General features: G+C 45.4%; 9 protein-coding genes, 1 long non-coding RNA gene and 1 pseudogene across 15 annotated transcripts; 6 read left to right on the top strand and 5 right to left on the bottom strand.

The window, feature by feature from the left end:
• Positions 1 to 2,949: 2,949 nt before the first annotated feature.
• On the bottom strand, positions 2,950 to 25,629 carry LOC311521966 (inner centromere protein-like). Its single transcript, XM_084630723.1, has 19 exons — positions 25,468 to 25,629; positions 24,903 to 25,041; positions 24,050 to 24,163; positions 20,205 to 20,980; positions 19,126 to 19,177; positions 18,143 to 18,176; positions 16,640 to 16,757; positions 15,669 to 15,762; positions 14,382 to 14,520; positions 14,172 to 14,306; positions 12,450 to 12,461; positions 11,413 to 11,522; positions 10,954 to 11,074; positions 8,069 to 8,164; positions 7,383 to 7,546; positions 7,088 to 7,175; positions 6,638 to 6,748; positions 3,919 to 4,078; positions 2,950 to 3,281 (listed from the first exon to the last, which is right to left on the bottom strand). Exons 2-19 carry the CDS (start codon positions 25,031 to 25,033, stop codon positions 3,067 to 3,069), a joined length of 2,670 nt encoding a protein of 889 aa, XP_084486849.1. The 5' UTR covers positions 25,034 to 25,041; positions 25,468 to 25,629; the 3' UTR covers positions 2,950 to 3,066.
• A 285-nt stretch (positions 25,630 to 25,914) lies between these two features.
• On the top strand, positions 25,915 to 53,189 carry INCENP (inner centromere protein). 2 transcript variants are annotated; one of them, XM_084630857.1, is made up of 17 exons: positions 25,915 to 26,188; positions 27,015 to 27,125; positions 31,576 to 32,336; positions 37,028 to 37,079; positions 39,109 to 39,142; positions 41,273 to 41,369; positions 42,064 to 42,115; positions 42,906 to 43,023; positions 43,112 to 43,246; positions 47,249 to 47,358; positions 47,439 to 47,559; positions 48,544 to 48,666; positions 49,474 to 49,649; positions 49,958 to 50,069; positions 50,348 to 50,443; positions 51,840 to 51,999; positions 52,847 to 53,189. In XM_084630857.1, exons 1-17 carry the CDS (start codon positions 26,052 to 26,054, stop codon positions 53,059 to 53,061), a joined length of 2,610 nt encoding a protein of 869 aa, XP_084486983.1. In that variant the 5' UTR covers positions 25,915 to 26,051; the 3' UTR covers positions 53,062 to 53,189. The 2 variants fall into 2 exon arrangements, with proteins under 2 accessions (XP_084486983.1, XP_084486982.1); XM_084630856.1 differs by having other exon boundaries at positions 25,917 to 26,188; positions 50,345 to 50,443.
• A 28,109-nt stretch (positions 53,190 to 81,298) lies between these two features.
• CIMAP1A (ciliary microtubule associated protein 1A) lies at positions 81,299 to 103,895 on the top strand (the record flags this gene model as incomplete). The annotated part of the gene is made up of 6 exons (XM_084632226.1): positions 81,299 to 81,407; positions 90,236 to 90,436; positions 90,844 to 90,945; positions 95,248 to 95,369; positions 96,873 to 97,010; positions 103,793 to 103,895. The coding sequence occupies 6 exons, from the start codon at positions 81,299 to 81,301 to the stop codon at positions 103,880 to 103,882; spliced, it is 762 nt and encodes a 253-aa protein (XP_084488352.1). The 3' UTR covers positions 103,883 to 103,895.
• Positions 103,896 to 108,014: 4,119 nt separating this feature from the next.
• BET1L (Bet1 golgi vesicular membrane trafficking protein like) lies at positions 108,015 to 115,119 on the bottom strand. The gene is made up of 4 exons (XM_084630727.1): positions 114,970 to 115,119; positions 112,380 to 112,471; positions 111,558 to 111,614; positions 108,015 to 109,675 (listed from the first exon to the last, which is right to left on the bottom strand). Exons 1-4 carry the CDS (start codon positions 114,986 to 114,988, stop codon positions 109,508 to 109,510), a joined length of 336 nt encoding a protein of 111 aa, XP_084486853.1. The 5' UTR covers positions 114,989 to 115,119; the 3' UTR covers positions 108,015 to 109,507.
• Positions 115,120 to 116,098: 979 nt separating this feature from the next.
• RIC8A (RIC8 guanine nucleotide exchange factor A) lies at positions 116,099 to 138,395 on the top strand. 3 transcript variants are annotated; one of them, XM_084630724.1, is made up of 12 exons: positions 116,099 to 116,252; positions 116,717 to 117,061; positions 119,030 to 119,231; positions 128,695 to 128,742; positions 129,863 to 130,477; positions 131,199 to 131,293; positions 131,837 to 131,987; positions 133,056 to 133,151; positions 133,434 to 133,578; positions 134,307 to 134,451; positions 135,470 to 135,589; positions 136,994 to 138,395. In XM_084630724.1, the coding sequence occupies exons 3-12, from the start codon at positions 119,148 to 119,150 to the stop codon at positions 137,112 to 137,114; spliced, it is 1,620 nt and encodes a 539-aa protein (XP_084486850.1). In that variant the 5' UTR covers positions 116,099 to 116,252; positions 116,717 to 117,061; positions 119,030 to 119,147; the 3' UTR covers positions 137,115 to 138,395. The 3 variants fall into 3 exon arrangements, with proteins under 3 accessions (XP_084486850.1, XP_084486851.1, XP_084486852.1); XM_084630725.1 differs by having other exon boundaries at positions 116,979 to 117,061; XM_084630726.1 differs by having other exon boundaries at positions 116,982 to 117,061.
• A 1,109-nt stretch (positions 138,396 to 139,504) lies between these two features.
• On the bottom strand, positions 139,505 to 150,506 carry SIRT3 (sirtuin 3). Of its 2 annotated transcripts, none has more exons than XM_084631130.1 (8): positions 150,135 to 150,506; positions 149,162 to 149,342; positions 146,578 to 146,778; positions 145,412 to 145,644; positions 145,148 to 145,248; positions 144,739 to 144,900; positions 143,837 to 144,046; positions 139,505 to 142,022 (listed from the first exon to the last, which is right to left on the bottom strand). In XM_084631130.1, the coding sequence occupies exons 1-8, from the start codon at positions 150,214 to 150,216 to the stop codon at positions 142,002 to 142,004; spliced, it is 1,191 nt and encodes a 396-aa protein (XP_084487256.1). In that variant the 5' UTR covers positions 150,217 to 150,506; the 3' UTR covers positions 139,505 to 142,001. The 2 variants fall into 2 exon arrangements, with proteins under 2 accessions (XP_084487256.1, XP_084487257.1); XM_084631131.1 differs by having other exon boundaries at positions 139,507 to 142,022; positions 146,578 to 146,775; positions 150,135 to 150,503.
• Positions 150,507 to 152,612: 2,106 nt separating this feature from the next.
• Positions 152,613 to 163,931, top strand: PSMD13 (proteasome 26S subunit, non-ATPase 13). The gene is made up of 13 exons (XM_084629846.1): positions 152,613 to 152,770; positions 154,147 to 154,225; positions 155,299 to 155,333; positions 155,416 to 155,471; positions 155,870 to 155,913; positions 156,184 to 156,270; positions 157,399 to 157,570; positions 158,208 to 158,287; positions 158,376 to 158,501; positions 159,273 to 159,335; positions 161,175 to 161,255; positions 161,714 to 161,830; positions 163,139 to 163,931. The coding sequence occupies exons 1-13, from the start codon at positions 152,676 to 152,678 to the stop codon at positions 163,232 to 163,234; spliced, it is 1,131 nt and encodes a 376-aa protein (XP_084485972.1). The 5' UTR covers positions 152,613 to 152,675; the 3' UTR covers positions 163,235 to 163,931.
• A 2,818-nt stretch (positions 163,932 to 166,749) lies between these two features.
• On the bottom strand, positions 166,750 to 170,257 carry LOC311521518. The gene is made up of 2 exons (XR_014711905.1): positions 169,761 to 170,257; positions 166,750 to 166,976 (listed from the first exon to the last, which is right to left on the bottom strand). It is a non-coding gene; the product is annotated as an uncharacterized lncRNA (long non-coding RNA).
• Positions 170,258 to 170,919: 662 nt separating this feature from the next.
• LOC311522743 (NACHT, LRR and PYD domains-containing protein 3-like) lies at positions 170,920 to 216,936 on the top strand. The gene is made up of 10 exons (XM_084632227.1): positions 170,920 to 171,113; positions 183,385 to 184,488; positions 184,749 to 185,352; positions 188,075 to 188,161; positions 197,930 to 198,100; positions 199,858 to 200,028; positions 201,923 to 202,093; positions 203,221 to 203,394; positions 209,310 to 209,480; positions 214,498 to 216,936. The coding sequence occupies exons 1-10, from the start codon at positions 171,098 to 171,100 to the stop codon at positions 214,583 to 214,585; spliced, it is 2,757 nt and encodes a 918-aa protein (XP_084488353.1). The 5' UTR covers positions 170,920 to 171,097; the 3' UTR covers positions 214,586 to 216,936.
• A 19,262-nt stretch (positions 216,937 to 236,198) lies between these two features.
• Positions 236,199 to 242,866, top strand: LOC311522744 (interferon-induced very large GTPase 1-like; the record flags this gene model as incomplete). The annotated part of the gene is given in 6 exon segments (XM_084632228.1): positions 236,199 to 236,906; positions 238,201 to 240,265; positions 240,268 to 241,526; positions 241,530 to 242,565; positions 242,568 to 242,620; positions 242,624 to 242,866. Coding segments are annotated over 6 exon segments (5,364 nt in total).
• A 20,600-nt stretch (positions 242,867 to 263,466) lies between these two features.
• Positions 263,467 to 268,163, bottom strand: LOC311522746 (up-regulator of cell proliferation pseudogene; annotated as a pseudogene). The gene has a single exon. The product of its transcript is annotated as an up-regulator of cell proliferation pseudogene (transcript).
• Positions 268,164 to 286,404: the final 18,241 nt, after the last annotated feature.

A 286,404-nucleotide genomic window follows, 5' to 3' on the forward strand; every position in this document is an offset into this window, starting at 1 on the left:
TCCCCCACTGCAACTTGAGACCATTACTCCTCGTTCTGTCATCTGCTACCATTGAGAACAGTCTAGAGCCATCCTCTTTGGAACCCCCTTTCAGGTAGTTGAAAGCAGCTATCAAATCCCCCCTCATTCTTCTCTTCTGCAGGCTAAACAATCCCAGCTCCCTCAGCCTCTCCTCATAACTCATGTGTTCCAGTCCCCTAATCATTTTTGTTGCCCTTCGCTGGACTCTCTCCAATTTATCCACATCCTTCTTGAAGTGTGGGGCCCAAAACTGGACACAGTACTCCAGATGAGGCCTCACCAATGTCGAATAGAGGGGAACGATCACGTCCCTCGATCTGCTCGCTATGCCCCTACTTATACATCCCAAAATGCCATTGGCCTTCTTGGCAACAAGGGCACACTGCTGACTCATATCCAGCTTCTCGTCCACTGTCACCCCTAGGTCCTTTTCTGCAGAACTGCTGCCTAGCCATTCGGTCCCTAGTCTGTAGCTGTGCATTGGGTTCTTCCGTCCTAAGTGCAGGACCCTGCACTTATCCTTACTGAACCTCATCAGATTCCTTTTGGCCCAATCTTCCAATTGGTCTAGGTCCTTCTGTATCCTATCCCTCCCCTCCAGCGTATCTACCACTCCTCCCAGTTTAGTATCCTGGTTTCCTCTTCCTCCTTCAAGAAGAGAGATTGCTTAATTCTTACACAGTCACTCTCTCCTTGTTCTCCCCCCATTTAGTCACTTCATCTGAGAGACAAGGATTGCCCAACTCTTCATGTCATGAGATTTCCATTTGACATAGAAAGCACTTAGCTTGTATCACACAGCTCAAGGCATGACGGCTCTTTAGAACTCCCCCACCTCCAAAAGTGCATCATAACCTTCTCTCCTCTAGGGAAAGTTTTACAGAAGTTGTCTACCAATGCTTTCCTACTATCACTAACACTTGTTGAGCTTCACTAGTGCCACCAATGCTAAGAACTCCAGTGTAGACAAGGCTCCTGCAGCTGCCATCATTTTCCTCCATGGGTGATTTGTCTTATCTGGAGCAGGATTAAAAGACATGGAATTTGGAAGAACATCATCAGTGGAAATAGCAACAGGGTTGGGTGATGTAGTATTTACAAGTTTTTCCACCATTGTTGTATTTCCCTAGCATAGACAAGGCTTTTGTAAAGCAAAGATCTGTGTTTCCAAAGACACCCTCTGCTTTGCTGAAGTTTAAAATGACATTATCCCCACCTCTGAGTAGGTATGGCAAAGCAGAACTTGTTCTTCTGTCTTCCCTCCACGTCACCAGCAGAATGGATTTAAGTTCTTCTTTCATTTAACTTGGTTGCCCAATGCTCTCTGTAGAAGGATGACCGTATACATCTCTCAATGATCTAGTTCACAACTGTGTAAGCTGGCAACTGGGTTAGATAAGCAGGAATGTTTCCCTGCCATAGGGTCTCTACCTTATTAATGAAGCATTCAGCCAGCATTCAAACAAAAGGCCATTAAAGCTTTGTACCTCTGAGCCACATGTCAAGATAATTTAGGGAGAGCAAAGTTATGCTGAGCAATGAAGCCAGCCTTAGTAACATTACTGAGCCACCCTTCCCTGCCCTCAGGCTCTGCCATTCACCTTGTTCAAATCTGAGCCAATATAGGGTGAGATTTTGAAACAGATCTAAATATCCAGCTTGACAGTTCCCAGCTCTTAATTACCTCTGTGCAGTACAGGAGACTGGGAGAGGAGCTGTGCAGAGATGGAGGCTGCAGGTTTTGTTCAGTATCTTCCTCCTACGAAGCACAGAACAAACTGTCCTCCAGCCACTCCCCAGGGACAGCACAGACAGTGGCAGGGAAAGCTTCCAATAAGACTTAACCTCTGCAGCCCAAAGGAGCTTGGCTACGTATGGAGAACACTTTTTCTAGAAACTGCTATTGTATAAGCAACAAGCTGTTGGACACAGGTTTGTATGTTGCAGAATAATTTTTGCTCAAATATCCACAAACCACGTTGGAACCTGGCCCAGTGGTACATTCAGAGTAGTACAGTTCCACTCTTTCACAGCATCCAGTTATGCTGTGTCAGACAGGAGTAACTGATGAGAGTAACTGCATGGACTGCGGCACACTTGGGACATTTCACTTTGATACCTGACTTGAGCAGGCAGTAAGGAGCATAACTCTGAAGATGCTCCTTCAGCTCTTATGGATTGGAAAGAAGTCAAGAAGAAAGGCTCCCAGGTGATATATACAGATGGTTAGAACTGCTTTTAATTTGAGTGCAAGAGCATCATCTGGAATTTGTTTTTAGTTTTTTTTTTGTTTTGTTTTAAAACAAAACACGGGTGATAAAATTCATTCAGGCACATCAACCAGTCCAAATAAAAGTCACTTCCAGCCTTAGACCAAGCATGAAGATTTCAGATCAAAGTTAGAGGGCACTATAAAAGCTGAACATTTTAACTACTAAGGAGCAAGTGAAGAGCTCAGGCCATGAAGACAGCAAGTCATACTCATGTGAGATAAAATCCTCCATGCAGCTCTTTTATTTGGGCATTTAGCTTACCCCAAAAAGATAAGCTATGTAATGCTGTCAGTTGTCCGTTGAGAACATCTGCACTGCCACCTACAGACATACCATCAGACAGGGGTTCTCACAGTAAATCATAGAATATTAGGGCTGGAAGAGACCTCAGGAAGTCATCTAGTCCAACCCCCTGCTCAAAGTAGGACGAACACCAACTAAATGAATTGGAGTGGTCTAGAAGTGCCACACAGCAGCATGGGTACACGTAAGGGAGGGGGATAGAAGGAAATAAAGTGACACTGAGGGGGCAGTGCTATAGTTTAGTAGGCCTCGTCTTCCCCACAGCAAAACTTGAAGTTTCAACAAAAACCCACCCCAGACAGGAAGGAAAGTGGCCCTGATTATTTTAACATGAACTTTTATTTAAGCTTTTATTCTATGCAAATATTAAAAAAACCAAAACAGATCTTAGAAAAGATTTTTTTTCTTTACACAAAAACCAGGACAATGTGGAAATGGCAAGTGGACAGAAGAGGGACACTCTCCTTCCTCAGTACTTTTTCAGTTTGTAGGGCAGGCCCAGTGTAGACTTGGTACCGGGAAGGGGAGGTGAGTGCCAGACAGCAGAGCTGGTACGTTTGAAATATCGCGGCTTGTTCTTGTAGAAAATGTCCTCCAGTTTAGGGCTTATGATCAGCCCGAAGAGTGTCTCGATATTTGGAGGGTTGTAGTATTGGTATGTAACAGCTTGATTAAGCTGAGCCCCTGGGAAAATAACCACCATGTTACACTAACAGTCTAAGTAGCACCTCGGTACTCCTGTTAAACCTCACTCCCTTGGTACCATGATTACTGCGAGTCAGTGCATGAAAGCCAAGATCTAAGAGCAACCCTCCAGGCTCTATCGCCCTGCAGAAGGGCCTCACAGAGCCAGCTGTGGAAGAGATTTGGGGTGGGCATGGCAGATACTGAATTCTCAGTACTGGATCAAGGTTTTTCCTGGCTTCATATAGAACCTTACATTCCCCCTCATGCAGAGAATATAATTGGTTTCCAAGGCATCTTTCATATTCCAGGTATCTCAAGTACTATGGAAAACCCACCACTGAAAGAAAGGATTGCCTGGCACTGGTGAACTCCCTAGCCTTCTGATTTCAAACAGTGCAAAAGCGCTTCAGCTCTAGGGATGGGCACAAGGGATTCTGAATTAACAGCTGAACAATAGCACCTGCTCAGACTACCACTCCAAGCTAGTACCACACGGCACTGCAATAAGTTGAAGCCTCATGCACTTCTGGCCTAAATCGTGGCTTCCTCTACTTCTAAGCCTCCCTGAGAAATCTGGGGTCTTCCAAATTCTCATAGATGACGTTTCAGTGGGTATAACAAAATATGCACGTACCGGTGGCCCAGACTGGGATGGGCTTGCGGGGCTGGCTTTCATCATCTGTGGAGTCATCACTGTTCAGATCCAGCCCATAGTTATTTGGATTTACCTTGGGAAATCTGGGTTCTTTTGAGCCTAAAGGGGGCCTTTGATAGGAGTCAGAGACAGGAGATTTCTGAAACCATAAAGAAAAGTTAGATATATAGCCTTAAAAGAAAAACAAAGCAACCAATTACCTTATAATGATACTTCTATGTAGTGGTGCTGATGAGACAGCTTGAGTTTCCAGAAAGAACCCCTGTTGATTTTGATTAGTCTATTAGTTATTTATGACAGAAATATCCCAGGTTCTAGGAGCAGGAGATTTACATTGTGTACTCCAAGAATCACTGGTGCCAACAGCAGGTGGTAGGACAGCAAATATCAGCACCAATAAGTTTAATATATACAGCTTTGCTGCTATCCATACAACACTAGGTTTGAATCACACATTACTGTTCTGCCATGAGTCCCCATGGGCAGGAGAATGAAATAGATACTCTGCCCTGGAGGGAACAAAGGTGAGCCATGGAAGACAGGAAGTGGCAATGGTATGACTCTGGCAGTCAAGGTCACGTTCATACCTGAACTTCAATCCCACTCCAAAACACCAGATCCAGAGATCATGCCTGTCTGTTTATGGGAAGGCAAAAACAGCCACATGATAATGCAGAAGGAATACACTGCTTAAATAATTTAGGCTGGGATTTTCAGTTGATCCCAACTTCCTTAGATCCCTGTGTAGAAAAAACAGCATTCTTCCCCTGCACACCCTGTAGGGGCTGAGCAGGCTGCTTTGGCAGTGCTTCCCACCCATGCCAACGGAGAGGGTTTGTGGAGGGAGGAATTAAGACTTGAACGTGGATCTCTCGCCTAGTAAGCTACCAGGCTGTGCTGAAGCATAACATTTTATGCTACAGGACTGTTTATACAACACTGTTTACTCAGTTGATCTGAGTCACATTTGATGTCAGACATTTGCTGTTCTATAATTAACCTAAAAAAAAAAAACAAGCTAAGTGTAGAGACTCATCTAAAGCCATGTGTTGCCAATAACATTTTTTAAAAATGAACTGTATACAATCAAAAGATCAAACATCAACAATATCATTCTTGGAACAGCAGGAAGTTGCCCTGTTTTTCACCCTCTAGGTGTTCAGCAGCGGCATCTTTCATACATCAGGAATAGTACGGCTGGAAAGCACAACTAAGAGCAGCAACAGCAATTACTCGGATTGTAAACTCACTGATGCTGGTGTCTGTGCAGTACGCTACATGGGACTGAGCACCATTAGCTCACAGGACCTCTTCCTTCCATCTCACTCCCTCCTCACAGCTGCAGAGGCAAGGAAGCTACTTAACACAGCCTGCTTGGTGCTCCTGCTGTTCTACAACAACAAAATCTCCTGAAAAGCACACACGCCTAAGGGGCTTCATACAACCATAAAGTGCTTCGGGAGTCGGACCTTTTTCAAACCAAGGGAAGGAGTCATTGACTCAGTGTTACATATCTTCCTCACCCAAAGAGGACGTGGGCGTCTTGTATTAGTTGTCAGATACTACGCATAGGGGACAAAAGTCAACATTTGAAGAGCCACCCACTTATCCACCTTTGAATTCCTTCTTAAAGTCTCACTCTGCTGTGATGCCTCTCCCGTACCAGATGGAAATGATTTGCAGGCAAGTGCCAAGAAGAGAATTGAATTTTTCTGATACTCTCTGTTCATTGTATAACTTCATTCCCCTCACCCTCTCCATTTGTCCACTTGTCACATCCCATCTGACCCCTGGACTGTAATCTCTCTGGAGCAGGGAGTGTCACTTGTCTGTACAGTGCCTAGTACTGTGGGACCATGACAGGAATTCCTAGCGATAATAAAAGCCATAGGATGACACGAGGTTTTAACATTCTACTCCTGACTACAGGTAAGTGCAACACCTAGTCATTTTTAGAAATAAGCGTAAGGACCCATAAGACAGTCAGTCACTTAGGCCAATTTCAATGCCTAGAGAGTTTGCTAAGAGCAGGAAAAAAATGGCTTTGTTCCAGCATGGCTGAGCAGGGGCAGTGTGTCAAAATGAGACCCACCACCTGCTGCAAGGACATTTCTTATGTGAACCCAATAAAGTTTCCCTCCTTTTTCCAGTGAGCTATAAAATACAGTCACAGAATACAAGACAAGTCAAGTTTCAGATGGTATCAGGCATCAGACAACCAGAAGTTATGGAAGAGGTAGTAGCTGGCCGCTTGAAAAAGCGAAGCTGATCCCATTGTGCCCTAAGTCTAGCTTTTCAGTTTGATTCACCGAACACTTCTAGGCTATAAACACAATGACGTTTTAACGCCAGTGGTGGTAGTTAGAGAGTTCAAAGCAACTGGAGAAACATTGAAGTTTCTCAGCTACCTGGTGTCACTAGAGAGGCTACAATACAGCACAAACTTCCAGGATCCTTCGGGATCTTGCGCCATCATGTGGCCATTTCCCATCACTTGTTTTAAATTCCAAACAAAAGGATTATCTCCATTGTTTCTATGTTGAGCCAAGTTTCTTATGGCTGCTCAGATAAGAGACATCACTGCTCTCTTTGAAGGAGAATGTCCCATACAAAGAGGAAAGATTTCCATGGACCCAGGAAATTATAGCCCAATAGACATTGGAACCCCTGTCTTTGCTCATGCTCTTGGCTCACTCACCTCCACTGTTATATTCAGCCATTTACTGGGAACAATAGCAACAGATTCTGGTGGCTTGGTTTTATTTTCCTGCAGTTGCTGCCGTTCCTGCTCTTCTGGACTCTGTTCCTCCTGTTAACAAATCCAAGTTATACACAGATCACCCTGCTTTCACTCCCATTGAATCTGACTTGTCCTATATGAGAGGCCCTAGTCTCCCATTCATCATCACCTCCATCAGCAGGATGGGACACTACCCTATGAAGGGGACAGACACTCTCTCCACAGTGGAGGAACAGCAGCAATTCTTTGTTAGACTCCAACACAGCCTTTTGCTGATTTGGACATTAGGTAGGCCTCAGTGCTACCCTACACGAGGAGAATGCAGCTGGTAAAGCTAAAGGCATGCTCAAGGCCACAGACATAAATAGAATAAAGTCCACTGCATGACACAGAGTCTCAACTCCCTACCTTCTTTTGGTTTTCCTCCTCCTCTGTAACCACTGCCAGGTCCATCTGCAGGTGAAGGGCCTTCCCCTTCTCTTGCTGTTTGTGACTCCTGGCAAATCAAAGCATAACTAAGTGAGTCAGAAAGTGAGTCATTTCCCATCCAGGATGCTCCAATACCAGCCTTCTGCACCCAGAACCCTCCGCTACAGCCCATCGCTCACACCCTTCTCCTAGTACCGACAAGATCTGCTTTGCCATGCTTGTCGCTCCACCCCCTTCCCTCTTCTCAGGAGTGTGGAAACAGGCTAGCTCTCACCTCTCCTTTGCCTGTTCCACCTGTTGCTGCTCTGCCAGTTTCTTCAGCTCCGCAATCTTTCTCCCTTTGTCCTGCTGTTCACCCTCTCTCCTCTTCTGCAGTAGCTCCTGCTGCTTCCGTTCATCCTCCTCCTGAGAAGGCAGAGCAAGTCCACTTCTTCTATGCTAAACGCGGAGGGTGGGTGAGTTACGGGTCAAGTGCCCTCTCCTAACCTTAATGCTACCTGCTCTGACCCATCTTCATCACCACCACTAGTTTCTTGGACCTTAGTTGTGCAGCCCTGCCCCCGTGGGAGAGGTCAGTAAAAACACCATGCACATCTATGGTGCTATGCAACTCATAATGGTGAGATGCATTAGAACAAACTTGGAGAGTGACCTTACACTGGGAAGGAAAGTAAGTGATAAGGCACCTCAGTCACAAAAGGGAGTAGGAAATTGGGGGGAGGAGGAGGGGAGGAGAGGGAGAGAGAGAGAGACACAGTGTGTGCGCGCGCCTCTCTCTCTCTGTAAGTGTGCGGAGGTAAATTTATTCTGACATACTCATTGGCCTGTTCTCCCACAGCTATTTACTGGTTATTGTTCTGCCCTCTGCCCCATATGAAGCACACTGTGCAGATTTCCCATCATTCTGTTTTTCCCCTGTGAACTCTTCTCCTTACAGATGGTACCTAATCTTGCTCTTACCATCTGCAGCACTTTCTGTTTTCGGGTCTCCACATCCCCAGCCGTCTTAGCTATTTTTTTCTTCATCTTTTCTTCTACCACCTTCTCTTCTCGCACCTGAGAGAATCACACACATCAGGTCTGAACCCTACCTAGCCTTATATGGGACAGTCTTGACATGTTTATCTACAATAGAAAGAAGAGTCAGGAGCTCTTCAGGAGTGCGAGGCCCATCACATCCCATAGGGGACGATGCCTTTCTCTGGAGCGGAGTGAAAGTCCAAAGCCCCAGTGAAGCGTGTACATATTTTAAAAGGCAGATGGCACCCAGTGCAGCGAGTTCAGCCCCAGTCACAGTTCACAGGAGGAGAAGACCATCACCAGGAATACCTGGAAAGAGTACATGAAACAGCATTACACAGAATCCAAAATACAGGATGCCATATTGCTACATGACCTTCATCGGAACAAGGGAAAGCCAGCAGGAAGATGGGCTTCTCTTTTGCTTAAGGTACAGTTTTCTTGCAGGCAAACTGACGTGCAAAATGAACTGGGGACATGGAGGTGAGAAGACCACAAATGCAAGATTCCCTCACTTTAGCTGAGTGGCCTAGCAATAAGCAAGAATGCGTGGAAAGGAACATGTGGTTGAGAGAAGAATACTGAGGACTGTATGTGGTTCTGGTTGTTAGTGCAGGGGAAAGATGCAGTCCTTTAGTCTTTGCCAATAACCTTGAAGGATGGATCCTGAAAAGATCTGCTTTATGCCCCATCACCCAGAATGGAAACAAGCTCTGTAGTGTGTTGAGTTTTCGTCCTCATTTGGAAGAAGAAAGAAAAGGGGGAGAGGGGTTCAGTGAATGTCAACCTTCTCCCAGAGCTTAAGCCAAACCAACCAAGCTGGATCCCCAGGCTCTTGGGCTGCCCCTAGAACAGTGGTTTTCAAACTTTTTTTCTGGTGACCCAGTTCAAGAAAATTGTTCATGCCTGTGACCCAATGGAGCTGGGGATGAGGGGTTTGGGAGGGGCTCAGGCTGGGGGTGAGAGCTGCGGGGTGGGGCTGGGAATGAGGGGTTCAGGGTGTCGGAGGGGGCTCTGGACTGTGGCAGGGGGTTGGGGTGCAAGAGGGGGTCAGGGCTCTGGGAGGCTCAGGGCTGGGGAGGAGGAGTTTGGGGTGTAGGAGGGGCTCTGGGAGGCTCAGGGCTGTGGCAAGGGGTTTGGGGTGCAGGAGGGGCTCTGGGAGGCTCAGGGCTGTGGCAAGGGGTTGGGTGCAGGGAGGGGCTCTGGGTTTGGGGGCGGGGGGGCTGAGGCAGGGAATTGGGGCACGGGCTTACCTCAGGCGGCTCCCAGTCAGTGGGGCAGCAAGGGTGCAGATGCGGGCTTCCTGCCTATCCTGGCACCGCGGACCATGCTGCGCCCTGGAAGCAGCCAGCAGCAGGTCCAGCTCCTAGGCGGAGGCGCGCAAGCAGCTCCACGCAGCTCTCGCCCGCAGGCGCTGCCCCCACCGCACCATTGGCCAGAAACCGGCCAATGGGAGTGCAGAGCTGGTGCTTGGGGTGGGGGCAAGGCGTGGAGCCCTGTGGCTCCCATGCCTAGGAGTTGGACCTGCTACTGGCCGCTTCCAGGGTGTCGGAACAAGTAGGGACTAGCCTGCCTTAGCCAGGCAGCACTGCTGACAGGACTTTTAAGGGCCTGGTCAGCGGTGCTGACCAGAGCCGCCATGAGCCAATCCCTTCCCTGATCCAGTTCTGGGTCGCGACCATGGTTTGAAAACCACTGCCCTAGAACACCAGGTCAACCACACACAGCACATCTCTAACTCAGCAGCACCTACTGATGAAGTGTTGGAGCAGCAGCAATACCCCAGATGCAAACGGTCAGCTCTGGAGCATTCTGCATATTCTCCCTGGTCTCTGCCACATGAGCAGTCTGCAAGAGCGTGCCTCACAGAAGTGGTATAAATAGAGACATCTGTCACACATGCAACTTTCAGCAGAGCTGTGCGTGGTTGTCAGTAGGCTGGAACCAAAGAAAGCAGCTCTTCCACTAGGAACTATTGCATCCAGGTGCAGGGACATTGGCCTTTGCACTGAAGGTGGATTACAGGAGTGGCTCACATGCTTTAGTGCAGTGCAAACAGAGTGACCTCCCTGCTCCAAGTACAGGTCTGTTTGGACCTAAATTTAGGCTTGACCAGGACTGGAACCGAGCTCACCTGATCCAAGCCTGAGAGAGTCGAGTTGTTCTCTGACCAAAGCGCAATACTTCCCATGAACCTGACTCAGCACCCACAGGGCCTGCAATGACTGAGCACACCCACGGCTGCATACTGTGTGCTGTGGAGTGAGTGTGCCAAGGAGCTGCAGTGCCCGTCACTCTGCTGTGCACACACAGCACAGTGAAGTGGTGGCAGCTGGCAGGAGTGGGGCACACAGCTGGCTGGAGGATGAGAGCTGAGCCAACCCAAACCTGAGCACCCCACTCAACCTGGACCCAACACTTGTATTCTGGTTGCAGGGCACAGGGCCTGCTGATAAGACCTTGATCAGCAGAACAAAAGACACCGCTACTAGTCCTCAAAGAGCTTAGAGTACCATAGATACTGAAATCCACGATAGGCATAATTAACACTGTTGCACGGACTTGACAGAGCAGAGCCTTTCCCTGTTGAACAGAGAACTACAGATAGAGCAAAGAGAGTCACTTAGGGCCTAATACCGAGTGGCCTCATTACCCACTCATGGCCTCTGGGGTCAGTGTCACTAGCATCAAGGATTTTAGTAACTGCCGATATGTTTATCACACAGTGAGGCAATCCATCGCTACGCCCTACTGGGTTCACTGCCCATTGCCGTGAGAAAACCCAACTGTCCCCAGGGGCTCTGTTTCCAGGTTGGGTCTCTTACCTTCTCGCTCTTCTCCTCAGTTTGAGAGAATTTCTGTTCCATCCGCTTTTTCTTCTCCTCTTCCATCTGCTCCACCCGTTCCCGAGCCTGCAGTGCCTTCCTCAGACGCTCCTCACGCTTCCTGGGGGATGAGTGGGGGCAGTTAGCTTTGGCTGCACTGCGGATTTGCCCTGGTTACAGCTATCAATGCCCCAGCACTGGAACAGCTCGCGCACTGGTGCACACCCCCAATGCAGAGTGTAAGAGCCTTTCATTGGCTCAGCCTACCCTTGCTTCAAACGGGGGTAAGCGCCATGGCCCCAACGGCAGCTGTACACCATTTCCACTAGCTGTTTGCACTAACGTAGCTGTAGCTAGATACCACGGGCAGTAATCAGGGCAAGTCACCAGTGTAGACAAGACCTTGAAGTGACTCAGAGCTGAACCAGAAGAGGAGCAGCTGGAGGGGTAGCCACTCACAATTTCATCTCCTCGAGGCGCCGTCTTTTCTCCTCCTCCACTTTCTGTCTTCTTTGTTGCTCTGCCTCCTGCTTCTTCCTCAGGCTCTCCAGCCGCTGGCGCTCCTTCTCCTGGGGTGGGCGGGAAGCTCAGATTACACCCAACTGCTAGGGCTTTTTTCTGCCCCAGGCTACTTGGGCACAGGAAGCCAGAGACAACACACCGGGGAACTGCCGCCTCAGTCAGAGACACATGCACACTCCCTCTGGAATAGGCACGTGTGGTAGGAACGAGAGAGTGCCGTTTTGGCAGCAGTGCTAGTTCAACCACTCCATTTCCTGAAGAAGAAAAGGAGCTCGGAGGGGGAGTGGGACGGGTCCTGTGAGTAAGACACCTCAGGCCCAATATCCTCTGCAGTACCTGTTTCTGCTTGGACACAGTCAGGCAAAGACACCATCAGTGACTGTGCTGCTGTATTCACCACAAAACGCTACTAGCCAGTGTCAGTGCTACAAATATGACGATTCCTCCGTTCTTCTGAGAGCCCTGAAGAGGACCCCTTTATGTCCTTTTTAGACACATGGTTTTTAGTCTAGAAGATAGAACGTAAGACCCTTTAAGTCATCTAGTTCATTTCCAGTGGCCAAACCATGATTGTTCCCTACAGTATATTCTCCAGGGCTTTGGCCAGCCTAGTTTGAGTGACACAAGTAGTATCACTTCCACCATATCCCCTGGAGATCATTTTACACACCATGAGATGTCCAATAGCAATCCCCTTCAGAGATTCTCAGTTTGTATTTGCCATGACTGAGTTTTATCCAGGTACTGTAAGATCCCCTTTGGGCCATTCTGAACAATTCTACTCACTTCCAGGTGTACACACCATCCACATGCTGCCCAGTACATCATTTCGCTCTCAGGTGAGACTCAGAAGAAATATTAGGTCTGCATGCAGGTTAGTGATGAGGTTAAAGAGCTGCCAGTGCCCATTACAGAGGTAATAAATGTGCCCACTATGAGTCCACAGACCCTGTGATTAAGGAGTCATTACTTACAACAAAATCCCCCTGTTTAGATATAAAAGAGGAGAAACAAGGATTACTGCTTCTGGAACTAGCCAAGTAAACCTAGAACCACAACCTTTGGACTCTAGTCTCATCTTGCCCAGTGGTTAGTTACGATGATCCTACCGCTTTTGTTCTCATTGCACTGCTTGTCTTACAACTGTCCAGCAGCCTGCTGGACAGCAGAGACCCAATTTCAAATTCAAAGAAGTGTCCACTGACCATCCTAGAGTTTGGGCTGAACGTGACAGGGTAGCCAAGATTTCTCTACATGCATAGGAAAGCTTTAAGGAGTTGATGTTCAAGGTCACAATATGTGTTGAGACTTTGATATTAGTTAACTGATAAGGGTAATGGAAGACCAGATTCATTATGATTTTAAGGTGCTCCTATTCCATTAAGGGGTTATAAAAATGCACATTTTCAAACATCTAAAAATTCATCCAAACCTTTGTTTCCCTACATGATCTTCCACTCACCCCAATGCAACAGCTGATGCCGCCACCACTACTCCAGGACCAACCTATACTCCTGGGGGAAGTCTGTGCCACTGTGCAACGTAGAATTTTGCAGAAATTAATGTTGGGCATGCAGAATTTCCTTCCCCTCCACACAGAAGTCGGCTACAGAGATGTTGGCCACCACTAGGGGCTGCTGGACCAGCTTGCAAAAAGAAAACAAGGCCAGGGGCTGAAGTGAGTGATTTGGAGGGTTCCCAGTAACTGCAGTTCCTAGTACACCCTGTAGGAAGGAGGTCGCAGCACGCAGGAATCTCTGTGCAAGCCTGTGACCCAGCATCAGGCTGTTTCTCCCTCTGGATCCCTGTGCTCTAGGAGGGCAGGGTCTGTGAGTGCGTCAGCTGGGAGGGGGGGGCATGGCTGGGCTCTGCGGGAGGTAGGGAGTGAGGGTGTCTGGCCCCCAGCTGGGCTCTGTGGGGGAGGGGGCAGAGAAACAGGAACTGGGTTGTCGTAAGGGGTTGTTTAACGCTCTATCCCTAGTGCAATATGTGTGTGTATTGTTAGAGACATACTTGCTGACAGGTAATTTTGAAATAAAATTGCCAAAATTGAAACTGGCATGATTATATCGTGTTATTTTGATAAATAAAATGTGCAGAATTTTAAAATACTGTGCACAGATTTTAAATTTTTTGGCGCAGAATTCCCCCAGGAGTACAGGCAGCCATAAAGACAACTGCTACAGGGGAAACTATCCAAACCCAGTACTTAGCATGGAAGAGATTGTCAAAAGGAATTTCAGTGGGTTAAGCTAAAAACTACAGGCAGTCAATTTCATGCTGATGAAAGATACCAGCATGGCAATGCACTCCTGTACATCCCTTACCCTGACACGGCCTATGCTGTACTCTTGCTGGGGACAGAGGAGTTTGCTCTCCCATAACACCAGTGCATCTCACTCTGGAGGGAGCATCTCCAGACATCAAAGGGGAAAATAATCTCCATGGCCCATTCAGTTTTTAGCCTCTCTGCCAAGACCACCGAGAGGAGAGAGTTTGGGTGCTGGATCGGACATTCAGTCAGCATATTAGAATGGGAAGAGTTGTGATTTAAGTTTGTTCCTTGGTACCGTTCCTCATTTGGAATCTTGAATCGCTTGTGATGCAGATTTGCAGTGCGTATTTCAAAGTGGACAACCCTGCCCCACACATTTGCTCTTCCCTTCTCACCCTCAGGGAAAAGGCATCGTCTCTACCTTGGAATCAGGTCGGGTAGGAGTGTTGCGTTTTATAAGGTTTTTCATGACACTACTGTGCCCCGCAGACCCTGGGGTTACGAGCAGCTGGTTCTTCTGCACCGTCTGCAAAAAGTGTTTGAATGGACGCACGACCTATGAGGAGAGCAGAGGGCATCAGAAGGGGATCCAGAATAGGGAGAGTGATGTGGGGCCATGGAATCTACTTACCTTGCTGGCTGGGCTGGGCGAGGCTAGAGTCTTGCTGGCAGGAGAAGAAGTGGTCTTATCATATGAAGGAGAGAGGTCACAGTCTTCTAGCTGCTGCCCATTACACAGCTCATCCACTGCTTGCTTATAACTCTGTCTCCTGAAAGAATAAAGGGTGGGTTATAGTGATGCAGCACAGGAAACATCATTCCTGGCCTCCACTTCAGCCTTTAATTAATTTTATACAACCCTTCCTGCCTACTCAGCACCATCAAGTGATCTGTGACGCCTATGTGAACACACCACATATTCAGAACACACAGCCATGAAGATGCTAGAAACAGGGGATGGGAATAGGTGCGAAGGATGGAGGGTTACTAGACTTATAAAACAATAGTTGAGATAGCCTATCTCACTAAGCAACCACAATGTTGTTCTCCAGCCCCAGCTTCAGGAAGTGATAGATGTGAGTTTCTGATAGATGCCAGATTGTCACAGCCAGCATCAGTAACGCAAGGTGGGCCAGGGCATGCGGCATAATCGAAAATGTGTTGTGTACTGTCCATACCCAGCACCATGTGAAAGGTTTAGTTTGCTTTGAAGAGTTTTTGTACATTAGCTTATTTTTAGTGCCAGAATTTGCTGCCACTTTTCCCAGGTACCCCAACTACAGGAGATGCTGTAGATTTCACAAGATCAAACAGAGCCTGAATAGGGGGATAAGAGGTTGAAAAAGGACAGAACTGAGAGCAATAACTGCATTTAAATTGGCTTTAGTGGATCTTTTACTATCATTCTCTTGTGTATGCAGGAGAATCAGCAACTGGGGAAGTAAAGGAAAGAGCCAAGCCCTTAGATAGTTTAGGCACTTAAGAGAAGAGTCTGTTCAAACTATTCTATGAAGTTGCTGCGCAGCCATCCTTAGCCACCCCACTCCTCCCCTCCAAGCAGCACTTAGAAACTTACAAACACAGTTCCTTACTATGTCCCTGGGGGGAAGAGGGTACTATTCCTATCCCCAAAATGGAAAGTAGATATAAGTGACTTGCACAGAGTCGTACCTAGGTTCCAGTCCCATCTGTGCCTAGTTCACTAGGCCATGCTGCCTTTCAAGGGACCCTATTTTGTATTAAACTGATGAAAATCTATTACCCAAAAATGTTGGCACATTATGTGGATTTGAAACCCTCTTTGGCCAACCATACCAAAGCTTTCAACCAAGGTACTTGATAGATAAAAACTTAGTCATTCCAGATCACTAGTCTATTTCTTTTCTCTCCCCTAGCCTGAGGCCAAGGAGGAACATACCGGATACTCGAGGGCTGTTCTGGTGGCTTTGCATTCTGGGGCTGCTCCCTTCTCCCTCTGCTCTGAGAAGTGCTACTCGTTTTCAAATGGCTCTCTGTGAAGAATACTACAGTTAGTTCCACATGAAAAGTTTCCTACAGCAGAGGTCCGATGCCAGAGGTTCTTGTCTTCATGGCTCCCAAGACAAGCCTCATAAGCATACTGCAGAACACAACTGCTAAGAGCTGTGCCAATCAGAAACCTTATACTGAGATAAAACAGGAGCACACTAGCTATTTTAAACACAGGTTTTGTATGCATGCATTAACCAACATCAAAGAATAGTATTAGAGTATGCACCTTGTATGATCACACGCCCCTCTGTGTGGAGACCCTTGATGAGACAGATAGCATGCTAATCCATTAAAGGATTTTGGACACTCCACCCGCACCCCAATAAAATGCTCTAACAGGATCCTCCAACCAATGCCTCTTATGGGATTACACATTTCCTACAGTAAAAGCTGATCCCATCTCATAGTTCCTCATTTTGCAGCCCCTCCCATCTCACTCTGCCTCAATCTCATCTTGTTCCACCTGAGTTTGTTTCATGTATCACAAGATAGTGTTACTAGTCCAAACACTAATTACTTTTGCTCTTTAACACTAGACACTGAACTAAACTGAAGCTTGAAGATATTTTCCTCTACAGTTCCCCACCCATTAGTTGGGCAGACTGAAGTTGTTTGTACAGACTCTGTCCAATTGCTCATTTATATTTTGCACATTTATGAAAACCCTCTGCTGAATGATCTAGCACAGGACAAATCTTACTCCCCTCTGGAGACAGCAAAGAGCCCTTGCAGGATAAGTTTGGTCAATAGGTGGCAAAGATGCAAGACAGACTATCGGATCTTTCATAAACCCCCAAGGGACCTCCACAGTCCCATGCTTCCTTGCTGTTCCACCAACACAGTTTTAGCAATATTTACCGTTACAATTTCCTGTCTGCTGCTTTGCCCCATTTGGTGGTTCAGCCTGAGCTGAAAGTTCTGCAACAGGGCTGCCTTCACTTGGAATAATGAAGGTTTTCTGCAGGTGTTTTGGAGCCTGTGGGAGAAGGAAGCAGATTTTAGCAAGACTCCCCCCCACAGAAACAGGGCTTCAACAAGCACTGTGTGTCTTGGGAAGGGGGAAAAGGAGGATTGCAAAGCCAGTGACTCTGGATGCACTCTTCACTGGTTGCAGCCCTGCTGCTAACAAGCCAAGAACTGCTCTTTTCCTCTTTGTAATGGCAGGAGGGCAGACCCACAGAGTGCTGTTCTGGCTACTACGGACACAGGATGCCTGCTCATGGAGCAAAGGCACAGCAGGGTGGGAGTGTTACAGATATCACCCCCAAAAAGCAGAAGTGTCAGATTTGTCCTTCTTCCACTGGGACTTTAAGGTCAAGATTTTTATAGACTGACTAGCAAGTTTGGGTGAAACAGCTTTGAGAGGTCTGATTTTCAGAGTTGGTGCTCAGCAATTTCGGGGGGGGGGGGGAGAAGGGAGGAGAATCCCTTCAAGAGTTTCTAGTTGGACACCCACAAACTGAGGCATCCAAGATCACTAGTCACTTTTGAAAATCTTGGCCAAGCACCTTTAAAAGTCAGTTTTAAACAGCCCTAGATTGAGGCTGCCAGGCAGCTAGTGAGGGAGGCAACAACCTCCCTGCACCAGAAGGATTAGAAAAGGCACAAGCTCCATAGGCATTAGCACCTCTCCTTATAAACAAGGCACTGCACCATAACACTCAAGCCACACAGCTCCCCTGCATAGACATGTGTGAGAAGTGAGGAAAGCAAGTGATTCAATCAGAAGCCTACACAATCTGGGTGCATACGTCTTCAGAAGGGTCTGTCAAAGCTCAATGGAAGCAAGTTGTAAAACAATGCTGACTTGTGAAATGAAATTATAAAATGTTCTGATACAAAACCCTAATTTTACTCATTTGTATTATGATACCGCATAGAGATTCCAACAGAGACTAGGGCCCAGTTATGTTAGGTGCTGTACAAAACAGTAGAGCTCTAAGGAGCTGACATTGTAAACAGACACAGAAGAGTGAGTAAAAGTGATACAACATAAAAGCAGAAGATTGGACACCAAGACATGGAGGGTAAGGGACAGATTTTTAAATACAAATATTGTTAAAGATCTGTCCCTAAGTGACTCACCCAAGGTAATACAGGAAGTCTTGTATTTGAAGCCAGGTCTCTGACATCATAGTCTAGTGCCATAATATACCAAAACCCAAGTTGAGGGGTCTTTACTTCCTCAGAAATTTTGACTCAGACAGTTGAGACAGAACAATCCCACAGACATATTCTCCAGTTTCAGTGACAGTGATTCTATCAGCTCAGCAGAGAGATCTAGACTCAGGAGCTGGCAGCTAAGAAGCAGTACAGTTAACTGACTGCATTTGTCCTAGGAAAGCCTGACCTGGGCCTTACCTTGTCACATTCAGCATTTGGTTCCAGTTCAGGCCTGAAGAGAGAGAGGTGTTTTGACAAGTTATCTGCTCTCACAGAGGAAGTAAGGAAATTATGGGTTTTATTCTTGTGGTGCCTCAGTCAGAGGCTTCTAGGCACCTCGGAAGAGCACATTACTGGTGACCAAGATCACAATCTGACTGTCTGCTTCAGTATATTAATTTTATCTAAGTGTAGTGGGGACAAGATATTCATTCTGATCAATGGAAGAACTGTTCGCACATGCTGGAGTCAAGACTCATACACTGAACTCTAACTCCACAATCTTCAGGCAGAGAGTGAATTTACTTTAGCATGAGACCCAAAAACATAACCCTGTTTGAACGGGCCAGATGGGGATGGCACAGTAAGTTGCTGAGCTATATGCTAGTGAGTTTATGCCCCTTGTAAAAGGTCTTAGCATTGCTCAGGTCAAAAAGGTAGGATATGCCAGAGCCCTGGGGCACAGACAGATGAGCCTGCCCTACCCTGCAAGTCTTGGGGACCACAAACTGCACACCTCTCCAATCTGGTGATGGGGGTGGAAAGGGAAATTAGTTTACAGGGGTCAGGAAGTTAGTAAGATACATGGGACACAGCAAACCGGAAATATTCACAGACAGAGCCTAAGGGAACAGTTTCTCAGTTAAACTGGCCAATATCTTGCAGTGCACTGTCATTCTGCACAAGCTGAAAACAACCATTCAGCCTTTTTAGGTAGCTCAGTATAGATATTGGAGAGGAAGAACAGATCATATCAGTCTTTCTGTTGGAGAGGCTTGCAAAATGGTCAGAGTCTGACGAAGGGCCAGAAATACGTGGCATGAAGAGTTTAACTACCAACCTCAAGCACAGGTGAAGGTTACAGAACAAAGTATTCATTTAGTGGCTAGGCATAGGAACGACCTGTACAGTTTCCTGCAAGATTTTCCATAGCTTCTGCCTATTTGACAGAGCAGCCTCACCTGAAATTGCTGGTTGCATCTTCATCCACAAATACCTCCAGGGAGCTATGGCCTGGAAGAAAAAGGATAAAGCAAGACACTAGCTAGCTTGGTGCTCTTAATCGGATGCATCCTATAAGCAGCTACTCCTGTGCAATACAGGCCCTCTCTCCAAGGGACATATTGCATTCCCACCCATAGATTTCCATATGAGCTCAAAGCACCCTTGCTTGACTTTCTACAGCTAGAAGTTGCTACATAGTGCAATGAACTTGAGAAGCACCATAATGGCCCAAAAACCATTTCAGTACCTCCCAAGCTTCCTTCCGTATCAGCTGGAGTAACTCTGGAAATACAGAAAGATGTACTCAAGTCTGTATTATGGAGAGGTCACTAGTAATTCCATAGTTAAAACTGTGGAGAATTTCAGTTAGAAAAGGGTTTAACTCCTCATTAGGGAAGAAAGCAAGTGTGTTTTGTATTTCTGGTAACTACCCCCAAAGAATAAGTGCACAAATTCAATATTCTGCAGCATTAACAAGGAACTTCAGTAGGTTAGGACTCGGCAGCTACTATCTGAAGTTTCATGACTTATGTTTCTCTTGCCATCAATTTACACACGGCTTTAACTTCAATTGGCTCTCCACAGCGTCTCATGCATAGGTTAGCTTTCCTTTTTTTTTTTTTAGTTACAGTTTTTACTATTACTGTATGACAATAGCGTGCCATGCATTTAGTTTTGTTTGCCTAAAATCCATGTGCTTCAGCACTTAACTGATGCAGCTGGAAGCCACTTTGCTTCTACAAGCAAGAGAGTTTAAGGAATTGAATATCAGCAGACACTTTCAAAGCCCAGAGGCTGTGCAGGAGAGGGGTGGTCTGGAGTTTGAGCTGGAGAGACAAGAGGACTGTTAGGCCTTGAAGCTTTAAGACACTGTAAGGTGAGCTTTAAAAATTTCAGTTGTACCGCCCCTGCACAAGCAGCATTGCAGGTGGCTCCGAGCCCCTCTGAGTCAAACAACACACTGATGGACAGACAGAGCAGTGAGGCTTTGAATAAAAGGACACAGTGAATTGCTTTTCAGAATTCACAAACTTACAGCTCACATGGCTGGAGGCTGAAGAGGACTCCCGAGCTGCCTTCTTCTTAGAGATAGCCCTGCTGATAGATTTCCGGATCATGCTCTCTCTTTTGCTGGCCAGAGAATACTTCTCTGCTAGCGAGGTCCTGCGGTGCTTATGGGACTTACCCCTCTGACTTCTGCGTGTAGAGGGACGGCTCGATTTGGAGCTTGTTGAGGTCCCTGTGCTGTCCTTCAAGTCCTGGAAAAGCTCCTTTTCTGGCCCCTGAGCAGAAACAATATTCTCATCTCCAGGCTCCCCATTTACAGGAGCTTTTGGCGTGGACGTATTTGCTATTCTAAAGTTGGGATCACCCCTGTCTTCTCCTGTCCCCTTGGCCACAGGAGTGTCAGGGATCACCAGTGCTGAGGCTGCAGACATAGGCTGAAGTTCAGTAACCTTAGGCTCCTTGGGAGCTTGGTCATCTATACTCAGGGAGATGACCTCCAAGGCCTGGTCGATTATTTCAGGCCTATTCCCCTTCAAATACAAGTCAGCACCACTGCGGTTGTCGACACTGATTTCCGTTAAGGGAACCCGCCCTTCTACTAACAAGATTGTTGGTTTCTCAGCCACTGCCTCCAATGAAGCAGGAAACTCCGTTTCAACCTTGGAGTGGAATCTTTTTGTTGAAAAAGAAGCATCGACTCCCTGTTGAACATCACTGGGTTTTTCCAGTCCCTCTTTGCTTCGGAGCCTTTGGGAAACTTGCTTAGAGGATGCTGGCTTGAAGCTGCTTCTCCTTCTCGATAACCTTAAAACAAAGACATATTTTTAAGTCAAATGAGGCAGGATTTTTCTCTCCAGCCATTTCAGAACCTAAAACGGACATCACTGATTGTAGACACGACTCTCAGTATTTTTTACATGCAGCTATGCTTATTTTCCAGGTACAACTATTTTTAATGAGATTAAGTTAATAAAACACTGCACCGGAACTCAGGAGTCCTGGATTCTATTCCCTGTTCTGCCTTCCTTTGGCTCAGTTCCTACCCCATATCTGTAAAATTGGTATAATGATACTTATCACTTTTGTAAAGCACTTTAAGATCTACTTATCATAAGAGCTAAATAGTACTACTATCAAAGTGTTTAGAAAGATATTATAGGCTGAAGTCCCCCAGTTATAAAAACTACCATTCCATTTAAAACCTCATTGTCTTTTCCTGGATCATTCTCTCACTCTTTACTAGGGATACTAACATGCAGATAGGATCTCGATCCTCAGGAGTCCCAGTTGGGGATACCATGAAACATGGGGCGGCCTGCTAGAAAGGAGCAAAGCAGATAGGCTCCAAAGAATTAAATGTGTAGCACTTGGACAGGAAAGGGGAACATAAAATGATGTAGCAGTATCTGAAAGGGCAATGCTGTGTATGTGGGAGGAATAAGTACAAATAGGATGAAGTTGCCTAAAGAATTTTTACCCGCATCATCAAAAAGCTTTTCCTGCAGAACGAGGTCCGTCTCCAGCATCACGGCTTAAATTAATCACAACTGACTCAATGTACAGAGCAAGCAGTGAGAGCAAGTGAACTTCTGAAATGAGATCTTGATTGCACACAGCAGTGTCCTTGTGTAACTTGAGAGAAACAAAAAACCCCAGCATCATGTGATCAGATCTTTTTCTATATGGAAAGACTCAGAGTTCAGGGATAACTTCCTCATGTACCTTGAGATTTCCCTAAGTGGGAGGGAGTGTTTAAAAAGAGTGACAAATTGACCATTCCAGAGAGAGAGGCCTAATTTTGAGAAGGTGGGTTTACATCACTTCTGAGAAACAGAACCATTTAAGGGGTCTCAAGTTGGGCACCAAAGAAAATCAAGTCAGTTTTGAAAATCTTGGCCTAGGTGACTAAGCACAGGGAAGTGTGAATTTCTTTAAGACACCACTCTTTTTTGGAGGGTGGGAGAGTACTAACAATGTAATTAAGCAGCTAGCTTCTATCTGGACATTTATGATTCCTCCCTGCTCTAGGCTCTGGACATGTTCTCCTCCCTTCCCATTCTTTACCATCCAGTTTCAGCCTCATATTTAGTTCAAATCTCTCCTCCCTTCCTCCCCCCATGGGTTTATGGTTACTGAAACAATACTGAGCACAACGTACCCTATGCTTGCAGCAGTTCAGCTGCATACAATGCAGACAGCTCGTCAGGTGTAGGCAGTTTTTCCTACTGTACACAGATCATTAAAAACATGTACCCCTCAAATGTCAGGTATCAGACAGCACACCTGTCCTAGATGGATTAAACCAGGGTTGGCCAACCTGTGGCTCCAGAGCAACATGCGGCTCTTCAGAAGTTAATATGCGGCTCCTTGTATAGGCACCGATTCCGGGGCTGCAGCTACAGGCGCCAACTTTCCAAGGTGCCAGGGGGTGCTCACTGCTCAATCCCTGGCTCTGCTATAGGCCCTGCCCCCACTCCACCCCCTCCCCGAGCCTGCAGTGCCCTCACTCCTCGCCCTCCCCCCCAGAGCCTCCTGCACACCACGAAACAGCTGAACAGAAGGTGCGGGGAGGGAGGGGGAGGCGCTGATCAGCAGGGCTGCCAGTTGCGGGGAGAGCTCATTGGGGGCTGCTTACATATTACTGTGGCTCTTTGGCAATGTAAATTGGTAAATTCTGGCTCCTTCTCAGGCTCAGGTTGGCCACCCCGGATTAAACTTTGTGAGCTTTATAGAAGTGGATTGGAAGGACAGATCTGAATGGAAATGATGGCTACTTTGCAAATGAGGTATAGGAGAGGTTCCAGGCCTAAGGAGTGATAGAGAAAAGAGTCTATAGAGAATTTAGAGGGCACAGCAAGGCTGGAGCAGGCAGACAGCAAACATCCTACTTATAACCCACAAATTTAGTTTTTGCATCAGAAAACAAGATGAAAATGGTTGCTGGGCCATAAAGAGAGAGAGGGTTTGACAAATATTTGAGGTACTAAGATTTCCTGAATCTGTGGTTTTGTTTTCCTATTTTCAAGTGTTTCTTCCCTCTGTAGTGTGTGTTTTTTCCCCCACAGAGCAAACAACAACAGAAACTGACACATGATACAAGGATAACCCTGAAACTGACTATATACAAAGGCTGTCAAATACACAAAGTAAACAAACTGATAAAGCCTTAGGGTAAAAAAGACTAATAGAAATTGACACATTAAGTTGATAGTGTACTCTTAGTTTAACAATATTTAGGAGAGAAGAGACATTGGCTTTCTCCACAGTTTTATTCTTAGGAACTATTTTTCATCTTGAAGGACAGGTGTATAAAACCCCTCTTCCTATATTTTTTTGGAATCACACCCTAATTAAAAATGACATTTAAAAAGCCAAACATAATCACCTACGTTAGACACTTAGCTTATAAAAGTGGATCCTAGAAATCCACTTTAAATTTAAATCCATGCCCTTTGAATACTTCTTGCATTTCTCTCACCTTGGGCAATTAAAATAGAAAAGTCAGTTTCATTTTTAATTTATAGCTTCTAAAAATTTCACTTTCAAGTTATCATGCATTAACACAAAGGATTAGATTGCAAACAGTTGAAATAATGTATTTTTAAAAAGCATTCATTGGGATAAAAAGACCAAGGAATATTTCCATTTGTCTTACGTTACTGTAAACCACAAGCTTATACAAAACCGAGATTTTGAACTAACTTTGACCTGGTAGAGTCACATTAAGTATACGAATAATGTTTAGGTTAGCACATGTATTTAATTATCGATACAGGTGTGTATATATTTTATTTTAATGGGTAGTTTACTTTTGCCTCTGGCTTGTTTGGTTCTGTAGTCTGTTGGCACAGGAGCTCCAAGGCAACCACCTACCTTTTTCTGGTCAGTTCATTGTTCTCATCCTTAAGAGATAACGAGCGCTTCTTCCTACGATATTTCTTCTGTGATGGTGTTTTGGGCATCAGCTCAGGTTCAGTGCTTAAGTTGCTGTTAAAAAAAACAGCACACAAGAGAAGGAATTTATTTCCTTGCCTGAACACCATGCTGTTCAACCCTTAGCAGCAGCATGTTGTTCATTACAGTGGGAACAAGGCCAAGAGATGCCAAAAGTCCAAGATACCTAGGGAGGTGATGCAAACACCATCCTTAGAAGTTTTTAAGGCCCGGCTTGACAGAGCCCTGGGTGGGATTATTCAGTTGGTGTTGGTCCTGCTTTGAGCAGGGGGTTGGACTAGATGACCTCCGGAGGTCTCTTCCAACCCTAATCTTCTACGAAGTCTTTCTGATCAGCAGGTTAGGGACATTCTAGCAAGACCACAGACACTGAACACAAAAGGCTAAAACAAAGTGCCCAGCATACAGACAAATCACTAGTAAGCAGAGGCAAAAAAAAATGTTATAGTAGCAACTGGAAAAGCCAGGCTCCCCAGTGGCCTTTAGTTTGAAATCTCACTGAGACTGGCATTAAAACCAGTCCCTGAGGACTCTCAATTGCAATGGTTAGAAGTTCCCACTGGCTAATCCTATAAAACAGTAGGGGAAAAAATCGTCAAGCAAAGGCTGCTTTTCACAGGGGCACATTTGCACAGAGGGGCTGAGGACTCAGGGGACGCACTGTCGCACACATCAGAAGGATCCCGAGTACTGACAGCTGAGAGAGAAGGAAGAGCCTGTGGATGAGCCCATCAGAGACAGCTCCGCCCTTCTGCCACCCTGATGGTCCTACCTATCGAACATCTTCATGGCCTCCTCCTCAATTTCCCGCAGCCATACCAAGTGCTTGTGCTCAACATTGCACAAGAACTCGGACAGTTTCTGACAGCAAACCTCCAGCAGGTGAGTGGGACCCTCCGCCATGGCTCTGCCTGAAACACAAGGGGGGGTGGGGGGGAGCGGGTGTTCATTAGCTCCTGCCTGCAGCACCGTTCACCTGGGACACCAAAGCCACTCGCACTTCCCCCCAGCTGCTCCCCACAGGGCGGGGCAATGACACATTGCCTCAGACCACACCGGGGGCAGAGGGCGCCCGCCTCCCTGCCCGGCCCTGGGGCACAGGGCTTGGCCCAGGCTGTCAGGGATCCCCAGCCCTCACGCGGGGGGGGGGGAGGGAAAGAGGACCCAGCAGGGTCCATCTCCCTGCTCAAAAAGAGAAGAAAAAGGACCCAGGCATCCTGCCTAGCCCCGCCTCCCTCAGTCGCGGGGGTGCAGAGCCCCAGCAGCACAGCGCGCGCGCAGGCCGGGGAAAGGGCGCCCCGTGCAGGTAGCTCCCCTCCCCCCCTCCAGGTACCAACCGTCCCCCAGCCCGGGCTCTTCTCCGCAGCAGCAGCAGCTAGTGCATTCCCCGCAGAGAAGACCTCCAGACCACAGAGAGGACGGCTAGAGCGGCCTCCGTAGGGCTTTGAAGGAAACACGTTCCGCCTCAGACACCACACAACCCTCCACATACGTCAAGCGATTCCTTCATTAACTGGCACGCCCCCCGCGGTCATCCGAGTCCGCGCCAATCACAAAGCGCCCTGCCCGAGCGCCATATTCATTGGCTCCCGGCTCCGTCCGTCACGGCCAAGAGAGGCGACACAGCTAGAATCCCACCCCCCTAGCCTTACCAGCGAGCTCCTCCCTGAGGCTCCGCATCGTAGACTCTACTGGCTAGAAAGGCCTGCTTTGGTCTCTATGATGCAGGCTGCGTACGCCCCCCCCCACCTGGTTTGACGCTATGTGATTGGGCAGGAAGGGTGTGACGACACGCGCGTCAGCTGACAGTTAGATTTGAAAATTGAGGCGGGTAGCGGCGCGGCGCGCGCCCGGAAAAGGAAGGTTTCTGCCACGGGCCTGGCCTGGCCTGGGAGAGCGCCGGCTGCGGGCGGACGGAGCCATGGAGGCGGCGTCGGGCCCCGCGCACCTACCCGCGGTCTGCAACCGCAAACTGGCCGAGTTCCTGCGGCAGGTGGACGCCATCGACATGGTCTGGCTGCGGGAGATCCGCGAGGAGGCCGCCAAGATGTTCAGCGGGTAGGAGCCGGCTGGGGCGGGGGGATCTGGTCCAGCGCCGGGCGGGGGGCAGGAATGGTGGGGGATGGGTTCTGGTCCAGCCCTGGGCGGGTTGATCCAGAACCGGGGGTAGGAGTGTGCCGGGGGCGGGGGCTTGATCCATCACCGATTCAGCGGGAGGAATGGCCTGGAGCGGGCTGGTGGGTGGATTGGTCCAGCCCTGGCCGGGCGGGGTGGGGCAGGGCACGGAAGGAGGAGTTTGGCCCGGGCCTGGCCGGGGGCAGTGGAGCGCCCCGGGGTGGTGAACACTGGCAGCGCTGCCCGCTTTCCCCGGCTGCCCAGCCTTTCCCTGCACCCCGCCAGCCAGGCAGTGGGGGTGGGGGCAGCCCCCTACTCTCCCCAAGTAGAGATCGACGAACATGTGCGCACGCCCCACCGGCGGACTGAGGATCCCCACCCGCCACAGAGACAGGCGCACACCCGCAGATAGAGACAGATACACAAATGCGGAGACCCTCCTCTCCCGCCTACCCTCCGCCCATGGATCTAGACATACAGAGACCCCTTTCCCCCCCCCCGAGACGGACCGAGAACTCCCCTAACGGACTCCGCTGCGTAGCCTAGTGGTTGGCTCTGTGACTGGCTGGAGCCAAGCCTGTTCGTGACCTGTAGTATCCTGTTGGGCATGGACCCTGCTCCTCACCTGGTAGAGGCAAGACTTTGTGGACATCCCCTTTGTCTGTTTGCCAGCTGGAGTCTTGCCATGACGGATGTGCCCGGGGAAACAAGTACCTTCTTGCCCTGGGGATGCTGATTTCCCTTCCTTGCCATCTTGTTGTTAAAACAGCAGCTGCAGCGATGAGCCAGAGCTGATGCCAAAAACACCGTCACAGAAAAATCGTCCAAAGAGGCGACTTTCGAGTGTTCAGGATGAGAACAAAGACCCAATCCGGAAAAGGTGAGAAGGGCTGTATCTGCAGATGTTAAAGTAGACTCTCCTGATTTGGGATATTGGAGATTGTGCATTAAAAAAAAATTTGTTCCTTCTGCCTCCCTCAGCCACCAACCCATCACCTTGGCCCCCAGCGCCCCCCCGCCGGGTCCTGCTGCTTCCCCTGCCCCTCATTGCCATAAGCTCACTTCTGCAGCCTCGCACCCCAGGCTCACCCTGCTCCTTGCCCATGACATCTGGTAAGGCTGGTCATCCTGAAGCCCTGCCACCCTGGGCTGAAGCCCAGAGCAGGAGCCCCATGGCAAGAGTGGGGAGGGAGGGGCTGAATCCCAGAGCTCGCTGACAGAGCCCTAAGGCTGAAGCCATGGGGTGGGGGAGGGCGTGAAGCCCATCCCCAGAGTCCTGCGGCTGAAGCTGGAGGGGAAAGGGTGAAGGCTGCTCCTGGAATCTTGCGGCTGAAGCTGAGGATGGGGGTGAGGGGAGGGAGGGTGAAGCCTGCTTCCGGAGTCCCCTGGCTGAAGCTGAGGCAGTGGAGCTGAAGCCCACGCCCGGAGCCTCTGGCTGAATCAGGGGACGTGGGGGTGAAGCCCAGCCCTAGAGTCCTGCAGCTGAAGATGTGGTGGGGCTGAAGACCTCCCCTGAGGCCCTTGGTGCTGCAGAGAGGGGCTGCTGCTTTGCCCCCTCCTCCATCTCTGGCCAGGAGACTGTCATGGCCTCAGGAAAAACCCCTGGTGGCCACATTTGAGAAACGCTGCTTTAAAGTACAATATTGAACTGCACAGTAAATGTTCTGCATGCACACTTATTAATATTCTCTAACTATAGCAGCCCTAAACAAACTATACATGCACTGCTAGTGTTCTGCGACATAGCAGTGCTTGTCAGACTGCTCAAGGAGTTGCGCAAAGGGCATCTAAGATTCTGTGACTTTTTCAATTACAAAAATCTCAGAATCCGTGCCAAGCAGCCAGTCTTAACTATTGCATGAGAACTTGTGTGAAAATAGGATCTTGTTTCATTAATTCCCTTACTCACATTGCTCGCTACCCACCTAGAATCAGGTGTGACTACCTCAGGACAGAGTTGGAGACACGTCATGAATCTGATAGACTGTCTTACAAAATATCCATTTTTCTGATGGTTCAGCCTACATTTGACTTGCTGAAAAGCTGTGTCCACTCAGTTCTCCAAGCTGGGGTGCCTTTTACACTGCTTTGCTGTGAGAGCAATTGCTCCTGGTCTGCTCTCACACAGTGTCCAGCATGTAAATTACTCCCAGTTACACTGCATGAGTGCTATAGTCAGCCAATCATGAATTACACTGCAGAGCAACACCAGCAAACTCTCCAGTCCCAGACTTTGCCCCAAAAATATGCATCTTGCAATGTCAAGCACTCTCCTGGACAATACAAGCTCATATTGAGTCTGTCATTTATTAATAGAAAATGATCTGCACAAGCCTTGATACCCCAAGTGGAGTTTTTCCAAACACGCAGGTTTAGATAAAACAATAAAACACATTTATTAACTAGAGAAACAGATTTTAAGTGGTAAGGCACAAAAGTCAGAATTGGTTACAAAAGAAATAGAAAGATAAAACCGCAAGCTAATTCCTAAACTTTACCAAGCTAAATAAGATTGGAAACAAACATCGTTCTTACCACACCAGATAATGCAGGCAATTCTCAGTCCTTCGAGTGCTTGCTCATGTCCATTCCATATTAGGTGTGTGTGCTTGCCATATGCCCTTGTTCCCTGAAGTTTTTCCCCTCTGTGGTATCTGTAGGGGACGCACACATGCTGTTGTATAAGGGGTGCCGCTGGCTCCCTCCACCCTCAGTTCCTTCTTGCCACCAGTGATGGTGCTAGAACATCTGCTGCTTAGGCTAGCTTTCTTGCTTGCTCAGTAGTTAATGAACTTTTCTTTAACAAAAAAAAGTTGTAAATAGTCACGAATAGTTTTAGAAAACCCTTAGTGTAAGATAAAAGTTAGTCCCGTACGGGACTCCGCCGGGGGTTGGGGCATGCCCCGGTTCCCAGGCTACAAACCCCGCAATTCCTGCAGAAAACCTGTGCTCCACATAGCACTTGTCTGAGGTGCCTGGGCGAGTCCCACATAACCGACAAATTTGTAAGGCCTTCAAACCTTGGACGAAGGAGTGAGACATCCGTCTCAGAGCACTCCTAATGGAGTCTGCGCTAACTCCGGCACCGGAGCAGCTAAGGTCCAGTTCTGCTCCCAGCACTGTGTCATCCGTGTGGAGCGCCCCCCACCCCTCACCTGTCAAGTGACAGAAGACCAGGAGAGGAAGATCTCCTATGTCTCACAAAGGCAAGGAGAAGGCGGGAGGTGAGCCAAGATCCAAGGTGGGTGGCTCCGATCCTCCTCCTGTGGGTGGGGCCCCAGCTCAGAGAGAATGGACTAGCCCTTCCCGAGTCATGCCTGCCTCACCGGACAATGATATGGGCCTCAGACAACTGGATATCCTTACAACACCTGAGGCCCTGCAGGCAGCACAGGATATCGTGGTGCTACCAGTGCCGCCCACACCAGCAACAAGGTACCACGATCCGGGGATAAATCCGCCTTGGGACCATTCCGCAAGTCCCCATCTGTGCGGCACCGCTCCCCATCACAAGTGCCCCGATCGGTGACAGGGGCCTTGGGCAAGCCGTCGGCTACGGTGTCTCGCCCCCCTTCAGAGATAGTCATCCCAGGAGGGGGAACCACTCAGGTCCACCTGAACCCCGAGGAACGGCCACTAGGACCACCACCAGAGGTGGTGGAGCCCGCAGTACCGGCCTCATCCCCTGATGAGGCGATTTTACACACACACACACACACACTTCCATAAGATGATGCTAAGGCACATCAGGAACTATTGAAATGCGTCGCCTACAGCTTGGGGATCCATGCTGAGGAGCTGGAGGAAACAGGACTCCTTGTTCGACGTCCCCTGCTTTACGTACCGGCTAGGGTGGCGCTGTCCCTACACGAGGGGGAATCTAAAATTAACAACGCCTTTTGGCAGTCCCCCTCATCCCTGCCCCCCTATTTCAAGAAGGGCAGAGAGAAAATACTATGTGCTGGTGAAGTGTCATGAATACTTGTACACTTGGCCCCAAGCTCTCTGGTAGCTGCAGCCATTAATGAACGAGAAATGCCAGGCCAGCTGGGAGCATCCTGAGGGTGGAGGGAGCCAGTGGTGCCCCTTATGCTGTGGCATACGTGTGCCACTCCAGGGGGCACCAGAGCTAGTCCCCTACAGATACCACTGAGGGGAAAACTTCCGGCACCGGTGCATGTGGTGAGAACACACACCTAATATGGAATGGACATGAGCAACACATCTCAAACATCAGTTACGGAACAGGTAACTGTCTTTTCATAGTTTGCAGTTCACAGGCTGGCTTTTCTTTCAGCTTGGGACCAGTCCCCTTAGTTCAGTGTTCTTCAGGTATTCGTTGATGTTATCAGCAGAGAGATGTAATGTGGAGAGGAGAGGAGGCCTTCTCTTCCCTCCCCCCCCCCCACCCTTATACTCCAATCCTTTGTACTGGAAGAGTCTTTGCTGGGTCATGGGGTCAGGCAGTTCCTTTGGGTATGTGAGCTGCCAACTATCCTTCAGGTGAATTGTACATACTTTGTACACCCCCCACGCCCCACCCTGGGCTGGTGAATGTCCAATTAAGTATGGAGTATATATGGAGGATAGGTTAATCAATGGCTATTAGCTAAGATGGGCAGGGATGGTGTCCCTAGTCTTTGGTTTGTCAGAAGCTGGGAATGGGCAACAGGGGATGGATCACTTGATGATTACCTGTTCTGTTCACTTCCTCTGAAGCACTGTGGGAAGACAGGATACTGGGCTAGATGGACCTTTGGTCTGACCCAGTATGGCCATTCTTATGTAAGTAGGTAATGACTCTTTAACACCTTGCTGGCATGGTATCTTTGTGTCTGAGAAATTGGCTTGTGGGTGTTACCCAGAATTACAACCTATTTTAGTAACCATCATACAGCAAAATCTCATAATTTTACATGTAGTGTTGTTGAAATGTGTGCAACAGGACAGCAATGATCAGCACATCATGAGTTTTCAAATGATACCTCAAGGTATACTTTGTACAACTTTTATCCTAGTCTTGTAAAAGGGGTGCACATAGGGGTACAGACTGTCACACACACCCACCTCTTTCTGTTAATTTGTTGCTTTTCTCTAGATCATCTCAATTTTGTCTTGTAAGTGCCCCAAACCACACATCATCACCAACACATGGATGTGTATACAACAAGATCAACTTTTCCGTAAATGCTTAGGTAGTAAAGAATAATGGAATCATCCACAGAAAGGTGCTTTTTGATAAAAAGAAAACGGTCATCTCCAATTCTAGCCTGTAAATGAAATGTTGGCTTTTATGTGGCTCCAATTTGCTTCACTGTTTCTGTTATTAGGTTATCAAGGAGGAGTATTAAGCGAGCATCTGCTAAGCGATGTTCCAGAAGACTCCGAAGCAAAGAGGACCTGGAAATAATCAGGGCTGTGGTGGAAGAGGCCTCCCCGCCTCGAAGGGTGACAAGATCCCGGGCTGTGGTATCTGATATGCGCTCTGTGGCACTTCCTGAGAAGTCAGCTATCCAGCCAGTGGAAGGAAGGGTCCCCTTAGTAGATATCCGTGTCAATGATCGCAATAGTGCTGAGTTACATCTGAAGAGAAGTCTGCCCAAGACAGAGGCCAAGGTCTCCAAAGTCATTGTCCTGAGCTCAGATGATGACTCTCCCAAGAAAGCTGGGACGGTAGAACTGCAGCCTATGTCTGCAGTCTCTGTGCTGTTGATTCCTGAAACTACTAAGCCAAAAGGGGAAAGAGAAGGCCGGAGTGCATCTAAATTAAAAATAGCAAATACAGCCACTAGGAAAGCCACTGTAAATAGGGAGCCTGCCGCTGAGGAGATGGAAGATAACCAAGGCTCAGTAAAGGAACTTTTCCAGGATTTAAAGGATGGCACGGGGACCCCTACAGGCTCCAAATCAAGCCGTCACTCTGTTCGTCGAAGTCTAATGTGCAGATCCTCCATGAGCTGCCGTACCTCATTGGCGGAGAAGTACTCACTGGCCAGCAAAAGGGAAAGCATGATCCGGAAGTCTGTCAGCAGGACGAGGTCCAAGAGAATTGCAGCTCGTCAATCATCTCTAGCCTCCAACTGCGTGATCCGTAAGTTTCTCAGGTTTACAAGGCAATTTTGCTTTGATCCATTCCCAGGCACTCTGCCTGTTTTTTTCAGCATTGGAAAGCTATAGTATGGAATTAAGTATCAGAGGGGTAGCCGTGTTAGTCTGGATCTGTAAAAGCGGCGAAGAGTCCTGTGGCACCTTATAGACTAACAGACATATTGGAGCATAAGCTTTCGTGGGTGAATACCCACTTCTTCGGATGCATCTGACAAAGTGGGTATTCACCCACGAAAGCTTATGCTCCAATACGTCTGTTAGTCTATAAGGTGCCACAGGACTCTTTGCCAGTATGGACTTACCTGCTGCATCCACATTGAAGAACTATCCTTGGGCTAGATACATTTCAGTTAAATGTCAGTGTGTTTAAACTGGCTTGCTAAAAATAAGCACAAGTTCTAGAGAGACTCAGCTGAGTGTGACACCTATAGTGCAGTGTTAACTTCACAAAAGCCAGCACTTCTAGCCAGTAACTGGTCACCTAAATAGTCAGTATCCGTGTAGATCGGGGTGGGCAAAATACGGCCTGCGGGCCGGATCCGGCCAGTCTGACATTTCTGTCCAACCTGCCATGACTAATATTTCTGTTCGGCCTCCTCTGCCTCCTCGCGATCTTTGAGTCCGGGCCGCTAAAAGTCCCACAGTGCAGCGGGGCACTCAGGCAGGCTGCCTGCCTTCTATGGCCCCAAGCCTCTCCCGGAAGCGGTCGGCTGCTGCTGGCACGTGTCTGCACACCCCTGGCGGGGGTGAGGCGGCTCCGTGTGCCACCCCCCTCCATTCCACCCCCAGGCACTGTCCTCACAGCTCCCATTGGCTGGAAACCAGCCAATGGGAGCTGCGGGACCAGTGCTTGCGGGCGAGGGCAGTGCACAGAGACCCGCTTCCCCCCTTCCCTCAAGGGGTGCGCAGAGACCTCCCAGCAGCAGCCGGCCACAGCCGCTTCTGGGAGCGGCGTAGGGCTACGGCAGGCAGGCAGCCTGCCTGAGACCTGCTGTGCTGCTGGGAGCCACCTGTGGTAAGCACCTCCCAGCCAGAGTCTGTACCTCACACCCCCTCCCGCACCCCAACCCTCTGCCCCAGGTCTGAACCCCCTCCTGTATCCAAACTCCCTCCCAGACCCTGCGCTCCCTCCTACACCCCAGTCCCTAGTCTGGAGCCCTGTCATGCACCAAACTCCCTCCCAGAGCCCACACCCCCCTCCTGCACCCCAACAATCTGCACCAGGTCAGAACCCCATCCTGTACCCAAACTCCCTCCTAGACCCCGCACCCTTCCATTAATATAGTAGAAATGTGTGGCCCATGATGACTTACCAGAATTCGTGGAGTGACCCCCCCTGCGAAATTATTGCCCACCCCTGGTGTAGATGGTGAGAGTGTGATTTATGAAGCCATAGTCCTGGTATCTGTTCCTCTTGAGTCTCTTGCCATTGTAAAGTTGCAGAAAAAGCCAGTGAACATGATTCCCCTTTTTAAACTGGTGCTGCCAGTAGCTGACCAACGGGTGGTGAGGGCTCTCATCAAGGCCTGTGCCTTTCCCTTGGAAACAAAGTAGCAATTTTTGTGACCCAGTGACTTAAACAGAAACTGGCTGGTGGTTTTGTAGCCCCCATTTTCTGGGAGGGCAAGGAGGGGCTGGGGTTTTCAAGACCTAGTATGACTAGAAATGTACTCTATTTATTTATTTATTTATTTATAACTTGCAATGGGAACTGATGTTTGTGGGGGAATGATTGGATTTTAAAGATCCCTTTTTTGTTTTGCTGAGAAGCAAACATTGTTTTAGTGCAAGAGTTTCACTTTCTGGCTCAAACAGATCTCCCTCTGTTATGGAGCTGAGTGAAATGCAAAAAGTAAACACCAGATGAATGAGTAAGAGACTTTTGAAGTGTAAACACCACAGTCTTTCCCTTGCATCTAAAGAAGGTTGGAAATAAGCTGTGTGATGAGACTAATTGTGGAAAATAGGAAGAATAGATTTGGCAGGCTTGTCAGTTTACAGCCTGTTATTTGACCATGATCAAATATTGCCAGATATTCCAGCAAGAATGCTCTAATTTAGGTGCTGACCTCCTTTTTTGATTGCATCACAGTGCCATTCTTGCGCTTTTTATAAGTTCACTTCATTGTGTTTTTCATTTTTGAGTTAAAACAACTCAGTTAAGTAACTTGTTTTTTGTAGAAAGAACGAGGAGTACTTGTGGCAGCTTAGAGATTAACAAATTTATTTGAGCATAAGCTTTCGTGGGCGAAAGCCTACTTCATCAGATGCATGTAGTGGAAAATACAGCAGGAAGACAGATATAGAGATATATATACAGAGAACATGAAAAAATGGGGATTGCCATACCAGCTGTAACCAGTCGATTAAGGTGGGCTATTATCAGCAGGAGAAAAAAAAACTGTAATTAGGCGTAACTATCTAAGGCTATAAGCTTGTTGGAGACTAAAGTCCTTACTCTTTAGTTACTGTTCTAATAAATTAGTGCTTTAAAATATGAATATTTTGACATTATTTGACAATATTAGACTGGTCAATTGACCAATTATTTTTCAGCTGGTCAAATACCCAACCCTAAGAAAGAACGTTGCTACACTAACATTCTTTCAGTTCTATTGTTCTACCTCAGGGGGTTCCCAAACTTTTTGCCATCACAACCCTATTTTAATGAAGTACTTCCTGTGGGGATCCCAGAGAGCATGGTGGATGCAGTTTTGTAGTGCAAAATGGTGTCCCTTGTGCATCATGACCTTGCATGCAACATGCGTGCGAGAACACACTGTGTGAAGCAAAATGGCGTCCTCCGCACAGGGGTCACAGCTGATGGCCCTCCGTTTGGGAGCCACTGATCTATGTTTTCTAGCTGAGGACTTCCATGACTCTTAAAGATAGATCTGTAGCACAAACAGAAGCGCTTTCACAAACAGTTTAACATGCACCATTAACACAACTGCTAAATTGTTTCAATTAAACCATGTCTTTAGAATCATGCTAGAGGCTATGGCCTTGTCTACACTGTGGTTCTCATGTGTCCTGACAACGGCTCAGCCGAATCTGGGGAATTCTGTATAAATTTCTGCAGCACAGACTCTGCCCAAAGCACTTTGTAGACAAGGAGATGGAAGCAGTGCTGACAATATTCTCAGCATGGATCCCCATGAGCCAGTTTTGAAAACAGTTTTGTCCAGTTTATGCTAGCACTTAAACCAGGGGTGGGCAAACTTTTTGGCCCAAGGGCCACATCTGGGAATAGAAATTGTATGGCGGGCCATGAATGCTCACAAAGTTGGGACTGGGGTGCGGGAGGGGGTGAGGGCTCTGGTTCAGGGGGGAGCTCTGGGTTGGAGCCAGAAATGAGGAGTTTGGGGTGCGGAAGGGGGCTTCAGGCTGGAGGGGGGTGAGGGCTCTGGCTGGGGGTGCGGGCTCTGGGGTGAGGCTGGGGATGAGAAGTTTGGGGTGTATGAGGGGGCTCCGGGCTGGGACCGAGGGGTTTGGAGGCAGGAGGGGGATCAGGGCTGAAACAGGGTGTTGAGGTGAGGCTCAGAGATGCAGGCTCTGAGCAGCGCTTAACCTCAAGCGGTTCCCAGAAGCAGCAGCATGTCCCTTTTCCGCTCCTATGCGGAGGCATGGCCAGGCGGCTCTGCATGCTGCCCCATCCGCAGGCACTGCCCATGCAGCTCCCGTTGGCTGCGGTTCCTGGCCAATGTGAGCTGCGGGGGTGGCACTTGGGGTGGGAGCAGCTTGCAGAGCGGAGCCCCCTGGCTACCCCCATGCATAGGAGCTGGAGAGGGGCCATGCTGCTGCTTCTGGGAGCCATGTGAAGCGGGCTCCAACCCTGTACCCTGGCTGGAGTGCCAGGCAAGCCCCAGACGCCGCTCCCCAGAGGGTGCTTGAGGGCTGGATTAAAATGGCTTGTGGGCCGGATTCGGCCCGCAGGCTGTAGTTTGCCCACCCCGACTTAAACAGTTGTCATAAATTGGAATCCGTTGCTGACAATTTGGCCTTTGGTAGAGTAAACCGTGAGTAAGTCTCTTGCAGGGGTTAATGCTCTTAATGCATCTGTAAAATGGCTTAAAAATCCATGTAGGTTGGACAGGGCCTTCCACAATGAATGGAAGAGTCCAAATCTAAACACTTTGATATAAATACACAATGTGGGCATGGGAGGTTGGTAGTAGCTAGATCTTGCTTTGCTGAGCCAATCTATCTTCATGTACATTGCTTGTACTATTCTAGAGAGAGAACTGCACTATGGGAATCTGATTCAGATATATAACTGTCAGCAAGTATTGAATGCTCATCACAGCGCTTCACAATCACAACAAAAATAAATACATCAGTTGCTGGGGCGCACAAAAGTTTTTGTTCAGTAGTTTACTCATAGACCTATGTATAAATCAGGTTGTTGTCTTGATTGAGGAGAGTCTGCTATTTAAATCTGAGTGATATCGGGAGTGTATCCATTTCTGGGGCAATAAGGGAAGCCAGTCTCATTGTACTTCCAGAATTAGTTCAGCCCATTTGTAAAGCAATTTGTCTTGTAGCAGGAACCTTCTCAAAATACCCTTGCCTGATAGATGTGCAGATCCCAGGTTCTGAGCTTGATTGACAGAAATAATCTTTGCTGGGATTTGTTTATTTACATTTTGTTTTTCACCCTCTTTTTTCCCTCAGGTCACAGCTCTGTGGAGAGCCTTATGGAGGAAGAAAAAAACGTCAAAGTCAGGTAAGGCTACTCATGCAAGATTTCTCCATTCCCCAAATATTCTTGAGGCCCATCCAGCTATCCAGGCCACATCCTGAGGAGCTGCTCAAGTGGCCAGAGCGACTACAGAACCAGGCTTTTCTCTCAAGTTTGAGCTTGTAGAGTCTAGTGTAAATAGTTAAGCTACCTGATATGAAATCTAAATTTTAATGTAGTGGATTTCTTACCATTTCATCACATTTTGTTGCCTTCTGTTTTGGCCAAGGTTGCAAACCCATGTAAGAAATTAGGGTTGACCAGATGTTCCTCTTGCTCCACAGTGTTCCTCGGTTTCAGGTGGGCTTGAAAAGTGCCTTTTAGGCAGTGGAGAAAGGCATTTGGCTAAAGGCTGTGATGTTTGTAAAGCCTTCTCTAAAAGGGCCCAAAAGAACTAGAACCCTCTGCTCCAGAGCCTGCTCCTCCAAGAGGTTCTGGGAGATCCTGTTCTGAAAGGGAGCCTCGACACAGGGAGGGTGATCTCTAGGCCTGTGTTAGAGCTGAAGCCTGATGAAGAATCCCAGGCTAAAAGGGTTCATTCTCTAGCAAAGGTGCTCCATAAGGAACTAATAAAATGGGTTCTGCCAGCTAAAGTCCCAAAGTCTGACCACAGCCGAGAAAAGCAGCTCTCAGTTACAGGAGGGTGGGTGGCAAGAAAGGTGCCCTGACAAAGGATCCCCCCATTGCATTTGGCTTCTGTGGATTTTAAGATCCCAAGAAGGATAGGGGCCTCTTCAGACTCAGGCCAGTCAGATCAGTCCTCTACATCAGGGCACCTGTCAGACCCATCTGGCTAAAATGCTAGGATTCCTTACCCTGTGGAGGCTGTAGAGTAGGGGTAGTCAATAGGCGGACGGCAGGCCAAATCCAGACCGCCAGATGCTTTTGAATGGACCGTGAAATCTTTTTATTCACTTATTATTATTATTTTTTATTTTATTTTATTATCATTGTTTTTGTATTTTCACTGGAATCTGGACCTTGACTATGCCTTGACCAAGGAATTTGGACCTTGACAAAAATAATTGATTATCTCTGCTCTAGAGGAAGAAATATCTGATTCTCCAGAGCAGTGGTTCTCAACCTGAGGTCCGCGAGCCCATTCAGGCGGGCCACGGAGTCCCGCGGCTGAAACCCAATGCCCCAAGCCCAACCTCCTCCTCCCCTCCCCACCCTGCCAAGCCAGGAGCAGCGGGGGGCTGAAGCTGGGAGCCCCAGTGCCCCCCTTCCCAAAGTTGGGAGCCACACTGGGAGCCGTAGCACCCCCCCATACATAGCCCCTAGCTAGCCCCTGCTTGTACCAAGCTACTCCCCTGCCTGCACACAGCCCCTAGGTATCCCCTCCCTGCACCCTGAGCTACCCCTTCACTTCACACAGCCCCTAGCTACCCCCTCTCTGCACCCTGAGTGGTTTTCAAACTTTTTGAACTGAGTCCCCCCTTTGAGTTATATTTTTGGTTGTGTCCCCCCACAGCCCAGACAGGTTCCTAAGTGAGTTAGGGGGTGGAGGTAGCGCTCCCTCCCTGGACCTCGCTGTGCAGAGCTGGCTCAAGCCCTGCCTGCTCTTGACCCCCCACCCCCAAGTAAAACTATGCCTATGCCCAAGGGTCCCAGCCATGAGTTGTACGTCCGTTTGTCTGCCCCCGCCCCCCCTACAGGGCCCTGGTGTGTTTATAGCATGTTGAGAGCGGCTTCAGCAACAAAAAGGTTGAGAACCCCTGCTCCAGAGCATTGAGTAACTCCTTCATTTGTGCTCTTACCTGGTTCATTCTTCCAGAGTTTGGGAAAGGAAAGATTTCTGTGGTCATTTATTTTTAAAAGCAATGTCTGTTTGGGGTGGAGTTATTGTGCAGAATGCAAGTGATGGGTGAAGGGTGCAAAATAAATGCATTGAATTTCACTGTTGGAGGATACCTTTCTTCAATGGTTATCCTGGCATAAAATGTATTATTGCCCGCAGACAGCTCTGAGCTGATACTGTTTTTGCCACTAAGCATCTAACTCTTTCTTCCAGGTCTGAGCTGGGATCTACCATCCCCTGTAAGGAGGTAAGATCCGGGTAGGGCTGATGCAGCGTAAATAGTGGGGGAGAGCTATGAAAAGATATTTTTTGTCCAACACCTCCTTAGTTCAACTGGTCCTGGGCAAGTTGATGGCATCACTGTTCCAGAGCACAGCAAGGATTTGGGGTGGGAGATATACTTTTGGCTCCTGTTTCCTGGTTCAGTTTTATGTGCTGATGGTGATCAGAAACTTGGTGGGAAAACAAATGACTTTTCGTGATAGTGGAAAGTGTTTTGACTGAACTGTTGTTCAGTCTATACACTGTTACTAAATTGGGAACTTAAACTGAATGCAACTTTGAGAACTTTCCTGTTGACCTTTAAATAATATTTAGGTCTAATGGAAGGGCCTGTCCATTTCTGCATATTAGAGAATTACTGAATATTGTAACTACCATGTAGGCTGAAACCACCCCCTCACTGATTTGTGCTCCCTTCAGTTGGTCTCATGAGGAAAAGCCCCAAGATTGTGTGAGCACTTGTTTCAGAATCACTTGCTCTTTCCCCAGCTGTCCTCAATTCCTTAAATCCCTGGCCCAGCACCAGCTCTTCTCTCAGGGTAGAATCCTGTGATTCACCCCATTTTTAGACTGGATCATGGGGTCACAGCATCCCTGTTTACCAACAGTGTTTGGCGCCTGTCAGAGACTTTCCTTTGGGGCCCTGGGATCAGCTTGAAAATGTAGTGACTCTCAACAGCCTCTCCCAAGCAAAGTATTTTTCTCCAATTGCCATAGGGATCAGAAGGGTTAAAACAACAACAACAAAATCCTACAGGCATATTGTCTTACCTAAAGCCTGAGGGAAATGCTAACTGTTAAGGAGGTCTGACTTCTCTCTCATGCCCCTGCTCTTCTGAGAACCAGGTTAGTCTGTTTCTCTGCAGACCCTGCCTCCCTGGGACACTTCCCAGAGCTATCCAGGGTTGTGAGTCACCTCACCACCACCTCTGCTTAGTTTAGTCTGAGAAAGTCTCATCTGTGCCTGCTGTGGATCAGTTCCGTGAAACAAGCAGCCTCTGGCAGCATAAGGACTATCTTCCAGGGTTCACTCTCTATGTACAGGTTTGCTATAGGCACATAATAATCCCAGACTCCTCCAAGCAGTCCCTTATCCACTGGATGCTCACAGAATTACCAGGCCAACTCAATTCCCTGCTTTTAGCAGGCTGCTCCCAGCTCTACCTGGCTAGAGTCTTGTTCCCTGGTGTCTCAAACTCTCCTGCAGGAGCCTGCTAACACTCTGCAGTTTCCTTGCTGGCTCTTTATAGATACCAGCTGCCCTCTGTCAGGCTCCATTGTGAGCCTGTTAATGAGGCACAGGTGGACTGACCCAGTTCCCTCTTAAAGGGCCCAGTCCACCCTGTGACACACACTCATGTAGCAACAGCAAGATATTAATCAAATAGAGGCACACATCATATTAATAAAATAGAGATCTCCTATGTTCCTCCAACCTTTTAGCATGGAATTAGGTGTCTGAAGTAACAGGCACACAGTCGCCAAGTGGAATGTTGATCTACCATTGCCTGGGAGAAAAGGCTGCAACCAGCACAATTATCCAGCCTTGACTGTGTAGGTCATTGGTTCTCAAACTTTTGTACTGGTGACCCCTTCCACGTAGCAAGCCTCTGAGTGCGACCCCCCCCCCTTATAAATGAAAAACACTTCTAAATATATTTAACACCATTATAAATGCAGGAGGTAAAGCAGGGTTTGGAGTGAAGGCTGACAGCTCGCGACCCCCCATGTCATAACCTTGCAACCCCCGAGGGCCCGACCCCCAGTTTGAGAACCCCTGGTCTAGGTTATCAGATGGTCTGTGTTCAGCCAGCTCCATATGAGCAAAAAAATCCCTGCATATTGTGGCCACTCTTGTGTTCTATGCGAACAGCTGCTATTTACTTGTGTGCTAGAGCGTGCTGCAGCTTGTTACTCAGGTGGGGCTTTCTCGCTCTTACAGTTGCAGATTGGGACTTCACTCGAAGGGTCTGTACCTGTTGTATTCCCAGTGCTTTGCCTTGTGCCAGCAGGACACGGAGTACTTCAAAATGCTGATTGAGTTTTTATTTCTCTCTGTGGGCATCACACTGAAATCCCGTTGCCTTTTCTGCAGGGTCCCCAAAGCCCCAGGATGTCCCTTCGTTCTAGGAATGCCAAGACAGCCGTTGGCAACCTTGTCCAGGCAGAGCAGCAGGAGGGGAGTGGTACAGGTAACTCTCTTCCCTTCAGGAAAGGGCAAGACTGCTTTAAGAGTTAGTTAATTTGTCTCACATTCTATTGACCAGGTTCCTTGTGCAAGAAACTGGTCTGATCTCTGAAACCGGGGGTAGTCAGAAACATTTTTCACACTGCAATAACAATAATGATGATAAATAAATAAAAAGATGTGGTGGTCCGTTCAAAAGTGTTTGGTGGTCCAAGTCTGCCAATTGACTATCCCTGTCTCAAACCAAGTGACATATGGCTGTGCTGGACTCTTTTGTTACCGTTTTTCCTTCAGAAAATGTGGTAAATGTGCTCTCCCATTAGACAGTGGGAAGACTGTTATATCTTACATGGGTAGGGAAGGAGGATCAGAAACCTCTTATGGTCTGATGCAGGCTGCTATCTCAGTGGGTCTACATGCAGAAGGCCAGAGCATAGTGCGTACCACAGACAACGTTCATGTGCTGTTTCCTACAGAGTTTCATAAAGATAACACCTTTGTATTGGTCAGAGTGCTGAGGTTTGGAGGTGGCTAAGTCACTTTCTGCCGTAAGCAGGAAGATTCAGTTCATGGCAACAGCAGAAGAGGCTCCCAGTAATGTTCTGAGGGGGCTGAGCTGCTAGGCCTGGTGACTCTGGCTTTGGACTCTCCTGAAGGGAACCTTTTAGACAGAACTAACTGTAACACTTTCTCTGCAGAGAGCCAGTCTGATAAGAGCGATGAGACACAGGAACAACCCCAGAGTGTCAGGTACATTCTCATCAGAGGGAAGGGGAAATAGTCTGGATGGCTGGACTGATTTAATTCAACATTATATGGCTTCAATGAAAGCTTGTCTGCCTCTCTGAAGAAGGGTTTTAACCCACACCTCCTAGCACAGTGTTATAATACTTAATTAGCTGGGTATTTGCTTTGAAGGGCCCTTGACTGATTCCTGCCCCCACCCCCCGCGTGGAGCGGCTTCCAACCTGGCACCCTGGCTGGAGCGCCAGAGCGGGGCCAAGCTGCGTTGTGCAGCCCCCAACTCTGCACCCAGGCTGGAGCGCTGAAGCGGGTCCAAGGCGCGTGGTGCGGCCCCCAACCCGGCGCCCTGGCTGGAGCAGGTCAATGCCAGACCCCACTCCCCAGCTGGAGCTCTCAGGCTGGCTTAAAATGTAGTTTGCCCTCCCCTGTTTTATCCTAATAAACATTTTATGCTTTGGGAAAGCTGTCTGGTCGCTGATCAACTGTGTCATTATTCCTGAGAGAGAACTGTAAGTGCTAAATTAAATTCAGACCTGGTGGGATAAACATAGTGGATTGCAAGGGAACTGCAGCCCTAAAAGTCTGATCTGGAGGAAGAGACATACATGTTCCCTTCTGGAGAGAGGAGCTGACTAGAGGTCTGAGTCCTCAAGGGGGTGCTCTTGAGACCACAAAGGAGACTGAGGTGCAGTTAACCCTGGAACTGTGACAGTGTGAATCATGAGTGCTGCTAAGATCAGGAGAAGAATTTCCTCTGTTGGGTCGCTGTGTAATAGATATGTATTAACTCTTGCAGGAGAAAGCCAAGTTACAAGAAAGCTGTGGATGAGCTGTATGATGGGCAGCAAGCAGAGGAAGGCGGGCTCTCCCCTCCAAGAAAAAAGACTCCCTCACCACTCTGTCCAGCCAGCAAAGTGAGGCAGAGTCCCAGCCCCAGCATACTTCCTCTAGGACTCTTCCCTTCTCCTTCAGCTACCTGTACTCTCTGTGCTCTCTTCACAGGTTGTGCGTCCATTTAAGACCTTTTTACACACTGTGCAGAAGAACCAACTGCTGATGACCCCAGGTTCGGTGGGGCAAAGTAGTAAAAAGAAATCCTTCCTCAAACACAACACTCCCCTCCGAACCGATCCCAAGGTAAAGCCCTTTCCCTCTGCTAGTGGGATGGGAGGGAGAGAGCCAGAGTGGCTGCAAAGGCCTGGGTGGGTCTCAATGAAGTGTAACTGTAACCAGATACTGGCAAGGATGGGACTAGGGTCCTTCTGCAGGCTGCTCCATGCAAATGGATAGTTGCATCCATGTGGTGCCACTTACTGCGCCACCGCCTCCCAAGTCAATGGCATTCGGGAGGCAGACCCCTGTAGCCACCTAGATGAGCCAAGAAGGTCTGGTTCTAGGTTTATGTGGTGATTTCCAAAGGGAGTAACTGTTGTTTTTCCCCACGTTCTGTTTACACAGGGTGAATTTGTCGTAAGTAATGACTTTCCTTAATCATAGATTGGGCTTATAGAGCACTTCTCACATCACTAACGGGCAGTGGGTGCTTTTTAATTTGCTCACTACCTGCACACAGTCATAATATTTTTGCTTTACAATAGTGAGAAGAGAGGTCAGCATTCAGTGGGCAGCAGGAGCCAGCCAAAGTGACAGTTGTTTAGAACATCAGTAAAGTACAAAGGGATCAGGTTCACGGAAATGCCCAGTAGAGGCAAGGGTGCCATGGATGCATGCCTCTTGCTTATGCTCACTAATACACGGTGCCTTTAAAATAAACATGAGATCTGCTTGGGATGGTCTCTTGTTCCATTGTCTGAAACTTAATTGAAAGTACAAAAATCTAAATTGTATGAAATCAGGTCTTGCTTCCAGAAATGTAGACCACTGACTCCTGTCTGTCATCTACAGCCCGTTTCCAGTAACAGATAGCAGAGCTGCTAGTGCGTTGCTGGGAATCTTTGGGCCTACACCAGTTAGTAGGTTCTGCTGTACTCTGAAGGTGGACTTCTCTTCTCCACACAAGCAGTGAAGGATTTAATCTCCCTGGTGTACTGCTGATGACTCACACAAGCTTACTCTACAGATGGTGGTGCCACCTGACGTTTTGATTAAAAAACTAGAATGATATAAAATTAACATGGGGCACACTAAATGGATTAAAAGCTGGCTGACTGGTAGGTCTCAAAATGTAATTATAAATGTGCAATCATCATTGAGCGGTTGTGTGTCCAGTGGGATCCTGCAGAGATTTGTTCTTGGCCCTATGGTAGTTATCATTTTCTTTCAGGACACTGATAAAAAAAAACACAAAATCATCACTAATAAAGTTTGTAGCTGACCCAAAAATTGGGGGAGTGATAACTAATGAAGAGGACAGATCGATGATATAGAGTGATCTGGATTGTTTGGCAAACTGGGGGCAGGCAAACAGAACCATAGAAACAAAGGATTGGAAGGGACTTAGATAGGTTATCTAGTCCAGTCCCCTACACTGAGGCAGGATTAAGTATTTTCTGACCATCCCTGACAGGGTTTTGTCTAACTTGTTCATTATTGGAAGTATTTAACTAGATTCCACAACCTCCCTAGGTAACTTGTTTCAGTGCTTAACTACCCTTTAGTTAGGAAGTTTTTCCTAATGTCTATCCTGAAACTCCCTTGCTGCAATTTAAGCCCATTGTTTCTTGCCCTGGCCTCAGTGGTTAGGGAGAACAATTTATCACTCAGTATTTATCAAACAATATGCATCTAGGAACAGAGAATATAGGTTAGACTTGCAGGGTTGGGGGATTCTGTCCTGAAAAGCAGTGGCTCTGAAAAAGATTTGGGGGTTATGACTGATAATCAGCTGAACATGAGCTCCGAGTGTGACAGTGGCCAAAAGGGTTAATGCAATCCTTGGATGCATGAAAGGGACTTTTTAGTAGGAAAATACAGATTATTTTTCCTTTGTATTTGGCACTTGTGCGACCACTGCTGGAATACTGTCCGGTTCTGGCGAAGGATAAATTGGAGAGGGTTCAGAGAAAAGCCATGACAGTGATTTATAATCTATTTAACTTAACAAAGAGAAAGTTAAAGGGTGGCTTGATTACAGTCTAGAAGTACCTCTATGGGGTACTAATATTTAATAATGGGTTCGCCTATCTAACAGAGAAAGGTAGAACATGATCCAATGGCTTGAAATCGAAGATACGCAAATTCAGACAGGAAGTAAGGTGTAAACTTTTAACAGTGAGGGTAACTAACCATTGGAACCATTTACCATAGGTTATGGTGGATTGCCCATTTTTCCGATGCAGGAATGATTTTTGGGAAATTGTCTGGCCTGTGTTATACAGAAAGTCAGACTTGTGATCACAATAGTCCCTTTTGGGAATCTATGACACACCTGCTTGGTGAATGCTTTGTCATCCCTGCATGGGTTATGGTACTCTGTGCTTCACTCCATTCACAGCCAAAGGTGATGCAGGATTCCACAAGTCTAAACAGTGCCCCCACAGGGCAAGTTGCCTGTCCAGAGAGTCCTCCCTTTATCAGATGGTCTCTTTTGGCACAATATAGGTTTTTGTTTGGTTAAGATAAGGGATGGAGGGGGCCAGAGGAGTTATGTAAGCATCCTGGGATGGACTGTGACATTAATACAATGAGAAGAGACTTGTGGAAGTAGTGGCCAGAGCTGTCCCTTGAGTAGGGCGAATCAGGGCAACCGGCCTGGGCCCCACGCTTTGATAAAATCGGACTGTCCCGATATTTAGCCCTTTGTCCCGCATCCCAACCGATATATGATTGGGATGCCATTTTTCCTGATATTAAGGTGAGGGGGTGAGTGGGGTGGGGAGGCGAGTGGCAGGTGAGAGGGGGTTGAGGTGGTGGGCGGACGGTGAGGAGGAGAGTGACGGGGGCAGTTGGGCCGGACAGGCGGTGAGGAGACTTGCAGGGAGGCGAGGAGGCAGGTGGGCGGGTGGACAGCGAGGAGGAGGCGGGTGGCGAGGAGACTAGCGGGGCGGCCAGCAGGCGGGAGGGGGATGAGGAGGCAGGTGGGTGGGCAGATGGCAAGGAGGAGAGCGCCGGACGAATGGTGAAGAGGCTTAGTGGGGAGGTGAGCAGCGGGCAGGCAGGGGCACGCCGGACGGACAGCGAGGAGACAGGTAGGCGGAGGGGGGGGGTGTGTGAGGAGGTGAGCGGTGGGCAGGCGCGCTGTGAGGAGACTAGCGGGGAGGCTGATTTGTCCCAGGCCCCACACCCCCCTAGGGACGGCCTTGCTAGTGGCCTCCATTTCCCTCATCCTGGCAGTTGCTTTGGTTTCATGGGCTCTTATTTGGAATCTAACATTACAGTACTGGGAAGGATCAATTTTCCAAGCCTACACCCTCAATTCTACTTTCCTCCATCTTCTTCCCTGCAGTGGGGCCAACCCACTGACCTAGTGCGCTGCCCTGGCAGTCTGGGACTGATGGGTTGGCTGGTTCTCTTGCCCTCCAGACTAGCAGCACGTTCAGCATGGGTCACGTGGGATGTGTGCAAGGGGAACTGAGTGCTCTGCGTTGATTTATTCAGTTGGTATAGGGGGCTCACTGCTGTAATTGGGAGTCTATTCTAGTCTGCCTCAGCAGGAAGCATGGAGGCCACAATTTGAACCTTTGGGTGGAAAGTAGGAGCAATGGGGGATCTTGAGGTGTAATGTGAGCAGAGGATTACCTAGGACATCACATTTGTGCCCTTGTCTCGTGCTGAAGTCCAGCACTGACACTGGCTAGTGATAATTGAACTTCTGTAGTGAATGCAGCACAGAAATCACGGACAGTGCTGCTTGCTCAAATGCACCCTGTGCAGTAACATACTGATCTTGGGGTAATGCTTCTGACGCACAAGAACTGCCCCACAGGTCCTCTCCTGCTCCTGGAAAATGGGGTGGCTGAATTAGCACCGCTGCTTTGTCTTTTCCCATTGCAGCTACTTCTACAGGTTATTAGGGCTGGGCTGGCCACCTCGCTGAGCCTTTGTGCCCCCTTCCAGGGAGGTTTGCATCAGCTGTGGTTGCAACTGCAAGTTCCCTCGTGTGTCGTTTCTGGTCATCCAGACTGTGCCAGGAACGAGCCCCAGCAGCTGGGTATAATCTGGGCTTCCCACCCATTGCAGGAGAAGGAGCGGCAGCGGCTGGAGAGCCTGAGGAAGAAACAGGAGGCCGAGCAACAGAGAAAACAAAAACTGGAGGAGGAAAAGAGACAGCGCCTAGAGGAGATGAAACTGTGAGTAGCTGTCCCTCCAGCTGCTCCATCTCTGGCTCATCTCAGAATTGCTTCTCACTGGCTCTCTGTGTATCCTACAGGAAACGGGAAGCGCGTCTGCGCAAGGTGCTGCAGGCTCGGGAGAGGGTGGAGCAGCTAGAGGAGGAGAAGAAAAGGCGGATTGAGCAGAAACTTGCACAGTTTGATGAGAAGAGTGAGAAGGTAAGAGGGCCCAATCTGACCATGGAGCCTCTTGGGACAATGGTTTTCTTATGGGAGTGGGTAGGGTGGAGGGGTCCCCTCACTTTCGGTCATGACCTCTCTTGTATAGTGGCAAAGGGGACTGACATTGCTAAGACCCAGGGAACCAATGGGGAAATCTTTCATTAAAGGTCTGACTTGAACCTTGGGGCTAAGGGGGTTCGAGTTGCTGCTGCGTTTTGGGATTAAAGCTAATTCTGATAGGTGTCTCTGTTGGCTGGAATGATGAGGGAGAACGTGGGGGGAGGTGCATTTAGGTCAGCAGAGACTCCATTGTCAGTTAGTACCCGGTCTGGTTAATAGCCAAAGAATGTGCCAAATAAACCATCTCCCCCGTAAGCCTCCTGTGTCTGAGGGTCTTGGGCTTTTACAAATAGGGCAGGGCCTTTCAGATAGGTGTGAAGAGCCAGAGCAGCCTTGTCTGTGGAGCCCGCTCTCCGCTGTCCCCTTTTCCACCGTGGGCCATGTTTCCTCTTAGGAAACGCTTAATTTGAACCAGATGGAAATTGGCTTACTCTTGGCCTTTGGTTTGCCCTGCAGCTGCCAGAGTCTCTGCTAAGTGACACTCATTCTATTTCAGATATGCTCTGTGTGTTCTGAAGAGCTTCTCACGTGAACTATCCCAGGTGCTGCTGGACTCGCTGCACTGGGTGCTGCCAGCCTTTAAGATAAGGTAGCACCCAGAAGCTCCAATTGGGATCGGAATCCCATTGAGCAAACCCAGGGGAAGACAAGGTCATTGCCCCAAAGAGCTTATGCTCCAAGAAATATGCACAGACCCCACTGGGCCTCTAGACTCTCTGGTACAGGGAAGGGCATCTTTTACCCTTTGGGGAGAGATTTCCCTGATGACCTTGATGTATCAGAGAGGACATAATACATATAGGGGAGTTGTCCCATGTGCAACAGCAAGGTCCAGACCTGATGTATGTGTGACTGTCTCAGGTGCGGGAGGAGAGGCTGGCAGAGGAAAAGGTAAAGAAGAAGGTAGCTGCCAAGAAGATGGGAGATGTTGAGGCCCGGCGCAGACAAGAAGAGGAGGCTCGAAAACAGAAAGCGCTGCAGCTGGTGAGCTGTGCTGGGGTCCTGTATTGCAGGAAGGAAGGGTTTGGGCTGGGGGAATGGGTGTGATGACAGTGCTGCACTCTGCCCGACACACGGCAGGGGAGAAGCCAGAGTAACACTGATCTGCCACAGTCCCTGTACATGGGGAGGAGGGCAGGACTATACAGTGAGCAGCTGAGGGAGAATTAGCTTACGGGAGGGAGAAGTACAGTCTTCTATCCCCCAAAGTCCCTTGGGTCCCTTTGGGACTCCTTGTTGCCACCCCATCCTTCCCTTCACTACAGACCAGTTTCTGTGCTTTTCATGAGTGTCTAACCATTTCTTCCACATGATCCATGAGCTGCTTCATTCCTCTCCGCATCCTCAAAAGTCAGTGTTTTGGGGAGGTCAGTGCTTGTTAATCCATCTTCCCCAGTTCCTGGGGCTAGGCAGGATGTAGATGGGGAGATCTCAGACATCCGGTAATCTATAAAGAATCTCAACTGCAATTAACAGAGGACCAGAACTCAGGAACCACTGTGATCCTGGGGCTGAGGGCCATCTACATTCAGGGTGACAGAGCTGAGACCTAGTAGGGATACCACTCTCTGGTGCCTGTGGGATGGGAAGAGCTGAGCAAGTGATTGTGCATCCCGAAAGGGAAGCAGAAACTACACTGAAAACTTCAGTCCATCGCATTTCAGAGTCCTTCATGACAATGCTGTAGTGATGAGCTGCGGAAAGGCATCAGGCAGGCTGACCCTTGTGCATTTCTGCATATCCCCCTCTTCCCTTGCGAGGTGGAGGTAACTACTTCCTTTTGCTTGTCAGGAGGAGGAGGAGCGCCGACACAAGGAGCGAATGCAGAAGAAGAGGGAGGAAGAAGAGCAAGAGCGAGCGAAGAAAATTGCAGAGCAGAGACAGGTGGAACAAGAGAGGGAGAAGCAGCTGGCAGCAGAGAGAGAGCTTGAGAAGAAGAAGGAACAGGAGAGGATTCAGGCAGAGAGGTGAAAAATGACCCTCCATGTACTGAAGCTTCCGCCGTGACCTTGCAGAGAAGAGCAGGGGGCTGAATGGCCCAGTGAAAGGGCCTGGCAAAGCCCTATATTCTGTCAGCACAACCCTGGAGTGGGGGATGAGCGATGAGCAGCCAGGAAGAAGTTCTGGGCCCCATAGTGGGAGGTATGCACTGGGCAGCTGGTGAAGGCCCTGGACACTGGGGTGAAGGAGGAAGTGCAATAGGCATCATGGGGGAGATGCAGTCTGCACTCTTCTTCTTTCTGAGCGTGACCTGGTGTCTTACATTGGTTCCCAGAGAACGTGAGCGGCAAGAGAAGGAGAAGGCGGCTCGCCTGCAGAGGGAGCTAATGGCAGCTAGAGAAAAGGAGCGGCTCCAAAAGGAGATGGAAGAAAAAGAGAAGAAACGGGTAAGGAGACTCAACATGTATCTGGCTGCATCAGCCATTATAACAATGGCTGTCTCCAAGAGCAGCAACTTGACCACCAGCCTCAGGTGAGCTGTGGTGCTCCTGGAATAAATTGTCATAGAGTTTAACCGCTGGGAGAGTCCTAGCTATCCTGTCCATTGCAGGCAGTGGTGCTTGTTCCCTGTAGCAGGTGGCAGCCCACCCATGCCATGGGGGGTGGGGGGTTGGTTACTCCTAAAATCTTACTACTTTCACATTGGTGATTTCTGCTTTAGCAGGAGGAGCAGCGTCTAGCAGAGCTGGAACGGCAGGAGCAAGAGAAGAAAGCCACAGCTGCTGCCAGTAACCATCTGAATGTAACTGTGGACGTGGAGGTGAGGGGGAACATCAGTGAGATGCAAGCCTGAGCACAGCACTCAGGGAGAAATGAGGCTGTCCTGCTGTCTCCATTTGTTTTCATTAGGGGGGTGGTGCTGGTCGTGGTTACAGCAGGGGATCTGGCTTCTGTTCCTGATGCCAGCGCTGACTTGCTATGTGACCTTGAGCAAGTCATTTAATCTCTCTTTCCCCATCATTAACATGGGGATGAGCTAGATCTGTGGACTATGCTCATGACTATGGTACCCGAGCACCTTCTCACCTCTGTAAAAGGCTTTGGGGTTCTCAATGAAAAGGCCTTACAAGGAAAAAATCAGTGTTTGTCATTGACCTTCAGCAGGCAGCCCCATAGTGCACGTGGAGAGGGAGGAGTCTCTTGATGTTCTCACTCTTCCCTGAATCCTTCCATTTGAAGGAGACTGAGCCTCACAGAGAGCAGGAATGTCATCAAATGAGGGTGAAGCTTTAAATAAGAGAAATAGCCACAGGATGGTGCTGGGGGTCTGTCCTATAGTGTAGCATCTGCAACTATGTGGCCCAGAAACTGCTACTGAAAACTCTCTTCAGTTGCTGAACTTTCCTAAAGTGCTTCCCTCCTGGGCTGATCCTGGAGGGGAATGATTGTGGCTGAAACATTAGAATGAGCACATGATGTACACACTTGATATTTTTGTCTGGAGTGGGGCTCTTTTTAAACAAACTTTAAATGCACAAAAGTTAATCAAGTTTGAGGCTTTAAATCAGGAATAAATGCTCTTTTCACAGTTGCTTGGGGTAAGAATTTTGACTAAAACAGGAGCTTTTAATCCTCATCCTAGGAAAGGATTGACAAGAATGTTTGTCTCTGGGTTAGTACCTTTTTTTTTTCAAGGTTAAATGAAGGCTCCTTCATTTTAGCGACACCTTCCCCAGTTTAAGTTGTCCCGGTCAACATTCCAGTAACTGTCTTTACAGGATTATATAAATCCTGTACTACAAATGTGGCATATGTGCTTGTGATGAAGTATGTGTAGTGTTAAAGATAATCAAACAAGACTTCAACTTTAGGCTTTGGGGGGAGAAGAATGAATATTGAGTTTAGATAGTCTGCACCCTAAAATCCCCCCCAACTTTGAGAGCAGAGGAGTCATCTGTGATTTAAACCCCATTTACTGTGTAGAATTGCTGCAGCCATCTGTGAAAGCTAGTGTGTCTATCTGACCAATCTGATGCTTAGTTAAGTTAGAGAGGGGAGTATGAAACCTTGTTTGTACCAACACTCCCACTTTAGGGTGTTATGAGTTCAATACACATCACTGAGCTACCACCCAAAATGCACTGTTAGGGGTGCCTGGGGCTCAGTGTGGTGCTGCTCTTACAGTGTAAGGTTGCTTATCGACTTTCTGTTTCTAGAATTCCCCTGTCTGTAACTCCTATCAAATGACCCCGCAAGGCCCAAAAGGGCCTAAACCCCCCACCATCAATCCCAATAATTACGGGATGGATCTGAACAGCGACGACTCTACGGACGATGAGAGCCAGCCCCGCAAGCCCATCCCTGCCTGGGCCAATGGTATGTGCCAGCTCCCTGTGAAATCTATCCCTGACCATTCAGAAACCCCTGCTGGGTCCCTTGGACTGTTGATGAGACTTGGTGGTAGCTTTCTCTGCCCATGGCATAGGGAGATGAGGTATTGTGCGGTTAAAGATGCCAGCCTGGAGCTGTGCCGATGGAATGTTATACCAAGATGTACTGAGCCTCTCTGGGACAGCATCAAGATAACAAATCACTTCCTTTGAACTAGCAGCCTTGGCTATGGTGGTAGTAACACATAGCGAAAGGATGAATTTTAATGTAAGTTTTTGAAACCTACATTTTGGGCCAAAACCTGCTTGCCGGTGACTGTTGTTAAAGACCCTGTGCTCCTTTGTAGGGGTAATACCAGTGTCCAGGCCACCGTTCCCTCTGCGTGCTGCTTTCTAAGGCTGAGTGCTACAGCTGAGCTCCATGCTGGGTGCTGTTCTTGCACTTCTGTTATCTCACTGTTACCTTATTAACCCCCCTTTGGGAGCAGGACTAAATAGAAACCTTAATTTTCTCTGAGGAGAAGGGGTAGGGTTCTGCTGAGGGAGAGGCAAAGTCTCCTCTCCACCTTCCCCAATTTACTGCAGATCCTTTTGATAAGCACAGTTCAATGCTTAGCACATTCACCCTCTGTGCTCCCTAAGTCCATGCCAGGGTTCTGATTTCCTAGTGGGCCATGGCGAAGGTGCTCCTCCCCAGGGATCTACAGCCTTGGAGGCAATAGGGGGATGGGGATGTACAGCTTCTAGAGCAGTCTGAACACACCTAAGTTTCATTGAAGGAATTAAAGGCCAGTTCAATCAGTCTAATAAACTGTTCACTCTTACTTCTCCAGGGACTCAGCTTAGTCAAGCTGTCATCCACCAGTACTATAACCCTCCTGATGTCACCACACTCTTTGGGGCCATCATAAGCCCTAAACTGGAGAACATTTTCTACAAGAACAAGCCGCGATACTTTAAGCGCACCAGCTCTGCTGTCTGGAATTCCCCACCTTTTCCAGGTGCCAAAGCTGTGCTAGGCCTGCCCTACAGCCTGAAAAAATACTGAGGATGGAGGAATGTGTCTCCTATGGAGTAGTGGGGTTTTAGTCTTTGTCTACGGAAGAAAAAGGATTTTATAATATCCAATCTCTGTAAATCTCTTAATGTTTGTAGATTAATAAAGGTCAGATGTTACTGGGGCTTTTCATGTTTGTCACACATGGGATTTTTGTTGAATTTTCTCTAGTGGGGACATGGGGGAGAGACCCAAACCTACAGGGGATATTCCCTCTGGTGCACACTAGCCTCTTTTGCACACCTTTGACTCACTGGATGTTCAGTCACTGGAGAGATCAAGGTGTATCCTTAACTAAGCTGCAGGAAACACCACTGATTTAGCTCTGTCCTTATAGAATTTCGCAAAGATGCGGGTATATGCGTTAGGCTAATTCTCTTCCACACTTTCCAGCAGACCCTCTTCTATAGAAATACTTCAACATAGGACTACTGTAATTTTAATAAAACATTCACTTTTTTTTAAACCAAATGCAAGATTTCACAGTAGAGCCTGAAAGAGTTCTAAGCAGAATGAACTGATGACAACAGACAAGGTCCACAAGACAGGAACTGAAAATGAACACAGCTTTGTGCAGTCGATAAATGTGTCTAAAACTAATTCCACACCTCGTCATAGGCTAGAACAGAAGTTATTAACCTGTGACTCCCACATCCCAGGATCCTCTTCAGTGTTTCAGGAAAAAAAAATACTGTAGTGTACAAACCTAATTTACATTCACCAGTTTAATAACCTAAAGAGCTAGACACTTTTCTTAGTGGAAGCATAGCTCCTTACCAAAAACTTTTCCCCCATGAAAAGCAAGTTTGACAGACTACCCTGCAGGCATGGTGGTTTGAGTTTTGCACTGATATGCCTTAATCTTTAGTAAAGAGAGGCTGATGCACATTGAGTAGTATAATTAGGTAGTACATGTTCACAGACCAGGAAGATACACTATATATCTACACATATTCAGATTCTTAATTTTATGTTGAAGTGATGAATTATGCATGTATTTACTACTTTTTTAATCATGACTTATTTTGCACTGCATTTAGATGGCACCTGGAATTTTAAAACCGTTTATTCATTTAACAAAACTACATTAGATATGCTGGATGAACACACAAAAGTTTATCAAAACATTTTGCATTTTAAAATTGATTTATTAATACTTTTAGTTCTCTACACTCACAGAAGACGCTATTGCTGACAAAAGCTGGTTTAACACCTAAAACTGGTTCCACATGATTAGCTAGTGAATTCCAGTAGTTGAGCGGTTTGACTTTAAAACTTTGGCTGCAAACATGTACTGCAGTGGTATTCAGTTATATGGGGGGTGGGGCTGGATAAGGCAATGTCCAAATCTTGGTGCACCGCAGGGCTCTTCAGGTGTTTGCTCTCTTGAGCAAGTATGTTAATTCTTCACTTAACTGGCAGGGATTGGCATCCTATGGCATATGTGTGACTTTCTGTACTTCGTGTGAACACCCCATGTTCATCCTCATAATATGATTGTCTGGTATGTAATGCAAAGTTTGTCATGTTGGGTGTCTTTGGAAGGCTCATGATGTACTGAGCATTGTTGTTATGGTAATGCTATAGTAATCGTTGTTATAGTAATGTTATAGGTTATAATTTCATGTATATAGTTATGAGGCTGAAAATGTGTCCTGATGGCTTAAAGCAAGCCCAGGCAAAAACTCTCCAAGAGCAGAGGGGCAATTCACACCTCATCAGGGCATGTATGGAACAAACCCAACCCAGCCTCACAGGAACAAAGGACACTGACCTAGGCAACAACAAAGGATCTGTTGGACTCTCAAGTGAGTCACCCCCCTTCCTTTGGTCAGTTTGGGACTGCAATGAGGTAATGCTCACCTGACTATGAATGGCTGGGGCAAAGCCAAGAGGAAAGAAAGAACATGATAAAAGGGAGAGACGTTTGCCATGCTCTTCCTCTCTCTTCTACCTCCATCTACAGACATCTCCACCAAGCAACTGAAGCGCTGATCAAAGGGGAGAGCCTGGCTGAAGAGCAGCCAGCCAGCCTGTTAGAAGCATCTAAGTTTGTACGGGCACCAAAAGTGTTAAGATCAGCTTAGAATGCTTTTTGCTTTTATTTCATTTGACTAAATCTGACTTATGCTTTGACTTATCACTTAAAATCTATCTTCGTAGTTAATAAATCTGTTTATTCTACCTGAAGCAGTGCGTTTGGTTTGAAGCGTGTCAGAGACTCCCCTTAGGATAACAAGCCTGGTACATATCACTTTGTTAAAGTGATGAACTCATATAAGCTTGCAGTGTCCAGCGGGCATAACTGGACACTACAAGACTGAGGTTCCTAGGATTGTGTCTGGACTGGAGATATTGGCTAGTGTAATTCGGTTGCGAGTAGCTGGCAGCAGCTTACATGCCAGAGGCTGTGTGTGAACAGCCCAGGAGTGGGGGTTCTCACAACAGAGCTGGGTAAGGCTGGCTCCCAGAGTCAAGGATTGGAGTGGCCTAGCAGATCACCGGTCCAGATAACAACACCAGGGGAACGTCACAGTGGCACAGCAAGCAGGGTGTATGTGTAGCTTGTTACTCCAAGTGGAGTTTACACTTTAAGCACTAATATTTGTGACTTTAAGTGAGTCGTGCAATGACTAAGAACAGTCAGGAGGAGGTCACAGTTTTGTTATTTTCTGTTTGTTATTTCAGGAAAGGGAAGTAAGAACAGGAAACCAGGAAAATGAGTATGTAATGTTCCCCTGGTTGCTCTTCAGCCAGGCTCTCCCCTTTGATCAGTGCTTCAGTTGCTTGGTGGTGGTGTCTGTAGATGGAGGTGGAAGAGAGAGCAAGAGCATGGCAATCATCTCTCCCTTTCTTTCTTCTATCTTGACTTTACCCCTTCTCCCCCCCAGTTCCGAGTCAGGTGAGCATTACCTCATCGCAGTCCCAAACTGACCAAAGGAATGGGGGTGACTCCCTTGAGAGTCCAACAGATCCTTTGTTGTTGTGTAGTCCAGTGTCCTCTTTCTTCCTGCTCTTTCTCTTCTATTGCCCTTCTATGTGCTGCTTCTGCCTCCATAGCCCTTCTGTGGGCAGCCTCCTCCCTGGCTGTGCCTCTCTCTTCTCTCTCTCTCTTTCCCTTAGCTCCAGTTCTTTCAATTGCAATAATCTCTGGTGCTCCCTCTCCTTTTCTGCAACCTGCAGCCTGAAAACTCCAACTTTGCAATCACTTCACTGCTTTCACTCTGTGACGTTCTGTACCTCAGGGGAACACCGAGCACCCCCATGTTCATCCTTATAATAGGATTGTGTGGTACCTAATGCAAAGTTTGTCATGTTGGGTGTCTTTGGAAGGCTCATGATGCACTGAGCATTGTTGTTATGGTAGTGTTAGAATAATCGTTGTTACAGTAATGTTATAGGTTGTAATTTCATGTATATAGTTATGAGGCTGAAAATGTGTCCTTGTGGCTTAAAGCAAGCCCAGGCAAAAACTCTCCAGAAGCAGAGGGGCAGTTCACACCTCATCAGGGCATGTATGAGACAAACCCAGCCCAGCCTCACAGGAACAAAGGAGACTGGCGTCCAGTGAGCAGAACTGGACGCTGCAAGATGGAGGTTCCTAGGCTTGTGTCTGGGACCGGAGATATGGGCTAGTCATTCGATTGCACAATCCAAGGAGTAGCTGACATGCCAGAGGCTGTGCATGAACAGCCCAGGGGTGGGGGTTCTCACAGCAAAGCAAGGTAAGGCTGGCTCCTAGAGTCAAGTTAAGTAAGATTGGAGTGATCTAGCAGATCACCGGTCCAGATAACGCCAAGGGCATGTCACAATGTGTATCAAAGATGCAATGTTGGTTGATTTCTGAATGGCACACAGACTCCTAGTTCAATTGGGCACATTTTGTACAGGGCATGATGGTAATAGCCTATTTATCCAAATTTCAATTAATGGAAAATCCTGATTATCCCAATGAGCAGTGTACTCCCCCTGCTCAGATGGGTAATTGAGATTTTTGGTCCCAAGGGTGGAGAGAGGGAGCCGCTACAGGAGCCAGGAGCCGCCTTTGCACTGCTTGAGTGAGGGGAGCTGGGAGGGGAGAAGGGGCAACTCTCTCCAGAGCCCATCCCCACCTGCACCCAGCTGGGGACTTTGCATGTGGATGGTCCTGCTACTCAGCTCTGACTCCTGTGCCCCCCACCAGACCCAGCTGCAGCATCTCTGCATGCTGCACCCTGCTGCCAGGGCCAGCTGCAGCGGGCTCAGGAGGCTCTGCAGCCGAAGAGGGAATGGGGCTGCCTGGCAGGGGAGCACACAGGCTGGAGGTGCCTCTGAGGGCCTGCTGGACATCAGCTGGTTCCCTCCCTGCTAGGGGCTCTATTATAAGGGCAGCCCAGGTATCTGGCTCCAGCTGGTCCCTTTTGCTCCCTAGCTGCAGAGAGGGAAGGGGGTTGTTCAGAGGAGAGTCAACATGGGGACACTGCAGCTGGAAGCAGCAGAGGTCCCCAGCAGACCTGGAGCCAGGTAGCAAGGCCCCTCCAGGGAGCAGGATGCAACAGCTGAGGGCCAAACAGAAGGCTCTCATGGACCAGATAGATCTGGCCCTCAGGCTGCTAATTGAAGAACACTAACAAAGAAGTATTCAAGCAGTACATCAAACAGTTTTAATTAAGTAATCAGTTTAGGCCTTAACATAGGCTGGCATGGTTTAAAATTTCACTATAAATATATTTTTCCTAAACATGGATTTAAATAAAGTCAACAATTTTATTCACTCTGCCCGTTAGTCATGACACTAAATGTTAAGAACGGCATTTGCTTAAATGAATAGCCATCCCACAGTCCTCAAATGGATCAGACCATGACTTTTACATCCTTATCTTTAGATTACCCCTGTGACCTTTCAGCTCTTTATAAAGATGAGTAACTAAAGGAAAGGGCAGGTTGTTAAACTGTAGGTGCCGCTCTTCCAGGGAGTGGTTTATACTAAAAGCAAGTGATAAGTTTCTGATAGAAGCCCCTGTGAGAGTGCAGCTGTCCAACCTAGAGAAGACAGAATATGATTGCCTAGCGTCTCTTCCCCTTCATGGACGTTCATACACCTTAAGAATAGTTACCTTGTGCACAAATGTCTTCTAGTCTTTATGAGAGCAGAACAATGTCACAGGTGCCTGCTGGAGCACCTGGGGAAGGGGAACAGGTTCTTCCATAAGGGCAGCGTTTGTGTTACATCATAGAGGAAGGCCTTTGACAAAACAGTGTCTGCTCTCATGAAGAACAGTATCTTTGTGAAAGTGCCCAGCCCTGAAAGACGAGCTCCTCTGCCATCTGGGGGGCTTCACAAAGATCTTGTTTTTTGTGAAAGTAACAACAGCTGGGCGAAGATCCTTTTTGAACCTAGAAACGCTGAGACATGAATCCACAACCGCTGCGCTGTGTGGGTCAGTTCAGGTTGCACTATACACACCATTCCTAGCAGAAAAGCAAGGAAATTAAAAGCTAAGGTATTTGACAGGACATACCTTCTAGACAGAAAACACACACAGCTTTAGCTCAGCCCTAGTGAGGATGCCAGCCTTCCAGGCCCCCCACTTCCCAAACATTAGTAAGTCTGACTTTCCAGAACTGCACAGAAGGACTAGGGATAGAAAGTGGGGATGAGTCATGGTGGGGATGGGGAGGTGTTGCTCCCTGTGTCTCTCCGGCTCACATTGTGGATGGGAAACTCAGCCAGGTCCCCAACACGCTGGGGTTTCCATCTTTGTACAGAAGGAACCTCACATTCCGGTATGGTCCCGAACACTGGATGGTCATGGCTCCCCCCAGGGCAACACCCCAACTGGGACTCAGGGAGAGGAGGGTTTGGGGTAGTGATGTCCGCAGTGAAAAGGAGACAGGCTGTGAGACAGACCCTGGCACAGTCACTGCGCCCTGTCCTCACCACATGGTCCCAGAGATGGGGCCTCTGCGAGATCCCAGAGATTACCGGGAGCTATGCCCAAAACTGCCTAAAATCCAGAGCACCCCCCCCTGTACCCGTCTATCCACTTAATGGGGCCCTACAGCCTGGGAGCCAGGACTTCTGGGTTCTATCCCTGGCTCTGGGAAGGAGGTGGGGTCTAGTGGTTAGATTGGGAGAGGGCTGGGCATAAGAGGTGCTGGGTGCTGCACAGACATGGTGAGAAAAAGCCCCCACCCGAAAGCCAAGCCCTGACTATCTAACCAGACATAAGGTGCAGGAGGGATGATTATCCCCCATTTATACAAGGGGAAATGGAGGCACAGGCAGGTTAAGTGACACCCCAAGGAGTGTCTCATCTGCCCAGAGACCACCATGACGGTCTGGCTGGGTGTGGGGCTGAGACACTGAGCAGAGACACTGAGTCGGGTCCCTCACCTGCTACAGTGATCCACTCAATGTCCCTGGGATACGACCAGTTGGGCGGCTCCCATGTGGAGTGAGATCGGCAGCTTTCAAACCCTCAGTCTTCCTATCTGGCGCTGGGGATGGTGAATTCACCCCCTCTCAGCATTTCCCTACGCTGAATATGGGACACCTGGTAAAATTACTTGTATTCAAGCAAGTTCAATGGCAATCAATCAGAATTATGCAGTACAAACATTCAAATTAACATCAAGTTGACTGAGCCCCTGTTAAAAAGAAATACTGTGTAGTTGGATTTTTTTTTATTTATCTTCTTACCGTTAAGGCTTTAGGATTCACATGGGGATTCACACACACACCCCATCCCCCCCCACAGGGAGAGGTTACACACACACACTCCCATACCCCTCTCTCACATGGGGGCGGGAGGTGTCTGACCGACCTGAACCTCCCCACCCAGTGCTCTCCACCCTCCATGCCTGGCTGGGCCCCTGGGGATGGACCCGCCTTTCCTGGTGCCTCGGGAAGACATGGCGCCAGGTAACACGTGTGTGTTGGGGGCGGGGGAGACAGGGTCACACGCCCCACTTCCCCAAATTTCTGCCAGGGTTCACACCAGAATGTGGCCAGCAGCAGCCTTTTGGCGCTGTGTGGGAGGGAAGGGACGGGAGCTGCTTCCAGCTACCAGGGAGGAGTGTGTGGGGGCGAGGATGACACGGCCCATGTCTTTGCAGAGCTCATCTCTCCTCGTCTCCCCCATGGATGGAAGCAGCTTGTCCCTTCCTGCCCGCACAGTGTCAAAAGGCAGCTAACACCCGCAAGCTGCTGCTGGCCACCGACAGCACAGACCGCAGGGTAAGAGAAGTGCAAAACTGTGCTGTACAGCTGGATAACACACTTGGAGTGTGTGTGTAACCTCTCCCCATGGGGGGGATAGGGGTGTGTGTGTCACCCCCTCCCCATGTGAACCCTAAAGCCTTAAAGATAAGAAGGTAAATAAAAAAAATCCAACTACACAGTATTTCTTTTTAACAGGGGCTCAGTCAACTTGATGTTAATTTGAATGTTTGTACTGCATAGTTCTGATTGATTGCCACAGAACAAGATGCTGTGGAAGCTTCAAAATCCACAAAATTCCAATTGGTGAATCATCAAATACAGTAAAAGACAGAAGTAATTTAACTCAGCTGGGACAATGTTGTTATGTCTGCTAAATGAAAGTCAGGCCAGGTCTAGAAATGAATCAGGGAATATAGGCATGTAAAAGCATCTGCTGTGGGGTACACTGATTTTTCATATCATTGCTATCTTTAGATATGGCACAAATCCCAGGATCTTATCAAAGGGGCTGAAATTTTTTAGACTGAGGGCCAATTCCTACTTTATTTGCCCAGTGGTAATGACCACATACTTCCACAGGAGTTTGGATTAAACAAGGAATACAAGCCAGATTTCTGAATTCTATACCAAGTGAATCCAAGGGAATTCTAGACTGCAGGCCAAATTCTTTTCTCAGTTTCAGGCATTTGGCCCCACTGACTACTGTGAGCTTGTATAGGAATAGAGAACTGAGATCAAGACAATTTGAATTCTGTGTTGTGGATTGACTAACACAATTCTAGTCTGAATTTTATTAATGGATTTGTGTTCCTTTATTATCTGTTGGAAATCAGAAAATCTTCTCAGACAATGGAAGTAGTTAGGGTTTCCCAAACGTGTGGGAAACGTTTGTTTGTTTGTTTGTTTGTTTGGGAAACATTTGTTTTGTGTGACCCAAACGATTGTTTGGGTCACACAAAACACCAGCTCTTAGAACAACACATAAAGGAAGAACTCCACAAGCAGCCTGCCAAACCAAATCCTGGTACCTCTTGCCAAGAGAGCACACTGCATTTCTGGAGCTTTTTTCCCCACCCCTAGATATCTATTTGCCTCCAGGTTAAATTTTTTCAACTCTTATTCTTCTTTGTAACTCACGGATATGACAGGGATTTTTTTTAGCCATGACATCTTCAGTGAGGGGCTATTGCATTTAATTATTCCATTGCACTTTTGTAGCATGCAGTCCTGGGGAACGCAAATATAAGTTTTTTAATGACGGTTTTTTAATGGAAATGTTTCTGAAATTATTTTATGAAGGAGAACTATTTTTTGTACTCCATGACCAGACCCTACAGTTTGAGCTGTTCCTTGATGAACTGAAACCGTCAGGACATGGAAGGGACGTGATTGTTACATATTTATCAGATAAAAGCAGAAAAAATAAGCAAAATCTGAGTTATAGAACAGGATTCTTCATCCAGGCTTCATCACCAGCACAGATAAACTGCCCAGTAGGCTCAAAGGGAGTGATCCTTTTCTCAGTTAAGTCAATGGCAAATCTCATTGATTTCAGTAAGAACAGAATTGGCTCCACAGGGCCAAATTCTCAGATTTGTGCCCACCTAGGATCTGGGCCGGACACTGGGCAGATACTTGAGGTCAAGTGAAGGAATCCTCCCACCCAGACTGTGGTGTGGTTGCAGAGCTGCTCCCTGGAGGCTACTTCTGAAATAGCGCTCTGTGGCCATAGGACTTCTTTCTTGTTGCTGGGGTGTGAGTACTGCAGGTAGGGTGACCAGATGTCCCGATTTTATAGGGACAGTCCCGATTTTTGGGTCTTTTTCTCACATAGGTAACTATTACCCCCCACCTCCTGTCCCGATGTTTGACACTTGCTATCTGGTCAGCCTAACTGCAGGATCCAGGCAACACTTAGGGTTGCCACCTGCCCTGGTTTTCCCAGAGGTGACGCATGGCCAGAAAGGGTTAAAAAATCCTGCAAAATAAATAACCCTCAAAAGACGTGTGGGGAGATAATGTTTGTGTTTTTGTGTGTATTTACATAGGTATGCGTAGAGTCGACAATGTAATCAACAGTCCCTGTCTATGCTGTATTCTGATAGTTCAGAGATCAAAAGAACATCCTAGCATTTAAATTAATTGTAAACACGGGATATCTCAGTATTCATCTCTCCTTGAAATATACTGTGACTGGTGGAGGAACAAGCAAATTGCCTTATGTTAATTCGTATAGCTAAGTACCGGTGATGGACCTCCTTCAAAGTCATCCTATTGACCTTTTGTTCCCTGAGGAATTCCAACTTGTCAAAAGACATGAAATTGTATAAAAGATCCTTGGGTCCTGATTCTGTCATCTCAGATCTGCTCTTCACCCCTCCTTCTGGGCCCTGCAGAGTTCTTCTTTGCTTCTTTAAGCAGAGTCCTGCCTCCCAGGGCTTTTTCACTTGAGGCCCTTCTTCCCTGCAGGTTTCCCCAACTGCTTCCCATGCCCTGAGAACTCCAGCAGCTTCTCCAAGGCACCTCCCTGCTTCCAACAGGCCCTACTTCAGAGCCCCCACAGCAGCCTATCCTGCTCCCTGTAGGCCTTCTTTAGGCTGCCTTCACCAGGCCCTTTTCGCTTCCTGGGTCATCTCCTCCAACTTCTTTTCTCCCCCATTCAGACTCTCTGACACTTTTACAGCAGGGATCACCAGTTATAATTCAGTCCCTGGATCTGGTGGTGGTGAACTGCTAAATCACAGGCAAGGCTGAGCCCGACTGCCCTGAAAGGGCCAGACAGCTTGCGACAGAACCTCACAGAGGAGCAGGTCTCTCTGGCCGGGGTCCACAAAGAAACGTAGGTGTTGCGATGCTGAGCATCGCAATGGCTAACTTTTAGGCACCTAGAAATTCACTGGAAGAATGAACGGTTCCACAAAGCCTGAGTTAGGTGACCTGGCTCCCTGTTCAATGAATGGGGAGAGACAGGTGCCTAAGAATAGGATCCATAAGCGGCAGAAGGCTAGATGGATCCCTGCCTAAGCTAGCCAATGGGAGATGCTGATGACAGGGGGGTGTGCTGAGCCATGCTCTTCTTACAGAGTTAGGTGTCTGCGTTGGGCTGCAGGGAGGCGACGCTCTCTAGTTGCAATCCACAGCCAGGAATCCCTCTCCTGGAGTGAAGCAGCCTAGGTGCCTGAGCTGTTTCTTGCAAGACAGAGTTAGGCACTTGCTAAGAGCCGGATCCAAACCCCACTGAAGTCAATGGAAAAACTCCCAATGACTTCAGCAGGCTTTGGATCAGGCCCTCAATCAGACTTTTCTTGTATTTTCTGAATGGCTTTTCCACCCTTTGCCCTAAAACAACCTGAATGATTTGGGTTAGACATTTTTATCACATTCTATGGTAGCAGTTTTCCTCCAGTCTCTAAAACATTTCCCTTGCTGTACGTTTTGTGCTGGAAATGGCCCACCTGATGATCACTTTAGATAAGCTATTACCAGCAGGACAGTGGGGTGGGAGGAGGTATTGTTCCATATTCTCTGTGTATATATAAAGTCTGCTGCAGTTTCCACGATATGCATCCGATGAAGTGAGCTGTAGCTCACGAAAGCTTATGCTCTAATAAATTGGTTAGTCTCTAAGGTGCCACAAGTCCTCCTTTTCTTTTTGCGAATACAGACTAACGCGGCTGTTACTCTGAAACCTGTACGTTTTGTGTCATTTATTTTTCACTTCTTCTGGGGTTTTATCCAAAGCAAATTCAGCCACAGGCTATTCCCATTCACGTACTGAATTGTACCTTTCTGTCATCCCAGCACAGGGACTCAGTGAGGGGAGAATCCATGTTTGATTTTCTTTTGCAGGCCAGCCCTCTGTGGAGATAGAGGTGGTTAGGGACTATTTAGAAAAGCTGGACGTGCACAAGTCCATGGGGCCGGATGCGTTGCATCCGAGAGTGCTAAAGGAGTTGGCGGATGTGATTGCACAGCCATTGGCCATTATCTCTGAAAACTCGTGGCGAACGGGGGAAGTCCCGGATGACTGGAAAAAGGCTAATGTAGTGCCAATCTTTAAAAAAGGGAAGAAGGAGGATCCTGGGAACTACAGGCCAGTCAGCCTCACCTCAGTCCCTGGAAAAATCATGGAGCAGGTCCTCAAGGAATCAATCCTGAAGCACTTACACGAGAGGAAAGTGATCAGGAACAGTCAGCATGGATTCACCAAGGGAAGGTCATGCCTGACTAATCTAATCGCCTTCTATGATGAGATTACTGGTTCTGTGGATGAAGGGAAAGCAGTGGATGTATTGTTTCTTGACTTTAGCAAAGCTTTTGACACGATCTCCCACAGTATTCTTGTCAGCAAGTTAAAGAAGTATGGGCTGGATGAATGCACTATAAGGTGGTTAGAAAGTTGGCTAGATTGTCGGGCTCAACGGGTAGCGATCAATGGTTCCATGTCTAGTTGGCAGCCGGTATCAAGTGGAGTGCCCCAAGGGTCGGTCCTGGGGCCAGTTTTGTTCAATATCTTCATAAATGATCTGGAGGATGGTGTGGATTGCACTCTCAGCAAATTTGCGGATGATACTAAACTAGGAGGAGTGGTAGATACGGTGGCAGGTAGGGATAGGATACAGAGGGACCTAGACAGATTGGAGGATTGGGCCAAAAGAAATCTGATGAGGTTCAACAAGGATAAGTGCAGAGTCCTGCACTTAGGACGGAAGAATCCAATGCACCGCTACAGACTAGGGACCGAATGGCTAGGCAGCAGTTCTGCGGAAAAGGACCTAGGGGTGACAGTGGATGAGAAGCTGGATATGAGTCAACAGTGTGCCCTTGTTGCCAAGAAGGCCAATGGCATTTTGGGATGTATAAGTAGGGGCATAGCGAGCAGATCGAGGGACGTGATTGTCCTCCTCTATTCGACATTGATGAGGCCTCATCTGGAGTACTGTGTCCAGTTTTGGGCCCCACACTACAAGAAGGATGTGGAGAAATTGGAGAGAGTCCAGCGGAGGGCAACAAAAATTATTAGGGATCTGGAACACATGACTTATGAGGAGAGGCTGAGGGAACTGGGATTGTTTAGTCTGCAGAAGAGAAGAATGAGGGGGGATTTGATAGCTGCTTTCAACTACCTGAAAGGTGGTTCCAAAGAGGTTGGTTCTAGACTATTCTCAGTGGTAGAAGATGACAGGACAAGGAGTAATGGTCTCAAGTTGCAGTGGGGGAGGTTTAGGTTGGATATTAGGAAAAACTTTTTCACTAGGAGGGTGGTGAAACACTGGAATGGGTTACCTAGGGAGGTGGTGGAATCTCCTTCCTTAGAAGTTTCTAAGGTCAGGCTTGACAAAGCCCTGGATGGGATGATTTAATTGGGGATTGGTCCTGCTTTGAGCAGGGGGTTGGACTAGATGATGTCCTGAGGTCCCTTCCAACCCTGATATTCTATGATTCTATGATTCTATGATTCTATGAATGAATCCTAAAGTTGATTTGTGACAGAGAGACTTTTCTACGTACTCTGATCAGCGTTAAACCAGGCAGCAAGGACTTGAGACCGGATCCAAAGCCCACTGAAGTTTATAGAAAGATTTACACTCAGTAGGCTTTGGATCAGGCCCATGGAAAGGGTGTTATTCAGATTTTGTGAGACAAGCAGAGAAAAACAAACAACTTTATACTGAGATTATTCAACCCAACACGTACCTCATTGGCAGCTTGATAGAGTGTGATTAAAGCTCCCAAGGAGGCCAAGAAAGAGCAGGAGTGAATAATGTATGAAGTGTTTCACAGGTATTTGTATCTGTAACAGTAACCCTGTGCTCAATGCAGGGTCTGGCAGGCCTTTGTAGCTACATTAACTCTGCCAAGCGCTGTACCTTTCCAGCTGCTGCAGCACACTTCGTCAGTGTCACACATTCTATCCTTTCCTCTTATTTATCAATTGGTGTAAGTTATCAAGTGCTGTAAGGTAGAGATGAGCCTGAGCCAGAACACCAGAGCTCACTGGAACTCTGGAGACATTCAAATCTGGATCCAGATCCAAACAGTTGCTCAGGCCTGTCTCTGTAACAGGCTGCTGACATCTGTAAACTCTATAAACCAGCTAGAAAAAAAGAGCAAGAAAAAATGCAAAGGGCCTGATTCTCCTCTCACGTAACCCAGTGTAAATCAGAATCAACTCCATTGCACTTAGCTGAATGTACAGCAATGTAAATGAGAGAAGAATCATACCCCAAAACACAGGACTGAAGTAACTTTGGCACAATCTCATACTGAAGAAGGACTATATTACCCCTTTGTTGGGAACTCTGGAGTAATTTGGTTCAGCAGTGTCACCATGGTGCTCCCCAAACCTGCAAAGATCACTCAGAAGCTAGCACCATGCAGGGAAAGGGCCAAAAACACAGCCAGTACTCCAGTAGGCTAAATGCTGCTCTGCTAAACCAATGCAAGACCAGAGAACGCCACTGTCTTTAATGAAGTTACTTCAGATTTACACTATGTAGACAAGAGAAGATCTGTCCCAACAGTTCTGAATCCAAGTCAAACAAAAAACCTGTCATGCTGTGTTTGGGGACTGAGGAGTACACCTTTGTTCCATTTGACCTATGTGAACAAGAACTAAATCATGTTCTGTGTCCCTATTGTATTCCTCAGCATCAGGGAGTTCTCCCCAAAGGAGGCCCTCAGCTCTGTGGGCTCACTGGTACCACAAGGGTGAAGATCCATGCTGTGTAGTTTGTTTTCATTGTACATAGGCTGAAGGCCCTCCACGTGATCCAGACCAAACACTGAGCTTGCTTCTATACCCGCAGGATGGCTGTAATGCAGCCCAGGTGAGCTTGAGCTGCAAGAGAAGAGGAGACTGAGGATGGAGCCAGTCCTGCTTTGCAATCTTCTGCTAATAGGTTGCTAGCATGAAGCATCGGAACAAGTATGGACATGACTCCACCCAGAGCCTTACCGCTAAGAAAGATTTATCATGAGATGGGAAAAGACAACTTATCTTACATGTGGTTTAAAGGAGAAGGGAAATAGTCCTCCCATCATCCAATACCATCAAGGAGGTGGAAATTAACAGAAACACCTGTCTATCCCTGCAGCCATATACTGCACTATGGAGGATAATGGCATCCAGAGGCTTGTTGGCTTACTGAGTCACACAGTTCCATTCAGGAAGGAAATTCTCTACCACAGCTAAGTTTTATGTGTATGGAAGCTCAGCGATCAAGTATACCACATTCTCAGACAAGCAGAGAGGAAAATCTCACATTTTACTGTCTTTGATGTGGACATAGTAACACACTCTTGCATGTCTTTTCCTCACCAAGGACCAGATTCTGCCACCTTATGCTGAGTACTGATTTAAATAGAACTATTTGTGGAGTAAGACCATGCTGAATGAGAGAAAGCGCAGCAGAATTTGTCTGAGTTAGCTGTGAGCATGAGCTACTGTAGAGAAGGGTGGTGCTTAGTTTTCAGACAGAGCTCATGGGCCTGTCATTAACACTTCTCCCGGTGGCAATGGAAGCTTTTTCACTGCAAGGGCAGTATTGTGATGTGAAATGTGACATACAATATTTGTGATATTGCATGATTCATAAAGCCTTTAATCTATTTTTGGCACCTCAAGTGGGTGGAGCCTGGCCTGGGGGAGGACCATGGGTGGGTATCATTATTTTTTTCCCCCAAGTTTGAGTTATGCCATAAAGAAAGAGAAGGTGGTCATGGTCTTCTGTAAGCTGTTTGCGAACTTCTCAGGGTTTGCAACCCCCAGGTTGAAAACTCATGCAAGTTTAGTCTTTTCTTGGGGTGAGAAAGGCTTGCACAACAATAGAAAGAAGAGAGAAAAGGTCACAGCCTGCTGGCCAGATGTAGATGAAAATACATATTCCTGGGCATTGCTTTAATATGTCCATGGGGATCTAACACCACCTCAAAACGGTGAACTCAGGTGATCAGTGGAGGACGAACACCCACAGTCAATGGGGACAGTGTTACCTCTGCCTCGTCCTTCAGCTGCTTCCCCCATTTTCCCACTATCACCTCACACTCATCTGGATTAAGTCTTGGTCACCCTGCCCCTTTCCATGCCCAAATCTCAACCAGACATTTGCTAAGGAGCTTAACTGCACTGTCCTGGTCAGATTAAAGAGACACATAAAGCTGAGTGTCATCAGCATACTCCATATAGACTGAAGCCCATGCCTCGTCATTAACCAGCCTAACAGCTCCATTTACATATTAAATAAGATAGGAAACAGAATGACTGCCTGCAGCATCCCATATCTAAGGGCCCTTGGGAAAGCAGAGCAATTGCCAACAACTACTCAACATGACTCTCCAAGAAAAGAAGAACAGAGCTACATTAACACAGCTCCATTTAATCCTTCCAGGGGCCACATGACAGCCAACACCTCATGATCAAGAGTATCAAATGCAGCTGGTGGCTGACACCTGGTCTTTATCCACCACCATCTGCCAACACAACCAAGTCACTCTTTGTGTCAAGCCCAAGATGCACCTTTTGAGCAAGGGGCTGGCAAAGGCTTGTTTGAGGGTTGCTAGAAGCATACTCTTCTTGAGGCAGGCATTGTCAACAGCTGACAATACCTATCCACTCGATTTGAACAGCCAGGAGAGTCACAGATCCAGCTTACCAGTAACTGCTCAAACCTCCATCAGAACATCATGAACTTCAACTGGAGATTGTCAGCATTTGTCCTCTCCTGATACAGATCTGCTTCCATGGCTGTCGTGAGTCCAGTCTGAACATGAGTGGTCTAATCTGTAAAAAAAACCCAAACAAACAGAAAACTCATTGTAGCAAGTCACAAGGATTAAATGCCTGAAAACTATCTATAAACACCATAATAGAGTTTCAAAATAAATGTATACCCCAAATTAAAAAAAAAAAAAACCAACAGTAAGAGGACCAAACAAATGCCAATATGGCTAAACAGAGTAAAACAGGTGGTTAGAGACAAAAAGGTATCCTTTACAAGTTGGAAGTCAAATCCTGGTGAGGAAAATAGAAAGGCAACTAGCAACTCAATCGTAAAAGTGTACAAGCACCAAGAGAGACTGAGGCACGTACCAAAAATGCAGAGAAGGAAGCAGTGCTCTAAGAGGAAGAAGAAAGCGTGGGAGTGGGTGTTCTGGGGTGGAATCCAGAGCACCAGGCAAAACAAGCACTGAAGTGCTACAAAAATATACAGGATTGCTGAGGCTAAGGTATCAGAAGTCATGCAACCTACCAAACTGCCTGGAAGGATACATAAATCATGTAAAGGATAGAGAAGTAGAAAGAGCTGGAGCAATGCAGAAGCACAGCAAACTGGGAACTCCTCCACCAACAAGAAGGAACTATTTGGAATGTTCAGGGCAGCATTTATACCTCTAGGGAGTGGAGGGCAGCGGCTCACCATGCTTCAGCTATGCTTAGGAGGCCAACATTTTTTAACAACCGTAGGAGTTCCACTGGTCCCCTGCTAAGGAGTTAAGATCCAAGAGTGAGAATCTAGGCAGATGGTATCTTAAGAGACCACCTGTCTCTCTGAAAGTGTAAAAGTCTATTCGGTTTGCACATGCTGTTTGCTCTGTCATCAGACTAAGTTAGGGGAGGTCAGCACAAGTAACTCAAGGGGATGTTTATTTGTATTAAACCAAATATTAAACACAAATACTGCAGACTCATAGAAATTACAGATGGAGGAGACCAATTATGTGGGGTCACCTCGTCCATCAGAACTGTCCTTTACATGCTGTCCTTTACGTAACATATGACTCTTTCTTGCCCTTTTCTTGATCTCTAGTGCACCTTTACATAACAAGAACTGGAGACGTTTAACTCTTCAGACCATTCCATTCCCAAGAGAACAATGAAAAAGGGTAACTTTTACATTTTTTTTCTTATTTCCACTCCATTGGCAAATATGGGATAGATTCCAGTGTTAATGAGGCCATGTGGTGTGGCACGGACTCTGCTGGCAGGAACAGGTGTCGCTGCTGTGCTTATATATTGGATCTCTGCATGCAAAGCTCCTAAGCGAGTTCATTGGCTCTTGCCGTTTGAGGCGTGATACGCGATAAATCATCATCTTCACCATGAAGCTGCCAGTTGCTCTTCTGCTGATCAGCCTGACACTGTGCTGCTACTCTGGTGAGTATTACTTACAGGCCAGACTGTAGAACATTTACTGACTGAAGTCAATGGGATGATTTGTATGAGTAGGTGCTCCCCAGTGTGAGTAGGGGTTTCACAATGGAGCCTTACATAATTGGCCCCTCTTTATATGAAACCTCAAATTCTTGAAGCCTCAAGCATCAAGCTCTTTGAAATTCACATTAAGGAGTTTATAAGGTTCCCACAGCAAATGCATTCCAGTTTCTAGACTGGAAAGAAACAATTCAGGTCAGTTACACTTATTTTGCATCCGATGAAGAGAGCTGTAGCTCACGAAAGCTTATGCTCTAATATATTTGTTAGTCTCTAAGGTGCCACAAGTACTTCTTTTCTTTTTACGGATACAGACTAACATGGCTGCTGCTCTGAAACCACTTATTTTGCACTCACTGAGGACCAGATTCTGCCACCTTAGTCTATGAAATCAATAGGGTACTCAAGGAGTAAGCTACTACTCAACACTAATGATAGTGGTGGAATCTGGCCCTGAAGGTCACATAGTGGAAGCTACACAGCTGTGCAATTTAATCTACCTACACCTGTATTCTGACCATCTGACATGCACCTGCATTTTGACTGGTGCATAAGTTCTACCACCTTTGATTAAGAAGCAGCAGGATATAATTCTGATCTAACATTGGCTTTAGATTGATGTAACTCCACTGACTTCATTGGAGCTGCTCCTGATTTACATCAGGTAAACAGGGAGCAGAATCAGGTCCACTGACTTAAGTATATATGGGATTCAAAGCAGTGTTGATAAAAAGATGGGCATTAGTGTCAACTTGGTATTGTAGCCTAACGTGTAACACTACCTTACATATTATGAATTTGGGTTAGCAAGGGCTATTCATTAGAGTTTGATTAAAATAGGGATCAGTGAACTTAGGGGGAATTTAAGAGGTTAAGGGATTTTCATGCATTGCTTTGTTTTGTTTCTTGAGGTTCACAAAATTAGTTTGAATATACAAAACATTTTGCTCTGCAAACTAAAACCAAGGTGGTTTCCCCACTTTCCCAATGAGATTCAGTTTTAAAAAACTGAATGGCAGGGTGATTTGGTAGAAGAAAGCCTATACTATGTACTAGGACCCCAACCCAGGTCCTAGAGAGAGCAGACGCTCTCAAACGTTTGGTTGGGATGAGTGGGTGTCCTAAGTATAGTTTAACTGATTCTAAGAAATTATGAACAATTTTTATTCCCCATCTCATCTCCATTTTTCAGTCTCTCTCTCTGTATTTGCATTTCAGTCTGTCTGCTCACTCATTGTCATTCTATCTTTTCATTGTTCCCCCTCCGCAAGAAGTGGGGAGGCTGGGGAAAGGCTGACCATTTAAGTAATGTCCATTTTTATGGTATTTGAATGTGTATATCCCACTTGTGTACCTTGAGACATCTACACCCATGTCTTGCGTAAAACAGTAATATAGTAGACATGCCCACTGTGCTGTACTCAACCAAATTTCTTCAAAAATATCCAAGGCTCTTGGCCTTATTGAGGAAAAGAAATACCTCCATGGTCTGTTTGATTTTCAAAATATAATCTGATTTGGAGTTATCGCGGTTAGGATATAGATATTCAGGCCTGTCTGCAAAGGCCTGTACTTTAAGAATTTAGGTGTATTCTTATCACTTAGCTAGTTATAGAGGTATAAAAGAATCAAAATCATTGTCTGCCGGTGTAACGGCCTTCTCTTACTGTGACAGTCTGAGGCCCTGTGCTTAGTCTAAGGCCTCTGGCGAAGCAGCAGAGGCAGCCATAAGCTGGGAAGTGACCAGTCACCTCCTCACATTCCAAACTAGTCACATTGAAAGAAGGTGCTATTGGGCTGTTAGGAATACAATCCTGTCCTGATCATGCCTACCACCTCCAGAGAAAGGGAAGTGCCTAGAAGATGTAAAAGGAAACTTAGTTTGATAGCATCCTATCTGGCAAGAACTCACTTATCAATAGCTGGGATGTGAAATCCTCATTTCTGAGTTGCATCCGATGAAGTGAGCTGTAGCTCACGAAAGCTTATGCTCAAATAAATTGGTTAGTCTCTAAGGTGCCACTAGTACTCCTTTTCTTTTTTCCTCATTTCTGTGTTGTTCTATCACTATAGTCCCCATTTCCCAATTGTTTGTCTGTATAATCTCTGTCTGATTCTGTGATTGTTTCTGTCTGCTGGATAATTAATTTTGCTGGGTGTCAACTAATTAAGGTGGTGGGATATAATTGATTGGCTAATCATGTTACAATATGTTAGGATTGGTTAGTTAAATTTAAGTAAAATGATTGGTTAAGGTATAGCTAAGCAGAACTCAAGTTTTATTATATAGTCTGCAGTCAATCAGGAAGTGGAGGGGGAGGGAAATGGGAACAGGGAAATTGGAATCATGTTTTGTTACGGGGGGGAATGGGAACAGGGACACAGGTGTAAGGCTCTGTGGTGTCAGAGCTGGGAAGGGGGACACTAAGGAAGGAAACTGGAATCATGCTTGCTGGAAGTTCACCCCCAAAATTGTTTGCACCTTTGGACTTCGGGTATTGTTGCTCTCTGTTCATGCGAGAAGGACCAGGGAAGTAAGTGGGTGAAGGAATAAGCCCTCTAACAATTGCCAGGCAAGAAATCATCCACAACAGGACAAATTCTAATACCCTTACTCTCATTGAGTACCTTATTCTACAAGTATTCCCCATTCAACAAAAACGAGGAAAAATTTTAGCCTTACGAACACAGTGATAGAGGTATAAGCACAAGAGCACAGATATCTAGAACGGAATAGCCATCACAACCTCCACTATGGCATCAACACCATGAGTTTTAAGACACAGTAGAGAAATTGCACTAAATATTTGAGCAATAAATAGTTTAAAATATTTTGATATTATCCTGCTTAACTCTATTTCATGTTTGCATTCCAGTTACTGCTGATACGTGTCCAGTTCTCATTAACATTCTTAACAAGTCCCTCTTTGGCTCTTGTCCGAAATACATGGAGTCAATTGCTCCTTTTGTAACCAGTGATGTTATGAAGACTGCTGCTTATGAGCTCAAGGAAAGTGTGCTTAAACTTTCACAGGAACATTCAGAAGCCATAGGGGAATTGATGGTAATTTCATTTATTAATTATTATTATTATTATTATTATAATTAAATAAAGGGTACCAGTGTAAATCAGGAATAACTTCACTGAAGTCAAAATAAATACCCCTCTGTAAAAGCAATGTAAGGGCCTAATCCAAAACAAACTGAAGTCAGTTGCCTCTCATTGACTTCACTGGGTTTTGTATCAGGCCCTACTGTGAAGCATATTCAGGTCCAAAGGGTTACACTGGTGAAAAAAATCACTTTAAGAGATTTTACTGCTCTTTCTAGAGTAAGAAATAGCTCCTGTCTTGTTTATCATGACAAGTCATTGCTTAGATGCCTTTCAGTTTTGCTTAGATATATTTAAAATCAAATTTGCTTGTCAAAACCTTCTGTTACAAAGATGAAATCTCATGGTTTTAAAACACCCAGATTTAATACTACCATGACAAAAGTGAGTGTGCAGCCAGTCAACGTGCTCTTATGCTCCAAAATATTCAATTTAGCTGGTTGTATGGCACTTTACCTGCATTATCTTCTTAGCAGAGTCAAGCCCTCTCCATTCACTGTTGTTAATCTCTGTTTCAGAAAAATATCCTGGCAAAGTGTTAAGAGGAACCATAACTCCAGGGATCTGCACCAATGAAGAACTCATCATAATCCTACCTGCTGATTGCTTCTTGTTGATACCCTCTCTCTTATTTTCTTTTCTTCCTGGTTCTTTGCTCAAGAGAGTTTTTAATTTCTAATGCACAAATAAGCCACAGATGATGTTTTAGATTCACTTAAACTTTTTATTCCAATAAACCAAAAGCAGTTCAGGTCTTTGTTCACGTCCTGTTTTATTAGTGCAGGAGACAGAGGGCTTGATTTGGAAAAGGATCTAATCAGCTATTGAAATTTATAATTGATACATTACTGAAAAATAACTAAGGTTACATGGTAAATTGCTTAGAGATCACAGGATGACAACCGCTATATCAATGCACAAGTCATTCATTTACACTGATCATTCAATATTACAAAGAAGAAGTCCGTGTATCGCTACCATACAGTAGGTATGAAAGGAAAATGCCAGATTTTGTTATGATAATAACTGAGGCAAATCTATGTCAAACTGGCAACATTTACTAAGTTCCTCAGAGTTTCCTTTAAACCACATACATTAAACCTGAAAAAGATCATACAAAATAGTTACTTTGAACCCTAGGGTTGGAACATGCCTGCGGACAGTATCCTGGAAATGATGCAGCCACAGTTCCAGCAGAGATGCACCAAAGTGTTTAATTACTTTCATAAAAGCAAACACTGGGGCTGGTTAAAAGGGCCTTCATGTTTCCAAGCACAATTTACTCACTATACTCACTACTGGTGGATTTTTTGCACACAAACTTCTCTCCCATTTCAAAAATGAAACTTCACAAATCACACACACACACACACACACACACACACACACACACACAAATTAAACAGAGGATAGTCCCCATAACATAATAAAATGGGGGAAAAGCTGAGAATCATGGCAATGGGACAAAAGATTTCACAAAAGAATACTGCACACACTCAACCTAGAACTGTCTGGCATCCATATTTGTCCTGCTGTTTCTGTACATCTTGAAACTAGGTGAAGCAATCTCTGAACATTAGCAATTATCTTCAAGAACTCTCAGAAGATGGATGAGGTCCCAGAGTACTGGAGAATGGCAAACATAGTAACTATCTTTAAAAAGGGGGGAAATGAGTACCTGGGGAACTATAGACCAGGTAGCCTAACTTTTGATACCCAGAAAGATCCTGGAACAAATTATTAAACAATCGGTTTGTAAATATCTAGAGGATAATAAGGGGATAAGTAATAGCCAACATAGACCTGCCAAGAACAAATCACACCAAACTAATCTAATTTCCTTCTTTGATGGGGTAACCAGCCTAGTGGATGGTGGGAAGCATTCAAGACAGGTCTTGACTTCAGTAAAGCTTTTGTCGCTGCCCGAGCCCCCTCCTGCACCCCAAACTGAGGGGTGAGGGGGGATTTGATAGCTGCTTTCAACTACCTGAAAGGGGGTTCCAAAGAGGATGGCTCTAGACTGTTCTCAATGGTAGCAGATGACAGAACGAGGAGTAATGGTCTCAAGTTGCAGTGGGGGAGGTTTAGATTGGATATTAGGAAAAACTTTTTCACTAAGAGGGTGGTGAAACACTGGAATGCGTTATCTAGGGAGGTGGTAGAATCTCCTTCCTTAGAGGTTTTTAAGGTCAGGCTTGACAAAGCCCTGGCTGGGATGATTTAACTGGGAATTGGTCCTGCTTCGAGCAGGGGGTTGGACTAGATGACCTTCTGGGGTCCCTTCCAACCCTGATATTCTATGATTCTATGAAACTCCTCACCCCTGGCCCTACCCCCAGCCGAAGCCTCACCCCCCCTGCACCCCAACTCCCTGCCCCAGCCCAGACTCCTCTCCCACACCCCAAACCCCTCATCCCCAGCACCCCCTCCGCTGGAGCCCTAACCCCCCCCAGCCTTGCCCACTACCCCAGCCCCAACCCAGACTCCACTCCCATACCCCAAACCCCTCATCCCTAGCCCCACCCCAGAGCCCTGCCCCCCTCCCGCACCCCAAACCCCTGCCCCAGCCTGGTGAAAGTGAGTGAGGGTGGGGAAAGTGAGTGACGGAGGGAGGGGGGGGATGGAGCAAGTGGGGGCAGGGTCTTGGAGAAGGGGCAGGGCAGGGGTGTTCATTTGTGTGTGATTAGAAAGTTGGCAAACCTACCCCAGCCCCACCAGCTCACTGCAGGGCAGGAGCCCTGAGCTCCCCCTGTCTGGTAGATGGAGAATGGAGGGAGGGGGTGTCTTGGGGGGCTCCACGAGCTGCACTTCAACTGTAAAAGAGCCACATACAGCTCGCGAGCGGTGGTTTGCCCACCACTGCTATAGAAGTTTAATGCTTCATTGTACCATTCCAACTGAAATCATTAGGAAAAAGGAGTGAGGTAATTCACATTTTTCGTCTGTCTATCTCTGGACAGACCTGGCCTGGATTCAATGCTGAGGCCACGGGACCCGTCATGTAATCCTATGGAAGGAGCAAATCTGGCTGCTTTGTATGATTTGTTCTGTTCTTGTAACTTCCAAAGCAAGTTCACTGGGTTTTACATCTTAACGGTAAAATTTTCAAAAGCACTTAAGTGGCCTAGGAGCCTAAGTCCCATTTTCAAAGGTGACACATGCACTTATCCATTGACTTTTCCTTTGAAATCTATTTGAATAAGGCATATAACCTGATTAGGCAATTCTGAAAATCTCACAAGGCACCTATCTTCATCTTTTCCTTTGAAAATCTGCTTTAAGTGTCTCTGTCACTCTTGAAACCAGAGGTTAGGCTCCGATTCATTCAGGTGACTGAAAGATTTGCCCCTAACCTACAAAACCCAATGAACTCATTTTGGAATTTCACAGGAAGAGCTCAATGTATACACAAAGCAGCCAGATGCAAGCACTAGGTAAGCAGGATTTGACTATTTAACTAATATCACTTGAAGAGATGGATCAGCACTGATGATAGAGAAGTGGGCAGAAAGACTCATCACTGGGGTTTGAACTGGACTACCCTGTGGGCACGAAGTCCTTGTGCCGATCTGAAGGTCCTGTTGCCTCATTATGAGCTACTCAAGAAGTAGCACCATGATGCCAAAGCTACAGGAATGATTCATAAAACACATACACCAGGGGCTAGAATCCTAATGCTGGACAGTGTTCTAGAACCTCTTGAGCCACTGTACAAGTAATTGTGAGTTTCTCTGACAATTTCATGAAAGTTCTTCCCAAGTCCACATGGAGGGAGAAACCTAAGCCTGCCCTGCCAGCATTCCACCTTCTCCTAAAACTCTGCAGTTCTATTACGGAAAGAAAGGTGAGAAGAGCAGCAGAGAGGACAGGGTTTATTTACATATAATTAGGCTTCAAAGGACAAGAAAGGTGAATTTTTTCCTATTTATCTAGTTGGAGATTTCACAGCATCTTCATTTCTGTACAGCTTCCAGTTCTATAGTTAGCTTTATTGAGTCTGATTTAATTCAGAAACTCATGTTTTGTCACTATAGGAGCAGGACTGAATCCAGTTTTTGCCCTTCACTGCAAATTGAGCTTAATGGGATAATTGTAACAAATCATTTTCTCTCTAAACCATAAATGGTTTAATATTTCCAAGCTGGTATATTTAAAACTGTTTTCGTTAAATAATGCACTAATATATTTTCTTTTCAATATAGAATGGTAATAACAAAAAAAGGTGTCGCAGAAGGAACAAAGCACAGAAAGGGGGTAAAAATGCTACACTCACACACCTGTCAGCTGTCTAGTAGTAAACTGCTGTAATTTGCTAGGCAGGTATGCAAGAAAACACAGTTAAGTCCAAACCCACCAAATTCCAAACACAGTCTGCTAACCTCTGACACTTCATTGTGCAGACTCAGAATTATTTTTATTTAGGACACCGTCTGTGCCAGAGAAGTAGCTTTATAACATAGTTGTAAAACATTTGCGGTCCACAAAAAAACACTCTTTGCAAGTCTTCAAAACTCTACCAGACAGGCTAACATTGCAACTGACATGCTGAGCATTTTTTGTGGACTGCTGGTGTGCCAATAGCGAGATGGCTTTAAATGGAATTTGAAATTGCTAGGAAGAAGTGCACTTCCCTCAGGCTCAACCTGCTGAGCGTTCCCTACAGAAGCAATAAGCCAAAACTAGCTTTGTTTCTCCTGCAGGTTGAATTCCACTGTGTATAGCATCAGGGTTATAGGTTATCATGGAATATTTTAGTACAGGGGTAGGCTACCTATGGCATGCGTGCCAAAGGCAGCACGCGAGCTGATTTTCAGTGGCACTCACACTGCCCGGGTCCTGGCCACCGGTTTGGGGGCTCTGCATTTTAATTTAATATTAAATGAAGCTTCTTAAACATTTTAAAAACCGTATTTACTTTACATACAACAATAGTTTAGTTATATATTATAGACTTATAGAAAGAGACCTTCTAAAACGTTAAAATGTATTCCTGGCACGCGAAACCTTAAATTAGAGTGAACAAACGAAGACTCCGCACACCGCTTCTGAAAGGTTGCCGACCCCTGAACTTTAGTATATTACATTTTGAAAAGTGAATGGAAAATGGCATCATGGTCTTCTGTGTTTAAGGCCTGATCCTTCAATTACTCTTCTCACAGGAGTCCAACTGAAATCAATGGGAGTTCTATGAGCACAGCACTGGCAGGATGGGGCCATTATATCCAGTGGCTTTCACAGCATATCAGCTCAGTTTACAAACCCAAAGAAAAATTATTTTTCTAACATCCAATGCTGCAAATTGAACCTAGGATCTGTCTCTTCCTGTACATCATCGCCAGTAACAAAAGATTCTGCAGTAGGAACTTAGCTGAGTTGGAGAGGCAGGATAACATTCAGCTCCCTCCTCTGTACCTATACTGGCTCGGAGATGCCAGCTGTAGTTAAAAATCTGCATTTCCCAGAATACCAGGAAATAAAAATCAAAGATGGACACTTAGCAAAGAGTGTCATTTTTACATTGTCACTGTTTTTTCTGTAACCACATTTTAAAGTGTGTAATAATGTGAGGCACATTTAACCCTCTCAGACCTATACAGAAGAGGAAAATTGCAGTTCTTACAGAGAACAGCTGAACCTCCAGGTTTGTTTGGTTAATTCCTTATTTTAAGTCTGCAAGTACATTGTTATGCAAATGTTATTTCTTCGTTTTTCATTCTTGTAGCCAGCTTGCTGAAGAACTCTTATGTTTTGGGTTTCAGGCACCTGTGTCAGGCCAGACCAGGAACTGTTTTAAAATAAATTTCCTGAGTCGTAGCATATTTTAAAAGGAACAGCAGTAGACGGGGTGGTTCAAGACTCAAAGGACAGCAAGTTTTGTTGCAGATACAGAGAAAATAGAGCCACACAGCTGATGCTTAAAGCAGCAAAGCAGCAAGTACAGGTGAAGCTCAGGTGAGCACACAGTGTCCGATGAGAGAGATACCAGCAGGTGCAATAATGACTGCAGAAAAAAGAGGTGGAGTGAGCTGTTTTCTAGCAATTCCTTCTTACCATAACGCCTAGGAGCCCAGGACCTCATTGTGCGAGAAGCTGTACAGAGAACAAAAAGACAAGAGACAACAGATAGATACAGACAGGCAGAGAAGAGTACAAGGAAATTATGCAACAATACTGGTCAGCATGAATAGGCAGTGGTCTCAGCACACTGGTGGGCTAACTGCTGTCAATTTTTTGTAAGCATCAAGGCAAAGGAGAGTAATACAGACTAATTTGAACAGAGATAATAAGGTAGCTTACCTGAGGGCCTGACAGCCCAGTTATTCAAAAAGTGTCCTGCAGATGAGAGCGGGGTAATCTAAAAAGTCCTATTACACCATGAGAGATAGGAAGATATAAAGCTAAAGGAATGGAGGCAGAGGGTTAAGTGTGCATACTAGTGAATGGGAGTGAAATCCTGGCCCCATTGAAGACAATGGCAAAAGTCCCATTGACTTCACTAAGGACAGGAATTCACCCCTAGTATGTGTACAAGTTTAGGGTTAGGCCCATAGCGGAAAATATTTCCTGTTCGTCTAGAACAGAACTGCAGCCTGAGGGATTCTGGGCTCTGCTGAGATACTGGCTAATGAACAACCTGCAGGAGATTGGAGATTTTTATTAAGTTCAAACTCTGACAAGAAAAATCTTAGTGGCAAAGACACTGTGAGGGAGGATCCTACAATTGCTGTGGATACAGGATGTGAAGGTCACTAGCAGTCCCCAAATAAAACCAGGGTCTCCTTTATAACAATTCTCTGATAGGGGAGAAAAACAGACCTCTCTGAAATGTCAGAGGAGTCCTTGTTCTGGATGCAGGGATTTGCCCTGTCTATTGCATTGAAAAGATTCTTAATATCACAGGAGTCAGGTGTCCTGTTCCTATTCCCTAGCAGATTCTCCCTCTGATAAACACGAGGAGTCACACTGATGGAAAACACCTACAATTTCCCTTCCAACAGCTGTTTTAGTGCTTCAGTACCACCATGCTACTGGCAGCAGACACCCAGATACCAAGAGGTTTCCAAGATACTCCTAGTACAATACTGATATGCTAGTAACTTCGTCAACACTTGCCATCAGTACCCACTGCCCTATATCCATTGTCTCAATGGGTTTGCTTATACATTGGAGTTGATATGCTGGATCAGATTGTTGGTCCAGTGCTTTCAGCTGAATATCTTGCCTCCATCAGGGCTAGCACCTGATGCTTCACAAGAATGCACACCCTCCCCCCATATTAGCCTGTGCAGATGGAGGTGGTCCTGATAGAATGCTCCACATCTTGATGTCTCTCTGCTCCTCATCATACCGTAAACAGGGTAACGAGTATAAAAGAAAACGCAGATTAGCAAAACAAGTAGACGACTGAGTTTGAATGTGTTAGTATCAATGGCCTAAAGAAGCAGATATCAAACTAGGTATGTACCATATGAGCAGGGGTCCTTTATTCCTGATACAATGCAATCTATAACATCATGTCTCACAGTTCCGTTAACATGGAGACTGGATTCAGAGGATGAGGCTTCAGGTGTAGTACACGTACAGGGCCAGACTGAGAATTTTTCACTGAAATGCAAAAAAGAAATAGAACTTGCTTCTTTAAGAGAATCCGCTATTAACCTTTCTACTCTCCCTTTAGGCTTTGTAACCAGCTCCCACCATGGATGACAGCGCTTGGGTGGGGACCTGGAGGCCTCATCGTCCAAGGGGCCCAATAATGGCCCACTTTACCAGCCCAGGACCAAAGTACGCAATACAGGGAACAACAGGTAAAAGGACAGAAAGATACAGAGTTTCAAGAAACACAGTTGATATCACGAGTTAAACACACTAAATCCAGATCAGTTCAAACGATTCATTTAGTACAAACTCTCACATATTCTATTAAAATATAATTCCACTGTCTCTGATGTGACAGTTAATAAAATCCTCCTATGTGAAAGGGGACTGTTGCCCCCTTACTAACATTCAGTGGGGGTGTTTTGGTTGGCTAGCTCCCAGTACTAAAAGAAAGGGGAAGGGTCAATGAGAAATCAAGACCCTGAGACTGACAGTCCCCAGGAGCAATGGGGAGAGGCCAATGCTCCAGGTCAGTCTGATTGACAGGGTGGGCAGGCTAATCAAGGAGTCAGGAGGCCAGGGTGGGGCCGGTTCTGTATGTGAGCTGGATTTTTGCCTGGGTCAGACAGAGTGGGGCTGAATTAAGGAGGAAGGAGGGGCGCAAGCTGAGCTGGGGAGCAGAGCTGGGACAGATCCAGAGGGACCAGAAAAGCAGCCCAAAGAGAGCAGACCCTGTGCTGGGAGCAGAGCTGCAGCCCCAAAGCCAGAGGCACAGCCCAGAGAGAGCAGACTTGCCCTGGGAGGAGAGCTGCAGCAACCAGAGCCAGAGGGGCCAGAAAAGCAGCCCAGGAAGCAGGTCAGTGCTGGGAGCAGAGTCACAGAAGCAGCCAGCAGAGCAGACCAGACCTGTGCTGGGAGGAGAGCTGTAGCAACCAGAGCCAGAGGGGCCAGAAAAGCAGCCCAGGAAGCAGGTCAGTGCTGGGAGCAGAGTCACAGAAGCAGCCAGCAGAGCAGACCAGACCTGTGCTGGGAGGAGAGCTGTAGCAACCAGAGCCAGAGGGGCCAGAAAAGCAGCCCAGGAAGCAGGTCAGTGCTGGGAGCAGAGTCACAGAAGCAGCCAGCAGAGCAGACCAGACCTGTGCTGGGAGGAGAACTGCAGCAACCAGAGGCAGAGGGGCCAGAAAAGCAGCCCAGGGAGCAGGTCAGTGCTGGGAGCAGAGTCACAGAAGCAGCCAGCAGAGCAGACCAGACCTGTGCTGGGAGGAGAGCTGTAGCAACCAGAGCCAGAGGGGCCAGAAAAGCAGCCCAGGAAGCAGGTCAGTGCTGGGAGCAGAGTCACAGAAGCAGCCAGCAGAGCAGAGCAGACCTGTGCTGGGAGGAGAACTGCAGCAACCAGAGGCAGAGGGGCCAGAGAAGCAGCCCAGGAAGCAGGTCAGTGCTGGGAGCAGAGTCACAGAAGCAGCCAGCAGAGCAGACCAGACCTGTGCTGGGAGGAGAACTGCAGCAACCAGAGGCAGAGGGGCCAGAGAAGCAGCCCAGGGAGCTGGAGGCAGAGTAGCAGCAGCGCTGAGGCAGAGTGGTGGGGCTGGGGCTGGAGCAGTCCGGAGCTGGGTGCGGTGAGCAGATGGGAAGAGCGAGGGGGACCCTGGGCAGTGGGCCCAGCACAGGGAGATGCCTCGGTCAAGAGGCTCTGCAGGCCAAACTTGGAGGGGGATCGTAACCGCGATGGGGCGGGGGCAACGCTGGGAAGAAGGGTCCTACCACCTAGAGCCTGAGCGCGTGTAGCCGCCGCCAGAGCAAGTGTCCAACCCACAGCATCCCTGCAGCCCAGCCAGGGCCTGAAGAGGAGGCCTGGGACTTACAAGGAGCAGACTGTGAACTGCCCGGACATTCCAGAGACACTGTTTGTGATGTTCCCTGCCACAGAGCGGGGTGATGGGTTTCCTTTAGCCTTCCCATTTTTCCTTGTTCCTTTTTAAACTAATTGCTGATTAAATAAATTGTATTTGCTTTAAATTGTATGTAATGATCAGTGGGTCAGGCAAGTGCCCAGTGCAGAGAGAGCACCCCGGAGTGGGGACACCCTAGCCCCTGTCCTAGGTGACCACAGCAAGGTTGGGGGTTGAGCCCCCCAGGAATCCTGGGCCCAGCCTTGTTGGGGTTACGAGGACTCTGCCAGACAGGAGAGTGAAAGGGGAGTCCTCAAGGGCAGGGAGGCCTCTGGGTAAAGGAAGTGGGAGCAAGGACTCAGATTCTTTCGCTAGCCCATTTCATCGGGGTAGTGCAGAAGCCAGGAAAGTTCCCCACAATAGCGGGACCATTCCCCCACTTACATATGGGATGTCTGTATTAATTTCCATTATAACCTAGGAAATAGGACAGGGTGACTCTGCTTAGTACAGACTTATGCTGAACCGTTTCAGATGGTGTTTTCTTTACCATCGATCGTTATTTTCAATCTCTCTGTGGCGAGTAGATTTTGTCGGTAGGCTGGTAAATTTTCACGACAACCTCACAAAGCTGAACTAGAAACACATTTTCTTGGAGCAGAAATTACAAAAAGGGGAAGTTGGGAAATACATAAAGAATATCCCTGCTGTGATTAACCTCACTGCCAACCACCTATGGCTGTAGCTCCACCGAAAGTTAGAGCAAGGTGTTAGATGTCTGACTGTGATGCAAATGACAGTCAGACATTTGTAAGAGGCAGCTTGACTCTTACATCACCTCTCACTTCTGCTGCTGCATACCTTTTATCTTCCTCATAATAAAGTGTCAATATTTAGCTTAGGAATTGTATAACTATCTAAACTATTTGTGTTATACACATTTTTAAGGCGTTGAACAATAAGAATCTAAATTCAGAAGGAATTTTCAATATAGATTTTTAGAAATAATGTCACTAAGGCCTGGTCTACACTAGGAGGGGATCGATCTAAGCTACGCAACTTCAGCTACATGAATAACGTAGCTGAAGTCAACGTACTTAGATCAACGTACTGTGGTGTCTTCACCGTGGTGAGTCGACTGCTGCTGCTCCCCCGTCGACTCTGTGGCGCAGAAGTACAGGAGTCAACGGGAAAGGGCTCGGGGTGGGTGGGTGTTGATTTATTGCATCTAGACTAGACACGATAAATCAATCCCTGCTGGATCAGTCACTGCCCGCCGATCTGGCGGGTAGTGAAGACATACCCTAAGAGGTTGTTGTCACTCTCACTGGGAAGCTGCCATTTGAATAACGGTATTGTACTTCCCAGCAGCAGGACACCTGGTAGGTAGCATCCCCATTAGAATGCATTGGAAAACAAGGTTTAAAATTAGTGGTAAGTAATCCGTATTCTTTATATTTAAGTTTGGGTGTTTTTTATTATTTTGGTTATTTTAACAGCTGGTTGTTAAATAACCAAAGTATTTTGTAGTTCCAGAATTTGCTTTACAACAACTTTGGCATACTCTAATCACCAGTGTTTTCACATGGAAAAGTCAATGTTTTCAGTTGTACTAGGCATGACATTGTCAGGACTGAGTTTTCTTCTTTAATCCCAAATTATTTAAAACTAGTATTTCAAACAAATTTTGTTTAGGAGTTACTCTTCTGTGTAATTGGAAGTAATTTTTATAAACTCTTATATTACACGGGAGTTTCCAGGAAAATTCTCTTGGTTTTAGGGTATGTCTATGCTGGGAAACATACCAAAATAGCTATTCCAGAGTAATTATCCAGGGATAGTTATTTCAGTATAAGCTCCAGAATAAGAGCGTCCACATGACGGCTTATACTGAAAGAACTATTGGAATAATTATTACCTGAATAGCTATTTTGGTAAGTTTTCTGAGGTAAACAAGCCTTAGTCTCTATCATAAGAACAGGATAGTACAGCTCACTTTTGCAATCTTTGGGTGAAATCCTGGCCCCACTGAAATCAACGAGTTTTGCCATTTGTTAGTGATTTACCCCTTTTGTCCAGTGACAGAACTGCTCAGAAGGTGACAGTTTAGGCGTAGTTATAAGAGAGAAACCTCTGACGTACCCATAAACTGAGATGAATGAGCAATAATAATGACCATATGTCCATCCTACAAACCAAAAGTAAAGCCAATGTCAAAGGGTATGTCTACGCTATGAAATTAGCTCGAATTTATATAAGTTGGTTTTTTAGAAATCGTTTTTATATAATCAATTGTGTGTGTCCCCCACACAAAATGCTCTAAGTGCATTAACTCGGCGGAGTGCTTCCACAGTACCGATGCTAGAATCGACTTCCGGAGTGTTGCACTGAGTACAGCTATCCCACAGTTCCTGCAGTCTCCGCTGCCCATTGGAATTCTGGGTTGAGATCCCAATGCCAAATGGGGCAAAAACATTGTCGCGAGTGGTTCTGGGTTCATGTCGTCAGGCCCTCCCTCCCTCTGTAAAAGCAATGGCAGACAATCGTTTCGTGCCTTTTTTCCTGGGTTACCTGTGCAGATGCCATACCACGGCAAGCATGGAGCCCGCTCAGCTCACTGTCACCGTATGTCTCCTGGGTGCTGGCAGACGTGGTACTGCATTGCTACACAGCAGTAGTTCATTGCTTTGTGGCAGCAGACGGTGCAATAGGCCTGATAACCATCATCATCGTGTCCGAGGTGCTCTTGGCCACCTCGGTAAGGTCAGTCAGGAGCGCCTCGGCAGACATGGGCGCAAGGACTGAGAGAGGAGTGACTTGACTAGGTCATTCTCTTTAGTCCTGCTGGCAGTCTTATTGCACCATCTTCTGACAAGCAGGCAGGAGATGAGGATGGCTAGAAGTCCTACTGCACTGTCTGCTGCCAGCCAAAGATGTAAAAGATAGATGGAGTGGATCAAAACAAGAAATAGACCAGATTTGTTTTGTATTCATTTGCTCCCCCTTCCCTCCCTCCGTGAAATCAATGGCTGACAATTGTTTCAGTGAGGTCTGTCAGGGGCACCTTGAAAAGTTTAATGGAGATTCAGTCTTGTCTGGAATACCAGAAGGAGGGATAGCTCAGTGGGTTGAGTATTGGCCTGCTAAACCCAGGGTTTTGAGCTCAATCCTTGAGGGCGCCATTTTGTGTGACAGTTGCTTTTGTTTCTCCTTGATGTAAAGCCACCCCCTTTGTTGATTTTAATTCCCTGTAAGCCAACCCTGTAAGCCATGTCATCAGTCGCCCCTCCCTACGTCAGAGCAACAGTAGACAATCGTTCCGCGCCTTTTTTCCGTGCAGACTCCATACCACTGCAAGCATGGAGCCTGCTCAGATCACTTTGGCAATTAGGAGCACATTAAACACCATGCGCATTATCCAGCAGTATATGCAGCACCAGAACCTGGCAAAGCGAAACCGGGCAAGTAGGCGACGTCAGTGCGGTGACGAGAGTGATGAGGACATGGACACAGACTTCTCTCAAAGCATAGGCCCTGGCAATGTGGGCATGATGGTGCTAATGGGGCAGGTTCACACGTTGGAATGCCAATTCTGGGCCCAGGAAACAAGCACAGACTGGTGGGACTGCATAGTACTGCGGGTCTGGGACGATTCCCAGTGGCTGAGAAACTTTCGTACATGTAAGGGCACTTTCATAGAACTTTGTGACTTGCTTTTCCCTGCCCTGAAGCGCAAGACTACCAAGATGAGAGCAGCTGTCACAGTTGAGAAGTGAGTGGCAATAGCCCTGTGGAAGCTTGCAATGCCAGACAGCTACCGATCAGTCGGGAATGAATTTGGAGTGGGCACATCTACTGTGGGGGCTGCTGTGATGCAAGTAGCCAACACAATCACTGAGCTGCTGCTATCAAGGGTAGTGACCCTGGGAAATGTGCAGGTCATAGTGGACAGCTTTGCTGCAATGGGACTCCCTAACTGTGGTGGGGCCATAGACGGAACCCATATCACTATCTTGGCACCGGAGCACCAAGCCGCCGAGTACATAAACCGCAAGGGGTACTTTTCAATAGTGCTGCAAGCACTGGTGGATCACAAGGGACGTTTCACCAACATCAACGTGGGATGGCTGGGAAAGGTACAGACGCTCACATCTTCAGGAACTCTGGTCTGTTTCAAAAGCTGCAGGAAGGGACTTTCTTCCCAGATCAGAAAATAACCATTGGGGATGTTGAAATGCCTATAGTTATCCTTGGGGAACCAGCCTACCCCTTAATGCCATGGCTCATGAAGCCATACACATGCAGCCTGGACAGTAGTCAGGAGCTGTTCAACTATAGGCTGAGCAAGTGCAGAATGGTGGTAGAATATGCATTTGGATGTTTAAAAGCACGCTGGTGCAGTTTACTGACTCGCTTAGACCTCAGCAAAACCAATATTTCCACTGTTATTACTGCTTGCTGTGTGCTCCACTATATCTGTGAGAGTAAGGGGGAGATGTTTATGGCAGGGTGGGAGGTTGAGGCAAATCGCCTGGCCGCTGGTTACACACAGCCAGACACTAGGGCAGTTAGAAGAGCACAGGAGAGTGCAGTGCGCATCAGAGAAGCTTTGAAAACCAGTTTCAGGAATGGCGAGGCTACGGTGTGAAAGTTCTGTTTGTTTCTCCTTGATGAACCCCCCCCACCCCTTGGTTCACTCTTCTTCCCTGTAAGCTAACCACCCTCCCCTCCTCCTTTCAATCACCACTTGCAGAGGCAATAAAGTCATTGTTGCTTCACATTCATGCATTCTTTATTAATTCATCACATAAATAGGGGGATAACTGCCAAGGTAGCCCGGGAAGGGTGGTGGAGGAGGGAAGCACCGGGAGGGGTGGTGGAGGAGGGAAGGACAAGGCCACACAGCACTTTAAAAGTTTACAACTTTAAAACTTATTGAATGCCAGCCTTCTGTTGCTTGGGCAATCCTCTGGGGTGGAGTGTCTGGTTGGCTGGAGGCCCCCCCACCGCGTTCTTGGCTGTCTGGGTGAGGAGGCTATGGAACTTGGGGAAGAGGGCGGTTGGTTACACAGGGACTGTAGCAGCAGTCTGTGCTGCTGCTGCCGCCTTTCCTGCAGCTCAACCATACGTTGGAGCATATGAGTTTGATCCTCCAGAAGCCTCAGCATTGAATTCTGCCTCCTCTCATCACGCTGCCGCCACCTTTCAGCTTCAGCCCTGTCTTCAGCCCGGCACTTACTCTCTTCAGCCCGCCACCTCTCCTCCTGGTCATTTTGTGCTTTCCTGCACTCTGACATTGTTTGCCTCCACGCATTTGTCTGTGCTCTGTCAGTGTGGGAGGACAGCATGAGCTCAGAGAACATTTCATTGCGAGTGCGTTTTTTTCCCCTTCTAATCTTCGCTAGCCTCTGGGAAGGAGAAGATCCTGTGATCCTTGAAACACATGCAGCTGGTGGAGGAAAAAAAGGGACAGTGGTACTTAAAGACAGATTTTATAGAAAAGGGTACACTCTTTCATGGTAAACCTTGCTGTTAACATCACATACATAGCACATGTGCTTTCGTTCCAAGGTCGCATTTTGCCTCCCCCCACCGAGCGGCTAACCCCTCCCCCCTCCCCGTGGCTAACAGAGGGGAACATTTCTGTTCAGCCACAGGCAAACAGCCCAGCAGGAATGGGCACCTCTGAATGTCCCCTTAAGAAAAGCACCCTATTTCAACCAGGTGACCACGAATGATATCACTCTCCTGAGGATAACACAGAGAGATAAAGAACAGATGTTGTTTGAACACCAGCAAACATACACTGCAATGTTTTGTTCTGCAATGATTCCCAACTACGTGCTACTGGCCTGGTGTGGTAAAGTGTCCTACCATGGTGGACGGAATAAGGCTGCCCTCCCCAGAAACCTTTTCCAAAGGCTTTGGGAATACATCCAGGAGAGCTTTATGGAGATGTCCCTGGAGGATTTCCGCTCCATCCCCGGACATGTTAACAGAGTTTTCCAGTAGCTGTACTGGCCACAAATGCCAGGGCAAAATAATCATTAAACACGCTTGCTTTTAAACCATGTATACTATTTAAAAAGGTACACTCACCAGAGGTCCCTTCTCCGCCTGGCGGGTCGGGGATGCAGCCTTGGGTGGGTTCGGGGGGTACTGGCTTCAGGTCCAGGGTGAGAAACAGTTCCTGGCCGTCGGAAAAACCGGTTTCTCCGCTTGCTTGCTGTGCACTATCTACAACTTCATCATCATCATCTTCCTCGTCCCCAAAACCTGCTTTCGTGTTGCCTCTCTCTCCATTGGCAGAGTCAAAGCACACGGTTGGGGTAGCGGTGGCTGAACCCCCTAAAATGGCATACAGCTCATCATAGATGCAGCATGTTTGGGGCTCTGACCCGGAGCAGCCATTTGCCTCTCTGGTTTTCTGGTAGGCTTGCCTCAGGTCCTTAAGTTTCATGCGGCACTGCTTCAGGTCCCTGTTATGGCCTCTGTCCTTCATGCCCTGGGAGATTTTGACAAATGTTTTGGCATTTCGAAAACTGGAACATAGTTCTGATTGTATGAGGAGAGGAATTCATACTGTGATCAGGTCCCATACCTCCCATTTGGTCCATGCTGGAGCTCTTTTGCAATTCTGGGACGCCATCATGGTCACCTCTGCTGATGAGCTCTGCACTCACCTGCAGCTCGCCACGCTGGCCAAACAGGAAATGAGATTCAAAAGTTCGTGGGCCTTTTCCTGTCTACCTGGCCAGTGCATCTGAGTTGAGAGTGCTGTCCAGAGCAGTCACAATGGAGCACTCTGGGATAGCTCCCGGAGGCCAATACCGTCCAATTGCGTCCACAGTACCCCAAATTCGACCCAGCAAGGCCGATTTCAGCGCTAATCCCCTTGTTGGGGGTGGAGTAAGGAAATTGATTTTAAGAGCCCTTTAAGTCAAAAAAAAAAGGGCTAGGTCGTGTGGATGGGTGCAAGGTTAAATCGATTTAACGCTGCTAAATTCGACCTCAACTCCTAGTGTCGACCAGGACTTAGAAATTAATCTCATGGTCCAAAGGCTCTAAAACGACTTTAGCAACAAGACCCAAAAGGGAATTAAAATAAAACCTGACACATGCATATGAACTGTAGCCCTTCTTCCTAGGTTACCTGAAGCACAACCCCACCAAAAGGAAAGCCCCTGCCTACACTTTTAAGGGGGCAAGGCCCTCGCTCCTTGAAGCCTGTTCTCCGGGTCCTCGTTACTATGTGGAACCCGCAATGACCAGGAAGGGAAAGGAAGTTGCCCCAGCTTATACCATGTGTGGGCGCCCCAAGGTGAAAACTGAGGTCACACCTGGCCCAAGTGAGTAGTATTTCTTTCAACAGTTTATTCAAGGTGAGGATAATGTGCCTATGGGTGTCCTATGTTAGGGGAATATAAACCACACTAGAATGAGGTATGGAGGTTTTCAAATGGAAAGTAACAGCTCCAGCATTTGGGAGTAGGATGTGGGAGGAACAACAACATGGATGGTAGGCTCAGGATTCAAGGAAGGGCAGTGCAGTGTCACAGGGCTGGAAAGAGAGGAACAGCAGTGCAGGGTGTTGGGAGCAGGATGGAAGAGAACTGGCAAAACAGGACTATGGGGCTGGGATGTAGGGGGAAATGGCAGTGCAGCATGATGTGGTTGCACAGACTTGGTCTGTAGGTTCAGCCACCTGTTCGGCATGAAAGGATCATTGTTTTTGCTTTGCTCACCTCTTGTCTAGGCGATTATTCAACAGAGAAGTCAAAAAAGCATGTTTATGAATCTGCTCCTGTGCACTCCATGTCATTCAGGACTGGGAGCTTCAGAGTAGACAGCACTCCAGGTAAAATCCAACAACTAATAAATGAAACCCATCTATGAGTCCTGTAGTTGCCACCTGGCCTAAAAGCCAGAAAGAAAGTGAAATTCCTGAGCCTGACTCCACAGCCAAGTATTATAATGAAGGAAGAAAGCCTTGGTAATAGCATGTGCAGTTTGAACTTGGGGCTCTTAAAAGCCATGAACTAGAGATGGTCCTGAGTTTAACATGGTTGTCCTCTACACTGGTTACGATATAGTTCCAATTTGTAGTGCAAATAGAACCTTAACTGTGTTCTGCAACTGGGCTAAGACTTGCTCACATCCAAAGCTTTTGCACAGTACATGGTTACAATACATGGTTAAGGACAGCCCTGTCTACACTAAAACAGAAATCATGTCTTAAATGAGTCAATGGACATCCATGTTATAAGAAGACTGTATCCCATTTGTATTTGTAGTGGAGATGGGCTCTTAGAGACAATTTAACTGATTTAGTGTCAAAAGAGGTGAAAGTTGAAGAAACCAAATTCTTCCTCTCAATTAACAAGGGGCAATGGGGGACAGAAACCAACAGGAATATTTCCAGGGGAGGAAAACAAAAATACTGAAAACACTCAATGCTAATGTGACAACACAGCCAGGCAGCTTATGTCTCAAAATTGAGAGGAACGCCTTTGGCACAGAGGTATAAAAGCTCACTAGAAGTCAGGAATATACCTAAGGCCTTGATAGAAGTCAGTGTTACACCCAGAGTTTGAGACATACTCTCATCAAGATTAGTAGGCCAAAATATGACCTGACTTTATCTTCCTATGTCTGTTTGAAATACATATGCAATTCCTTTTACCTACAGTTTGAATATCAGCAAATAATTAACAGCATAACTATCAAAATCAGTAGGGGTCATCACACGACAAACTCCATAATATGTCTTGAAAAAATGTCCCATTATATGAGTATAGTTTTAGAAAAATGGTTTCAGTGTTCTAGTATGAAAAAATGTCTGGAAAACCCAGGTCACTACAGATGGGTTAGGTTTACTTCATCAGAAAGAAAAGTATCAAACATGCAGAGATGAGACAGAAGAGATACAGGTTGATCAAAAATAACTGCCATGGATCAATCATTTAGACAGATCCAAAACAACATAATGCTGTACCACATCTACATATCACCACTATGCAACTGTTTCTCTACTACTTTTGGTTCTCTCTGACAGCTAACACCTTGTCTACAATCACAACAATGTTTGTGTGCCAACTGCAAAATGGATGTGCCCAAACCTTGTATAATACAGTTTGGTTTTCTTTGCATAGACAGAACCCAAATGTTACTAGGATAGCACCTAGGAGCCCCAGTCATGGAACAGGACCCCCTTGTGCTAAGTGCTCTACAAACACAGAACAAAAAGGTTGTCGCTTCCCCAAAAAGCTGACAATCTAAGTATAAGACAAGAGACAACAGGTGGACACAGACAGAATGAGGAGCACAAGGAAACATTAGTTGGTATGAGACTTATCACCTCAGCACACCAGCTGCCATCTGTTGTCACATTTTTCTGTGTGGACATAACAGTAAAGGAAAGTTTTAAGGATGGATTTGAAGAAGGACAAAGAGGTGGCTTGGAAGATATTTACAGGGATCTCCTCAGGCACGATGGGCAGACAGGTAGAAAACACGCAAGTGCTTGTTTGAAAATGTAACAAGTGATCAATAAAGGCTGCTGTAATTGGCAGAGCAGAGGTGGGCATCGTTAGACATCTCAATAACGTATGAGAGATGATAGGTAGCATGGAGAAAAGCCACAAACAGCCTTAAAAGTGAAGACAAGTAGTTCGTGTTTCATGTGATGGAGAAGGGGGAGCAAGAGGACAGATGAAAAGAGAGAGGTGGCCTGGACAAAGCCAGGAAAATGATCTGTGCAATAGCAAAACATTATGATCATGTTATGTGAACTATGTTACAACCTTGAAAAGATCAAAATAAGTCCTGTTCACAGAGGCAAAAACCAGACCACATCACAGCCCCATTAAGCCACAGCAGGTTTGTCATTTTCTGCCCCAACATAGTTGGGATTGTTGTGTAGATGGGACCAGAGATTTATGGTAGAACAATTTGTAATGATTGCATAACATTTGTAATAACTTCTCTTTAAACTGTAAAATGTTTATTATTTTTCAATGTTATGTGAAATACGTCCTTTTATACCCAGAATAGTTATCGGGGGCAGCTTTAAAAGTGCCACTTTACTCTCAAAAGTCACTCTAATGTCCCAGGGACTCCAGTGTAAATTAGATCAGCCAACGATTAAAAGATGTGATATTTTTGTTTTGTTTTTGTTTTGTTTTAAACTGCCAGCCCCATAAACTCAACCTGGGGTCTAAACTTCAAGCTGTATCCTTGGATGGAGCAGAAGGCTTTTTTCTTCCATTGTTCTTTGAGTGATTGTCCACATTGATTCTACTCTTGGTGCACATGCACCCGTTGTGCATGATCTCACATTATTGTGCCCAGCAGTATTTGTTGGAGCCGCACATGCGCCCGAGTTCCCTTGTGCTCCTAACCCAAGGGCATAAGTCATAAGCAGTGGACCAAGTCTAGCAGTCTCTCATTTCCTTCTTAACATCTGTGGCAGTGAGAATGAACCCCCACTGTGTCCACCCGCTTCTCTGCGGCTTCGTGTTTGTTTTGTTGCTCATTGGCAACACACACAAAAGTTCTGATTTCAGTCAGATTCTGGTTTTTAGGCACCCCTGTACTGACTGTTAAGAGAGCACCAATGTTAGCCATTAAACCTGCAGACAGCATCTCTCTTAGTAATGATCCTTCAGCAACTGGTGCTTCTGTACAGGCAACCTTGAAACCATGTTCCTCAGTGCCCAGACTGGTCCCTAGTGTGTTGGTACTCAAGGCATATATAGTACTGAGTGATTTATCTGTGGCTTAGTACTAGTCTCCTCTCCTTGAGCGGTTGAGGATTCTGACACATCAGTACAGCAGGTAAAGGAGACAGCTCCAGTACCGACCTCACCCCCTATCCAGCTGAGGAGAGCACAACAGAGCCAGGATGCTCCTGACAGTCCCTCCCTTGAAAGAAATGTACTCCTTTACTTCATCCCCATCAGGGCATAACAGGGACTCCTCTCCTATGCACCTTACCCTGCTTAGGAAATGCCACAGGAGCCACAAAGTACTCTAAGGAAGTATGTGTAAGGGACAGCAGGAAATGTCATAGGGAAAATCCTTTCTGGTGCCACCTTCCGCAGTACCTATACTCATATCTGCCCTGGTTCTACTGGACACCTGGAAGGGGTGGGGTAGAATATATGCCTCAGTCTGCCAGACTTCCCTTGTGCTCCATGAAAAAGTATCTACCCAGTAGACACCACATGATCCCACAAGAAGTCCTCTCCCCATTAAACTGATGAAAAGACCCAATTCAGGTATGCAAGGGAGTACTCTGTTCTGCATCTCTACCTACCAAGAGGTTAGCAATTAAAAACCTTCACTTGGGGATGGAGGACTCATCTAAATTAAACTCAAACTAAGGACCTATGAGCCCCCCAGGAAGCTCATCTTCACATAAATATCCCAGAGCTCAGAGCTATCTGCCTGGCATGCAAAGCACACCTACCGCTGCTCCAGGAGTCCATGATCCAAGCACTGACCGACAACCCCACAGCAATGTCAACAGACAGGGGGAGCAAGACTGTCTCCACTCTGGAGTTGGTGCATTCCAGATCAAATCACACCAGCGGCACTGCACCTTCCTGGCCCTCAAAACAGCTTGGCAGATTGACTTAGCAGGTAGTTCTCAAACAACCAGGAGTGGTCTGTCAAAGACTCAGTTCTGCAGAACATCTTTCACACTTGGTGATTCCCAGAAATAGACGTGTTTGCTACAGACCAGAACAACAAAACATCAGGCATTTTGCTCCTGAGGCGGTTCAAGCCTAGGCTCCTTGACACTGAGATGAACATATACCTTTCTGCCAATTCCTAAGATACCAAGGGCTCTGAGAAAGTTCAGGCAAGACGCAGTTGATTATGACGACACATCTTGAAGAACTGCAGTTAGTGTAAGGCAAGTAACTGTTCTTTTCTATTTGTTTCATTCAGCATACCAGCCTTACCAGCCATGAGCACCAGCAGTTCAGACTCCAGCTGCCGACCCTTATTCCAGGACAGAAAAGGGCCAGGGAATGTGAAAAAGAAATATCCCTCCTTCTCTCCAGCCTTTGTTGAAAGGCTCTCTCAAATACGATGCTCCCTCTAATCCATGGGGATTCACACTGTACATAACTGTCATGGTTTCTCTCTCCAGGTCCTGGCGCATACACTATCCCTCGGGTGATGGGACCCAACACAGTGGACAAAACTGCTAGCCCTTGTTATTCCATGAAATGGAAGAGTAAGCTTGGTCGCTTTGATGAGGATCTCCATAAGGTAAGCTGCTTTTCCATTTCCTCTCCAGCTACTCTCATTGACAACCAGTGATCAGTCACTGCCTCCAGGACTGAAGGCCTCTAAGCACTGGTGGGTTCTTTCCTAGTACTTGAAGAGATACAAGTGTTCTGCAGCATGAACAGATACAAATGCTGCAGCTGAAGACTGGCAGCAAACATGGCTGTTCTTAGTAACTGCATCATTGGCAAGTCAGGGCTCAAACTGTATCTGCAGCAAGTACCTGTCTAAGGGCTTAATCCAAAACCCATGAAAATCAATGGGAATCTTTCCAATGACTACCATAGTTTTCAGATTAGGCCTAGTTCTTGTGCTATGCCTAAGCACCATGTTGCCTGAAATGCATCTGGAAAAGGAATTGGGATGAGTACAAGAAATGTGTTAAGCGACAGAAATGCAGATATGAAATTTCACATCAGGACACACATAGAATATCAGGGTTGGGGGACCTCAGGAGGTCATTTAGTCCAACCCCCTGCTCAAAGCTGCAATATCATTTATGTTCCAGAGGAAAAGTCTTTTGCTCCAGTGTTATGGTTACTGAGTATTCTGACATCTTATTGTGCAGCATATTCAGTAGCAACATTTCAAACTCAAATTTCTCTGCCATCTCCAAAGAATTTTTCGTACTGAAATACCTACCGTGATCCATGTTCCCAGACAATAAGTATGTGTAAAAAGTCTTTTTAAAATACCCTGTCGTCGCCGTCATTAAAAGGTCATCAGTTGCCTGCGGTAAACACAGCAGCATCTGAAGGCCCACAGCTTTCTTACAATAGGAAATAACTGTCGGGTCTCAGATGCTGCTGTGTGGTAAGAGTTGGAACCAGATTTTTTTTTAAATGATTAGCATTGCGTGTAACAATGAGGGAGGTGGGAAAGCAAAACGGATACCTTGCTCAAGCGTATTTTCTGGAGATAATGATCCCCTCTAGGTAGAAGGCTGTAGCAACATTCCTAGTGCCACCTACCAAACTAATGGTCAGATTTCATGCCTATGATAACATCATACTAAGTGAAATAAGGCTGTGTAGCTGAATACTATGGAACGTTACATATTTACAAAATGATTATTTTTGTATTAGATGAAAAATGATCATGTGCCGATTCTTGCTAATTATCTAAAACCTTCTGAAAACATTGGGCTTTTAAACAAATCTTTTACTGTAAGCCACATATAAAAGCCAGTGAAGGTGACAGGTACCTAACGCTTGCAGAGACAGAACAATGGCACTTTCATTTCAGTTTGAGCCACTGTCTCCCTGCAGTGTGTTAAAAGGGAAATGGCTCAGGCTAATAAGACTTCAGACATCTAATGTAAACTTCTAAAGGACATGACACTGTTGAGAGGGAACCCTTCTGCAAAAAAAAAAAAAAAAATTGTTGAAATTAGTTGTTGCAGATAAACCTATGCAGTTCTCATAGGAAACTGGGGATATTGAATGTAGCCATTTTCAACGGAAGATTCCATTGACTCTCTTACAGACCCCAGGTCCAGCTGCATATAAAAAGACAGACACTGATGTGTACAAGAAGAGAGCCCCCAAGTACAGCATGAGCTCGCGGACTAAGCCTGCAGGAACTGTTAGACATCCTGGACCAGGAGACTATCACCCCGGAAAGGTAAGGCAGAAAGATCTAGAGGGTAATTTACTTGAGTCAGAGAACAAAGAGTCGTAGGCTACAGGGCTGGTTTGTATTTAAACTCCTTGCGTTGACAAGACTTGATTTAGAGCTATCACGAAAACTTGCTTTTTCCAGGAGAGTTCAGCATATAAAAATCCAGATTCATATAGCAAGGACAAAATCCTTCAATATATCAGTGCATTAAGATGAGTACTGGCAAGAAGGGACATCAATCTGCATGGAAGAGCTACAATTAATGTTTTACATTACTGCCCTGAAGAGGCCATGTTTGAACAAGTCAAAGTTAAATTAAAAAAAACAAAAACAAAAAAAAACCACATCCCACAATATTAATGCATTATTGAGACAGATTAATTGCAGAGAGTCAAGAAACTGGACAGGTTTCTTTGAGAAATCCTTGTGCATATCAATGCCGGCGGGATCTTTCATTCTTTCTGTCTAGGTATGTATTCATCAGATATCTGAGCCTTTGATGTTTCCTTGGATAACTGCGACCCCATTTTCTCAGATCCTGAGTAGTATGCTGCGTATCCATCCATTGTAATGGAACAGCCCCTACCATTTAATCACAGCTCTGAGATTCCACATATTTCTTATATCTTTCCAATTCTTTGGTCTCCAGGGAGAGATTCCCTTCACCCATACTCTTCACATTCCACGTGTCTACTCTGATCATTCCTTTACAAAGGTTCAAGTCACTCTTCCTTGGTGCAAACATCAGGTTCATCCTGAAGGATTGGGTACAGCACCATCATAGCTGCAACTGGTACTCTTAACGGCCAGAACCTCCTCCCCAGTATAGTTTGTTGTGCTTTCTAACCTGGGGGTCTTGCCATCCAGCACCACACGGAGATTAATGTTTCGCCTTTGTTCTAGCATGGAAGTACAGAAGGTTGTTTCCTGTTGACTCCCCTCTGGTTTTTAGCTGCTGTTGATTAAATACTTGATTGAACTTTTCCACCTTTTGATGGCCCTTCCTCCATCAGAGTCCCATTACCCTCCCCAGGCCCTCATCCAGCCAAAACACTGACATGAAGTGTGCCAAGTTACTTGAATGCCACTCTGCACCCAGCATCAGCCAGTTGGACTACTTTTTGTCTGGTCCCTACCCTTTGACTTGTACAGCTTGGGTGGCCCTATCAGGAGATAAAGCTCCTGCTGGCATAGCTATCAAGCTCATTGGAATATGTAAGCCTTCTCTATGCCAAGGTGCAATGCCAAGGAAGGGTTCTATGAACGCTGAAGTTGGAAGTATAAGTTCTTCCGAAGCTTACTGAAACAATGGGTTTGGTTTACAAAATGAGAAAAAGGCGTTTAGTTGAATTCTGCTGCTTTCATCACCTGGGTCTTTACAAACACCATCTGCACCCATCACCCTAAACATTTAAACACATAGAAGTCACCTGATAGTACGTCAAAGAACCAAATTGTCTATGTAATGATATAGCAATGTTGGAGATCGAGCATCCAATGGATACAGAGACTTTCCCAAGCGCAGACTGTGGGTCAGACCACCAACTGTTAGCCTCAAAAATAAACTGAAAATGGAAAAAGGTAAGATGTTCGGCAGGTCTGCTACATTTGGATCGGTCCAGAATCAACAAAAACTACATGACTTCTGTCCAAAATGGGTTTGAGGCGTTGTCACAGGTAAAAGAACAACCTGAATAAACTTTGGAATAAAATGAAAACTATCATGCTCAAAGCTGCCAAATTATACATTCTGAAAAGTCAGTGTCACAGTGCACCACACATGACTGAGAAAGGGCTTGAGCAGGGGAACAATAATGCAGAATGGAAAAGAATGGCTTAGAGACTTAAGAATGAAAGCGAGAGTACAAGGAACTAAACTGACCCAAAGGCAGATTAGATGAGACAACAGCAAATACATCAGGGCAAAATGCATTGAACTTGCGAACCACAAAGAGTAATAATACAAAAAGTTTGTTCACAGTAGTTAGACTTCTTAACAAAAACTTTTCCCTGCAATTGAACATAACAAAAGATCATGATGGCAGAATCGTCACTGCAAGTGATATCAAATGCTGAAGGAGAGATTACTCTGCCAATCTTTATGCTTCATTAGAATCACTCAGAATATAGGGCAACAGAAAGGAGAGTACAGAACCAGAGCCATCAATCCCACAAGAGGAAGTAGTGTGTACTATTATGAAAATAAAGCCATGGAAAACACCATGGAAAGGTAAAGTACCAGCAGAACTATTTAAAGTGACTCATGCCTGCAGAATTGATCTCATGGGGAAATTTTCCAACCATGTATGGATGACTAGAAATTGGCCAGACAACTAGATGAAAGGTAGCCTGCCATTACCAAAGAAAGGAGACATAACAGAGAACAACAATTGTATCCTCTGCCTGATATCACAATTGACCAACGTTTTGCCCCACACAATCCAGGATTGAATGAAGCAAATGACAGAAGCAGAGCTACTGCCACCACCAGTTGTTTTCAGAGAGGAACAAGACGCGTGATCAAACTGTGAACAGTCAGTCAGTCACATCACTGAAAAATGCAGGGAGTACGACCACCTGCTGATCATGTGTTTCATGGACTACTCAAAAGTGTTCAATACTGTCCAACTTGATCATCTTTGGAGGATAATGGCAGCTTTGCAAGTTTCTACCCTCAACAACAGACCACAGTGCACACTGCTGCAGGCAATAGCTAGTGGTTTTCCACTGGGCTGTGCGTGAGACAAGGGTGTATTCTGTCCCAAACTTTTTCAAGAGGTATGCAGAATGGAACAAACCCCGGAAAATTTTGATAAAGTGGAAGGAGCTGGGATTTTCATTGGTGGACCCCCTCTTAACTGACCTTAGACATGCCAGTGACAACACCTGTTGCTACAACCACTGGTGGAATGCAATGAATGTTGGAATTTGTAAAAAGTGACTGAGGAATGTGGACTATCCCTGAATACTGTAAAAATGAAGTGCATGTATGTTGACATGATTAACAAAAACAGGATGAAAGCGGACATCATGATTAATAGTCAAATTGTAGAGGTAATAGATGAATTTGGTTATCTGGGATCATACATATCCAACCAAGAAGGCTGTTCAAAAGAAAGTGGAAGAAGATTAGGAATGGATTGCTCAGCCATGACCTCCCTTCACTAAAGTTTAGAAAAAACATGATATCTCAAAATGTATGAAGGTTTGATTGGTGAAAAGCTTAATTTTCTCAAGAGCAACCTATAGATGTGAATTATGGGTAATGAATGTTGGTAAGTAGATGAAAACTGAAGCCTTTAAGATGTGATGCTGGCAAAGATTCCTGCATATCTCCTGGATGGAAAATACGACAAATGCTTAAATTAGCAGCATTATTGGAAAGAAGCAGACCATGTTGTTGGAAATCAACAGGTGTAAATTTATGTCCTTTGGTCACATCAGGCACAGAGATGGAAATAATCTTGATAAAGTTATCCTGGATGGAATGGTGGCAGGTCTTCATAATAGGGGATGACTGGGAAGGAGATGGACACCTACTAAGTGTTCAAAGCTAGTGATGGATTGAGAAGGCTTCTGAAAAGTCTGCTATGATGTCACCAATATTCAGACATGAATAAATAGATTTGATTTACTTCAACAAATGCACAAGTTTATTTACACAAATACATTTGAAGAGCAGCATCAAAATTAGTGCAGCCTCTTTCACCTGTATTGATTTTTTACAATTATAAATCACATTTGCTTATATATAGAAGTACCTGAAGTATCCTAAAGTGGCAGTTTTAGAAATTTACAAACTAGTTTGGGGATCATTTTAATCTGCCACTGCTGTCCCCTCAGTGATGAAATGTAGCAACTCTTTTTACAGCATATAATATTGTAAGAATGCACAGTTTAGAAAAGGAAGTCAGAGATACTGTACCCCATTGAAACTGCAAGGAGGAAGGCAGAATTATCCCAGTTGGAAATGTGGCCAAGATACTGCAAATTGCGAACTGTTTCATAAGGTGCCAGTGGGATTTTTAATAACCACACAGAGAAAAGCCCTAGTTTAAGTTTCACATGAAAGACACACTTGGCAATTACTGTGTCACTCTGCACTGTGTTGTGTCATCATCACCATACACACACACACACAACCCTTTCTTTCAGTAATGCAATTTATATGTACAAGGGGACATAATTAAGAATACTTACAAATATTTCAGTTAGAAGCCAGCTAAAGCTGGAATATAGGATTGAAAGCATTTTGAAATTTGGGTAAGTACCGATACAGACAACTTCACAGCTCATCCCTAACGCTAATTGTGTGGCAGGGTGTTAAATAAAAAATAAAACTGTTTTTAAAGGGACCATTGAAATAAGAAAGATTGAATAGATTTTACACAAATATTCCTAAAATACTCCTCTCTGGTCTAAGAAAAAAGCCCAGGAACTCTCAACCCAAATCATAGAATCATAGAATCATAGAATATCAGGGTTGGAAGGGACCCCAGAAGGTCATCTAGTCCAACCCCCTGCTCAAAGCAGGACCAACCCCAACTAAATCATCCCAGCCAGGGCTTTGTCCACTTTGTCAAGCCTGACCATAAAAACTTCTAAGGAAGGAGATTCCACCACCTCCCTAGGTAACCCATTCCAGTGTTTCACCACCCTCCTAGTGAAAAAGTTTTTTCTAATATCCAACCTAAACCTCCCGCACTGCAACTTGAGACCATTAGTCCTCGTTTTGTCATCTGATACCACTGAGAACAGTCTAGATCCATCCTCTTTGGAACCCCCTTTCAGGTAGTTCAAAGCAGCTATCAAATCCCCCCTCATTCTTCTCTTCCGCAGACTAAACAATCCCAGTTCCCTCAGCCTCTCCTCATAAGTCATGTGTTCCAATCCCCTAATCATTTTTGTTGCCCTCCGCTGGATGCTTTCCAATTTTTCCACATCCTTCTTGTAGTGTGGGGCCCAAAACTGGACACAGTACTCCAGATGAGGCCTCACCAATGTCGAATAGAGGGGAACGATCACGTCCCTCGATTTGCTGGCAATGCCCCTACTTATACATCCCAAAATGCCATTGGCCTTCTTGGCAACAAGGGCACACTGTTGACTCATATCCAGCTTCTCGTCCACTGTAACCCCTAGGTCCTTTTCTGCAGAACTGCTGCCTAGCCATTCGGTCCCTAGTCTGTAGCGGTGCATGGGATTCTTCCGTCCTAAGTGCAGGACTCTGCACTTGTCCTTGTTGAATCTCATCAGATTTCTTTTGGCCCAATCCTCCAATTTGTCTAGGTCCCTTTGTATCCTATCCCTAACCTCCAGTGTATCTACCTCTCCTCCCAGTGTAGTGTCATCTGCAAACTTGCTGAAGGTGCAATCCACACAATCCTCCAGATCATTAATGAAGATATTGAACAAAACTGGCTCCAGGACCAACCCTTGGGGCACTCCACTTGATACCGGCTGCCAACTAGACATGGAGCCATTGATTATTACCTGTTGAGCGCGACAATCTAGCCAGCTTTCTATCCACCTTATAGTCCATTCATCCAGCCCATACTTCTTTAACTTGCTGGCAAGAATACTGTGGGAGACAGTGTCAAAAACTTTGCTAAAGTCAAGGAATAACATGTCCACCGCTTTCCCCTCATCCACAGAGCCAGTTATTTCGTCATAGAAGGCAATTAGATTAGTGAGGCATGACTTGCCCTTGGTGAATTCATGCTGACTGTTCCTGATCACTTTCCTCTCATCTAAGTGCTTCAGAATTGATTCCTTGAGGACCTGCTCCATGATGTTTCCAGGAACTGAGGTGAGGCTGACTGGCCTGTAGTTCCCAGGATCCTCCTCCTTCCCTTTTTTAAAGATGGGCACTACATTAGCCTTTCTCCAGTCTTCTGGGACCTCCCCCGATTGCCATGAGTTTTCAAAGATAATGGCCAATGGCTCTGCAATCACATCTGCCAACTCCTTTAGCACTCTCAGATGCAGCGCATCCGACCCCATCGACTTGTGCTCATCCAGCTTTTCTAAATAGTCCTGAACCACTTCTTTCTTCACAGAGTGCTGGTGCAGCAGTCTGGGAGCTGACCTTGTTCATGAAGACAGAACTCATGAAGACAGTCTCACAATCTATTATCATTTATGAGAAATCTATTTAATCAAGGAACTGATGCTGGGTGTGGTGCATCCAGAAGCAACAAGGCTACTTATCTAAGGAAAGAAGCTGCATTTTCAGACAGCCAACATCAAAGGTTAAACACCAGACACTCCTCATCTTGTTAGGAAATTTTGCAACATTTCACCCGGAGTTCAGAGAAGCTGATTGCTCTTCCACCATTCTAATCTGGTTGTGTGATCTAGACTGTCTGTGCACCAACCTGCCCCTTCAGTTACAAACTTTTCACTGACAAGAATCTAGTAAAAGGGGCACGTGTGTGATAATAGGTGACCTGGACTGTCCAGATCTTGTACTTGATTGGGGAGGGCATGTAGCGTAGAAAGTAGAAACTAATTAACCTGATGCTAGTTAATGGTGAATATCCTGATTTGTTGTAAAGGAGTACTTGTGGCACCTTAGAGACTAACCAATTTATTTGAGCATAAGCTTTCGTGATGTTTCCACAGTATGCATCCGATGAAGTGAGCTGTAGCTCACGAAAGCTTATGCTCAAATAAATTGGTTAGTCTCTAAGGTGCCACAAGTACTCCTTTTCTTTTTGCGAATACAGACTAACACGGCTGTTACTCTGAAACCTGATTTGTTGTATTTCCTTTTCCATCTCCAGGTAACACTGACCAAGCCTTGTGCCCCAGTTGTTACCTTCGGAATCCGACACTCTGAGTATACAATGCCTTTGACAGTGGATGTCTATTGACCTTCACACAAGCCACCTTACAGAAACTAAACTTATTTTTCTGTATCATGTTGCTTTATATTTTAAAGCTGCCAGTTTTTATTCAAGTTATCTTACAATTAACAATCATCTATCTTCAAACAAGTAATAAGTTTCTACAAGTTCTAGCACTAAAGGATGACAAATATTCAGAAAATAATCACTTGCAATATTTTAACTTGCCTCTGGCTATGAAGGAATTTTCCATATCCCCCCTTAATGAAGAGGACATGCTGAAGCTAGCAGTATTACCTTGGCGTGTGGATCTTGCTGTATCTACCTGCTGAGAGTCTGAACCCTGGCACTAGTGCATTGCCACATCTGGATCCTGTGTTCCAGAACCCGGAAATTCACAACTGTATACATAAAGAGTCACTCAATTTTGTACTACTGAGCTATTTTGTTGTTTGTTTACTCCTGTGATGACCCTCACTGTGTGTGTCATTTATCCCTTTTATTGTGTTCTATTGCAGTATCAGCATGTAAAGAAAATAAATCAGGGAGTCAGTATTTATCATGTCAAAGTAGCTGAATACCTCAATCTACCTTTAGATTGGGGCTACAGACTAAAGTTTAAAGGGATACTGTGTGGTTAAAACAAGTTCTTACATGTGTTACATCTTTAAATTATTAAAACAAAACTTTAAAAATTTAAATGGGCTTTTCACCACTCATTCCTAGTTTACATTTTCCTCTTCACTAATCTTGGATAATGGGGAGGGGGACGGGGGGGAGAAGGGGAATGATGATTAGTGAATTTCCACTTCTGGTTCTCATGCCTTCGCAAAATATTGCCAGTTTAGAATTGCTGGAAAACGTTAAAATCCTAAATTCAAAAAACCTTTTCATTAAATTTAAGAAAAAAGTTTCATTAGAATTTTTAAAAACCAAAGTAAGCCTAGATTGCCAAACAACATCCCCTTAACCTAGGAGAAGCACTGTTCTTGCTCTCTCAGCTGCTGTATGCCGGATGGCTGTGAATATGCAGCACCTTGCAAGGTCCACCTGCAGGCCAACCATGACTGCAGGCTGCATTCAGGACCTATTCCCTTCATACTCCCCCAGAGGAGCATACTGTCCTAAAGAGGAAGAGGGGGAGCTATGGCCACACTGCAGCTGCACATCACCATTTGGAGCAGGCCTGACACAGCAGGGGAGGGAAGTTGCTCCTGTTGAAGTGGTATAGAAGGATGTAAGCAGTGTCAGGATGAGCTCCACCCTGACATCTGGTGGTGAGGTGTGGCAAGTTGTGGAAAAGAACTTCAGGGGACGATCTCATTTGCATAGGCACACCCACCACGCCTAGAATGAGACCATAGCTGCCCAAATGGTCACTTTGGCTGCTGTGGGATCCCCAGTGTCTCTGTTATTGGGGCAGGAAGAATAAATTGTTATTACCCTGATTATGGGAACTGTGCTTGGAACTGTACGTGGCCTTTTGTTATGATGGAGGGATTCACCATCAACTAAGTAGCACTCGCTAGGCAAGGGTCATGGGTTCCAAAACTGTGTGACTGGAGAGAGGCTGGGGACAAGTATTAATACTTGGTGGCATGGGCCCCTTGGTGAGGGCCTTACATGCTGATTGCACTTCCTCCTCTCTCCACTGTGGAATATCAGAGCTAATTTTGATTTCATTAGAAGTCTAGTTATAGGCTGCTGAGCTCACTTTGGGCTGACAGTGCACCAGCACTGGGGCTCCCCTACCATAAGCTGAATTCACCTAAGAGCTGAAATCACTGAGTGTTGTGTTAAGTAGTGGGGGAGCCTGAAGATATATTGTGGAGCAGTTTGCGGGACGGCTGGTGAAGCAGTTCGATGCGGAGCAGTGTGTGGATGGCAGGAGCTGCTTGTGGGCCGTGGAGCTGAGTGAAGGAGTTCGTGGGGCGGCTGGCGGAGCGGAGCACAGCTGAGCGAAGGAGTTTGTGGGGTGGCTGGCGGAGCGGAGTGCAGCTGAGCGAAGGAGTTCGTGGGGCGGCTGGCGGAGTGGAGCGCTGCTATGGAGCGGTCAGCTTCAGATCACGTAAGGTGCCTCTTACCCCTGTCCCATTTCCACCCAGGTTGGGAGGTAAAGCTCCGCCGATAAACTTTCGAACTCTGGGGCTGCCCTGACCAGGGACAGAGACTTTTGGGGCATTGGACTTTTGGGACTTTGGGTGATTTGGGGTTGCTGGACTCAAGAACCAAAGGGAAAAGGGCATGCCCCAATTTGCCTGGGGTGGGGTTGTTTTTGCTCATGGGTTGTGTTATGAGTCCTGTTGGTGGTGTTTCCCCAACATAATGCCACATTGTTTCTCTCTGTTATTAAAAGACTTTTGCTACACTCAGACTATGTGCTTGCGAGAGGGGAAGTATTGCCTCTTGGAGGCGCCCAGCGGGGGTGGTATATATTTGTCCCAGGTCACTGGGTGGGGGCTCAAGCCGGTTTGCATTGTGTTATTGGAATGGATCCCCTAGATATTGAACCCGGCCCTTGTTGCTGCCAACTCTGACGGGCAGAAGGGTTACAAGTAGATATTCTCCTTCTGAATTACAGGGGACAATTCTGTCTCTGTGAGGCTTCCTCCCCAAGTTCCATGCAGAAATGGTGCAACTCTGCACCATCCCTTGCTGTGAGCAGTGCTTAAGTGCCACAGCCGAGCCCAAAGAAGGTTAACACAATTATTGCTAAGGACAAATGGTCTCCCCCCCTTAACCAAGCTGGGAACACCAACAGTCCCTCCCCTGCATTTATTGGTCTCTCAAAGTTTTACTTAGCCTTTCAGGGCAAGGTTAGTGTGAAGGTGGTGATGGGGAAGCGAACTGTTGGACTGCAGAGGACACTGTTGACCTTTATTTTAAAAATATTTTTAAAATAAAATTTCAAAACAAGAAGTCATTTTGAATCAAAAATCCAAGTACTTCATTCCAAAAATGAAAACAATTGGGACAAGTGTCAAACAATCCGTTGAAACCCATGGGAAGTTTTGGTTTTGACAAATCAGCATTTTCCAACAAAAATGGTTTAAAAGTTCCTGACCAGCTCTATTATTGACTCCTGAGCAAGATGGGTGACTTGTACTTTAGTGATCATTTTTCCTCTTCATCCCAAAGTCAGTGGGGGACAATTTATCTTCTTCTTTATGGATACATGCAGATCCCATAGGGTGCTATCTTGTCACACCTTCTGGTCTAATGCATCTTAGAGCTTAGATGTAATCTTCACTGTCCACTGTAGTGAGTATGGTATTACTGATGTATTTAATGTTGTGCATCAATGCAGGTTCCAAGGCAATAGGTCCTATAAAAAGTGAACCATGTATATGTTTGGAAACTGGCTAGTATAATACAGCTTTGGACCACGATAAGAATATACACATATAATTACTGGTGCAGCATCTTAAGGCAGTACAACTTTATTCACACCATAAAAAGCAAAATAAAGAGATAATTGCTCTGGCAAGAATTAGAGTGCTTTGGAGTTCTTTGGTCAGGAAAGATTTGCTTGAGGGAAGCAGATGGAACACTCAAGTGAGCCACCCAAATTTTTTAGGCATGTAAAATGAGCTCAGAACAGCCAAGTCTTACCAAAAACAAGATTCAAACAGGACTGAGTCAACTGAGCCAAGAGCCAGAGTGGATCATTGCTGCATCCTTCTCCCTCTATCCCTATTGCACATTCTATCTTTGGAACAGGATAAGGACACAAGTTACAGTACATCAACTAATACATGAGAAGATCAATATTCAAGGTAAGAAGCAGATTAAGAAAACTGGATCTAAATCTGCAGAAGGATCAACGTTCTGTGGCTTGTAAGAGGGAAATTCCTCAATGTCACACAGTGTCATTTGTCAGGGTGAGGCAATATACACAGGGATTAGGGGATATGGGTTTGTTCGGGGAGAAAAATAAACTGTATAGAGGATATATTCTTTGGTCTTAGAGAGGTGGTTATATCAAGAGGAATAAGAGAGAGCCAATCATCAAGCAAGGAATACTTACAGGAAAATCCAGAGGAACCCTTGGAACAAATATACACACACTACAAAACAATTATGGTAGAGTTGTTTTGTACCATAAAAGCCTTTTAAAATAATGTATAGCATTTTGGGTGTTTTTTTAAAATAACAGTAGTATTTTTAGAATGGTTTATTATAACTGGAGGCAGATATAAATAATTCAGATGGGAGAACATACATGGGTTGGAATGAGAGGGGAAATGACAAGGTCAATGAAAGGGAGAGAAGGGTGATTTGGGATGAGCATTCTGAATCAGGGTACAATACAGAATAAAGATGTAGTGCTGAAAGATCATAAACAACCTTCATCCACACAGCATTCTAACGCACAGAATTATGTAGAATCATCATAGAACAGGGTGCATACTGTATCTCAAAGTGCTGCAAGCTCTGGAGTGATGGCTTCACAAACAATAGACAATACTTGCTCAGGTATGTATTCCAGACAGTTGCACAGTGACATGCAGCGTACCTACCAGGTGATGTACTGTGGGGGGACAAAGAATTGAGAATTCTAAGGTTACCTCTTATTTTAAATCATCCCTCTGATCAGCCCACTTAAGACGACAGATCTAAACTCCATCTTTACCTATGGAGTGGAAATGTCTTCCCAACAATACCAAAGTGTCGTATTATGGGAATGCCAGTACCAACTATACGAACAACTTCCCCCTCTAGATTATTTACACAATAGTTTCCAAGCCTTTTGTAAAGTAATGTTTTTTTCCCCTCTTCAGTTTTTCAACTCTCTCATGTCTTCTATGGTTGCAACTGAGCACGTATGTACTTGTCACAAGAGCCACGATATTTGTGCTACAGAAAAATTACTGCCACCAGCCATCTCTTTACTGCCTTTCCCCATCCTCGGCTATGAGACAAGCAGGTCAGTAGAACCAAGCTATCATGGTGGTAAAATCCTGCTCGGATACAAAACTCCATCAACCATTCATGATAACAAGTAGTAACTACTCAACTCAGTACCTACCACACGATTTAGTTCTTCAGAGCATTGTACAACAATTCTAGCCTAGTGAGAAGCTGTTGGTATTAATGTATTTCAAAACATAAAATGAGATTAACTGACTTCCCAAGAGCACAAAGTAAGCCACTGACAGAGCTGGATTAGAACTCAACAGCGCCTGCCTCCCAGGCCCACATTTAGACTTCTCAGACTCCCCAGCTCTGCTCATTTATGAATGGAGTACAGGCACATTGCTACTATGGGTTGAGTCAGACACTTTCACATAAACAACACTGCACGTCCCTAAGGTGGACACGACATGGTTATGAGCCAGGTAATAGATGAAGGCTAAAGGTCATGGACAAAGCAATAAATGAAGGCTAAGTGTCAACAAGGAGATCAAGTTGTGGTATACATACATTTAAAAAGATCAGAACGAACTATATTCATTTTATGAAAAAATCTGATGAATATGTCCAAGACTGATTAGAAAAATGACAGTAACTTGGAGTCCAGAGACGTTATGGTCCTCCAGGAATATCCCAACAATCCTTGACAGGGTAGACTTGAGGATAGCTTTGAGCAAGTCTCGGTCTATCATGGCCACAGTTTTTCTTTCCATAAAAATTCCAGGATGAGGACCCTACTCAAGTCCGTGCTTTTGACACGAGATAATAGAGGATGAAAAACACAACCACCAGTCCAGCAGAAACGTAACAAAGCAGTTTGCGATTATCCCTTCCTGAGCGTGTCATGGTGGAGAAACGCTTCACACTTCCCGTCAGCAGGCCTGTCACGCTCATGAAATCGGAGTCCTGAGGGAGACAGAATGGTGAAATGGAGAAATTATAAAACAAATGGGGCTCTCTCTAGAGAGTGCTACTTTTTAAAGCAGAACCATTTCAGTTTCTAGCTGCCTGTGGAACTGACTAACTCCTAAGTCTAGAATCAAAAAAGGAAAAGAAAAATACAAGCAGCAATCAGTCTTTAAGAAATCAGTGTCCGGTACTCCCACACTCAGGCTCCACGGACAGAATATTGCCTTCAGTTCATTCAATGCAGTTAGATATTTGAAGGTCAAATAAAGTTCTATTAAATGCAATGCACACCCCCAAAATATAACGCCAACCTATGTCAATGCAACTTTTGGTATCTTAATTGCACACAAACCAGAAAATGCAGAATTAAAGGTCCTCAGAGCAACCTTAGTTTTGTCCTATTCTACGTATGCATTACGACAGGGTCCTCAATTATGTCATACTACGCACCACACACAGTATAGCTCGTAATACAGAATGCTACTTATCTATCTTTAAGGGCTTGTCTATACATGGAGTTATTCCTGATTCCAGGTGTGGAAACTCTTACTCTGGATTAAGACTTCCCATACATGCAGTTAATTGGGGATAACTCCATGCATAGACAAGCCCAAAGGTTTAGAAAAAGGTGCAGTTTCTTGCCATCAGATTATAATGTTATTTGCAGACTAGAACACCATATTGCTCAGTGCTGTGCCATCAGACCATACTGTAATGCAAATTCTCTCCTCTCAAGCCCCCCTTTTCTTCCGGTCTTCTCACATAATTACCATTGTCAGCAGTTCCCATCCCTCTTGAAGACTTCATATACATCTTCATCCCATCTTGCTTTCAATCCTGCAGTTACCTTCTCTATGGCCTCCATGTTGCAGCTTCTCCAGACTCCAACATGTACAGAAAAGCAACTGCCTGATCTTGCTCATCAAGTAACAGCATGACCACCTTAGTCCCATCCTCAAACATCTGCACTGGATTCCCTTCCTTTCAGAATTCTTCCAAAACCCTCAGTGGGTAAGCTCTATGTTACAGATCTTCTCTCTCTGTTGCTACTATACAATTTGTATATATCAATTTAAGACTGCAGTGGGGGGTGAAATTAAGGGGAAATAAATTGAAATTAAAAATATGGAGGTTAAAAAGTAAGGTCTTTTTCCCTAGAATGCTAAATTAGGGCATCTGCTAGCCCACACAATGTATAGCAATTTCAGCCTTTCCTGAAGTTCCTGGATCTTCCATCAGCAGCCAGTGTTTAGAATACATAACCAGATTTTATTTTTGTTTTATAAATTATATTTGTTTTTCATAATACCTGTAGAAGTTAAGGTGGTAAGTGGAAGGAATAAGATACTTGATAACATGAGCAGATACCCATTTGCACAGAGTCCCAGCCTCAGCACTTCCAAAAAGAGTAGTGAATACAAAGCCCTGATTAATTCTATGGGTTTCAGAGATTATGGGAAGTAATCCTGACATATTTATAAACACTTCCAAAGTTACAAACAAAAATGACCAAGAAAGGCCTATATCTGAATATTATCTTGAGGCAGAGGTTTTAATCCCAATAAGTAGATAATCTCCATCTGTATTTCTAAAATACATTGTCCTGTTCCAATGGTTCCTGTTACTAGTTGCTAGCTGTGTTAGTCTGATCAGACACAATGATATTAGCAGCTGGTAGGCTTCTGTTGGACTATGTACCAAAAAGCCCATACAAAATAGCTTCACATTTATCACCCAGCATTTGAGACGCTGCCAATTCCAATTGCTAGAATTTAATTTGGTGCCGTTTATGGGGGTTCTATGAAGCAAACAATTAAGACAACTCTTGAGATTCAGCACAGAGGTTTTCACCCCTTATGGACTTCTATCAGTTTCTTACCGTGCCATCCAGATAGCGGTTTTGATCCTCAGCATCTTTGTCGATATCCAGTGCCAGCTACTCAAGACAGAAGAAAGTGTCAGCATCTCCAAGTGAAACAATCAACTCCTAACATACTAGAAGCTGGTGAAATTCCAAGCACACATACAAGAGTGGCTCATCACTCCTACCACCTCCCACACATACACACAATGTGTTTGTTGAGTTCAATGTACACACCAATAGTTGCAGTAGAAATTCCTGAGATCTCCAGAATCAGAAATTCAGCTCTACAACCAACCACAGACAAACTTTTTTATATGAAGTCACCATGCAAATACTGGGAAAGTGAAAATGGAAAACAGACTCCAGTATTCTGCTAACACTGTGGTCTCTGCATTAAGAAGTGTACATAAATCAAGGTTTTTCAAGCCAATGGAACTGATTTAGTCCTACAATTATTATATGAATATAATGAATATGAATATTTTTAATATGGCTTTATTGAGACCTTCCAAAGAAGGCATCCTTAACAATATATCTTTGTATATCTTGCCCCCACCCCCCCCAATCACTTACCAAACCTAATTCCTTCTCTGGATGCCACTAAAACCAGAAAATTTTGTACCCTGGAACATAGTTAAATCCCAAATAAGGGATGAGGATTTCAATAAAATGCCCCAGGACATTCCAATAGCAAAAATTAGCTACCTGACCAGTCATAGACAGTGATATACTTAAAAGCTTCATAAATAAGACAGCGCCATGTAACTTACTATGTGCTCTCAACATTCACGACGTAAGACAGTAAAGAAAATGTATGATGTGAAGTTAGCAACTAACCGATTTCAGCCTGGTGACCTTGGTGGCTAGATTGTCCGCCATGCGCTTGTTCTCCACATCTAGCATATCATCCACAGCACTTGGACTCTGACCTGAAAAAATCCTATCGGTTATGATACAACAAATGGCAGTGTATTTACTGGTTAAAATGGAGGAATGGCGTCAGGATTTCAGATTTCTATTTTCAGTTCTACCACAGACTTGCTGTGACACCTTGGGCAAGTCACTTAACTTTTCTATGCCTCCATTTGCACAGTCGTAAAATGGGGATAATAACGCTTACCTACTTTGTGTAGGTATTGTAAAGATCAATGCCCATGAAGAACTTTGAAATCCTATGACGAAAAGGTACTACAGAATTGCAAAGCATTACTACTAAAACTTTATGGAGCTTTTAAGAGTCATTTACAAGGAACTACGGAAAACACAACACCAAAGCTTTTGAGAAAATGCCTTCTTTTTAAGGCTGCTTTTCAGACAAATGGTAAACGGAAAGTTATGCAACTATGAGCAATATTATTTCAGGAAACTGTTTCAGCCCTGAACTACTGTGCCAGGTATCACTGGTCTGAAGTGAATAGCAAATTCACCAGGCATTTGACAGACAAACAAAGACACTTTCTACATCTGAGTCCCCGCTCTTAAAAAATGCCTAATTCTGCCCTTAGCTGCAGAGGTGCATATTTTGGAAAAGCTTGGGCTTAAGAGTTTGCATGTGATATGCAATAACAAATAATAGTGGTTTGTTCTTCTGCAACAACTTCCATCTGAGGATGTCTAAGAACTTTGATGATTTGCGCCTCGCAACCTGTATATAAGAAACTGTACACTAGCTTACCTAACAAGACACCTGTACAAGTAGCTTCTGAGCCACTGCAGATTTTGGTGCCAACTAAACCATGCCTCAAAAGGAGTATTACTTAAATGGAGGACCCACTGCTGAACTCTTGGGGCAGCAGAGGTGCCTGCAGTTCATAATGAGCATGCACACGAGTCCAAAACATCCCCCACCAATCCTCAGTCCATCACACAGCTACACTTCAAACTATGGGGATGCAGGCAGTATCTGTTTAGCATTAAATACTCTGAACCCCTACTGCCCAAATGGAGGCAAGCAAAGTGACTAACAGGCACCTGCAGTCACATGAGACAGAGGGAGCATTGTGTGTCCTCACATGAGGGCAATGACTAGGGAGAAGAGGAATCTAGAACGGGGTTCTCAACTTTGTTGTTTCTGAGCTCCTCCCTGCCCCCCAACATGCTATAAAAACTCCATGGCCCAGCTGTGCCACAACAACTGGTTTTCTCCATATGAAAGTCAGGGCCGGCATTAAGGGGTAGCAAGCAGGGCAACTGCCTGGGGCTCGATGCCACAGGGATCCCAGCAAAGCTAAGTTGCTCAAGCTTCAGCTTCATCCCCGGAGTGTTGGGGCTCAGGTTCCTGGGCTGCAGTCCTGCATGACAGGGCTTTGGCTTTCTGCCCTGGGCCCTAACAAGTCTAATGCTGGCCATGCTAGGGGGACCCCCTGAAACCTGCTCACGGCCCCCATTGATCTAGAAGAGCCCATTGGAGAAACCGCCATGGCAGTGGTTGCAGGAGGGAGGGAGGCGGAGGAGTAACCCACCTTCCAGAAGGTGGACTTTAAATTTAAAAAGAACAAGAGTACTTGTAAAAAGAAAAGGAGTACCTGTGGCACCTTAGAGACTAACCAATTCATTTGAGCATAAGCTTTCGTGAGCTACAGCTCACTTCATCGGATGCATAGAATGGAACACAGAGTAAGATTGTGTGTGTGTGTGTGTGTGTGTGTATCTATACACAGATAAGTTGGAAGTCACCATACAAACTGTGAGAGGCTAATTAGTTAAGATGAGCTATTATCAGCAGGAGAAAAAAACGTGTGTAGTGATAATCAAGATAGCTCACTTAGTTGACAAGAAGGTGTGAGGATACTTCACTTAAGGAAATAGATTCAATATGTGTAAGGACCCAGCCACTCCCAGTCTCTATTCAAACCCAAGTTAATGGTATCGAGTTTGCATATTAATTCAAGCTCAAAACTTTAAATTTGTTTTACGAAATTACTATTTAGAAAACCCCACAATCACAAGGTGCTTAAACAACAAACCAAAGTGAGGGCCTGATCCTAAATTCAAAACTACCAGCAAACCAAGCCAACCCCATCCACACCTATTTTGCACTGACGTGCCCCTCGCTGCCCCACAGACCCACACCTAACCAACTACCCACCCCATATCTTACCAGCACGGGCCCCATTGTCCTCCCATCCCAATCTCTTACTGACAGGCACCTCCCCACGCCCACCCTCCACCCCATACCTTACTGCCACCGTGCCATGGGCCTCATTGTCCCCTCAGCCGCCCCCAAACCACAGCAACTCCCTGCTCCCATCTCTTCGTGCCAGGCCCCCACCCCACTGCCAGGCCCCCGCCCCGCCGTTCCCTCTCCCCAGGCGGGCGCCCGGGCCCGGACAAATGGCGGCGGCGGCGGCGGCCCGCAGTTGGGCCCGGGGCTGCCGGTCGCCCCGGGGCAGGAGGCGGCAGCGCGCGGAGCCCGCCCCGGGCTCACCTCGGCCCCAGTCCGCCATGGCCGCGTCCGGCCTCGGCGCCTCCGTATCCGGCTTCGGCCGCGGGCGGGCGGCTCCGGTTGGCGGGGGCGGGGAGCCGCAGTGACTCCGCCTCCCGGGGCGGGGCCTCCCCTGCCACCGAGCCCCGGCGGCTGCTGCGGGGGAGACACCGGCCCCGGAGCGTCCCGCCCAGCAGCCCGTCCCCTCGCCCATTGCCCCCCTGCCCGGACAGTCCCGTTCGCAGCCGGCCCTGGACACTCGGTTCCGATCCAGCCCCCCCCCCCGCTGCTGCCCCTCGGCAGGCCGGGCAGGGTGGCCGGGCTTGCCCATGCTGGGCAGGGTAGGGGGCCGTGTCCCACCGGCTGGGGACCCACGGGCAAGAAGGTGGATTAGCCTAGGGTGACCAGATGTCCCGATATTATAGGGAAAGTCCTGATATTTGGGGCTTTTTCTTATATAGGCGCCGATTACCTCCCCCCACCCCGTGTCCTGATTTTTCACATTTGCCATCTGGTCACCCTAGATGCGCCCCTTCTGTCTGATGGCTGAATACTAGTTGTGTTAGACCCATTGCAGTGGGGCCCCACGCCGGACTGGGTGCGGGTCTACAGCAGTAATACACCTGTGTGAGGTGTGGGTCTTTGTAGGGCTATAACCCACCCCAGCCTCTCACCCCTTTGGGTCAGTCAAGCTTAGGGTTGCCAGTTTTGGTGCCAGGTGTTCCTGGAGGTTTCATCACATGACATGATAGGCTTTGATTTCAGATTAATCTTTACCTCCTGGAGACTCCAGGACAATCCTGGAGGGATTCCGACATCCCGATTGGCTGCTCCCCTTTGTTTAGGGTTTGGAGATTAGACAGTGCCACTCCTGGTGGTAGGCCTCAGTCCTGCAAACCATCCCCCCCGGGGCTCCGTTTCTAAACCTGAGTGCTCCTACCGCAGTGCTGTTTTGTTTCGGCTTCTTGTAACATGGGAAACGTAGGAATATTTACATGTACAAAAATAAGCTTTGAGCGGCGTGGAAAAGATTTCTATAGTTTATTTTAATTAACAAAGCCTAATATCCTGGCCTAAACTTCCTCTGTCTCCTTCTCACACTGACAAAATGTTATTATTTATTTAATCCCCGAGCCTGCAATGTGATCCATGTGAGCAGACGCGTGCGCCTGCCCAGAGCCCCCGAGAGGTGCAGGATTCCAGCGACGGGGAACAGCGGGTAGGACCCAGGCTTTAGAGAGCTCCATCCGCGGGACCACGCAGGGAGGGAGCCACTCTGCCTGGCAGTAAGTCTTTCCACCATGGGGACACCGAGAACGAAGGGAGATGGGATGGAACAGAAAAACAGCGCCTGGGCAGTGATATTTAGCACATGCCTTGTTAGTTTCATAATGTTTGCTGTTTTATATTCCATAGCTTTAAATATTGCATCATAAATATTTTTAAAAAAAAACAACGAATAGGCGAAAAACAGAGAAAGAACAGGTTTGGCCAGCCCTGCTTATTTACTTTAGGGTTTTTTTTTTTCCCATCTGACCCTCCGTCTCAAACACAATGGAAGAGAGGATTTTTCATTGTTTGTCATTAATCCTCCCAGAAAAAGGTGTTCAGCACCTACAGTATTCCCAGATTGCATCCATGGTTTAACATTCTTCTGGCGGATCCCGGGAAGTTAACTCTGCCCCTCCCCCGATCCCAGACTTCCAGTAATGCAGCTTTTCTTTTGTCTGTTTCTTCTTCCCTACCCGAGGTGTTGCCACCCACCCCTTCCGAATCGGTTATCCGATGCTGCGTTACCAGCACGGGTCGCAACTTCCGTATGAGTCACACACACACACACCCCCTCGCTCTCCCGCTCCCCTTGGACAGCGGGGAGGGGGAAGAGAGAAAGACCTTCTCTTCCCCGCTACCCTGCCCTAGGAACAGCAGCCCAGCCGGGCGGATGACCCCACATTCCACCCTGCCGCCGGTGTCCGAGCTTGAAAAAAAACAAGTTTTTCTTTAAAACAAAGCAGGTGCCCTCACTAAACGCTGCATTGGAGGGGGGACAGCTGCTGTGTTCAGGAAATAAGGCAGGAAACCTGAGCAAGTAAAGGTAATGTGCTTTATATGTACATTATTTAACATAGAGTAGCTCCTAATGTTTGTTTATACTCTTTTTCATTGATCTGGAAGGTGGAGTTGTTGTAACTGATTTAGCAACATTTTATCTTTTAAAATAAAGCTAACCCAATAATTATTATAATGAAAAGGAGTACTTGTGGCACCTTAGAGACTAACCAATTTATTGTTAATTGTTGCAGACATTTTGCTTCTATGCCCTCTGTCTCTACTAAGGAGTCCCAGTTCCTACTTTTAGTAAAATAGTTACCATTGGTCTCATTCTGTCCCTCCAAAGTGATCAGGATTTCTTAAAAGATTGATTTATTATGAAAGATTAAAAGATATGTACATGTGTAGTTCGGCTAAACAAAGACTAAGATTCTGCAAAGACCTTACACACATGCTGAACTTTACTACCAGGAGTAGTTTCACTGATTTCAGGGGACTGCTCACAGAACTAAAGTTAAGCACATGTGTAAATGTTTGCAGAACCAGAACCAGAACCAGGGGGAGGAGCACAAAGACCAGCTTCTATACATATTTGGTGGGTGTGGGCATCAAAGAGAGAATGGTACTGGGTGTGGAATTAAGACTAATGGGATGAGTTCCTCATGAGTTAAACAGAAAAATGCAAGATGAAAAACAGGATGAAAATTCCAAATAGTGAGGTCTAAATGGAAAGTGGTGGAAGCTCCATCACGCTAGCCTGGACAAAAAGCTGGAGAATACACTGTAGGGAACAATTCTGTACTGGCCCAAAGGGGGTGGATTAGATGAGCTGCCTTTTCCAGTTTTAATGTCTCCAACTGTATGGAATTTCTTTTAATTTTTTTTGGGGGGGCGGTTGGTGCATCTTGAGAGCTGTGTTCCTCTCTGTCTTCCTAAATGGCCCTATTAGTAGCTCTCAAACTTCAGGGTGCGCATCGTGGTGGGCGGTCAGCAGGCACCCTTCCACTTTATTGTGGTAATGCCATAGAAGTGGTGCACACCCTTGCAATGAGCTCTGGATGGAGCCCCACTGAAGTCGGGGGTGGGGGGACAGAGGTTTGCAGGAGACTCATCGCAGGATCATGACCTTACTGTGTAATTTTACACTACCAATATTTAGTGCCGAATTGACATCTAGCTATAGAAAAGATAAACGTCCATAAACGTATGGAATCATACTCAGTAATTTATATATTCATTATTTATTAACTAACTATCTCTCTCAGCACTATACATCAACACAGTGCTTTACAAACAACCTTAAACACAGGCCTAGCCCCAAAGAATCTATGAGTATTATTTGCATATAAATACACATCTAATTATTTAATATACTTGTAAAACACATTGGTTTCCTGGATGATACAAGCCTACTGTCGCTTTGGCCTATAGAGGCCTTTTATCCATCATCAGGACAGGCGTTTTTATAGTGCGTTCAGTATATCCTCCCATCTTCCCCAATTACAGAGCTACACAGGCACCTCAGTATTTTAGATTCCTCAGTATTCTAGATTCTTTGTTGAACCAACAAAGCAAAATCCCAGTGCTTTTAATTGAGGAACTTCTTCATGCCACCTTAAAGGACAGCGCCACCTTAACCCAGCCTGGATGGTGTTTGTCTGTCTATTGTGCATCTCTTTTACTCCACAGGGTCATTTCTGGGATTTTGCTATGTGGTAACAGAAATCAGGACAGTGGGTGGAGGAGGAGGGCTGCAGGGAGCTGCAGTTGTCTGTTCTGTGTTAATCTTCCGGCTGGGAAAGGGAGGGAGGTTTCCTAAGTGCGTTGGTGGGAGGGCATTTATTAAACATTGGAAAGCAGAGAGAGGAGGAAGAGGATTAAAGGGCGAGAGAAAGAGAGGGAGTCAGCGCCTGGTTTTATGGGGGTCATCCATCTGCTCTGCCCTTTGGATGCAACAGAGTGAGCCATTTCACTTGCTTTTCTCTCTCTGTTCCTCCCTGCTCCCTCCCAGTTGTCTGTGTATCAAGGTCCCTGTGCATCTGTAATTATCCGGGTAATTATCCGGCAACGCTACAAGGCCGCCCACCGCACCCCATAGCGTTCCAATCCATATCCAAGCTGCTGGGGCAATGGATCTCAAGAATGTGGTGGAGACTGTGGAAAGCGGGGAACAAGACGCTATCCTCAAGGTGCTGCAGATCTACAATCAGGAGGTGAGTATTGTGTTTGTGCTTGGCCTGTGCCAGTCCTCAGCTTTCCCTGTTTACGTGTCTGGGAGCAGGTTGGCTGGAGAAGCCGTGCTGTGGGATTTCTGTGCCACCCAGCTGTCCCCGTTTGTCTCCTCTACCTACATCTGTCTGTGCGTCACTTCAATAAAACTGCCATTAACCTGCTTAGCGGGTAAATCTTTTGTTTGTAGCATCAGTGGTTCCTGCATGTATGTTTTGACAGTGACTGTTCCCGAGCATCTAGTAAACCTCTCCCCTTCCTGCTTCCCTTATGTACTGGAAGTAAAGCACTCAGGCTGGATTTTTAGCATCAAGGGTGTAAGGGAAACATGGCAGGGAAATGAATGCCCATGTGGGGGCTAAATAGTGAGGTAGAAAGGAGGAGCCCTTTATGGCAAAGGAAGGTTTGGAGGTAACATATGAGGCCTAAGGAGGAAGCTATGGATGGAGTAGAATTATTATGGTTCACAATTAAAGATAATTAAGGAAGCACATTAACAGTAGGGATTTGCCACATATGCTTCATCTGAAAGTTGATAAGAGAAATCAAAAATAGCACGTGAAAACAACAAACTGGTAGGAATGAGTGATTGCCGCTACCAGCTTGGAAATGTTTAAAAACATTACACGAAGGGGTTGCCCCTTCAGAATAGGCACACATGACGTTTTCAACTCAGGAACCAATATGCAAGTGCAGGTGAAATTCACTTCAAAGGAGTCACCTTAGGAATGAATGTGGCCCGTCAGATCCTACATGACTCATGCTGCATCACACTGAAGTAGGTGGAAAGCGAGCAGAGAAAGCTGCAAATATTGTTGCACAAGTGTCATTTTCCAGGGAAAAATTGTGCATGCTACATCTGTTCCAACCGGGCAATTTTAATCCAGTCAAAGTCTCAACTAAGAAACAGTAGGACCCCATAAAAGTGACGTACAGCAGAAATAACACAAACCGTGGCAGATGAAATATAAGAGGAATTAAGATGCTAAGAGGAAATTTGAAGAGCAAATAGCTAAACATAGCAGAACAAACACCAAGATGTTTTTTGAGAGTATATCGGACACAGGAAGCCTGGGAGAGAGTTAACAAGTCAGCTAGACTGTCGGGGAGTAAAGGGAGCAATAAAGGAGGATAAGACATTGCAGAGAACCTAAGGCAATGTCTTTGTGTCAGTCTTCACCACAGAAGATGATGGGAGATTCCTGCCCCAGATATATTCTTTTCAACAGAGGGCGTGAAAGGAAGTTAACATTAGGGTGCCTGAAGAATTCATGTCAGGCTGTTTAATACTTTTATAAAGGATCTGGAAGACGTTGTGAACAGTGGAGGAGGCCAAATTTGCAGTTGACAGAAAATTGTGTAAATCTCTCAAGACTGCAAAAGAACGTCAGGAATTCCTGAGGGACCCTACAACAGACTGGATCCCCAAAGCCAATTGAAGTAAATGGCAAGACTATCACTGACTTCAGTGGGTGCTGGATCAGATGCCAATAGGCAATTGAGCAACACGGGGCAATAAAAATTCACTGTGGATTGGTGCAAAGTGAGGTACATTGGAAGGAACCATTTGAACTATTCATACATGTTGATAGGGTCTAAATTTAAGTATAATCACACTGGAAAAAATCCTAGGTCCCATTTGCAGGCAGCACAATAGAACCATCTGGGCAATACACAGTGTTGGTCAAAAAAGATGTTAGGGAGTATTAACAATGTGGTGGAGATTAATAACAAAAATATGATAATACTGTTATGTAAATTGATGAGACATCCTTGCCTTAAGCAGTGGATCAAATTCTCTGTTGGTGTAAATTGGGATAGTTCCATTAATTGCAATGGAGCTGTGCAGAGAATTCAGGGCCCATTATAATCTGTGCTGGTTACTGCATCGCCAAAGGATATAACAGAAATGGCAAAGGTCCAGAGAAGGACAACAAAAGTGATTAGGAGCATGGAAGTGGTTCCATATGAAGAGAGGATAGGACTATTTAATTTGGAAAGGGGATGGGAGAGTGGTCCTGTATATAAAATAATGAGTGATATAGGAAAGATCAGTCAGGAGCACATCCTTACCTTTTCTTGTCATAAAGGCACAAGGGGTGAAGTTCTCTGGCCTGTTTTATGCAGGTTAGACTGGATGATCATAATAGTCCCTTCTGACCTTACAATCTATGACTTTTTGATCCAGTGAAATTAAAAGGTAATACCTTTAAAACCGATGAAAGGAAATGCTTTTTACACACACACACTGCATAATTAACCTGTGGAACTCACTGCCACAAGGTATAATTCAGACAAGTAGCTGAAGAGGGTACAAGGATTGGACATTTACATACCTAACAAGGATATCTGCAGTTACATTAGATAGGATAAAACATTTATAAAGGTCTTTAAACCCTCTTCTGTTGGGGCATAAATCATAACTTCCCCCGTGGAAATGTTAGTTTATAATTGTCCATTTTACCCCTTCCTCTGAAACATCTGGCATTGGCCACTGTTGGAAGCAGGAGCTTCCAGAGTGCTGGTCTGATCCAGTATGGCAAAGGTGGTGGGGAACGAGGAAAGGCTACTCGCATCCTCCACCCCTTGCCCATTTGCACAGGGTGCAGCCACAGTTGGGTGCTGTAGTATTTTCCTTTAGCTACTTCAGCAACCTCTGCCTGATTTTAATAGGATAATATGTTTTGAGACCTTGGAGTTACATAGATTGATACCTGGCTCAAACCTTTGAAAGATGCATCATGTCGAGGTATGAAAATTGTTTAGTGCTTTAAAAGATTGGATTTGAAATGCCATGCTTTGGATGTTGGAGAGGGATTCCACTAATCCGTCTGCCATGGTGAGCAATGGGCCAAACCCTCTGATCCTTCCTCAACTGTTATACCTTCCTTACTCGCTTAACACTCCTTTTGATTTCAGCAGAACTTCACTGGAAAATAACTGAGTAAAATCTGAATAAGACCCTTAGATTTGGCCCTGTATTATTGAGACTACATGAAATGTGCCAAAGACTAGATGAAAACATTTTCTAGACAATACACCCTGAAAGTCTGCAGTAAATCATAAAGTTGACATGATCTACTAGTTGATAGTTGTTACGTAATTTAAAATGATCTGTATTACAAAGTGACTCAACGGTAGCAAGTACAGGCTGCAATAAGCTATAGAGAGGGTGTGATTACATATGCTAATCAACTGTGTTTAAAGAACACGTGGTAAATAACTGACAAGCTCAGATACTATGATAACGAGGACCTCATAATACCTAGACAGATAGACTAGAGAGAATGAATGGATGAAACAGTGCACTGGTGAGCACTACATATCAAGAAGAAAAAATGCATGATTTGGGGCGTAACGGAGTACTGATATGCATGGACATACAGTATACCTGGATCACGAATATCGACTTCTCTGCTACTGCACTGTAGTCTTTTAAAATAAGTCAGCTGGTCAGACAGGCAGTTAGGTGTGTGTTATACACAGTACTAGGCTAAAATGACTTACCCACAGTTTGAAAATCAAGTCTATACACATATGTAGACAACAAGCAAAAAGAATAAATCAGAATTTTATGGACATTATTATTATTCCTTATTATCATGCAGCACCATACCTTTATGTTGTCCTTTACGGACAATTAGAAGAAGGCCCAATTCTCAGCCCTTGCTTCATCCCCTCTGTACCTCCTGGAGTGCAAAGGGAATACAGAGTTGTGCTAACAGGGTAGCTGAGGATTCCCTTTGCATAGGGGAATCCTTGGGTGGCATAAAGTCAGCGTTGGCAGCTCTACAACATCACGTGTTCCTGGTACCACCTTCCGGATGCAGTGGGTGTGCCGGGGGGAGGAGGCATGGCAATTTTGGACTGACTGAAATGGCTTTAGAGCAGCTCTGGAGCTGTTCTAATTTGCCCTGGAGACCAAAACAGTCCCCTTCTGCCTCCAGGAGTAGAGGTAGAGGTGGAAAGCCACTTGTGTCATCACCCCATTTCATAACACCTAAGGATCTGGCCCAGTGCCCCAGCTTCAAAGAGATGAAATGTAAATACATGGCTTCCTTGCACACTTTATAAAAGAGTGAGCTGAGAAGAAAGGAATGTCTTGACTTAGTTTTGAGTAGCGTAGAGGACTTGACTGGAGCCATAGAGGTGGGGAAACATCAAAGCAACATTGCCAGTAATTCTAGTTTGGTGTGTAAATGAAGTTAATCTGATTGTGAAGGATTGTAGGGACAATAAATTTCACAGAGCCAGATGTGGAAGAGTGTGTAAAACTGGGGTTAATTGATAAGGTTGAAGCAATGGAGGAGCAAGACACAACTTGAATGTGACGGAAAGGATCCTGATGGAGAATAAAATGGACAAATTCTCTGTGCCTGCCACGTAAAAGTAAAAATAAATAAAAAAGGTCCAGTTTGACTGTTCAGAAAAAAACCAGACTCCTCAGAGGTAAGAAGGAGGAGGCACTTTTGAGAGATAACGTATCAGGGTTAGGAGAGGAATGGAAAGGCGGTAGAATGGAATCAGCTGCTTCAGTGCTGCCTGACGTACCTGGTGACCATGCGCCTCCAGGGATGCTGCGGAGGCGGCAGCAGGTGTGCCATCGCTGAAATTCTGATGTTCCAGTGCCCATTCAGCACTTAAAATAATGCTGCTGCATTCAGCTGTCATACAGAAGTGGCACCAGAGTTCAACCGTGAAGGGGTTAATTGTGCATTAAAATTGCCCTGAAAACAGAAACCAGAGGGATGAAAAGCAGAGGCAAGCTCAATCACAGATGTTTTCGGAGTGAAGGATGAGAGGCAGATGAAGGAGACTGGGGGGCCTCAGGGATGGCTCTTTGTGTTCCAGAAGAATGGGGAGTTCCCTAAATCATAGCATTGAGAACCAAGAGCAAGACACAGACCTATACGCTTTATTGATCGTATCTGAATTGCCTGGGATCCGAGGGAAGAAGATGGCATGCTGAAGGAATGGCTCAGTGATCTAAGGAATCCCATTTTGAAGTCCTTAGACATCACCCAGCCTCCTCCCACTTTTGTGCAGTGTGCTGATCGTTTGCCTGGCATTCTTCTTTTACCCTGCTGTGATGCTGCATCTTTTGTTAAGACTTTGGGATGAAGGATACATATAAAATTATATTGAAAATCAAGATCATGTCCAGAATAGCTAATCAGAAATTAGAAGATCTGAAAGCTGAGCAAACCAAAGCGTGCGGACAGGATCAATATGAGGATAACGAAGGAAATGAGACAGGCCAATTTATGCTTCTATATTTTAAACCTTTTGAAAATAAAGGGGCTGGAGAGAGGCTAGTGTAACAGCTATATTAAGGAATCCAGAGCAGATCGAGGAAACTATAGGACATGGCTGTGGAGAAGATAATAGAAATGGTTACCAAGGAGAGGGAGTAGGACCAATACCTAGAATATTTAAGATGCAAGAGGGTGTGTACATTCCTAAGTGACTGGTGTCCACCTTAGGTGCCTTAAGACCAAAAGCCTTCACCTAGCTGCCAAGAAGTCTTCTGTATTAGTTGTGAGATATATCTCTTGCCTTCCCAGTTTGGGGAGATGATCCTTCACATCTTTTTAAAAATTGTAGAAATAGGATCTTTCTTGGGAGAGGTCTCTTCAAAGAAAGATGTGCAAAATCGAAGCCTGCTCAGCTCCTGACATGTTTTGCAGCCAGTCCACGTGCATCAATGGGGCCTATAGAGCTGGATAAAGAGAGCAGAGTAAGATTATGTCTACATTACAGTCTTCAGCTGGCATAGCTACATTGGTCAGGCACATGAAGAGGTTTGATCCCTGACTGACATAGCAGAAGCCCCACATGTAGACGCAGCTATGCCAACAAAACTGCACTTTTACTGGTGTTTTTCTCGTGGGGAGTGTTTTTACTGTATTGGTACAAAGTGGAGCTTTGCCAGTATAAGTTGCGTCCACACTAGCAGCACTTTGCCAGTGTAGTGTGCTGGCATTCCTGTGCTGGTAAGGCACTTCTAGTGCAGCCACCGTCTAAATGCCCATGTCACTTGCAATTGTTAAAAATACCCTTTTAGACAGATCTCAGACATTTCTGATCCAGTGTGAAGCAGCCTCGTGAAGCGGGAAGGTGCTGTACAGTCTGGGTGTGGTCTTTGTTCAGGGTTGCAAATAACAAGGTAACTTATCAAAGTCCTGGGCTAGTTGTTTGCTTGGGTATTGAAAGCATGGAGCCGTCCTTGTCAGCTGATGCCCTGTGGGATGGAGGGAACTGGGCTACAGAGTAGCAGAAGCTTTGCTGTTAGACTAAGAAACTGAAGCATGTGGTCAATCCTGAGACTCTCTTGGACGCTGGCAAATTCCTAAACTTGCTTATTAAAACCTGAACCAACTGAGAGGCCGAGGAGGAGGAGAACTAGCACTAGTGCTAAGCACTTCCTGATTATGACTGTAGATATTAGCACTGAAACCCCATGATCCACCCCGGATCACTATGGTCCTCGGATAGCCTAGGATGGAAGAAGCAAGAAGAAACTCAGGCAAGTGGTGGAAAATGTGTTCTGAAACAGCCAGCTTCCAGTACCAACTTCTGCCACTGCTATGAGGGAGATAGAGAGCCTGCCTCTCCCTGGCTATGGAGGTAGCAAAGCAATGCCCTGCAGAATTTTTTCTAGACTGCAAACTCAGATGGTCATCACTCAACCCCAGAACACAGCCGCTCTCACTGCAAGGAATTATCCTCTTAGTTCACCAAGACAATCACTCACATCCAGGATGGCCTCATAGACCACAGAATAAAGAGCCAGAAGCAGCTTATTCTCACAAGAAATAACATTTCTCTACTTTAATCAAGGCACTAGACACTCAACACACCCACTCACACAAGCAAATAAAAAACAAACAATCAGGGAATCAAGCTGTGTTTCACCCAGGCCTGGAAAGAAGAAAAGGAGAGAAAGAGTTTATTGTTGTTTCTATATTTAAGTGCTTGGGAGGTGCTCATAAACAACCATACAGCAGTGGGAGACACACAGGTATCACAATAGTCTTTAGAAAAGAATGGATTTATGGGCAAAGCTGGACACAAGCCTCTCCTACATGACAGCTCTCATCCCTACTCATCTGTTCTTTCCATAACTCTTCATGTTGTTTTATAGAGTCATACATTTTAAGGCCAGAAGGGATCATTGTGATCATCTGCCTGATCGCCTGTGTAACACAAACCACAGAATTTCACACAGTGATTCCTACATCAAATTTAGCAATGTGTGGAAATATTTGAACCCAATACAAGTCAGAAACCCATGGCCTTCAACCTAAGAATCCCATGCTGTAGGTTAGCAAGCTAAATGGGGAGCTGCGGGTTCCACAGAGGATCAAGCCCAGTACCTTGTAAAGCAGACATGATACAGGAACCACCTGCATATACAAATTGCTAAGGGATCTTAAAACTCCAGAGAACAAAAGAAAAATCCATTTTTGAAGTATCATCTTATTTCCATCGCAGTGACCGAAAAGAAGGAACATGCAGTGAAGGGATGAAACTTGTTGATGAACTGTAGGAGATCGGGGGCTGATCGGTACAAAGATGCCTATTAATAAATCTCTGAATGGCTTGGACAGACAAGGAGCGAGATCAGGGCACAGGGCAATGGAGAGAAATGTGATATAATGAGGCTTAGATTTAAGAAGAAGGAAGTCACACAAAACCTGTCAAGGTTCCTTCCCCACTCTGAACTCTGGGGTACAGATGTGGGGACCTGCATGAAAACCTCCTAAGCTTACTTTTACCAGCTTAGGTTAAAACTTCCCCAAGGTACAAACTATTTTACCCTTTGCCCTTGGACTTCCACTGCCACCACCAAACTTTGTCTGGGTTCCTGAAAAAACGGAGTTTGGACACATCTTTCCCCCCAAAATCCTCCCAAACCTTGCACCCCACTTCCTGGGGAAGGTTTGGTAAAAATCCTCACCAATTTGCATAGGTGACCACACACCCAGACCCTTGGATCTTAGAACAATGAAAAAGCATTCAGTTTCCTTAGAAGAAGACTTTTAATAGAAGTAAAAAAGAATCACCTCTGTAAAATCAGGATGGTGAATACCTTACAGGGTAATTAGATTCAAAACATAGAGAATCCCTCTAGGCAAAACCTTAAGTTACAAAAGAGACACACAGACAGAAATATTCATTCTATTCACCCCAGCTATTTTTTCAGCCATTTAAAGAAATCATAATCTAACACATACCTAGCTAGATTACTTACTAAGTTCTAAGACTTTATTCCTGTTCTGTCTCCGGCAAAAGCATCACACAGACAGACACAGACCCTTTGTTTTTCTCCCTCCTCCCAGCTTTTGAAAGTATCTTGTCTCCTCATTGGTCATTTTGGTCAGGTGCCAGCGAGGTTACCTTTAGCTTCTTAACCCTTTACATGTGAGAGGATTTTTCCTCTGGCCAGGAGGGATTTTAAAGGGGTTTACCCTTCCCTTTATATTTATGACAAAACCGTTGAAGGAATGGTGGGAACATGGAGTGGGAGGAGGCTTAATGGGATGGATGGCAGGAAGCAGAAGGAGGACAGATGACGAGGAGCAGAAGAGTGTCTGGAGAACAGTCTGGGTGTGTAAGTGGTCATTTAAAATGTAATGCAAACTCCAGGAAGTAGGAGTCTGATCCAAAGTGCATTGAAGTCAGTGGGAGTCTTTCCATTTACTTCAGCAGCTTTTGGGTCAGACCCTAATTGCAACCACGTATAAAGGATGTAATGGTATATCCAGTTCATGTGACTCCTGCTCCTCCTCTGTTGTTTTTTAATTTGGGTGGAAACATGCCTTGTGGAGTGCCTGCAGGTTCGCTCCTTGAACCTATATAACACTGGGTAACTGTTTTGCAACAGAGTGCTAGCAGAATTGTCTCCTGGGCATATAAGAACAAGGGATCCACCATACTGGATCAGACCATTGACCCATCTAGGTTAGTATCTTGCCTCTTTCAGTGGCTCTTATGTGATACTTCAGAGGAAGGTGAAACTCTCCATAATGAGTCTAGTCAACTGTGCTATACCGTGGGGGAAATAGATTTCTGAACTTTGCAAGCAATCCTGATTTCTCTGTTAACTTTTTGCCTGGTTTCTTAGTGACTTCAGCTACTTATGTTCTACTTGTTTATGTAAATATCTTAAACCCCTTTAGTATGGCAATGTTTATCGGAGGATATTAATTTCCTGCAGCAGTGAGTTCCATGGATTGGCTCTACTCTGCAAGAAGAACTATTTCCTTTTTCATTGCTGCCTTTCAGTTCAATGACTGGCTCGTAGCTCTCTCATTTTGTGGCTTGCTGGGTAGAAGCAGCCCAATGGCTGTCCCTGAACCATTTATTGTATACTATAGAGCAAATTTATTTTCTCTGTTTGTTTTTTGCCTCTTGAGGCTGATAGTTTCTGGTTTGTTTTCACAGAAGTCTCAGTGTTTCACCTTTGAAGATGAAGAGCGGGAGGAGAGGAAGGTATGTCTTTTGTTTCTTACTGTGGCCATGCAGAGGTACTTGAATGCAGAGTAGTGAATGCCAAAAGGCTTGGTGAGAGATGGCAATCCCAGAGAGAAGCTAGTGCTCTCTCACTGGGACTGGGTCACCGATGGAGGAGCATTGGGTTAGAACAGTGGTCTCCTGAGTCGGTTTGTCAGCATATCCATTCCTGATCCAGGGGCAGCTTCTACATGGCATGATGCCATGTCTGGTGTCGCTCTTCTTGCTCCCCAAGGCCAGGCACGTTATTCCTCAATGCGAGCTGTAGTAAGGTCTTCTCTTGCATCATTACTTATGCAACATATGCAGAACATTTACTAGTGTCATATGAAGTGTTGTTATACGTTGAAACAAAACTGTGCAGGGTTGTGAGATGCATTACCTTTACTCTTATTGCTGTTTTGTTTTCTTATTCACTGATCTGCAAGATATCAGCAGTTCACAATGGGACAGAGCCTCAGCCGGTGTAAATCAGTATTCATGGAACTATCCCAATTTACCCCATCAGGGAGGCTGGGCCAATGAGTCTCCTATTTATTAGTGAGAATTAGTGACATTCTACTATATCTAAACCTTCTGAGATCATTTCCCTTCTTCCCACCCTGTTCTCAACCCAGCTAGATCCTCCATCCTTCCCTTAACCTTATCTTATCCTCCTCTCAGTTCCTTCAGCCTGCTCCCCCATCCCCAGTATCACCTTCTCTCTGACCTTGGGACTCCCATTACATCTCTCCCCCCCACTCCCCCATTCTGTACTCTGTATTTGATTTAGTTGGGGATTGGTCCTGCTTTGAGCAGGGGGTTGGACTAGATGACCTCCTGAGGTCCCTTCCAACCCTGAGATTCTATGATTCTATGATACTCCTTTCCATGCATTATTGCTAGATGTGGGTGAGAACCCACACTCTGGAGACAAACGCCCTTGAGCTTTGGAAAGTTCACGTCTTGATCTGAACTTTATGGTAGGCCCATCTCTAGATACTGCTTATCTGTCTCAGCGTGGTGCATTACTCAGTGCCCATGCGTGAGAACAGCTGTTGAAATGTCCGAGCTAAGGCACTGTTTGCCGTGTCTTCATTTTTCCCTTCTAACTCCCCAGAAAATGGCCCAGCTGCTGATCAAGTTCCTGGAGAGAGAGCTCCAGCCCTCCTGCCAAGTCACATGTTTGGAAAGCATCCGCATCCTGTCCCGGGACAAAAGCTGCCTTGACCCCTTTGCCACCAGGGAAGGCCTGCAGACCTTGGCCAGACACGCTGGCATTGATTACTCAGAGGAGCTCATTCGGGAAGTCCCAGACCTAGATGTGATCCTGGAGGCCCTCAAATGCCTCTGCAACATCGTCTTCAGCAGTCCCCGGGCACAAGAGCTGACGGCTGAGGCCCGGCTCGTGGTGGGTCTTACAGAGCGCATCAAACTCTACAATGAGAAGAATCTCCCCCATGAGGTCAAGTTTTTTGACCTGCGTCTTCTGTTCCTGCTGACAGCACTGAGGGTGGACATCCGGCAGCAGCTGGCCCAGGAGCTTAGGGGCATCAGCCTGATGACAGACACCCTGGAGCTGACGCTAGGTGTGAAATGGCTGGACCCCCATGAGGTAGCCACTGAGGGGAGCCCTCCCCTACCCCTGCCACGGCAGGAGACAGAGCGTGCCATGGAGATCCTTAAGGTGCTCTTCAACATCACATTTGACTCCAGCAAGAGGGAGGTGGATGAGGTAAGTTTCCCAGAAGTCACTGCCCATGCCTTGATCCGATAGTGGTTTTCCACCTCTGCTGAGCAATTCCTCCCTGTTGCGTGTGATGTTGATGCAGTCTGTGGACTCCAGTCTGTGGACTCACGGTTACATACGCACATGTAGGAACAGAAGCAACCCATGGGGACTTCACTTCTAGAACAGTTTGATGACAACTCTGCTGTCTCTGCCCTATACACTGTTAACACTTAACAAATTGTAGCATTTTGTAAACTTTCTTAGGACTTTAAAAATAATTTTTGTGCCAGACGAGGGCAAAACGCTCATGTAACTTGCCATTGAAATGGCCAAAGCATAGCCCTTTTCCACCTTCTATATTAGTGATGGAGGTTGCAGATGGCTAACTTTTGGGAATGTCTGTGGCCTCTGCTGGTCCCTGGATTAACCATGTGGTGTGTTGGAGGACTCGGAAGGGATATGGAGCAAGAAAAAGGACGAGCAAGTGCGTGGGCGGGGCAGGAAGCAGAAAGAGAGTTCTGGGGACATTGCCATGATTTGTATGTTACTCCTCTTACTCCACTTTACCAAGATTTGGTTGTTCTTGGTATCCATGTACAGAAGTGTTCTGTTCCCAGAACAGCAGTAGAGAGGCAGAAGGGCAAACAGACTCTGGGATTTCAGGAACTGCAGAGATGTGCTTCCCTTTCATAATCAGGTTTTTTGTTTTCTGTTTTGGGGCCAGGAAGATGCTGCTCTGTACCGACGCCTGGGCGCTCTCCTGCGTCACTGCCTGATGATTTCAGCTGATGGAGAGGACCGGACAGAAGAATTTCATAGGTGAAGATCATTGTCCTACCATAAGACTTGAACCCATATTATCTTCTTACCCAGATCAGAAGGTGCTACTATATAAGCCATCCTGACACTAAGGATCAGATTCTGATACCCTGATTCATGCTGAATGGTACCTTTCTCTACAAGTAGTCCTGCTGAAGGGAATGGGACTACTTGCCAGAGCAAGAATCGCTCACCAACTTGAAAAAGGTCTTCACAATCTGGCCTTAAATATCTAACCATATCCTGAGTCATACTGAGCAGTTGCCATATGTTGTGCAATTGACATTGACAGTTGTCATTTGAGAGAGAGCTGAGACCTCCCAAAATCAGGTCATGTTTGACCTTTGTGTGCACACCCTTTGATTAGTTTGGTTGTAGAAGAGTCCACTTGCAGGTCCCAGCAAACGATGGTTTTTGATCTTACCCTCCGGCTCCTCATATTGCTAGAATTTAGAAATTAACTTGCTCCTTGGAGAGTAAAAGAATTTACATTAACACAGAGCCTTGGATGTCTCTTTGTTCCTCCTCTCCCTGTATGTTCAGCCACACAGTTAACCTCTTGGGCAACCTGCCTCTCATGTGTCTGGATGTCCTGTTGACCCCGAAGGTGCGGCCAGGCTCACTTGAGTACATGGGCGTCAACATGGACGCAGTCAGTGTCCTGCTGGATTTCTTAGAGCGACGACTTGACAGGGTAGGTAGAGGAGATGCTGTGCAGTTTTTCATTGTGCCATCTTTCCATGCAGATTTGGCCCTCCATCCCTGCCCAGCAGTGCTACTTTCTCCATTAAAAAAAACCCAGATCACCTCACGAGGAGACCACAGGAATGTCAGCAAATGATGGCTGGTTTAGAATTCACCAGAGTAGTTGGTAGCTATACCTTTAATAGAAGTGAATATTTTCCAGACAGATTCGAACAATTATGGTTGGTGTTTGAGTAGGTTCACTGGTTGACTGGACAGTAGGGTGATTGACTTTTTGTTTAAAAAGTAATAGATTTATTGGCTGTTTGCATGGCAAGATTGGTTGGATGGGAGTTGGTTAACTGACTGACTGAATCGGAAACCCTGGAACTGGTTAGTTACCGGGTGTGTTGGTCAGCTGTTTGGATATGACAGTGTAAATTGCTGTACAGTAGGCAGTTGATTGATTGGTTAGCTGTTTCTTTCCCGTGACTAACTCAGGAGGTCTGAGGACTGATTGTCACCAATCCCACTTTGAGGTGAAGGGCCAGTGGAGTTTTTGTGGGCTTCATTAAGGCAGATCATGGGGATTAACACCCACCCCCATCCCCACCCCTCAAATTCCTGGATTTACTACTCCAGCAACTTAATCTGAGTTTTTCCTGAATCCAAAAATAAAATTGTTTTTAAGTTCTCAGTTCATTTTTGACAGAAAGGTGTTATATGAAGCAAACCTGTTAAAAATATCACCAACTCAGCAGAACATTGGGTGTGGTCTTCAGGCTCTAGAAATACTCTGAGAGCTTTTCTGTGCGTGGCTGCGTGACTTCCCAGCGCGCTCTGCTGTCACTCCTGTGTTCCAGTGTGTTTCTGGCAGCCCTGTGCCATACAGCGAATGCAGAGAGGCTGCCAGCTCTGAGCACTGACACAGTGGGAAAGCTGCTGTGGTACAGAACTGGAATCTTCCGTCCTCATCTCTGGCCTGCGCTCTCGGGATCTGTCTCTGCTAGGAACTGGACAATGAGAACTACGTGAGCTTGTGATGACCTGTTGTTGTTTCTTCTGGGCTCTTTCACAGGGTCACAAACTGAAGGAGACCCTAACCCCTGTGCTGAACCTGCTGACAGAGAGTGCCCGTGTTCACCGCCAGACGAGGAAGTTCCTCAAAGCTAAGGTACCATGTTGGTGTAGGGAGAATCCAACGCTCATTCCTGATTCCTCTGAGGTGGGAGAAGAATAACACAAACTTTATGGATTCCACCAGCCTCCAGATACCCCTCTCCTTCCGTATACAGATTCTGCTATCCAAGACTCTGAGCCCCACAATACCTGCCACGTTTGCCGCGCTCCCAGTAGTTTATTCATTTAATTGATCTGTAAATTGCATTGTGGCACAAAGGTTTTCTAGAAATCCCAGTGCCGTTCCAGCCTCGTCTCTCTTGCTGTGGCTTTGCAGGTGCTGCCTCCGCTGCGGGACGTGAAGAATCGCCCCGAGGTGGGGAACTTGCTGCGGAACAAGCTTGTGCGCCTGATGACGCACATTGATACCGACGTGAAGCACTGCGCGGCCGAGTTCCTCTTTGTGCTCTGCAAGGAGAGCGGTGAGTAACGAAAACATCACAGGATGGATGAGATCCTCTGGGATCTTAGTGCCAGGGAGGCAGGCCATGGAATCCAATTTCTGGTCAAAGCCAATTAGAGCTTACACCACATCAGACCTTCCGAGGCTAGAGGACACACCTTGCCACCCCTCAGACACGCTGTCCAGGCATTCGGTGCTTGGGGCAGATAGTACAGGAGTGCACTGTGGGAAGGCAGAGTTGCCTTCTCACCTCACAGACACACCATATAGATGAGCAGCGCCAGTGGTCAGTGAAACACTCTGCAAGGAGACAGCTCCTTCCTACCTCACAGACACACTGGGCAACATTCTGACCTGCTGTCAGCGGATGCAGCTCCACTGATCCATTGTCCAGCCCCCCCAGTGTGGGGAGTCAGATGATAAATCTGATATTGTTTGCTTTACCCTCCGCTCTGCTGTCACAAAGTCCAGGGGAAGAACTGGTTCTTGGGGATTTTGTCTGAGGGAGGAGGACCCGGAGCTGAACGTGCTGCTTGAGCACTCAGGAGCAGTGTATTGACTATCAGTGCCACGGTCTGCATTTCCCACCTGCCTCTTCCATATGAGGATTTATCCAGTGGATGTCCATGCTGGCTGGTGCCTCTTGTTTAAAAGTGGTCACTTTCTCTCACTCAGCCCAGCCTGTCCCCAGGAGGGCCGGTGGGCAGCAAGGGGATGTGCTGACTCTTGTGTCTCTCTCCCTGTCAGTGTCGCGATTTGTGAAGTACACAGGGTATGGCAATGCAGCTGGGCTCCTGGCAGCACGAGGCCTCATGGCAGGAGGGCGGGCAGAGGGAGAGTATTCTGAGGATGAAGACACGGACACAGAGGAATACAAGGAAGCTAAGCCCAAGTAAGGACCCCTTTCCCTCCACCACTTCCCACCACTGTCCCTCTGTCCTTACATACTCACAAATCCCTTTCTCCATGCCCGGCCTGTGCTCACGAGCTCCCTTCCCCATCCTGTCCCTGCGCCCTCACTTACCCCATTACCCACTTTTCTCACCTTATTCCTATTCTTCCCCATCCTCTCCCTGCATCCCCCTGCCCAGGGCTTCGCCCACTTTCTCCTCCTCACTACTCATTTCATTTAATGGCATTTCATCCAAAAATTACCTACTTCCTACTCCAGTGCCCCACCCATCCCCACCAGGGGAATGGCTCCCCTTGTGTGACAGCTGCTAGTGTGCTTGTATCCACTCACTGGCAGTAGGGCACATCATCTACAGTGGAACAGATTCCCTTATTGTGCCTCTCCGGAGAGGCGTGGAGATGGGGCAGCGTGTGTGATGAGGGTTGGGTCCTATCCACCTCCAGCTGCTGGGTTCCTGTCTGCAGCCAAAGTGAACGTGTTCCTCTCTCTCCTCGGCAGTGCTTAGCCGTGACCCTGTGATAGGGTGGACAAAGGGGACTCTCCAGTCCTACCGAGCTCTGATTGAACGTAGGATTGGTCATGTCAAATCAGGCCGTTAGTCCACCAATTCTGGAATCACATGGACCACCTGTATATGGAAGAGGAGGGAGGTGAAGTCTCTATAGATGGAGGCCACTGGAAGGAAGTGACGAGGAGAGGGTGAATTCCCACTCCGGTGGCCAGGGAAGGAGGGGAGGGCTTGGCAGGACTCTCCTACCTAAGGAGAGTAGGGGGTGATGCAGTGGAGCATGGGCAAGTGCCAGAAGCACCTTGCTGGCCCCTGTGATGCCACCAGCGCTAGTATCCCAAGGAGAGGAGAGAGCATGTGCTCTGTGGCCAGCTCTGCTCTCATGCTATTGTAGACTCATAGATGCAGCCTGCTTTTCAATGAACCTGTTTCTCTCTTCTATCTCCCTCTTTTTCTCTTTCTACCTCCCGTTCCCATCATTGCATTCAGCATTAACCCAGTGACAGGGCGTGTGGAGGAGAAGCTCCCCAACCCCATGGAAGGGATGACTGAGGAGCAGAAGGAGTATGAAGCCATGAAGCTGGTTAACATGTTTGACAAGCTGTCCAGGTATCAGAAGAGAGAACGAAGCGTGCGCAGTTGTGGTTTGGGGATGCAGTGGGAATGCACTAGGAGAAAGAGTCCTGGCTAATATAGGTCAGACACTGAGACTGGGGGGACCCAGGTTTGTCACAGAATCATGACTATGGCAGGTCAGTGCTGTAGGAGAGTCTTAATGGGCACACAACTACGTATATGCCTTGAGGAGGAGGGGAATCCCAGCTCAGTGCAGTGAGTGTTTGGTAGCAGTCCAGGGCCCTGGAAGATCATAGGGGATGGACTCGGGGTGATTGCTGGGAAGATTTAACATAGGAATAAATTAACAGAGCTGGATTCTGTTACCCCAGCAAAAGGAGTTCAGGGGCCTTAGCCAAGCCTCGTTGAGACAGCAGCAGACTACCACATAGATGTGTTCTCCACCTCCCAGTGCATCGGGAGTTGTCACCTCACCAGAGTTCAGCCTGGGAGTTCTCTAGCAGATGGTGGCATTGCCCCTGGGTGGCTGCTGGTAGGAAGTAGCATTTCAGACACAGATGGCAGCCAATGGCACCAATTCTCCTTCCCCACAGGAGAGCCTTCTCCAGTAGGCGCTCATCCATCATTCAGGGGCACTGCAGACAGGGGTCTGGGATCTACCTAGAGAGTTCAGAAGGCACCGAGATGGGAAGGAAAAGGGCAGCAGGGCAGCTCATTTACTGCTCTTAGCCCATGTGTGTCAGAGAGAGAGAAACTCATCCTGGTGCCAGTCCTAAAGTTACACTACGGTGGTTCAGCTAGCACTGCCTGCCTCTGACCAGTGCTACTCCGGACTGTGCCAGGAACGCCCAGGAGATTCTAGTATCCAACCAATGTAGCAGGAGCTTAGCATGGCAGCTCCTGGGACCTCCAACGCTAATTCCAACATGACTGGGGTTCTGGGCCCCTAGCCCACCCTGCCGCAGGGGCTGTACTCTTTGGGTTGCTTGAGAAGAGGCATCAATCCGTTCCTTGGACTGGATTTGGGGGCTGTGGGATTCTCTCTGCTGCCTTTTGGAGCTTTGCAAGTGGAAGTGCAGAGCCCAATATTCAGAGGTGGGGAGTTCAGTGTGAGTTGTGAATGCCCAGAACTTCTGAAAATCAGCCCCTTGTTCTTTTCACGGGTTTATTCCTTCCTTAGGTGCATAGGAATGTTGTTGCTGGAACCAAGCCTGTTGCTTTAACTGGGGGGCCTCTATTGTGCTGGTATTCCGCAAAGCATTCTCCCTGGCTGCCATCTGGAGGTGTCCACAGGTCCCTCAGGGGTTGGACACAAGTGCTCAGCGATCTGAGCGTTCCCCAGTCTCCCAGTTCTGTAGCTCCTCCAGTGACATTATGTGCTTTCTCCTGGGAACTCGCTTTGCCAAACTAACTCTGCTCTTTCCCTCTGTATTGCAGACAGCAAGTCATCCAGCCGATGGGGATGACTCCAGGGGGCAATCTCACCTCTCTGGAGAACGCTGTGCATGAGCTGGCGGAGGAGAGGTCATCGTCTGACTCTGACTTGGGGTTGGACTGATTCACACCTCTCCACCCCCCCCCAAGGACTGTGGGCTCTCCACTCTCCCTCCAGAACTGGTGCTGCATCCAGAGGATAGTACTGGGTGAGGACTCTCCCAGTGGGATCTGAATCAGGGCTGGAGTCCACTGACCAGACGGATAACAACCACCTCCTCTCTGGTCCCATAACCACCTCTCCTTTCCCAAAGAGCTTGCCACAGCTTGGTTTCATCTTGGTCTCTTTCCCTCAGTGTCCCTGAGGACCTCACACTCCATTGTGAGGACCTCACAAACCCAGGATTGTCCAGTAGGATTTTTATAAAGAAAGATTGGGAAGGGGGACAAGGGAATATCTTCTTACACCACCGGGGTCCAGTAGCACGTGGAGCATTGTGTGTGCTGACTGCTGTGTGGGCACATGACTGTGTGCGCATCTGGGTGTTTTTATGGGGTGTGGGTGTGTTCATGGGATGTGAGGCACTTGTGCAGCATGCATGCATTTGTAAGGGCACACAAAGGTGTGCCTATGACAGAGAACATATGTGGGAATTTGGGAACATGAGATGTGCGTGAAAGTGTATGTACAAGTGGAGTACATGCCTTGGACATATGTGTAGTGATTAGAAGAGTGTGGGCGTTACATGTCTGCATACTGATGGTACGTGCTTGTATGGGTGAGCCTGGTTATATGGGGAGTATGCAATTGTATATGTACAGATGGGCACATGTCAACGTGTAATATTTAGGTACACATATAGACGTTTGTGGGCATGTAAGGAGTGTATACATGAATGGCTGTGGAGTGTACAGGTGGGGATGTGAGTGTAATGTTTAAGCACATGTGCCTGTTGGGACTCATGTTAGGATACGTGTGCTCATTCTGTGTGGGGAACACATGTGGAGGTATGGGAGTGTAGCTCTTTCAGCACTCACACTGACTGCAGGGTTGACATTTGCAGGTGACTGTTTGCCAGCAATGCTCTGATTTGTAGTCTCTAGTACTGTGCAGTGATCCTGTTTCCACCACATTCAGTTTTCTGGACTAACTGCTCCCATTCTGCTTTCTGAATGAAAGGCAGGGACCCCTTGCGTAGTTTCTTGCTGAATCATCTGCTTCAGCTCCTACAAATCCCCAGCTCTTTGCACTCCCAGGCTGGTATCAAATCCCGTCCTGCGTAGACTTTTCTGTTTAAAGAAGAGAAACTATCTTCCAATTTGTCTCCTGTACCAAGAGTTTCAGAACATATTACCACAAATAGAAAGAACTACACTAGAATAAAGGAAACCTTCTGACAGATGATTTTGTGTCAACGATTCGTCTGAGTGGTGTCACAACTCTAAGCAATTAGAAAACAGCCAGTGTTTCTGGGGGTCTGTCATATAGCCATGATCATTCCGAACATTAGTTTTATTCCCAAATAATAGGCTATATTAAGAGACAGTTAAGGCTGAAACTATCTCTAGACCTTAACCAAAAAAAAACAAACACATCACTGAATGTTTTAATTTGAAACATCTAAGGACCTGAGATTCAGGAAATTTTAAGTTAAGATTCCACTAACACCCTTAACTCTGCCCTCTGTACCTCGCCTCGTGTACTGTAGCTATAGGAGCATGATAAGTATTCCAATTACTTTTTAAATGGTTGTAATTATTAAAAATAAGTAATACAGTCCAAGCATATTAGTCCTCTTTTCTGCTCTGTGTAGAATATCTACGGGCATATCCAGAATTGCAGAATGAGGTTTTCAGCTAGTGTTTGTAGAGTGGATCTGGGCTAAATAGTTACCTGCTTGTATGTAGATAGTGGGGTTTCTGACCCGTATTGAACGAAAGAGTAGGTTAAGCATAGCGGTGTTTCTCTTCTGTACAGACAGGATGGACAGGAAGGGTTGGGCCTTGTGGCTTATCACTGAACAGTTGTGGTCCAGGAAATCAAGGTGTGGTGGGAGCCCTGGTGGCCAGAAGTGCAGCTGTTGGGGGCGGTTGGGGGGGATTGGAGAATTGGGGATTGTTCCTAAAAATGTCTCCCACTGTGAAATTTTAATTCTAAATATACTTTGCAATTGGTTTACATTTTAAAGGCTGTCTCTGCAAGAGAAAAAGGCTAGAGATTTACTTCTTTAAAAATGCAAGTTTAGTTCTTCACTTAGTGAAGAACTTTGTGGACGTTTTTAAACTCCAAGGAGTTTAAAAAGAGGGGGAAAAATTGAATAACTCAAAATTTAACCCACTCAACTTCACAAATAGACAGCAAGCTCCCTGAGGAGAACAGGAGAAATCAAGTGTGGAGATTCTGGGTCAAGCCATTCTATTTTATTTTTCTAAGATAGAAGTGGGCAAAAAATAGTAGTAAACTTTCAGTGCAAACCTCTGATCTTTTTCAAAGTGTTAGATCTGGCAGAAACCTCGCCCGCTCAAGAAATTAAAGAAAAACATGGTGTATTTTACTCACCCCTTGCCCATTTCCTTGTGTTCAAGTTCCTCAGAAATAGGCCATGTTTAAAACTCAAGCTTGCAATGGCTTAGGCACTGATCCAGCAAAAGCTCCACACATGTGCTTAACATTAAACATATGAACGATCCCACTGATTTTAATAGGGCTGCCTATATGTGTAAATCTTGTGCATAAGGGTTTGCAGAATTGAGGCTCAAGTCAGGACAAGCACCTTTGACGTGTATAACGAAATATGGTTGAGAAGCAACATATGCTGTTTTGTAGTAAACTGTTAACTGTGTAGAAATGGGCAGAACTCCAGCTGGGCTACATGTCTGGTGCGCTGCAAAGTGAAAGAAACACTTCTGCTTTTATTTAGGCTATATATTCAAATGACATTTATTTCAATGGCTGATCCCACAGCCGTGTAAGAACATTCAAATATATTTGAATCACACATTCAGATAAACAACTCTGTTCATCTGAATGTGAGCTCAATCACAGACCTCATTTAAAAGAAGTCCAAGGGCAAAAAACTGTTACTGCAATGGTAGGAATGACAGGGACAGATCCTCAGCTAGTGTAAATCAGCATACATCCATCGAAGTCAATGGAGTGCTGTTGAGTTACACCAGCTGAGGATTTGGCTTGAAGTTTCTAAATGCATAGAAGATAGATAATCCAAAGCTAGGTTTCATACCGCAACTGTAAATTAGCCACATTGCACATACATATTAAGGCAAAACAGTTAACACAATATACAGGCATACAAATGTACAAAGACTCAGAGTTACAGTAGCTGTGGAAGCCTTAACATTCAAATTCCTTGACTTTTGTGCATTTCAAAATATTAACCAGAACCACACTGATGCAAGGTGTTTTGCATCTCCTCTTTATTGTGCTTCTTTAGACATAGTATTGGTCAAAGGTCACATCCAGAAAAATCATTGTAATAGACTAGCTAATTATTGCTGCATTTGCCTCTAGGCCAGAAGGGTAGTGAGTTCAAATCCTGCACTGGGCCTTGGGCTCAGCTGCAATGATAGCTCTCTAGTGTGAGAGGGGAAGGGGCCTCTCACTGTTAGTAGTGCTCTCTGATGAGACATTAAACATGGATCCCTTCTGTCCATCTGAGATGTGCAAATTAAATATCCCATGGCACTTTTTGAAAAGAGGAGGAAATAACCCTGGTGTCCGGGCCAACATTCCCTCCCTAGAAGGCTCAGTGAATAAACAGTAGACCCTTTACTGCTCCACATGACTGGAGCATTCGGTGAGCTGTAAATCTGTGCAAGGAACTGAGCCAGCATTTAAAGGGTGAATAGCTGCTAAGTGAATAATTAAGAGAAATGAAGGATAACAAAGGGCATATGAACCAAATTGGGGTAAGAGCAATCAAAGCATTGACCCTGGGAAATGTGTGAAACAGACATTGAAATACCATGTGTAGACATCCACAAAGGCATTAACACTTATTAGTGTTAATAATTATTATTGCTGTGCAGATATCAACCCACGTTCCATTCAAACAGCAGCTTAAACTGGCCCATAGGGTTGTTTGCTCAACAGGAGTGGGGTTTCCAGGCATCATCTCTAGACACATTGACACCTTTCCCCTCCTGATTAGCAGTGATTTCACCCATATAATAAACGCTACAAATTGGCAACAAATAAATAATTGAAAAAAGCCTGCTTGCATCCAAAACCTGCTCTTTTGAAGAGCTGGTTCAGGGAGCCGGACAATTTCTATGAACCTGTCTGATGAAGCTGGGTACTTGTCCCAGCAGCATTAGAATTAGACAGATCAACTAGCATTTTCAAAAGTGGACTAGTGACTTTTGGGTGCCCAACTTGAAATACTATAAATGAGCCTGATTTTCAGGACATTCTGAGCGCTCACCCTCTGACAGTCAGGCCGTTCCAGGGTATTTCAGGTAGGGCACCGAAAAATTTGGGACACCCAGACTCACAAGACACGTATGAAAATTTGATCCTGAATTTCTGGGGAGAGTCCAGAATGCCTGGTGGGAGGGAAATGAGACTCTGGCCCAGTCTAATAGTGAACATCACAAAGTTGGATGATAGTTTATAAGGATCTACGTGACACAAAAGGAGAGGCAAAGTCTCTCCAAATGCGTGATCTGGGAGAATGGAAGACAGGAAAAGGTAGAGGTCACAGCATTCAGTGGGCACATGTGCCAGGCTGAGGTATCAGATTGGGAAAGTCTCCTGCAATAGCCAGCCCACAGCCTGTCATTCGGTCTTCACTTGCTAAGAGTCTTGTGTGATGGTCTTTCCTGTATTGCAGCAGGGCACCCTGATACAGCCAAAAGGATCCTCAGTAGCCACTGCAAAGCTGGAGAGCATTTTCCCCAGCTCTCTTCTGTAACCTCTCCACAGCTCACTGGGGATGACACCTATCCCTTTTCAAGGTGAACATCATTTTCCAGTAGCAGGAGGGCAGCTGTCCTAGTTGTCTTTTGCATCCAGCTAAAAATAGAAAGAACGTTCATGTCTCGTCAACATGATTCACGTGTTCCAGCGTTCATCAGCTCAGCTGGTGACACTCAGGCCAAAAGCCCAGGGTGAAGAGAAAGAGCGTGCATGCCACAATTAACTGGATTTGCTTCACTGAGTTACAGCAGCTGTGGCTGTGTGCTCTCATGTTACCCTCAAATGGCTTACCATGAAAAAAATCCTGACAAATGACTAATCATCCTTTCTGTAGACAACCCATAATCTGATAATGATTGTCAGCAACGTTAAAATCGGGTCTGGGATCTCCATACTACATCATGCCCCCTCACTGCACTTTGTTTAAAAATACAGGGCCAAATTCTCTGCTGGTGCAAATGGGCAAAACTATACTGACACCAATGAAGCTGCACCCATTTATACCAGCAGAGTTTGATCCATGGAGTTAAATGCTCCACTAGATTAAAATAAACGACTCCTCCTAATGGTCCCTAATTAATGTTAGTGTAAAATAAAATAATAGCTTGCTCTTTTATAATCTCTCTTCTGAAGGTCTCAAAGGATCACCTGTGTCAAAGGGACTTCTCAGAGGAGTAAGGGTTTGCAGCATTAAGCGCTTAAAACATTTCATTACTACCAGACTAGACGAATGCTTTTACTTCTGTTAGTAATAGGGATGACTGGGAGAGCCATTGCGAATGAACTGATTCTGTAAAGCAGCAAATAAGAGAACAAACCCACGAAAAAGCAAAGAGAATACGTTTTGGCATTTATAGGTTAATTTTATTTATGGTAAGACTTCAGAAGGAATCAATACAATTACAGAGCCAGATCCTCTGCTGGCACAAAGCAACTTAGCTCTACTGAATCTCCATTGAAATCAAGAGAGCGATGTCAATTCACACCAGCTGAGGATCTGACCCACAGTGAATATTCTGTAAAATGAATGAAGTTTAATACTGTGAGACTTCACGACAGCCTCTGCTCTGAAAACTGAGAGGAGGAAAAAAGCCACCACTTTTGTGTGTTTATAATGTGTGCAAATTAGTTTGGCACACGTCAGGGGTATTTCTCTTGGCATGGAGAGTCATACTGGTAACTTTCCAGTCCTTCAGAATCACTATGGAACTTTTGCAGTCTGCGCCCCAGAGTGCATGTTATCCTGGACTGTTGAAGTCAATGGGAGTCTTCAGATTGATTTCACTAGGCTTTGGATCAGGCTTTTGATGATTTGACTTTTAAATGCATCTAACCCTAACCCTTTCTGGTTTTTGTATGCTTCCTAGCTGCACAGCTGTTGTCTCTGGTAAACTGATTTCTGGCTTAGGCAAGTCTCCATCACCCTATTCACTCCTTTAGGGGTTGAAAAGTCTATTTGGATATGCATCAGTAAATAAATAGAACAGGCTTCCCTTAAAACAGCTTGTACTTTTTAAATATCAACATAATTCTAGATCAGGATGACCCAGATATTCAGTTAAATAACATTAAACCATTCCATCATTAGGGAACTATACTTCACAGTCTTGGTCTTGTCTCTGCTTGGTTGAGACAAGTCTGATGTTGGCTGAAAATGTATTTAACAACCCCGGCTACTTCCTTATCTTCCGATATAAACCCTCTGCGTTCGTTGCTAAATGCCCTAGTGGTTTATTTTATCCTTTGGAATGTGTTCTCCCTTCCTCCCTCCCGGGTACAGAGTGTAGACATGAAGATGGCTTCTATGTAACTTTCTGGTCACCACAATTCCTAGTACCTGTTGGCACTGGAATATTTTTTTGACACAAAGCATGACGAGGTTGAGGGAGGCCTCCATGAGCCATTCATACCTTTTCTGTTTCCCTCCGGATTAGCTCCTGCATCTCCTCCTTCCAGCCCATCAGCTCCACAAACATCTCCACCCCACTGATCACATCTCCCAGCAGGGCCACATCATTGTACTGCGGCTGGTATGCAAATGGTCCCACCAGGTCTCGATTGATCAGCACACGAGGAATAGAGCTGCGGACTGCATCTGCCAGACTGGCAAAGGGCTGCACCTAAAAAATCCCCCCCCAAGGAGCAAAGAAACAGAGAGCTTCATCCCAGGAGTGGAGGCAGCAGGGGAGTCCATACCCCACACAAAATGAATTCACTGCACTCCACAAACTGAACCTTAGGGACTCAAAATGCAGGGTCTCAGAAGGCTCTACCACACCAGGGGGCCCAAAACCTCGCAGCCTGACTCTTCCATACTACACAGACCCTCCATTTAATACCAAAATTTACACTGCATCTCATAACCTGGACAAGCTGACTGAGAGGAATATCCCAGACAAAAGCTATTATCTACTGTACCCCCTGCTGGCACATCATTGAATTGGCAGAGGGCATCCCTCCACCAGAGTCCACCCCAGTTATTACTGATACCTCCTCAAGTATCCACAAAGTATCAGTTATTACTGATACCTCCTCAAGTATCCCCCTCATCTCTTCCACCCACAGAGGTCCATCCCCACATCCTTACCCTGAGCTCCATGGACCTTGTCTAGCTGCCTTCTGTTTCCATATACCCACACACAGAGTCTGAGCACTCTGCTTCTCACCCTGTGTCCTCAAATTCCTCTCTTCATTTTCCTGATGCCTGAATCGCCCCCCCCGTTCCCCCCAACGCCCTGTTCAATTTTGCACTATTTCCCCAAGTCCCAAAGTGCTGAATCCCTGTAGCCCTCTCATGATCTATGTCACAGACCTCGAGGGAGGTTCCAATGATAAAGAGCACGTCTGCCATGGGGAAATCTGTCACATGCAGGAAGAACCGGCGTGGGAGCTCCTCTCCAAAGAACACAATGTCAGGTTTGATGAGTCCAGTGCAGACTGGGCAGTGGGGGATTTTGTCTGCCATCACATCTCCCTGAAAGAAGAAAACCCATCAGCAGCCACATGGTTTACCAGGCAACACGGCAACTCCACCATCACATCTTCCATCCATCCCACAAGCACACATGGGTTTGCCATCATATCACATTGTAACAAAACAAAATTTGTTCTGGAACAGGAACCTTGTCTCTTGGCCATGAGGACAAGGTAACTGGCCTGCAAACCCCCTTTGAATTTGCTTCTGTTGTCTCTGTGTTGATGCCCCCATAATTGCTACTCACCCTGAAGTCCTCACCCGGGTAGGATCTCCGACAGACAGTACATGTCGCAGTGGCGAAGGTGCCATGAGCTTCCACCAACTTATCAAGAGGGATCCCAGCAACTTGAACACAAGATGGAGAGAAGATCAACTCAGTACAAGGAAATTGAACCTACTGGCCCCAAATTCATCTCATGTTTCAACAGCCCCATTCTCGTATTCCACCCCCCCGCCCCTTGTCTTTTCCCTGCAGTCCATCAAGGAGAGCCAGGAAGAGAACACTCACCTCTTTCCAGCCCATCGATGTTCTGGGTGTACAGACGCAGAAGGAGCCCCTTGTCATGCAGGAGTCGCAAGAAGTAATGGGAGTAGTTGGGCCTGTAATTGCCAGGGTACAACTCCTTGGCCAACGTGAAAAAGGGCTTAGGATTGTGGAAGAAGTAGGCAATTTCAAAGATGGCTTCTGGATAGGGAATGTTGTACTGCTGAAGGTTACTGTACAGGCCACTCCCAGGAGACCTGCAGAGGGGACAAAGGGGCCTATCAGTCAGAATGCCACAGAAAACAAACCCAGCACAGGTTTCAGAGTAGCAGCCGTGTTAGTCTGTATTCGCAAAAAGAAAAGGAGTACTTGTGGCACCTTAGAGACTAACCAATTTATTTGAGCATAAGCTTTCGTGAGCTACAGCTCACTTCATCGGATGCAAGCACAGATGTTTCTAAAGAAACCGACCGCTAGAGCGTGACATATGACACCTCTCAGAGAGAGAATGACCAGATTCTTGAGCCCTATCTAGTTGCTTTCTGCAGCTGAGGCAGGGCAAAGGAGCCTTAAGTGGGCAGCTGAGGATTTCCCTTGCATGTAAGAGGAGCCCCTCAGGTGATGTCAAACTGGCATCGCTGGCTCTACACCACCCAACTCCAGACCCCCTGAGGCATGTTCAGGATCTGCTGAGGATGGGAAGGGCCACAGCAAGTGCACTGTGCTGCAGTGATCCTGGGCTGCTGGAGTGGCCCCTGTTTCAACTCTAGCTTATGCCATGGCCATACTGGCTCCTGGACAGCCCCAGCCCTGGGGAAGTGCAGAGGCGAAACCAAGCAATAAGCACAGCTCAGCTGGGCCTGAGGATCTGGATCAAGGTGTCATATGGAGTCGGAGCTGCTGAAGGGAGCACTAATCTTAACTGTGGCATTGTCCAAGCAGGCCAGGGAAGGAGAAGCAGCAGACATGGTGATTTTTGAATGAAGTCTGGAATGCTGCTGGCATGCCACAAACTAGCACTAATGAGAGGGTGGTGGTGATGCCTGGAGCTGGGATCAGTACCCCCAGTACTAGTGAGAGGGAGAGGAATGGTGAGTGGCAGACCCCTGCTGTTACCTAGGTTTGGAATATCATCAATTCCAGCTCTGGCATGGCTCCAATAGGCATCTGTGAGAGGGGTGAGGTGTTACCTAAAATCTGGGATGCCGCTGGGGGTACTGATCCCAGCTCCAGCCATCACTACCATCCGGTGACACTCCTTCTTCTGAATTAATTCTGCCACGTCCTGCAGAGTGAGCTTCCGGTTCCCACTGCCGTCTCCTCCTCTGCCGATCCCAAAAAAGCCTGCGGCAGCAGTGGATAAGGAGATCGGTCTGGCCCCCTGGATCCTGCTAGGAGCAGAAAGGAAATGCAGCAGGTAACAAAAGGACTCAAGCTGCTCAGATGGAGAAAAACATCCCAAGTGTTTCCTAGGAAGCCAGGAGCTGATCTTTCAATTGCAGGTTCATGTGCTATTGTTCGGTAATTGAGACGAGAAAACATAGTACCAGTTAGTATGAAGCCCCCAGCAGCACAATATATTCCTTTGCACTTACAGCCCCTTTCATACGAGGATATCAAGGCACTTAACAGACATTTATTATCTATTGTTTTATTGTGCTAGCATCCAGTCCTGGACCAGGACCCCATTGTGCTAGGTGCTGTACAAATGCAGAACAAAATGTCAGTCTCTACCCCAAAGATGTTTTCAACCTAAATAAGACATTAAGCCTCACAGCACAATCATGGGTGTACTTGGGTGGATTATAGACAAGGCTCTGGCGTTAAAGGATCTTTGAATCTCCAAATTAGTATACGATTCCCCTTGGCTAATGCACACGGGAGCCCCTTTTGCATCCTGATTGGCAACCAGAAAGCACTTAGGATTGTGTTTTCATGCTGCTCTGACAGGGCTGCCCACTTTAAGGACTGAAGAAACCTCGGCCCTCCCTGAATCCCATCCAGGATCCCCTGCTTAGTAGAGTCCATGTGCAGATGGCAGAAACCTAACTGAATCACTGCTCAGCCTTAAGTGCGGAAGAGGAAATGAGAATCTACAATCCATCACATGAGAAGACTATTACCCCAAACAACCTAAGTGATGTTTGCTCATCCAGGGTGTGACGCTGCAGTCCATATGATTTTATTAAAATATGTTAATGATCTACTGAGTGTGGTCATCCTATTTGTATGAATGTATCATTCTTGTATCTGAAACTAGAAATATGAAATATAACTCTGAGGTCCTATTATAATTATGCAAAGTATGGACCATTAATGGTGGTTTGGAATCTTGATGGCTCCCATTAACCAGGACAATTGACTGTGGATGGCTCTGTTTACTTGCAAGCCTTCCTGTGAGTCAGGCCAGGAAGAATGAAGGCTTGGGGTCTCACAGGACATGTGACTGTGTCACCTGGTACTGGAATCCATCTTAAACTTGGTGCTTTTCCATTTAGAAGGAGGGGTGGGGACTCAGAGAGACAAAAGATTCCCGCCTTGTGCCAAAGCTATAAAAGGGGGTGGAACAGAAGAAAGGGAGCTGTAGTCATAAAAAATCCCCTAGCTACCACCTGAGCGGGAACAAGGACTGTACCAAGGGAAAGGATCGGGCCCAGACTAGGAAGGAGTCCAGTCTGTGAAAAAGAGCTTATTGGAACATCTCTGAGGGTGAGATTTCATCTGTAACTAGTTTCTTAAATGTATTAGGCTTAGCCTTGCATGTTTTGCTTTATTTTGCTTGATAACTTACTTTGTTCTGTCTGTTATTACTTGGAACCACTTAAATCTTACTTTTTACACTTAATACAATCACTTTTGCTTATTATTGAACCCAGAGTTAGTGACTAATACCTGGGGGAGCAAACAGCTGTGCATATCTCTCTATCAGTGTTATAGAGGGCGGACAATTATGAGTTTACCCTGTATATGCTTTATACAGAGTAAAACGGATTTATTTGGGGTTTGGATCCCATTGGGAGCTGGGTGTCTGGGTGCTAGAGACAGGAGCGCTTCTTAAGCTGTTTTCAGTTAAGTCAGCAGCTTTTGGGGGACGTGGTTCAGGTCTGGGTCTGGGTTTGCAGCAGGCTGGCATGTCCGGCTCACCAAGACAGGGTTCTGGAGTCCCACGCTGGCAGGGAAAACGGGCTCAGAGATAGTCTCAGCACATCAGGTGGCAGTCCCAAGAGGATCTCTGTGACCCAACCCGTCACTCAGGGCACTGACTCTGATCAGGGCAAAATCCAGACATGAGACCAGAGCCCAGAAGTTCTTGGTGACTCCTAGTGGTGGCAATTATTAGGTCACAGAATCACTGAATGTGGCCTCCATGGGTTGGACACTGTCTTCACAAGAGCATGGGCTTTTCAGCACAAGACTACATGTCCCATCTCTAGCAGTGGCCGATATTTCTCTTCAAAGCCTCTTTGCTGTTTGATCCACTCACAAAGAGTTCCCAGGGCAGCAGATACTACACCAGTGTGGTTCGCAGAGACAGAGAGCCTGTGCATTTAGATGGTAAACACTGTTCTCATCTTCAAGCTCTCAGCATTCTCTACAGTATCTGGTGAATTTAATTATAACAGCCTCATCTCCTCCTTCCTGGGAGTGGGTATTTCTGAGACAGTGAGAGAGTTTGATGAGTCCATGAGATAACAGAGCCTTGGTTTGTGGAGAATTATCAGGATTGTGCTCGAGAGTAACAGGGAACAGCATGAAATGAGAAAACAGTCGTACCTTGCTCCACAGGCAATTGCCATCTCTCCATGGCATTCCAGAGGCTCCCTCTGCAGGGAAGTTCCACTTGTGGGGATGAAGCCAGATCCCAAGGAAGCTAAGGGAAGATTTCTGCCCCCCATGGAGCCAACGGGCCTCCTGGGATGATTTCTCTGACTGCATATCCAGAGATTCCTCCAGGCTGAAACAAAAGATAACAACCTAGACCAGCTGACAATGGTCCCTTAGAAAGGCAGAGCCAGGGGTGACCGATTTAAAGAAATCTATCCAGAGTTATAGCAAGAACAGTCAGCTCTGTGCATTTACCAAGAATTATGGCATTACAAGTGACATCCCTCTTACATGCAGTGTAGCTGTCGCCATGTTGGTTTCAGGACATTAAAGAGACATGGTGGGTGAGGTGATACCAACTTCTGTTGGTGAGAGAGACCTGAAGAGGAGCTCAATGTGGCTCAAAAGCTTGTCTCTTTCACCAACAGAAGTTGGTCCAGTAAAAGATATTACCTCCCTCACCTTGTCTCTCTATCACTCTTACATCTCATCTAAAAGAGGGCACCTCCAACACCACTCCTAACACCACACTTGGTACAAGCAAAGCTGGTAGCTTGGCATGCCATGCAAAGTCAGCGCCTGGCTCTATCACTGAGAACCCCCTGAAAAGCCTGAGTCTCAGGTGAAAAGCCTGAGACCAGCCAGGTACGGCTACAGATTTAACATCCACTCTGCCATACACCGTATGTCACTGACACTGATCTCCCCCAAACTGCCAGCAAGCTCCCCGCCCCACACACTCCAAGCTCATTTACTGCACTTGGCTCTCCCCAATCCCCTCTGAACTCTGCTGCCCAATCCACTCCGCTCTCCCCCAGGCACCTCTGAACTTTGCCAGCCAACTCCCCCTGCCCTTCCCCTCCCTCTCCTCGGAAGGCTTCCCAAATCCGCCTGCCCCCCGCCCCCGGAATATGCTGCTTACCTGTGAATCCCTGAGGACTCGCCGCAGGAAACACATTTCTACGAGCCGCGACTCTGAACCGTAACCCCGTCCCCAGGCTCATGCCCCTGCCCGGGCCCTGCCGCAGAAAGTGGAGGCTTGGGCGATGTGGACGCGAACGAGGGAGGCTGCTGTGGCTGCTTCCCTGCTTTTCCCTTTCCAGCCCCCGGCGACTGGATAAGCGACTGTCTAGTTGCCGGGCGCAGGGCCCCCCGGTCACTGTCTCCTGTGTCGCCCCGGGACTCGCTGCACTGGTGACCTGGAGGCTGGAGAAGGGGGATCTAGGGCACAGGGCAAAGCACCTGGGTGCTCAAGGTGGTCCGGAGCCAGGCAAAACAGCTGAAAGGCTTTACCACAATGTCCGTAATAGAAGAGCACACCGCAGCTCACAGGAGCATAACCAGAGCTTGCATTTTCATAGTTGCTGTCACTTAGCTGTCCCTTGTACAAACTGTGTATAGAGGGATCATCCACTGAAATGGAGTAGAGCACAGCAAGCTTCATCTCTAGCTACACTATACAACAGTGTTTTTAGGTCAAGGAATGACTATGATTTTATTGCGAGTCTTGGGGTATTTCAGCAGTCCCAGCTGCTGGAGACAAGTGATGAGGGGAAAATTCGGCTTTAAAATCAATCAAACAAACAAACACATTTCTAGCCCTCATGGTAGTGGAGAAAGGCTTGAAAATCTGACCTGAGAGCACCCTAAAGGCCCCAAAAGCAGAAGGCAACTAAAAAGAAACCAAAATGGTGTGTTTTCAATCTCATGATTTTGGGGGCCCAGCTTATGGTTTTCGAACATGTACAGTTGGCAATATCGAATATAGGTCCAGCAAGAGGTGATATCCTGAAGGGGAAAGTGTCCAGGACATTGTAATTCACACCAAATCTTTCAAAATGTGCCATGGATCTTTCACGATAATGCGTGCGCTGAACCTTGATGTTATCTAATCTAAAAGGAGACAGCTCCAGCAATTGGGCACTGTTCCTACCATTCAGATATCAGTGTTACCATTCCTAATTTAGGCCTGAAATTAGCCAGCCTATTGATCCATTTATCAGTGCCCCAATAGCTCCCCTTGCATTGGTTCCCATCTATTTTATCATCCACTGAAATTAGTCAGAGATCCCCACCTGCAATTCTACTGCTGAGCCATCATTTTCCCACTGTAAACCTGTGTATTTGATTATTCCTATGTGAAATTGCTGCACCTCATTTTACTGATTTTATGCCATTTTTAAAATTTATTTAGCTCTTACTCTATTTTAATTCGGTCATACAACAGTATTTGCTGCCCTTTCAAGCATCTTTGTATTTGTCCACGGCTGTCATTAGTGTATTCTCCCCTTCGTCCATTGAGTTGTTAATAAATGCACTAGGATTTCCTCCTTTTTAGCAAAGGAAGGGACAGAGGACAAATCAACTAACTGTCTCTGTGTGGTCATCTCCCCAAAAGCTGGGGGAAATTGGAATTTCAAGTAAAACAGTGTAATTTGTTTATTTTAGTATGACTTTCAATTATCTTCATGGTAATGGTTGGCCTTCACAGCAGGGTACCCATTGGGCAGGGATAGAAGATGAGAATGTGGTCCTTTAGTGATGTGCTTAAAGTGGTCTGAAAACAGTGGGGCTCTAGCATTATCTGGAAGCAGCAGCTTTGGTAAGGCTGCACGTACAGGGCCGCCCTCAGCAGCTCAGCTTTATTTTTTTTAGGGGGGCAGGTCTGTGACCCCTTGTCTGTTTGCACTGGTGGGTGCACCGTCCTTCAGGGGCTTCTGAGAAACATTGCTACCCTAAACAGAACCAATGGGGGCTCCAAACCGATACAGTGCCGAGAGCCCCAAACCCGTGCAGTGAGATGGTCCCGGCTGGTCTGGAGATCTCCGAAAGGTCGGGGCGCTGGGACACACATGGCATCCCCATGCCATGGCGCCCCGATGCACCGCACTGGGCGGACGAGCCACGAGTTAGCGTTGGCCAAGAGCAGTTGACGCAAGGCCCTGAAATGGCGGCACGTGGAGGAGCTGCTGACCGTGATGGTGCTGGGAGGGGAGATGGGCTGGGGGGATGGAAACACCCACCCCGTTGGCTTGGGCTGCCTGTGTCCCCCCGAGCCCGCGGCATGTTCCCTGGGTCTGGGGGGCGGGGTGGGGTCAGAGCCGCTCCAAGCAGCTCCATCACGGCTCGGCGCTGCAGGGCCTAGGCCTAGGCCGCGCCCGTTGCCATGGCTACCGGCCAGCACCCCTACGCTCGCGCCAAGCCATCAGGCCCAGGCCGCGCAGCGGCTCCTCCCCGTGGGGGGCGGGGTTTCGGGGCTGCACTACGCGGGGCCATACGGTACCCACCATGCCGCGCGCGCGCGCACGCACGCACGCGACGGGCGTTCGTTACCGGAAGTGAGTGTGCATTTCCGGCGGTAGTGGCGGGGTGGCCTGGACGCCTGCTCCTTGGGGTCCTTTCGTCTCGTTCCCCCCCCCCGCCCCGGTCTCACCCCCGCCCCGCCCGCCCGCCCGCCGCCATCATGAAGGACGTGCCGGGCTTCCTGCAGCAGAGCCAGAGCTCCGGGCCGGGCCAGGCCGCCGTGTGGCACCGCCTGGAGGAGCTCTACACCAAGAAGTGAGCCGGCCGGGGCGCCGCGGGCCAAGGGAAGCCGGCCGGGGGGCCCCGGCACTGGGGGGGAGGGCGGCTCCCTGGTGTAGGGTGGTCGCCTGGGGTGGGATGGGGCCTGGCGGCCGCTGGGTGCAGGGATCACGCTCTGCCCCGGTGCTGGGAGGCTGGAGCGCTGCTCCCATGAGCTGGTGTTGCGGGGGGGGGTCTGACCCCCCCCCCCGGGGGAGCAAATCCTGCACCTCTGTGCAGACCCACCCCACGCCCCTGTGCACGTACTTGGGGGGTTGAGTGCAGCCTCAGACGTGCACCTTTGCTCCGACATCTCCCCTGGAAATGGGTTACGCTGTGGGGGTTCCCAGACTGAGGATTGGGACCCCAAAGTGGGTCGTGACCCCAATTTAATGGGGTCGCTAGGGCTGGTAGTTAGACTTGCTGAGGACTCGGGCTCCAGTCCCCCCTCCTGGGATCGTGTAATAACTTTTGTTGTCAGAAGGGGGTCACGGTGCAATGAAATTTGAGAACCGCTGGGTTCCATGAAATGGTGGTACTCAAGAAATACAGTCCCCCTCGTAGTAATGCCATCCAGTACTCTTTAGTTAATGTTCTATTGAAGAGACAACTTTAACTTAAGAGCCACACTTATCTGATACCTTTTAACCTATAGTAGCTACAAAAAACACCTAAGATAATTATAGCCAATTTGAGATGCTTTTTCAGTTTTATTTTGTTTGACCGCACTTTATGCATAGTCAGTTTCATTGTTTCTCTGTTAGTGATTTGTTTCTCTGTTGGCCTTGTTCACAGCAACAACAGAGAAATATAAGAAAATATGATTGCTGAAATTACAAAAATTGTCACAGATTGAGAAATGCATGTAGAACATGAAACCATGCTTGAACTTTTTAAAAATAATTGACAGGTTTTTGAAATAGGCAAGAGATTGGTGTTTCCCTGTGACTTCTTGCTGCCTGTTTCTTCATGTGTAAGATGAGGAAAGTAATATTTTCCCTTGTAGGATGTTTTGAGGGTTGATCCATACTACTTATGTGCTATGAGAGCTTTTGAAGAAAGCTGCACTCAATTTTTACTATCCCTCTGAACTATACATGAGGAAAAGGTTGAACACACATTTTTTAACTGAAGTCTAGTCTAGAATAGTTATTAGCACCAGGCTGCTGGTCCTGGCCAGTTGCGGTCTTTAACTTTTTCAGAACTAGTGCTGAATTGAGTCATAAATGATCCTTTATATTGGTCCTTATGGATTAATTGAAATTAGTTTTATAATGTTTGTCTCTGTATTTCAGTAGGTGGCCGTCTGATAATTTTGCTTATTGTACTAATGTTTGCTGATGCTAGGGGCCTCTTTGTTTTTGTATTTTCAGACTCTGGCACCAGCTGACTCTGCAGGTGTTGGACTTTGTGCAGGACCCCTGCTTTGCTAAAGGAGATGGACTCATCAAGGTGAATAGGTTGATTCTTAAGCAAGTGTCAGTGCAAAGATGACATTGTGAACATTCTTGGGCTGATATAAAATAGGTGTGCAAAGGCCTGCCTAAATATTGTGCAATCGGAAAATATGCTTTAAAACTTCCTAACCACACCCCATCTATTTGGAAGGGTCTGAATATGTATTAAAAATGTCAACAAATAGATACAGTTTATTAGTATTAGAAGTTTATGGATTGGATCTTATATGCAGGCTTTGGGCATAATTTGACCATGTTTTACAAACATTCTAAAGCTTGAAATGGGTTAGATTAAAATAATGGCGCTGTAATGTGAGGAATGGAATGAGATGAGTTTCAGGTCTTCACAGGTCTTAGTTTGGTTCACCTGTGTTTTTTTAAAAAGGCTTTTCTTCAGTCTTGGCAACAAAGGGATTAACAGTGTGTGTGCGCAGAGTGGTTTTCCTGAGAGTTCACAAACTCAGGTATCAGTGCAGATTTCATTCCTCTCTTCCAATTTAGGCATGGCATCTTTAAGAATGCAACACACAAATATCTGAACTTACATGAACCTAGGTACTCCTGTGATTCATTTCTGCTCATTTCCCTCTTCTTTGCATTTTTATAACAAATTATGATTCACTAAAAAGACATTGACATCTGTGAGGAAAGCCCAGAGAGTTTGGACATGCTCTGCATGTTTCAAGTGGGGTGTGTAGAGAAGCCTGAAATAGCTAGGCTTTTATTGACTATATGGCTACTTAGTGGATAGCGACCCCTCACAACAAAGAGGTGTAAACAGACCTAGGTAACCCCCTCTTGGTAGAGACTAGTCTTGTCTCATGAATCTATTAACTGGTGAATCACTCTCCACAGTTGGGAGGAGATCCTGGAGACTGGTATTCATAAGATGAGCAATTTTTGGCTTCTGTAATCTATTGTCAGTACATTTTAAATTTCTCCACCTATGGGTACAAAACTACTTTGAGGGAGGAGTTTATATGCAATAATGGGCAAGTTGCCTATTTCACTAGAATGAAATATTCTGTCACTAACTGGCTGTCACAATTTTTTTTTAACCGCCTACAGCTTTATGAGAACTTCATCAGTGAGTTTGAACACAGGTGAGATTGACTACTTGTACATATGTTTGTAGCGTGTGCACTCTTAATTTTAACTGTTCTGATGCTGTGTTGCTCATTTCAGGGTGAATCCTTTGTCCTTGGTAGAGATCATTCTTCATGTAGTTAGACAGATGACAGGTGAGTAACTTTTCTAGTATTAATGGTGACTTTTTAGGACTATTAGGCCTACAATTTAACTGGCTGATGGCAACAGCCAAAGCTTCAATGTGAAAATGAGGCAACCGGTTTGCACAATATTGAAAGTAAAAAGCATAAACTCATAGAATTTTACAACTAATGTTGAAATTACTGCTGCAGAAGGGACCTTGCTGGAGAGAGGGCTGATGCATATGGAGCCAGATCCTCAGCTGGTGTGAATCAGCATAGTTCGTTTACTTCAGTGGAAGTATGATGGCTTTTACTGGCTGAGAATCTGGCTCTGAGTTCTGTGCAGCCAGTCAAGGATTTTCTTGTGGTAGGTTAAAATATTCTGCTGTTTGGATCCTTAATATGGTTTCCTCCTTCCTCCATGTTAGATCCTAATGTGGCCCTTACTTTCCTGGAAAAGACTCGAGAAAAGGTATTTGTGAAATCCAAGTTTTTTCCTATTTGGCACAGTTAAGTAAAATAGCTGCTGCATTTTGCATGTATATGTAGGTCTGTGCTGGTAGATATGTTTATGTCTGTGTATATATTGGAGAAGGCATATTCTTCAGTTCATACAATTCACTGTGAACAAGCCAACATGGATTTGGGAACACAGCAAGAAACACAACCTAAGTAAGTCCGTAGTTGCCGTGTGGCTGGAACAGTTATGTTTTTCTGATGTGTAACTGTGTTGTGGTTGCAGGTGAAAAGCAGTGATGAGGCTGTGATTTTATGTAAAACAGCCATCGGGGCTCTGAAGTTAAACATTGGCGACCTACAGGTCACAAAGGTGAGATTATGTTGGCGTTTAGGTTCTGTCCATTTGAGTGTACTCAGTTCCTCTGGATGCCCATTATTTCAGCACTTGCTTAGCCTTTAGAGGCAGCCCCTCTCTTTCTGTGTCTGTTGTTGAATTTTGTGAATTTAAGTTTCTGAAACCTCTCTTAGGCAGCATGGGCAGGTGTCTTGGAAATCCAGCTCTATTTGGAAGACTGGAAAGTGTTTGTGTAGTTCTGATAACACTAGAAGTAATAGCCAGTGTTATTCCTTTAGCTGAGATGCTAGTGGCATATACTTCTAGTGTATGACTATCACCACTAATGACCCATATGGAGCCAGATCCTCAGCTGGTGCGAATCAGCAACTGCCTCTGCGAAGGGCTAGAAAAACCCTTGAATTAACCCTTCTGTGTCTCCGAGTGCAACTTAGGGCTGGTTCTACGAATTTAGCATCATGAATGTGGTTTGGCAAATAGCTAAGAAGTACGGTATATCTCTATTTAGCTTCTTGGTTGAACTTTTTTGGGGGGCTTACTGACCTTATTATAAGTGGGGATTGGAGTATTTGGGTAAGAGGGAACCCACTTGAACAGATGTTTTTTTCCAAGGGAAGTTGTGGAATCCCTATCATTGGAGGTGTTTTAAGAACAGGTTGCACAAACGCTGTCAGGGATGGTGTAAGTTTACTTGATCCTGTCAGCGTGGAGGGCTGGACTTGATGACTTCTCGAGGACCCTTCCAGCCCTACATTTCTATGATTATTAGGCAAAGTTACGATACATTATTTTCACCAACGTGAGCTGAATGGGGATCCCTCAGTTGTTTATGCTTTAGTATCAATAGAAATATGAAGTTTCAAGAGTTAGGAAGTGCACTCACTGACCAGTGTTTGTAAATATGAGTGAGACTTTTTGGGAGAAAGGGAGTTGTTTGCTTTGTTCCAAATGCTGTTACTAATGTTCTCAGCTGCACTCTCATCTTATTCACTCTGGATGGGATTTCTGTACCAAATATGTGAATATAATTTGTGATAAGCTGTAAATTTCAAGACTAACTAAAATAGTGAGTGGTGGAGGTGAAAGGTACAGGTGTGTATAAAATGTCTGTGTGTCAAGAGTTGGACTTTCTCCTTTCTTTAGGAGACCATAGAGGATGTTGAGGAGATGCTGAACAATCTCCCTGGGGTGACATCTGTTCACAGCCGTTTCTACGACCTTTCCAGCAAATACTACCAGACAATTGGGAATCATGCCTCTTACTATAAGGATGCACTGCGGTTCCTGGGCTGTATTGATGTCAAGGATCTGCCAGGTAAGTCTGCCTCCTTGTGCCAGATATAGGGAACTGTAGTTTCCATGTTCATTCAGTCCTGGCCTATTCCACCAGTGTAGTCCAGCTGTAGACATGCAGGGAAGTCCAGCTTTCCTCAACATTGCTGTATTATATAACTCCATCATTAACCTACTAGAGTCCACCCAGAGAGATGAATTCTGCTTGCTCATTCATCTCAGGGCTACTGTGTACCCAAGATGTATGGGGGGTGGGGAGACTGTCAGTAAGGTAGGGGAGAGTAAATGACCGTTTCCCAACTCTTCTGATCTCCTTTGCGTCACTGGTATGGTACGTGATGGTATTCCTCTGAATTTCCAACCGGGGGGGCCTCTGCTGCAAGCAGATCACTGAGGTGGTCAGTGACCTCAAGTAGTTCAGACCCTCAGGCTGCACTGGAGTGGATTTCTGTCACACACTAATTCCTGCAGCCTCCAGTATTGGCATGGAACTGCATTTCACATGGATTAAGATTAGATTTGATCATGTTTGCAGTCTTGAGTAAATGTGGAGTTGATGATGACTAAAAAATCTGAAAGAGATCATATACACATACTGAAAGAGGGAAGGAGCAATAGGGTTGAAGCTGTCGCTTTACACACACTATTCTTCCTTGCAGTGTCAGAGCAGCAGGAGAGAGCCTTTACCTTGGGGCTGGCAGGACTCCTAGGAGAAGGAGTTTATAACTTTGGGGAGCTGGTAAGTAGACTCTGGGTTGTCTCAGCTGTTGAATGGTGGAAATTGGTTGTAGTCTGTCAATAATGCTGTCCTGCCTTATTTATCACAGCTCATGCACCCTGTACTGGAGTCCTTGAGAACCACTGACAGACAGTGGCTGATTGACACACTTTATGCCTTCAATAGTGGTAATGTAGAGAAATTCCAGGCTCAGAAGACAGCCTGGGGCCAGCAGGTGAGTGAGTGATGTGGGAAACAACACAACTTCATAGTGCCCTGATAAATGCATAGACATCTGCTAGAATAATAAAATAATGTGGGAGTACAAAGGGACAGATAAGGATAATATACAATCCAAAACTCTAGTTTTCCTGACTTCCATCCATGTAAAATCTCCATAACGTTTCTAACAGCACCTTCCCACCATAACTAGATTGATTAGAATAAATATATGAAGGTAGATATAAAGGATGGAAGAAAGAGAAGTGTCTTTTGTAACCAAGGAAACGAGCAGATTTCATGGGGTCTCCTGAGGCTCTTGCTATGCCAATCTAACTTACCTGGGACACTTAAATATCATTATGAAGGTACTATGGAAAACACTAAAGAGTGCCTCTCACATTCCCGGAACACCTGCAAAATAATGATTGTCAAATACTAATATTTCAGTGATTATGGAGGAAGCTGTCAATATGGCAATAGCTCCCAGAGATCTTTATTGTCCATCTAGACAGCCCTTAGTTAAGGACCATGATTTTGCATATCATGCAGAGGATAGCATTTAACAGTACACCATCTCCTTGTTACCACTATATGGAATGGTCAGCCAGTACTGGGTTTGAATCCGGGGCTTTTTAGCACAGAAGCAAGACAGAGGAGAGAGTGTTTACCTTCTGTGTGATTCGTTTCTAGTACATAGGATGTAACTTAAGAAGAAGAAGAAGAAACAAGAAGAAAAATTAACTTTATTCATAGACAGCTGCTTAATGTTTTTGTTATCTCACAGCCAGACCTGGCTGCAAATGAAGCACTTCTCCTGAAGAAGATCCAGCTGCTGTGCCTCATGGAGGTAAGCTGCAAGCTGAGACCCTGATAGGGCACCCCCCTTGTCAGTTGGATAGGTCTGGAAGGCAGCCCCATGATTAACTTCCCTGTAGTGTCCAAGTAGATTGTTTGTGAGTTGAGAGCTGTGTACATGTGCTTTCAGTCTACTGCTCTCTTATATAGTTGCTCTTTAGATGTAAATCACTAATGGCAGCATTACATGATTTTGCCTATTGGTGGTGCTCAAAGACAAGTGCTGCTGAAAGAAAGTGCCAGTGAATACTAGTAAGAGACAGCAAGAGCCAAAAAGATTGTTTTCAAAGACAGCATCTGAAGGGATGGTTCTTAAAGCATGTCCCAACATAACTTTAGAGCTGCTTAAAGAACAGCCCAAATTCTCGCCTGAAATGGATAAGGGTTGAAAACCCGCCTCATGCAAGGAAATCCTTTAACATCTAAGACACAGAAATTCTTGTCCTGGCATTCCGTCCATGTGCAAGGCCTGGTTTCATTGTCACCAATGGGTATGCGGAGTCTTATGACACTAACAATCTCTGACTCACTCTCAAAAGCTGCAGTTTTGACAGGCTGACTTATACTTCAGACGGAGCTTAGTTAATTGTTTTACACATGAAGTGCTTCATTATGAGAGAGTCTAGTGCAGTGTTTCTCAAACCGTGGGTTGCGACGTGCAAGGCACTGGGTTGCCTTGCTCTGCTCAGCACCGCCGACCAGGCCATTAAACGTCCCGTCGACGGTGCTGCCCAGCTAAGGCAAGCTAGTCCCTACCTGTTCCAACACCACACTGTGCACTGGAAGCAGCCAGCAGCTGGTCTGGCTTCTAGGCATGGGGCTCCTTCCCCGGTCATCGGCTCCGCACTCCCAGCCAATGGGAACTGGTGGTGGGGGAGATGTGCCTGCAGGTGAGAGTCCCACGGAGCCAGACATGCTGCTGGCCACTTCCAGGGCGCAGCGCAGTCTGCGGAGCCAGGACAGGCGGGAAGCCTGCCTCTGCACCCCGGCTGCACTGCTGACTGGGAGCCACTGGTGGTAAATCTGCGCCCCAATCCCTTGCCTCAGCCTTGAGCTCCTGGAACCCCTTCCTGCACCCCCAACCCCCTGCCCCAGCCCTGAGGCCTTCCCACACCTCAAACCCCTCATCCCCAGCTCCATTGGGTCGCGGGCATCAACAATTTTCTTCAATTGGGTCCCCAGAAAGAGTTTGAAAACCACTGATCTAGCGGTCCTTAAGCACTTGCAGTTGTGCCAATAATGTGACGTGGATGGAGAATTTCCATCTTCAGGATTAGAATCTTTCTTTGAGCAATTGTTTCCTAGGGAGCCTACTGTTTGGAGAGGTAGATGCAGGAAACTGACTGCTACTTACTTTACCGTCTTTAATAAAGCAGTCTTTTTCTAAAAATAGAGGGAGAGCTAGCTGCTGTTGGCCCTTTGTTATCAGAGCCTCTGATTTTCACAGGTAGAGATGAGGTTTGAGTCTGCAGGTACATCTACACTGGAATAAAAGACCTGCGGTATGACTGCGGCCAGCCCAGGTCAGCTAGCTTGGGCTTTGAGGTTAAAAACAGCTGTGTAGATGTTTAGGCTTGGGGTGGAGTCTGGGCTCTAGGACCCTCCCCCTTGCAGGGTCCCAGAGCTCGGACCCCAGCCTGAACATCTGCAGAGCAATTTTACGCCTCTGCAGCCTGAGCCCCCGAAGCTAAAGTCAGCTGACCTGGGCCCGCCATGGGTGTTTAATTGCTGTGTTGGCATACCCTGTGGCTTCTGGAGGACAGTACTAGGGAGACGCCATACATCTTCGGAGAAGAAGTCTGAAGAGTGCTGAATTTCTGCTTGCCTTTAGATGACTTTCACCCGACCAGCCAATCACAGACAGCTCACTTTTGAAGAGATTGCTAAAAGTGCCAAAGTCACCGTGAATGAGGTGAGTTGTGTTAATGCTAATGATGACAATAAGTAACTTGCATGTGAAATTCCTAACAGTATCCGCTGAATAGGTTCATTTCTATATGTTGTAAATAGTGAGGAAAAGAAATTCACCGCATTAATGTTCACAAATTAACTGCGAAGAATCCTCTGGCTGTAGAGGAAGAATGAATTGCCATCTCCTGCCCTCTGTCTCAGATACAGGTGGCTCTTGCGTTCCTTAGTAGAACAAGCTTGCACAGTTTTAATTCCTGTGGTTCCAGATGTTTGTATAGAATGCTGCCCCGCTTGGTCAGAGTGATCTGTCGTGGAGATAGTTGCCTTGCGCCACTCTTCAGTTTAGTTTTGTCGTGTGGCGAACAGTAGTCTAATGACTGTTTATAAGATAACTCAATTTAAAAGAATTGGGAGTCTGGGAAAAGTGACTGGTTCTTAATCCCTTTTTCTTCTCTTCAGGTAGAACTGCTGGTGATGAAGGCTCTCTCAGTAGGGTTAGTAAAGGGCAGTATTGATGAAGTGGATAAGAAAGTGCACATGACTTGGGTCCAACCGCGTGTGCTGGATTTACAGCAGGTAATGTCAGCTGAAATACTTAACCAATGTTAACTCACCTTCCTTTCGATCGGTGATTGGCCTGAATACTGACATGAGAGCTGTTAATAAGATTGTAGTTCTCAGACCTTGACTCTGCCCATTTCTTGCAGTGGTTTGGAGAAGAGTTAGCAAAGGTTCCCCCTCCAGAGGAAAACACTATTTGAAAAGTTCTCTTGTAGTGCTTAACCTTCACAAAATAACAAGACCTTGATTTCAACCCAGATATCCATAACTAAGCTTTGCAGTTGTACTCGCAAGCCTTCCTTGGGAACATGATGGATGGAATAAGTGTCTTTGAGATTCTGAGAATAGGGCCATGCAAACAATAAGCACATCACACATGCGCACTTGTGTATATAAATTGACAGAAACTTGGGTTAACGTAACAAGTTTTGCTTCATTAAATTTAAGGTTTCAGATTAATAACTATGCCATTGTTGCACATTCTCTATACCTGAGACCTTGCATCTAACAGGGAATGACTTTGGAAAAAAGGTTAAGAGCTAAATAGTTTCCCAGGGTTGGTACCTCATCATTTGGGGCCTATGACCTATTAGTAAATGCTATAGATAACAACACTGCCTGAAGAGGGGGATGGGCTAGAAGACCTTATGTCTGTACCATCCCTCACTTCCATGATTAATTAGTTTTTCCCATAACAAACATGTAACAAGAAGGTGTTAAGAACTCTTTGAATAGCTTCTCCCAGATATTAAAAACCTTTAAACCATGAAAAACACTTGGTTGGGGAGAGGGAAATAATGTTGGACTTTGCTTTGAGTGAAACTGAAATGCACACTGCTGTCCTAATGACACACTATCACAGCTGATGGACTGCTTAATTTTACAAAACTTAAAATTATTCTCCCTTAAAATTTCCTCCCTTCATTTTCTAAAAGCTTTCTCAGAAACCCACATACTTAGAATCTTGGGGTCCTGTCACACCATATCTTGAAGTCAAGTTTGGGATCTTAATGTCCCATGTTTAGGGCCCTACCAAATTCACAGTCCATTTTGTTGAATTGGTAATTTTGTTGAATTACCCATGTTGAATTGGTTTCACTCTTGATAGTGCTTTTCCTGGGGCCCTGCCTGTAATCAGTCCCCTTGGCTTTCATGTTCCATCTTTAAATGCAATGGATGTGGTGAGAAATCTTCTGCTCCAAATTAGTTGAATTCAGTGTGCAGCATGCCTGGTCTCACTCTAGTGCCCATTCCTGGGCAGGTGCAATTGCTTTTCCCCTTCTATGTCCAGGCTCCTAAAGCTGTTGTGGATTTGCTTTCCAGATCAAGGGGATGAAGGACCGTCTGGAGTTCTGGTGCACAGATGTGAGGAGCATGGAAATGCTGGTGGAGCACCAAGCCCACGATATCCTAACATAGAAGACTTTGCACTGCCTGAGCGAATAACTCTTGCTGCTGCTGAAGCTGGTGGTGCTCAGACCACTGACTCTGTACAGAATTATATTAAAGGGGGGACTAGGGGAGGTTGGGAAGAACTACTTTTTGATGCTTGTACAGAGGAGTAAGTGGCCTTTACTGTGTAACCCTTTGGTGCTTAAGTCAGGAATTCCCTGTGCGCCAACGGTCTGCTGGCACTGACCATAGGAGCTCCTGTCCTACTGTCACCAAGGGGGATAAGGGCTCCGTAATGGTGGTTGAATCAGTCTTAGTGTCAAACTATTGCACTGGAGGGTGCTGGTGGTAGCTACATGGTAGAGTCATTAGCCCAGTAGATGGGTGCTTCTGTCCTAAACTGTGCTAGAGAGAGAGATGCCATATTCCCACTATCAGGCATTGCTGATGTGGTGATTGGACTTTGGGGAGCAAGACTTTCTCACCAGTAGCCCCTCCTCCCAGCAGCCCAAAGGCAGCATTACCAAGACACCCCACCCCCACAGTTGGCAGTAAAGGGAGCTGCTCACCCCATCAGTGGGTTTGCCAGGAATAAAATCATTAATTTAGTGCATTTGGTTTTATATCCTTTTTGGGTTTATTCTCGTCTTTCATGAACACTTTATTGTGAAGTGTGGTGCAGCAGTATTGCTGGAATAAACTTCTCTGCCTTCCCTCTTCTACAGTTCTGTTCACGTGCTCTTGTGCTAACTCTTGGGTTGTGTCCTGTTTAAGGGGGAACTTTACAATCTAACTGAATAACGTAAGATCGTACACAGCATGCCAGGTGTAGTCTTCATTACAGATCAATACATCTGAACAATGAATTGAAACATTGGTGACTGCCAAGAGCAGCATCCAAGGTCCTGTCTTGTTAGGAGCTGTGTTTCTGACACGTTTCTCAACATCTCTGACTCTGTCACCCGTACTCCCGTGGAGTAGCAACTTTCTGTGAGGAAAGGTGACAGAACCAGGCTGCAGGTAATGAACGTTTTTCTAATACAGCTTTAAGCTTCATTGCTTTGGTTTAGTCTGCCTGTGTATTCTGGCACTGTCCATGGCTATTAGACCAGTGTTTAGTGAGTCACTTTTCCATAGTATTCCTAGTAGTATGGCAGGCTTGGGTCTTTCATGAGGGTGGTGTATTTTTCATACAGCCAGGAGAGAGAGCTGGTAAAGGGGCCCATGACCGGTCTATTTGAAAAAACACCTTTCTTGGGAGGAGTTGGAGAAGACCAAGAGTCAGCTACTTCAGCTGGGGGAATGAACAGCGCAATTGTGGGGGTGGGGTACAGGTTCCACATCAAGGAGATGGTTGCCTGCTGCCCTTGGCTATGATAGCACAAGCGCCAAAGGAAATGTGGCATGTGAGCATAAACACTAGTCAGGCTGATACCCAAGCAGGTCTTTAATCTCCGCTAGGTGGCTGGTGCTCTTTTGGGTGCGGCACTGACATCAGTGGTTGGTGCTGCAGACAGCAGCTGAGCCCCTTTTCCACCCATCAGTTGAACAGATGGTGTCAAATGAAAAATAAATGGTAGTCACAAACTTCCAGAAAGCTTTATAAAGTAAGCTTTAAACAGTAAGATCTTATATTCTTGCACCATGTGCTTGGGACAGTATCCTAGGACTGGCTTATTCTGAAAGCTGGCATGCTATTCACCAGTGCTTGCGCCTGTATTTCATCAAAGTATAGACATCAGATTTCTTCACCACGCAAAGGCTCCAGCCAGCACAGTGGGATTTCCTACGGTTGTAGCTCTGCATATGGTCTTCAAGTCTTTCCTCACACTCGTGACAAGCGTACCACAATATAGGGTGCATGTCAGTGCAACAATGGTGAACAGAGGTAGAGAAGATCTGAAGGTGTGAGACTTGATTAGATGTCAGCCTACACCAGTTTCTCCTGTGGAGTTTGTAGTCTGGTCATAAAATGACTTAATCCTTTTTACTCTGACCTCTGTGTTTAGTTCAATGACCTTGCCTGGCAGGGAATTCCTGCATAAATAGCATTTCCTTTGTTATAGGTTCTAAATTATTTAATTTCAGCATGTGGCCCTTTGTTTTCACATCTACCATCATGTTCCCTAGCCACCCCATTCTGTCAAACTCTATTTGGAGAGTCTGTGACTCCTCCCTTGTTTTAGCAACTGAAATAATTCTGTGATGTTTGCAAATATCACAGTCCATTTCCTCCTCGCAACCTTGTGCCATCTGAGAATTTCCCCTATTTATGCTCCAAGTCATTAATGTACCTAAGACTTCTCCCAAACCTCATTCCGAAGACACCCTCACTATGTACTGCCACTTCTCATGATTTAGTCTATGATGTACAGGTAAGGAGCAAATAACCATGCTTAGGAATATATTTTCTATCATATTTCAGGGTTGGGCTAAGTAGAGGGCTTTTAAAAATAAGGTAGAACCGCACTAGTTGATGCTGACAAAGAGCCACTGCAAAGTAGAGAGTAATGGAGCAACCATCATAAAGCAAAGTTAATGTATCACTTGGCAGTTTAGATTTAATTGCAATACTTCATTGCTTCAAGAGAGAATTAGGAACCTATTGAGCTCAGGAGACCTCATTACAGCCCTTTCAATAGTGTGGAGAGAAGGCTAGGTTTGGTGTGAGATAGGGATGCGGGGGAAACCACAGAAGTGGGTTAGGGAGTTTCCCCTATCCTAGTGAGCCATGGGCTTTTATTGTATTAACCTTTTCAAATAACTGGTAGGCTCCCTAGACATGATATTCACTGAAGAAACTAATCCCTGTTTGAATGTGATTAGGTTGTAATGATAGAAGCGTTACTGTCCCCTTTTTGAATTACCCTTGCAATCGGCTTCCCTGGAACAGCCTTGGCTGTGTTTGCTTGGCACTAATTCTCCCAGTTCCCCATTAGCTATTTTGGGGGCGTGGGGGAGAAACGACATGTGGCTTATATCCACAAAAGTATTTAGACTCCTAACTTCCACTGATATCAGTGCAAGTTAGGATCCTACATAACGTTGTGGATCTGGGCCAATGGGCCTGATTTTTCAGGTATGCAGAGCATCTACAACAGCTAAAGTCTGCGAACTATGGATGTGCAGCACCCCTGAGAAGCAGCCCCTGCTTAACAGCTTTCCAGTCCCCCTGAACCGTGAGTGGCCATGTAGCATATTCTTGCCAGTATCTGCTCTGTTGCAGTTCCATGACTGGGCCTGCACCTTGAGTGCATTTGAGTGTAGTAAGTTGCTTCCTAACCTTGTTCATCATGGACTTGACTTAAGACTACACTGTAAAGTTGGTGAGTGGGGATGCATGAAATGTCCGGCTTAAGAGGAAAATCAAAAGCTCCCTAGTCAGAGTTTGCTGTAAGAGGAGAAAATTTGTATTGCAATAGCACCTATAGGCCTCCATCAGGACTGGGTCCTGTTGTGCTGGGTGTAGTACAGATTAGGGTCTACCCTAACCAGCAGATACAATCCAATTCTTCTACCCAAACAAAGACCTGCTCAGCCCATTATGTTTTTTCATGGTGTTTTAATTATAAAATCCTCAAAGGTCAGATTGCCATGAAGGGGTTTGTTCAATAGTCTCCTCTTCCCATTCTCCTAAACTAGGCTGCATGCAGCTTCCCCCTGTCTCTCACTCGCTAGGCTTGTGCTTGTAGTCCTCCATGTGTGCCAGAATCCAGCCCGATGGGATCAGGACGGTTGCAAACATCACAATCAGCGCAATGGCTTGATCCTGCCAATGGGAGAGAAACCAGAGGTCATATAGGGTCTTCTGCAGCCGCCCATGTGTCATGGATCATTATAGAGATGGGACATCATCTTATTGGGATTTAGGGGTTCAAACTGTAATGAGCCTGTGTAGCTGGTTCCAGTGGGTCTACATTCTGTGTGCACCCCAAACTCCTACTGACTTCAGTCAGAAGTTTGGGTGTGCAGGGAATGTGGGAACAGGTTCGCAGCCTCGGCCTACTAGAGAGATGGGGAGGGGAGGAGGAGCTATGGGTAAATGCACTCATTCCCACTAGCTCTAGACTAAATGTGGTTTGATACGTCAATTTATTTCTGTCACTGCATGTTTGTGTATTTCTGCATCTCGGTTTGGGCATGAAAATCAAAGTAACCCAGCTCCCTAGTCCAGATCCTGTCATTAGCTGGGACCTGGTTTGGAACAACATGGCTCGTAAGCACCTGCTTTGAAAAACAGGGCTCCTCCCAGCTCCCCCTGCTGGCATAGAGCCAAGCTTCCCTGTTCTAGTTTGGTTAGTTCCCATAGTTCAAGAAATCCCAGGCCATAAAATTCATCCCACGCAGGCAGGGCTCGGTCTAATGTCTCCGCAAGGTTCCAGGTGTAGGACGTATTCAAAACAACCCAGCAATAACTGCTCACTCTCAGCCTTCCAAGGTCACTGATCAGTGCCATGAGCCCGCCAGCTCCTCAAATTCAGCAAGAAGGTCGCGGGCTGCACATAATGCATTCCCGAAGGGCACAGTGACAATCAGTCTGACTTTCAAATCACTTTGAGGTGCCCAGAACAGTAGCAATGGCCTGGACAAAGTTTCACCTAGTAACAAGTTATTTGCGCTGGCTGCAAACAGTCTTAAGTTAACTGTACATACAGCTGTCGTACATTAACCCCTTGTGCTCTGTTCCTGAAAGCAAAGCATATTAATAAACTAAAATTTTGGATCAAAGTCTGAGGCTCTTATTCGATTTTTATTTAGACCTTACTCTGGCAAAGCTTCTCGGAGGCTCCTGAGTAAGGAATGGGGAACTGAGTAGCAAGTCAGCGCCTCAGGATTGGACTCTCTTGAGTTTAGTATAGGCCCATACCCCCCTGCTCACACACAATCTCTTGGAAAAGGAGAAGAAAGCAGGAAAACAACAGGGGATTCTGCACAGCTACACGTTGACGGTAGCAGATTCAATTTCAACTGGGGAAATTCCCATTTTAAAGGCTTGACTAAAACGGGGGTTGGTTTGGAGGCAAGGAGAGGCAATCTGACAGAGAGAGGGAGGGGTTAGACAGTATCTATACAAATAAAAACAAAACAAGAGTAGAGTGAAGCAAACTGCGACACAACCTCTTATGAGACACCCAGATGCCCTTTCACTAGATCTCAGTAGGCGGTTGCAGTATGCCCCCCCTTGCCCCGCCCCCAACAAGGGGAATATTTTTTATAGCCAGAATGAGACAGTATCTTTCCATAAGACTTTTTTTTTTTAAACTTTCTTTTTATTATTGGCCCGTCGAGAAAGAGGCGCCCACGTTCACCTCTGAACATGGCACTCCTGGCAGGCTCCGCAAACCAAGGAGCTGGGTTATTTTAATGGAAGGAACAGAGTTTAGTTTCTGCCACTGTCTGTTTAAAGTGACGCCATAAGTCTGCCTGCAGGTGACTGATATCCCCTGTTTCCTGGTACGTGTAACCAATCTGACCAACAATGGATTCTGACTTAACCACTGTCACAGCCTCCAAAGAGGGTTCTTTTTTTAACCCGGTAGATGCCAGACAGATTCAAGTTGAGTAAAAAGTAGAGAGAGATTTTTGTGTCCGTTCACACAGTTTGTCCCTGATCCCTCAGTGAGCTCCATGTAGGCAGATCCCTGCATCTGTGCAATGTTCCATTGATTTTAGTATCCCACATGGAGATCTCTACAGGATCAGAGGCCTTTGTTTGGGGCCTTCACCTTACCAACTATGCAAAGCAGTTCACAAAGCAGGGAATTGCCTCTGCAGGGAAAGAACATTTCCTATCAAAATCAGGAGCAGCACTAGCTTCTGTGATGGCCCTGAGTGGAGCAGAGATGGGCCCAAGCCACACAGTGCAGGTCTGGACCCCACTCTCCCTGCGATTAGAAGTGGGATTATGGCTTGGCCTGTTATAGACTCAGGCCTGCTGGGCATTCGCACCCAAAGCTGAACGTCTCTGCCCTGCCCACTGGTGTAAGCACAAGATGAAAAGAGGCCTTTTCTGTCATTTGACCGATGAGAGAAGAAAGTAGAGTATAAAGAAAAATAACCCCTGGGAATCAAAGAGAGTCAACCTCAGTTACAGCCATGCAGCCCCATTGACTTCAGAGCGGTCACTGAGAGCAGAATTTGATCCATCATGTGACTTGATTGGCCATTTGTAAGAAAAGGATTGGTTTTATTCCTGAGTGAAACTCATCATTTCCCTCTTTCTTTATACTTTTACTTTCACTTCCAAATGAAATTCAACAAATGGAAAAACATGAGTCGCAGCTTCTCCTACCCCCACCCCAAGGAACACTCACTTAAGTTTCTCCTTTTCTTAAAAAAATGTGTCAGTATTTAACTTTCTCCCTGCATTATTTATATTTTCCTTTCCAGCAAAGCCCCTTTTTGCTATCACACACAGGAGATACTTGCCATTTTAGGAGATCCCAATGCTATCAGCTATATTTGTAATCAGTTTTGAGTGCCCAGAACACAATAAACTGCTACATTTACTATAACAGATTATCACTATTCCCTTAAACAAAAGGTTACTCACAGCTGGAGTGACAATCTCCTCTGGTGGTCCAGAAACAATATTTGCTCTGGGAACAATCTGCTTCCTCACTGTTGCATTAAGCAACCTGAATGCACGTTGAAAACCCAACATGGCCCTTCTACTGTGTTCTCTTCCAATCCAGGCTCCGTACCCTTTGTAGGGAGAGTAGGTAGTCCCAGCCTGTGGGCTGTGAGGCTGCAGCTGTCTGTGTCACAAGTTCCTTGTGTGAAGGCAGTTTAAGATTTGCAAGTTTTTGCTCTGGTGCCAGATGTCAAAATGATAAACAAGTTCAGTTGCTTCATGCCTGCAGAATTAATTTGGCTCTGATTGGCTGGGGAGTTGCTTGGTCACACCCTCCTATAAGAAGAGGCAGCCACTTATGGTTTCCTAATTTCAGTACAGGGGGACTTCTGGATGACAGTGTCTGAACTTGCTTGATTTGTGAGTTTGCTTGGGTGAGATTAGTGCTATTTCACAGCTGAAAGGGGGACAATAAAGGCTGCATGATGGAAACATTCAAGTGCATCGGAGCGGACTTTTGAAAAACAGCTCTCTGAGGGAGAGATCTGCTTAAGGAATTTGATCTAGAGCAATAGAATAAAGCCCTTTTAAATTAGCATCAGAAAACAGAATTAGTGTTTCTGAAGAAAGAGTGTAGTCTAGTGATTAAAGTGGGGAGACGAGGAGTCAGGAAACCTGAGTTCTCTTCCTGGCTTTGCCATTGGTGTGTTGTGTGACTCTGGGTAACCGAGTCTCAGTTTCCCCCTTTGTAAAATGGGGATAATCCTACCTGCCTTACAGGGGTGGTGTGATGTTTGACCAATGTTTGTAAGGTGCTTGGAGCTCCTCAGAGGAACGGCACCAGAGTTAGCATGGTTCAGATGGGAAAAAGCAATAGAAAACTGGCCTGATCTACGGATGAAATATATTGCTTGTGTGCCAAACCCAAAGATGGTCCACAACACAGTGGAGCTCTCTGAAACAAACCCCTCTGTTAGGAGCACATCGTAGTGGGTTGTGTCTGAAACCTGACTTCCGTAAATGAGTCAACAGGAGGGAGTTAACCGAGCACACACTGCAGGTACTGTTTTTAGGAGGGGCGAGTGGATCCAGGGAAATGAGTGCTTCGCTGTCGACCACAGAGAACACTGAACCTGAACCCATCCTCCTCCAGCCTGCGCTGCTGGGCTAGGCCCCAGAGTGCAGGGGCTTTGGAGCCTTCAGCAAGGCCGTTGCTGAGTCTCTTCTCGTGTGGCGCTGTGGGAAGATGGTTGTAGTATAACCTGGTGACACAATAATCTCCCCGATGGTCTGTAACTCTGGAAGTGCTGTAGTGAATGTGCACTGTTGGGGGTAAGTCAGCAGCTTTTAACGTGGCTGGTGGGGAGGGCTCGGATTTCTGCCCAGCCCCAGTTTTTATGGCCAGGAGCACATAGCGACCCAGGCTTTAGGTGATGGATTCCCCCACCATTTTCCTTCCCGCCCTGCTGCAGATCAGAACCGTTTGCTTTAACGACCTGAGCTGCTGCCAGGGGAGCTGCAGGACCGCCCTTCCTCTCGCATTCTCTGCAGCTGAACTTTGCTTCCCCTCGGCCTTGCCAGCACTCTTGATGTTTGTACGATGAACAGGCACTTTCAGAACTGGAGCTGGGTAAACAAGGACTAGTCAGAAATCCAAAGTCCAAGGCTGATCCTTTACTCACAGGAAAGCCTGTGTCCAGGATGCTGCTGTCACTCCCTCTGGCTTACCCTGAATTTCTTCTCCTTTTCCATGTTTCGTGGTTAAAAAGTGGGTTTTGTGCTGGACTTGAGAAATCCTGTGCTCACGGAAAGGGCACAGCTTAGAGGCAGTGGCAATCTAAGCTCCTCCCCTCACTGCTCCAGAACTGTGCTGAGCTGCTTGGTGGGCTGAGAGAGTTGTTCAGTTTCCAGACCGGTTGTACCCTCGCCTGCGAGCGCCAGCCGTGCTGGGTATAATGGAGCCACATGAACAGCACTCCATTAGGAAAAACTGAGCCCATGAACTCATTCCTATTGGCCCAAACCCAACCACTGGCTGGTTACCGCTACTGGTCATTAGTGTGACCTAGAGGTTTTCCTCTCTTTCAGACCCCTCTTTCCCTGAATTGCCTCTGAGCAGGGACAGGATCCCCGGAGCCATAATGGTGGTCACCACTAGCCATTCCATGTATCGGGTTCCTACCCTTATATGTGTTGGGTTTGCATTTCACAGTAGTGAAACAGTCAGGCTTGAAACTAAGTGATGTTCTCTGCCGAGATTCAGTGATGGCTCCCTGCGTGTATGGGGCATTGCTCATTGTCCGTGCTATCCCCTTCCCCGCTGGCACCCTCCCCATCAAACTCCTGTCTAATGGGAGCTCAGACTGGAATGGAACTCTGGTTACTGATCTGGAAAAGCACTGCTTCGTTAATCACATTGAGCCAGGCTGTGCTAGTGATGTCAGGGTCGATCCCACGCTGGCCCCCCAACCTACCTGCAGAAGTCACTGCAAGGGGAGGTAAGTTCCCCAGGCTCTAGCCTAGCCCCTGCACAATTTTAGGATTAGGAAAGGAAGCTATAAACTCAAAGATCATCTCTGAGAAAGGAGAACAGTGCCCCTGTAACTTTCAAAGGCCAGAAGTGCATATGATTATTAGACAATCCAGTCTTCTCCTCCCCACTCCAAACAGCCAGGTGTTAAAACATGTCAGGGTAAAAAACAGCCCTGTCTGTTAGGTGCTGACAATCCACAGAGCTCTCCCCTCTGGGCTCAAGAATGCAGCGTGTTTTCTATTACCTTCCCTTACCCTCTGCTCTGCACAGCTCCTCCATTAATAGCTGCTAGGAGTCCAGTTATGATTTCATGATATCTCTGTCTCTGCAGTTTGTGGGACATGTTTGTACATTGTCTTTGGAGGGAGAAGGAGAGCTGCTGCTTTCATAGAGTGGTCACTGGAAGGCTCAGCTTGACACCCTATAAATAGTACGCACAGATAGATTAGAATAGAGAGCTGGTTAAAATGATTTTGCATTGAAGAATGCAGTTTCATTGAAATGTTTGGTAAAAACAGTTCGATTTCAACTATATTTTCAGTATTTCAGTGAAAAATACTCAAACTGAAACGAAACAAAATCTGTAATTTAGTTTTTCATGTAAATTTTCATTTCAGTTTATTTTTTGAAAAACAAAACAACAAACATTTCAATTTGAAATGAGATGAAAATTTTCATTTAATTTTTTTGTTGAAAAATCAAGATTGTCTGGAAGATTTTATTAACAAAATTGTTTTGTTTCAAAATTTTCTCTGCAATAAAATAGGATTTTTTTTAAACCAACGCTAACAGATGAGTGTATTGTCCTTGAGCTAGCAATGCTGTTGGAATGAGAGCTCTTTGGTTCCCTCTACAGGTGAAAACAATGAGGAGTGCTTGTGGCACCTTAGAGACTAACACATTTATTTGGGCATAAGCTTTTGTAGGCTAAAACCCACTTCATCAGACGCATGGAGTGAAAAATACAGAATGCAGTATAAATATTGCAGCACATGAAAAGATGGGAGTAGCCTTACCAAGTGGGGGGTCAGTGCTAACAAGGCCAATTCAATTAAGGTGGAAGTGGCCTATTCTCAACAGTTGACAAGAAGGTGTGAGTATCAGCAGAGGGGAAAATTACTTTTTGTAGTGACCATCCACTCCCAGTCTTTATTCAGGCCTAATTTGATGGTGTCCAGTTTGCAAATTAATTCCAGTTCTGCAGTTTCTCGTTGGATTCCTCGTTGTTTTTGTTGATACAGACTAACATGGCTACCACTGAAACCTGCCTACTGGTGAAGGTGAAGTGAATTGAGACTTTGTTCCTACGTGTTGGTGGATACAATTGCATATCTTAGAAGAGTTCCAGAGATTGCCCAAAGCTGTACCATCCAGAGTTTCCCTCTGTTCCACACTCATAAACAGCATTACAGAATGCTAGTTAATTGGAGATGAGTGAAAGGGGGTGCAAGTGTGAGACTTCATGGATGTTATTCAAGGGGGAAAGTGAGCCACTCTAATCTAGAAGTTAGTGGTCTCAGACTAGGTAACCGGGCCCAAAGCAGACAACCAGGTTCTAATTAAAATCTAATTGTTTGGATTCTGGTCATGTGTCTTTGGTGGCTCATTTGGTATTTGCTTTAGGCTGGTGGAGTGGTGGTAGAGAACCAGAAAAGAGCTGGTAACTGAGCTCCGTGTAAGAGCAAACTGGAAGAAACCAACATCAGTGGGCTGGAGTAAATCCACAGCAAAGGGGATCTGCTGCATCCATTTGAGTTAGATGGGGATAGATTTAAGGATGAGGCATTGCTGGTGCTTTGCTGTGAACTAGAATTGAGGCTAGTTGGGCACAACCCAGATGATCAATTAGTTTGGTGATTGATTTGTTTGGTTACCCAGAATAAGTGTTCCCCATTTACCAAGACTCCATGTGTGGATGTGAAGGGAAGAAAAACAGCATTGATGGTGACTAGGGTAATTATATTTGAACTTCCAAGAGCGGTACATGTGAGTATGGTTGTAGATGGGGCTCAAATGTTTTATTTATCTAAAAAGAACTTTTAAATCTGACCCTTGCTACTGAGATTAGGATTCCAATACTGGATTGTCCATTCACAGGGAGCTGATCTGAATTCTCACTATATACTCCTACCTGCAATTAACCTCTCTATACCCACCCATGTTGATAATTCATCTCCACTCTGGCCTCCCAGCACCTTTGGCTAATCTATTCCTAGCCACCCTCCTTCCCTGGACATGCACTTCTCCTACATATCTTTCAATACAATACATCAAAAAACCCTTTCATACAATAGTAGTAGGAGGGGCTAATAATCCAATTTTACCATTTATGTCATGAGGCGCTGTATATTTGATTCGTTCAGATATTCTATAATGTGTATTTTTGGCCTGATCCTGAAGCACATTGAGTCCTCTCTACTCCCACTGACTTCATTTGGAGTTGAGGATACTCAGCATCTCTCAGCATTGGGCCCTTGTAAATGGGAATGTATGGATCTGTCTGTGGGTTTTGTTAGCAGCAGCTCAGACACTGGAGGTGGAGTTCCCTGAAGAGCAGACAAAAGCCAGAGCCCTTCCTGCCAATAGATAAAAGCCTAAATTTTCCCTTCAAGTTCTTCCTGTCTGTCTAGTCCACCTAGACTGAGCTCATCTCTGTGGCAGGTGAGTTAGTACAGTGGGGGCCTGAGCCAAAATCCATAGAAATCAATTGGTGTCTTTCCATTGACTTCACTGGGTTTTAGATTCATTCTACTTTGGGGGGAAAAATGAGTTCTCTAACAGTGGCAAAGATGGGTGGGGAAATTGACAATCATCCAATGATTCCTCTGTGGATGGTGGTTACAGCGGCTGCGTTCAGTCCTGACCCCTGGCGATGAAAGGGGTATGGCGTACGGTGGCTCAGTTACGGACTGTTACAGTGGGATGGGTGATCAGCAGCATACATGGTTGGGTCATGTTCCAGTGGCCAGCAGACTGATGCCCATGCCACAGAAACCACTGTTATAACTGGCATTAACTGCCCCGCTTTTTAACATTCTCCACACAAAGAGCAGGGATGGGATGGGATGGAGGTGCATAATGAGCTGTTCTTTAACTCCTTTAATGTCCAGGTCATTGCTGGGGAAAACACATGGTGTCGTGGAGAAATTGTATGGTCCATTCTGGTGTGGGACTAATTCTGTAGATGAACAATAGGTCTTCGGTCACCCATCTTGTTAATCTGGCACTTTTCACCACCACTAAATTCACTTACATACATGGCTTGTGGTCCTCATCCCCAGTAATTAGAACTCAGGTGATAATATGCTCATGTCTCAAGCCATAGTCCTTATCTGTGAGGGGCAGGGACTTCCATTTACTATATGTCTGCATTGTGCTCAGCACGATGGGGCCAAAAGCTGCCTGGTTTCTAGGCACTACCACACCATAAACATAAAATAATAAAAGCAGGCGTGACGTTGCACTCCACATTCTTTGTGGAAATATGCTTATGAATATGACATAACTGGAATATGCTTTATGCAAAATGCTTCACGTAACATATAAGTGGAAAGGTTACAATTTATTGAATGTGTGTATCCTATTTGTATGCATGTATCATTTCTGTATCTGAAATTAGGAATATTGACCTGTGTATCTGTATTTCATATTTGCTTCTTTGGGTCTCTCCCAACGCTGCAGGAGATGCTCATGCAGCATTTTAAGTGTAAATGTGCCCTGAGTGACTCAGTTAAACTGATCAGGAAAATCTTCCTAACTGTGGGAACAGTAGGACAATTGAACAGCCTGCCTAGGGAGGATCTTCACTGGGAGTTTTCAAAAGGAGACTGGATAGCCACCTGTCTTGGATGGTCTAGACAAAACAAATCCTGCAGCTTGGCAGGGGGTTTGTCAAGGTTCCTTCCCCACTCTGAACTCTAGGGTACAGATGTGGGGACCTGCATGAAAACCTCCTAAGCTTACTTTTACTAGCTTAGGTTAAAACTTCCCCAAGGTACAAACTATTTTACCCTTTGACTTCCACTGCCACCACCAAACTTTATCTGGATTCCTGAAAAAACATAGTTTGGAAACGTCTTTCCCCCCAAAATCCTCCCAACCCTTGCACCCCACTTCCTGGGGCCGGTTTGGTAAAAATCCTCACCAATTTGCATAGGTGACCACAGACCCAAACCCTTGGATCTTAGAACAATGAAAAAGCATTCAGTTTTCTTACAAGAAGACTTTTAATAGAAGTAAAGGAATCACCTCTGTAAAATCAGGATAGTAGATACCTTACCTTACAGGGTAATTAGATTCAAAACATAGAGAATCCCTCTAGGCAAAACCTTTAAGTTACAAAAAAGACACACAGACAGGAATATTCATTCTATTCAGCACAGCTCTTCTCTCAGCCATTTAAAGAAATCATAATCTAACACATAGCTAGCTAGATTACTTACTAAGTTCTAAGACTCCATTCCCGTTCTGTCCCCGGCAAAAGCATCACACAGACAGACACAGACCCTTTGTTTTTCTCCCTCCTCCCAGCTTTTGAAAGTATCTTGTCTCCTCATTGGTCATTTTGGTCAGGTGCCAGCAAGGTTACCTTTAGCTTCTTAACCCTTTACATGTGAGAGGATTTTTCCGCTGGCCAGGAGGGATTTTAAAGGGGTTTACCCTTCCCTTTATATTTATGACAGGGTTAGACTAGTCAACCCTGCAGGCCCCTCTAACTCAAATAACCCCCAGTGCAGACCGTGCTAAGTTGATAGGAGAATTCACCTGTTGACCTAGCTGCTGCCTCTTGAGGTTCATTATAGATTGTGGTGGTGAACCATAAATCCAGTGGTCCTTATTGAGTCCATGATCTTTTTGGTGTCTAGCACAGTTATGAATTTAAGCTCCCAGGCTCATCTTTGAAGGTATTGTGCAGGTTTCCTTTGAGGATGAGGACTGAGAGGTCAGCTACAGAGTGATCGCTTGGGCTCATTTCAACAGTTTGTAACCCACTAGGGTGACCAGATAGAAAGTGTGAAAAATCAGGACGGGGGGGGGGAATAGGCGCCAATATAAGAAAAAGCCTTGAATATCAGGACTGTCCCTATAAAATCAGGACATCTGGTCACTCTATAACCCACTAATCCTCCTTTGTCCTAGGACTGCAGAAATGTTAACTGCCCATTACACCTTGAGTGAGCTCTTGCAACGTGTAAACTCCTTATGTGTTCCACCTTGTATTTAGCTGCGATATCTTTCTCAGAGCTGAAGAGCAGCTCTGTGTAAGCTCAAAAGCTTGTCTTTTACCAATAAAAGATATTACCTCACCCACCTTGTCTCTCTGATATCCTAGGACAAACACAGCCATGTCACTGCAAACACCTATTTCTTTTCACACTTCAGTTTTTCCCATTATTTTAGCTGCAGTTCTTTATCATTTCTAGGGCAGTGCTACTTATCAGTCACTAGTGTAGAGATTGTGAGCCACACATCAAATCCTATTTGTTCCCCTTCTTAAATAAGGTGGATCTTAGGGGCTGGCAGGGTTTTGGTCAGGTCCTTCTCCAATTAAAGTACCATGGGGTTGTGCTATAGAGTAAGTCCTCCAGACGTGTAGAGGTGCCCCGCTTCCTGCATACATGCAGTCTCTGTGATGCTTCCTGCAGGCTTGATTCTCAGCTGATGCATTTCCTTCCATGCAGTAAACAAAAAGAAAACCTCCGAGGACACGGCTGTGGCTGGCTTTGCAGGGGTGGGCAAACTTTTTGGCCCGAGGGCCACATCTGGGTGGGGAAATTGCATGCAGGGTCATGAATGTAGGGCTGGGGCAGGGGGTTGGGGTGTGGGAGGGGGTGCGGTGTGCAGGGAGGGGGGTGGGGCAGGGGGTTGGGGTGTGGGAGGGGGTGCGGTGTGCAGGGAGGGGGCTCAGGGCAGGGGGTTGGGGTGTGGGAGGGGGTGCAGTGTGCAGGGAGGGGGGTGGGGCAGGGGGTTGGGGTGTGGGAGGGGGTGCGGTGTGCAGGGAGGGGGGTGGGGCAGGGGGTTGGGGTGTGGGAGGGGGTGCGGTGTGCAGGGAGGGGGTGGGGCAGGGGGTTGGGGTGTGGGAGGGGGTGCGGTGTGCAGGGAGGGGGTGGGGCAGGGGGTTGGGGTGTGGGAGGGGGTGCGGTGTGCAGGGAGGGGGGTGGGGCAGGGGGTTGGGGTGTGGGAGGGGGTGCGGTGTGCAGGGAGGGGGGTGGGGCAGGGGGTTGGGGTGTGGGAGGGGGTGCGGTGTACAGGGAGGGGGTGGGGCAGGGGGTTGGGGTGTGGGAGGGGGTGCGGTGTGCAGGGAGGGGGGTGGGGCAGGGGGTTGGGGTGTGGGAGGGGGTGCGGTGTGCAGGGAGGGGGTTGGGGTTGGGGTGTGGGAGGGGGTGCGGTGTGCAGGGAGGGGGGTGGGGCAGGGGGTTGGGGTGTGGGAGGGGGTGCGGTGTGCAGGGAGGGGGGTGGGGCAGGGGGTTGGGGTGTGGGAGGGGGTGCGGTGTGCAGGGAGGGGGGTGGGGCAGGGGGTTGGGGTGTGGGAGGGGGTGCGGTGTGCAGGGAGGGGGGTGGGGCAGGGGGTTGGGGTGTGGGAGGGGGTGCGGTGTGCAGGGAGGGGGGTGGGGCAGGGGGTTGGGGTGTGGGAGGGGGTGCGGTGTGCAGGGAGGGGGGTGGGGCAGGGGGTTGGGGTGTGGGAGGGGGTGCGGTGTCCAGGGAGGGGGTGGGGCAGGGGGTTGGGGTGTGGGAGGGGGTGCGGTGTGCAGGGAGGGGGTTGGGGCAGGGGGTTGGGGTGTGGGAGGGGGTGCGGTGTGCAGGGAGGGGGGTGGGGCAGGGGGTTGGGGTGTGGGAGGGGGTGCGGTGTGCAGGGAGGGGGTTGGGGCAGGGGGTTGGGGTGTGGGAGGGGGTGCGGTGTGCAGGGAGGGGGGTGGGGCAGGGGGTTGGGGTGTGGGAGGGGGTGCGGTGTGCAGGGAGGGGGGTGGGGCAGGGGGTTGGGGTGTGGGAGGGGGTGCGGTGTGCAGGGAGGGGGCTCAGGGCAGGGGGTTGGGGTGCAGGATGCAGGAGGGGGCAGTGGCGCACACCGGGGCTAGGGCAGGCCCCACGCCGCTCCCAGAAGCGGCCGGCACCATGTCCCTGCGGCCCCTGGGGGAGGGGGGTGGGCAGAGGGCTCCATACACTGCCCTCCCCTGCGGGTACCTCCCCCAAAGCTCCCATTGGCTGCGGTTCCCTGTTCCTGGCCAATGGGTGCTGCAGGGGGCAGTGCCTGCAGGTGAGGGTAGCGCATGGAGCCCTCTGCCCACCCCCCTCCCCCAGGGGCCGCAGGGAGGTGGTGACAGCCGCTTCCAGCAGCGGTGTGGGGCCCAAGGTGCCATGGGGGTGGCAGTCTAAGGGAGGGATAGCTCAGTAGTTTGAGCATTGGCCTGCTAAACTCAGGGTTGTGAGTTCAATCCTTGAGGGGGCCATTTAGGGATCTGGGCAAAAAAATTGGGGATTGGTCCTGCTTTGAGCAGGGGGTTGGACTAGATGACCTCCTGAGGTCCCGTCCAACCCTGATATTCTATGATCTATCTCGTGGGCCAGATCCAAAGCCCTGATGGGCCAGATCCGGCCTGCGGGCCGTAGTTTGCACCCCAGCGCTACAGAGTAGTAGAAAGTTTGTTGCCTCATTTCTGTACGTAGCTCCTGTTCGTAATCCAGGGTTTACCTTGACATCACTCTGCTCATCAGTAAGATATGACCTGGTACCATGAGTTGTCGGCACAGCGTATTGGACCAGAGAGAGATAACGTAGCAATGGTAGCAAACGGCATGTGCAACTGCAAGTAATGTCCCCACCCACCCTGAGAATCGGGGGAAATGCTGAATGTACCTGGAAAAGGTTCAAACAGCATTTCAAACTGAGGAGGGGTTGAGGGAGGTGGGGCCACAGTCCGGACACCGGGACCCCTTCTGAGTGTGGGCCTGGTGCCATGGAGCCACTGGTGTCGGGGTAAACCCCATACTGCTTAACTCCACACCTCCCTTTCTTTGTCATTTTAAAGCTTTCTCATACCCCAAAATACAAGCCAGTAATCAACAACTGAAAATAAAATTCATCTCCTTCAGAACTATTTAGATTAATCTTAACCCTTGAGTCAAACTTTCTGCCCTAGGTCAACTGTGTTAATGCTTGGGTTTGGTGACAGACATTATTTTGTTGCTACTTAATTTTTTAATTTCAGCATTTTCCTTTGTCCCTCCCTAACTCTGGCCAATGCGCCCTGCTCCCAGCTGGGACCCCCATCCTACTGCTCTTGCCAGAACCCTATTGATTTGGGGAGAAATTTGAAAACTGGGAAAGCCTGATTTTAGTGGAAATCAGGATTTTCAGATTACTCCTTCCCCAAAATCAATAGAGTTCTGACCAGCATGGGTGGGCGAGGGGTCCAGCTATAGTGGGGCTGACTTCCTGGCTGGGTGTACAGGTTAGCCTATGTGAACAACAAAGTGTGTGATCTTCAAGTAATTTAATTATCATCCTCTATCTACGGTTTCAGATTATTTCTAGAGTCCTCAACCCAAGCAAAGGAAATGGATGAACTCCTTCTAAATGCTCTGGAGAATCTCTCAGAGGAAGACCTTAAAAATTAAAATTAAAATTATGCTATACTGACTATGAAGGCAAAGGGACTATCTCCAAAAATCAGCTGGACAAGGCTGCTCATGTCACAGATCTTGTGCAACTCTTGATAGAATTCTATAGTGAAGATGCAGTGGATGCAACTTTATATTTTTTTGACAAAATGTGTGTGAGAGATTCTGCTGCTCGACTCAGAAAGGCTATAGAGAAAGGTAAAAAGAAAAGGAGTACTTGTGGCACCTTAGAGACTAACCAATTTATTAGAGCATAAGCTTTCGTGAGCTACAGCTCACTTCCTCAGATGCTGTAGCTCACGAAAGCTTATGCTCTAATAAATTGGTTAGTCTCTAAGGTGCCACAAGTACTCCTTTTCTTTTTGCGAATACAGACTAACACAGCTGTTACTCTGAAACCTGTCATTAGAGAAAGGTAAGCAAACCTAAAGTTATTGCAGCTTTTGAATCTTTTCCTTTTGGCTGATTGTGTATGCACAAACCAAGGAAGTAGAAACCTATGTGGGAGAGATGTGAGCCCAATTCTGCTCAGTTGCACCGATGTAAACAGACTAAATCCACTTTCTTTATTATGACTTTTAATCCCTATGGAGCTGGGCAAGACCTAAACAGGTGCCCTAAAGGTGAAAGGCTCATTAGTTGATTGGCAATGCCCTAGAGCATCCAGTCTTCTAGATAAGCTAATGTTATACCTTTGAGAATAAAAGCTTGTTTTCTAGAAATATACATTTATTAAGTCAAATTTGGATTCTTTTGGAGCGTACACAGTCAACATCTTCCATTCTCTGGACACACAAGCAAAATTTCCTATGCACAGCTCTCTATCTCCTGAAAACAGAGTCTATAATCAACAGTCACAGCCTATTTGTAATAGGACTGCTTCCATTAAGCAAAATGCAAGCACTAAAAATACATCACCACGAATTTTAAAACATTAAAATTTACTTTTAAATACAATGTTTTTCAATATATGATCTTTCCAGCAATTGTTCCAAGCCCCTTGCTCTTTTTTAAAAACTACATATTTATTGTTATGGCAAGTGCCACTGTTCCTGGAAGAAGGGATTGCCCTGCATGCTGTGTGACCACCTCTGTTCCAGGGCTGGTGCTTTATTTACACACACATGTTACACTTACAGTTTACCCAGACTCCATATCACTGATTTCTTCTCCTTATGGGAAGCCACCTTGCAAGACCCTGAACATCTGCTACTGCTCCGTAGAAGGGCAATGCTGGTGTCAGAAAAAAGAGCAAAAATTTTCATATGTATTCCACTCACCCCACCTCACATCATCATCAGGCTTTTACACCCTCAGTCTTTGAATCTGCAGCCCAGATCTCTTCCATGTTTCATAGAATCATAGAATAACAGGGTTAGAAGGGATCTCAGGAGGTCATCTAGTCCAACGCCCTGCTCAAAGCAGGACCAATCCCCAATCAAATCATCCCTAGGAGTTTGCCCTAGGAGTAACTGGCAGTGGAAAAACATGCTGTTATCCTCTGTGTGAACAAGCCCAAACAGGGAGAAAATACACACGCTGTCACTGGGTTACATGAGTATTTGTGAGACAGTATTGGAGTGATGGGCACCTGTGTTCCTGGTTTCTTTTCCTGGCTCTGTGAGCACAGTGTTGTCTAATAGTTACAGACAGTATCACCAAGTGTAATACCCTGGTGGTCATCTGTGGGGATTGAACACCAGACCTCTGGATATAAATGTATGAACCTTCACCACTTCAGCTAAAGGGTCAGTCTTTTTTGGATGAAGGTAGTAGCACTCATATATCTCTACATGTGGTCTCACCACTAGGAGGGTGATACAGAGCTACTCTGTTACACAAACACATACCTTGGTTAAATTCTTCTGGAAGTCACTGTGACAAAGTGGATGAGACTTGGGTCTATTGGATACCTGGTTTCTGTGCCTAGTCCTTCCTGAAGTGGCCTTGTGCAAGCTCTTGGGTGTCTTATCTGTAAAGTCTGGGAATGATTATTACCTCCCCTAAGTAGCTGTCTGAGGCCATAGACCTACTAACAACAGTTGGGGAAGGGCTAGGACTAGAACTCAGAGTGGCTTGACTTGCACCTCCATGGGCCTTATGCTTGCTTGTGTGAGACTTTTCCTTCCCTATCCCCTTACGTTTTCACTTGTGATTGACGGGTTTCACCTTACAGGTGGCTGCATTTCAGTGGTAGTTGAAAGGACTAATTCCTGTATATTTTCCCCAATTCAGCAAAACACTTGTATATGCACATATATAACTTTAAGCTAGGGCTGCAGAATCTGGAACATAGGTAAGTGATTTGAGATCCTCTAGGATAAAAGGTACTATATACATTTTATGTACTCTTATTATTATGGTTTAAATAGAAAAATATTAATGTGTTAAAATTAAGCTCTCAGCTTCTAGTTCATTGTTTGTTTGTAATGCTTCTTGTCACTGATTTAGATTACAGGGTGAAGTATAAAGAACATATTAAAAAACAGTACCAGTTAATAAAAGAAAGGAACTCTCGTCGTGGTGAGAATGTGAATCTAAGCAAAATATATACAAAATTGACTATTATAAGCAAGCTTCGTTGCAAAAAGGAGAGAGAACATGAAATAATGGCCTCCGGATGGAAACATGCAAAAATCATGACTGAACGAGCTCGCTCTTCTGTTACCATGAACTCTTTATTTGATTCTGATGAAAATGGACAAACACCACAAATTGTTGTTCTGCAGGGAGCTGCAGGTATTGGAAAAACAATGACTGCAAAAAAGATCATGTTAGACTGGGCTTCTGGAGATGTGTATGAGAACAGATTTGCTTACATTTTCTACATAAATTGTAGAGAAATAAACTATGGAAGTAAGTCAGGAACAGTGATTGACTTAATTACTAAAAATTGTCCTGACAGAAATGTACCAATTAAAGAGATTTTGTTCAATCAAGAAAAACTTCTCTTCATAATTGATGGTTTTGATGAGCTGAGGTTTTCCTTTGATCAAAAGGAAGATAGTCTGGGCACAGATCCCAGGAAGGAGATGCCAGTGGAAGATACGTTGAGCAGTTTATTTAGGAAAAAGTTGCTTCCTAAATCCTACTTAATTATCACTACGAGACCCACTGCTCTGGAGAAACTCCAACAATGTATGGCGTGTTCACGCTATGCAGAGATACTGGGATTTTCTGAAGACGACAGGAAGGAATATTTCCACAAGTTCTTTGGGAATAATATTGATGCAACAAAAGCCTTTGATTTTGTGAAACAAAACGAGATGCTTTTCACCATGTGCTTTGTCCCCATTGTGTGTTGGATCACCTGCACGGTTATGAAACAACAGCTGGAGGCAGGTATAGATTTTGCACAAAATTCGAAAACACTCACCGCTGTGTGTATGCTTTTCTTATACAGTTTATTAGAGCCACACGGCCACAGTCGAAACCAAAACATGCAAGATAATCTGAAGAAACTTTGTTCCTTGGCTGCAGATGGAATTTGGAAACAGAAAATACTGTTTGGGGAGGAAGAAATAAAGGAGTACGGTTTAGATAAATTCTACTCAAGTTGCAGTGGGGGAGGTTTAGATTGGATATTAGGAAAAACTTTTTCACTAAGAGGGTGGTGAAACACTGGAATGCGTTACCTAGGGAGGTGGTAGAATCTCCTTCCTTAGAGGTTTTTAAGGTCAGGCTTGACAAAGCCCTGGCTGGGATGATTTAACTGGGAATTGGTCCTGCTTTGAGCAGGGGGTTGGACTAGATGACCTTCTGGGGTCCCTTCCAACCCTGATATTCTATGATTCTATGATTCTAATCTCTCCCCCTCTTTCTGAATGAGAGTGTTTTTAAAAGGGACATTGATTGTGTCTGTGTCTACAGCTTCATTCACTTAAGCTTTCAAGAGTTTTTTGCTGATTTGTTTTATGTACTGGAGGAAGATGAACAAATGAAATATTCAGTGACTCCCAACAGAGATGCAAAACTGTTGTTAGAAAACTATGGAAAATCTGGAAATTATTTAATGTTAACAGTGCGATTTCTGTTTGGGCTCTTAAATGAAGAGATAATGAAGGACATCGAGAAAAAAATTGGCTTGAAGATTTCACCTAAAATAAAGCCAGATTTACTGAAATGGGTAAAACCAAAAAAATTGTCATTTTCCTCATTGCACGATGAGCTGACTTATAAGCTTGAAGAGTTTCACTGTTTGTACGAGATCCAAGAAGAAAGTTTTGTGAAAAGTGCTTTGGATCATTTCACCGAAATAGATATATATAATTACCCTTTAACCCAAATGGATCAAATGGTTATTTCATTCTTTGTAAAGAGTTGTCCTACACTGAAGTCACTTTGGCTGTCTGTATGTAAATTTGGAGTTGAAGACAAGAATGAAGAATTAACCCCACCACCAGCTAAGCGGTTATGTCTGTAAGTATTAGCTGACTGCCACCAATTGTTTGTAAAATTTCTTTAATAGTGAAACCTGTTTCTTTCTTGTTTTAATAATTCTCAAATGGCTTACGTGACCCACAAACAAAACACCAATTCTAATTTCAGAAAGTTAGTGACATGATTGTGGAGGCTTCCCTGGGTGTTAGTATCAACAAAAGCGCACTGATCCTATAAGCAGACCCCAATACTCGTGGAACATCCTTTAAACCCACTGGAGGGTGGAAGGGGGAAGAAGGGGTAACTACTGTGTGTAAGAGTCCATTTCTATGGACCAGTCTGCAGCATTGGGGCCAAAGTTACCTTACTCTTTTGCCTGACACTTTTTTTGTCTTTGCCCTCTTAGTAACTATTTCATTTTCCATATACATACCACATACCTGATAAGATAGCTAGCAATGGGCAGGTTGTACTAGTCTAAAGAAATATGACCGTTAATGCTGAGATTTATTTATTGAACCTGATTCTTATTTACATTAAGGCCACTTTACATCACTGTGGTAAAGGATATACTACCCTTACACTCAAAGTGAGGGGAATAAGTGGACTTAGTTTAAATGGGAATGGGGCATATTCTCTATGCTTTAATATTGACAGTAGTGTTACTTTTGCTAGCTGAAAGGCATAACTAGTCCTCCGCTTTTGTTTCAGGTACACTGTGTGCCTGATATATAATTCAGTACAATAAAAGTAGAACAGGTTTAGAATACTTTTCTGAAATGTGGCATGCTGGCTGACACCACAAACTTTTGTGGCCAGAAAAGATTTTTTTAAAAGCTATAAAGATGCCTGAAAATGTCTAAGAATTAGTTTCTTCCATCTATAAATCTAATAACTGATACAAAGCTATGACATTAAATGTACATATAGCATTTTATATTTTCCAAAAACTTCATCAAGATGCATGAGTATATTTTCTTACAACACAAACGAAAACCCAGATCTGACTAAGTCAGGGCACGGGGGTGGTGGCAACAGAAGTATTACTCCCCGCCAAAACATACCAATTTCCCAAGGCTACAGAGATCTAAAAAACAATTAAAATCTTTAGGTGTGGGTATACATGAATTGTTTCTTTAAATCTATAATAGGACGCCAGCCGCAGGGCACTGGGAGAAGTTCCAGCCGAACATCTACAGTGAAGCAGAAAAAGACAGTAGCGGTGGGAATAATGTTCTGTTTTGTTCTTTTTTCAATGTGAAAAGAGAGTCATTCTTTCTTTCTGTGATTCTCTAGCTCTGTCATATGACATGGTGTCATTGACTATCCAATCAAAGCCTACCTTTTATGGACTATGTAAAGGTGTTTCTCATTAGTGAGGTGTATTTTCATGCCTTGTATCAATTTTCAGCTCCCAGCTGTTTCAGTGCTAAAGCTAGCTTAAAAACACTCTCCATGCATTTTTAAATATTGGGATGTAAAAGATCGGCAGTCTTTGCCTGAGAACCCTATCTTTTAACAGGAGTTGATCCAAGTGGAAGTTTTTAAGTATTGACTCAGTGTTGCAAGTATCTGACTAATAATAATACTGTTCTCTTCCATCACCATATATATACATACATACATATATATTTTTTTAAAAGTGTCCTCACCCTTTCAATATTGCACCAACCAGACTGCCTTATTCCCCACCTCCTTTTTGTCCAATGACATGGTCATATGAATCCAAAGTCCCTCCTACTCTTTCCTCCCTTTCTGGACCCCCTAGGTATCACTTACTGGCTGGTGTGCATTTTTGGCACCATTCAGACATTGTGAAAGAGGTTATCTTTTTCTTCTATTTAATTAAACCTTACAAGAATCATTACGAATATATTTTATGCATTTTCCTCTTCAGAGGGAAATAGTCTAATGCATTTAGCACACATTCTAAACAAAATTTAATTATACAAAGCTGCTAGTGTACTTCTAAATACGTTAAATAAATGCAAAAAGGCAGAACGCTGGACTTAAATAAAGGCAATAAGACGAAGTATTAGGGTGAGAAAATAACTTGTATATTTCACTTACATATGTCTGGAAGGGGGTTATTGTTCCACATACTTTGAGAAATATTTTTTTTCAAAATTTGTCTCACTGTACTACTTATATACATGTGCTGTCATAAAATGTCCTTGACCCATGCTGCTGCTCTCTGGAGTCAGGACCTAAATAGCTGCCCTTTCTGATAACTGAAATGATGCTAAACTCAGTACAGTGTAATTGGAGTTATGCTTTCTGAAGTTAAATCACTATAAGAGTTTAAGTAAAATGCCTCTGATTTTTTTTTATTGCATCTTTAAAAGTGATAAGCAATTAGGGCTTGAGTTTCAGAAGTGCTAAGCGCCAGCATCTCCAGTTGATGTCAATAGAAGTTATGGCTGCTCAGCGTCAGTGAAAACCAGACCCTTATTCAGGAACCCAAAAGCAAATAATCTTTGCAGAGACCACAACTTGCATGAATGCCTAATACAGCATGTGAATGTCCAAATAACCACTGTACTGCAGGTACAGAAAATGAACTGGTTCCACTTAGAATAGGTTGTACAATTTGACTGTGATATTGAAAGTGCATCTTTCTGAGCTCAATATATTTTTCTTTAGGGGAACTTACAATGAACTGCAAATGTAGCAAAATCCATATACTTCATATAGAAGCCCCATTCAAAGTGCCATGTTCAGGAAAGAAATTTAAAAATCTATTTTCCATTTTTTTTTCTAGGCAAGAACAGGCTGAACCAAATAATTCACCTGTCTACCTGCTATGTCAAGCACTGAAGGATCCAAACCGCAAATTAAAGATATTGAAGTAAGAAACTTTCATAGAATATCAGGGCTGGAAGGGACCTCAGGAAGTCATCTAGTCCAAACCCCTGCTCAAAGCAGGACCAATCCCCAACTAAATCATCCCAGCCAGGGCTTGGTCAAGCCTGACCTTAAAAACTTCTGAGGAAGGAGATTCCACCACCTCCTTAGGTAATGCATTCCAGTGTTTCACCACCCTCCTAGTGAAAAAGTTTTTCCTAATATCCAACCTAAACCTCCCCCCACTTTCTCCTTTCCCTGTTTTAAAATCTTCTTTTTACTTATATTTTCCCAGGAATTAAGTAACTGTGTAGATGCTAATTAGTCAGTGAGTTGGGGCTACCAGGGAAGGCCACTTATTAGAACAGCCAGAACATGTGTTCTCTCTGTGCTCCATTCTTCTGCAGGTTAGAGAAGTGCAATCTCACAGTTGCTTGTTATAGGGATCTGTCCTCTGCTCTCAGCATTAATCAGACCCTGAGAGAGCTGGACTTGAGCTATAATGACCAGGGAAACCGAGGAGTGCAGGACCTATGTAAGGGACTAAAACATCCAAACTGCAAACACTCAGGTAAGTAGCCACAAGTATATACATAGCCCACCATGTATATGTGGCTAGCTGATTTTAGGTGTATGAGGAGACTGAAAAACAAGTGTGTCTCTAGGACATAACATGTCAGTAATTCACATTGTGTGTGTAGCCAGGAAGGTTTATAACAGAGAGAATTTAGATAAGAATGAGTTTAAACAAGAGCACTCTGTCTGAACCCCTCTGAACTCAGGGGAAAACAGTTTAAACTTTTTAATAAAGAAAATCAAACACAATGCATTTTCCAAGAAAAATTGGAACATCATATTACTCTTTTTGATAATAGCCTAGTTTAAGTACTTGTTATTTTAAAAGTTATTTTACATTAATTTTCATTTAAAACAAAAGTACAGAGCCCCATGGTATCCGAGAATCCTAAATATCCCAATAGACCTAATTTCTGTCTGACAGGCATCATCCCATGGAGATAGCCTAGTGCATGATAAAACCTTTGAACAAAAACTGGTACGTTTACAAATGGTCTGTGATAAGCTGAAGGGCTGCCATTCTGGAACTGAAGCCAAAGAAATGTGAGTTGTTCCAAAAAGAGAGACTCAATCTGTGATGGGGGTTGGGAATTTCCACTGACAGAAAACTCAAGCTTTGCAGAGCTCGCAGACACTCACAGATGTGCAGAGGTCTGTGGGGCTTTGGTTCAGTTACAGAAGGGTCCTCTTTGGGTTTTCCAAAGGATTTCAATGGTGAGGTGAGAGAAGGAAATGGTTTGACTGCTCAGCAGTGTGAGATTTAGCATTTTTAGAATTGAAATGCTTGTGACTGCTCCTATCTTGGCCTACCCATGTTGCAAAACCCCTTTCATGCTGCAAACAGATGCTAGTGCTTATGATTTGGGGGCAGCGTTGACACAAGAACACAACAGATTTGAAAAGGTGGTGGCTTATTACAGCAAAAATCTAAATTCCCAGGAGAGAAATTATTGCTCCATGCAAAAGGATTTCCTGGCAATGGTTACATCTATAGAATATTTTCATCACTATTTGCATGGGAGGAAGATTATGGTTGGGACAGACCATGCAATCATGAAATGAATGGGCTTTTCAGTTTCAGGAATCCTGAAGGGCAACTTGCCAGGTGGTTGGAAAAACTGCAGTGCTGTGATTTCAAAGTTACGTAAAAGCCTGGGCACAAACGTGGTAAAGCTGACGCCTGTTGATGCCTTGTCCAGTTGGCTGTCTTGAGAGGCTTATTGCAAACACTGCCCTAAGCAGGAGAGCAAGGAATTGGTAACTCACATGCATGAGCGTGCTCAGGAAGAGGTGGCTGTCTCCTGTCTTCCTATAATTTACAGAAGAGCAAATGTACCTTGTTTATCTCCTGGAACCAGTGATACGGGGTTGCAGGAATGAAGTAACTGTGTAGATGCTAATTAGTCAGTGAGTTGGGGCTACCAGGGAAGGCCACTTATTAGAACAGCCAGAACATGTGTTCTCTCTGTGCTCCATTCTTCTGCAGGTTAGAGAATCTCCTGTTTATCTCCTGGAACCAGTGATACGGAGTTGCAGGAATGAATTTTAGAGCAACAGAAAGCTTCCCAAAGAGAGGATCCTGATATCAGAATGATATCCTGATATCAGAATGGTGCATGATAGAAAAATCCATTGCTAATCTCAGGCTACTTTCCAAGGTGCATCCCCTCACTGTTATACCAATAAAATAAAAACCAGCAGGATCTTATTAAAGGGGAAAAGGCAAAATGCCACATTTATTGTGAATATAGAAAGAATCACAGTAAGCAGTTAGTTATAGCTATAACATTCCATTCAATTTCACATTGATTCACACATTCATTCATACACACGCGCACACACACACACAGGTTCTGCAAGGTTGTTATCATAGTTACCAGCCTTGGCTCATGCCAAGCCACTGGCCAGGTGGCCTGGACATGAGGAGGGAGCAGGGCCTTGTCAGATGCTCATCTGATGCTCCTGGAAGTTAGTTTGCAGAATCAGACCCCAAAGTTTTCACTTTCTAGAGTCCATTTTTATAGGAATTTCTTCCTATGCCAGTCTATGGGAATTGCTTCATCCTGCTGTTGCTGAATCAATCAGCAGATGGCACATTCCTGACGGCTCCGTGCTGCCAGATGTTACCTTGTTCTTTGGTTCTCCCATTCTTGAGGCTGTTGGGTGGATTCCAGTCTGCCCTCTGGGGGTCCTCTGGTTATTTCCACTTGACGCCTTCTTCAGCCGATGGACACTGGATTCTTAGGCTGGCACCTCCCTGATCATTCAGTTATTATCCACACCAAGCATCCATCCACATACATCCTCTATCTCTATTTTAATCACAATTGTTAACAAAGTGAGATGAATACAACAAAAGGGCGGGGAGTCTCTGGGTGCTGTTTCTGTTATTACAGAGCATTGCTTTGAGGCTCTCTCTGTGTGAGTAGTTGTTGTTACAAAGAATTGCTTTGAGAACAGACTCTGTTTTAGGATGTACTAACACAAGTAGCAGCTTGCAAGTTTCACACAGAGAGGGAGAGAAACAGTACCAAAAACCAAGAGACATTTTAATTAGTAATACCCTGGAATTTAAACTATGGGGAATCAAACTCATTTGTGATTTTAATACAGAACTTCTTTAATATGATCCAACATCACCACAGCACAGTTGAAAGCTAAGTGGTAAAACTTGGAGATTAAAGATGCAATACTGTATGGGAGATGGGAAAAAGACAGGTGAGGGTACAGGTACCAGATCCATTGAAAATTGAGGTTCTGTCATGGTTTTAAAACTCCTGGGCATTTTGGGGATGTAAAAACCTTAGCCAAGCTAAGAGAGAATTTCTGTTGGGTAAAATGTAGAAAGGATGCAGAAAATAGGGGCAGGAAATGTGATGCTTATATTGCAAAGAAAGGCCCCAGGAGAGCCCCAAAGCAGCAGTATCTGGTGCAGGAGCCAATGTAGTGTGTTGCTGTTGATGGGCTTGGGCCTTCGTGCCTAGGACAGACTGGTAATCAATATTTGCTTGTAGTGATTTTGTGAATTAATACATGTGCTGAAGCTTCTCCAATAAGAAATCAAGAGGCTGTGACACTAACTGGGGTCCTAGTGAATGAATTCTTCACCGAAATTGGGGTCCCGGGTGAATTGCACAAAGATCAAGAGAGAAACTTTGAATCCAAAGTAGTTCAGCAAATGTATGGGATTCAAAGGATTCACAAAACTCCTCCCGCCCCATCCCACCTACACTCTAATGGGATGGTAGAAAAGCTCAGAAGGACTCTGGGGTTCAGCTGGGTACCCTTGTAAAACATATCCCATTCCTTTTGATGGCTTATGGCACAGCAGTCAATGAGAATATTGAATGTACCTCAGGACTCCTTGTGGTTGGGCATGAGCTGCAGACCCCAGCAAACCTCTTGTAGGGAGTTCCTGAAGAGGAAGAAAGGGACTTTCACTGTGTAGAAACCCTACAGCCCAAGACTGAGAAGTTCACACCCTTTGCTAGAGAGAATTTGAGGATAGCCTCTGTAAAAAGAAAAGACTATGTTGGAAAGTCATATCGGGACACCTTTTAAAAGCAGGGACTGTGTCTGGCGAACAGAGGACCTACATTCGGAATAAATGTAGAAAGCAATTGAGCTCTGCTAGGAAATAGGTGGCTGAAACAATGGGGATATCACCCAAAATGTAGGCAGAGGGCAAGTTGTCATAAATATAAAGGGAAGGGTAACAACCTTTATGTGTGCAGTAATATAAAATCCCTCCTGGCCAGAGGTTTACCTGAAAGGGGTTAAGAAGCTCAAATAACCTATTTGGCACCTGACGAGAAGGACCAGTGGGGAAAGAAGATACTTTCAAATCTGTGGGGAAAGGCTGTGTTTGTCCTCTTTGTTTGTGTGCTCTCTTGAGCCAGAGAGGGACCAGGGCAGAAAAATTTATCTCTTATAGACAATCAGAAATAAGCATCTAGGATTACAAAAATAGTAAGTAAACCAAGGAAAGGCATTAGATTATCTTTTGTTTTGGCTTGTGAATTTTTGTATGCTAGAGGGAGGTATGTTCCTGTTTTTTGTAACTTTGAAGTTAAACCTAGAGGGGAATTCTCTGTGTTTTAAATCTTTTTATTTCCCTGTAAAATTACCTTCCATCCTGATTTTACAGAGGTGATTCTTTTACTTTTTTAAAATAAAATTCTTCTTTTAAGAAGCTGATTGATTTTCAGTGTCCTAAAGACCCAGGGGTTTGGTCTGTGCTCATCTGCACCAATTGGTGAGGATAGTATTCTCAAGCCTCCCCAGGAAAGGGGGTGTAGGAGCTTGGGGGGATATTTTGGGGGGGAAATAGGACTCCAAGTGGTCCTTTCCCTGAATCTTTGTCTAAATCACTTGGTGGTGGCAGCGATACTGTCCAAGGACAAGGGAAGGATTTGTGCCTTGGGGAAGTTTTTAACCTAAGCTGGTAGAAATAAGCTTGGGGGTCTTTCATGTGGGTCCCCACATCTGTCAACCCCAAAGTTCAGAGTGGGGAGGGAAGCTTGACACAAGTCTTGAGTAAAAGCTGAGCCATGTGGCTGAAGGAACCAAATAGTTTCCCTAAAGACTGCTAAAGTGAACATGGGGCTGGGCTATTGATTGGTGGAGCTGTGTGCCGCTGTCTGGGGGAGAAGCAGCAGAAAGTTAGACACACCCAGAGAGATACCTATAGTGTGAGCCTGAGAAAAGCAAAGACAGAACTTTAGGGCTCAGTGCTAGAGCAAGGGTTCTCACACTCCATTACACCACGACCCCCCCTTACCCCCCCCCGACAACAAAAGTTACTTCATGACCCCAGGAAAGGGGACCAAAGCCGAGCCTGCAAAGCTGAAGCCTGAGCCCTGCTGGCCTAGGCTGCGGGGGAACAGAAAATCTTGAGGGTTTCAGCCCTGGGTGGGGGAGCCTGCAAAGCCAAAGCCTGATCCCCACCACCCAGGGCTGAAGCTCTTGGGCTGAAGCTTCAGCCCCGGAACCGAGCAAGTCTAATGCCAGCCCCGGCGACCCCATTAAAACAGGGTCATGACCCACTTTGGGGTCCCGACCCACAGTTTGAGAACCCCTGTGCTAGATTAAAGAGGCAAACAACACACTGATGAAACCCTGTTTATTTACAAAGAAATACCTGACTCCTTCATCAATTTCCTCTCCTAACAGAAATGACCCACAGGACTCCAAAAGCCAGCTAACTGCTTGGGTTAAAAGGGGGTAACAATACTATAAGGGAAGCTGGTTGCAACCCCTATGTTGAGGTATCCTAACCTCTTCCAGTAGAAAAGATTCTTGTGCCTTTTTTCTTTTTTTGTAAAGCTCTAACTGCTCAATTGTTTACAGCAGGCCTGAAAGAGTTGCCCAGAGCGTGGTGTGGGAGGCAGAGGTGAAAGTGGGCCAGTAAGGGCCAGTACGGCGGACCGGTCAGAACCGGCTGCCACTACCGGCCCGTAAATGGCCGACGTTAAAGTGCTGCAGCAGCGCTGCTGAACCCTACCGGCAGGGCTGCCAACGGTGGGGAGCAAAAGGAGCGGTGGGCCTGGGGCTCCTGGCTGCTGCTACTGCTGCGGCAGTGGCCGGGATCCCCGGGTCCTTTAAATTGCCTCCAGAGCCCTTGGGCCCTTCAAATCACTGCTGCAGCCCCTGGGCTCTTGGCTGCTGTGGCAGCAGGAGCCATGAAGGGCTGGCTGGTGGAGTCTGGTCCCCAGCCCCGCCCTTTGTACCCAAGGCCCCACCCCTTCTGGGGGCCCAGAGCTGCTCCCCCACCTTGCCCAGCACCCTGGCGTTCTGGTAAATCTGGGCACTTACTTTCACCCCTGGTTGGATTAGAAGTGGACGAGAACCAGATTGCATGTTGGCTCTAGCAACTCATCAACTCTCCCACTGTGGTCATTGCATGAAGCAGGATCTCCCACAGTTCCTTGGAAATGTGCAGGTGCGGGAGGGAGAAAGGGCTGAGCTTTCCCATCATGCTCCAACCACCCCTTGGATCCAGCACATGTTGCCTGTGGCCCATACAACCCCTTCTTTCCCACCCCGAGATAACAGCCACCTTCTGCTGCAAGCTAACATGGCTAGTACAGTGGCTCAGATGGTAGAAGTCTGTGGTGAAGGTTCAGGTCCTGCTGATGCAGTGATTGTTACAGAGGTACAGCATACAACTGGTTTTTCCCTTTGCCCTTTTAAAGAATAACTTTGGCAGTTACATACCAAAACTGTGTTATAAAAAAAACATTATTGAAGTTGCAAAATTAAGTAGTTGAAAGTTAGGAAACACCAGAATGAAGGTTGCCTTTGCATCCTTAATTTGGCCCCCTTGCATTTGTGCATTATGAAAAATTAGGTCTGTCAAACAATTAAAAAAATGGATTGTGATTAATCGTTTCAATTGCACTGTTAAACAACAATAGAATACCATTTATTTAAATATTTTTGGATGTTTTCTACATTTTTATATATTGATTTCAATTACAAGGCAGAATAAAAAGTGTATGGTGCTCACTTTACATTATTATTTTTGATTACAAATATTTGCACTGTAAAAAAGGAAACAAAAGTATTTTTCAATTCACCACATACAAGTACTGTAGTGCAATCTCTACCGTGAAAGTGCAATTTACAAATATAGAATAATTTTTTCAGGCAACTGCACTCAAAAATAAAACCACGTAAAATTTTAGAACTTACAAGTCCACTCAGTCCTATTTCTTGTTCAGCCAATCACTAAGACAAACATTTGCATTTATGGGAGATAATTCTGCCTGCTTCTTATTTACAATGTCACCTGAAAGTGAGAACAGGGGTTCACATGGCACTATTGTAGACAGCATTGCAAGATATTTACTTGCCAGATCTGCTCAACATTCATATGCCCCTTCATGCTTTGACCACCATTCCAGAGGACCTCTGGTCCTGTTCACTTATTACCATTTAATTTATTGGTTTGTTCCAAAACCACCTCTAGTGATACCTCAGTCTAGGACAATTCCTCAGATATGTCACTTAAAAAGAATGGCTACAGGTGTGGGAATCTCCCTCACATCCTCTGCAGCGAAGACCAATGTAAAGGATTCTCCACAACAGCCTGTAGTTTACCTGTACTTTATCAACTTCTGTCGTCTCCTCTTTACTAGGAAATAGAATATCCCCTTTAATAAATCCTCCCTTAAGAGGTGTCTCTGTCCAAACCATGTGCTCCACTGCACCTGTCGGCTTTCCCTCCAACCCTCAGTTTAAAATCTCGTCTATGATCTTTTAAATTTTATATGCCAAAAATCTGGTTCTGTTTTGGTTTAGGTGGAGCCCATCCTTCCTGTGCAGGCTCCTCCTTTCCTAAAAGGTTGCACAGTTCGTAAATAAACCAAAATCTCTTCTCTGAACATCATTGTCTCATCCACGCATTGAGACCTTGTGGTTCTGTCTGTCTTATCTGTCTCTGCATGTGGAACTGGAAGCATTTAAAAGAATCCTCCCAAAGAGGTCCTGGACTTTAGTCTCTTTCTTACTTAGCAGCCTAAATTTGTCCTCCGGGACCTCTCTACTACCTTTCCCTATGTCCTCCGTGTGACAGGTCAGATCACAGAGATCCCCTTGGGAACTGCCAACTGATGTGTTGAGATGACTCCTGAGCCTGTTTCCCCTGCCAGCTTGGGACTTCAGTGTCCTGCCTGGTTTGAGCCAGACACGCTAGCCTGCTGCAAACCCAGACCCAGGTCTGAACCATGTCCCCTAAAACTGCAGGCTTAACTGAAAACAGCTTAAGATGGGTTCCTGTCTCCATCACTCAGATACCCAAACCCCAAATAAATCTGTTTTACCCTGTATAAAACTTATACAGGGTAAATTCATAAATTGTTTGCCCTCTATAACACTGATAGAGAGATATGCACAGCTGTTCCCCCCCCCCAGATATTAATACATACTCTGGGTTAATTAATAAGTAAAAAGTGATTTTATTAAATACAAAAAGTAGGATTTAAGTGGTTCCAAGTAATAACAGACAGAACAAAGTGAATTACCAAGCAAAATAAAACAAAACACGCAAGTCTAAGCCTCATACAGTAAGAAAACTGAATACTGATAAAACCTCACCCTCAGATGTTTCAATAAGCTTCTATCACAGACTGGACACCTTCCTAGTCTGGGCACAATCCTTTCTACAGCCCTTGTTTCAGCTCAGGAGGTAGCTAGGGGATTTCTCATGATTGCAGCCACCTTTGTTCTGTTCTGTTCCCTTATATATCTTTTGCATAAGGCGGGAATCCTTTGTGCCTCTCTGGGTTCCCACCCCTCCTTCTAAATGGAAAAGCGCCAGGTTAAAGATGGATTCCAGTTCAGGTGACATGATCACATGTCACTGTAAGATTTCAAGCCCTCATTCTTGCCAGCCTGATTCACAGGAAGGCCTGCAAGCAAACGGAGCCATCCACAGTCAATTGTCCTGGTTGATGGGAGCCATCAAGATTCCAAACCCCCATTAATGGCCCACACTTTGTATTACTATAGTAGGACCTCAGAGTTATATTTCATATTTCTAGTTTCAGATACAAGAGTGATACATTTATACAAATTGGAGGACCACACTCAGTAGATTATAAGCTTTGTAATGATACTTTACAAAAGACCTTTTGCACAAAGCATATTCCAGTTACATTACATTCACACTCATTAGCATATTTTCATAAAATCATATAGAGTGCAACGTCACAATCTGTACGTTATCTGTCTCTGCATGTGGAACTGGAAGCATTTAAAAGAACTGCCACCGGCTCCTCCTCAGTACTGTACATAAGTCTATTGAGATGTCTTGAAGTCTGCGATCTTCACACCTGGCAGGCAATTGACCATGCGGTTCTCCTGATGATCACAAACCCCAAACTATCTATTTTTCTAATAACTGAATCCCCCATTACTGGTACCTGTCTATACTTAATAATTGGGGTTCCTTAGTGCAAGAGGATACCGTGACGTCATGTGGAAGGAGAGTCCCAACTGCTGGTTTGTTTCACAGAGAGGAGAGGACTCTGATGTTCTCTTCCCCAAGACTTTCATCCTCCTCAGCAACACAACTTTAACCTTACAGAATAAAGAAAAAAAAATCTTTTTAGATGCTTTTTGACCTTAGTGAGTGAAACACAATGAATTGAGCAGAAATAAGTGATTTTCTTCTGTTTATCTCTGGCTGTTGCAGGTTGGAGAGGTGTGGTCTCACCACTGGTTGTTGTGGGTCTCTCTGCCACATGCTCCGTACCAACCAGACCCTCTCAGAACTGGAGCTGAAGTGGAATCAACTGGGAGATTCAGGAGTGAAACTGCTGTGTGAAGGGCTAAAATGTCAAAATAGCGGATTGCAAAAAATAGTGTAAGTACCAGCTGGTTTTCTGCAGTCTGAGGCTGCTATACCAAATTACCTGGGAAGGTTGTGCTATGCTTGTCATGGAAGGGTTTTAAAAGCAGGTTACACAAACACTTGCCAGGGATGGTCTAGGTTGACTTAACCCTGCCTCAGCACAGGGGGATGGAATCCCCTGAGGTCCCTTCCAGCCCTACCTTTCTGTGACTCTCAGTGTCGTATTGGTATTGCGCTTAACTTTTTTTTTTTATTTGTGTGACAAGAGTACTCGGAGGGCTCAGTGGAGCCTCACTGTGCTGGGCACTGTATGAACACCAAGGAAGACAGTCTCTTCACTGAAAACTAGACACTTTTGGGACACAGATCATCTCTCTTGGAGCCTTCTCCTCATGTGATACCACCACAGTTGCAGTCGGTGGAGGAACTTCAGCTAAGCTGGTTTAAAAGGAAGGGATCTAGTGTCTTTTGTGAAGTGCCCTTTATTCTTGAACACGCTGTCCTGAACCCTTAGGTCTGATAACTCAGCTTTGGTGATTTTCAGAGCATGCTGTAAGACTCAATTTTCTTGGGCTTTCCCTCATTGGTATTAGTAGTACCATAGCGCCTAGGAGTCCTGGTTTTGGACTGAGACTCCATTGTGCTAGGTGCTGTACAAACAGAACACTCAGGGGTAGGGGGCTTTAGGAAAATTGGTTAGGACAGTGGCTCTCAACCTTTCCAGACCACTGAACCCCTTTCAGGAGTCTGATGTGTCTTGTTTTTAAGTTTCACCTCACTTAAAAACTACTTGCTTACAAAAATCAGACATAACAATGCAAAAATGTCACAACACGCTATTACTGCAAAATTGCTGATTTTCTCATTTTTATCATATAATTATCACATATAATTATAAAATCAACTGGAATATAAATATTGTATTTGCATTTCAGTGTATAGTATATCGAGCAGTATAAACAGGTCATTGTTTGTATGAAACTGAGGGTATGTCTTCACTACCCGCCGGCTCGGCGGGTAGTGATCAATCTATGGGGATCGATTTATAGCATCTCGTCTAGACGTGATAAATCAATGCCTGTACTCCACCTCAGCAGGAGGAGTAAGTGGAGTCGACGGGGGAGCCCCCGCGGTCGACTCGCTGCTGTGAGGACGGCCAGGTAACTCGAACTAAGATACTCCGACTTCAGCTACGCGAATAGCGTAGCGGAAGTTGCATATCTTAGTTCGAACCTCCCCCCCACCCCAAGTGTAGCCAAGGCCTGACTTTGCTAGTGCTTTTTATGTAGCCTGTTGTAAAAACTAGGCAAATATCTCGACGAGTTGATATACTCTGGAAGACCTCTGTGTACGCTCAGGGGTACACGTACCCCTAGTTGAGAACCACTGGGTTCGGAAGTAGTTGTTTTCTGATGGATGGATTACATGGATAATTTATGCAGAGAAGTGAGTGAATTAGAGGATGGATAAGTCTATATACTATGTTGACATATACCAAGCCTATGTACTCGGGTGGCCAGCCTGTGCCTCTGCTGACTGTACCACCACAGCTGCATTAATTTGAGTGTCCTAGCTCTGCTTGAGTTACTATGGGTACAACTGCACAAGCAGGGAATCACACCTCCAGTCCCATAGTGCAGACATAGCCTATGATTCTCCCAGTACCACAGCACCGGCATGTTATTGCCTGAGAAAAGTTCCTCTCTAGAAGTCCAGTGAGATGTTGACAGGAAAGACCGAGTTAGTTATTTTCCATCTCTCTCTCGCAGATTGTGGGGTTGCGAACTTACAGCTGATTGCTGTGGGGAGCTCTCCTCTGTTCTCACTACCAGAAAGACCCTGACTGAGGTTAACCTGAATTTAAATGAACTGGGCGATTCTGGTGTGAGGCGGCTGTGTACGGGGCTGAAACATCCAGACTGCAAACTGCAGAAACTGTGGTAAGAATTTTCATGCGTCCTTTAAGAATCTGACAGGATGTGTAGCTGGTGTGTGTTGCCAGATCCCTTCAGGTACCTGAAATGAAGGACACCCTTCAGGCACGGGTATGTGTAACTATGAGCCATCTGCCAATAACCTTCTGTCCACCCTTGCGCATGGGTCATGGCACTGTCCGGTTTCCCACTCTCTTCCCTGTTGGAGGAGCCAGTGAGCTTCAGATTCTCTCTGTCAGTGCGCACTCACCTTCCTGAACCCTCGTGAGGAGGGAGGTTGCTGGGGCCTCACTGAGCAGGGTGGGAGGAGATGCAGGAGCTCCTTTCCCCTTCTGAAATGATCAGTTGCTGATGGCTCCACTTCTCAGGGAGTCGGCCTTGTCCCATTCAGAGTGGGAAGGGTGGGGAGGGAGAATGAGTAAACCATGCATGAAGGCACGAGGTGGGGGAGGCATATCTGACTGAAGGGTGTTTGCTTTAGATCAGTGATGCGCCTGAAATATCCAGTTAGCCCATGGAAGAGTCTCCTCACCGATATGTTAGTAGCTCTATTACTTGGGACATTAAAAAATTGTCCAGACAAAACAAGTGTCTTGTAGGCAAAAATCCCTCATTGGCAGGGGGTAACCAGGTTAGCTAATGGAGGCTGTTGATTTACGAGCCAGGGGCGACACATGGGAGGGGTGAAGTGGGTCATGTGACTGCCCGCGCATTGGCATGGCCCACACTGGCCCCTCCCCTAGGCTTCGAATCTAATGTGCTGAGGAGAAGAGGAAGGGGTGATGACAGATCACTCTTCCTCCCACACAAAACTTTGATGTGAAACAGCCACAACTAGAGGCAGCCTCTGACATTTGCTGGGATGGACCTGCTATACCCAACTTCTTTGAAGTACGTGGGAGATATCTGTATTAATTTTGTCTGTGTGAGAGTTTGGTTATTGTATTGCTTGCTAAATGGTAACCAAGACAATGACTGTAGATGGCCCCAATTGCTGGTACTCACATGGAGGATGGAGGTGTTAATTCCTTTGAAGTTCACCTCCACCAGTGTGGAATCAGGGGATTTGGCTGGGTGAGTGAGGTCCCATCTTGTGAACTCCATGGGGTCCAGCAGGAAGACTTGCATGAAGAGCTTGAAAGTGTATAAACGCTGAGCCTCTGAGACAGAGGATGCAGAAGGTCTGCAGAGTAGCAGGCTGTAAGGCCCCCAGGAGAACAAGATGTGGGGAGGGGTAATCAAGGCTATGTCTGGCCTACATCAATCATGAGGGAGATGCTAAGCCTAGGTAAGAGGTGTATAGGGTTTTATAGTTTTAACTCTTTTCCTCCCAGTTTATGTTCCTATGGATGGATAAATAATACTTTGTTTCAGACAAGCTGTTCAGAGGCACTACATTTTCCTAATGATCTGGACTCCGGAAGAAAGTCTATAGCAGCGGCTAAAACCCAGTTAGATGTGTTGAGGAAACACAGCTGGTGAACAGGAGTTGGTGGTTGACTTTTTCTGACCATGAAATGACATCTCTCAGAGGAAATGACTGTGGGGCGGAGAGAGAGGGGTGAATGGGAAGAACCACGGGGTGGCCATCAATCCATCCTAAATTTTGGCTGTCTGTGGAAAGGGCTAGGGTCCGTGCTGCTTAGACAGGAAGTCAAACTCCAAAGTTTTTTGTTAACTGGCCAATGGCAGAATTTTGAGGTCTAGACAGCTGGACCATTCTTAATGCTGACTGGACAACAGTGAAGGGTGAGTGATGTGGCTTAAGTGGGAAGCCACAATCAAGCTGGCTTCTTATTAGTCTCAGTGCTCATTGGCTAGGGAGATGGGCTAGAAGGCAATTTTACTTCTTAAAACAAAAGCTGTGATCATGTCCTCTCTGTGCTACTCTCTCCTGCAGGTTAGATAAGTGCGGTCTCACAGCCAACTGTTGTGGGGTGCTCTCCTCTGTTCTCAGCACCAGCCAGACCTTGATAGAACTGAGCCTGAACTTGAATAAACTGGGCGATGCAGGGGTGAAGCAATTGTGTAAGGGACTGAGACATCCAGACTGTAAACTGCAGACACTGGGGTAAGCGTTTACAGGCTTTACTTTATGTGAAGAGTTTGCAGGTCATGTGTGATGCCATCTCCTTTCAGGTACACAGAGATTCTGAAAGCTGAGAATGTCTCTAGCACTTGACATATCACTGGCCCACAACATGGGTGCAGCCTGTAAGATGTTGTTCTGTTTGGAAATGATGAATTTTAAAAAGATGGTCCTGAATTGAAGTATTGGATCTGACACTTCTCAATCTTGGGTTTAAATATTATTATCTCATGCACTGAAGGAATCCTCTAGCCTGGGTATGAGACTGATGGACTGGGGATAACACTGCTTATAAAAGCCATCGAGGGCAGTGAAACTCTTAGAATTGTGTCACCCAAACTCTTTACCCCCTGAACTCCATCACAGTCCTCGTTACCTACCTCTGTGTTATAGCCAGTAGTTCTCTGTCTCTCTCAGCTTGTGGGGGGAGGGGATAGGGTGACCAGATAGCAACTGTGAAAAATCGGGACGGGGGTGAGGGGCAATAGGAGCCCATATAAAAAAAAAGCCCCAAATATCGGGACTGTCCCTATAAAATCGGGACATCTGGTCACCCTAGGAGGGGAGAACCTGCTAATTTGGAGGGTTTCATTGGCAATCCTTCTTTCTGTACTGAACTGCTTGTTCCTTGCCCCCCCCCCCGCACCCTACTCACACATCAGCAGTTCATACCTGTCCCTTAGGGTTAATGGTGCAGTTGGAATCCTGCATTCCAGGTGCAGATGAGGCACGCTACCTAAAAATGTTAAAGATCTGGTCCCCACCCTATCAGAAAGCATTGTGGACCAATGGACACCTCTCAATGGGCACTGAGTAGATGGGCTGAAGTCCCAGCAATTATCAGGGTCAAGTGGCTGGACTTGACTCTCCCCCTACCCTCAGCCCCAAGTCTCACAACACTATTTTCTGTGCTCAGACCTATGCTTCTGTTTTATGTAGCAATTTAATACAGTGTTTGCATCTTTACAGCATCCTACAAGAGCAATATCATTTAATCTACACTTCCAGAATGAATAAACTCTTTCTAGACTCCCATTGACATCAGTAGATAAAAACTGAGCAGGGAAGAAATGAGAAGTAATTTTCCTCTTTGTTTTTGGTTCCTGCAGTTTGTTTAGGTGTGATCTCACAGCTGATTGTTGTGGGGATCTCTCTTCTGCTCTTGGTATGAATCAGGTCCTGACAGAGCTGGACCTGAAGTGGAATCGCCAACTGGGAGATTCAGGAGTGAAGGTGCTTTGTGAAAGACTGAAACATCCAGGCTGCAGACTTAAGAAAATAAGGTAACAGCGGTGTCTGTTAGTTAGTCTGTGCCTGCTAAAATAATACCATCATAATTTTAGCTCATGCAATTAGCATTACAGTACCACATTGCATGCACTGCCAATACTGGACTAGCACCACTACCCTTCCTGCGGAAGGGAGAGAGACTCACTGCCGTACGGTTTGGCCATATTTTACTTGATTAAAAAATGGCTAGAGAACCAGTGGTGAGTGTCTCATACCAACTCTGGCTGCAGCATCAAGATTTTTTTTTAAAAAAACTCCTAATCTTGGTTGTGTGGGATGCCATGAAAAGTTTTTATCTCTGCCATAGCATCCGCAAAATCTCAGACAGGTTAGTTCCCGGTGGTAGATAGTCTGATAAATCCAGCCTGTCTCATTTTAGTAGCAGACCTGAGTCCTTCCTGTTGTGAGGAAACTACTTTGCACACAAGATTGATCAAATTAAGGACTGGCCCTCTGCTTCAGTGGTGGCAGAACAAGGTCTTGAGGGAACAAAGACCCTGAGTTTCAGCCAGTGATGCTCCCTCAGGTATTGGAGGTATTGAGTGAGCGATGTTTCAGCCTGTACTTTGGATCTATGGCCTTCCAGGCTGGTGAAGGCCTCTGAGGAAGTACTTGGGTCCCTCACTTATGGAGATTGTCAATACCTCTCTGCCTGTTGCTTTGAAGGAGGCATTACTCAATACAGACAATCTTGCTAATTATTGACCAGTATCGTAGAATCATTGAAGATTAGGGTTGGAAGAGACCTCAGGAGGCCATCCAGTCCAACCCCCTGCTCAAAGCAGGACAAACACCAACTAAATCATCCCAGCCAGGGCTTTGTCAAGCTGGGCCTTAAAAACTTCTAAGGATGGAGATTCCACCACCTCCCTTGGTAACCCATTTCAGTGCTTCACCACCCTCTTAGTGAAATAGTGTTTCCTAATATCCAACCTAGACCTGCCGCACAGTAACTTGAGACCATTGCTCCTCGTTCTGTCATCTGCGACCACTGAGAACAGCCTAGCTCCATCCTCTTTGGAACCCCCCTTCAGGTAGTTGAAGGCTGCTATCAAATCCCCCCTTACTTTTCTCTTCTGCAGACTAAATAAGCCCCTCCTCTTAAATCATGTGCCCCAGCCCCCTAATAATTTCCATTGCCCTACACTGGACTCTTTCCAATTGGTCCACATCTGTTCTGTAGTGGGGGGGCCCAAAACTGGATGCAATGCTCCAGATGTGGCCTCACAAGTAGAGGGGACTAATCACTTCCCTCCATCTGCTGGCAATGCTCCTGTGCAGCCCAATATACCGTAAGCCTTATTGGCAACAAGGGCACACTGCTGACTCTTATCCACCTTCTCATCCAATGTAATCCTCAGGTCCTTTTCTGAAGAACTGCTGCCTAGCCATTCGGTCCCTAGTTTGTAGCATAGCATGGGATTCTTCCTTCCTAAGTGCAGGACTCTGCACTTCTCCTTGTTGAACCTCATCAGATTTCTTTTGGCCCAATCCTCTAATTTGTCTAGGTCCCTCTGTATCCTATCCCTACCCTCCAGCGTATCTACCTCTCCTCCCAGTTTAGTGTCATCTGCAAACTTGCTGAGGGTGCAGTCCACACCATCCTCCAGATCATTAATGAAGATATTGAACAAAACTGGCCCCAGGACCAATCCTTGGGGCACTCCACTTGATACTGGCTGCCAACTAGATATCGAGCCGTTGATCACTACCTGTTGAGCCCGACAATCTAGCCAGCTTTCTATCTACCTTATAGTCCATTCATCCAGCCCATACTTTTTTGACTCGCTGGCAAGAATACTGTGGGAGACTGTAACAAAAGCTTTGCTAAAGTCAAGGAATAGTATGTCCACTGCTTTCCCCTCATCCACAGAGCCAGTTATCTCATCATAGAAGGCAATTAGTTTAGTCAGGCATGACTTGCCCTTGGTGAATCCATGCTCACGGTTCCTGATCACTTTCCTGTCCCCTAAGTGCTTCAAAATTGATTTCTTGAAGACCTGCTCCATGATTTTTCCAGGGACTGAGGTGGTGCTGACTGGCCTGTAGTTCCCAGGAACCTCCTTCTTCCCTTTTTTAAAGATGGACACTACATTAGCCTTTTTCCAGTCGTCCAGGACCTCCCCCGATCACCATGAGTTTTCAAAGATAATGGCCAATGGCTCTGCAATCACATCCGCCAACTCCTTTATCACCCTCAGATGCAGTGCATCCAGCCCCATGGACTTGTGCTCGTCCAGCTTTTCTAAATAGTCCTGAACCACTTCTTTCTCCACAGAGGGCTAGTCACCTCCTCCCCATACTGTGCTGCCCAGTGTAGTAGTCTGGGAGCTGACCTTGTTCGTGAAGACAGAGGCAAAAAAAGCATTGAGTACATTTTCCACATCCTCTATCACTAGGTTGCCTCCCACATTCAGTAAGGGGCCCACACTTTGCTTGACCTTCTTCTTGTTGCTAACATACCTGAAGAAACCCTTCTTGTTACTCTTAACGTCCCTTGCTAGCTGCAACTCCAGGTGTGATTTGGCCTTCCTGATTTCACTCCTGCATGCCTGAGCAGTATTTTTATACTCCTCCCTGGTCATTTGTCCAGTCTTCCACTTCTTGTAATCTTCTTTTTTGTGTTTAAGATCAGCAAGGATTTCACTGTTAAGCCAAGCTAGTCGCCTGCCATATTTACTATTCTTTCTCTTCACTGGTTTCATTCTTTTCTCTCAGATCTCAACAAGTAGTTGTGGTCTATTGCTCCTCTTCTGTTACCCGCACAAATTTTCTGCCCTTCACACACTGTAGGGGCACCCACTTTTACCTGTTTTTAGGGTTCAGGCATAACCCTGTTAATTTGAATACCCACCCGTACCCAATTCCTAGGCCTCAGGGTGTAACTTCCTGCGGGTTTGCAGGACCTTTTACCAGTGAAGGAGCCTTACACAGTAATATCCTTACTCTATTTATTAACAATTACCAAGCAAGCCGAATACACACGCTAAGCACACAATGCTATGCTCACCAATCCTGATCAGGCAGGTGAACTTTCCCTGTTGGCCAGGCAAGGTCAGTCTCATCTGGGTTCTGGTTGCTGCACGTCACGGTTGTGCAGAGGATTCTTAGCAGCTCTGGTCTTAGGCTGTATTTTGGGGGTGAGTTCTTCTTCCAGGTCTTTCCTTCTTCTTATTCTTCTTTTCCTTCTTTTCCCCTCTGCTGGTCTCCTTCTTGGACCCCAGTTTATATAGTGAAACTTGAGTCCTGCTTAGCGATACCTTAACAAATTACTTTACTAAAATTTTACTAACCAATTCTGATATATTGTAACATAATTCTCTAACCAATTATATCCCACCACCTTCATTGATTTACATCTAGAAAAATTAATTATACAGCAGACAGAAACAATTAAAGAACCAGACACAGACCATATAGACAAACAATAGGGAAGTGGGGACCATAATGACAAAACAATAAAAAAATGGGGATTTCACAGCCCCCACTATTGATAAGTGCTTTCTTGTCAGACAGAATGCATCAAATCAAGTTTTTCTTTAACCATCTTAAGATCTGTTTCTTTATCTGGTGATAGTGGGTGCCATTAGGACTGGGTCTCTTTTTCTTAACAGCCTGATATTACACTATTTTAATGTAATTTGGATAGAATGAGAGGATGTGACTTTCTGCTACTCAGCTAATAGCTGCGGCTCTTTCAATCTGGCTGCAGACAAAGGCCGTAGGCTTTTAGGACTTACAGTATGGCTACAGGCCTTATAATATGCTGCAGGAAAAGGGCCTGATCCTTACAGTTTCCTGAAGAGCTCTTAGGTGTGGGGTGCCATGTGGGGCCATTCTGTCACCCATCTTGTTCAGTGTGTCAGTGGGGCAGTGAGGAGAGTCTAGTGAAGAGGCATGGGGTTTGGTGTTTTCAATATTCTGATGACATCCAGCTACAAGTCTTTCTTCCATCTAACTCAGATGATACAGTTCAGTGCTTCAGCCAGAGTCTAGACTAGATTGTGGCATGAATGGGAGCAAGCTGGCAGAAGCTTAACCCAGACAAGACTGAGGTGATGATGGTAGGTTGGGGGAAGAAGATGGAGGACGCATTTGAGATAATATCAATTCCTTTGATTTGGAGGAGAACGTCTGCTGTTAGTTTCTAGGGTTTGTAACTTAGGGATAGTTCTAGACCCCAGCTGCTGTTTGATGATCATGTTACAGCAGTGACTCAGTAAGCTTTCTATCATCTGTGTCTGGCTAGCAGGTTACAACCCTTCCTTTTGGATGTAGGCCTTGCCATTGCTATCCATACTTCTATTCTTTCAAAATCAGACTATTACAATATGCTCTGTAGGGTTACACCTTAACCCATTGAGAGTCTAAAGCTGGTGTAGAACAGGGTATCTCGATTGGGAGCACATGACACCAGGGCTCCGGGATGTCCACTGGCTGCTCTTTGGTCTCCAGGTGGAATTTCAGAGTATGGATTATGACCTGTAAAGCCCTACAAGGCCTAGGACTGGTCTGCCTGAGGGATCACCTCTGTCCCCAGGCCAGACTGCCACAGCCATGCTCAGCAGAGGCACCTCAGCTGGATCCCCCTTTATAAAAGGATGTGTGGGGCGGGGGTGGCTGGCAGGCCATTCTCCGGTGGGCTCTGGGACTTGCTGCCCCTGCTTGGTTGGAAATAGCTTGAATTGGGTGACTTTCTGGGTATGCTTCAAAAAACATCTGTAGGGTTTTTGCAGAGGGCTGAAGATACGCTTCCCAGAATGATAAAGGGGTGGAAAGGAGTTTTTATAAGTGGACGAGTTCCTGTTGAAATGATTACTTGACTGCTGCTGTTGCTGGTTTGTTAAGGCATATCAAGCCTTGGACAGGTGCCTTTTTCAGTTATTAATTAAATTGAAATAAAGGAAATTAGCAACACATGATCAGGAATCAAAATATGCACTTTGAGAGAGATGCTGAAAAGGACCGATGCACTTTACTAGCACTTCCCTGCTTTTTTCATTTGGACGTAATAACGTTTTCTCCAAGTGTGGAAAGATAACAAAGATATTGTGGATCCCAAAAGAAAACAAAGAATATTGCAGTAGAACAACCAAAGCACGTGCATCATTGCTGCACTCAGTTGGGCTTCTTTATACTTAGATTTGCTTTGATACAATTCATTTCAGTAGGCATTGTGTCAAGTCTCACTAACACTAATCTAGAGTCTTTACATAGAGGTAACTGGATGTAACATACCCAGAGGAAACAAGATGTAAGCTAAAGTAGTGTTGAAATTTGTTTCTCTCATTAAAACAAGGAGTGCTGATTTTCAACAATTATTCACTGCCACAAAACTTCGGTAGTGTAGTGTTAAGTGTCACTGCTCGTGTTTTGTACCTTTCCAAAATGTCAAATGCACCTTTGAAAACCAGGAGATAAAGAGTGAGGTGCATAGTCATCAGGTAGCTTGTCTCTGGGTGTGAGGGATGTTGACTCCTGCAACATAAGGCTCACAGTTTTAGCAATGAGGAACATTTCTGGAGAAAGAGAGCTGATACAGAAGCTGTGACTCCATCTGCTTAGCCAGAAGGGAACAAGAGTTCTGTGCAGCAATGAGAGAGGTTTAAGCCAGTTTTCCAGCCACATCCTTCTGCAGGTTGATTCCCCAGCCCTTTTGTCATGACCTACAGTCAACACCTCATTCACAGAATTTCACTTGTGGAATACATGGAAAATGACTTAACAGGTGCATGTGGCAAGGAATCCACTGAGAGGACTTTTATTGCTTACTGTCACATGGCTTCCTGCTGGAGCCCTGTGACTTATCTCTACATCCAGGAATAAGAATCTGTCTAGACACCTATTGATGTCAGTGGGAGAAAGAAATAAGGAGTAACTTCTCTCTCAATATTTTTGCCTCTTGTAGATTTTCTTGGTGCAATCTTACAGCTGATTGTTGCAGCGATCTCTCCACTGTTCTCAGTACAAATCAGATCCTGACAGAGCTGGACCTCGGGGAGAACAACCTGGGATATTCAGGTTTGAAGCTGCTGTGTGAAAAACTGAAAGACCAAAATTGCAAGCTCAGGAAAATAAGGTAAGTAACAATCGGCTTCCTTTTAGTGTCTTTTAAAATAATACAATCCTGATTCTCACTTTTGCTACTAGGATTGCAGTATTACAATGGATGCAGTACCAACCCTCGATCAGCACCACTAACCTGCATGGGGAAGAGAAGAGAGAGACGGGGCTGTGTTGATCGGCCATCTTTAGACAGACCAAAAGTGTGATCATATACTAGATGTTATATATACTAGATGTCATATACTGGAACATGAGGTTCTAACATCAAAATCTGCTCCATTTATATTTTCCTCAGAAAGGTAGATGCAGAACGCAAGTCTGGGATCCTGTCATCATTTAAAATAACCCTCTTCCTTCATTCCTCTCATTTACCACCATGAAGATAATTAATTCTGGGACAAAGTTGGAAGGGAAAAAGAAAGACTCAAAGAAAGAGAGAAAGCAGGGACAAATAGGTCAGGATTGTCTGTCAGGTAGCCCAGTTTCTTCATTCTTTAGTGCAAGCCTGCCCCTCTCTCTAGGCAGCAGCCCTCACAGGTGTTAGCAGCACTGGCAAGTGTAGTTAAGACAGACATCAGGAACATGAAGAGCTTGGTTCAGCATACATGCCAGGCAGTTATAAATTGTTGTAATGTTCCTTTGTTCACAAAATTTCAGACAACTAGCTTAGTTCCCTGTAAATCCAGCATGACACTCAGCTATGTGTTCTAAATCTACAAATACAAGAGGACGTTATGAAAAAAATGATGAAAGATGGACTCAGATAAAGGGAGATAAATTCTGTGGAGACTTTGGGCTAGTACAATTATTGATACATTAAAAAACACCCCACGAGGCAAAAATGGAATATTAAAGCTGAAAAGTTAAGCTCTTAAAGTTTAGGAAATGCCAGAATTGAAGTTGCTTTTACAATGTTAATTCAGCCTCCTGGTGTGTAGGCATCGTGATAAAACCTTTAATTATGTGATCACAAATTCTTTTTATTTTCTACAGGCTCCTTGCCTCATTAACTGCACAGGATAGATAGTGTTACTGAATGGACAGTCATTCAATGTTCCTTGTTAGCGTTTTAATAGACATGTTCAAAGTACATAATCTTTTTTTAAGATATGGTTTTCTTTTGAGACTTCTTTGAGGAAAAGAGAACAACTTGTAATGTGTGTTCCTCTTGTACATATGTCAGAGTTAAAGCTGTATAATAGTTTATGAAGCCTTGTGTGTAGTGGAAGGAGGATAGCAATAGGTAAGAATTAATACATTTTTATACTGATGTTGTTAGAGAAACAAAAGTGTTTTATTTTGTTTTTATTTCCTAGCTTTTCAGCACTGGAGAAAAACGTTGTTAAAGCAGAACAGAGCAACCTCAACTAACAGCACACACAGATTTTTTTTTTTAAAATCTGTGAATTTCCCTAGTTTTTAAGAAGACATGCGCAGGGCCCACGATCTGGTGATGTGGCAAGAGTGGGGTTATTCAGTTGAGCAATGCACTTCCTTCACTTGCAGGGACTGCCCCCACGGTCTCAAGGCTCTAAAAGAAACGGCAGGTAAAGAAAGCTAAGGACTCCAGGCAGAAGAATTACTAGCCTATAGTTTCTTCTGTATAAAAGCACATCACGGGAATACAGTACGGTGACGGCCCATTGAAACCTTCATGCAGGATAGAGGGCTGGATTTTCCCCTCTGTCTTTGAAGTTAAAGCTTTATAAAGATGTTCATAGCAAATGACTAGTACTATTAAATTCCACTGAAAAAAGCCAAGAGTAAGCAAATAACTCATCAAAATAAAAAACTTATGGATTTTGAAGGACAACTCTGTTCAGAACACACCACACCAGAGCAGAGACAGCAGCAGCCTGCAAAGGAGTCATGGGGTGACAGCCTGAACCTAGGTCTTTAGGTTTTGGACAAACTTAGCAGGCGAACCAAAACCTAAAGACCTAGGTTCAGGCTGTCACCGCATGCCTCCTTTGCAGGCTGCTGCTGTCTCTGCTCTGGTGTGGTGTTGTGTGGTGTGTTCTGAATGGAGTTGTCCCTCAGAGTCCATAAGTTTTTTATTTTGACGAGTTATTTGCTTACTCTTGGCTTTTTTCAGTGGAATTTAATAGTACTAGTCATTTGCTATGAACATCTTTATAAAGCTTTAACTTCACAGACAGAGGGGAAAATCCAGCCATCTATTCTGCATGAAGGTTTCAATGGGCCATCACCGTACTGTATCCCCGTGATGTGCTTTTATACAGAAGAAACTATAGGCTAGTAATTCTCCTGCCTGGAGTCCTTAGCTTTCTTTACCTGCCATTTCTTTTAGAGCCTTGAGACCGTGGGGGCAGTCCCTGCAAGTGAAGGAAGTGCATTGCTCAACTGAATAACCCCACTCTTGCCACATCACCAGATCGTGGGCCCTGCGCATATCTTCTGAGCTGCTGTTCTAGTTTGTGGATTGTTTCTTGTCCTCTTGTGCAGTGTGATTTGTTTACGCTCCTAGTTTTTAAGGTGACCGTATAAATTGGAGATGAAAAATGGAATCCAAATAATATACTGCTTGGTAAAGAATGTTGGCAATACAGCAAACATGGCAGCAGCAGTCTGTGTTCAACAATGGAAAATCTTGACATCTGATTAAGTGTGGCCAGTGTGACTCCTGTAATAGCCATCCAAACATGCCATAAAAGGCACCATGTCATCCATGGAAGGGAGCTCTAAAGCCTTGCCAATGGGTATATATTGACTTTTCAGGAAAAAAAAAAAACAAGCAAATGATCCTTATTCTTGCTAGCCAGAGGTAGTGCACATGACAACAACCTCTTCTGGAAAAACACCTGAAAGTGGTTTGCAATATGTTTGCCACCTACTTGTGGAGTTTATTTCAGATAATGGTTCACAATTTATTTCTGAGGACATTTCTATGGCAAAATTCTGTGAAATGTGCTAGGTCAGCTACCTGTCACCCAGCTTCAAATGGATTGGCAGAGTGTTTTGTGCAGTCACTGAAATAAGGATTACCCAAAAATGGTAGGAAATTTGCAAAGCCCAAGTGGCAAGGATATCCTGTTCTCATATAGGTCAACCCCCCAGTCTACCACTCAGAAAACTCCCAGTGGAATTGTTTTTAAGATGTCAGTTATGTACTAGACCAGACTCATTGAGAGCACTCCATGAAAGACCGCAAACAGGGAAAAACCCACAGCATTAACCTCCCAGGTTTGTCTGCCTAGGGCAGACAATGTTGGTACAAAATTATAGGGCCGGGATGAGGTGGGGGAAAAGGTGTGGAAAAGCAAATACTGGGAGCAGTGAGAGGTAAAAGGAGAGATAATGTAGAGGCACATTGACCAACGATTATCAGACAGAAGCCCAGCACAGTTACAGCCTCTGAAGTTAGAAAAAAATATTACAGGTGTTGTTAGCCAGAGGAGGAGAGAGGAGTTGGTACCAGACAATGTTAGGAGAGGGGGACAGCAAAAGGTGCTCCTGCTGGGGGTGAGCCAAACTTGCTCTTCCTGATTAGCACCAACAGCTGAAGGGAAATCACAGACCTCCCATAAAGGTAAACTTGTGATTTTTTTTTATTGTGTTTGTTATTTAGGAAATGATGTGGGGTAGTGAAAACTGTGGTAACATTGCAAGCTATCGCTAAGGTTGTAAAGGGTTTACTTGTCCAGCTTGCAGCCTAGAGGGGCTCTGTACGGAAGCATGTGATCTGGGCCTTGAGCAGCTGATCTGTAAAGAGCCAGCCTAGAGCATGGTGGGGTGAGTTGTGCCTCTCTGCCTTAGGGAGCAGCCTGGCTTTTCTCTCTCTCTCTCTCTGTTGGTTCTTCTGCGTTAGGGTTCTGGATTTTAAGAAATGTTATGTTGCCCAATGCTCCAGAAAGAGAATTTTGTTTTTATTTAACTTCTGTTTGCATGCCATGAACAGAACACTCTTGTAGGGGAAGTTTAGTTGAACTTTGCTGGGGACCCTCTGTGGAGGGTCTTATGACCTCAGGAAAATAAAGTTTCCCTTACCCATATAGAAGGAACTTCACTGGCATGGCCCATCTTTGTTAGTCTTACTCTATGCTCAATAAAGACTGAGGGGTGTGTGTGTGATGAAGTCCTGGGAGGGCTACAATTACTTTGGGGAAACACTTTCTTGAGTTTGGCCTATTTCTCAGCTGAATAAGTCCGTTTCTGAGTCTTTGTTCTCAGAACTTTGTTGATGGGGGCAGAGTTGTGTTATATGGATAGGCTTATCTGTGCATCTCCACACTTAAAAACGCTTTGCTTTCTTTTAAATTTAATCATAACTGAATTTCCTGGGTTTTTAGTTATTTTGTTAGCAAAGTTCTCAGAAGTAACTAAAAGGTAAAAACGTATCTTTTCTTTCAACCTTAACTCCAGATTAAGGAAATTGTTAAGTTTTAAACACTTTTAAAAATTCTTAACATGCATTGGAAGCCGAATATGCTGTAAAACTCTTTAAACTCCACAGGGCTTTGGGAATGGGAGAGCAAGGAGCACGTGAGGCAGGAAAAGGGGGAACCCTTGGGAGTTCAGTGCTGTAGCTGACTCCTCAGCCAGCCTTTGAGAGCCAACCTTCCGCCGCATGCCCCCATTAACCTCTTCCTGCTCCATTCTAATATTTTCAGGACCTTCTTCAGACTGTAGAAGGTCAGTGGGAACCATGATGCTGATGTAGAAATGTATAAGAGAGGTGACTTGAAATAGTCAGGTGAAGGGTTGCAGAAGTTGCTGGGGCTAGGAGAATATAGAGCCATCTGATGTGCTGCACGTGCAGGCTCAGGAACCAGATGAAGGGGTATTACATACTTTTTAAGGAGGAAGGTGCAGAGATTTTTGCAGAATTTGTGCAATGACTAAATGCCCTCACTTGCATAGTTGCTGAATACGCATTGCCTTTCTTACTGAATGAAAGTATGCGTGGTATGTTGCCCTTCAAAGAGACTGTGGACTCAGGGAGCATTTGAATTGGGAGCTGGATCACTCCTTTTGTATCTGATAAAATCAATACTTTTTTCATCCCATAGGTTGCGGTGTAGCAATATGAGTGAAGAAATGAGGAGAGAGCTGAGCGCTGTGGAAACAATGAACCCTCATCTGGTCATACAGCTATAATGTTGTGCCCCCCAAGAAGGGCAACAGCTAACTTACCTTCAGGGTGTTAATGATTGTTTCTACTGGGTGGAGCAATTGACAATATGGCAAGTATGCTGCAGTCATGTTTGTTTAAAAAAAAAAAGGCAGAATTTTGTTTGCCTGATCATGCTAGGAGAAAAACAGCAGGCAGTTCCTTGCTAGGAAACCCCCAAGTCTGCTATGTAGGGACCTGTGCCCAAGAAGCCCTATCTCTTTGATTCCTCTCAGGTCATGTTCACAACTTCTGCTGGCTTGCTCACTCCAACACACACAACCTGCGGGCAGTATCCTAGTCCCTGTATTTGTATGGTTTTTTTCCCCATACATTTCTTTTTTTGCCTTATTTTTAAAATAGAAATTCCGGTCTTGGCAGACTGTGCAGCTGCATCTACACTAAGATGTTACATGATACTTCTGTAACGTGATGCTCAAAGCAGTGCCTCTCTGTCACTGGTAGCAATGGTGGGAGTGGGCACAGCCATGATTACCACCGTGTGGTAAATCTTCACATTAGTTAAGCATTGATTTGGACAAAGTGTGGTCGACTATGCCTTCCTGCACTATTACTGCCCCAAGGTACTGAGAGATATACTGGCTGCTCCAATCCCCCGAAGAGTACGTAGCATGCCACTGGATCAGTGTATGAGCGGCTCAGTCTGCTGTGGAGGACGACGATGACTTCCCTGATAACTTTTAGCCCAGTGGTTAGGATACCCACCTGGGATGGGGGTGGCCTCCAGTGAGGGGGAGAAGGTATTTAAACAAGGATCTTCCACATTTCAGGGGAGCGTTCTAGCCATTGGACTATGGGACAATCTCAGAAGGGGTTTCCTCAGTCTTTCATGTTGAAGTTGTTCCATGTTAAGTAAATAATTAAATATTAAGCGAGCCCAGAGAAAGAGTTAGAATATTTCTATGCCTACTGGTTAGGGGTACTCACCTGAGAAAGGGATGATCCCTTTTCAAATGCCTTCTGCCTGTCAGGTAGAAGGGGGACTTGAACTGGAGGTCCCCCACATGCGGGTGAGTATCCTATCCTCTAGGTTAATGGCTTTGGGGAGAGGCATGCCTCCTCCTGGTTTTGTTTCAGCCTCCGCATGTGACAGTGGCCAAACACCTAGCTTCTCCCAGTTCACAGATCACAAGCAGAGAAGTCCAGACTACAGGGAGACACCTAAGTGCCTATTTCCGAGAGAGAGGCAAGTCTTAGCTCACACCCCTTTTTTCAGCATCTCCCATTGGCTAGTGGAAGTGGCTTCCCCCCTGGCAACGCTGGTTTTGTCGAATGCAATCTAAGGCACCTTTCTCCCCCCATTCATTGTATAGGGAGTCTAGGTGCCTAACTCAGGCTTTGTGGATCACAGTGTTGTTCCTGTGAGTTTTCTAGGCACCATGGTGCTCAGTGTCTGTGTCCATTCATGGATCCCACCCCTGGTTACTAAAAATAAATGAATAACAAAAACCAGTCCAAATGATCAAAGTAGCCAGTTGGAGTAGGGCTGGGCTCACAGGGAGCCTGATGCTGAGAAAAGTTGATCATGTGCAATTCCAGTTAAAGTCAAGATTAATCCCAGGTTGGGGGCCTAATTTACTGGCATTTCTCACTTACTAGCATTAAATGATTTAGGGCTAGATTTTAAAAAAATATCAGCTCCCTGCAGCAGTTCCTGTTATTCTTAACAGGAGCTAGAAACTAAACACCTTGAAAATCTGGCCGGGTAGGTGTTTAAAAGGGAGCTGTTGGGTGCTGAGCTAGCCCGAAATCTTTAGTGAGATTGAATGTAGACAGCCCCAGTGTAGCAAATTTTTTTGGTTCTATGTTTTCTGTTAGTTTACTCTGAATCAATAGAAACAGATTTATTCACAAAGCTTTATCATTTGCAAAGCAATGCATTACTTAGTTGAAGGCTATTCTGTTCATCCCCTGTTGCACTAAACCAATGTTAAAACAAAGAGGTCCTCAAGATTTAAAATGAATTTTGACACTGGTTTTTTATATATCACCTGATTCAACTTTCACTGGGAAAGTTGATGAGAGTTGGATCAGGCCCTCTATGAAGAAATATGGTCCTGCTGCTATTATTGTCCCTACCTAACAAAGTGAACTATGCACGCTGGACGGAAATGCAGAGACCTTCATTTATTTTAATAGGGTAGCTAGCTACTGTTGCTTTGCAATCTTAAGGGAAGAGATGATAGTGATCATCTCTATAGCTTACACTGTCCTGAGTTTAATTTTGGAACATCTTCCTCTGTCATTGTTTTTCTTTCCTGTGCTATTTTGTTTATGGATTTTGTATTATTAATAAAGTCATTTTAAAAAAGTTTAACTACACTTGTAACAAGATGAATACATTATGATTGATTGTCACCATATCTGGTGCCGTATCTTTCATAGTGGCTGGCTCTCCTCATGCTCACAATGACCCTCACCTGTCTTTCTGTGGCACTGTCAGGGAGAAGTAGCATAGTCCCATCTGTGCCCTCATGTTCAAGCTGTACCATATTAGCTTGCCAGAGTTCAGAGCTCAGTTCCTCTCTCCAAGGCACCTTTCCAATGACTGCATCAGTAAACCACATCCAAAACCTATTGTCTTACATAAAAACAAGTTTTATTGGCAATTTCAATAAAGTTTTTACTCAGTGATTTTTCTCTAAGTGTAAAGATAAGCAGTGCTAGCCAAATATAACACAAAGCATTGCTGACATGGCACTGGACTCAGTAACAAAATACCGAACATTACCTGGGGCAGCAGCAGCCCCTCTTGTTCTCTGAACCTTGTCATGGATTAGGGCTGGTTTCATTGTTTACGGGAAGTGACCCTATGCCCTGATTGTACCAGGACAGTCAGTGGTCCTAGGCCACTTTACACCAGCTGAGGATGATGCCCAGTCTTTTGAGTTAGTAGCCCGAGTGGTGCACCTGCAACACGCTCAAACTCATCTGTGCAGTGCTCTTATAATCATTGGGCCTACACAGGTATCTTAATTTACCACACAATTCCTAACAGGCCCCAAAACTTCAGGGGTAGGGAGAGTACAGGCCACCATACGACATGCTGTGACTGACTGTTGAAGTGCTCTGTCACAGCCTCCCTCAGCTGCATAGCTCCACGTTGAACTCTTGTAATAGCCCTTTTGTCTGTGTCAAAGTCAGATTCAGGACTCACATAATTTGTCAGACCACTCTGTTTATTAGCAAAGCGCTTTGCCAATGCACCCAGATATATGTGAGCCCCCTGCAAAAGCTCAATCTAACTTATTTATACAGAAGCGAAAGCCAATTTAACATAGGAGACAAAAGGAAGCAGAAACTGACAAATATACATACATATCTTATTTGCATACTAACGTTTACCAATCTTCTAGCTCAGTAGGAGCTCTAAGTTAATTAGTCTGAGGACCCACTGTCTCACACTCCTTAATGCTTCTCTTCCTGACAACTATATTTCAACAAACTCTTCAAGCAGCATTTCTTTAGTGAATTATAATTTCAATATAATTCATTCTACTTTCACATCTGGCTGTTCAAACTCAGCAGATGGCTCTTCCATGTCCACCCTGGTGGCAACCTTTGACTCACAGATATTATGCAGCACACAACAGGCAGCTATAACCATTGGAATATTTTTCTCACTGAGATCCAATCTTGTGAGCAAACACCACCAGCGTCCCTTTAATCTACCAAAAGCACATTCAATTGTCATTGTGCATCTGCTGAGCCAGTAGTTGAATCTTTTCTCGGTGCTGTCAAGGTGGCTGGTGCATGGCTTCAAGAGCCAGGGGAACAAGGGGTAGGCTGGGTCCCCCAGCATCACTATTGGCATTTCACATAGCCAGTGGTAATCCACCGGTTGAGAAAGCATGTCCCTGCTTGCAGCTTTCTGAATAGTCCCGTGTTCTTAAAGTGTCATGCACTTTCTCTATCCAGCCAAAATGGATGTTGGTGAAGCATCCCCAGTGATCCACCAACGCTTGCATAACCTAGAAAAGTTGCCCTTTTCGTTGATGTACTCTGTGACAAGGCGGGCTGGTGCCAAACAGGTATATGCATGTCATCTGTCACCTCATGGCAGTTTGGGAACCCCACTGCTGCAGATCCATCCACATGTTCTGCATGTTACCAAGAATCACCATCCTGCAAAGCAGGAGACTATTAATGGTCCTGCCCACTTGCATGACAATAGCCCGCACTGTGCATTTTCCAGCTCCAAAATGGTTTTGCACTGACCAGGAGAAATCTAGCATGGGAAGCTCCACAGTGCAATCACTACTCGCTTCTCATCCGTCAGAACAGTTCTCATTCTGGTGTCCTTGCACTGGAGGGCTGGGTGAGCTTGACATACAGATCCAGCAATGTGGCCTTTCACATCGGAAAGTTCTGCAGCCACTGCTCTTTGTCCCAAGTCTGCATTACGATGCAATCCCACCAGTCAGTACTCATTTCTTGGGCCCAGAACCGGCACTCCACAATCTCCAGCTGTTCTATGAATGCTTTCAGCAAGCTTGAATTGGTTTTTGCTACGTCCCACAGCACTCTGTCCTCCACTAATTTGTCATGTCCCCCATTGCTGTGGTGGTTCTTTTGGTTCTGCAACTACCGGAGCATTGTTCATCCTGTTTGGAATGCTCATGACAATAGTGCAGAGCTGTGTGCGTGCCCTGCTTCTGTCAGAGGTGGCAGACAGTGAAAAGTGCCTCATGGGTTTGTGGGATTTTTTAAAAAGGCATGAAAATTATGAGATTATGGATGGAATTGAAGTTGCATGATGGGAACTTGACCCCTTGCTCCCAGTCACCCCTGCGTGATTCCTTTCTGCCTCACCATGGGTTGCCAAAATATCCCCAAAAGTGTGCTGCATGATGGTGAGTTGCACACTGGGATACCTACCCATGGTGTATCAACACAAACACTCCTGGTGAGTGCACGCAGCACCAGCACACAGAGCCAAGTATGCATGGCTGCAGCCTTATGTCAACATAACTTACGTTGACCAAAGTTTGCAGTGTGCACATGGTGTAGGTCTTGAAACACCAGGGAAGTTCTAGAAGACTGGAAGAAAGGTAATGTTGTGCCAATATTTAAACAGGGTAAATGGGATTATGTGGGTAATTATAAACCTATCAGTTGGACATCGATTCTGGGCAGGATAGTGGAGTAGCTGATACAGGACTTGATTTAACTAGATGATTTAGTTGGGTTTGGTTCTAATTTGAGCAGGGGATTGGACTAGATGACCTCCTGTTGCCTCTTCCAACCCTAATCTTCTATGATTCTAAAGGAGGACTATAATTAATGCAAATCAGCATGGTCTTATGGAAAATAGATCCTGACAAGGTAACTTTTATATCTTTTTTGATGAATTACAAGTTTGGTTGAAAAAGGTAATGTTGATGTAATATGCTTAGGCTTCTGTGAGGCATTTGACCACATGGTACGGCACAACATTTTGTTTAAAAATCTAGAATGACAGCACATTAACATGGCACATTTTAAGTGGATTAAGAGATAGCTGACTGATAGGTCTCAAAATGTAATTGTAAATGGGAAAGTCATCTTAGAAAAGGTGGGTTTCTAAGAGGTCCCACTGAGATGGGTTCTTTGCCTTTGTTGTTTAACATTTGTATTAATGACCTGGAAGAAAAAACAAAATTATCAGAAATAAAGTTTGCAAATGACTGTGATGTTATCTGATTAAAATATGACCATGTAGATCATTGTTGCAACCACTGTTATATATTTGTGACAAATCTTGTACAAAATGTGTCATGTAAGATATCTATGAAAAGCTTATAATTTGCTGGTTATGATTATGCTATCTGTATGCATATATCACTTTTGCTTTTGAAGTTATGAGTATTGGCTCTATACCTGGATTTCAAATGTTTGCTCCTGGGGTAATGCCCACAAGGTAGTTAGCCAGCACATCTTGGAGGGACTATTCAAATTAAGTGGCTCATCAAGAAACACTTAACTGACAGGTTTCAGAGTAACAGCCGTGTTAGTCTGTATTCGCAAAAAGAAAAGGAGTACTTGTGGCACCTTAGAGACTAACCAATTTATTTGATCATGAGCTTTCGTGACAATGAACCATGGGAGATTCCCATCAACACTGAATGGACTGTCCTGAAAACATTCCATCTGAAGTATAGGTAATGGCCTCCTGAATGACTAGGCGAAATTCATAGACATGTGATTCCAACCAGCATCTTGTTACTGTACTTTCTCACAGTAAGAACAATGGGATTCCCTCCACATGCAGAAGGGATAAAAGGCCCTGGAAACTCCTCCATTTTGCCTCTTTCCTGCCCAAACCGCTGGACTATGGACTATACTAATGGGAGCATTCTAACCAAGGGACTGAGGACCTTCCAATGATTTGGAAGCAACCAGAGACTTGACTTAAGCCAGCAGTTTATTCTGTCACTGCTACAAGCCTGAACCAAGAACTTTTCATTTATTGTATGTATTTGATTCCTTTAACCAATTTTAACTCTCACCTTTTTTTTTATGAATAAACCTTTAGATTTTAGATACTAAAAGATTGGCATCAGGGTGATTTTTGGGTAAGATCTAAGTTATATATTGACCTGGGTGTGTGGCTGGTCCTTTGGGATCAGAAGAACCTTTTATTTGATAAGGCTGGTTGCAAAGAACCACTCACCTCTAAATCCAGTGTTTTTGGTGGTGATATAAAAACTGCAATGCCTAAGGAAACTGCTTTTATGACTTCTTGTTAGCCAGTGTGGTGAGACAGAAGTTTACTTTTGTTGCTGGTTTGGTATATCTTATGGAAGAATAACCACCAGTTTTGCATTGTTTGCCCTATTTCTCAGCAGTTTGTCCTGAATTTGGCATCCTCAGTTGTGACCCACTGAGGCACAGTTACAATGACACAATAATTAAGGAAGTGGTAAATAATGAAAAGGGCAGGTCACTGATACAGAGCGATCTGGATTGCTTGGTAATCTGGGTGCAAGCAAACAATATGTGTTTTCATATGATTCGATGTGAATGTATACAGCTAGGAACTAAGAAGACAGGCCGTACTTACACGATGAAGGATTCTACCTGGGAAGCAGTGACTCTGAAAGAGATTTGGGGGTCACAGTGGATTATCCAGCTGAACCTGAGCTTCCCAGTGTGATGATGTGAAAAAAAAAGACTAATGCAATCCTTGTATGCATAAACAGGGGAATCTGGAATAGGCATAGAAGGGTTATTTTACCTGTTATTTGGCACTGGTGAGACTGGGGCTGTCATGCCATGGCCAGTTCTGGTGTCTGCAATTCAAGGAGTCTGATGAATTGGAGAGGATTCAGAGAAGAGCCACAAGAATGATTAAACCAGGCCTCATAATGATAAACTCATGGAGTGGAACCTATATAGATTAACAGAGAGAGGGTTAAGGGGTGACTTGATATCAGTCTATAAGTAGCTACACAAGGAACAAATATTTGATAATGAACTCTTCAACCTAGCAGAGAAAGGTATAACACAATCGAGTGGCTGGAAGTTGAAGCTAGACAAATTCAGACTGGAAATAAAGCTTACATTTTTAACAGTGAGGGCAGTTAACCTTGGAACGACTTACAAAGAGTCATGGTGAATTCTCCATCCCTGACCATTTTAAAATCAAGATGGGATTTTTTTTAAATGATCTGCTCTAGGAATTATTTTGGGGAAGTTCTCTGGCCTGTGTTATACAGGAAGTCAGACTGGATGATCATAGTGGTCCCTTGGGTTGCGCTTCCTCTCTGTGTTTTGAAAGAGAGATTTGTGTAGCCTAACAGGCAGACAGATCTGGGCTTTAGAATAAAGTTCTAAATTGCTAACTAAACAACCAGATACACCAGTACCTGGTGAATTTGATTGGTTTTTTAACCTTAGTGCCTTAGTTCTGTGCATTCTTAGTTCTTAGTTCTGGCCCTTTTACCCAGCATAAAGGGTCCAGAGCAGGAATGAAAATATCACCCAGTGCTTTTTTTTTTCCCCGGGGAAAAAAGAAATAAAATAAACTCAAGCCAAAAACCAAATAAAACGGTCTATCCTGATTTCACTATGTACTTGTACAGTTGCACAAAGTCAAAAGTGTATGAAGCTTGCAGAACGTCCCAGTAAAATAGCAATGTGTAACCTGTGTGACATTCAGTAGTCCTATAAATATGAAAGCACCTCTGAATTTAGAAGACATTTCATTCTACACATACGACAAAAACATTTTTTTTTCTTTTGGTTATAACTGTTATTATTTAACACCTCTTTTTTTCTAAATTAACCTGGGTATTGGGCCTCAGTGAGGAATAGAAAAGCCTCCTAAGGAATTCTCACCTGCAATCTTCAGCTGCTTTTAAAATTATTTGAGTGAAACCAAAACAATAATAAAACCCCCACAAACAAACCCAACACTTAATATATTTTTGCAGAAGTAAAGGTTGCATTTTTGCATATTCATCTATTTCAGATATGGCCCAGGATTTCATAGTAAAATTCCCTACAAATAGCTGAGGACTACATCTTATACATTGCACTTCTCAGATTATTGCAAGGAAATTAGCAGTGATCCTTCCACATTTTCAGTTTGTTTGTATTCACACAAATGGGGAAGAAAATAAATGTGTTTATGTCTAGTGAGAAAGTCAATTATTGATGAAGTACCGATAATTTATTTTCTTTAATTTTACTATCAGATGGTTTAAATCAGGAGCAAGATTCAGCGACACAGAGAGCTCCAAAGTCAAAGCAGAAAGATGTCTTAAAGCTGGAGCAAGAAGGGTACATTGAGCCAGTCCTGGAGCTGGAGGAGACAGACGGACTTAACGGTATTTCCTCTCATAATTTTTGCACTGTACCTAAATTCAGTGGGTGAAATTCTGGTGCCTTTGAAGTCAATAGAACATAGGACTTGAAGGAATCTCCTCGGTCATCGAATTCAGTTCCTGCTGTCATAGGCAACCCCATGACATTATTTCATTCATAAACTTTTCAAGCTCCATCTTCAAACTAGTTAGGTTGTTTCCCCCTATTCTCCTATTGGGTGGCTGTTGAAGAACCTCTCTCCTCCAACAGGAATTTGTCACTGACTTCAGTGGAGCCAGAATTTCACCCAACATGCTTCACTTAAGTTTACAAAAATTATCCATTAGGACCTTCAAAAACCAAATACATATGAGATTGGCCTAAATATCACAAGAGTAAAACTATAATTATACTATACTTCATGGTTTGTAAATTTCTTGTCTGGTTTATGAGCCTTTAGGGGAAAGCTGCCTCCTGATTTAGTCTGTGGAGTGCCTTAGGGTCAAATTCAACACTAAACAAATATGCAAACTGCAGACTTCCCCCCTATCTGCTTGAAGATGACTCCCCTTATCTTCTCCTAACCCCTGCAAGGGTGGAGCTGCCATTTTGTGCCTCTTCATCTCTCTCCCTTACCACTATCCTATCCCCTTCCCCTCCCTGTCCCACTAAGTCCCCTCCTCCACTGCACATTCTTCCCATTGCCCCCCAGAGGCTTCTGTCCCCAGTGCCATCTTGCATTCACCTGCCCCCACATTTTCCCTCCCTGTCCCCTGCCCTTACAGTATCTTACCCCTCACATTTTCCCTCTTTCACCCCCTATTTCCCTGAGATCTCCTCAGTTCTCCCCCCACCACCTCTCTGAATAGCCTCTTCTCCTCATGAGGATGTCTCCTGCTTCCCACGTTCCACCCAGTTCCTCAGAGTTACTTGTCCAGCCATTAACCACAGAGTCCAGAAAGTGGCCATTGTCTCTGAGGGCACCCTGGCTTCAGTGTAATGGAAAACTGTGGGAGATGGCAGCCATCTCTATTTGGGGCAGCCTTACTTCCACATGCAAAACCTGTAGTGAATGATAGTCGTCTCATCCCAGGGTAGTTTGGCATCAATTTCATTTAAAGTAATGGGAGACAGCGATTATTTCTAATATGGGAAATTTCAGGATTTTTAAGCCAGGAATAAGGAGATCCTATTGGACTTTACAAAGACACCATGTAACTCTAAATTCACAATAAGAGTTGGTAACATGGCATACTGGCTAAGTTCACTTACATCGCACTTATCATGGTTCTTACAAGGGCAACCACTGTGCCCCATCATGCACACCTCTCTTTAAGAGGGAATCTGGTTGTGATCTCTCTTCTGGGTTTTTACTGCCCACTCGGGAAAAGAAGTCTGCCATTTGCATGGGCCTTACTGGGTCGGTGGCCAACTTGAAAATCGTAGGGCTGCAGTGAAAGTTACCACCTCATGACCTGGGCATTGATGTCCTTCATAATGTTAAGCAATCGAAGTTGCATGTGGTCAGTGACCAACTGGAAGGGGTTCCCCCGTAGATGATACCTGAGTGCATTGATCGCCTACTTCACTTCCAACGCCTCCTTTTCTATCGTTGAATACTTCTGCTCTCAGGGAAACAACTTCCTGCTCAAATAAAGGACTGGATGCTCCTCTCCCTTAGCTTCTTGGGACAACACTGCTCCCAATCCCACTTCTGACACGCCAGTCTGTAATATGAAGGCTCTGTCAAAGTTTGGGTGGAATAGGATGGGCTCCCTAGTTAGTCGATCCTTCAGTTCCAGGAAGGCTCTCTCACACTCTGCTGTCTACTGTATCTTGTGAAGCTGGAAGCTCTTTTTAGGTCGGGTAAGGGTGACACGAGTGTTGCAAGGTTTGGCACAAAGTAGCGATAGTATCCTGCTAGGCCCAAGACTTGGCTTACCTGCCTTTTTGTCATAGGGGCCGGGCAGTCCCCTAAGGCTTGTACTTTATCCAACTGGGGGTGTAGGGTACCTCGGCCCACAGTGTACCCCAACTATGTTACCTCTCGCTGCCCAAGATGGCACTTGACTAGGTTGGTGGTGAGTCCAGCTTCCCCTATAGCTTGCAAGATGGTTGTGAGATGTTGGAGATGTTCTTCCCACATGAGGCTGTCCACAACTATATTGTCTATGTAGGCTGCTGCATATAGGTGGTGGGATTGCAGCAGCCTGTCCGTAAGTCACTGAAATGTGGCTGCGGCCCCACAGAAACCAAAAGGCATGGTGACTAACTGGTACAGTCCAAACGGGGTGTGACCAGCAGTGCGAGGGGAACCCCTCACTGGAAATGCCAATGTCAGGGCAGGCTGCAAAGGGGAGAGCAGATACTCCCAAGACTGGTGGGTAACACTGAAGTTAAACTCCCCAGCCAGTCACAAACTGTGCTTCTGATCCCCCCACACTGGTTATCAAGAAGCAAAAAATAAATCACACCGCCCCCTTTATTGCATTCCAGTCTCTGGCTCCCAATCAACACCTAGGTCCAGTACAGTGAGAAGTTATCTAAAAACTCTGCTCAAATATACAAAATGTTCTTCTGACCCCAAAGGGTCAGCCATGTCACCAGGCCAGTATAGGTTTGGATACTACCCAAAATACCACTCTGCCAGCCAGGTTTATTATAAAGAAAAAAGAAAGAACAAGAAGATAGATGTTAAATGGTAAAGCAGTTACATATATACAAAGATTTGAAAGTCCATATATCAGGCTCCTATCAGTACTTGTGAGTTTGCTGGCTTGAATGTCCCTCTGGAACGCAACCCCAGCTAGGATGGGTCATTCAGTCCTTTGTTCAGAGCTTCATTTTGTAGCAAAGTTCATCCAGAGATAAGAAGCAGGACTGAAGACAAAATGGAGAAGATGCAGCTGCCTTTTATAGTCTTTTGCCATGCAGCCTGTGCTTCCTTTGTTCCAAACACAAGCTGCCCTACACATGGCTTGAAAGCCTTAGAGTTCTGTCCATAGGCATGCCCCTGCCAGAAAATGACCACATGGTGACAGGGATGCTGGAAGATGGGGAGGCCAAGGGGCCATGACCCTCCGCCTTTTTGCCATGGGCCCAGCCCCCTGCTCCTCTTACTCTGGGAGAAAGAGACTTATTTTAGTCTTTTTTCTTCACCCTTCTTGGCCAATACCAGATACCTTTGTAGGACCCTCTCGTAAAGTTTAGCCTTTTCATAGTCTGATAAACTGGATCTTTGAAGAACGTCTTTCATCTCTGAATCCAATTGGTGAGGAGGTGTGGTTCTGATATTTTCTTCATCACTAGAGGCATGTTTCATCACTAGAGGCGTGTTTGTTCTAGCTGATGGCTAGGAACGAGGTACAATTTTTCAACCATTTTATTTAAAAGGCCTGACAGCAAAGCTCAACAAAGGTTTGATAAAACCCCTGACCTGTTTTACAATCATCTTTTATGCTTTTGAGGAACAGGTTTTTTTAATAGCTCAGTGTTTTACTAATCCCCCATTTTCTTTTTAGCATGCTTGCTTGTTAGGGTTTCTGGGGGACTTTTTCTTTTACAGAGTTGAGTGCTATTTCTGAGCTGGCCACTACCAGGTTGTCAGAGGCTGAGCACAGAATAACCTTCCTTTGATGCAGTCTGGCTTTGATGAGGAGTTTCAAAAGAGCTAGGTTTCTGTGTACATGGCTAGACATGCTCATCAGGGGGATGCTCTTTTTTTAAAATGGCTGAGGATTGTTAAAAAAATTACTACTTTTATGTTTTTTTCAAGGTGTATACATAGGGCCAGTCTGGGGGAGAAATGCTTGTTCTTAACCTGTAGGCTTTGGGTGCTAAAACATTTAAATCCACCAGCAGAAACCTGTGGACTTTTTGATAGCATCCTCAAAAGCCTCCCAAAAGAATTGTGTTTTCCCAGGGTACATTTGCCATGCCTGGATGGTAACTTGCAGTTTATCTCCATGGTTTTAAAGAGAACCATATGCTTTGTATTTAAAATAATCATTTGTCTTTTTTCCCCTGGCAAAACACATTTTGCACAATGTACAAAATATTCAGCTTCCTGTGGTGTACGTATTTTGTAAAGGCTTTCTCAATTTCACTGCTTTCAGAAGAAGACTTCTTCAGGTCATCTCTAATAAATATGCCTCGTGAAAAGGAAAAAATACTTTTTTTTTCTTCAAAAATGGTCAACAGTGCCAAATGTGTATGTGTCAACATATGAAACTGGAGGACAAAAGAGGGTGTGGAAACCTGTAAAAATATATATATTGATGAATCCTATCGAGCTGTATACTACTAATGTCTAGAGTGAAAATATATAAAAAATCCACAACGTGTGATTGATGACACCATTAGAATCTGCAGGTCCTCATTAGAGCTGCATGCCCCAGTCCCCCTCAGCTGAGTTTCTGGGTTGTCTCCGTAGTTTCTCTCCTCCCCAAGCTCATTTGACTCAAGAGGGGGGATGGAACTGCATGGACGTGAGGACTGGGGAAAGGCACCATAATGTGCCTAAATAAGCCAACTACCATCAGTTCGCAATTTCAGTAGCTGATTTACTGCACACTGGAAAGGCCATGACCACATTATAGAGGAAGAATAAGGTATGTAAAATAGGTTTCAGAGTAGCAGCCGTGTTAGTCTGTATTCGCAAAAAGAAAAGGAGGACTCGTGGCACCTTAGAGACTCACCAATTTATTTGAGCATATAAATAAATTGGTTAGTCTCTGAGGTGCCACAAGTATTTAAAATACTTAGTTTTAAAACAATGTTTAATTTTTAATGTTGAACTCATCAATTTCATTGAAGGTCAGGTAGGATGGGTATCTGAGGTGGACACACATTGAGTATATATCCCAAACAATTCAGAAAAGCCAATTTTGGGAAAAAGCAATCCAAAATATTTCTGTGTCCAGTGTATCCATAAGCATTTTTTTAAACAAATAATGTATTGAGGTTGAGCTGCTAAAAAAGCACGTTCTCTACCTGTTGATTTGAACCCATCACTTTCCTCTTTGAATCCCTCTGCTCACTCCTAATCTGATATTCAATCAGATTTAAATTATTGGTCACCTTTTCAAGGAAACTCTGTCTCCTACCTAGATGAGCTTTACCCTTGTAAAGAATTCCATTTCATTGTGGCAGACAAGAGTAAATGTTGACCACAGTCTTTGTCCTGTAGCGTTAGTTGATTTTTTAGATACACTAGGCCAAGGCCATTGAGCACCTTGAAGATAAAGACCAAGATTTTGAACTTGAATGTTACTGCATTTCAACCCTTGGAGGGTTCACTTGGTGCATGGGGAATGGGATTTTTTTAATCATGAAGCATTTGTGTTTCATCAAAGAAGAAAACCTTCTACAAAGGAACAGCTGTTGTGAAATCAGGTTTTCTCCAAACATTACTCCTGGAGGAATTCTGTACTACTGTAGGCATGCATAATTAATGAGCCATGCATATCTTTAATTTTTTGTGTAGAAAAAAAAGCTTCTGCCAAAATGTTGCTGCATTCCACCTTTTCCCCACCAGAGGGCACTGTGTCACAAGAACAGCAGGAGATACCGCAGAAAATGATAATTACCTGGGGGGTGGGGGGGTGGGAGAAAACCTTTTGTAGTGATAATTAAGGTGGGCCATTTCCAGCAGTTATCAAGAAAGGTTTTCTTCCCCCCCCGCTCTCCTGCTGGTAATAGGTCATCTTAAGTGAGTGTGTATGATAACACCCATTTTTTCATGTTCTGTGTGTATATAAATCTCCTCACTGTATTTTCCACTGAATGCATCCGATGAAGTGAGCTGTAGCTCACGAAAGCTCATGCTCAAATAAATTGGTTAGTCTCTAAGGTGGCACAAGGACTCCTTTTCGTTTTGCGAATACAGACTAACACGGCTGTTACTCTGAAACCTGTCAATATTCCTAGAGATTATTCTCAGATTTCTGCCAAGCATAGGGTTGTCTGCAGCGTAGTTGTAGCTGGGTAGATCCCAGGATATTAGAAAGCCAATGTGGGTGAGGTAATATCTTTTCTTAGACCAACTTGTGTTGGTGAGAGTGACAAGCTTTTGAGTCATAAAGAGCTCTTCTTCAGGTCTGGGAACATTACTCCCAATGTCAGAGCAAAATGCAAGATGGAACAGATTGTTTAGCATAAGTAGTTAGCACATATTGTAAGGGACCATTCAAAGTAGAATGGGCCATTAGCACCTCTGCAATCATAGGAAAAAAAGAAGGGGTTAGTGGATTACAGATTGTTTTAATAAACCATAAATCTAGTGTCTCTGTTCAATCCATGATGTCCATGATCCACGATTTGGTGTCCAGCAGAGTAATGAATTTAAGCTCTCTGGTTCTTCTTTTGAAAATGCTGTGCAAGTTTCTTTTGAGGATTGGGACTGATATGTCAGATATAGAGTGATTACTTTATGAAAAGTGTTCACCCACAGGTGATAGGGTGTTTTTGTCTTTTATCATTTTCCTGTGTATATTCATTTGAGTTTATAGTGGTTATCTGTTTCATCCATATAATCATTATTCGGGCATTTAGTGCACTGGATGAAGTATGCTACATGTGATAGGCATGTATAAGATCCTGGGATCTTGAAAGGTGTTTTGTGTGGAGTGTTGATCATTATAGTAATGGAGATATGTCTGCAAGTTTTGCATCTATAGTTCTGGCAGAGTCTGGTGCTGCTTTGAGTGGGTGTGTCCTGGTCTGTGGGGAGCTTCCTCTTGATGACGAGTGTTACCTGGGGTTTTCAGAACCCACAGCAGGGGCAACTTAACTATTTCATTCCATGCAGTGTCAGGAATCAATCAATAGGAACACAGAAGTTCTGTCTGATCAAGGATTAAATGCAAGTAAGTATGGTCTTATCTAACATTCAGTTTATTAGATTTAAGCATACAGAGACATAAGCAATAGGTTTAGAACATCCCAGATATTTTCCCTAACATCTGGAACGGTATTGAGTAATTAACAGCTGGTTTGCAGTGACCAGTTGCTCACCCACCGGGGAGAAAGGGTGTCAGAAAAAAGTGTCTCAAGATGGCTTCAGAGGACTGCTCCACAATATACTTTATTAGCTAATCTTTTATAACTAACTTCTACAAAACACACAGGTCATAATGACCCCAACTCTTTTCTAACTTTCAGTAAACTTTTCATATCAGAGGTGCCTAGATTCAAAGTTTTCCAACCACCAAGGTTTTCAGTCTCAGTTGTTTACTTGTCTGTCCCCTCCTCCCATTCTGATTAGCAAAAACTATCAGCTAGATATGACCTCGCTTCTAAAAGCCTGTCTCCAAATTAACCCTTAACTATGTGGTGTTCTATTTCATTAATTCATATTGGCAGAATGCACATAATATGGTTGCAATTAGTTTGATCACATAATGGGGTATACACATCCCTCAAACCAGCGCAACAATGAGTTTGAAGAGATTGTTCGAAGACCAGAAGAGATGATTCTTGAAATATTTCTTTCATGATGGGGTACCCATTGAGTATGGGTTGTAGTTGTTTACACCCATTGGTGGTAACACTAGCTTTACTGCATGGGTTCCAGTGTGGGGTGGTAGGTGACAAATAGGGGTATGCAGGCAGAAGGGGGTTTATTTCTGTATTGAAGCAGGTTCTCCTGGGGTATTTGGGTGGCCTGTTGCATGATGCAATCTACTTCTCTGATGGAGTGTCCTTGTTTGGTGAAGGTGGTTTTAAGTGAATATAAGAACGGCCATACTGGGTCAGACCAAAGTCCATCTAGCTCAGTATTCTGTCTTCTGAGAGAGGCCAATGCCAGGTGCTTCAGAGGGAATGAATAAAAAAGGTAATCATCAAGTGATCCATCCCCTGTCACCCATTCCCAACTTCTGGCAAAGAGAGGCTAGGGACACCATCCCTCCCCATCCTGGCTAATAGCCATTGATGGACCTATCTTCCATCAATTTACCTAGGTCTTTTTTGACCACTGTTATAGTCTTGGCCTTCACAATATCGACAACAAGCGTGTTAAGCCAGGGATAGTCAATAGGTGGACCATGGGCCAAATCCGGACTGTGAGATGCTTTTGAATGGACCCCAAAATGTTTTTATTTGTTTATTATCATTATGGGTTTTTAAGCATTTTTTTTGGAGTCTGGACCTTGACTATACCTTGACCAAGAAATTTGGACCTTGACAAAAAATAGGCTATCCCTTCATTAAGGTATACATCACTTACTTTCTCCTCAGAGCACATTCTGTGGTATCTGAGTGCCTGGCTGTCAAGAACATATTTCATGGTATGGTTGGGGTGGTTACTAGATCTATGAAGGTAGGTGTGGTGATCCATGGGTTTCTTGTATATGGTTGTCTGTAGGGTTCCATTGTTGAAGCTGATTGTGGTGTCCAGAAGTTGATGCTAGTGTGGGAAAGCTCCAGAGAGAGTTTAACGGATGGGTGGTGGTTGTTGAAGTTGTGGTGGAAGTCTGAGGGAGTTTAAGCTGTCTTCCCATAGGATGAAAATTTCTCAGGTATATCACTGGTTTCATGATGCACTTCTCCAGAAATTCTTCTTCAGGATGACCCATGAAGAAGTTAACATATTGGGGAGCCATCCTAGTATCCCTGACTGTTTTCATGCTTTGCACAAAATGTTTATTGTTGAAGGTAAAACTATGACAGGTGAGGATGAAATGGATGAGTTTGGCTCTGTGTTTGGGATGGATAATTGATGGTTGTCCACTGTCTTTTAAATATTTGGGGCAGGCAGCTATCCTGTCATTGTGGGGGATATTGGTGTATAGGAAAGTGACATCCATGGTGGCAAGGATGGTATTCTGAGGAAGGTTGTTAATTCTGTGGAGTAGAGTAGGGCTCAAATGTAGTTGAGCCATCCAGCTACTGTGAGAGTGGACTGTCTGGAAGGACTCTTGCCTAGGCTCACAGCACATGCACGTTTCAATATCTTTGGCTCATGAGTGTTTGCATGCAGTGTTCTAGAAAGCCAAACGTTTCCTTTAATAGATGTTTTCAGTATTGCTTCCTCAAACGGGCAGTGAGTGCCACACACTGGCTGAAATAAATGCTGAGTGACTGAGATCAAGGAGGGGATGTTGAGCTCTGTGGTGCACAATCCCCTCCATTATAAGACTGCTGATTTTGCAAAATGCTGTGTTTTTGATGAGCTGTGTCTAGGGAACTCCTTGCTCAAATGACCCCAAAATTTGGGCCACTAACCCTATCCTGTTCCCCCATGAGACAACAAATTTCAAGACGGTCCAAGTAAGCATGCAGATCTTACAGCACTTAGAAGAATTAACATTTAAGTAGAAAGGGCTTCTCAACCTAAACTAAAGCAGAGCTGGTGCTTCATTATAGAATCATAGGACTGGAAGGGACCTCGAGAGGTCATCAAGTCCAGTCCCCTGCACTCATGGCAGGACCAAGCACCCTCTAGAACACCCCTGACAGGTGTTTGACTAACCTGCTCTTAAAAATCTCCAATGATGGAGATTCCACAACCTCCCTAGGCAATTTATTCCAGTGCTTAACCACCCTGGCAGTTCGGACATTAGGAAAAACTTCCTATCTAAACTTCCCTTGCTGCAATTTAAGCCAATTGCTTCTTGTCCAATCATCAGAGGATAGGAAAATAATTTTTCTTCCTCCTCCTTATAACAACCTTTTAGGTACTTGAAAACTGTTATCATGTCCCTTCTCAGTCTTCTCTTTTCCAGACTAAATAAACCCATTTTTTTCAATCTTCCTTCATAGGTCATGTTTTCTAGATCTTTAATCATTTTTGTTGCTCTTCTCTGGACTTTTTCCAATTTGTCCACATCTTTACTGAAATGTGGCACCCAGAACTGAACACAATACTCCAGCTGAGGCATAATCAACGTGGACTGGAGCAGAAGAATTACTTTGAATGTCTTGCTTACAACACTCCTGCTAATACATCCCAGAGTGATGTTTGCTTTTTTTGCAACAGTCTTACACTGTTAACTCATATTTAGCTTGTGGTCCACTCTGACCTCTAGATCCCTTTTTGCAGTAATCCTTCCCAGGCAGTCATTTTCCATTTTGTACATGTACAACTGATTGTTCCTTCCTAAGTGGAATATTTTGCATTTGTTCTTATTGAATTTCGTCCTAGTTACCTCAGACCATTTCTCCAGTTTGTCTAGATCATTTTGAATTAGAATCCTATCCTCCAAAGCACTTGCAACTCCTCCCACCTTGGTATCGTCTGCAAATTTTATAAGTGTACTCTCTATGCCATTATCTAAATCATTGATGAATATATTGAACAGAACTAGACCCAGAACTGATTCTTGCAGAACCCCACTCGTTATGCCCTTCCAGCATGACTGTGAGTCATTGATAACTACTCTGGGAATGGTTATCCAACCAGTTATGCACCAACCTTATAATAGCTCCATCTAGGTTGTATTTCCCTAGTTTTTTAATGAGAAGGTCATTTGAGACTATATCAGATGCCTTACTAAAGTCTCGATATACCACATCTACCGCTTCCCCCCATCCACAAGGCCATCACCCTGTCAAAGAAAACTATCGGGTCGGTTTGATATGATTTGTTCTTGACAAATCCATGCTGACTATTACATATCGCCTTATTATCTTCTAGATGTTTGCAAATTGATTCCTTCATTATTTGCTCCATTATCTTTCCGGGTACAGAAGTTAAGCTGACTGGTCTGTAATTCCCTGGGTTGTCCTTATTTCCCTTTTTATAGATAGGCACTATATGTGCCCTTTTCCAGGCTTCTGGAATATCACCCGTCTTCCATGGCTTTTCAAAGATAATAGCTAATGGCTCAGATATCTCCTCAGTCAGCTCCTTGTGTATTCTAGGATGCACTTCATTGGGCTCTAGTGACTTGAAGACATCTCACTTGTCTAAGTAATTTTCAACTTGCTCTTTCCATATTTTGAACCTACCCCATTTTCACTGGTGTTCACTATGTTAGGCGTCCAATCACCACCAACCTTCTTGGTGAAAACCGAAACAAAGAAGTCATTAAGCACATCTGCCATTTCCACATTTTCTGTTATTGCTTTTTTGTCTTCATTTGAGTAATGGGCCTACTCTGTCCTTTGTCTTCCTCTTGCTTTTAATGTATTTGTAGAATGTTTTCTTGTTACCCTTTATGTCTCTAGCTTGTTTGATTTCCTTTTGTGCCTTGGCCTTTCTAATTTTGCCCCTACATACTTGTGTTGTTTGTTTGTATTCATCCTTTGTAATTTGACCTAGTTTCCACTTTTTGTAGGACACTTTTTTTATTTTTAGATCATGGAAGATCTCCTGATTAAGCCAGGGTGGTCTCTTGCCATTCTTCCTATCTTTCCTGTGCAGTGGAATAGTTTGCTCTTGTGACCTTAATAATGCCTCTATAACACATAATAAACGGGTTAATTGTTTATCAGGTCCAAATACCCTAACACTGCACTGGAGACATTACCGTACCAGGACTTGCCTGGAGGTGTCTTAGCATTAGCTCCCCATGTTGCAGTGTGGGTAAATTTGCTTTGTAAGTAATGACAGTACTCACAGCTCCCCAAAAGGACAGAGAAAGTAGCGTGAGTGAAGGGACTGATTTGGTCGCTGGGAGGTAAGCAAAGCCACAGTGCTGTTAGCTACACCTGTAAAAGACATGTCACAGCAAAGAGATGGAGGAAGATATGAAGAAAATCAAAAATAAGTCTTCCCAGAAGGCGTAATCTGCACTGACTGCTGAAACGGAAATAAAGGGTCAGATCCTCCAGATGAGCCATTGATGCCCAGCATAGCTCAGGGTGAGGGGTGTAGGCTACCATCACAGCCACCTGATCCTCAGACTGCCAGGCACCAGTCTGATCCTGAGCAGCAGCTTAGAGCAGCCAAGGGGTCATTCCAGCTTCTGGGATCACCACAGAGACAGGGTCCTGAGTCTATGTCCCCTCCTCCAGTAGCTGTGAGCTGGGATGTCATAGAGCTGGTTATACTGGAAGATTTTCTAGGAAATTCTCGGTTGGCCACTTAAGCCATTTTAAAGTGGACTCTGCACTGCGCTGAGGATAAGGATTGGGATCAAACAATGCAAACCAACCTAGTGGAGTTCAAAGTGGGCCAGAACTATGTTTTATTTGCATAGAAGTAATCCCATTGGCTTCATTTTTGTTATACCAATATAAGTAAGAGAAGAATTGACCTCAGGATGTATAAGTCATCTGTTACTTACTGGGTACTGCTTTTCTTTAAATGACAAACATCAGGCTGTCTATGGAATGAGTAAACTGTATATAAAGTCACCATTTTCTACTCTGAAATTTTGGTTTGTTTTAACTTCCTTCTGCAGAAAGAAGTAAAGCATTTCAAGATGTTCTGTCCCGATTAAACCTGGAGAAGCACAGAAGCATCAAGATCAGGCTGAGGGATGTCCTGGAGATCTGCCCAGAAAGCATCAAGAACAGGATTCCAGAGGCATTAGGTGATTTACCTTGGCATTTCCTGAGGAAGGTCATGGCTCTGAATGGGACGGCCAGAAATACAAGCATTGGGCACAAGGCTCCTGCAGAAGAAATGGGTGATTATGAGGAGATACTGCATATTGATGGCACTTTCTGTTTTAGTGACACTGAGATGAAAGTTTCTCTGCAATCTCTTGATGTTCTCTGTGCTGTTCTGCTTTGCTCAGTTTCCTACAGCAGGAGATCCTGTTAAAAATGTCCATGTGCCAGTTTCCCTTTCCTCTGCTGCTACCCACCCTTGACACCCCCAAGTACACCCTACTACTGTGGGCCATGAGGGACATTGTGAGGAAGTGGAGGCTGCACTCCGTGGCAGAGAGCAGAGGGTTCAGAGAGGAGAGCTTGGTGCTCACGTCAATGCCAACCATTTCTTTTGTGCGGATGGGGAGCTGCAGCTTCTCCAAGTCCCAACTCCTCAATGAGGTTCTCAGCCCCTCCCAGCAGCACCACGATTTCTTTATCCATCGGGACATGGAGTCTGGGAACTTCCTTCGGAAAATTGCAGATGGGCTGATTGAGATATCCTGGTATTTCCCTGGGGGGACGGAAAATTCTGATCTTTTCCCAGAACCCCTTGCAGTTACAAATCTGTGTGGAGACATTGAGTCCCACTGGCTACAGTTTAGCTTTTTAGCAGAGGTCTCCTCCGCAGTGTTCATAGTTACCGAGAGCATCGATGAGAGAGAATACGCACTGTTATCATCTCTGAAAGAATCCAGCTCTAAATATTACTTCATCCTCAACTGCAAGAATAAGAAACCCAAAGAAAGTCTGGGATTTCTTAATAAGCTGGCCTCAGTGTTGAAGCTGAGCAAATCACAGCTACTGGTGAAAGATCGTACCATGAATAACGCAGGATTTGTGAAAAAGGTGCAGTCCACCATAGAAACCATAGTGAATTCATCTCTGAAGACAGTGAGTTTGGAAGCCATGGCTGTGACGGCACATGACCTAGGAATCCAGGTGGATGAGGACTGTCAGGCATGTCAGTGTGCGAGCAAATATACTGAAGAAATCACTGCAGAAATAAGAAATGGGGCAAAATACAAAAGGGAAATGCTGAGCCTGCGAGGAGACCAATGGAAAAACTTGGCTAAATTGGAAAAAGAGATGTGCCGAATGAAAAGGCAAGGGGATATGGCCACTGAAGACTATAAACTGCGCTGAAACAGAAATGGTTAGAGATACGCAGACAGCGGAATCACTGTGACCGTACTAATGGTTTGACTAAGTTTTGACCTGACATTTGGGCAGTGCCACACCTGCCCTGCTGGCATGTTCCCTCTTTTTTTTCCATCCAGTGAGCAATACATTTTGTTATGTGCACCAGTTATGTGAGGATGCTCACCACCAGTAGAAACAAAAAGCCTAATATATAGTTACCATAGGGACAATTGCTCCAGCCAGGACAGGTTAGACAGTTTAGAACTCACGACTCAAAGAATTAAATTTAAAGTGTAAGAGAAATAAAAATTATGAAATGTATAGACCAGTCAAAACACTAAAATAACACACTTGAAAATAAAATAAAATTACAGAGACTATATGCGCATTACAGGAAGTACCAAGAAGTAACAGCAACAATAATACAAGTATGTGTTGGGAGGTGAGTGTGAAATAGAGAGAGAGAGAGAGAGAGAGAGTGAGTGAGTGTGTGTGTGTGTGTGTGAGAGAGAGACTGTGAGCTTGCTGCTGGGGAAATCTCAGAATCAGTGCATTGTCTCTTTAAGAAAGGCAGGCCCTTACCATAGAGTAGACTTCAGCAGCTCCCAGTCCTCCTGAATCAGGCTGTCATGTCCCCTCGCCCCTGCTCTGTGGAGGTGGGGTACAGAGGCAGGGGGACACCCTGACATCAGCACCCCCTACCCCCGCTCTGCACAGCTAGGGTGAGGGTCCCGGGAGCAGCAGCAGGATGGAGCAAAGTGGGGGAAGGGCACCACTGAACACATGCTGTGAGCTGTGCTCTGCTGTAACACCTCATTATCAGAGCATATTGTTAAATTGCAGTTTAACTCTAAATTAGTAAACTAAGCACCTATCACTTCCTGTTTAGTTCTCTTCTATAATGCAATTCTCATCACATTTCTGTCTCTTTCCTGAAATTAAAATGAAGGACTGGTTCTCCATCAAAAAAACGAAAACAAAAAAACCCCAGAAAATTGAAATATGTAACTGAAACAATTTCAAACTCTGAATTGTGCATTCACACTTTAATGTCTTTCTGCAGTGAAAAGAAACACTTCTGGAAGTTCTCTCAAATTTAAACCTGGATCAGCACAGAGACAGCAAGCTAAAGCTAAGGAATGTCCTGGAAATCAGTCTAGAAAGTACAGAGAACACCACTCCTAAGTCATTAACAGATTTACCTGGGGACTTCCTAAGGAAGGTGATGGCTCTGAATGTGATGGCCAGAAACACAAGCCTTGTTCAAAATCCTGATGAAGAAAATGAGGATGATGAGAAAGATCTGGATATGACAGAGGATTTTCTTTCCCAAAATGAAATGGACACTATTGATTCTCTAAACCCCCTCGATGTTCTCTGTGCTGTTCTGCTTTGCTCAGACAGTTTCCTACAGCAGGAGATCCTGTTAAAAATGTCCATGTGCCCGTTTCCCCTTCCTCTGCTGCTACCCGCCCTCAACACCCCCAAGGGCACCCTACTACTGTGGGCCATGAGGGACATTGTGAGGAAGTGGAGGCCGCACTCCCTGGCAGAGAGCAGAGGGTTCAGAGAGGAGAGCTTGGTGCTCACGTCAATGCCAACCATTTCCTTTGTGCGGATGGGGAGCTGCAGCTTCTCTAAGTCCCAACTCCTCAATGAGGTTCTCAGCCCCTCCCAGCAGCACCACGATTTCTTTATCCATCGGGACATGGAGTCTGGGAACTTCCCTCGGGAAATTGCAGATGGGCTGATTGAGATATCCTGGTATTTCCCTGGGGGGACGGAAAATTCTGATCTTTTCCCAGAACCCATTGCAGTTACAAATCTGCGTGGAGACATTGAGTCCCACTGGCTACAGTTTAGCTTTTTAGCAGAGGTCTCCTCCGCAGTGTTCATAGTTACCGAGAGCATCGGTGAGAGAGAATACGCGCTGTTATCATCTCTGAAAGAATCCAGCTGTAAATATTACTTCATCCTCAACTGCAAGAATAAGAAACCCAAAGAAAGTCTGGGATTTCTTAATAAGCTGGCCTCAGTGTTGAAACTGAGCAAATCACAGCTACTGGTGAAAGATAGTACCATGAATAATGCAGGATTTGTGAAAAAGGTGCAGTCCACCATAGGAATCATAGTGAATTCATCTCTGAAGACAGTGAGTTTGGAAGCCATGGCTGTGACGGCACATGACCTCATCCAGGTGGATGAGAACTGTCAGGCATGTCGGTGTGCGAGGAAATATACTGAGGAAATCACTGCAGAAATAAGAGATGGGGCAAAATACAAAAGGGAAATGCTGAGCCTGCGAGGAGACCAATGGAAAAACTTGGCTAAATTGGAAAAAGAGATGTGCCGAATGAAAAGGCAAGGGGACGTGGCCACTGAAGACTATAAATCTGAGCTGAAACAGAAATGGTTAGAGATACGCAGACAGTGGAATCAGTGTGACCGTACTAATGGTTTGACTAAGTTTATCAATGGAATAGAACACTTGCCTACAGTGGAGAAACATTACTTTCTGAAATGGATGAAATTTAGCCTGGATAATATTGCTAGGAGGAATCTTTCTAAAATGCAGGCAGAATATAAAGAGAAATGTGAAACTCCAGGAGTGGACAGAAAACAGCTGGAGGAATTAGATAAATTAATATCTGATAGTTCCTTGGGGGTAGAGCATTTCATGCGTGAGCTTGGGCAGTTCTATGAAGCTGAATGCTCAAAGGTTAAAGAAGGGAAAATGGAAGAAAGCCAAAGACAATTCTCCCATCTCCCATGCACAGCAGCTGACCTGACGCTGGAAGGGTTTCCTGTGGAGCTGATCGATGGAGATGCCGCCAACATCCCCATGAACTGGGTAGTAGATGTTCTAACTCATCTCCATATCAGACTAGGGGATGGCTCCAAAATGGTGGTTATAACAGTGCTGGGAGTGCAGAGCACTGGGAAATCCACCCTTCTCAACACCAAGTTTGGCCTGCATTTTGCAGTGAGTAGCGGTCGATGTATGCGAGGAGCCTTCATGACGCTCATTAAAGTTACAGAAGCTGTTCAGGAGCTGCTTGGCTGTGATTTCATCCTGGTGATAGACACTGAAGGTCTGAAGGCCCCTGAACTAACAGCACTGGAAGACAGTTATCAACATGACAATGAGCTGGCCACCCTGGTGATTGGACTGAGTGACATACCATCGTTAACATGGCCATGGAGAATGCCAAAGAAATGAAGGATGTTCTGCAAATTGTGGTCCATGCATTTCTCAGAATGGAGGAAATAGGACAACAGCCAAACTGCCAGTTTGTGCATCAGAATGTCAGTGATGTGTCTGCTCATGATCAAAACATGAGGGACAGGAAACACCTCCTGGAGCAGCTGAATGAAATGACCAAAGCTGCAGCAAGCATGGAAAAGCAAAGCAGGGAAATGGCATTTTCTGATATTATGGAGTATGACCCAGAAAAACACAATTGGTACATGCCTGGCTTGTGGCATGGAGTCCCTTCCATGGTTCCTGTAAACACTGGCTACAGTGAGAGTGTGTGTGAGCTAAAGAAATACCTGTTTGAATTCATAGAGAACCATTCACGGAAAAGAGCTGGAAAGGATATTCCTGATTTTATTGTATGGTTGAAGAGCCTGTGGAAGTCAGTGAAACATGAGAACTTCATCTTTAGCTTTAGAAATAGCCTTGTAGCTGAAGCCTATAACCAGCTGTCTATGAAGCATTCTGAATGGGAATGGGGTTTCCGCAAAGAGATGTATCTCTGGATATCTGAAAAAGAAACTTTTATCCAGAATCAGCTGCCAGAGACACTAGAGGGTGATCTCTTTCACAGCTTAAAAATGGAAGCAAAAGGGGAACTACAGCAGGGAGAACAGAAGCTCTTGAATAACTTAGAACAGTATTTTAAAGGTGAAGCTCCAAATTTGAACCTGATAGAAAAGTACAGAGAAGATGTCAAAAGGAGCACAAATAGCCTCAAAAGAGAACTTGAAAATTATTCAACCAGTAACTGTAAGGAAGCAATTCGAATACGAAGAGGACAGCACAAGATAGACAATATCCAGTCTGAGTACAAGCAGAAAATTGAAGGGGAAGTTGACAGACTCTTGGCTGAATGCCAAAACAGAGAAGATAAACTAGACCATGAGAAACTGAAAAAAGAATTTGAAACGATGTGGCGAGAAACCTTGTCAGAGTTAAAGCTCAGTACTTTACAGAAACGTCAAGTTGTTCAAGAAATGGATCTCCAGCTGAGAAAGGATCTGAAGCACAGAGGGGGTGCTGTCAGACAGATACTACAACATGCAAAAAGCCTGCTGGATTATAGAATGAAGTCTTTCACAATGAAGAAGGAATACTTAAACCTAAAATGGACCAGAGCAGTTGTAGAATACTTCTCACAGGCATGTTACTGTAAAACTGAAGAGCTTGCTCTATCTTGAATGAATGAATGCAAGAAATACATGGAAGAAAAAGTTAAATCCAAAACAGACTATGATGAAACCTATTGTGGAGAACTGCTGCATATGCTTAATGAGAGGTTAAAAGAGGAGGATATTGAGAAACTTCACACTTCTCCTTTGTTTGAAGTTGACCTGAAGCTTCACGTTTTGGGGGAAGCGGCTTGGGCATTTCAGAAGATGCATGAAGATTTTATCAAAGAAAACGATCCTCAGCAACGTCTAGAGAAGCTGAAACCTCATTATTTCTCCATATTTACTGATCTCTATTTGGAAAAGAATGAAAGCCAAACAAGGGCGAGGAATTTCTGTGATCAGTGTCTCAAACCTGCCCTGGTGGGTTATGTCAACAAAAGGCTCGGACTAGAAATAGTTGACAATTTTCTCAGCAGTGAACAGGCCCTGGAATACGCCAGCCAAAGCTTCTTTCAGTTCTTTTTGCTAAAGAAGCTGCTGGAAGAGATGAACTTTGACAACTATGTGAAATACATAAGTAACTATGAAGAGTTTGTCAAATCCTGGATACAGAGATGTCTGATAGACCACTATGGAGGGAAGGCAAGTTTGAGAGATTTGGAGAAAGGGATTCTATCCAGAATAATAAATAAAATCAAGGGAGTTCTGAAAAACTCCATAAATAAAAACAATAAGACAGTTTCTGCCTTTTTAGACAGCTTTTGCAAAGAGCTGCAGCAGGACCTGGTCATTTCCAGCAATAGCTTAGTTGGAGTACAGTTTAAAAACACAGCAAAAATTGGGCAGCTTTCTGGTAACGTTGAAATCTTCCTTCTGGAGCTGGAACAACAAATCTTAACCCAGTTTAATCATTTGGAACTTGAAACCAAACTCTCCAGCCTGTCAGTGAAACCCCAGGATGAGATCTTCAAGCAAGTGTTTGGCTGTGGGAAGCAGTGTCCATTCTGTGAAGCCCCCTGTGAAGCAGGAGGCACTGACCATAAAGAGCATTTTGTATCAATCCATCGACCCAAAGTGTTAGGGAACTTCAGGGACTGTGATTCACAAAGCTTGAGCATTCCATATGCTCCTCTGATGTGGTTTCCAATCGTGAATTCTGAACTGCAGCCACAGATGGGAAATTTCATCCCTACAAAGATTACCACCATTACTACCCAGACTGGCACATTCAGCCTGATCCCAGGATTGATGCTTCTGATTACTGGAAATTTGTTTTCAAATCATTCAATGACCAGTTAGCTAGAACGTATGGTGCTAAAGCAGCAGATCTTCCAGGAGACTGGAAAAATATAACTAAAGAGCAGGAGCTGAAGAGCCTAAAGGAAGCGTTTTACATGAAATAATAGACTTGCCAAGAGTCTCTTTAAGTAGGATACACTTCAACAAAACAAAACCCTTAATTTTAAAAAACGGAATATGAACAAATCTGACAGCCTGTACAGTTTTTTAAATTGAAAACTAAAAAAATCAATTGCAGGTCACATCTTCCAGTTAGTGCAAGGCTGCTGCACAGGAACAGCCATACCAAAGCAAACTGATAGTCCGTGTATCCCCGTGTCCTTGCTGAACCAGAATAACAGCCCATCTAGCCTGGTATCCCCACCTCTCTGCAGTACTGGATCAGACCAATAACCCATATAGCCTAGTATCCCACATCCTTGCTGTATTGGATCAGACCTAAAGGCCATCTAGCTCTGTATCTCATCTCCCTGCTGTACTGGATCAAACCAGTGATCCATCCTGTCTCTGACAGTGGCCATTACAAGATGTCTCAGTGGGAGGTGCAAGAAACCATCTAATGGAAATTGTATAGAAACATGTTTAGAGGAGAAGCTTCTTCCTAACATAACTATGTAAACAGGGACCGAATGAGTTCTCCCATGACAGCTAGCTGGGAGCGGGAGAGACTTTAGGAGCAAATTGTATTTACATGAACTCACCTACTCTGCCTAGATATCCATCAGATATAGAGGTGTTGCTCAAAGTGATCAATATTGACTTGTGTTGGGTTACAAATCACTTTAGTACTGAATGAAGGGGTAGTGAAATGTTGTTGTCAGTGTTGTTGCATTTATTGTATGAGTAAAGGGGAGCAGAACTGTGCTTAACCTGTCTCAGATGAGGGGTCACCCTCAGCTGAAAGGACTCATTAAGCCAGGGGCTCGAATGCCTGACTCCTGTGAAAGTAAGAGGGGTGAGGAGAAGTATCTCTGCCAGGAGGAGTGAACTCTCCCTAAGGGTCCCTGGTCTGGTTTAAGCTGTTCCTCCCCACTGTTCAGAAGATAGGGCCTTTTGTTATTTTAAGTGCTCTGAAGAGCTGACAATTACTTGTGGCAGGACAGCATTTCTGCCCAGCCTAATAGCTGAAAATCACTAAGGACTTGGCTACACTTGTGAGTTAGAGTGCATTAAAAGCAGCCCCAGGCACCCTAACTCATGACCCTTCCACACTTGCAAGGCACGTAGAGCGCCTGGACTTTGTAGCGGGAGTGCCCCTGGTAATCCACCTCCACCAGAAGCATAATGCTTGGTGTGTCTCGGCTGAAACGCCCCAGCATCAGTGTGAACGAGGTGTTGAATTACTGCGCTCTGATCGGCTTCCGGAAACGTCCCATAATCCCCTTAAGTCAAGTGGCCACTCTAGTCATTGTTTGGAATCAGCTGTAGGAATGCGGATATGTCCTTTCAAAGCTCCGTTTCTGACAGCTGGCAGGCTTATCTGCTCCGGGACAAAGCAAACCATTACTGTGAAATGCTGCTTGAGAGGCAGGGGGAGGGGAGTCTGCTGCTGTCTGAACTTACAAGACAGCATGCTGACATGCCCTCAGCCCCCCCAAAACCCACTCTCTCTCCCCCCACATACACACAACACACTCCCTGTCACACTCCACCCAACACCACCCCATTTGAAAAGCATGCTGCAGACACTTGCATGCTGGGATAGCTACCACAATGCACTGCTCTCTGTGGCCATTGCAAGAGCTGCCGTTGTGCTGGCAGTGTGAACACACAGCAGCGCTTTCCCTGCAGCGCTCTCTGAGGGGCACTGCAGCTCCTGGCGCTGTACATCTGACAGTGTAGACATAGCCTAAGTTACACCAGTGAAACTTTCTTTATTCAAGACAAGGGCAGATTCAGGACCTGAGTATTACATAGTAGGAAGTAATTACTTTAGAATAGGCTGTAAACACAGATAAATGATTGGCATGTATGTTGAGTGTTTAAACTGAGTCTCTCCTCCCCAAATAAGAATCCGTTGAAGACAATTAAACTGCTCTATTTAGAGCATGACTGTCATTTACTCTCCCTATTGTGCATTAAGAAATTAGTATTCTTGTTTTAATGTAATCACGCATGAGAAGCAACAGAAAACCATTTACAGTTAAACAAAATAAACTTCGGAAGTGACTTTTTTGTGGTGGCTTATTTATTTTGAAATGTTGTCTTGAAACTTTTTGTTTTATTTAGCCCTGAGAGGAAGGATAGTGGGTGAGGTCAGCAAACATTTCAGGAGATGTGATGCTTCCAAAGTACAAACCCAAGATCCCAAGTGATACAGGAACCGTTAACATTTAAATTAGCCCTTCTGAGAGGCCTGATGCTGATAAGAATGACTGACCTCATGAAAAATGGGCTTTGTTTTCTCACTTAAACAGTGAGAAAATTTCATAGAGCCCTGAGCTCTCACTGGGGGGAGGGGGGGAGACCCAGTGGGGCACAAGTTAGTAACCGCTGTGGTGGGATAGGCAGGGCCAGCACTGGAGTCAATGGAGCAACCCCCAGGTGAAGCAGTTAAACCCCAACCCAAAGACTGGATTTTCCACAGTTACAAGGGCAATTAGATAACTATTTACACACACACAAAAACAGACTGAAATACGTAGGGTTAGAAATCCCCAGTAACAACATTGATGGTCCAAACTCTATGCAGTGACCCCAACCCATGACACTCCCTCTCTGTGTCCCTTCTTGACAGTGGGGCTGTGAGTGTAGCTGGATTGGGCAGTGGCTCCGTCTATTGTCCCACGGGGGAATCTCTTCTCTTCATTGCCACATGCCACGCAGTTGCCGTACTCTATCTGTCAGCCCAGCTGCTCAGTGGATTTGCCCATGTCACCCGGTTTCAATTGTTCCTTTCCACATAGAATCATAGGACTGGAAGGGACTGTCATAAATATAAAGGGAAGGGTAAACCCCTTTGAAATTCCTCCTAGCCAGGGGAAAGCTCCTCTCACCTGTAAAGGGTTAAGAAGCTAAAGGTAACCTCGCTGGCACCTGACCAAAATGACCAATGAGGAGACAAGATACTTTCAAAAGCTGGGAGGAGGGAGAGAAACAAGGGGTCTGTGTGTCTGTCTATAGTCTGTCTTTGTCGGGGATAGACCAGGAATGGAGTCTTAGAACTTTTAGTAAGTAATCTAGCTAGGTATGTGTTAGATTATGATTTCTTTAAATGGTTGAGAAAAAAATTGTGCTGAATAGAATAACTATTTCTGTCTGTGTATCTTTTTTGTAACTTAAGGTTTTGCCTAGAGGGGTTCTCTATGTTTTTGAATCTAATTACCCTGTAAGATCTCTACCATCCTGATTTTACAGGGGGGATTTCTTTATTTCTATTTACTTCTATTTTTATTAAAAGTCTTCTTGTAAGAAAACTGAATGCTTTTTCATTGTTCTCAGATCCAAGGGTTTGGGTCTGTGGTCACCTATGCAAATTGGTGAGGCTTTTTATCCAACATTTCCTAGGAAAGTGGGGAGGGGGTGCAAGTGTTGGGAGGATTGTTCATTGTTCTTAAGATCCAAGGGTCTGGGTCTGTAGTCACCTAGGCAAATTGGTGAGGCTTTTGACCAAACCTTGTCCAGGAAGTGGGGTGCAAGGTTTTGGGAAGTATTTTGGGGGGGAAGGACGCGTCCAAACAGCTCTTCCCCAGTAACCAGTATTAGTTTGGTGGTGGTTGCGGCCAGTCCCAGGACAACGGGTGGAATATTTTGTACCTTGGGGAAGTTTTGACCTAAGCTGGTAAAGATAAGCTTCGGAGGTTTTTCATGCAGGTCCCCACATCTGTACCCTAGAGTTCAGAGTGGGGGAGGAACCTTGACAGGGACCTTGAGAGATCATCAAATCCAGGGGTTCTCAACCTTTTTCCTGCTGAGGCCCCTATAAAAACAACAGGACCCGGCAGCGGGGAAGCGTGGGTTCCAGGCCAGGGGGACACACTTGGGCATAGGCATAGTTTTACTTCTATTTTTTTTTGGTGGGGGGGGGTAAGGAAGGCCTGGCATGGCTTATCCCAGCTCCACACAGCAGGGTCCAGGGAGGATGTGCCATCTCCACCCCCTGACTCACTCAGGAGGGCACCCAGCTTGTCTGGGCTCTGGGGGGATGCAACCAAAAATATAACTGAAAGGGGGGACTCAGTTCAAAAAGTTTGAAAACCGCTCAGGTGCGGGCAGGAGGTTAGTTAGGGGCTGTGTGAAATGAGGGGAGTAGTTCAGGGTACAGGGAGGGGATAGCTAAGGGCTGTGTATGGGCAGGGGGTAGCTCAGGGTGCGGGCAGGGGGTAGCTATGGGCTGTATGCAGGCAGGGGGGCTTCCAGTGCAATGCCCAGCTTCAGGGGCAAGGCACTGGGACTCCCGGCTTCAGCCTCCCTGCTGCTCCTGGCTTGTGGGGGAGGGGAGGTTTGCCGGCTCGAGCACCGCGTTGCTCCTGGCTTGGAGGGGATGTGGGGACCCTGCCAGCTTCAGCCCCACCTAGCTTCTGGCTGCGCCACTCCCGGCTTGGGGGGGATGGGGAGGGCACCGCGGGCTTCAGCCCTGCGCTGCTCCTAACTAGGGCAGGGGGCCCACTGGCTTCAGACCCGCACTGCTCCTGGCTTAGGAGGAAGGGGGGGCCCCCAGGCTTCAGCACTGGGGCTCCAGGTTTCAGCCGTGGGGCTTCACGGCCCCCCGGAAAGGGGTCACTGACCCCCGGCTGAGAACCACTGACCTAATCCAGTCCTCTGCACTCATGGCATGACTAAGCATTATCTAGATCATCCCTGACAAGTGTTTGTCTAACCTACTCTTAAAAATCTCCACTGATGGAGATTCCAGAACCCCTCAGGCAATTTATTTCAGTGCTTAACCACCCTGACAGGAAGTTAGCCATTGATAGCTACTCTCTGGGAATGGTTTTCCACCAGTTTTGCACGCATCTTATAGTAGCTCCATCTAAGTTGTCTTTCCCTAGTTTGTTTAGGAGAAGGTCAGGTGAGACTGGGACTGATTTAACTGGGAATTGGTCCTGCTTCGAGCAGGGGGTTGGACTAGATGACCTTCAGGGGTCCCTTCCAACCCTGATATTCTATGACTGCATCAAAAGCCTTACTACCGTCAACATATACCACATCTACTGCTTCTCCCCATCCACAAGGCTCGTTACCCTGTCAAAGAAAGCTATCAGGTTGGTTTGACACCATTTGTTCTTGACAAATCCATGCTGACTATTACTTATCACCTTATTATCTTCCAGATGTTTGCAAATTTAGAGCTTAATTATTTGCTCCATTATCTTTCCAGGTACAGAAGTTAAGCTGACTGGTCTGTATTTCCCCAGGTTATCCTTATTTCCCTTTTTTTAGATGCCCTTTTCCAGTCTTCTGGAATCTCTCCCGTTTTCCATGACTTTTCAAAGATAATCACTAATGCCTCAGATATCTCCTCAGTCAGCTTCTTGAGTATTCTAGGATGCATTTCATCAGGCCCTGGTGACCTGAAGACATCTAATTGGTCTAAATAATTGTTTACTTGTTCTTTTCCTATTTTATCCTCGGATACTACCTCATTTTCACTGGCATTCAGTATGCTAGATGTCCATTTACCACTAACCCTCTTCTTGAACACTGAAACAAAGAAGTCATTAAGCACCTCTGCCATTTCCACATTTTCTGTTATTGTTTTTTCCCTCTTCATTGAGTAATGGGCCTACCCTGTCCTTGATCTTCCTCTTGCTTCTAATGTATTTGTAGAAAGTTTTCTTGTCACCCTTTATGTCTCTAGCTATGATCTGTTTTGTTCCTTGGCCTTTCTAATTTTGTCCTTAGAAACTTGTGTTATTTATGTGCATCCTTTGTTGTAATTTGACCTAGTTTCCACTTTACGTACAACAATGTTTTGATTTTTAGATCATTGAAGATCTCCTGGTTAAGCCAGCATGGTCTCTGGCTATACTTCCTATCTTTCCTATGCAGTGGAATAGTTTGCTTTTAGGCCCTGTAGTGGGGCAACTGCCCCACTCCAGTAAAACAGGGGTTAAAAGCATCCCTGGAGAGGGCTGTGGCTGGGCTAGGCTGATTTGGGAAGCAGCCACAGCTGTGGCCAGCTCAATCAGGGTCCAGCTGGCCCTTATAAGAGGGCTTGGGGCCAGAAGTGAGAGGAGTGTCACTCTAGTTCTGGAGGGAGAAGGGCTAGCTGCCTGGGAGCAATGTACCTGAAGTGGAGCAGTGCGGGGGAAAGGCAAAGGGAGCTGGGGAGCAGCAGCCTGGTAAATCCCCAGGCTGAGGCCTTGTTGAAGGCCTCAGAAAGGTACGGGGGAGGCAGAGGGGCAGCCTGGGGATAGGCAAAGGCAGCAGGTCCTACCCCCTTGCCAATGATGAGTGGCCATTTGCAGTTTGCCCCAGTGAGCAGGGGCTAGATGATGACTGGCAGTAGCCACTGAAGCAAGGTGGGTTTTGAGGGTTGGGGGTTCCCCTGGGAGGGGAGACCCAGAGTGTGGGGGTACAGCCAGGGGGCAGCACCCCAAGGTAAAAGGGCACCAAGGTCCGGAGGGATATGCGGGCCCTAAGACAGGCAAGACACCAGGCTGCAGAGGGCGCTCCCAGTGCTGAAGAGCTAACTTCCAAGATGACCAGCAGGAGGCGCTATGCTGGTGAGCCTTCGCCTTGCTACAGGCACATAATTTAATAATAATTAAAATAATTTTAGCCAGGTGAGATGGGGACATGAAGCTGGGTGTTGTCAGCATCCTGAAGATCCCACTGCCCAAGTTTCCTCACTACTCCAATGGATCAGATACACTTAAAACAAGAGAGGTGGCTGATAGACCCTGCACAGCCCCAGGTGGCAGTATCCTCAAGGAGGAAAAGCAATTGGCCAACAACTACCTCTGAGAGCTCTCAGCAAAGCTAGGAACAGAGTCACCCAAAAGCAGCCCTGACCACCCCTGCTTTGGTCCACAGTGTGTCTAAATTTGCTAACAACATACACAGGTGAGTTCACAGCATGTCATGATCAACAGTAGCGAGGTCAGTGGCCGATCTAATCACATCAACATGAACCTTAATTCTCAGTTACTCTGAGGCTGTTTATATCTGACTGGCTGGCCCTGCCCTCTTTTGTCTAACATGGTTGGAAGTTTGCCAAGGGTTTCTTGGCTCCCATCGCCCAGCAGAGAGAGACGTGACAGCTGCAGTGTCTGTGTTTAATTTGTAACTCTCCGACGATGGATATTTGTATAAAAGATCTCGTGGGACCAAAATTTTAACTTTAACACAACACTTGCTTCCAAGCTTTCTCCCTTGTGGGTGACTGGAGAGGAAGATTTTGTAACAGTTATAAGGGTTTATACCTTACTGCTTGTGATAATATTGGTTGTGAAGAAGCCCAACAAGCTCCAATAAAAATGTATAGTATAGGTGTTAGCTAGAGAGCAAATCTAAGTCCTACTCATGTACCCCACTCCCCAGATGGTTCTGTTTGTGAGTTATATCCCTTCCCCTGACCCTGTGTTTGTCTGGTCTATTTAGAATTGCTCCTCAGACCAGCACTGTCTACCACCCTCTATTTGTATAGTTCCCAGTACAACGGGGCCCCGATCTTGGTTGGCCAATAGGTACGACTGTAACACACATGATTAATAACAAAGGGGAAGAAGTTTAAATCTGAGTGATAAAAGAACAGGTCATTTATTGAAAACTGCCAGAGTAAGGAGGACTCTGTGCCTCACCATATGATGGCACGTGACTAGAAATATGGGCAACAAACACTCCCCACATCTCTTAGGTGTGTCAGCACCTTATAGCTACAGAGTGACTGATAGGGTTGCCAGCGCTCCAGGATTGCCCTGGAGTCTCCAGGAATTCAAGATTAATCTTGAATTAAAGATTCTGTAACATGAGGAGGCTACCTCCAGGAATACATCCAACTACAATTGGCAACCCTAGTGACTGACTAGGCTAATAAATGACTCCCCTCCCCAGAGTGGGACTTTAACCTGATTGCTAATAACTGATCCAGGGCTATGCCTGAGAGGAAAGGGAGTGATGTGACTGGCCTAAATCTGGATTGAACCTGGTCTGACAAACTCAGTTCAGTTTCGCCAGACACAATCTGATGTGGCATGTGGCCACCAGCAGCCTTTTGGCACTGTGCAGGAGGGAAGGGATTGGAGCTGCTTCCAGCCGCAGGGGAGGAGTAGAGAGGAAATGATGACCTGGCCCTTGTCTTTGCAGAGCTCATCTCATCGTCTTCTCCCCACCCCCACCGTGGCTGGAAGCAGCTTGTCCCTTCCTGCCCACACAGTATCATAAAGCAGCTAAGACCTCCATGCTGCTGCTGGCCACCAACATAACCTAGATGCCGTCTGTCCCCCCCGGCTACAGCGTGGGAAGGAAGGGGTTAAGCTTTAAGAATGCACTGTGCACCAGGGCCCAGGTAACCTGATTGCAGAGGCTTCAGAGAACCGGGCCAGAGAGGTAGCTCAGCAGGGGAGGGTGCCTAGGGGACAGAGCAGCCGCACGCTCCCTGGGGGCTGTACCGCAGGGCAAAGAGGGCACTAAGCCCCTGACCGGGGGCTGCTGTGAAGCCTGCAGGGTCAGGTTGGGAACAGGCTGGAAATTGTTTCCCACCCCAGTCCAGAGCTTAGCGGCTTCCCCATGCATGCATTGCACAGGGCTTTGGCACATGGAGGGCTCGGCTCCTCCTGGCCAGTGTCCCGGGCCGGAGGATCTTGGGCTTTCCCAGGGTGCTGGCCCAACCAGAGGCAGTGGGGGAAGGAAGGAGTCTGCCGGGCATACTGTTAATAAGTGCAGTGCTCCGAACAGGAGCTGGTTCTCTGCACAGCGCTGGGAGTGGGATATGTCCTGCTGTGTCTGTGTGTGTGTGTGTGCGGGGGGGGGGGGGTGATATGGAGGAGCAGCAGGACTTGTGGGGGTGAAGGGGCAAAGCAGGGAGAGGACAGTGAGAGGAGGAGCATGTAAAAGGCAGATGGGTGGGCAGCAGAACTGACCTATAATCAGCCACTGCCTGGCACCTGCCCGCACTCTCCAGCCACTGCAGCTCACAGCACACAGCTAGGGCTGGCCAGAAACGGGACGGGGAGCAGGGACCTTCTGGTCGAGAGCCAGCTTGCAGCAGGGGCTGTGCTGACAGACCAGCAGGGGGAGCAGCTGCCCCTGCACGGTGCATCTTATCCCTGCCACCAGCTTTGCATCCCTACCCCCATCATTGGTCACTGGACCACCCCCACCTCCCCCCCGCACTGGTGGGAGGATGGCTTGCGAGCAGGGACCCATTAGTACTGAAGCATGTGGGGGAGACTGAAAATATGGGATAGTTTGCCCATTTTTAAGAAAAAGTCAGGACAGCTTAAATACGTGTAACCCTTCTGCCCGTCAGAGTTGGCAGCAACAAGGGCCGGGTTCAATATCTAGGGGTTCCATTCCAATAACACAATGCAAACCGGCTCGAGCCCCCACCCAGTGACCTGGGACCAATATATACCACCCCCGCTGGGCGCCTCCAAGAGGCAATACTTCCCCTCTCGCAAGCACATAGTCTGAGTGTAGCAAAAGTCTTTTAATAACAGAGAGAAACAATGTGGCATTATGTTGGGGAAAAACCACCAACAGGATTCATAACACAACCCATGAACAAAAAAACCCACCCCAGGCAAATTGGGGCATGCCCTTTTCCCTTTGGTTTTTGAGTCCAGCAACCCCAAATCACCCAAAGTCCCAAAAGTCCAATGCCCCAAAAGTCTCTGTCCCTGGTCAGGGCAGCCCCAGAGTTCGAAAGTTTATCTGCGGAGCTTTACCTCCCAACCTGGGTGGAAATGGGACAGGGGTAAGAGGCACCTTATGTGATCTGAAGCTGACCGCCCCACAGCTCCATAGCGGCGCTCCGCTCCGCCAGCCGCCCCACAAACTCCTTCACTCAGCTGCGCTCCGCTCCGCCAGCCGCCCCACGAACTCCTTCGCTCAGCTGTGCTCCGCTCCGCTCCGCCAGCCGCCCCACGAACTCCTTCACTCAGCTCCACGGCCCACAAGCAGCTCCTGCCATCCACACACTGCACCGCGTCGAACTGCTTCACCAGCCGTCCCGCAAACTGCTCCACAATATATCTTCAGGCTCCCCCACTACTTAACACAACACTCAGTGATTTCAGCTCTTAGGTGAATTCAGCTTATAATAGGGGAGCCCCAGTGCTGGTGCACTGTCAGCCCAAAGTGAGCTCAGCAGCCTATAACTAGACTTCTAATGAAATCAAAATTAGCTCTGATATTCCACAGTGGAGAGAGGAGGAAGTGCAATTAGCATGTAAGGCCCTCACCAAGGGGCCCATGCCACCAAGTATTAATACTTGTCCCCAGCCTCTCTCCAGTCACACAGTTTTGGAACCCATGACCCTTGCCTAGCGAGTGCTACTTAGTTGATGGTGAATCCCTCCATCATAACAAAAGGCCACGTACAGTTCCAAGCACAGTTCCCATAATCAGGGTAATAACAATTTATTCTTCCTGCCCCAATAACAGAGACACTGGGGATCCCACAGCAGCCAAAGTGACCATTTGGGCAGCTATGGTCTCATTCTAGGCGTGGTGGGTGTGCCTATGCAAATGAGATCGGCCCCTGAAGTTCTTTTCCACAACTTGCCACACCTCACCACCAGATGTCAGGGTGGAGGTCATCCTGACACTGCTTACATCCTCCCCCCAGCCGAGACTTTGTCGTCCCGACAAATCACACTCCCTTTATACCAACTCATTGGTTTCCTCCAAAGGGCCTCAGGAAGCCCACTTTAGCTTCCACAAGCCTGTGTGCTAAAGGTATTGGCTCCTCACTAGTCACCCCAGGTGCATCATAAGTTAACCGTTTCACTGGTCTTATCACCCTATCTCGTCTATTGAGAATCTCTGTTGCCGAGGTAGGGGGAACATCCTCTTGAGTGACGGATGGAGAGGCTTCCCTGGAGGGTCCCTCGGCTACTGGCGTAGGCCCCTGCACTCCTAGTTCTAACGCTGGAGGGTCCAAGGTGCCCAGGACATCCTCTACCTGTCTGTCCCCATTGTCCAATAACCTGTGTGTGTCATCACAGGGGGGTCTCATCAGCAGCACCGGGGTATCAGAAAGGGGCCTAAATAGTTCCGCCATTGGGTTTAGGGCGGAAGAGGAAAAACTCTCGTTGTTCAGCTGATCGAGACTGAAATCTCGTCTCCATCCCAGGATACACCAGGGTTGTGTCTTCCTCCTCAGACTCACTCTCAGATGTGCAGAATAGGGGTAAGTTAGCTGCAGGGAGCCCACTGTCTGTGTTGGATGGCGGCTTTGGTCTAGCACCTCTGTTCTGCCCGGCAGCCCTGCCGTGGCCCATCTCACAAGGGGTGCTTACCAATTCCCCCACAGGGAGCAAAAGGTTTCTATGCACCGTCTTTATTTGCCCAAATTTCGCAGCAGGACTCTGTCCCCCGGCTGGAGCTCCTGCGAACGCACTCTAGCATCATATCGATGTTTGTTGCGGTCTGCGTTCTTCCGAGCCGCAGCGGTAGCTAAGCGATAAGCATCCCGCAGCTTTTCTCTTAGTCGGGATACATATTGCTGATGAGTTTCATAGCTATCTCCATCCTCTGATACACCAAAGCACAAGTCTATGGGTAATCTTGGTTCTCGCCCAAACATCAAGAGATATGGGGTGACTCCCGTAGCATCGTTCTTTGTGGCATTGTAGGCATGCACCAGAAATGCGACATGCTGGCTCCAGGTTGCCTTCTGCTCTGGTCGCAAAGTTCCCAACATATCTAATAGGGTTCGATTGAACCTCTCTGGCTGAGGATCACCTTGGGGGTGATAAGGCGTTGTCCTAGACTTTTTAATTCCTGCTATCTTCAGCACCTCCTTCAGAAGGTGACTCTCAAAATCCCGCCCCTGATCAGAGTGTATCCGAGCCGGGAATCCATAGACTGAGAAATATTTGTCCCACAATACTCGAGCAACGGTGGTGGCCCTCTGATCACGTGTGGGATATGCTTGTGCATACCGTGTAAAATGGTCAGTCACTACTAGAATGTTTCCAACATTCCTCTTGTCTACCTCTACAGACAAGAAATCAATGCATACCAACTCCAAAGGTTTGTTGCTGGTGATGTTCTTGAGATATGCAGCTCTCGTGGGCAGAGTTTTCCTTTGAACACATCGAGCGCAAGTCTCACATTTCCTGCGAACATCTTCAGCCATTCGGGGCCAATAGAACCTACTACGAATAAGTTCCAGGGTCCTCTCCATCCCTAAATGCCCAAAGTCATCATGCAGGGCCCTCATGGCCAGGGCTCTGTACTTTTTTGGCAGTACTAGTTGTGCTCGTTGTTTTTGTAAAGGGTCAGTGGTCATTCGGTGTAGCACTCCCTGAATCAGTTTTAGTTTGGTCCATTCTCTTAATAGTAGTTTACCCTCCGGGTTAGGTGGGACAACCGCAGCTGGGCTTCGCCCCTCCCTTTTGGCAAGTAGTGTATCACGAATGTCAATATCTTGCCGCTGGGCTTCTTGCCAGTCAGCCGCATTGAGCATGGGCAAAGGAGATTGGTCTAATGCAATATAGTTCACCGAAGCAGAAGGCATGCATTCAGGGGGCAGGCCCAAAGCTTCTGCAACACATCCCTGAAAGCCCTCACGGGCCTCTGGCCCTCGGCGACTCACACTGCAAATAGCTCTCACTCCATCTGTGGGTATCACAGCAACTTCTGGAGCCTGCGGACACCTGGACAATGCATCTGCATCTACATTGCTTCTCCCTGATCGGTACTGAATGCTGAACTCATAGCTAGCCAAGGCGGCCACCCATCTGTGCCCTGTAGCATCCAGCTTAGCACTTGTTAACACATAAGTCAGTGGATTGTTGTCTGTCCACACCTGGAACTGAGCACCATACAAGTAGTCTCGAAATTTCTCAGTGATGGCCCATTTCAAGGCCAAAAATTCCAGCTTGTGGGTGGGATAGCGAGTTTCACTATCAGACAGTCCTCGGCTGGCAAAGGCTACAGGTTTACATTTGCCTTCCACTTCCTGGTACAGGACTGCTCCCAGACCCTCCAAACTGGCATCAGTATGCAGGATAAATGGTTTGCTTGGGTCAGCAAAAACTAGGACTGGAGCATGAGTTAGGCAAGTAATGATTTCTCGAAAAGCCCTTTCACATCTCTCATCCCACCGTGGCCCAAATGGTGCAAAGGGACCATTGTGTCTCTGCACAGGAGGCTTTGGGGACCTCCCCTTATTCTTGGGCTTAGATTTGTTCTTGCTGAACTGATGTCCCCTGGTAAGATCATTCAGAGGCTTTACAATCGTAGCATAGTTTTTCACAAATCTGCGGTAGTAGCCACTAAATCCAAGGAAGGTCTTGAGTTCTCTGTAGTTACTTGGACGTGGCCATGTAGTGAGTGCTTCTATTTTATCAGGATCAGTACTCACACCTTCTTGGGACACAATGTGACCCACATACTTCACTGAGGTTCTGCAGAACTGGCATTTGTCAATTGAAAGCTTCAGACCATAATCCTCCAACCTATCAAGCACTTTAAGAAGTCTTTCTTCATGCTCCTCTAAGGTTCTTCCAAACACAATCAGGTCATCCAAATAAACTAACACTTGCAGTAAATTCATGTCTCCCACAACTTTCTCCATGAGACGTTGAAAGGTGGCAGGTGCTCCAGAAATCCCTTGGGGCATGCGTTCGAACTGATAAAACCCTAATGGGCAGATGAAGGCTGTCTTCTCCTTATCTTCTTCTCCCAGAGGGATCTGGTAGTATCCACTTCGAAGATCCAACACAGAGAACCACTGGCTTCCCAGCAAACAGTCTAAGGCGTCTTGCACTCGAGGCATAGTGTACTGGTCGACCACAGTACGGCTGTTTAGGGTGCGGTAGTCAATACACATCCGGATTTTCCCATTCTTTTTGTGGACTACCACAATGGGTGAGGCGTATGGGCTGCGGGACTCTGTAATGATGCCATTCGCAGCCAGCTCCTGAAGATGATGTCGCACATCTTCCATCTCAGAGAGAGCAATCTTCCTAGATCTCTCCCTGAAAGGTCGAGAGTCATGTAGTCTGATATTGTGCTCTACTCCTTTTGCACATCCTACATCCCACTCATGCAGTGAGAACACCTTGGATCTTTCACAAAGTTTCTTCCTCAGGCGATCTTTCCAGTCCTCGGACACTGGTGAATCTCCAAAGTCAAACTTTGCTGGGTCTATTGTCGGAACTTGAGTTTCACACTGGGGTTTTACAATCGACTCAGGCTCAAAGAGGTCTGCTATCTTTTGTCCTTGCTTCACAAAAATATCATGACTCGTTTCATTAGCAATCAGTATAGTCACCCTTTCCTGGGCTTCAGCAGGTAGGGTTATGACTCCACTGGGGACCAGCACTCCTTCAGGGAGCTCTCCTCCCATCGGCTGCTCTATCATTGCTAACGTCCCTTTACTGCCTTTCAGACAGGTACTCATGACAAGCACTTCTTGCTCCGTCCTTGCAGGCACTACTAAGGGGGTTGTGCCCACGTACTTCAGTGCCCCAAGCGGTAGCTCAGATGTGTCCCTTTTAGCACTCTCAATTTTCCTATAGGCTTCAGCACAAAGCGTATGGATCATCAGGGTATTCAGGTACTGGTCCCCAGCCTGCCTTCTGCAGTAATCCGCGAGTACCTTGAAGAGACTGGAGTTGGTCCCTATCAGCACAGACACATCAGAAGTCCCTTTAGGGTCAGGGCATATTAAGGCAGCTGTGTCTACCTCTTCTCTTACCCCAGCAACCTCCTCTGGGAATTCCAGGTGCACTATGACATACCCTTGATAGGGGTATTCATCCATGCTGAGGCCACACAGGCCAAGGCCAGTCAGTGGCTGTATAGGCAGGTGCCTAAGCATCTGTTGGTAGAATGACTGAAATATAATAGTCACTTGAGATCCAGTGTCAAGCACTGCTTTACACTCCACCCCTTCGATCCTCACCATGACCTCTGCTTGAGGCCCTATCAGTCCTGCAGGGATCCCAGCTGGACAGTCTTTTCTGGGGGAATCTTCAAATCCTGCAGACCTGGGGGGTCCCCATCCCCAGACCCTCTGGCAGCTACCGGATCTCTCCCAACTGATCCTCAGCTTTCCATACACTAAGGAGGGGTTTTCTTCATTACGGCACTTGGCAGCACTGTGTCCATCCTGACCACATCGGTAGCAGAAGAATTGACCTTTCCCCCTTCGCCTGGGGGGGATGGTGGCTCTAAGTGCAGGCTTCTCAATCGCCACAGTTTGAGGCTTCTTATTCCTGGAAGTCTTAACTCGGTCAACGGTACTTTGCAGCTCAGCTATCCGTTCCGTCAGGACCTGCATTTGTTGGGCAAGTTCCTCTCTGGTGCTCACCATCAGTACACTGGCCGTTTGCAGTGGTGTTGTGCTGGCTGGCTCCGATGTTTGGGCTTCCCAAAACTCACTGGCAGCCTGCCTTTCTTCCTCCTCTCGGACCGCTTTTATCAGCTGGGAGTAACTTGGGGGATGTTCCCGTCGTTCTCTTAGCTGGAGATGAAGTAGAATCGGGTTCTGATACTGAGTTCCTCTTACAATTTGAGCCAGTCTGGTCTGATCCATCTGCTCAGCAGTCACTGCTCCCCTCATGACAGCTCTCTGAAGCAGTCTCTCCAGTCTCTGTATGTAGGCTGAAGCCTTCTTGCCCTTTTGTTGTCGGGAATTAAGGAACTTACAGTAGCTGTCTTCAGGGCCCTCTACGCTCCCAAAGGTGTGTTCAAGGGCCTCTAGGCAGTCGTTCACACTGACCCCAGGGTCAATGAGCTTCAGGGTGCGAATCACATCTAATGCTGGGCCGCCAAGGCTCTCTATAAGGCATCTTCGCTTTTCTGCATCTGGTACGGCCCACTCTTGCAGCATTTCAGTGGTATGCTCTAACCAGGGTTCAAACTCCTCCTCCCCAGCAAATAATCTTAACTTACAACAAGAGTCTGACTCAGCATGGGGCAGCACAACCTTTTCCAATATTTGCCCCAGAGCTTTTGTCCAATCATCAGCCGAGGCTGCAGCCTCTGAGCTAGAAGCTGCTGAGCCAGGGCCCAACAAACCTGACATATTAGCCATTATACAAACAGTAATTTCCTCAAAATATAAGCACAAACCAAAAAAAATATATAAATGGTTTCCCAATGTAGTGGATCACTCAACAGGTGCTTGGGAGGGGTACGGACCCAGGCGATCCCGGACGAGCCCCCAAAAATGTAACCCTTCTGCCCGTCAGAGTTGGCAGCAACAAGGGCCGGGTTCAATATCTAGGGGTTCCATTCCAATAACACAATGCAAACCGGCTCGAGCCCCCACCCAGTGACCTGGGACCAATATATACCACCCCCGCTGGGCGCCTCCAAGAGGCAATACTTCCCCTCTCGCAAGCACATAGTCTGAGTGTAGCAAAAGTCTTTTAATAACAGAGAGAAACAATGTGGCATTATGTTGGGGAAAAACCACCAACAGGATTCATAACACAACCCATGAGCAAAAAAACCCACCCCAGGCAAACTGGGGCATGCCCTTTTCCCTTTGGTTTTTGAGTCCAGCAACCCCAAATCACCCAAAGTCCCAAAAGTCCAATGCCCCAAAAGTCTCTGTCCCTGGTCAGGGCAGCCCCAGAGTTCGAAAGTTTATCTGCGGAGCTTTACCTCCCAACCTGGGTGGAAATGGGACAGGGGTAAGAGGCACCTTACGTGATCTGAAGCTGACCGCCCCACAGCTCCATAGCGGCGCTCCGCTCCGCCAGCTGCCCCACAAACTCCTTCGCTCAGCTGCACTCCGCTCCGCCAGCCACCCCACGAACTCCTTCGCTCAGCTGTGCTCCGCTCCGCTCCACCAGCCGCCCCACGAACTCCTTCACTCAGCTCCACAGCCCACAAGCAGCTCCTGCCATCCACACACTGCACCGCCTCGAACTGCTTCACCAGCTGTCCCGCAAACTGCTCCACAATATATCTTCAGGCTCCCCCACTACTTAACACAACACTCAGTGATTTCAGCTCTTAGGTGAATTCAGCTTATAATAGGGGAGCCCCAGTGCTGGTGCACTGTCAGCCCAAAGTGAGCTCAGCAACCTATAACTAGACTTCTAATGAAATCAAAATTAGCTCTGATATTCCACAGTGGAGAGAGGAGGAAGTGCAATTAGCATGTAAGGCCCTCACCAAGGGGCCCATGCCACCAAGTATTAATACTTGTCCCCAGCCTCTCTCCAGTCACACAGTTTTGGAACCCATGACCCTTGCCTAGCGAGTGCTACTTAGTTGATGGTGAATCCCTCCATCATAACAAAAGGCCATGTACAGTTCCAAGCACAGTTCCCATAATCAGGGTAATAACAATTTATTCTTCCTGCCCCAATAACAGAGACACTGGGGATCCCACAGCAGCCAAAGTGACCATTTGGGCAGCTATGGTCTCATTCTAGGCGTGGTGGGTGTGCCTATGCAAATGAGATCGGCCCCTGAAGTTCTTTTCCACAACTTGCCACACCTCACCACCAGATGTCAGGGTGGAGCTCATCCTGACACTGCTTACATACGGGATTGTCCCTTTAAAAACTGGACATCTGGTCACCCTATTTATAATTACATTTCACCAAATCAGTAACAAATATAAACTCCTGGATCACTGGACTAGCCTTACCATGGAGTGACAGACAGTCTCCTTAAGCTCTCCAGCCCATCTCACCACACAGGCAAACTGCACTTAGTGATAACGGTCACATAAACCAAAAATCACACCACATCAGGTTCCTCCCAGTTCCAAGAAACCAGTCACTTCCCCCTCATCAATTGGTACTCTGGATCTTACACCAAGGACAACACTGGTAGCCAATGCTATAGTTAACTAACTATAGGTTTATTAGCTGACAAAAAGAAAGGAGTGTTATTGAGAGGTTAAAGCAGGTAAAATACATTAACAGGTGAGTCAAAGTTTGTGAATCCCAAAGGATAACAGGGGTGTAGTAATTTGCCAGTTCAGGGCCACCCAGAATAGCTCTGGGGATCTCCGTCTTCTTGTTTAGTTATTCCACCCTGGTAGAATTAAAACAGTCCAGAGATAAAGGATCTTCCTTTGAATGAGTACTTACAGCTTCTTCTCCACACAACAATCAGAGACATGTTCTTACTCACACAATGGCCAATTGCTTTGAATTTAGCACTCTTCATTTGCATTCAATGAGATATTATGTCTAAGCTTGTAATTAAATAAAACTGCCTGCCTTTACATTATAATAAGAATAGATACATGAAAGAATACAAGTAACATTCCATTCGTTTCATGAAGTTCTAACATCTGAATACACTCTTAGATTAACACACACTTTGATCTAGGTCTATTTAATTACCAGGCATGCGTAATGTAAATGTAATGTAGTAGTAAACAACAAGATATAGTTAGGCGAAAACAATACAATTAACATCTCCTTTGATCTCTATTAACACACAAGTGAACTGGCCTGAATATATAGTAATACATTTAACTCCTTTGATAGTCACACACAAGTGAATGGGCCTATGGCTCTGGCCTGGCTTTGTCAGCATCACACCTGCCACCAGGAGTTATGTGAGCCCTTTACACCAGGGTCCCGCATTCTCCCCCCATGCCATGGGCTGTGTGCATGCCCCTATTCTCCCATCGATACATCCCCATTCCCTCTTCCATCCCTCCTCCATGTTGTTTTTTTCTGGGAGATGAGTCATTCAGGTGGCCAACATCTTAAACTCCACTAGGATGCCAGGAGCTTCATTTCTCCCTCATATTCAGTTGACTGATTTCCCCTCAAATCAAAAGGGTTCTGGCCATTGGTGCCCAGGGCACCACCTGAAATTTTGGAATTGATCAGATGAGGCATTTAAAAGTTATCCCATTACAGACAGAGAGACAGACAGAGAAATGGCACCAAGCGGAGTGTAAGGGCATCGCATGCCTGGCCAAAAAGTGACATTTCTAGGCTTTTTTTTAATTCCTTGGAGAGGGCAGCATCCACCACTTCCCTTCCTCGCCCATTCCCCCAGCATAAATGGAGAAAATTTCTCTCATCAATAGCCAGCAAATCTCAGTACAGATGCACAGTGGCAGCCTCTTTCCCATGGTGGGAACTTAGCGGGGCTAGACAGAAATGTGGAGGGCTGTGCTATATATCTTGTGGGCACACGTACATATTTATTTGTCTAACAATGCGCACTTAAATGTCTCTTTTATCCATGTTATCCTCAAAAGGAGAATAAAAATATACACAGATCAGTTTTAAACTTTATCTCTGGCAGCTACCTGGGCCAACATTTATTCACAGAAAATCAATAGGAAAAAAAATTGTACTCAGGATGTTCCTCTCTCAAAACCTCGTCTCACTCTCCTGTAAACCATTTCTCATTTAATTTTCTTTGAAAATTCTTGATCATTTATACACAAAATAAATCAACATCAGTCAAACATGGCATTTTAGAATTTCATTTTATAAAGCTCCTGGTTGGCCTGAACTGGGGCTTATACAGTATCTGGCTAACAAGCAAATGAGATCAGGCAAAAATCGTAGGACAGTAAATAGTCAAATCATCGGCATTTATACATCAGTGAAAGTCAGGGCAGTGAAGCTCAGCCTTGGCTGCCACAGCTCACTTAAAGCAATTTTAAAATCATGTTTGGATACAACAGGAATTACTGAAATGTTCATTCACATCTTTATAGACACTTTCATCCAGAAGGATCCATGTGGATGTTACAGACAGAGCTGGGCCAAACCATGCCACGCGAGCAGGGGGGAGGAAACCCAGGCAAGTATTAGCCAAAATGGCAGTATGTGACCTTCTAGCTGGGACCACAGATTTCTTAGCACCACTAACTGCCTTCCCTGGCTTCTCCCCACAGCACCCCCATGCAGAAGGGTAGCAGGCAATCACAGGGCGAATAGCCAATGCACCATGGCTTCTTAGCCTTACTGACCCTGGATGAGAGATGTGTGCGGGGCAGTGAGCAGAGCAGAGGGAAAGACCATTCCCAGGGATGGGGTGGGTTTCCCATGGAGCCTTGGTGTCTGTTGGGTTTGTGGGGATTCCCTTTGAAACCTCAATGTCTTTTGGGGTTGCTGGCTGCATCCCTCCTTTCCCCATTACATTATGCTGCAAACCTCCCTCATTGGTGTTTCTGAAGTACTTTCCCCCTCCCATGTGTTACCCCAGAGAAGGCGAGCATCAGGGCCAGGCTGTTTGGTGTCAGATTAGCCATAAAAGCACAGGATATTGTTCCTTTAAGTAGCAGAAGTGGATGGTTGGTATTCGGGGGCTCTTGGAGGGAACACTCATGTGGGAAAGGTTTGCAGGTCACTGGATGGTACCACTGTATCAGCAAAATGCAGTGGTGAGGACAAATTGGGATTTTGGCGATTTGCTCCTTAAGACAGAGGTGCAGAATCTCCACATTTGGGTCTTTCCCTCCTTCTTTAATTTTGCCATACATCGATATGTGATGTGAAATGTGATGTGATGTGAAACGTGAAATAGCATTGTTTCTTTATCTGTTTGGAAGCTGCAACCTGTGTCTGATATTAAAAGAGAATCAACATTACATTTAAGGGAATTAACTTCTGTAATTCTCCATTCACAAAAGAGTTTCTCAGCCTGTTTTTGATTTCAATGTAAAGGCTTCCTTTAGGCTCTCCAGTGCTTGTTCTTTGGTTTTTTCACCCCAGTCCTCAGGGAGATCGGCAGGGAGAGCATCAAACTCCTCAGCAAACTGGTGATTGAATTCCTTGAAAACAAACTTCCAGTAATCGGAAGCTGTGATGCTGGGATCTGGCTGGATATGCCAGTCTGGAAAAAATTTGCGATAATCTTTATAAGGATGAAACTCCCCTTTTGTCTCCGAACATCTGAATGTTTTATTTGAAGCCACAGAAGAGGAGCATATATCAGAGACAAGTATTCTTGTTTTATTCCACCAATATGCCCCTAATCCTTCAGGTCGGTGCACTGAAGCAAAATGCTCGTCATGTGCAGGAGCTCCTGCTTCACAGGGGACTTTACAGAACGGACACTGCTTCCCACAGCCAAACACTCGCTTGAAGATTTCATCCTGGGGCTTCACTGCAAGTTTTGAGAGTTTTGCAGAATTTCCAGATTTTCAAAAGTGGATAAAACTTGTTTTTCCAGGTCAGGAATAAACTGTTCTATAAAAGCTGAAAATTGGTCTGCACTTGCTGTGTTTTTAGACAGTATCACTTCTAAGCTATCCCTGGGAATGACTAGATCCTGCTGCAGCTTTTCACACAAGTTGTCTAAAAAGGCAGAGACTGTCTTAGTCTTCTCACCTTTGGAGTATTTCAGAACATGGCTGAGTTTATTAATTATTGGGGAGAAAATCCTTTTCTCCAAATCTCCCAATCTTGCCTTCTCTTTGTAGAGCATTAACAAGTTCCTCTGTATCCGGGTTTTGATAAAATCTACATAATGCCTTGTGTATTGCACATAATTGTTAAAGTCATTTTCTTCCAACAGCTGCTTCAGAACAAAGAATTGGAAAAATCTCCGGGTGCTGTACTCAACAGACAGTTCACTGCTGAGAATGTCATCCACGATTTCTGTCCCAAGTCTCTTGTTCACATAGTCCACCAGGGCAGGTCTCAGACACTGATCACAGAAATTCCAGGCCCTGTCCTGACACTCATCCTTCTCTAAGTACAGAGCTTTGAACGTGGAGAGATACTGAGGTTTCAGTTTCCCCAGATGCTACAGAGGATCATTTTCTTCAATGAATTATTCATGCATCGTCTGAAATGCATGAGCTGCATCCCCCAAAATGTGAAGCTTCAGGTCAACTGCAAAACAGGCGGTGGTGTGAAGGTTTTGAACATCAGCCTGCTGAAGCCACTTGTTAATCATCCGCAACAACTCTCTGCAATAAATTTCATCATAATCTGCTTTGCCATTTACTTTTCCATCAGTGTAACTATTGCACTCTTCTATTAAGGATTTAGCTAAAGCCTCTGTTTTATGCCAGCATTCCTGTGTCAAGAATTCTTTCACACCTGATATTGATAGTGTGTAACCTCTGAACACTTTTAAGTCTAAGTATTCCTTTTTCATTTTGAAATTTTGTGTTTTATAAGCACACAAGCTTTTGGCATCCTGTATCATCTTCCAGACTGCACTGCCCCTATCCGCTAGGTCTCTTCTCAGCTGGAACTCCACATCTTCAAATATGTTGCGTCTCTGTAAAGGAATAAGTGATAATTCTGACACTGTTTCTCTCCACATGTTCTCCAATTCCTTCTCCAGTTCATCATTATTTAATTTGCAGTTGCTTTTCCTGCAATGGTTCAGAAGCCCATCCACTTTCTCTTCAATTTTTCTCTTGTACTCTGACAGGACAGAGTCTGTTTTGTGTTGGCCTTTTTTAATATGAATCGCTTCTTGCCACTTGCTGAATGAATAACTCTCCAGTTCATTCCTGAGACTATTGGCACTTCTTCTAAAATCTTCTTTGTACTTTTCTATCAGGTGCAGATTTGCTGCTCCACTTTCAAAATACTGTTGTAAATGATTCAAAATCTTCTCTGCTTCTTGCCTCAGTTTTTCCTGTGCCTCACTCTTCAGTCTGATTGAAAGATTAGGGTCTAGTTTATCTGGTGGCTGATTTTGGATGAAAGTTTCCTTTTCAGATACCCAGAAAGGTATCTCCTTCCGGAAACCCCATTCCCACTCTGCATACTTCACAGACAGCTGGTTATAGGCTTCATCAACAAGGCTGTTTCTAAAGCTGAAAATGAAGTTCTCATGTTTTACAGCATTCCACAGGCTCCTCACCCATTCAAGAAATTGGGGAATGTCATTGGGAGTTCTCTCTTGTGAACAATCTTTCAGAAATTCAAACAAATATTTCTTTAATTCATAAACCTTTTGACTGTATCCCAAATTCACTGGAGCCATGGGGGGGAGTCCGTGCCACAAAGCAGGAATGTACCAATTGTGTTTTTCCAGATCATAATCCATAATATCAGAAAAATTCATCTCCTTGCATTTCTTTTCCATGTTTGCTGCAGCTTTGGTCATTTCATTCAGCTGTTCCAGGAGGTGTTTCCTGTCCCTCATGTTTTGTTCATGTGCAGACACGTCACTGACATTCTGATGCACAAACTGGCAGTTGGTTTTTTTCCCGATTTTCTCCATTCTGAGAAATGCATGGACCACAATTTGCAGAACATCTTTCATTTCAGTGGCATTCTCCATGGCCATGTTAACGATGGTGATGTCACTCAGTCCAATCACCAGGGTGGCCAGCTCATTGTCATGTTGATAACTATCCTCCAGCTTGGCCAGTTCGGGGGCTTTCAAGCCTTCTGTGTCTATCACCAGGATGAAATCACAGCCCAGTTCCTGCTGAAAGTTCCCTGCCACTTTAATGAGTAACATGAAGGCTCCCCGTGTGCATCAGCCACTGCTCACTGCAAACTGCAGGCCGAACATGGTGTTGAGGAGGGTGGATTTCCCAGTGCTCTGTACTCCCAGCACCGTCAGAACCAGCATTCTGTACCTTCCCCCCAGCTTGGCATCAAGCTGACTCAGAACATCTGTTACCCACTGCAGTGGGATGTTGGAAATGTCTCCATTAATGATCTCCATGGGAAACCCTTTCAGCATGAGGTCAGCTGCTATGCTTGGGAGATGGGTGAATTGCCTTTGGCTTTCTGCCATTTTACCTTCTTTAACCATTGAGCATTCAGCTTCATAAAACTGCCCCAACTCACGCATGAAATGCTCCACTCCTAAGGAACTGGCAGAGATTAATTTGTCTAACTCTGCAAACATTTTGGGGTCATCTTTTGAGTTTTTGCATTTCTCTTTATATTGATCCCATAGTTTAGAAAGATTCTCCCTAGCAATGGGATCCAGGCCAAACTTCATCCATTTCAGGAAGTAATGTTTCTCCCTGTGATGTAGGTGTTCTATTCCAGTAATAAATGTAATCAAACCATCAGTAAGGTCATGTTTATTCTGCTGAGCACATAAATCCATTAATTTCTTTTTCAGCTGAGATTTATAGTTCTCCAGTGGGGTGTCTCCTTGCTTTCTCATTCGGCACAGCTCTGTATCCACTTCAGCCAAGTTTCTCCATGTCTCCCCTTGGAGTCTCAGCTTTTCCCTCTTGTACTTTGCCACATCTTTGATTTGTGCAGTGATTTCCTTTGCATATGTGTTTGGGGTCTGACATTCCTTGTTATCCTCATCTACCTGGATGCCTAATTGACGTGCTGTCTCAGCCATGGCTTCTATACTCACTCTCTTGGGAGAAGATTTCATTATGGCTGCTATTGCAGACTGCAGAACTTTTACAAATTGTGCCTTATTTGTGGTACCTCCTTTCCACAGCACATGTGACTTGTTCAGTTTCAGCATCGAGGCTAACTTTTTCAGGAATTCCAGCGTTTGCTTGGCTTTCCCAGCCTGATTATTGAAGATGAAGTAGTATTTAGTGGCTGAGCCCTGCAGAGATGATAACAGCGTGTATTCTCTCTCACTGATGCTCTCCGTTAATATGAACACTGCTGAGGAGACCTCTGTTAAAAAGCTGAACTGCAGCCAGTGCAACTCAATGTCTCTCCGCAGGTTTGCAACCACAACAGGCTCTGGGAAAAGATCCAGATTCTCCCTCCCAGCAGGGAAATACCAGGAAATCTCGAGCAGCCCACCTGCGATTTCCCGAGGGATGTTCCCAGACTCCATGTCTCGATGGATGAAGAAATCCTGGTGCTGCTGGGAGGGGCTGAGAACCTCATTGAGGAGGTGGGACTTGGAGAAGCTGCAGCTCCCCATCCGCACAAAGGAAATGGTTGGCATTGACGTGAGCACCAGGCTCTCCTCTCTGAACCCTCTACTCTCTGACAGGGAGTGCGGCCTCCACTTCCTCACCATGTCCCTCATGGCCCACAGCAGTAGGGTGCACTTGGGGGTGTCGAGGGCAGGTAGCAGCAGAGGGAGAGCAAACTGGCACATGGACATTTTGGACAGGATCTCCTGCTGTAGGAAACTGTCTGAGGAAAGCAGAATGGCACAGAGAACATCAAGGGTGTGCAGGGAATCACTGGTGTCTGTGTCACTGAGAAAAGTAAAATCTTCAGGAATATCCAGCTCCTCTTTGTCCATAGTTAGTGTTTGATCAGTGGGTGCCCTGTGCTCAAGGCTTGTGCTTCTTGCCATCCCATTCAGAGCCATGAGCTTCCTGAGGAAATGCCAAGGTAAATCTCCTGTTGTCTGAGGAGGGCAGTTCTTTAGACTTTCTGGTGTGATTTCCAGGACATCTCTCAGCTTTAGTTTCCTGCTTCTGTATTTCTACTTTTCTAACTTTGACTCGATGTAATGAAGGGCTTTTGGTCTCTCTGCAGAAAGGTAATACAACATAAACACTTTGATAAACTGAAAATGTTTTCAGGTAGAACTCTTACTTTGGTATTAGGGCCATAATGTGAAGGAATTGCAATTATTAAACAAAAATCGTGGAGGTCTGCATGCTCCTTGTGAGTGACAACCACATAGTGGGGTCATGTAGCTGGAGTACTGAAGCACCATTTATCTGGTGCAACCTTCACAGATTTGACCCAACTGTCACACTCTCAGTCATCCTAACTGAAATGCCACACTTATGGAGAGCTACGGAAATTCTTTCAGAGAGGTCATGTATTCAACTAGAAATGTGGTTTTGGTTGGCCTAAAATTATTGCAATTTTGATATGAGAGGTTTCAGCCATTCATAAAATGGCCAGAGAAGAAGGAGGAGGTGGTGCTGCTGTTCCCTCCCCCAGTCCTCCCATAACATGTAGCCCAGTGGATGTGGGAAAGCCAAGTTTGAAATCCTGCTCTGAAACAGGTCCCAAATTAGCTTTTCTGAGTCACCAAAAATTTCAAAATATTTTAGATTTGGTTTGACGCAAACTAAATATTGTTTTTTAATGGTTTTTTTTTTGGAACCACCACCAAACCAAACAAACAATTATTCATCCAGCTCTGCTCAGTTGCAATGCAGGCAATCCTTCAGGCAATGCATAAATTCTTCCTTCTTTCCACCTCCCTTGTTTACTACTTCACCTGATGGTGTTCTTGTCACCACTTTTCTTCTCAGTACATCACACTAGGGCAGGAAGTGAGGATGAATATGCAGTCAGCTTACTGGCCCACACTAGCAGCATATTCTACCCAGGAGACAGATCCGCAAATGTTACAAAGGCTGAATGATGACTAGAAATTGAAGCAACCAGCATGGAACTTAGAGGGAGGGTCACAAGTTGCAGGAGGGAAGAGTATGGAGAAAGCACCAGCAGGTCAGTCTGTGTGCACGTGGCTCGAATGCTAAGCTCCAAGTGCTGCAGCTCTGTAAATAGTTGCTTGAACGAAGGGCTGGCTTAGTTTAATAAGACTGGATCCTCACAGAGGAAAAGATTGATGGACGATATTGAAGCAAATTGAGAACAGACAGACAAAGGCGTATAATTTAAATAACACCAATATCTTGAACACTAGAGGTGTAGAGGCATTAGATGACAAAGTCTGTGAGTACGCTGTTCGAACATTATGCCAAGATGACCAGGCTCATATATGGTGATGAGGATAAAGCCATTGCAAAAACATGCAAGATGGAGTATTTAGGAGGAAAGGCGAAGATAATTTAAATATGTGCCTATAGAATTCAGTACCATGGCTTCCGAGAGATCTTTCTCATACCTGAGCGAGAAGATGCAATAGAGAAGCTTGAACCAAGCAATTCCCCTGGGCTGGACCCCATCTATGACCATGAGATAAAGCACTTTGGGAAGAAGGCTAGAGCCAGGTTGTTGGACATCAGAAATTACTCAAGGATAAAAAAGGAAGGTACCTAAATTGATGGAAATCACCAGTTACTGTTTCTCTGAAATCCGGCAAGGATCCCTCTTTTCCAGGCAGCTATTGGCTTATATCTTTAACCAGTCTCCTTTGCAATATAATGGAAAGAACAGTACAGTCAAGGCTTCTATGGTGGCTTCTAAAAGAAGGAAAGGTAGAACCTACCCAAATGGCTTATGGGCCTTTGCACTCAATGACAGACTTGCTGGTGGCCTTCTGGCAGCCTCTTAGCAATGGCTTCCAGAAAAAGCCACCGCAGTCATCAACAGGAGTCTGTTTTTAAACTCAGTGCAACATTTAATGGAGTCTGGCGTAATAGGCAGTGAAATGGGAGTTTGGTAAAATGCACCTCTGGATAAGAGGTTTCCTTCCATACAGGAAAAAAACCCACTAAGATTAAGTTATACTCCTTCAAAGACAACGAGGCCAGGATTTCTTCAGGGCTCAGTATTAAGTCCTGGTGTTTTTTTGCTGCTCTCCTCTGGTCTGTCAGACTACCTGAAATGATTTGAATACACCTATGCAGACGATGTTGCACTTCATACCATGGGTCTTGAAAAAGATATATGGAGAATGGATTGAATGAGGACTTAGAAATCGTAACTAGATGGGCAACGCAACATAAATTCAAGCTCAATCCAGCAAAAACAAAGTCCACCTACTTTACCATAATTATAGGAGGTTCAACTACAGACCAATCTTCACACTGGCTGGAGAAGGTATTGCTGTTGAGAAAAATCTGCTATACCTTAGAGTGACATTGACACTGTACTCATGTTTGGACCACAGGTCAAAAAGTTGGCAGCCAAAGCAAAGAAGAGATTGGCTCTTCTATAATGTATTGCAGGTACCAACTGGGGTTCACATGTTTGAACACTGAAAACAACATGCTGCTCAATATCTCATCCAATACTTGAATAACTCTTACCTGTCTGGTCACATAGTGCTCTCAGTAACCTTGCCAAGATCAATGTTGTGCAGTCATCTGCAATTCACACACTAACTGGAGGTGTAAGATCCACTCCAACAGCAATTTGTAAAAAGAGTTTTTGATGTTCAACCACTTGAGAATCATAGAGAAGAATAGCTATTTTGGTATGGAAATTATCTCATTCCCTATCTGAATGTCATCACTGTTCAGGTCTGTTCAGAAACTGGAAAACCAACTTAAGGCTGAAAAGATCCTCTTGTTTCCAGAAGTGCACAAAGGCTACTGGAGAAACAGAAACACTTGATGATGCTATGAGGGTAGAGTGTGTGAAGCAACATGTACACCCACTAATCCCTCCACATGAATCTATTTACTTTAATAAATATCTCTCCCTTTGGGAACCTTGCTCAAAGGAACATACGGAGTAGGCCACCCTAAAGAAAATTGTAGAAAAGCCACAGGTCAGAATATGAACAAGAGGCTGCCCGGCAGCTCTCTAACACCACTTTCTACAAGCCATTACCCTCTGATACCACTGAGAGTTACCAAAAGGAACTACACCATTTGCTCAAGAAACTCCCTGAAAAAGCACAATAACAAATCCGCACAGACACACCCCTGGAACCCCGACCAGGGGTATTGTATTTGCTACCCAAGATCCATAAAACTGGAAATCCTGGATGCCCCATCATCTGAGGCATTGGCACCCTGACAGCAGGATTGTCTGGCTATGTAGACTCCCTCCTCAGGCCCTACGCTACCAGCACTCCCAGCTATCTTCGAGACACCACTGACTTCCTGAGGAAACTACAATCCATCGGTGATCTTCCTGAAAACACCATCCTGGCCACTATGGACGTAGAAGCCCTCAACACCAACATTCCACACAAAGATGGACTACAAGCCGTCAGGAACATTATCCCCAATAATGTCACGGCCAACCTGGTGGCTGAACTTTGTAACTTTGTCCTCACCCATAACTATTTCACATTTGGGGACAATGTATACCTTCAGATCAGCGGCACTGCTATGGGTACCCGCATGGCCCCTCAGTATGCAAACATTTTTATGGCTGACTTAGAACAATGTTTCCTCAGCTCTCGTCCCCTATTGCCCCTACTCTACTTGCGCTATATTGATGACATCTTCATCATCAGGACCCATGGAAAAGTAGCCCTTGAGGAAGTCCACCATGATTTCAACAATTTCCATCCCACCATCAACCTCAGCCTGGACCAGTCCACACAAGAGATCCACTTCCTGGACACTCCGGTGCTAATAGAATCATAGAATCATAGAATCATAGAATATCAGGGTTGGAAGGGACCCCAGAAGGTCATCTAGTCCAACCCCCTGCTCAAAGCAGGACCAATTCCCAGTTAAATCATCCCAGCCAGGGCTTTGTCAAGCCTGACCTTAAAAACCTCTAAGGAAGGAGATTCTACCACCTCCCTAGGTAACGCATTCCAGTGTTTCACCACCCTCTTAGTGAAAAAGTTTTTCCTAATATCCAATCTAAACCTCCCCCACTGCAACTTGAGACCATTACTCCTCATTCTGTCATCTGCTACCATTGTGAACAGTCTAGAGCCATCCTCTTTGGAACCCCCTTTCAGGTAGTTGAAAGCAGCTATCAAATCCCCCCTCATTCTTCTCTTCTGCAGGCTAAACAATCCCAGCTCCCTCAGCCTCTCCTCATAACTCATGTGTTCCAGTCCCCTAATCATTTTTGTTGCCCTTTGCTGGACTCTCTCCAATTTATCCACATCCTTCTTGAAGTGTGGGGCCCAAAACTGGACACAGTACTCCAGATGAGGCCTCACCAATGTCGAATAGAGGGGAACGATCACGTCCCTCGATCTGCTCACTATGCCCCTACTTATACATCCCAAAATGCCATTGGCCTTCTTGGCAACAAGGGCACACTGCTGACTCATATCCAGCTTCTCGTCCACTGTCACCCCTAGGTCCTTTTCCGCAGAACTGCTGCCTAGCCATTCGGTCCCTAGTCTGTAGCTGTGCATTGGGTTCTTCTGTCCTAAGTGCAGGACCCTGCACTTATCCTTATTGAACCTCATCAGATTCCTTTTGGCCCAATCTTCCAATTGGTCTAGGTCCTTCTGTATCCTATCCCTCCCCTCCAGCATATCTACCACTCCTCCCAGTTTAGTATCATCCGCAAATTTGCTGAGAGTGCAATCCACACCATCCTCCAGATCATTTATGAAGATATTGAATAAAACCGGCCCCAGGACTGACCCTTGGGGCACTCCACTTGATACCGGCTGCCAACTAGATATGGAGCCATTGATCACTACCCGTTGAGCCCGACAATTTTGCCAGCTTTCTACCCACCTTATAGTGCAATAATAAGTGATGGTCACATAAACATCACCCTATACCGGAAACCTACTGACCGCTATTCCTACCTACATGCCTCCAGCTTTCACCCAGACCACACCACACGATCCATTGTCTACAGCCAAGCTCTACAATACAACTGTATTTGCTCCAAACCCTCAGACAGGGACAAACACCTACAAGATCTCTACCAAGCATTCTTACAACTACAATACCCACCTGCTGAAGTGAAGAAACAAATTGACAGAGACAGAAGAGTACCCAGACTTCACCTACTACAGGACAGGCCCAATGAGGAAAATAACAGAATGCCACTAGCCATCATCTTCAGCCCCCAACTAAAACCTCTCCAACGTATCATCAAGGATCTACAACCTATCCTGAGGGACGACCCATCACTCTCACAAATCTTGGGAGACAGGCCAGTCCTTGCCTACAGACAGTCTCCCAATCTGAGGCAAATACTCACCAGCAACCACACACCACACCACAGAACCACTAACCCAGGAACCTATCCTTGCAACACAGCCCATTGCCAACTGTGTCCACATATCTATCCAGGGGACACCATCATAGGGCCTAATCACATCAGCCACACTATCAGAGGCTCGTTTATCTGCACATCTACCAATGTGATATATGCCATCATGTGCCAGCAATGCCCCTCTGCCGTGTACATTGGCCAAACTGGACAGTCTCTACGTAAAAGATAAATGGACACAAATCAGATGTCAAGAATTATAACATTCAAAAACTGGTTGGAGAACACTTCAATCTCTCTGGTCACTCGATTCCAGACCTAAAAGTGGCAAGTCTTCAACAGAACTAAGATGGAATATAAGCTGGCCCACCAGGGTTCCCCACCCTCCGCTGCTGGTAAAAGTTCCCGCCACTTGGTAGCTGGGTGGGACACAAGGGTGGGGAAATGCTCCCAGCACTGGCAGCTACTCCCTTGGTCATGGTGGGTTTTTTTGCAGCACTGGGAGAGCTCTTTTCCAGCGCTGGTGCTGCGACTACACAGCCACGTTAAAGCATTACCACGCTTGGTCGTGAAGACATCCCCTAAGTCCAGACAAGGGTGAGGGCACAGTGCCCCTCTTGCTTTGCCTTCATTCAGATGGGAGGCAGTAATTTAGGGCAGGCATCTAACAGCAGAAAATTAACAGAACCCCACGATGGCTCAGCTGTGCTGGCTGACATGTTCCGTGTGAGAGAGCAGAGAACCACATCTCCATCCATTCTCCTCCCACCTTCAGCCATGGACACACAGTCCTTTCCTCCAGCTCTTGACACAGCTCCAGGGATTTATGCCTCTTCTTCCTGCCCCCTTGTCAAATTGAGAGAGAGGAAACTTGTCCCTAAAGCGGTTTCCAGAGCTCAGGTGCCAGTTCTGCTCTCCGAGAGTTTCTCCTGCGGCTTGCGGGCAGGGATGTCCTGCTCTGAGGGGCCAGTGCTGATGGGACACCTCCCCAGCTGCAAAGGGAGGTTACTGGGGGACAAGGAGAGGCCCTTCTGGCCTATGCTATGGAAGGACTGGGGGAGCAGGAATATCTGGGAGGACCATGGGAGAGAAGGAATGGTGGGGGCAGCTATAACCTCTGTAAATGCCCCCACCATTAATGTCACGCATCCTTAGTCAGGAGTTCTCTCCCTGATGATTGGCCCATGGTACAAGAGATCCTTCGTTCAATCACTGGGGATCCCCATCACTGACGATCTTTGTGAAAGGCAAAGGAGGCCTTTGCAGCTGAGCTAGGATCTGTGCTCTTTCTCCCTCCCCACCTATGACTGCAGTTTCTTCTTCTCTCCACCTCCTACAAGGAGGTCAAATATATCCCGTCCATTGATAGCCACCTTTGAAGTTCAGGTGTGGACAAAGCACCCTTTCAGTTAGGCTAAATATGGGAGCAATTAAATACCCCATGGTTTAGTGGGAGCAAAAACAACAGAACCCACCACCCAAGGCATGGACCAGCATGGCCTGAGTAGTAGGTGAGACAAGCAGGCTGAGGAGAACCCTAGGACTGATTGCAAAAATGCAGGGGCTGGGGAATGGATTTATGTTGCAGATAACTATCGAAAGGAATAAGGAAGCCAGCAGAAACCCAGAGAAGCCTTGGTAATGTGGCTGTGGAGGAAGCCAAGAAAAAGCCCTTTGTTAGGGCACAGGACTGGCTACAAGCAAGTTTGCATTTCTACTGTGTTCAGGGAAACAGAGCTGTGTGCACCTTCTTCTTAAGTAAACAAGATTGTACCAAGAAATATGGGACATTTATAATCAATTTCTCCTCTTAATGGAAACAACCTGGAGAGGCCCCGAATACTGCTAACCACTTGGGCCTAGAGGCAACACTATAAAGAAATACAGTACACACAAAAAATGCCTTTAGCTTGAACTGCAACACAAAACCTTAACTCTGACTTCATACTTCCCCCACACGAAAAGAATAGATCATGTATCTTCACATTTCTAGAAAGCTTATGTTAATGTTGCTGATGTCACAGTTAAAGTTTGTCTTACAGTTGGAGGTAGTGGGCAGTAGCCTGTGGAATCGCCAGGTCCATCAAATAAGAGTGATTAACACAATCTGTGGGTTTTAAGGCTTGATAGAGAAGCCTCCGAGTCTAAGGCCAGCCATGCTCTCTGGTTTATTTGGGCAGATCCTCTGAAGCCTGCTTGTGACACCCGTCACCCACCGGGCCACAGACCCCCCAGTTGAGAACCACTGTGGTAGAATAGATCCCTGTCAGCCGAAAGAGCTGAGGCTTTGTCTTGAGTTTTCTACACTCAGTTACTGTGCTTGAGTCAGCCTCTCTCACATGAGAAGAGCCACACTGTGAATAAACAAAGGTCCTGCTGTGTCCAAACTGGCACTGCACTCACTCAGGTGGGGCACTAAGACTTTTAGGAGCTCATCCCAAGGCTCTTTGCACAGCAGTGAGCTGAGCCACTCTATGGATTCTTTCCCAGTGGATGGTGGGAGAACTTGTCTGTCCTTTCTTGGGACACAGGGGGAAGAGTGGGAAGGCATTGGAGAATTAGAAGCACTCAAGTGCAGCTAGCTTGCATCCATACTACAGAAAGATCATGTTAGCTGGTGAGTTGTGCTAACTTAGTCTTTAGCCTGTGCCCCGAGGGGCCAGCTCACTTGAGTTATAAGCAGCACATCTTAAGGGTTTTTCTGTGTGGACAGGAGTCAAGTTAGGGCAATGCATAAGGTGTAGCTCGAGTTAACTCGGCATCTCCTTTTGAATCTGAGCAATATTATCTGCAGAATACAATGAAAATACTTCACTCTCACAAGCCCCATTCACACCTAGCAGTGCCAATCTCTTCTAACCATGTTCACTGCCACTATAGAACAAAGGGCGATAAGAGGACATTGTCTTGGGGAAGGTCTGTCTCCTCTGGCTCTCTGGTTTGTTGAAAGTCTAATTCCAACTCGGGATTTATGCCACCTTTCTCCCACAGCTTTGGGGCTCACAGAGTCTGTGATTCCTGATTTAATACCTCCATCAAGATAAACAGAAGAGAAATAAGTTGTTTAATGACTAATTCTCTTCAATCACATCCTGTTTTGTATGTGTTTGTTTTATTCAATACACTGCACCTGCTGCCAGGGCCGGCCCACAACATTTTGGCACCTCAGGCATTAGGGGGACCAGATGTCCCAACTTTATAGGGCCAGTGCCGACTTTTGGGTCTTTTTCTTATATGGGTTCCTATTACCCCCCACCCCCTGTCCTGATTTTTCACATTTGCTGTCTGGTCACCCTATCAGGAGCGGAGCTCAAATGACACCCCCATGCCCCCTTGCTTGGGCCAAAACTTTGAAAGGTCTCAATTCTGCCTTCTTTCCGTTCTACTCTGCCCATGGTACTGCTCTGCTACCTACCCCAATAAAGGAGAACTAACAACTTTAAATGCCTTGTTCAAAAATTGTCAGTACACTTTACTATGCAGACAAGAAAAGTTACATTTGCTGTTCAGGCATTTGAAAGTTAACACTGGCATTTTGATGTTTGAATAATCAAAGTGGTGCTTCCGTGCCTTCTTGGTTGCAGAGACTTGAACTGCTTCTGCTTCCTGAAGGTCCACAGTCTGGGCCAACTCATACTCTATTGAGATGGTTGCAAGGCCGACTAGCCTCTCCTGGGTCATTGTGGAGCGTAGATGTGTTTTTACTAATTTCAGCTTGGAGAAGCTGTGTTCTCCACTGGCAGCTGTTACAGGAAGTGTTAGAAGTATGCACAGAGCAACAAAAGAATTTGGAAAGAGGGTGGTCATCTTATTTGTGCATGTATATTCCAGAACAGCCTTTGGAGTTGATCCTGTTGAATGTATCTGAAAAGGGCTTTCAGTTCATCACCTATATCACTTGCATCAATATCGCACATGTCATCATGTGTCAACACGGTCTCTAGTGCCCTGCATTGCTGGTTTAGGTCTTCTTCAGGTACAGTGAGGAGTTTGGGAACATCCTACAACATCCCAAATATGCTGCTGTGATCCTTGAGCGGCATGAAACTTTCTGCAACTGATTGTATCACACAGTCTAGCACCCGGTTAAAGAATTCAGCTTTGAATTGTTGTTTGGGGCCTCTTGTGAGGTTATCCCGTGCCTCATATACAAAATGTCGTCTTCTTCGGTGACTCTTGTATTCTTGAATGGGTGGGGAAATCGCTTCAGTGTGAAGCTCCTCTACCCATTTCTGCTCACTCTTCAGAATGTTTTGAAACCCCTCATCTGGCCGGAAGGAGTGTAGGTGGCTGCAGCGGCAGAGGAGCCAGCCAACAGAGCTGGAGACAGAGGAGTTTGAGGGGGAGTTCTGCTGGAGGAGAAGGACTGAGGTGAGAAGGCAAAGACAGACACAGAGGCAGCAGTGGTGGTGACCCAAGCGGTGGAGGACACAATGAAAACCTCATGTTTTCTTCCACACTATGGATAGAGACATCTTTAATGTTTTTAATGAAGTAAATACTCATGGGAACTGTGTGCTCATGGGAGACTTTAACTTCCCAGATATAGACTGGAGGACAAGTGCTAGTAATAAGAATAGGGCTCAGATTTTAATAGATGCGATAGCTGATGAATTTCCTTCATCAAGCAGTTGCTGAACCAACAAGTGGGGATGTCATTTTAGATTTGGTTTTGGTAAGTTGTGAGAACCTCCTAGAAGAAATGGTTGTAGGGGACACCCTTGGTTCCAGTGATCATGAGCTAATTCACCTTAACCTGAAGGGAAGGATAACAAAAAATAGATCTGTGAGTAGGGTTTTTGATTTCAAAAGGGCTAACTTTAAAAAAATTAAGGACATTAGTTAGGGAAGTGGATTGGACTGAAGAACTTATGGATCTAAAGGCAGAGGAGGCCTGGGATTCCTGCAAGTCAAAGTTGCAGAAGGTGTCAGAAGCCTGCATCCCAAGAAAGGGGAAAAAAATTCATAGGCAGGACTTGTAGACCAAGCTGGATGAGCAAGCATCTCAGAGAGGTGATTAAGACAAAGCAGAAAGTATACAGGGAGTGGAAGATGGGAGGGATCAGCAAGGAAAGCTACCTTTATTGAGGTTAGAACATGTCGGGATAAAGTGAGAAAGGCTAAAAGCCATGTAGAGTTGGACCTTGCAAAGGGAATTAAAACAAATAGTAAAAGGTTCTATAGCCATATAAATGAGAAGAAAACAAAGAAAGAAGAAGTGGGACAGTTAAACACTGAGGACTGAGTGGAAGTTAAGGATAATCATAGAATCCTAGAATATCTAGGCATGGCCCAATATCTAAACAAGTACTTTGCCTTTGTCTTTAATGAGGCTCATGTGGATCTTAGGGTAATGGTAGCATGACAAATGGGAATGAGGCTATGGAGGTAGAGATTACCATATCGGAGATAGAAGCCAAACTTGTACAGCTGAATGGGACTAAATGGGGGGCCCAGATAATCTTCATCCAAGAATATTAAAGGAATTGGCACATGAAATTGCAAGCCCATTAGTAAGAATTTTTAATGAATTTGTAAACGCAGGGGTTGTACCACATGACTGGAGAATTGCTAACATAGTTCCTATTTTTAAGAAAGGAAAACAAGTGATCCGGGTAACTACAGGCCTGTTAGTTTGACATCTGTAGTATAGAAAAAATTTTGAAGGAGAAAGTAGTTAAGGACATTGAGGTCAATGGTAAATGGGACAAAATACAACATGGTTTTACAAAAGGTAGGTCGTGCCAGACCAACCTGATCTCCTTCCTTGAGACAGTAACAGATTTTTTAGACAAAGGAAACACAGTGGATCTAATTTAGCTAGATTCCAGTAAGGCGTTTGTTACGGTGCCACATGGGGAATTATTAGTTCAAGAATACAAATTGTTACAGAGGGTCCTACTGAAAGGTGAACTGTCAGGCTGGAGGGAGGTTACCAGTGGAGTTCCTCAGGGATCCATTGGGAGCAATCTTATTTAATCTTTTTATTACTGACCTCGGCACAAAAAGTGAGTGTACACTAATAATGTTTGTGTATGACACAAAGCTGGGAGGTATTGCCAATTCAGAGAAGGACCAGGATATCATACAGGAAGACCTGAATGACCTTGTAAACTGGAGTAATAGTTATAGGATGAAAATTAATAGTGAGAAGTGTAAGGTCATGCATTTAGGGATTAATAACAAGAATTCTAGTTATAAGCTGGAGATGCATCAATTGGAAGTAACAGAGGAGGAGAAGGACCTTGGAGGATTGGTTTACCGCAGGATGACTATGGCCACCAATGTGATATGGCCGTGAAGAAAGCTAATGCGGTTTTGGCATGCATCAGGTGAGGTATTTCCAGTAGAGATAAGGAGGTGTTAGTACCGTTCTGCAAGGCACTGGTGAGACCTCATCTGGAAGACTGTGTGCAGTTCTGGTCTCCCACGTTTAAGAAGGATACAGGAACAGGTACAGAGAAGAGCTACTAGGATGATGCGAGAAATGGAAAACCTGTCTTATGAAAGGAGACTCAAGGAGCTTAGCTTCTTTAGCCTAACCAAAAGAAGGCTGAGGGAACATGTGATTGCTCTCTAGAAATACATCAGAGGGATAAATACCATGGAGGGAGAGGAATTCTTTAAGCTCAGTACCAATGTGGAAACAAGAACAAATGGATACTGTGGAAGAAGACAAGTTCTTACTTTTAGTTTGCATGCAACAAGTTAGATACAGTTTTATTTTTAGGCAATTGCAAGAAGGAAGACAGCCGTTTGGACAGGGTGTCTGTTTTTATGCAAATTTTTAAAGTATAAACAATGTAAAGCAAGTATTTATACCTTTTTATTACATAAAGCTCTGCTTTGTCTATACATTTTTTATATTTTATTTGTTTGTAACATGTTTTTGCTACAATTACATTTTATTGTTATTTTAAGGTAAGGTTTTTGCTTTGCAATTTTTGTACGCTTACACCTGTTTTGACTTTAGAAGTTTTGAGTTCTTAGGGGTTAGAGTTAGCCTAACTTTTGCTTTTTTTTTTTTTTTTAACAGAACTAAGATGGCTGCACTTAAATGCCCTTTTTTACTTTCACACTCCCCTCTTCAGTGCTTTGAGCACAACCATCATTTTTAAACTTTTATTTTTATTAGAGCTTGTATTTTTGATATTAGATTAAAAGGATCAGCCCCATAACTTTTGGTTGGATGTAGCGATAATGCATAATTAGTATGAACATGAAAAGTATTTTTGTTATTCTGTTTTTTATAACAACAATACCATATGTTTTTAATTAAACAAAAACAATACAAACATTAATGTGTTTAGTGTAATAATATGCTGGAGTTATTTTGTAGCCTTAGTTACATACCACAATATAATTATAATTAGTCCATAAGATAAATGCTTTATAGATGGTATGAAAGGCATGTTTTTTAATTTGATATATATTTTGAAGCACATAGATTTGGCCTTGTAATTTAGAGATTTTTTGAACCTTTGGTAGGAGTGAGTGTAGGTTTTGGAATTGGTCGGGTATTAAGGTGGTTTAATTAAAGGGTATTTGAAGCCTAAGATTTAATTGTAGGATTTTATTTGCAGGCCAATAGATAAGGATTTTTTGCAGCAATGGTGAAATTAAAATGTATGTTTTGCAAATGGTGACCTTAACGTTTACACAGCTGTAACTAGCTTGGAAGAGCAGGTGTTTTGTTAGGGTCGGTGTTTGTTTTCTACTTTTTTAACAAATGCTGTTAGAAACAGTGACACATTTTATTTTGGCTTTAGCTTTTGTATGCACGGAGGCTGTGGGGGCTTTAAAGGCCAATAATGTTTATTGGCTTTTTATTTTTATGTAAACATTGGGTGTTATTTTAGGAGCACTGACTATAAATTGGCTAGGCATACCAGGGGAATTAATTTTTTAAATATTACCGTGAATTGTTTCATGTTCTATGCATTTTTTTTTACGGACCTGCAGGATTTGGTATGTGGGAGCCCACACCCCTTTCACCGGCCCGTAGGCTTGGAAGGAGCACTGCGAGTGCCTGCAACTTTACCCTGAAAACGTTTAAGTTTGTTTTTACGGCCACAGATCAGATGGCACTTTGGAAGCACTAGTAAGGGCAGTGGGCCAGGCCTGGTGCTTAAGGTCACTGTGAATGGCCGTTAGCTGGTTATTTAGGAAATTTTGAACATGCCAGATTTTACTGCAATTTTTTTTGCCTTAGTGATATTTAATACCATTTTTATTAACAGCTTTTGGGTTATTAACCTAAGGGCGGAGATAACATGTAATTTACCCATTTCAGCTTGCACTTGGGTTAACTGTGCTTTAGTAATAAGACTAGTGGCCTTTTTTAGCTGCCCTGATTTTTTATTATGTTGTTGGCTTTTATAAATGTTTTCAATTGCTGCTGCACTATTGGCCCCACTTGACAGGTGTTTGACCAAATCTTTTTTTAGAGGAGACACGGGCGCTTTGCTCTGCTAACCGAATGGCAGCTTTTTTGGAGCAGTTGGGATAGATATACATGACCTGAAAGCTAAATAGGGCGAGGGTAAATTTTATCATTTTTAATATAGCATTAATTACTATTTCTTTAACACATTTCTTTTAGTAAAGTACCATACCACATTTGTTGTTTATATAGTTTAAAATACTTTTAAGAAGCATTGACATGAATAGCATAGGAGGGGTATATTGCAATATGGTACAGATTAGGTTATTAATTACTGGGACTATTTTAGTACAGGTAAATTTTTGGTGGCAGAACACACCCTTTTTTAAATATGAATTTGATTATTTACTAATTGGGCAACCAAAACCAGTAAGGACCTTTTTTATGACATATTATAGACCCCTAAGATGGCTTTTATATTAACCCCGCTATAAAATCCACTAATTTTAATGTTAGATTCTTGAGGCTTATTTGTAGTGATATTGTATACTTTTCTTTTTATGGACTAGTTTGTTTTTTATTTAATTGTTTTCTTAGATAGGATATTTTGAACCTTAAACCTAATTTTTAAATTATTAAAATGTAAGGCCTTGGCCATTGGGTTTTATTAGAATATCTGGTGTTGTTTGTATTTGGATGTGTTACGGGGGTAGAAGTATCATGGAGGGAATGGCGGGGGCAGTGGCAACAAGGCACCTTTGGTATTTGTTATTTGAAAGCAAAGTAGGGAGGGCAATACATGCTGAAGGTACTTATTGAAAAACACAGGGCGCAGCCTTGGAATAAACCCCCAAAGCCAATTAATACCACACTTTTAAGCATGGATTTTACAAGGGTTTTTTTTTGCCAGTGTATAACGCTACGCCTTGTTTACCAGGGCCAGTTTTTAATGTTCTTTGTAGTTAGGAATTTTTGGACTTTGGCGGTTTTAGCAGAGTGAGCGGCTTTGTTTGGTTGGTTGGTTTGGAGCAATTGTGGTTTAGTACTGTGGAAAAAAATATATATATATTTTTAGTTTGAATGCAACAAGCCAAAAAGCGTTTATTTTTAAGCAATTGCAAGGACGGAGAATACCTTTACCTTAGTAGTTTTTTAAAGTATAAACAATATAAAGCAGTATTTATACCCTTTGATTATATAAGATGGTGTCTTTGTTTATACTTTTTTTGAGATTTTATTTGTTTTTCAAATTTTTTGTTAACAATTACATTTTATTTTTATTTTAAGGCAAGGTTAAACAGCTTTGCTTGCAGTTTTTTATACGCTTTACCAGGTCTGCCTTTACAAATTTTGCGTTATTATGGTTCTGCGTTAGCCTGACTGTTGCTTTGTTTGTCAATCAACTGAGAGGCCGACATTTAATGTTTTTTAATTTTGTTTTTACACTCCCCCCCCACTTTTGTGCATTTTTTAGCACAACTACCATTTTAAATTTTTTATTTTTATTAGATTTTGTATTTTTGATTTTAGATTAAATGGTTAGCCTTATCAACTGTGACTGGATATAAGAACAAAGCACAGTGTTTGAACAAGAAAGGCATTTTTGTTATTACATTTTTTACAACAACATTTTTTTAAACTACAGAAAAACAATATAAACATTACTGTTTTTATTGTAACAATCTGCTGGGGTTGATTTATAGCCTTAGTTACATAACACATGACATTATGATAGACACTTTATAAACTGTGGAATGCATGGTTTTTAATTGAATATATAATTTGAAGTATAATATAATATACTTTGAAGTACATAAATATATATGTACATCAATGAAGTACATAAATACAATATAACTTGAAGTACATAAATTTGACCTTGTAATTTAGAGATTTTTTGAACCTTTGGTAGGAGTGAGTGTAGGTTTTGGAATTGGTTTGGTATTAAGGTAGTTTAATTCAAAGGTATTTGAAAGCTAAGATGTAATTGTAGGACTTTATTTGCAGGCCAATAATGGAATTGTTGGCAGCAGTGATGAGATTAAAATGTATATTTTACAAAGTGGTGGCCTCAACATTTACACGGCTGTTACTAACTGGGAAATTAGGTGTTTTGTTCGGATCCTTTTCTGTTTTCTACCTTTTTAACAACCATTGTTATAAACAGTGACGACTTTTTTTGGCTTTCGCTTTTGTACGCACTGAAGCTGTGGGAGCTTTAAAGGCCAAAGTGTTTATTAATTTTTTATTTTTACTTAAACATTAGGTGTTATTTTAGGAGCACTGACTATAAATTGGCTAGGCATACCAGGGGAATGAATTTTTTTAATGTTCCCGTGAATTGTTTCATGTTCTATGCATTTTTTTTTACAGACCTGCAGGATTTGGTATGTGGGAGCCCACACCCCTTTCACCGGCCCGTAGGCTTGGAAGGAGCACTGCGAGTGCCTGCAACTTTACCCTGAAAACGTTTAAGTTTGTTTTTACGGCCACAGATCAGATGGCACTTTGGAAGCACTAGTAAGGGCAGTGGACCAAGCCTGATGCTTAAGGTTACTTTGAATGGCTGTTAGCTGGTTATCTGGGAAATTCTGCATGTTTGAACATGCCAGATTTTACTGCATTTTTTTCTTTGCCTTAGTGATATTTAATACCATTTTTGTTAACCGCTTTTGGGTCCTTGAACTAAGGGTGGAGATAACATGTAATTTACCAACTTTAGCCTGTACCTGGGTTAACTGTCCTTTAGTAATAAGACCAGTGGCCTTTTTTAGCTGTTTTAATGTTTTATTATGCTGTTGGCCTTGAAATGTTTTAAATTGCTGCTGCACTCCTGGCACCATTTTACAGGTGTTTTACCAGATTTCCTTTTTCTAGAGGAGACCCATGGCCTTTGTTGTGCCAACAGAACAGCAGCCCCCTTGGAGCAGTTTGGATATATAAAATTGACGTGAAACGAGATAGGGCCAAACAAATTTTACAATTTTTAATGTAACATTAATTACTGTTAATTAGTATTTTAAAACTTTTTTTTAATAAATACGATACCACATTTGTTTAAAATTTTTCATGTACCTTTAAGAAGCATTGACATGAATAGCATAGGAAGGGGTATATTGCAATATGGTACAGATTAGGTTATTAATTACTGGGACTATTTTAGTACAGGTAAATTTTTGGTGGCAGAACACACCTTTTTTAAATATGAATTTGATTATTTACTAATTGGGTCACCAAAAACAGGAAGGAGCCATTTTTTTATATATATACTACAGACCCCTGGAATGGCCATTCTATTAACCCCATTATAAAACCCACTAATTTACATTTTAAATTTTTTAGGCTTATTTGTAGTCATGTGATATACCTTTACTTTTACTGACCGGTTTGTTTTATTTAATTGTTTGCTTATATGGGATATTTTGAACATTACAAATATTTTTTCAACAATATTTCAATAAATTACTAAAGTGGGAAGGCCTTGGCTATTATTAGACTATATGGTATTGTCTGTACTTGGATGTGTTACGGGGGGATAGTATAGTGGAGAAAATGGCGGGGGCAGTGGCAACAAGGCGTTTCTGGTATTTGTTATTTAACAGCCAATCAGAAAGGACAATACATGCTGAAGATACTTATTTAAAAACACAGGGCGCAGCCTGTGGAATAAAGCCCCACATTTAATTAATACCACTTTGTTAAGCATGGGTTTTACAAGGCTTTTTTGGCCAGTGTATAATTTTTTGTTTTTTTACCAGGGTTAGTTTTTAATATTTTTTGTAGTTAGGAATTTTTGGACTTTGGCAGTTTTAGCAGAGAGAGAGAGCGGGTTTTTTTTGTTTGAAGCAGTTGTGGTTTAGTACCATGTAGGGGAGAAGTGACCAGCACGTTACCCTGCAGTGGTCTGGGTTTTTTTGGCAAATGCTGGCTGTGTGGTAATTTCATTACTGGACAAGTGAGCGGTTACTAGCACTTCAGTTTGTTTGTTTGTTTGTTAGTTTTGCTGTCCAGAAGGAGGAAAAGCAATACCAGAAGGAGGGACAGGCTGATTAGTAGTTGAAATAGAGTTATTTTGAGGCCGAGGGACTTTTTTGCAGAAAGAAGCATGGGTTCAGGCAGTGAGCTCTTGGCACTTTACAGCAGTGTTGGTAGTTAGCAGGACTTGCTAAGGGCCTTTTTAGTGTGGGGCCAGAGCAGTTTTGTGTTGATGGACCTGTACGTAGACCCAGTTACCTGTTTTTTAACCAATGGCAGGTTGGTTGAGGTTTCTTGGAGCAGGACTTGTCTTACCTGTGAATACAGAGACCTAACACATTTTATTAATGCCTGGCAGTGTTCTGCAGATTTTACGGCTGCTTGGACCCATTTTAAGCCCCTGTTTTTTTCTTGGGGCAGTTAGGTTTTAATAAAACCCCTTATGTATTTTTAGCTCATTTGACTAAAATGTTTATGGCCAAATGATTTTAATTAAATCATTTTTTTGCCTGGATTTATTTGCAGACCTTTTTTTGGAAAAGGGCCCTTT

This window comes from Lepidochelys olivacea (assembly GCF_965140295.1).
Source record: "Lepidochelys olivacea isolate rLepOli2 genome assembly, chromosome: 6".
In the NCBI taxonomy this organism is placed as follows: domain Eukaryota; kingdom Metazoa; phylum Chordata; order Testudines; family Cheloniidae; genus Lepidochelys; species Lepidochelys olivacea.

Bases quoted from the DNA above. Each gene is read 5' to 3' on its own strand.
- LOC311522743 (XM_084632227.1), top strand. The intron at 188,162-197,929 runs GTAAGAAACTTT...TGGCTGTTGCAG, and splicing joins CGCAAATTAAAGATATTGAA to GTTGGAGAGGTGTGGTCTCA. The intron at 200,029-201,922 runs GTAAGAATTTTC...TCTCTCCTGCAG, and splicing joins TGCAAACTGCAGAAACTGTG to GTTAGATAAGTGCGGTCTCA.
- INCENP (XM_084630856.1), top strand. From the start codon at position 26,052: ATGGAGGCGGCGTCGGGCCCCGCGCACCTACCCGCGGTCTGCAACCGC. The intron at 32,337-37,027 runs GTAAGTTTCTCA...TTTTTCCCTCAG, and splicing joins AGCCTCCAACTGCGTGATCC to GTCACAGCTCTGTGGAGAGC. The intron at 43,024-43,111 runs GTGAGGCAGAGT...CTCTCTTCACAG, and splicing joins CACTCTGTCCAGCCAGCAAA to GTTGTGCGTCCATTTAAGAC.
- PSMD13 (XM_084629846.1), top strand. From the start codon at position 152,676: ATGAAGGACGTGCCGGGCTTCCTGCAGCAGAGCCAGAGCTCCGGGCCG. The intron at 157,571-158,207 runs GTAAGTCTGCCT...TCTTCCTTGCAG, and splicing joins TGATGTCAAGGATCTGCCAG to TGTCAGAGCAGCAGGAGAGA. The intron at 161,256-161,713 runs GTGAGTTGTGTT...TCTTCTCTTCAG, and splicing joins CCAAAGTCACCGTGAATGAG to GTAGAACTGCTGGTGATGAA.
- BET1L (XM_084630727.1), bottom strand. The intron at 111,615-112,379 runs GTTAGTTGCTAA...TGTCTTGAGTAG, and splicing joins AGGTCACCAGGCTGAAATCG to CTGGCACTGGATATCGACAA. The intron at 109,676-111,557 runs GTAAGAAACTGA...TGTCTCCCTCAG, and splicing joins ACCGCTATCTGGATGGCACG to GACTCCGATTTCATGAGCGT.
- SIRT3 (XM_084631130.1), bottom strand. From the start codon at position 150,216: ATGAGCCTGGGGACGGGGTTACGGTTCAGAGTCGCGGCTCGTAGAAAT. The intron at 149,343-150,134 runs GTAAGCAGCATA...CTTTTGTTTCAG, and splicing joins GAGTCCTCAGGGATTCACAG to CCTGGAGGAATCTCTGGATA. The intron at 145,249-145,411 runs GTGAGTGTTCTC...CTTGTGTTCAAG, and splicing joins CATCGATGGGCTGGAAAGAG to TTGCTGGGATCCCTCTTGAT.
- LOC311521966 (XM_084630723.1), bottom strand. From the start codon at position 25,033: ATGGCGGAGGGTCCCACTCACCTGCTGGAGGTTTGCTGTCAGAAACTG. The intron at 14,521-15,668 runs GTATGTTCCTCC...TTATTCTTTCAG, and splicing joins GAACAGCCCTCGAGTATCCG to GAGACAGAGTTATAAGCAAG. The intron at 14,307-14,381 runs GTAAGTAGATTC...CTCTCCTCATAG, and splicing joins CGCCCAGCCCAGCCAGCAAG to GTCGTGCGTCCATTCAAACA.
- RIC8A (XM_084630724.1), top strand. From the start codon at position 119,148: ATGGATCTCAAGAATGTGGTGGAGACTGTGGAAAGCGGGGAACAAGAC. The intron at 133,152-133,433 runs GTACCATGTTGG...GTGGCTTTGCAG, and splicing joins GGAAGTTCCTCAAAGCTAAG to GTGCTGCCTCCGCTGCGGGA. The intron at 133,579-134,306 runs GTGAGTAACGAA...TCTCCCTGTCAG, and splicing joins TGTGCTCTGCAAGGAGAGCG to TGTCGCGATTTGTGAAGTAC.